This window comes from Rhododendron vialii, chromosome 12a (genome assembly GCF_030253575.1).
Source record: "Rhododendron vialii isolate Sample 1 chromosome 12a, ASM3025357v1".
Lineage (NCBI taxonomy): Eukaryota > Viridiplantae > Streptophyta > Magnoliopsida > Ericales > Ericaceae > Rhododendron > Rhododendron vialii.
Genome location: NC_080568.1, coordinates 31,555,646 through 31,835,335, shown reverse-complemented (window position 1 = coordinate 31,835,335; position 279,690 = coordinate 31,555,646). Strand labels below are relative to the sequence as shown.

Genomic DNA, 279,690 nt, shown 5'->3' with positions numbered 1-279,690 from the left:
TATATGGAATAACCGCCTTTGGGCTAATTTTTGACAGACTTTTTGGCGCCGTCTTTTGGTTGTTTTCTCTTAATTTTTACAAGATTTGGGTTTAATTTTTACTACTCATCAGGGGAATCAGGAAAGTATAAAAATAATAAGGAAAATGCTAACCTCTGCCCTTAGGATGGAGGATAATAGGTAAAAAGTGTATTGATATCCGTAAAAAGTGTATTGATATTTGTGAAAGTGTATTAATATCCGTGAAATATGTATTGATATCCGAATTTGTTTGGAAACATTTGTGTGCTAGCAAAACCGAAATAATAAAGCCCAATTGGAAAAAAGTTCACTATTGACGACCAAAAAGACACTAATTAAAAGGTTCTTTCTAGAAAATGAATCTTTTAGTGTCTTTTTGGTAGTCTTTAGCGAACTTTCTTCCACTGGCGCACTATTGCTATGGCATTGGTTTTTAATGTTGCTTGCCATGCATGGCTCTACTGTGAATTGATATCTCAATATTGTAGAAATTACTGGTTATAAAGAAAAAAGAATGACGATAGCGCGAATTTCTCTTTGCTTATTATTCAAGTACGTAGTTAATTAATTATTAATATTTCTGTTGATTTCATCTGTGTGTCATATGACGAGTATATTTACGGGCTTTTTAAGATCATAGCTTCGTTGTTACTCTTTCAGATAATTACTACTACTAATTAGTCATGTTTCAGGTTGGAAGTCTTAAATAGTTAGAAGGTAGAAAAGGTCGGTATTGAAGCAAGTACTCGCATTTTGGTGTTGGTGATGATCTGATGATGGACTCTAAACGCCAAGCTCAAGACTGTAATTTGGGGCATTTCTTGTGTTTTATGATGATGTTACAACAACTTGCAAGATTCATCGTCAAGCTCCAGCCTATGTGACATAATACGCATGTGTAAGCGTGAACGAAAGCGAGACTGAAAATTTAAAGGCCGGCCTCACTTTTGAAACATCCTACAAATTAAGAAAATTTGTGAGAAGAAAGATTGAGAACGGTAGCGTAAAGTAAGAATGGAGAACGAGAGCGAAGAATCTTACTACTTCGAAGATTATGTAGCGTAAAGCAAGAATGGAGAACGATAGCGAAGAATCTCACTACTTCAAAGATTATGTGACGTAGGATTCACATCCAACATCCCTTTTTGCTGAAAAAATTCTTCATTGTCTTTGGACACCTGAAACATGAAATCTCAAACTCTTTTTCACCACTTTAAAAATTAGGGGCTGGTTCTATTCTACCCACACAATTTTTACGGTGGCCGCGGGTGGGATATCGTTTAGGTTTCATGAACCAAAAGTTATGTATCAATCCTCATAAATAGTGTGTCTCTGTGTGTGAGGGAGAGAGGAATCACACATGTCAACCAGAAATCAGGCTCATTTTGCTTATATGCAGACTTCCTATTTTCGGATCATATTTTGATAATTCAAACCATTTAATTTGTTTTAAAATATGTTCTTAAACCTCCTTCCGTCAATGTCTCTCTTCTAGATGGGTAGGTGAGTTGGTGAAATGATTTCACGTAGTATATGGTAAATACAGTATCCGCTTCGCCTTCCAATTCTCTGACTAATCTCGAAGTCATGAAGTTAAAGATCGGATAAATTTTTCAGTAATTCAAAAGAGTTGATAGCACTTTGGAAGTTTTAAATTTGAAATTTAGGAGATAATCCCTAAGTATCACGTCTTGATCACTAGGCCAGAACATGCAATATTAATAAGTACTTATTTTTTTAAGAAGTCAATTGCAAGCTAAAAAATAATGAGCTTATTGAAATCTAAAAATATGCAATATGGATCTTGTTTAAAAGATTTCATTGAGATCTTTTGAACGATGCAAAAAAAATCAAAAAATTATTTTTCATTTACATTATTTTTGAGTTTGAAAATGTGAAATAAGTACTTATGTTTTAAGAAAGTGTTATAGAACGGAGCTTAAGTGTTCCATTTGTCTTGACGTCCGTGGAAAAAGCAAATCAAAACTAGCTTTCTGGTTGAGAAAATAAAAGTATTCATCTTCCATGAGGAGAACGGAGCTTAAGTGTTTCATTTGTCTTGACGTCCATGGAAAAAGCAAATCAAAACTAGCTTTCTGGTTGAGAAAATAAAAATATTCATCTTCCTTGAGGTCGTATGTTTGAATCCTACAAAAACCAAACACTTCAATTCTTAGGATCACTGGAGAATTCTCCTGATCGTTAACTTTGAGATTCTAAAATTAGTCGAGATTCACACAAGTTGGTCCGAACATTCACTTATAAAAAAGAAAACCAGAGATAAAGGAAGGAAACTGATTTTCGCGCTCTACTTTTTATTGATGGCGCTCCAATTTTAACGTGAAGATACTAGTAACTTCATGAACAAAGTAGAGCGCAATCAGTAAAAAGTAGAGCGCGAATATCAATCTCCTAAAGGAATTTCCTAAGAAGAGATAATCGACGTAGATTTTTGTCATTCATTGTGCGTGCATGGAGGATACAGGGATAAGATACAGGGATAAGATTCGGTACAACACATCAATGTCATTAAAGAGCATGCCATACGATGTGGGATGGAAAATGTTATGGTCCATGAAACGTGTCAATGCAAGCGTCCATGAAAAGGAATTGGACAGTTCAGATTCACACAGCATGAAACATGTCCATGAAAAGAAATTGGACGGCTAAGATTCACGACCCTATCAATCCTCACGTGGGATTCAGGGGCTGACGATGTTGTTGATGGTGTTTGTTGGGTGGTTTTTTTTTTTTTTTAAATACCTATTCTAAATTCTAAATTTGCTAAATTTCATGATTGCTAAACAAACTTATTTGTTCGGTTTATGTTTTCAGGAATGTTTTTGGGGTTAGTGAATGAAAGAGATAAATAAAATTTATTGATGATCGTGAGCATAGAGAAAAGTTGAATTTTGAGACCCAAAACAAAGAAGGCAAATTCTTCATAAGAATGTCTTGGATTTTTCAATGTAAAATATCTTTCATGCAAAATGATTATGCCAAAAATAAATTTCACGTTTTCATTATCTGGTGTTTGGTTCATATCGATCACAGTGAAAATTATCTTGAACAACATATAACCACCGAACCTACCTAGCTACCTCTCTCTATTGATCACAGTGAAAATTATCTTGAACAACATATAACCACCAAACCTACCTACCTCTCTCTAGATCTCTCCAATTTTGATACTCCCTTCGTCTCTTTTTATAAGTGTCCAGTTTCGTAACTCTACAAAATGAACACTTACTAAAGGAATAACCCAAAATGCAGGGACGGAGCTAAAAATTTCACTATACGGGGGCGACCATGTATGCAAGATAAAAAATACTGTAAAAATAACCATGCATAGCAATGTAAATGCATTAAAACTAAAAAAAGGTATACAAAATAGCAATACTCCATACGTAATTATAATTTTCAAAAATTAACAGATTGCAAAAGTAGTAACGAGGGCTGCTAAACGAACTAAACAGCTTGAGCTCGGCTCGACTTTTAGCTTGTTTAAACTTGTTTAAAAAATATATAAGCAAAGTTCAATCACATTTTTTTGTTTGTTTATGATTTCAAGCCAAATTTGAGCATATGAGTATTTGGTTCGATAAGCTTGTGAATAAAAAGGTCATTCTATAAATCTATATTATAAAATAGAGTAGTTTTTTTTAAATGTCTAGGCATACAAATGAGAACAACATTTATATTAATTGGATTACTTTTCATTAAAATAGTAGGTGTCTGATTAAAAAATGAACAATAAAGAAAAATCTAATTATTGCTTTTCTTACCAAATATCTATGTCCTTTTTTTGTAATATTTATTAATTTTTCCCCTCTATCTCTATCTTTATCAAGTTGGATTACTCTTCATTAAAATAGTAGTCATGTGATTAGAAAAGAAACAAAAAAGGAAAACCTAATTATTCATTCCCAAGTTTTCTTACCAAACATGACAAATTGATTCTAGGAATACATCAATTTGTCACATTCCAAGTACACTCCTTCTCACAAACATGTAGGGTCTATACATTTATTATTGGATTCTCACACATGTATGTGAGAATGGTGTGGTTGTGGTGTGACAAATTAATGTGTCCTTAGCATTATTGTTCTGTTTTTTAATAACATTTGCTTTCCCTCTCCAATTTGATAAAGATAGAGATAGAGAGGGAAATCAAATATTATGGAGAGAGAGAGAGAGAGAGAGAGAGAGAGAGAGAGAGAGAGAGAGAGAGAGAGAGAGAGAGAGAGAGAGAGAGAGAGAGAGAGAGAGAAATAATTAGATTTTTTTTGTTTATTTTTCTAATCACATGGCTATTATTTTAACAGGAAAAAAAATCGATGGCGATTACTGGTGCTCTCATTTATATTTCTAGACATTTTAAAACAAAACTACTATGTTTTATATTACAGATTTGAGAAAATATTTTAATATGTGCGAATATTTAAAAAATGAGATTATTATTAGGGGAGTGCCTTTAGGCACGAGTAATCCGCTAGTAAATATAGGGGTAGATTTAATAAATTCCTCAAAATATGAGATATGTATCGGCATTTCATATGAATATTTTCACCAGTTTTACAATATCATTGCAGTCAAATAGGAAATATCCTCGGTGAGATATAAAAATTTAAGGGTTTGAGAGTTTTTAATTTAATAAATGTAGCTAGTAATAGAATTTTATGTTTATGAGTTTTTTTTATCTAGATTAATGATGTTAATTCTTCTTTATCGCAACACTCCATACCTAATTATGTTTTTCATAAATTAATATATTGCGAAAGCAGTAACGACTTACCTCAATCTATCTAGTAAAATGATTGGACAAAAATATACCTACACCTTAAATTTCACCAAGATTACTTAGGATTCCTAAAAATCTCCTCTCTTTTGTTCCTATTTTCTCGAAACTACCTTCAAAGTCTAAATGATGTGGGATTTTTATGGGTGAAAAATTGAGAATTTTATTAATTGAATATCACAATGTTACGTAACCCTCAAATTTTATGTTTTGTTATATTTTAATCCTTAGCCTTTAGAAATTAATGTTGGTATCCTTATATTTCAAAGGTTACCACTATTTGATTATTTTTTCCAAAATACCAGAGGGGGCGAGCCTATATACTTTCATTGAAAGTTTATTTATTTTAATATAATTGCAAAGTTTATTTTTTCTTTTTCATGAGTGACCGCTCCTACTAGTCCCTTCACAGCTCCATCCCTGCTAAAATGTATATGGAACTCAAAACAAGGACGGAGGGAATAGTAAAAATTCTGGTGGAAGAGAATTTAATGCGACAGAACGAGAGGGTGGTTGGTTCATGCCTTCATGGTGATGGCACGGGCACCATGGTAAAATGACTTGCGTGTGTTTTATGGGCAAGTCATTTTCTCTCCATTCCCGTAGAAAGTTTTATTATTAACAAGTAAAAAACGTTTTGTTGCCCATATTTTTTTAACCAAACACCAAAAAATAAGTTAAATATCTTGCCTGAAATTATTATGCGATCACACAAACGGAGCCCTAGTGTATGAATATCTTTGTTTCAAGACAAACGTTTCTATGAAACCCGAATGATATTTGATCAGAGCACATTTATATGGAAACAAAATGAGTTTGACACACTATATTATAGTAACTTCAAGAGCTATTTTCCAGATAAGTGTGCAATTGTGTTCTGATTAGATATTATTCGGGTTCCGATAGAATTGAATGTTATGTGACTTTTAACATTCACCGAGCTCTACAATGTAAACAAAATTGATTATTAAAATAAACTCGAAATGGAATTGAAACAAGCTCAACAGCATGGTTTGCTATTCTGCCCCAAACGACAGAGAAGCCGTATCTTAGAACAGAAATGCTAACAGGTGCAACATAGCACCGAATAAAAGTACTGTTTTGTAATCAATTTACCAACCTTTCCTCTGACAAATGGGACACAATCAACAGAGCATTCGGTACCTTTTGAAGAATTACACCTTTAACCCATTTTCTTTATTTTACATTTCTTATTTATCCCAAGTTTCTTCTTTTTCTTTTTCTTTTTTAACAGCTCCTTCTTTAAGAGAGCATGTACATCAATAAATAGGTAAAATATCTCATGAACATTGCATATTTTTAGTTTAACTATCAACTTTTTCCTTCACAACTACACCAATATTATCTATTTTACCTTAAACCAATTAAAATATATAATTTTTTCTCTGTTTAATTTTATCCAATTTTAAAGAGTGGTCATTACTTTTTGTTTCTAGAACTCTCATAATTAAGTATATACTCTTTATTTGGGATTCAATAGAGTAGATACTTGATTATGAGAGTCCTATATATAGGCACTACAAAAAATATATATTTGCTGATTGAAAAAATGGTGACGAAATTTAATTTTTACTATAGGTGATGAAACAAGACTTTCGTCTCCAAAAGTTGCTTTTGGTGACAAAAATCTTATTTTTCCGTCACATATAGTAACTTTGGTAACGAAAATCTTGTTGCTTCGTCAGCAAATATACTTTTTTTTTGTAATGAGAAAAAAATTAATCATGATCCTTTAAGATAAATTAATGAGAAAAATAAGAGTCTAAATTCATTTTTGATATATAAACAGTATAAAAAAAATTAAATGCTCCAATTTTGAATTCATTTGAACCATTACAAATATCTTATTTTTCTGATCGATTTATCGTAAAAGGTCATGATTAATTTTTGTCTCTAATAATCAATTATTTGCTCTATTGGATCCCAAATAAAAAGCAGATACTTAATTATGAGAGTTCTAGAGACAAAAATTAATCACTACTCTTTAAAATTGGAGCACTAAATAATTTAATGTATAAAAAATTAAGCAGACAAAAAATGTATATTTTAACTGGTGTTAGGTAAAATAGATAACGTTGGTTTAGTTGTGAAAGAAAAAGTCGATAACTAAATTAAAAATATGTGCAGCATGTTCGTTTTGCATTTTTTGGTATTTTAGTTTTGGTAGTGGGTGGAAAGAGAAACAGAATAATAATTGGAGAGACGAGTAATGAGTAGAGAGAAATAAAAAGATATGGCAAAGTAATAATTAAAGAAATAGAGTAATGATTAGAAAATAAAACAAAACAAAACAAAACAAAAACAAAATATGGAACGAGCAAGGCCGCAATGTTCATGAGATATTTTACTTATTTGTTGGTGTATATGCTCTCTTAAACAAGGAGATGTTAAAAAAGAAAAAAAGAAGAAGAAGAAACTTGGAGTAAATAAGAAATGTAAAATAAAGAAAGGAAAATTCTAAAATCAGTCCAATAGGCTGAAAATAATGAATATGTGAATGTATATTAAAGTGTATAAAAAGTACACAAAAATACTTTTTTTTTGTCTTCTAGTATCTTTATCGTCAATTTAGTGGGCTGACAATAGCAAAATCAATAAAAAAAATAAGTTAAAGGTGTAATACTTTAAAAGGTACAGAATTCGGTGTTGTTTTTGTCCCATGTGTCAGAGGGAAAGTAAGTAAATTGATTGCAAAACACTACTTTTATCAACAATGTTACTCCTAACGATTCAAATACAATAATTTATACAATATCTCATATACATTCGGAGCTCATACATAGTAGTATGTGTAGAACTCATATGTATGTTAGAGATTGTATTTAATATTATGTTTAAATTATTGTATGAGTATCATTTTTAATACTTTTATTCGGTGCTCACATGTTAGCATTTCCGATCTTCGAATTACGAAATACTTTTCTTATATACCGCTCTAGATTTATGGAGTATTATTTTTAGTTTAATATGATATGACATTCCGCTCTTGCTTCCAATATTCATTTCATTTTAGGGGGTGTATTTATTAAAAAAATATTAAAAATTTAACACATTTTACCATCTCATTTTTACTAATAAAAATATTATCAATAAATTTTTTTTTTGCTACAGTAACTCTACTCACAAACCCATCAATAACTTATTCACTATTGGAAACAACTTAACATTTTTCAACAACTTATTCACTACCGAAAACACCTAACAACTACAAATAAAAATTTACAAATTTTTCACTACCGAAAACACTCTCTTAATCTTCATTTTTGTAGATTTTAGTAAAGGACTTAATACGAGAGAGATTTTGGCATCTGCATTCCCGAGTGACTATTTTCATGTCCCTGAGTCATCACGTAATGGTAACCATACAAATATACAACGGAAAAAGAGTCTAAGACATCATGTGACCTGAATAAATTTTCCCTCCATGCCCACTCCGCTCACACATGGATTAGGTGGCTTTTTAGACATCTCCGAAACGAAACCACAAGGTTAAACCTCTCGCTGTCCCCGCCGCCCCGCGGCAGGTGAGTTGGCGAAATAAATCTCACTTATAAATACGAGCCTCTGCTTTCCCTTCTTTTTACATTAGTAGTTTTTCTCACTTATAAACCTCTCGCTGTTCTAGAATTCATAACTTTTCAGCAATACGATTCGTAATATTTTTATTATGATTTATAATATTTTGGTGTATCTCGTAACCTCTATATGATTCGTAACTTTTTAGCAATACGATTCGTAACATTTTCTCTATAATTCATAACATTTTGAGGGGTGCATTTGATGTACACCCAAATAAGATGTGTGTATTATAGTCTTTCCCTTGTATCTATTTTAATAGCTGAAAAAATGTCGTGCCAACTCTATTTTAATAGCTGAAAAAATGCTCAGATGACGCCCTTCCCGGTCATTTTTTTTTGCTGATTTCTTGCAATGACCCTTAAAATTACGTTCTGCACACATTGAACGGTTCGGATTTTCAAAATTTGATCGGGAAATAAAAGTTCCTCATTTTAACAAAATGAGGGATCCCTCACTTGAAAATTCCTTTATATGTATGTATGTATGTATGTATGTATATATATTTGCAGATTATCGTGATTCAATTTGGGTTCCTAGAATTTTGGTGAGTACTAACGTGATATGAATCTCAAATTGAGTTCCACATACAATGTTCTTTGTTATTATAAAAAGAAAAAAAAAACTTATGATACCCTATTCCCAAAAATCTATTGGGTTTTGGCTAAATTTTGGTTTTTTTTTTTTTTTTAGGTCATTTTTAGTAGGATTTTAATATTTTTGGATTAGTGGGATTTTAATTACTAGTTGGGATAACTAGATTGACGTAACTGGGTAATTCAGTCTGTATGATGCATGGATAGTTGTGTATCTTATTTCTATTTCATGATTGTTTGTTCCTAGGTCGATTAGTGTCAATTATAGCCATGCAAGAGCAAAAATGTTTCTTTTCATGGCCATGTCCTATATAGCATCTAAATCTTGTGATTTTGTGTGAAAAGGCATGATGTGAAGACGATGATAAAAGACTCCACTGATTCAATAAAACTCACCCTCAAGGATACTTGGGCAGAGTTTGTCTTCGCTATCCACCTATTGATTTCAAAAAAATGAAATCAGAGGTGAACTCCTTAAAACCAAACATATTACTCCCTCCGTCCCAAATTGTTTGTTCGGTCCGCAAAACGAGGACTCAAAAATAATGCACTTATTTCAAGAAAAAATTCAAACTTTTTTCATAAATTAAAAGAACTCATCGATATCTAGTGAATTGTTGAAAAAAATTTGATTTTTTCTTACAAAAATTATATTATTTTTATATCCTCGTTTTGTGGATCGGACAAACATTATGGGACGGAGGGAGTAATTTATATAGCATCCTACACAGAGCGAGTCTATGCATTTATAGACTTATCATTTATCATTCTTGCAGGATAATGGATTGAAAGTGATTCAAAATTATATAGCATCCTACACAAAGCGAGCATATACATTTGTAGTTACAGTGCCTAAAAAATCCAGATGAAGTGAACTCTATCTATTCAGTGACATTTGTGTTGAATGTTGATTGGTCTCAGGAGTGTATATACGTACGTATTACATTCAACAATAATTTTATATTGATCATAAACTGTTATTAATTGCGATAATAAACAGAGGCTTATATTTATGTAGTGTTCTCCTTATTTATGTAGGATGCCTACAAAAAGTGCAAGACTATGAAGAGCGTATCCTTATTTACGTAGGATGCCTACAAAAAGTGTAACACTGTGGAGAGCGTATCAACATATCTACTAATTAGTTTTTTGGGATTGCCGTCTAATTGGATTGTTTGACGTTTTCAGTTAATGGGATTGAACAAATACGCTCAAGTATTTTAAATTGTTTGTTTTTTAATGGCTAAATATAAATCCATGAACCAAGAAAGTGTCGCTTCTTATTTATTTGGGTCTTTAGATCTACTATGCATGGATTTTATGCTAGTATTTATTAAACATTTGGATGGAATCTATACTATTTGAGCACGTGTGTTATTTACAGTGCATGAAGAATGAATCACACTTTAACAAGAGAGTAGTAATTTTTTTCACCATCCTTTAAGGGCCCGATTGGACGCAGCTAAAGCTCCCCTCCATAGTTCATCCGGGAAGATAGTTCATCCGGGAAGATAAGGCTTTGAATTGACAAGTTTGGCTTGCTTTGGATGCAGATTGTTTCTCCTCCGTTGCTCATCCACCTCCATAGTTTTCTCCTCTTATCCGGCTAAGATGCATAAATTATGAATGAGTTTTAAGATGGAAAAAACTAATCGGGGGCAATCCACCCGATTTTGTGACGATTTTGCCCCTTCTCATCCGTCCCCGCCAACCCCAATACCCAGCCCTCAAATTCAAAACCAGGAGCCCAATTTTCAGAAAATCTGAACACTAAAAAATCAAACTCCTATACAATTCAAAATTTCGGAACCCTTACCAACAATAAAGGAACAAAAATGTTAGGATCCATAACTCTTGTAATGTGAATCCGGACCATTCATTACCTTTCATGTTCAGTTTCATGGACTTAGAGTCATGGATTGTATCCATACTCTAAGAAATTTTCTAAGAACAGAGATAAGATTCGGTACAGGGATAGGATTCGGTACAGGGACAATCGACGTAGATTTTTGTCAATTGTTGTGGAGGATACAGGGATAAGATTGCGTTTTTGAATACTCCTACTTACAGGGATAAGATTTTGTAGTACCACACATCAATCATAAATGTCATTAGCATGTCATATGACGTGGGAGCAAGGATGGAGCCATAGAGGGACCAGTAGGGCGGTTGTCCTTGCAAGAAGAAAAAATAAATTTTACAATTATATTAAAATAAATAAATTTTTAATGTAAGTATATAGGCTCATCCCTCTCTAGTATTTTGAAAAAAATAATCAAATAGTGGTAACATTTGAAATACAAGGATACCAATATTAATTTCTAAAGGCGAAGAATTAAAATATAGCCGAACATAAAATTTGAGGGTTACGTAACATTGTGATATTCAATTAATAAAATTCTCAATTTTTCACCGATAAAAATCCCACATCATTTAGACTTTGAAGGCAGTTTTGAGAAAATTGGAACAATAGAGAAGAGATTTTTGGGAACCCTAAGTAATCTTAGTGAAATCCAAGATGTAGGTGTATTTTTGTCCAATCATTTAACTAGATAGATTGAGGTAAGTCGTTACTATTTTTGCAATATATTAATTTATGAAAAACATAATTAGGTATGGAGTGTTTCTATAAAGAAGAATTTAGCATCATTAATCTAAATAAAAAACTCATAAACATAAAATTCTATTACTAGCTACATTTATTAAATTAAAAACTCTCAAACTCTTAAATTTTCATATCTCACAGAGGATATTTCCTATTTGAATGCAATGGTGCTGTAAAATTGGTGAAAATATTCATATGAAATGCCAATACATATCTCATAATTTGGGAAATTTATTAAATCTTCCTCTATATTTGTAATACTAGTATATTACTCGTGCCTAAAGGCACTCCTAATAATAATCTCATTTTTTTAATACCCGCACATATTAAAATATTATCTCAAATCTGTATTATAAAACAGAGTAGTTTTGTTTAAAAATGTCTAGATATATAAATGAGAGTAATAGTTATCACCATCAAATTTTTTCTGTTAAAATAATAGCCATGTGATTAGAAAAAGAAAAAAAAAATCTAATTATTGCTTCCCCCCCCCCGCTTCATAATACTTGCTCTCCCTCCCTTTTTCTTTATGAAGTTTGAGAGAAATAGAGAGAGGAAGAAAAATGTTACAAGAAAAGGAGAGAGAAATTTGGTAAGGAAAATAATAATTAGGTTTACTTTTTTATTTTTTTTCTAATCACATGGCTACTATTTTAACTAAAAACAAATCAACTGAATAAAGATAGAGATAGAGAGGAAAGAAGTACTAAAATAGAGAAACATAGATTTGGTAAAGAAAACACTAATTAGGTTTTTTTTTTTTATTTCTTTTCTAATCACATGGCTACTATTTTAACAAAAAATAAATCGATGGCAATAAATGTTGCTTTCATTTATATGCCCAGACATTTTCAAAGAAAATTTTCCTATTTACTATTTTAACGAAAATTAATTCAATGGCGATAAATTTACTCTCATTTATATGTCTAAACATTTTCAAAGAAAAATACTCTATTTATACGCATACGAATGAGAGCAACATTTATCGCCATCGAGTTATTTTTTGTTAATATAGTAACTATGTGATTAGAAAATAAACCAAAAAAATCTAATTATTACTTTCCTTACCAAATATATATATATATATATCTCTCTCTCTCTCTCTCTCTCTCTCTCCATAATATTTGCTTTCCCTCTCTGTCTCTATCTTTATCAAATTGGAGAGAGGGAAAACAAATGTTATGAAAAAAAAGAACAATAATGCTAGGGACACATCAATTTGTCACACCCCAACCACACATTTTTTACATACATGTGTGAGAATCCAACAATAAATGTGTAGACCCCACATATTTGTGAGAAGAAGTGTGGTTGGAGTGTGACAAATTGATATATTCCTAGAATTAATTTGTCATGTTAGGTAAGAAAACTTGGGAATGAATAATTAGATTTTCCTCTCTTTTTTCTTTTCAAATCACATGACTACTATTTTAATGAAGAATAATCCAACTTGATAAAGTTAAAGATAGAGGGGAAAAATTAATAAATATTACAAAAAAAGAACATAGATATTTGGTAATGAAAGCAATAATTAGGTTTTCCTTTATTGTTCATTTTTTAATCACATACCTACTATTTTAATGAAGAGTAATCCAATTAATATAAATATTGTTCTCATTTGTATGCCTAGACATTTTCGAAAAAAAACTGCTCTATTTTATAATATAGATTTATAGAATGACCTCTTTATTCACGATTTTATCGAGCCAAACACTTATATGCTCAAGTTTAGCTTGAATTCATAAACAAACAAAAAAACATGATTGAACTTCGCTTATATTTTTTTTAAATGAGTTTAAATAAGCTAAAAGTCGAGCCGAGCTCGAGCTGTTTGGTTCGTTTAGCAGCCCTAGGTAAGTCGTTACTATTTTTGCAACACTACAACAAATTTGACTTTTGGCGACAAGAATTGGCGACACACCCAAAAATACGTTGCCGTTGGGTATGTATTGGCGACACACTTTGATGTCGCCAATAATTTTCACATTCGGCGACAAGGATTGACGACACAACAAAAATGTGTCGCCATTGGATGTGTATTGGCGACACATTTTGATGTCGCCAAAAGTCTTCACATTCGGCGACGCAAGGTGCGTCGCCATTAGGTTTGTATTGGCGACACACTTTGATGTTGCGAATAGTCTTCACATTCGGCGACGTAAATCGCGTCGCCAAAGGGAAAATTTTTTGGTGGGATATTTGGCACCAACAATCTTCGCAATTGGCGACGCGAAGAGCATCGCCGTTGGGTATGAAGTTTTTCATCGGTACAAAAATTCATTATTAGAATGATATATTACGTTCGATTAAATATGTAACGATAAGAGATTTACTTCATTTTTGGCAGGAATGATTTGATCGTCTTATGTAAAAGATAGACGGTTCCGATTTTAAAAAATAGTTCATGTGGCCCTCAAGTTGTGCACTATAGGATTTTAATGCCTCTGGAACTACCAAATATGTTACGATCATGTAGTGGCCGAGATCAGATTATCACCAATTTTAGCGAGAATGATATAATTGATAAGACATTAAATCCTAACATTTTTGATTGACCATTCGAAAAAATGAGTCAGCAATTAACTACGTACCATTAGAATCTATACATTCAATTTACTTGTTTTTAAACCAATGTCTTATACTATAGTCTAATGTACAGTAGCCAGATGACCGCAACACAACCATGACGATCGATACCGTTCATTTTGTTGTGGTTAGTGTTTTAATCATTCACGAAAATTTTTAGGTCTATCGGGTTTTGAAAGCCTTCTCGTTGGGACGCTACGTCCGATCAAGTATGTAATGATAAGAGATTTACTTCATTCTTGACAGAAATGGTTTAATCCTGCTTATTTATAAGATAGACGGTTCCAATTTTAAAAACAAAATAGTTCAAGCGGCCCTCAAGTTGTACACTGTAGGACTTTAATGCCTCATGAACCATCGAATGTGTTACGATCATATAGTTGCTGACATCTAATTATCACCAATTTTGGCAAGAATGATATAATTGATAAGACGTTAAATGTTGAAAGTTTAGATCGATCATTTAAAAAAAAAAAAATAGCTGTCCGCTACCTTTAAAAGGTATACATTGAATTTATTTATTTTTGAACCAAAGTCTTGTGCTAATCATTCTTGTAAATTTTTGGGTCTATTCAATTTTGAAAGGCCCTTCATCGGGTCGTAGATTCTTTATTAGAATATGGTATTTTACGTCTGATCAAGTATGTAATGATAAGAAATTAATAAAAAATCTAGTGAATCCGTGAAATTAATACATATATATAGTATCTACTCACTCCATCCCAATTTAAATGTCCCCTATGAATTTTTGTGCATTTTCACTTTAATTTGGTGTAAGAAAATAAAAAAATAATATATAAAAATATTTTTTTAGGGTTTGAAAATGAACGAAAATCCGCATTAGACATTTAAATTGAGACGAAGGGAGCAGAAGAAATTAACAATTGCAAAAAGAAAATTATTAAAATACAATAACATAAAACGATGTTGTTTCGAGAAGACCCAACCTTTTTCAGTCCAAAATACTAAAATTGCTTCACCCAATTTGAATTTTGATAAGCATGAAAGTTGTTAGCCCTCTGTGTTATTGTTCAAACCCAATTTGAATTACTTCAATCACAATTATGAGTACAAAGTTATATCCGAAATACTAAATAAATTAACTATGATTGAAGGTAATTAAAATTGGGTTTGAATCATAACACAAAGTGCTACAATTTTTATGTTTATCAAAATTGCTAATTTTAATGTTTAAAGGTTCAAAATTACATTCGATTCAACTTTAATCACTATTTTAATGTTAATATATACTATATATATTAGATGTTTCAAATATATAATGAAAATTAAAGTATGTGTAGTGCAGTTGGTTGTAGCTTTGAGCATATAGAGGCTTGTGTAGTGGAATGACTTGGGTTCAAAACCCAAAAGGTGCAAGAAAATTGTCTTTTTTCGTCAAGTAACCTTTCGGCGACGCAACAACTGGTGTCGCCAATAGGCTACCTTTTGGCGACGCAAAACACGTCGGCAAAGGTGTAATATTTTTCAAACATCAACCATACTTTCGCCGACGCAAAGTGCGTCGCCAAATCTCCTGCCTTTTGGCGACGGAGGTGTTCGCGTCGGCAAATACTATTGCTGACATAGCAACACTGACGGCATGCCAAGTCGCCAAAACCCTTTGCCGGTGCAAATAAGCCTTTGCCGACGTAATATTGTGCGTTGCCATAACCGAATTTTGTTGTAGTGCAATCTGTTAATTTTTAAAAATCATAATTAGGTATGGAGTGTTGCTATTTTGTACTTTTTAGTTTTAATGCATTTACATTGCTATGCATGGAAGATTTTGGAGGAACTAGAAAAGAAATTATTGATGATCATGCACAGAGAGAGAAATTGAGTTTTGAGATCCAAAACGAATGAACAAGGCAAATTCTTTAGAAAAATGAGTGTTGAATTAGGCTTCATTCGTTTGAACATAAAATATTTTTCAATATAAATGTCTTTCATGCAAAATGATTATGCCAAAAATAAATTTCACGTTTTCAATATCTGGTGTTTACAGTGAAAATTTTCTTGAACAACTCGGTTCATATAACCACCACTGAGGACCCATATTTTCCATAATTTGTTACCCAATTAGAACATCTCTCTCTCTCTCTCTCTCTCTCTCTCTCTCTCTCTCTCTCTCTCATTTTGATAGTTAAATTCTGATGGAAGAGAATTAATGTGACAGAACGAGAGGGTGGTTGGTTCGTGAGGATGCAGTGATGCACCATCGAAAAATGACTTGCATATGTGTTTTATGGCCAGGTCATCCTCTCCATTCCCGTATGATGTTTTATTAACAAGTAAAAAACGTTTTTTGCCCATATTTTGTGAACCAAACACCAAAAATTAGGTTAAGTCATCGTTCCGTTAAGGAAAATAAGTACTTATTTTTTAAATAAGTATTTACTTTTTAAAATTTTAAATTAAAGGTGATGTAATGTGAAAGAATGACATGTCTCGTAAAACGAGAAATAAGTACTTAAAAAATAAGAATTTTAGTGCAACGGGACCTAAATATCTTATATGAAAATATTTTGTTATCAAACAACCGGAGTCCTAGTGTGTATGAATATTTTTGTTTCAAAACAAACATTTATATGGAACTTAAATGATATTTGGTCAAAACACATTTATATGGAAACAAAATGAGTTCGGCACATTAGATTATAACTTCAAGAGCTCATTTTTTTTTCCCCAGATAAGTGTGTAACTATGTCCTGATTACATATTATTTCAGGTTCTGTTAGAATTTAAATATTACGTGACTTTAACATTCAACGAGCTCTACAATGTGAACGAAATTGATCATTAAAATGAACTCGAAATGGGATCGAAACAATCTCAATCGCACAGTATGCTGTTCTACCCCAAACAACAGAGAAGCCGTATCCTAGATTTACAAAATACTCTTATATAGCGCTCTAGATCGATTATATATTACTCCGTAGTTTAATATGACATTCCGCTCTTGCTTCGAATATTCATTTCATTAGTAGATTTTAGTAAAGAACAACTATACGAGAGAAGTTTTGGCATCTGCATCCCCGAGTAATTTATTTCATGTTCTCGGGTCATCACGTAACGGTACCTCAAATTATTCTCTACTACACATTTTTGTAAGTTTCACAGACTCTGTGATAAGACCGCACAAATGAGCAACAAGGGGTTTGACTAAGTAATTGTGAGAAAACAATAAATGGTATTCTATGAAGTCACAAGTTTCACTTTTACAAACGCTAAACATTTCAAATTTTGGCGCCACTGAAAGTTATGTCCTGTCATGTCATGTCGTTGACCCAAATATTCTGTTATCAAACAAAAAGACCACACAAATTTGTGGTGAAAAAATAGTTCAAGACGTTATATGGCGGTGTTACAGGGGCATAAATAATTTTCCCACCATGCTGCCCACTCCGCTAACGCATGGATTAGGTGGCTTTAGATATCAATCTCCTCTCCGAAACAAGGTTAAACCTCTCGCTGTCCCCGCGGTAGGTGAGTTGGCGAAATAAATCTCTCACTTATAAATACGAGCCTCTGCTTTCCCTTCTCTTTACATTAGTAGTTTCTCTCCTAACTTTCTTCACCAAACGCACTCTCTTTCCCCTAAACCCAGAGACTAGTTTCTTTACTCTCTCCGAAGCCACCAAACCACAACCCTCGCCCGAAAATTTCAACATGCCGTCAGTCTCCGGCCAAACCATCTGCGTCACCGGCGCCGGTGGCTTCATCGCTTCTTGGATGGTCAAATTGCTCTTGGAGAAAGGCTACACTGTCAGAGGCACCGTCAGAAATCCAGGCAAGATTGTGTTTCCACAAACGTGCTTTTGTGGGTTTTTTTTCCTGAATTTTTATTAGGTTTGTGAGTGTTCTTTTCCTGAATTTTTGTGTTTCTTGGATTGGCTTTTTGTGTGTTTTTTTTTTAATTATTATCTTAACTTGTCTGAGTAAAATCTACCGGAAACGTAAAATCATGGTAAAAAAGGAAAGCATTAATGCAGCATACTGTCTTTTTTTCTCCGTCTTTTCCGATTTAGTTCAAAAAAATCAGGGAATAATTGGGTGTATGAATTGTTTCAGATGATCCGAAGAATTCCCATTTGAGAAATCTCGAAGGAGCAGAGGAGAGATTAACTCTGTGCAAAGCGGACCTTCTGGATTTCGAGAGCTTGCGCCTGGCCATTAATGGATGCGATGGCGTTTTCCACACCGCATCCCCTGTTACTGATGACCCAGTAAGTTAAAAACGATTAACTATGTCTAAAACTCGATGAATGTTCCGCTGTTTGTTTGGACAGAAAATAGAGGAGAAAGAAAAAGAAAAACAACAATCCATGATGGTGGAAAAAAATTTTGATGCCGGATGGATGTATCCCACGTGGCACCATCCGACACTGAAATTTTTTCCATAACGGTGTGAATGGAATGAAAACATTTCACTAAAATCCAAAGCAGATTATGGGTTTGTTTTCTTGGGCTCTGCGGCGCGGTTGAGTGACGTGCATCCCAACCCAATTTGTCTAAGTGGGGTGGGTGCCAGACATTATTAGAGCACACAAAATTGTATAAACTCCACGTAAATATGTGCTAATAGAGGGGTGTTTGGCAGCGGTACCCAGCTGTGGTTCATTTCAACAATCTACAGCTTAGATCTTATTCAAGTAATAAACGGTTCAGATTTTTATTGGCTCAAATTAAATCCAAGCCGTCCGTACCGATATGGACGGCCGCTCGGCACCATTGCCAAGCACCCATGTTTGGTAGCATCTCCCATTCCCCCGGGCTGCATGTGGTGGTGTGAACTTTGTTTGATTTGGGAGAGAGAGATAGAAAAATGAAAGTAATATTTCAAGAGAGAGCTTATTGGAACCGTGCGAGAAGTGAGGGTTTGGTTTTTGGAAGACCAGAAACGAACATGGTCTACACAGTCTGAATATTCAATCCATGGGTGGTGTGCGGTTTTGGTGGTCCCCCTTGGCACGATGTTTTGATCTTTAATCATTGTGACGTTCATGCGGACGTATAGTTTATTTGGTGTTATAGAATTTGGTTGGGTAAGTAAGATATTAGTAACGCCGCGTGATCCAAAAATGAAAAAAGAAAAAAAAGTGGTAATGAAAAATAGTTACGTACTACTTTATATTAGGGGTTTAAAATATATATTTTTATAAATAAAATTGACCGTCGATTTTGTTCAAGATAAATTGATCATCCCATTACTAATATCCAAATAGCTTAATTTGTTGCATGAATAATCTTCACAGTGAGTGCTATATGGAGTGGTTTAAAGAATGTGGAGCGGCGAATATATTTTGGGGCTGGTGGAGGCTCCAGCTAGCTCCGCCCATAGCGTTGTGTAGTGGCGAATATATATTGGGGTCGAGGCTCCAGCCCCTCCCAAACTTTACTTACTTTTTGCTAATATTAAGTTTTAATTTTGATTATTTTTATATAGTCAAATTTCAATGAGATTTTTGAAAAAAAGTTGGCTTGTCATTATTCGAACCCCCTCGAATCATAATACTCCCCAAGTGTTTGCGCAAAACAACCACCAAAATTTTGTGAAGAAGTCTGTAGATGGAGATTTTTTCAGGTTAAATTGTCTTTCACTTTCTTAGCAAGTGTGTGTGATCTGAAGGAGGAAATGGTGGAGCCGGCGGTGATTGGAACAAAGAACGTGATAGTTGCAGCTGCGGAAGCAAAGGTTCGGCGCGTGGTGTTCACCTCATCCATCGGTGCAGTGACCATGGACCCTAACCGGGGGCCTGACACAGTTGTGGACGAGAGTTGCTGGAGTGATCTTGAGTTTTGCAAGAACACAAAGGTAATCGTTTGGTTTACATTTTAGAAAGTTATTTTTGAGAGTTGGAGTGGTAATAAATAGAAAGAGTTGGTGTTAATGTTGAGAGAAAGATTTATTCTGCTTTGATCTCTCATACTACTCATTAATGTTGAGTTTCTAGTATTAAAGTATTAGATCATGGTGTTTAATTCACATTGTGTTCGTTTGGCGCGAGTCTGCATCTAGTTTGTCAATTCTGTTGTTCGGGGAACTGTTGAACTCGATGCCCTTGATAAAGCTTAATAAAAAAAACAGATTCATGTAGTCCACCCTAATTGATTAATGGAGTACTGAAAATAATGAGACTGATTTTGTTGATGTTTGAAATGGAATCCCAGAATTGGTATTGCTACGGGAAGGCAGTGGCAGAACAAGCGGCGTGGGACGAGGCGAAGGAGAGAGGAGTGGACCTAGTTGTAGTGAATCCAGTACTGGTTATGGGACCATTGTTGCAACCCACACTCAATGCCAGCATCATCCACATTCTCAAGTACCTAAATGGCTCGGCAAAAACTTACGCCAACTCGGTTCAAGCCTACGTGGATGTTAAGGACGTCGCGTTGGCACATATTCTGGTCTACGAGACCCCCTCTGCCTCTGGCCGGTACCTTTGTGCGGAGAGCGTGCTTCACCGCGGTGACGTGGTTGAAATTCTGGCTAAGTTTTTCCCTGAGTATCCCGTTCCTATCAAGTAAGTTCAATTATTTTCTTAAGTGCTGTGCAAAATACTTATAGTTTTCTGCTTTTTGATGGATCTGACTTGCAGCGGCTCCAATAGTGTGGCCCTTAATTTTCATGGAATCAAAATTTGGTAAAGTGACTCTAATATTAAGAAACCTATTCTTTTGGCTTGGGATATGGCATAAGAATTGGCACAGCATATGGAAAAATAAATAAAAAATCTTTGTTGCTTTTGTTGTGACAAATCTAGCAGTCTGTATATTATGGAAGATTATTAATTTTCACCTGCGCACCGCCAAATGATGGCTCTAAAGACCTTCTCCATCACACATTGGCGTGGATTCCGTCGCTAAGCGTGTGGCTTCTACATCAATGCGTGGTAAATAAAGCTCTTGGAGCATTGAATAAACACTCGTATATTACTAGTGGAGCTTCCAATAAGACCCTTTTAGAAATAATTACTTATTTTTTGAAATAAAGTGGTGTATTATGATAGAGTGATCTGTCTTAGGAAGCGGAAATAAATACTTATTTTTTCAGATTTAAATTTTAATTAAGTCTAAAAGAACGCAGTCAGTCTAAAAAGTAGCATTGCCTAAATTGCTAAAAAGTCCCTCCAGCTTTCATTTTCCCACCTTCATGCACGGCCCTTTTTTGAACTTTTCTTTCCTTTTTCTCCATTAAATACATGATGGAATGGACTTTTGGGACTTGTCTGAACCTAATTTTGAAAATTTCACTCTTAAGGCTCGTTCCAGAAAATTTTTTAAAAAATAAACAATTTATTTTACATTTTCAAGCTCAAAAATAATGTAAATGAAAAATAATTTTTCAATTTTTTTCATTGTATAAAAGATCTCGATGAGATTTTTCAAATAAGATCCATATTACATATTTTTATATTTCAATAAGTTCATAAATTTTAAACTTAAAATTGTCTTCTTAAAAAATAAGAATTTTTATTTTTTTGTTCTGAAACGGCGCCTAACTCTCCCAATGAGACTGTTGGGAAGTACCAGTTAGTGGTAGTTAGTGGTCCACCTAAAGCCTTCAGCTAAAAATATATATTAAAGACAAAATTTAGTAGAGTTTGCAAGAATTCTCAAAATATGTGGTTATGAATTAAATTTTTTAATTTTTTAATTTTTTTTTGTGGTGGTGGGGAAGTGGGTGCACCAAATTTATCTTGAATCCATCATTATATGATAGGGACATTTGAACCTCGTCTTTTTTTGACACCTATGGCTATAATAGACCTTTAAACTAGTGGATCTCTTGATTTCTCACCTACCACGAGGTCGTTGTCACAGTTAGGTTTTGAGATTGTATTCCAATCTAAAATCTTGGGAGAGGCTGGTTTTTGAAAAAGTTTGTCTACAGCTCGAAGGACTTTTGACAAGTTATTTTTGCTAAATGAACTTTTAGTTAGTTTATGTGAAGATCTATGTTTTTGTGGACTAGCCCGTTTAGTTCGTTTAGGCCTAATAGGGAAACCCAGCCGATGTACTAAAAACTTGGGTACTAATTTCACTCTTTTTCGTTTATTTTGTAATTGCAGTAGGTTTTTTGTCCTCTGCCTTGTGAGTGTTTGTGCATGGAATCTCCCTAGAGGGTTAAAAATGAAAGTGATGGCTATCTTTTTGGGAGCAAACCAGGATAGAAAAGCTTGCCCAAATAGCAGCCTTACTAGATTGTACTCCTTACCTTACTAGCGGGATGAGTGATACATCCCGCCAGGGCCGGCGCTCTTTGAGATTCTCGAGACCTAAGATGAGGGGAAAAAAATATTCATATGGAGAAGAAAAAAAGAGGCTCCTAAGGCTTGAACCATGTATCTATTGGATAGAGAAACCAACCTTTTCCACTGGGCTAGCTAGCTTCTCTTGGATAGAGGAACTAAGATTTTCTACTAGACTAACTAGTTTATTTGTTATATAAGTGCTAGATTAAATATATATTATATGTCTGGTTATACCTATCTAGGATCCTAATTTTGATTCAAAATCCGGAGGTTTAAGTCCGCCGCCTTGCTCGTCTCGGTTTAGAGCCAGCCCTGCACCCCGCTAGCATTGATGAAGTTACAATATCGCCCTTTCATGTGTAAATCTGTTTAAACATCGTAAATTTATATGGAAAATGGCGGAAAAAATAATTGCAAATATGAAAAAGTGAACCACGAATTAATTGCCAAAAACTTTCACATAAGAGGAGGAACAATAAAAACTCTCTACATCTGTTTTTCCTATCCAATTTTCTTTCTGCCGGTAAAATCTCTCTACATACTCCTCATCCAAATACTAAAAACAGCCTGTTTCCATTACAGGACTGGGGCCTAAATAATTGAAGGACACATGTATACTTTCAGTCTTTTTGTCATGTTACTCAAAAGTGCATTGGTTGTATTGAAAGATTGGTCCCATTGTGATGGGCGATTCGTGACACTACTACTTAGTGCCAGAGACTTTATGTGAAAGTTGTGGGTGTCCATGCTTTCCCTTTCGGCTTTCGTGAGGGGAAGTGCAAGTCCTTGTCAAGTGTGCATCATTTATGACATCATATGGTTTTGGGTAGTTGAGGAGGGGGTTGGAAAAAGTTTACTGGATCCCTCCATGGGTACATCATATGGTGTCCTATACCTTCGTCACAATCACTAATATAAGTATATGGGTACACCGTACATCATTTGGTGTCTCATACCTTTGTCACAATCACTAATAAAAGTGTGTAGGTTTCACGTAAAAGTGTGATCGGAGAACGGTGCCCCCAAATTGGACTTGTGTTGCTAAGAAATGCTAGTACTATCGTAGCATTGTTACATTGTGGAACGCATGTTAATTAGTCACGATACGCTTCTGTTTGGAACGATAGATTAGGCATCTGAAAAGAACTTGTGATACGCAGTCTCACACCGGAAGTCTACATAGGTGATCCTTGAGTATATAAGGAACCATGTAAATTACTACTAGTGACCTAGATTTAAGCATTTTGAGCTACGTGGGTAGGCTTCAATAAGTTGTTGGGCTTAAGCATTCAGTTGGAAGTTCTTTGAGCTATGTAGGTAGGCTCCTACTTTTGTCATGTCACAGTCCAGAGCGTGTAGCTTACCACATTCCCATTGCTTATGCCAGAACTTGCTCTAGTTCACAGAGAACTCGGCAATTTGATAAAGCATGTCGTCCCCTACACCGAGGCAACTTGTTTTCACTCTTGATCCTCCCAGATTAACTCTATGCATATTTCACAAGGACTATAATTTTTCGATCTCAGATTTCACAAGTCAAATGCTGATGTTCTTGTTTCTGTTTTTTTTGGGGTTGAACGCAGGTGCAAGGATGAAACAAAGCCAAGAGCAACGCCATACAAGTTCTCAAACCAAAAGCTGAAGGACCTGGGTCTGGAGTTCACAACAGTGAAGCAGTCACTGTACGAAACAGTCAAGAGCCTCCAGGACAAGGGTCACCTCCCAATACCTACCCAACAGCAGGATCATGAATCTATTATCCGCATCCAATCTTGAAATTCTCCCTTTGTTGCAATTAATAAAAAATTAAGGGATGATCTAAACTAGATCATAAAAAAAAAATGTGGATTTGGTTTTATGTTTTGCTCCAAAGCCCTCCTCGGACTGGTCGTATACTTTTTTAATAACTAGGTTATAATTTGTATATGCCAATGTTTGGTCGGGTTATGTTGTAGTATTCGTTTTCATCTTGTGGAGTGGTTTGACATTAGTATGATTTCAATTAATTACATTAGATTAAATTAAACCTAATATTATCAAATGTTAATTTTCCTAATGTTGACTTATTAGTTGTCCTCCATAATCACCCAGCCTCTTGTGATCTAGTCCTAATCAAACCTAACTTATTGTACCAAGGCTAGACACTAGTCAAATTAGCTCAAAAATGACTAACCTACACCCACCCGTGATTAACCTACGCCCTCCTATGTGCCATGTGCCTCGGCTTCAATCCAATTATGGTTTCTGATTTGAGTTTAAATTCTTTCCACCTACGGTTGAAACATTGGGGTTTTTCACCACCATGCATTTTTTATTGTAACTTCAACCTTATATCTTGTAGGGTCCACAGAGTAGTATATCCAACATTGGACATCAATAGATATGTCAAAAATCAAAATTTTGGTTTATAAAATGAACTAGTGCTAGCCCTTGCCTACGGCACTACGCATTCCTGTTGGAAGGAGATGGCAGTTGTGTGATTTAGGTGAAAACCATGGACACTTAACCGGGAAGTGGGAGGATGCACTACAGCCTTTGGATCAAATGAATCTAAGTCGTTCTAACAACTTGTCCTCACACCCTTCTATTTTATAATAGAGATAGTCATGGAAGCCTAACTTCAAAATCTATGACCGTCCATTCTGTAACCAAAATTCAATTTTCAATATATCTATCAATATCTTATCAAAATGACTTATTTTTTTAAATAGATATATTACTCTGGTGGATTGAATTTCACCACAATTTGATTTATTCGTTGCAAACTTACAACCATTATTTGTTCCAATAGTTTTATAGTTTCAGGGGTTACTATGAGAGATCAGATGAAGTTTCACTAACCTTGTTGATTGTTATTTTGATTTTTGATAACTGATTCATCAATTAGTTATGTTGTACTACCTGTTTTTTTTGAAGTTTAAAAAGGAGAATAAAAGTCACGCTTGCTTTTTTTGAGTCTGACTTTCCTTATTCTTTTTTTTACATGACTGATTACATGTACATTTGTTTTGTTAAGTTTGGATTTTGAGTGACGTTTTTTGGGAAATGAATGAGAAAAGATAGGTGGAGGAAGGGATTTGATAATGTCACGAAGCATTTTTTTTTATTGCCACAACCGTTAAATGCTCTCTTTGACAAATGGACTTCCTTGTCCTTTGCTCTCAAAAGTAATTAGAGCCGTAATTTAATGTTCCCAAATTGCCCTTTCCTAATCCTAAAAATGCCTGCCATTCTTCGAGCTGTACAAAACGTCAAAAGTGATGACCCACTTCTTTTGGCAGCTAAGAAAATCCAACCCTACATAAAAATTCGGCCTTTTCCTTGTTTCAATTTTTTTTCTTTTATATTGTTCCCCACTTTTTTTTTTCTTTGATTGGTATTAGGGAAATAATATTGCCCCCACCCCTAATAAACAAACACAAGATCAAAGGAGTCTCAATTTTAACTTTTCTGCTCAATTAAAAGAGAACAAACATATCACAATAGGAAAAACTTCATGAAAAATATCTCACAATAGGAAGGCCTTTCTTTCACCTGAAACAACTGGTGTAATCATTCATCCCAAATCCAGACTAAAATTTTGAAAACAAACCTCAAAAAACATTGCCCAATAAAGTATCAATTGCTAGTACTTTTAAGCTCAACAAAAACAGAAAATATCATCTCTCCTGGAAATATAATCCTAAGCACAATCCTCAAAAAAAAAAAAAAAAAATTGCCCAATGAAATACCAAGTGCTAGTACTTTTAAGCTCAACAAAATAAAAATATTTCTCCCCAGGAAATAATGGAAGCCCATGTCTTCAGAGACACATTCTTCAATTGAGCACTACGTTTGTCTTCAAACCACAAAATTCATTACCTGCAATAATAAAATTTAATTTAGTTGACTGATTTTAAAGACAAAAAATGTACCCAAAAAAAACTTAACCTCAAGTCATCAATCCAACAAAAAGTAGTCAAGTGAAGTAGGAAGTGAATTTCGGCCGAGCACATCCACATTACTCCCGATGTCTTCAAGAGTAACTATATGATCAGAATTCATAATATTTGCCACTGATAAAAGAAATAAATAGGTCACTGCAAAAAAAAAAAAAACTCCAGCAGAAAGTATGAATAGCTAGCATAGGCTCCTGTCTTGTATTCCAAAAACCCCCCAGTCATGGAGATGTCAAATTGAAGAGAGAGAAAAAACGTACAATGGGAATTGCAAAAGTCTGTTGAAAGGGAATACGTATCAACAATTTAGGAAAGAAAATCAATAAAAGGGCAATTTGGAAACGTTAATTTAAGGCTCTATTACGTTTGAAAGCAAAGAACAAGAAAGTCCATTTGTCAAGAAGAGCATAAAAAAATGCTTCGTGGCATTATCGGCTCCCGTAGAGAAATAGTAATAATAATTAAAAAGAAAAATTTATTAAAGACTGTACGCCGAGAAAAGAGTTGATTCTAAAGACCCAAAACGAACACAGTTTTTTGGGTTTCGTCATATTAGTGATGTACAATTTCCTACTTAATATTTCCAATGGTTTGTTATAAGTCGCATCAAAACCTAACCATAGCAACACCGCTACAAAATTATCTTTTAATAGGTCTCCAACAATCACAATTATTCAGCACTACTTTAGAAAAATCGCTGGGAAATTTGTTGGGCCTGCGGGCGAGAAGTTTTTAGGTGCAAATTGGGTATCAAGTGGCGGTACCCAACGCGCATTTGAGTTGTTCAAACGTATTCTGGACAGTCCAAATCCGACCACCTCTCTCTCCTTCGCCGATCACTCTCTCTCTAAAATTCTGACCGTCTAAAACACGTTTGAAAGGCTCGAATATCCGCTCGGATACCACATTGACTATACCCTATTTGCAACCAAAAATCATTACGGAAACAATGTTTTCTTCAAAGTGGAGAAAAAGTCGTCCTCAATGCACACAATTCGAAACACTTGTTTATACTAGTGAAGATGAGATAAACGTGCTTTGTTTCACTTTCTTTAACAGGGAATAATACTCACAAGACAAATTAAGTGCTCCACATACACAACTCCTAATCACAATTTCGGATACAATTGTGTTCAAAACTGTTTGACGCCTGTAAACCCGTGTTCATTGAACAGCTCTCGACACAGTTGATTAGACTAGACTAGGAATTGTTGCATATCTTGCCCATTGTTAGGTGGAGAAGAAGAATATATTAAGGAAAAATCTAAAATCAGCCCACTGGACTGACAATAAGAAATGTGAATGTGTATTAAAAAATGTAAAAAAATATATAGAAATATGTATTTTTCTTATCCTCTTATGTGCTTATTGTCAATCCACTGGGCTGACAATAGAAAGACCGATATATTAATACAACAAACACTTAGAAACCACACGATTTCTCTGTTTAATTAGACCAAACACTTCCATTAATTTCTCCCTCCTCCTTTGGAAACTTTAATTCAGAAGTTACCGCATCTTGTTGACTTTTTTGTCCTTTCAGATTCCAAGAGATTTTAATTGTATTTTTCAAGCAAGTGTTTCTGCTAACTAGACCACTCATTCTCAACCACCCATTCTATTAGTACTTGTTTCTTTCGCGTGAGTAGGAGTATATGTTTTGTGAATAAAGTTAATGCATTCCGTGGCATGCATATGTCATTTTCTGTATCTTACTTGTATCAAACTACGGAGCTTATGTGTTAAACTCGTTGAGATGTTTGCTTCGGATTGTGATGTCGATTATCCTTATTTTCTTTAGTCTTCGCTTCTGGATCTCTTTTGGTTTGTAAAATGGATGTGCAGAAAGACCACTTTACACATTGGTCGGGGAAATATTGTCTCTCGCCACCACATAATCATTGTAGGGATCTCAACTCATCTATGTCGTAGCCAGCTCAAGTCAATGTCTCACTGCGTGTTTTGGCCACTAAAGAGTCTTCTTAGCCCCACCGTTGTACTACTATGAAGACATTGAGTGAGGAACTCCATATGTTCACATTGCGTCATCAAGGTTGGGGTGGGAATTTTCGACACGACACGAGAACCCGACACAAAATTAGCGGATTAAGATCAACTATTTTTGACACGGAACACAAATATAGCACGACATGATAACACGAAAAGCTAAACAGGTTGGGTTAATTAGGGTTGAGAGAATTCTAACACGAATACGACATGACACGACACAGGGTGAGAATTTATAAAAGGACACGATAACCCGACACAAAGTTAACGGATTAGGGTCGGCTATTTCTGTCACGAAACACAAATATATATAATACGACACGATAACACAAAAAACTAAATATAACGTGTTAGAGTTGAGAAAATTCTGAGAGAAACACAAGATGATACCACACGACACAAAGTCTAACCCGTTAGCAACGAGCAGATGGAAGAACAGAGATGCCAAAGATTTGAGCTGGCTAACCGAAGGTTAGACCGAGCCGTTGGGCTACAAAAGTAGAAATAAAACCAATCTGGAACCTGGGCCTAAGATCGTGGGCTTTAACCCGGGCCATTTTCTAGGCTAAAATAGACTGTTTCTTTCACTATGGATCTTCTCTAGAGGAAAAATCAATCCCAACTTTGGTCACTAACTTTTTCTTTAATGGATCCGTTTTGATTATGGATTCATGAACGGGAATGATTTTCATACTCCCCTTTCTGATATATTCACCCCGTTTTTTGTCTTTTCAGTAAAACTTTTGTATCTATTTTTCCCCTTAAAGACAAGAAAAAGAGTGCATGCATAAAAAAAGAGACTGTGAAAATCATTTTCCATCATGAATTATAATAAGGAACATTCTTTTTATACTACTAGTTATAATGTACTATCTGTTAATACAAGTAAAAATTGGATTAAATTATTTGTCCTATTGCTATGTATTTTGGTCGATGTTGGTTTTATTTACGATGTAGAATTTCAACTTTGGATTCTATTATATTTGTTGTACTTGAACTAAAACAAACAAGGGAAGCAAAAACTTAATAGCATAGTACGAACATCAATGATTGAGAATTCATTTATTGATCAGGTTGGACGCTCTCTAAATACAAATTACTTAGATTTAAGTCACTTAATAGCATAGTACTAACATCAATGATTGAGAATTCATTTATTGATCAGGTTGGACACTCTCTAAATACAAATTACTTAGATTTAAGTCACTAGTCAGCGGTTGAAACAATCTCTATTCCCCCGAGATGTTTAAGCTTTAGGTTCGAATCTTATCGCTGCTACAAGAATATTTCCTCGCCTTATAATTCCGGTTTAGATAATCCTTGATTTGTATATATCATGGTTGAAGGGGAAATTGTGGTAAATGTGAGAGATTGTTAAGTGGAGTCTACGTATCCACGAGTCCACTTGATTAACCAGAAAAAAGAACGTGGAATTCCTCGTCAACTCCCAGTAGTAGACTTTGCAATAAATTAAGTCTATTTTTTTTTTCTTACAAAGAATTCTTTAATATTTTTCTGGGGTTGAATTGAAAAGAAGAAAATAGGAATAAAATTACTGTTCCAATTTCTACAGTTGAACGGTCGAGTCTAACTCTAACATCATTCTAAGCAATTCAAATGTTCTTGATTAGGGAAAAAAAAAAAAGAAAAAAAAAACAATTCAAATGCTTGAAGTTCCTAAATGACAAAACCAAATGAATCATGCTAATAAGCTATAGAAGAAGAAGAATCTCTTTTAATTCAATTAGTTAAAAGAATAAAACAGGAAATCAAGAAAATGAGAGTGATTTTTGCACTTTCCAAAGTGTTAACTGCAATATCAAGAAGTGCCAAGAAAATCAGATCGACACAGAGAATTTCAAACTTTGATCGTTGTGTCCGGACTTTCCAAAGATGCAAGTGTGTACTTACCAGCTTTGCTAGTGACACAGATTTTATGTGCACAAATTATGATGTGGGACTCACTGCGAATTTCATACAAACGATTCAAGTGGCTCATTAAATTTAAAATTGAGAAATTCAAACTTAGAGAAATTGCTCTGGTCTTTGATTCTAAGCACATGTTTGGATGCAAGTGTGCGTGTACTTATTTGACCGGTTTGTCACTGGGACCTGGGGGAATTTAATTCCAGAGGACCTGAATAAGGAAACCCCAGAAAGAATTTCGTAGGGCCATCCTGTTTTTGGAGTTTTCAAATTTGGATCAAAATTTCTCTCCAGTGTCCTTTTCTGTGCATGAATACGTACTTGTACGTATAATTTGGTTAATTTGTGGAAGGTGAGTAGGACATGAACTCCAAGCACTGATCAAATCTTGTGGGCCCATGTTTTAATTGGCGTGGTAGACCTTTTTTTCTTTTTTTTTTTTCCTGTAACAGGGCAGTTGAAGGTAACAACCGGATAAACATTCGGGTTTAGGTGTTTGGGCTTTCCTTGTTTGTTTTGGGTATGGGTTGGGCTTTATTGTTTCTCCTTGTTAAGGACCCTATCGACCCTTGGGTGTTTTGGGCTTTGCCCTTGTGATGTTCATCCAACTCTTTGTTGGATTACCTTCCCCTTTTTTCATTTTTTAATAAAAATTCATCTTTTGCTGATAAAAAAATAAAATAAAATTCGGTGGTTCAAAAGAAAAATGGTTGACGGCAAGAGCTGAAACTACAAGTTTAAAGGGACGTATAAGCATTTTACTTGCTTTATGCTCCTCGTCCCCCACTTGATTTGAAATGTCCCATGTAGATCACTGGCCTAGTTATCTTGATTTTGCCCATAGCTCAAAATAGTAAAGTCTAAGGTACTAGTAGTAGTCTACATGGTTTGTTATGTATACCCAAGATCATGTATGTAGGCTTCCGATATGGAACGGAATATTACACGATTGGTTGGTGTGGTAGATCTCATCGCATATACGAGAGGTTTAAAATATTTTGAGAAAAGGGGAGAAGAAAAAGTTAAAAAGAAGGAAGGAAGGATATAAAAGCATGAGAAGGAAATAAAATATTTGTGGTTTGGTTAGAAGTTAGAACCCATTTTAATATTATGGAACCGTGTTCTAATTTGTTTGTTACTATGAATTCAAACTACGAAGACCGTGAACCCTTGACTTTTCGAGGAACCGTGAATTAAAGATCCCATATCTAAAACGAACCAAGATCGTTCCATGTGATCTAAGTATAATGTAGCACAATCTTATATGATTATTTCAACTGAAGATTACAATTTGGGTTCAGTAATATGATTTCATCAGAATTCATCCATTTATAATTAGTCCAAATCCATCTATATTTAAATATAAATTTTAACTGGGCCAACTTAATGAACCCACTAATTTTATGGGTTTTGGATGGGTTGATAATGGATTAAAAATTGCTCAAACTTAAAAAACACATCCATTCTTCCACCAACTTAAAAAATTCAACTCAATCACGGATCTCTTTCGAGAGAGAAAGTTGTGGCGGAGAATAATAGTCCGGTAGGTTGAATTCCGGCCCGGGTCCGGTGCTACTGCTGTGCGACGTCCTCACCAAATGTAGAGAGAGAAAGTTGTGGCGGAGAATTCAATAAACATACACAATAGTACTCCATATTTGTCCACTTAGCTTATTTTTTTGTCTTTATTTAAATTTTTTTCGTATTTGTTAGTTTTTTTTTGTCAATTATTGCTTCTTCATGACAAGACAAATTTAAAAAATAAAAAATTACGATCGAAATTCAATTTTTTTTTGAATAAAAACGAAAAAATTGGCTTATTTTTGTCTTTATTTAAAAAAATTAGATTTCAATCGTAATTTTTTACTTTTTAAATTTCTTTCTTCATGATAAAACAATAATCCCAGAAAAAATTTCAAAAAACTAACAAATGCGAAAAAAATTGAATAAAGACAAAAAAATAAGTCAAGTGACTTATTTAGCCGAATGGGCCTTTAGTATTTTCTCTTACCGCCTTGATTTTTTCACGGCTTTGAAAGGTTTGAACTTTATTTGGGGAATGGAGAATTTAGGCTCTGTTTGATGAATTGATACAGGAATGAAGGGTTTTGACTTTTGAGGTTGTGTTATCTTCTGATGATCTTAATTCCAAAGTTTTGAAGGTTGTATTTCCTTGTCGGTTACTATTTTATTTCAGGAGATTATTAATGCTCTGCTTTTATATTCTCGGATATGTGCCCAAAACGAGAAGATTTTCAGTGTCGAGCGGGTACAACGAGGTCACCGGCGAATTCGGCCCGTCTATTTCAATTTTGGACGGTTCGGATTTAGAGAGAGAAACAGAAGAGAGAAAGAGGAGAGGAGAGAGATTGATTCAATTTAGGCCGTCCAATACACTTTTGGATGGCTTGAATGTGTTGCTCAGGCATCACATTAGCCGGGTGATGTGATACCCACCAGCACCGAAAAATTTCTCAAAACGACATGTTAAAATAGCCGGAAAAAAAATTTAACTTTTGGAAAACTCCATTTGAAAAAGAGAGAAAAGGAAGTAAAACGGGGCAGGTCGGGTGAGTTTGGGCATGATTTGACCCATATTTAACCCGATCCGTTTTAACCCACATACTATTGATCCATATTTGACTCGTCCACATTCAACCCATAACCCGTCCAAATCCATCCAAACCCACTCATTTGTCACATCTAATTTAAACTGTTCATTTAATAGCAAGGCTGGCTCATAAATTTTAGAGGCCGGAAGCGAACCTCTTGAATGAGGCCTCCCTATATCTTCCCTCCCATTCGACTCCTCAAGCGTCTGCATTTCTTTCTTCTTCTTTTTATTGGCTGCGCGGCTTTTCTTTTAGGAGTTCTTTTTCTCTCTAATTCCCTTTAACTATAAAAAAATTTGATAATCCAATATAGATGGTAGCGTAGGAGATGGGGTCTGATTGAGTACTTTGCAACCACTGAACTAAAAATATCTTTCAGGCTCCAGCCATTTCTTCTTCTTCTTTTTTAACGCCTTAGTGTTACTAATGAGTAATTCCATTATTTGGACATATTTTGTGACTTTTAAATTTCAATTGGGTCTATTTTGTATAAAGGAATCAAATATATATATATATATATATATATATATATATATATATAAGAATCAAAAAATTTTGAGGGCCTCGTTTTTAACTTTTTTGGTGGGGCCAGAAACGCGAGCTTCCCCGGCCTTGACCATAAGCAGGCCCTGTTTAATAGACCTTAATGTATTCATTAGTTGTGTAAAACATCATATTGATCGAACATCTGCAAGTATTCGTTCAAATCGCATTGGTCATAGGAGGGTGTTTGACCGTCTAGTTATTATGTGACAATTACGTATCATTCAGGTAAATGCTACTATCTGATCAAGTTGATTTTTCGTTTGAACGATGAACACATTGAGACATGCAAAATAAATGGCTAGGATCGTCAAGCGAGAAATAGTGGGTTCCATTTTGCGTTATGTGAGGCTCAAATGATACTCCCTCCGTCCCAAATTGCTGGCCTCTCTTTCCACATCATGTCCCAAAATGCATGTCTCATTTCTAAAGACACCCTTCAAAACAGGGTCACTTTCCAATTTTACCCTTGAAAAAGTACTTTTCCATCTCAATTGGCATGTCTATTATCTTTTGTTTTATAACGATTTTCATAATTTTGAAAATTTTGTATAATAAAACTAATTGATATCTATCAAATAATATCTATCTATATTACATATATTTTGAGTTTCATATAAAAAGTTAGACCCCAAAATTGACCTCGATAATATTGACCGGGACTCAGGGACAAAACAGAAAAGACAATACAAAATTTTCACATCCTTTAATAAATTGAATTCTCCAAAAATGACAAACAATTTGGGACGGAGGGAGTAGATAACTAAAGAGAGGACCCACATTCAAACTAGACGACCTCTCTTATTCTAACTTTTCTTCTTTTTGACATTTATATGTCCTATATTAAGATATCAAAGGGCAAAACAATAAGGAAATGACCAAATTTTTTTGGGTCAAAATTAAGCTATATGGTTGGGGAAACCAATACTGGATATACCTAAATTTAGGATATTCCAACGTGCATTGCACTTTGTTGGTAGCACCAAATATGTGTTCCATCCATTGAACTACATAATTTTTTTGCTCTTGGATTTTTCAAAGGAATATGTTGGAAACCATATGAAATGACTTGCTCATTCAATTATCTTTAGACTAAGGAGACAAAATTAGCGTTATTTGATATAAATACTTGTTCATTTCATTTCATCTCCTTCACATTCTGTTATAAAATGCATAAATCAAGGGTAAATTACATTTGGCCTTTTTTAGAATTACTCCTGACTGTAAAAAATTACTTGTGGCCGCAAAAAATTACTCTTGCCCGTGAAGAATTACTCTGGCCGTGAGGAATTACTCATGGCCGCCAAGAATTGCTCTTGGCCGATTGAATTACTCTTAGCCGCGAAGAATACTTTTGGCCGCAAGGAATTGCTCTTAGCCACGAATAATTGCTCTTGGCTGCAAGGAATTGCTCCTGGCCGTGAAGAATTGCTTTTGGCCACTAAGAATTACTCTTGGCCACAAGGAATTGCTTCTGGCCGCCAGGAATTACTCATGGCCGCAAATAATTACTCTTGGCTACAGAAAATTACTCTTGGTCGTAAAAAATTGTTCTTGGCTGTTAAGAATTACTCCTGGTCTGTTGTTTTTATACGTGGTTTCCACAATTGGGTTTTCAAGCAGGCCACTCGGGCTTTATTAGATTGAATTGGGCTTATTGGATTAAAACACTATTTTTAATCTTCGGTTTAGGTAAAAAAAAAAAAATCAGGGCCGGCCCTGGATAATAAAATCATGTACTGCTTAGTTCTCACTAGTCTTCTAGTATCATCGAAAATAAAACTTCTTTATCGAAGATTTTAGTATCTTTTGCATCACTCACAAATACTACTTCAAACACTATCACGCCCTTAAAATTTACCTCTCATCACCCTTCAATTTTTTAATTTTATTTTTGTTTTGGTTTTTGCACTTCAAATTTTTCATCTTTTGTTGCATCTTTACTTTAGCGAATTTTCACCAGGATCATGAGATTAAAAATACATTGGAGAAGATATATATAATTTGATATAAACCTGATTCCGAGGTCGACACAGCCCATTTGTCTGGGCGGTAAAGAAGACAATTTCACACTCGACATCTCATTCCCGTCGTTTTTTAAAATCTATTCGGATCTATTGAGGGTTTTTGCAGTTGAGTGCAAATTAAAATGGGGTCTAACCAAACCACAAAATTTTACAAGTCTCACACTTTTATCTCCTTCCTTCCTTTCTTTTTTATTTTTCCCTCCCCGTTCCTCAAAATATTATATACTTCATATTTCCCATTTTTACTTTGTTTTAATTTTGTTTTTCAATCATTACTATATATCTTTTTTCAATTATTACCCTATTTCTCCAATTATTAATTTCATTTATCTCTTTATCTCTCTCCACTTATTACACCTCTTTCCAATCATTACCCTATTTATCTCTTCACCCACTATCAAAACTAAAATACCCAAAGTTACCAGATAAATAAGGCCATTATTCCTTCAACTCTTGCCGTCAACCAATTTATTTTTTGGACCACCGAATGTTTACCCGGTTGTTACCTTCAGCCGCCCAGTTACTAAAAAAAAAAAAGTCTACGACACCAATTAAAGCATGGGCCCACAAGATTTGATCAGTGGTCGCAGTTCATGTCCTCTACTCATAACTTTCCACAAATTACCCAAATTATACGTAGTACAAGAATTCATGCACAGAAAAAGAACACTTGAGAGGAATTATGATCCAAATTGTGAACTCCAAAATACAGGATGGCCCCACAAATTCTCTTTGGTGAGAGGGGTCCTGATTCAGGTCCTCTGGATTCTAAATTAATTCCCCCCAGGCCCCCAAGTGACAAACCGGTCAAATAAGTACACACACTTGCATAGTTGCATTACTGGTTTTTCCCAAACATGTGCTTAGAATCAAAGACCAGAGCTCTTCGGAAAGTTTGAAATTTCTCAATTTTCTTTTTCTGTTTTCTTGACCAGGAAAACTACGGGTACGATGTTAACTTGGTGTACACCAAATCTACACCGGATTATATATGCGTGATACCCACGTCGTGGTCCTCCGCAATTGATCGACACTGTTCGATGTATTTAAATCATATTTCTAAAAGTCCTCGTAAAAAAATCAACTCCTTCGGATATCTGCAAGGGTTGGACCGATTCTTGTCCAGGGACAAAAGTCGAATGAATCGACCGAGTCCTTACCGCTATCCGAATGAGCTGTTTTTTTTTTAAAGGACCCTTAAAGTCCTTACGGATATCTGAATTAATGGGTGGTACATTTTAAACAAATTAATTAAACGACTCCAATCATTTGGGTGAGACTCCGAAATAGATTCTACACAATCTGGCGTACATTTGGGGCAAGCCTAATGTTGTATCTAGCCACGTACAGTTGGGTTATTGGTTGACCAAAATTTTGGATACATTGGTGTTCGGTCTTGGGGAAGAGTTAAATTCCTGTGGATTAGTTGGAGGTGGACAGGGTTCTCATGAATTGTGGACGCACGTGGAGTTATACTTGTGGGTTATAGAAAAGGAAAGGTTCAATGAACACAAACCCGCCCACCGCCCCACTTGCTCTACTTGACTTGTACTAGCTGTAATTTTGGTCATTTTTGGGTCTCTATTATTCCATCTCTGTGTATGGATTAGTACAAAGTCTCATAACGTGTTTTGACCCTTTTTTTTTTCCTTGACTTTTGAACTTTCATGATTGTGGTCGTTGACCTCATCACGAGAACTATGATGTAAGCCTGCATGAAATATTAGGTATACCATCTTGCCAAACCCTAGGGTTCAGCGAGCTGAAGCGCCAACGTGTAAAGATTAAAGTGGTTAGGGTTTGGGTGGGCTGGAACTTGGGTGGACCGGGTTAGGATGTTTGGGATTTTATCTGTTTTATTTGGGTATTGATTTGAGCTTTAACGCTGTTTGTTTTGGACCCTTGTAGACCTTTGGGTGGTTTGGCCCTCGTGATATATCATTCAACTTTTTTGTTGGATTCCCTTCTCTTTTTTCCATTTTTTATAAAATTTCATCTTTTGCTGATAAAAAAAAAATCATGCGTCTCGACTGAATGTTGGATTTGGCCCTGACCTGTTAGTTAAAATGGGTGTTCATTGTGATTTGATATTGGTATTATTTACTGTGGTGTTGGACTCGTCGAGTTAATTACATATAAAAAAGATTAGTTAGATATGTCGATCGAATATTGATAATCAAGGCCCCGTTCCGCTAAGGGAAATAGATACTTATTTTTTGAACTAAAAAGTGATGTATTGTTAGAGAATGATATGTCTTATAAAGCAGAAAAAAATACCTATTACAACAACAGATGGATGTTTTACCTGAGTTACATATATGCTCCCTGAAAAGACCAAAAAAGAGAACAATTCCAATCAAATCACCGGGAGTTAAAAAGAAACGTGACACAGAAAAATTTGGTGGGTGATCTGGGACATATATAGAAAGGTACTAAAATTTATTGACCGGACTCAATTGTCATCAATTAAATTCGGGAGGAAATAACGAAGGTTTTTTTTTTTTTTTTTCGATAGATATCTAACCTATTTCAAAAGGGATGGAGAAGAGGTATCGCTAAGCAACATACGTGCGGAGCAAGTTCAAAGGACATCAAGTGCGCACCACACCAAGCACTAACGCTCCTGACAAGAATCTTGAATCGAACTCTCACTTTTCATACGAAAGGGATGAAGAAGTGTCATTAGGCTCCAATTCAGTTGGCTATGGAAAACGTACTGTAGGGGGAAAAGAATTGAAGAGAGAGAGAGAGAAGGGGGGTGGGTTTAATTAATCAAGTACCGTCACTGTGAGGAAGTCAAGTAAACTTTGTGAATGTCGGTTTAAAGTTGGTCTCAAAATCCCCACAAATTAACCCCGGTGGGCGGGATAGGATAAACTTGGGGATAAGGCTCAAAATGGAAATGACAATAAACGAGTTGAAAGTTGAAACCGATTAATGAGTTCGAATCGATTAGAGTTACTCCCACTATAACCCAACACGGCAATGCTTGACCCCACAATAGCTTTTGTCGTCGCCTCTTGTTATGACTTAATCACCAAGGTTAGGTTATGAAAACCTTACCGGTTAAAGTATCGGTTTTTCTATTACTCCAGTATGTTATGTGTCGATACAAGTGATATATCGAGTATTGTTTTGAATTTATTTTTATTGCAATTAATGCTTTTTAAGTAATGTAGAGTACTATTCTCTGTCAGTTTATGCGATTCTCAAATATCGGTGTCCCTATATGTAGCCTCTTCCACAACCTTTGTACGCTAACATGCGTGGTGAGGTGGCCCCTCCAAAGGTTGTTAGCAAAGAGAATCGAACATGAGACTTTCGCAAGGAGCAAACTCCAAGTCCCAAACCAATACCACCAACCTACCACCGTGGGGTTTATTGCAATTATAATGTTTTCTTTATTTTCTGGGAAATTTTTGATGTGCATTTGCGGTAGTTGTAACTCTCACATGCACCAACCATCAGTAAGTCCCAAGAGTTAAGTCAGATTGGTTGGTGAGTTTATTTCCCGTATAATTAAACATGATTTGATTTTTGAGATCGATCATGCCGCAAAAAAATAATTCTTTGCGAATTTTCTTATCCCAACACGGATGGTCCATCTTTAATCGAAAGGGCCGGAAGGGGAAAGAATTAGTTGAGGTGCACCTATATAAGTTGATCTGGATACCCTGACCAATGAAAAAAATCCATCAGTAGCTAGTTAGCCAACTTTGACGTGCACGTTAATCTCACAGTTTTGAATGCATTTCGATTCCTTCTATAAGGGCCTCTCTACATTGTGTGTAAAAAGATTGTTAATGCTTGCACTGTGTGTTAAGACACTAGTGTGAGAACCCATCATGGGAATCAAACTCCCACACCGGTGGATTGTGGGAAGTTGATATGGTTTATAACGGGACACGTCCAGCTACTGTATAATTTGAGCCACGCGGTTAGGCGAAATGTTAATTACTAAAATAAATTACTTATTCTTTGAATTTAAGTTAATATATTATGAGAGAATTACATGTTTCATTTAAATAACTTATCTAAATGAGTACTTCAATGGGTTCTGTTAATCGGGTATTATCATTTTACAATAAATTCCTAAAACTCTTGAAAATAAACTCGATCCAATTGGATTAGTTTTCAAAAAGGAGAAGGCATTTACTTCTTGGGCTTGGAACTTTGAATTTATAAAGATCCACATGGTGCATGTTTGGTAGCTACACGGCCAATCTTGGCACACATTCTAACGAATTGGGGGATGGTGATGTGCAGTGGTGTGCGCAGCACTGTGCTACACTTCTCTGAGCCGTCGGATCGTGCATTCCGACGGCTCGAATCTCATCTCGACAATGAACAACTCTCGATCATTGGTTGCCGAGACGAAACCCGAGCCATCGGATGTACAATCCCATTGTTCGGAGGTGCGCAGCACGGTGCTGTGCACCTTACAGCACAGCACCAACCCGAAGTCCCATTCTAACACACCTTAAGATTGACACACTCTCTGCACACAAATTAATACAAGCATTGGAGCGCAAAAAAAATCTAATTTTATTGGCTAATCTATAGCACACACCACTAAGACTCTAGATCTATCAAACCCATCGAAGATGCTCGAAGGTCAGAAATCATCTTTGCTCTCTCTTAATATTTCATGTTCAATTTTTTTCTTTTTAATCCTCGAAACCATCTCACCCCAATGGTAAACATCGAAAGAGAGATATAGAAATTACTCCTAATTAGTTCGAAATGCGTAAAAGTTGAGCCGATACATACACCCAGCATTACCACTATGCATACAGTTAAGTTATCCTATATATCTTATCCTATCTCCTGTATACTAGTACAGTAGTAAAAGAGTACTGCATATAGGACAGCCGACAACTCATGAGTTCACATATGATGATGGACTTTATAGAAAGAGAAAAGAAAAATGGAGTCCCTAATATTAATTAATATTGGAGCTGCAGGATAAAGTAGTAAGATAGTAATAGGGTAGGGCGTGGAAAATGCGCGAAACGTGACCGGAAAGGAAAGCAATCCACTTGACTCTGTTGAAAGAAAGAATACTCAGATCTACTAGAACACAAAAAAGAAAAAGACAAAACTAATAGGAAACTGAGCCAGACTACCACCACCGCACCACATGTGCGGTGACTGTCTATAGCAAGGCTATTGGCGCTCATTTTGGGCTCTACAAAAATACATAAAAATATTTATAAGTTTTAAAATAATATTTTATGGAATCCTGTAAAAAATCAGCTTTAACGGATATCGGTAGATATGCTTTTTGAATTTATAGGAGCGAAAACTGCGAAACTAAGCAGTTTCGCTCTTACAAATTCAAAAAACATATCTACTGATATCCATTAGAGCTGATTTTTTACAGAGCCCCATAAAATATTATTTTAAAATTTATGAATATTTTTCTGTATTTTTGTGAGGTCCGAAATAAATCCCAAAAGACGTGCGATGGACGATACACCGCATTTCCATGCGGTGTACCTAGACTTTGCGAAACTAATACTCCTCCATGTAGTAGTAGTAGATGGGGAATTGGGATGTGTGGCAGAGGGTCAATATTGGACTTCCATTCCCACTTTGAAATCCATCCACATAGGAGGAGAGTATATTCCTATATCCCAAATTGAAGCTTCTCGATCATGGGTTTAGACTAAACTATTCCAGAAGCATGATAAAATACTAAATTTCAAGGGGCGTTTTTGTAAAGCAAAATCATTATGAAAAAATAGCTGGTGTAGTGGAGAGTAACTAAGTCATTTAATAAAAGGGTTTTTGGCAGAAACAATTTAGATTTTGACGGAAATAAAATGAGTTTTGTCATTATCAACTTCCTTTTCAAAATTGCTAAGGTCTTTGTAGATGAATTAGCATTTGAAGCCCTAACATCCGTATGTAAATATTGCAAGTTCGAGGACCATAGGGGGCTGTTTAGATGATTCTCTGTTCACTTTTTGTAATTAGATTTAGATTAAAGTAAATCCTTTTACTGTAACTTTTCTTAAAGAATTTACAATAATTATATCAGTATTTACATTTTTAATTTTTACACTTCCACTTTTGTCTTTTTTTATGATGTAAATCTACAGATTTGACCTTTCATTTGTACGGTCTTTCACACCTAAAAGAAGAACATTGACAAGAAAACAAAAATGGAGTGAGTATATTAAAAAGAAGAGTGTGGAAATCACTACTCTTACAAATTACTATGCTATATAGTGAGATCAAGAATTAAGTAGAATACTAGTAAATTGACCGAACTCGAGATATTAAATGTAAAGGATAAAGTATACTCTCTCTGTTCCATATTGAGAATTCTACTTTCTCTCTTGCCATTTTTCAAATAAAAAAATCAACTATTTTCGTATATGATTTTTCAAATTTTTTCGCACCGTATTAAAGATCTTGATTAATATTTTAATTTGATGCGAAAAAATTCAAAAAATTATACACGAAAGTAGTTGAATTTTTTATTTAAAAAATGACACGATTTTTTGTTGTCGACTCTCAATATAGAACGAAATGAGTATTTTTTTGAAAAGATACAAGTCTGGGAACCCATCCCTAGAAGACAAGAGATTAATTAGTGCCTTTGGGGCACCACACCGCGGTGTCCCAAAGCTTTTCCATCACACATTATTGTAGGGTCCTTACACTTAGTTTCGGACCTTACAGAATTGGGTGATTGAGAAGAGATCTGAAACAACACGTGACTGTGCTCCAAATACATTGAATAATTTTTCCTAGAAGACCCATCCGTGCTCCTACCGAGAAAACGTTAAAGACAAAAAAAAAAAAAAAAAAAAAAGGAAAAGATAACGGGACCTGGCATAGATATACTACTAGTCAAGAATCCTCCCCTTTCCAATGGTAGGCGCGCTTGACTTTGACACCAAGAATTCCAAAGTGAGAAAATCTACCGACATCACACGAGACCCTCTCGTTTCTTCTTCAACCGCCCAAAAGAGCTTTCTCTCTCATCACTCTCTTTCTTCCCCCTTTCCTTTCCCTCCAACTTGCAAACAAAACAGACCTTCGAGTCCTATAAATTGAGACTCTCTTTTCTTCGTTGGGTTCATCTGGGTATTCGATATTTGCTAATTCGGGTTCATCTGGGTATTCGATATATTTTCAATTAGCAAAGTTCGATTTGATTTCAAGGTAATAGTAGCAATTTCTGTGGGGATTTTCGATAGCCATGGAATATGTCAGTTTGGTGGACACTTCATTGGATCTAAATTCCAAACCTCTGAGACTCATCGACGATACACCGGTATGATTATCAAGTTTCTTTCGTTCCTCATCAATTCCGTCCCAACGTTTTCCTTTTTCTTTTTAAAATCACATAGTTTTTTTATGAACCGATGTCCGGGCCAACTTGCGCATGATTTGACTGATTCTGGGGCCTGAAGTTATTGACCTAACCGGGCAAACCTCCCAGGATCCTAAGATTTGGAATGTTTGACCTTCGTAAGATTCGAACTTCAAACCTCTCGTGCAAGATCTTTAGTCGGCCAAACTTTTGGGTTTTTTTTAAATCACGTAGTTTCTATAAAGTTATTGAATTTGGAATTCATGTTTATTGTTTTGATTACAGAAACTAGAGGTGCAAAGCAATTTCATTCAGCTAGGAAGGCAGGCGATTGTGAAAGAAGAGGTATATTGTTTTGCATTATTTTCATTATTATTATTTTTATGTTTTTCCTGTTTGTGGAAACATCAGCGGAAAGCTAGCTACTTACCCAAAGAATTAAGAAGAAATTATTTTCGTGCGAAAGAAAATTTCGATAAGGGTTGAGAAATTGTCTAAGCCTGTTTGGTACCCTTTTTTGTTTTAGGATAAGGTTATATAAACTAGTTTTCTCCGAAAACCCGAGAAAACTGGTGTTCATGCGTGTTGGGCCAATCCGAGCTGTCCATGCTTAGGAATGGACGGCTTAGATTTCATCACCGCCGCCGAACATATTGAATAGATAAGATTATGGATGAGGTTATATTTTCTTTTCCTATAGATTTTAACCTTTTCTAGTTTCAAGAAATATTTACCCGTTTCTCTGCTTTGCCTCCATGAAGGAACTCAATATGTTATTGATCCATGAATAAATACAAAATTCAACCATTTGTCACTCATGGATTGGATTGCCTCTCATGAACACAAGTGGAAGATGTACGTGTAAGCTGATCAAGACACTCTGTTATAAAAGTGACTAATAAGAGTTAATCTTCTTCAAGAAAATAGAACAAATCACGGTATTAAAAACAAGTGTATGTTATTTGAAACAAATATGAAAATTTTATTTGAAAGTACTTTCTAAAATACAAGCAATCAAACCGTTCAACAGTTTGCAAAACTAGTTTTTATGATGAATTCTGTCCAAAATGTTATGTAAAGGTACTTTTGAATATATGCATGTTTTGAAAAACATGCTTCTGGGAATTCCATACTGGAAATCCTAATTTTTGTTCTCTCTTTTTTGGGTGTTCAGGTTCAAAGTCCTAGTACTGCTCTAGTAGAGGAATTGAACAGAGTGAAAACAGAAAACAAGAAGCTGACAGAAATGCTGACTGTTTTGTGTGAGAACTACACTGTTTTGAGAACCCAATTGATGGATTACATAAGCAAATATCCTCCGGCGGGGGAGGAGGAGGAGCAACCGGTCGTGTCAAGGAAGAGGAAGGCAGAGAGCACCGCCGTTGCCGCCGCCACCACCACTAACACCAACAATATTGGTAACAACTACAACAGGGGAAGTAATGGAGGAAATTCAGAGAGTAGCTCAACTGATGAAGATTCATGTAAGAAACCAAGGGAAGAACATGTCAAGGCCACAATCTCTAGGACTTATGTCCGAACTGAAGCATCTGATACAAGCCTTGTAAGTCGAGAGCTTGTTTCATATTGTTTTCGTTTCTGTTTCGATTTTAGGACAACAAAAGCAACTTGTTTGGTGAGCAGTTTCTGGAGAATTACTTCATTTCAAATTGATCGTTCCATAACTCAGTCACATCATTCTGTTTATATTTTCCGTTTGTACGATAATGCTCAAGATGTTTGTCGAAGTACTGAATATATTTGATGCGTTTGCAGATAGTGAAGGATGGATATCAATGGAGGAAATACGGCCAAAAGGTGACTAGAGACAACCCTTGTCCAAGAGCTTACTTCAAGTGCTCTTTTGCTCCTACCTGCCCCGTCAAGAAGAAGGTGAGCCAAAATCCCTCTCTGTTTTTGTTTCTATTTTTCGATGAAACATATGTAACTTGTTTTGCAAACTGTTTCTGAAAAATGTTGTGAAGAAAATTTCTGAAAACAACCCGCTATTCAACAATCATAAACAAGATGTTTTCGAATATCTAAAAACTGTTTTTGGACCACACGATGACAATATTGAACGATAGTTCATCGCTACATTTACCCTGTTCTCTTGTCGAACACAAAGTTTCATTTGTTCTTGCAAAATTGGGAGCTTTCTAAGTTGTTACCGAAAATAGTTACTGAAGTTTATCCCCAAAACAATCCACTTTTCAGGAACACAAAAAAGATAATCCTTTACTGGATGTTTATTTCCCGTGTCCGATACGTAGTGGGTACGTGTATGAGGTATCCATTACGTATCTGATACCCAAACAAGGCTAGTTTGGGAGTATCCGTGCTTCATAGTCGATGTAGATGATTAGTGATTTTGAGTATCTGTGCTTCTTAGTCGATGTTTTTCCAATCTCTGAGCTGTTTGTTCTTGATTTCCCCAGGTGCAAAGAAGTATGGAAGATCAATCCCTTTTGGTTGCAACATATGAAGGGGAGCACAACCACCCACACCCATCAAGAATTGAAGCAACAACCCCCTCAAACCTGAGTATGACACTAAATTCAGTCCCAGCTTCCCTCAGCTCATCTGGACCCACCATCACTCTTGATGCTACAAAAAAACCTAAGCCCAGCTCTTCTAATGGTGCCAAAAACTCGAGCCGGGCGACGGTCAATTCGCCAGAATTTCAGCAGTTTTTGGTTCAACAAATGGCATCTTCCTTGACGAAAGATCCCGGTTTCAAAGCCGCATTGGCGGCTGCCATATCGGGAAGAATTGTCCAGCATAATGAGATTGAGAAATGGTGAAAAAGGCCAAAAAAAATCAGGGAATTTAGTTTCATCTGTTTGGTCGTTTGATTAGTTTGGAATGTTCTAATTGATGTAAATACTGAACTAGAGAAAAGAAATGAATATGTGGATTTCCCTAACACAGGTTTACTACCTTTCTACTTGAAGCTGCGACTTTTGCCTATTCTACTACACCATGAACATAGTATACATGAATTGTATCATATTTGTCTTGAAGAAATAACCGGTCAACAATAATTTGTTGAAATGGATATTGACGTCCAATTAACCTGATTTTTTCGCATTTAGTGATATGCCTGTCTTTTTAACCTGATTTACTTCCGGAGTACCCCCAAAAAATAAACTTGCATTATCAAAATCTTACCATGGTGGGCTCCTTACATAAAGATCGATGGAATACAGCGTAGTGAATGAAATCTTGATCCCAATGTTCCCAAGTTTTCATTTTAATTCTACATGTGGGTCGCAAAGGAAGGAAAGAGAGGGAGACGAACTATTATGCGATGGAATGTTTTAGTTCTGTGCAGCATAATCTGGGTTTAATATGAAGCTTTGAATGGCAAATTTTTCTCTCCCTTTTTCTGAATCTCTACATAATAAGGAAAGGAAGTAATTCATAATCATCTGTACAAAAACCACATTTGCCCCCACAACGCAATCTTAGGCCACAGATATTTTCATGGTGCAAATTACAACCCATCAACCGAAAACCCTAAACAATTACTCCGTGGATGATAAACTCAAATTGTCAATACCTCTATCTAGTCCCAGCTCAATCGAGGAGTCCGGTTGTTTGTCTTCTTTAACCGTACCTTCAAGGGTTCCATCTTTACTGCTTGCATCTGCTGCATCAATGCACTCCTGGAATCTGAAGCAGGAGACGAGATGGTCATTTGTCATTCCGACAACTTGCATGAATGAATAGATGACTGTGGGACCTACTCCACGGAACCCTCTTCTCACGAGGTCTTTGCTTATCGCATCTGCTTTTGATGTCTTGATTGGAACCTGGCGGGGATAGCGAAATTGGTTGACTGTGGGGTTGTGGTTTACAAAGCCCCATATGTATTTGTCAAAAGACCCAAACTCATCTATGATCTGCACCAAAAGCCAAGGTATGAAAACAAAGTTAAAGACTCGCGTGTAGTTGGAGGTTGACTGAACAACTCGAGATTGTTTAACCAGTCAATGTAATCAATCTAGTATATCCACTCTAATCAGAATCAACCGACGCAGATCGCAGATTTGTGTTTCAGAACCCATTTGGGTTTCAAATGACGAGATATAGTTTTCAATTTTGCCAGTGGTATAAGAGGTTTACCCAAAGGTGGCTGGTGAAACTAAGATGGAAACTGTAGTAAAGTTGGAAGCGATTTTCTTTAGTCCAATCCTCCATAACTAAAATGCTCAATACAAAGGAATTCAAACCTCTCTTATGAACTATTCGTTTCGAATCGATTAAAATAAAGCTACTCAATGCCGAAATCCACATGGAAACCATCAAACCTAAGTTTGAGTTATTCTCATTGAATAATCAAAGTGAAATATCTTTATGTGAAATTAATGTCTATGAAAACAGTGCCTGAGGGTTCCAGTACAAGATGCTCTCATGAAGTTCCATATGCACGAATCAGAACCTATTCATCTGACTCAACAGTGCTTGCAGATTGGATACATGGCAGCTGGTAAGCTGGTGACTTCCAATCAGATGCATAAAACCATCCAGTTGGTTCTTGATCAGACTACCAGTCTATCATCAATACGAAAAATCAGAACCTAGAGCAATCTGAATGTAAACCCTATAGGTAATCAAGGTACACTAGTCTAGAATTACCTTACAAAACGGGGATCACAAATCTTTCACAAGCAAAACTCTGGTTTGGAGATAGGAAAATACAAAACAACGACAAACAACAAAGAGCACCCACCTTGCTCGTTTGACGTGCATTTTCAATGGTAGCTCGTTGCTTCACCTCTGATATAAGACTGCTTGCTGGTGTCAGTATCTTCTTCTCATTCAATTTAGAGACTGCAATTGGGTCGAATTCCAGAAAGACATCCCTGTGGATACCAGAAATATCACTGTGATTAATTGTTGTTAAACCCCATCACATAGGAGCAGCAATTGATACATTGCTTTCGTTTTTGAATTGCCAAATATTGCTGCAAGCAGCGAGAAATTCTCATACCTAAACGTGTTCCTTTTGTTGAGAATGGCAGGCCATGACAGTTCAGCAAGAGCAGTGGACAAGATGAGCAATTCAAAGAGTTTCCTACAATTTTTCATGGGAAATTAGGTTCACAAAGAAAAACAAGGAAATTCCATCTGACTAAAAAGCATTGGTGACGGTAACATACTTGTCATCATGAACAGGAACTCCCCATTCTTCATCATGGAAAGCAGCATAAGATGGATCTTTAACAAATGAAAACAGATTAGTAGAAAAACTCAAAACAACATTATCTCATATAATCTACAAAATTTACCAGCAAGAACTCGGAAGTGCACATAAAATGAATGGAGCAAACTATATGCCTAAGGAAGTCATTAAACTAATGAAATTTCGTTACTGAGACATTTCATTTTGCTTCTGTTTGGAAAAACCTCAAATGCCCCCACAAAAGTAAAATTAATGAGCTACAACTCGCAAGTGCGTTTGTTTCTTAGTTTTGTTGGTTTCTTGCCCACTTGTTAGGTTTTTCCTTCTCTCCTCTCTCTTGTAATGTTTTATTGTTATCAATGAAATGCTACTTTCTTTGCTGATCAGACATACAAAAACAAGATAGGTCCCTCTCCCCCTTTATTGATTTAGAAACAAAGCACGTATGCATTTCCAAACAATCAACAGGCATCTACTATAAAAGGCTGCATGCTTCAAATCATAGATTGAAGGTAAAGGTAGAAGTCATTATCCTATTGAGCTTCTTACACTTAGGTGTCTTGTTCGCATTCTAAGATTATACTAAATCATTCCCCAGCTCTAGCAGTTTAATGAGAGACAATTTGCCTCATATTCCCTCGGATTGAGAGTCTTGGGATGTAGGAATCACAGGGAATATCTTATCGATCAAAAACTGCTTACCATGCAATAGGAGAGTACAGGAAATAAGTGAAAAATATATCTCACAGATCCAGTATCAAGGCATAGTGTCGGAGGATGTTAAAAATATGACTGCAGAAGGTGTAGATGCTAGACCAGACTAAAGAGATGACAATTCAATCCCAAAATCCTTCTGAGAGAGGATATATTTCTGGTTAAAAGCCTCAAATGTGGTAACAACTAAGATAAAACCATGGAAAAAATGTCTCTGAATAAACCATCTATGGAGATAGGCTTAGAAACCATCTCCGAATTAGGTTGATACATTCTTGCCTATCTGCTGAACACAAAAATGTACATGCATGCCCAGTTTTTTTTTTTGCGTCTTTGAAGCCCGTATCACAACTACACTCCCGCAACCAGAATATCGTCCCCAGAGGCCTCACTCTCCTTAATCAAGCATTCAATAGTGTTAGGTAGGCGAACACATCTGACTTCTAGGATGAAGCCATATCTCTTCTAAATTGCATAACCAAATGTCAGCACAATTTGCAGTAGCCAAATTCGTGCTAAACACACCAGATGCTTGTCCATGAAATGAATAGATTCCAAAATTCAAAACCATCAGCACAGAAGTTTAACACCGATCGAGATGTACATGACAAGAAAGTTAAAAATGCGTTGAATTGGGCGTATATTCTACAAATAAGTTTAAGTAACTAATGCGCTGCACTGGAAGCGGGCACATATTCTAGTGCATAATCATAAACTTTTTGATAATTGTGTAGTCATATGCTTCATTAACCCTGAGTCCTAACTGCTAAACATTTCAGCACTATGTTTTTGGACAGTTTCACGTCCATTTCCCCAATCATCTAAAGCACGAGCCTTATCTCCCATCACTACAGTAGATAACTACAATGTAAAGGATATTAGACAGTGGTAAACATTTTGCATAAAGCATGAGTATCTTGTTCTCAATTGCTAGTCACTAGAAATTAGATAGCGGTTAACATTTTGCTTCCATCAACCACACTAGGTAATTCCAATGGGAAGGATACCAACCCTCAAAGCACATATATCATGTCCTCCACTGCAAGTAGCTAGAAGTTAGATAGAGGTTAAAGTTTTGCAGTTTCAAGCTACAGCTAAAGCAACAACTAACAAATTCACCAAAACAGAAACAGAAACAGTAACAACACGACAAGAAAGTTTGTAAATGCACTGGCAGCAGGCATATTCTATGGTGCTTTTTTTTTTTAGGGTTTTACTTCAAACTTAGTGTTTTAAGCTGTAAACTTGCGTTTCATAAAAAAGATATATCTGTCGGAGTGGATTGTTTTCAGAATAGTCCGTCCGTCGGGAAACAATTCGTGCCAACTTCATAACACCCTGTATAGCAATTCCGCGGGGGGTGGACATGTCATTTGGACTAAAGGGAGATGTCGCCCATGAACAAAAACCATGGACATATAATCCTATTCCAGTTCCATCCAGTCCAATTCCTCCCCAATGGCGCCAAACTTATCCTCGTACCAAACATGGCCTAACGGATTGGTTTCACCAAACTGTTGCCAAGTGTATTGCACCACAACTAGCACATTCGTCCTCTATTTCGAAAACACTCATTTTTTTTGATAACTCAAGTGTCCAGACCAGCTTATTTCAAAGAACACTACACACTAAAAAACCTAAAATATACACATTCACGTGTAGGATGAAAAAGGCAAAAGCAGCAATTGTAGTTTTCAGGAAAACAACTGAGTAATTAATCAACGAAAGAAACAGGCAAGACTATATGCATACCCGTGTTTGGCGTGACCCAAGCACACCTTCTCTTGGCCGGCAAAGAATCACCTGAATCCAATGATCCACTATCACCATCATCACTACCAACAACAACCACCTTCTCGACTCTTCCCGTCTTCGGACCACCCTGCTTCCTCCGAACCGGCGTGACACTCCTCCTCCTGCTCATCATCCTCCCCCGACTACACGATGAGTCGGAAGATGACGCGTCCGACGAACACGACGAAGCATTCATCGACACGTTCGACAAACACCTTGCCGCCGCCATTCCCGGCGACTTCACCGGCGATGGAGGATATTTCTTCGCCTTACAATCATCTAAGTCGCGCGGTTTATCGATCTTTTTCAGCGACTTCAAGAGCTGCTTGCTCGTGTCGACCGTCCTTGCTTTGTTCCCCGCCGGCGCAAGGACCGGTCGCGGCTCTGATTCTCCGCAATTCATGGACCGCATTCGCGTAGGTCCAGACATCTTACTAGTTGAAATATTCGAGCTTTCTCTCTAAATTGAGCTCAACTAGGAAGTCTAAATACTAAAATGCAAGCGGAACGTAACTAAGTGAACGTAATGAGGGCACGGAGCAGGGGCACGAGCGCGAGAACTTACCAAACGACTAAATTCGGAGAGCGAGAACTGAGAGCAAGAGCAATTCTCAAGTGCAGACCAAGTATTGAGTGCAGAGGGTCCGACTGAAGGATTACGTGACTAAGGAGCATACAATTTAGGGCACAAATGTTGAATTCATTGCAAGAATAACATAGTGGGAGAGTGAACAAGGTCAAAGCCCTAGGAGATACTTAAATGCTCTATAAATTGAGCTAAAATAGGGCAATTACTCAAATGCAAGTAAATATCTAGAATCTTGGGCACAGATGTTAATAAAGTAGCAAGAATGCAAGTGGGAGAGTGATTCACGTACTGTACATGAAGTCAAAACCCTAGAAAATACTTGAATGCTCCACAAATTGAGCTGAAATAAAGATAGTACTGAAATGCAAGAAGAATTTACAATCTTGGGCGCGAATGGAAGTGGGGGAGTGGGACAAGTACGTGATGAGGTGAAAACCCTAGGTGAGCGGTGGAGAAGATGGATCGGAAGGGGAGGAGTGGAAATCTGGATGGAGAAAGAGTGGGAGGAGAGAGATTTGAAGGTGCATTGGCGATGGTGAAGATGATGGGAGTAGGTTTTGGGATTTTTTTTTTTTTTTTTTAAACTTTTGTGAATTTTCGAGAATGCTACGATCGCCGGCCGGTGAAGGATTTTTTTAGAGAGACAGAGAGAGAGAGAGAGGGAGGAGAGAGAGAAGGGGGAACCAGTAGTAGAGTGCCACCTGGGTAACGAACACCTGTATGATGTGGGATTCGGTTTTGCGGAGTTTAAAAACTTTTCGAGTCGGTAGAGATATTTGGGGAACCATAATCTTAGGGTCCGTTCGGACAAATAAGCAACAGTGGTTTATTTTTTGTTTTTATTCAAATTTTTTTTGTATCACTTAGCTTATTGTCATTTTTTGGAGAATTATTGCATCCTCACGATAAGAGGAATCTAAAAAGCAAAAAATTTTGACCGAAATTCAATTTTTTTTGAATAAAGACGAAAAAATTGGCTTATTGATTTACTTTCGTCTTTATTCAAAAAAAAGTGGATTTCGGTTAAAAAATTTTACTTTTTAGATTCCTCTTGTCGTGAGGATGCAATAATTCTCAAAAAATGACAATAAGCCAAGTGATACGAAAAAAATTTAAATAAGGATAAAAAATAAGCCACTTTGGCTTATTTGTCCGAACACTCCCTTACTATCACTTTTCCAAAATGTCACGCTCTCATTTTCAACTCTCGCATCGTGTCGGGGCTTTCAAATTCTCATTTTCGTACATTTTAATAGTTTGGAATGTATTTCAAAAGACATTTTTTAGGTTTTCACCCACGCACCAGACGCAATTGCGTGGCTTAGCTCATCAGTTTATCGTTTGTTTTTAACGATAGATTATTTTGTGTTGGGTTTCTATCTGTGTGTTGACTCAAAATAATCTGGGATTTAATCTAATTTTATTATTTTGGTATGGTATCTTTTTATTTTATTTGCAAAACCAAAAGTCAAATTCTAGAAATAGTCAACTCTAGTTTGTATGAAATCTCAATTTAGCTCTTTTGTGAGGAAAAATGACAATTTTGCCCTTAAATTTCGTTTGTTTCATTGATGCCGTAAACGAGATTGACGAAATTGAGATAGAATATAAACTATAAAGTTAGAATTAACACAATTTATACTAGATAGACAAAAAGGAGAATTCATACAAACTAGAGGGATCATTTCTAAAATTTACCCTAGCATTCATATAGTACTTCCGACATCGTCAAAAGATCGATGGGCCAGTTCAGAACATGGTTCTTCACAATGGGCCTCACAATGTATTGGACTTCTTTGACATTTTAGCCCAAGTAATCGTAGGGGCTAAACATTAAACCCAGGCCCTTGAAAGCGTCAAGCGGCCCATTGGGCAGGTTTTGGGGAAAAACAAACCTACAGGTTATGCAAGTGGAGTGGTAGACACTAGAGCTGGGCAACAGACACGAGACACGATAACACGACACGAACCGGACACGAAGTTAGCGGGTTAGGGTTGAACATTTCTGACACGAAACACGAAAATGACACGACTCGAGAACATGAATTCTAAATGGGTCGGGTTCGAGTTGAACAAGCGAGACACGAAATTGATACGACCAACACGGTTACGAATCTGTGTCACCCATTTTCACGAACATATATACATAATATATGGTATATCCGCAATTCTATATAGAGTTAGGCAACAGACACGATAACACGACACGAACCGGACACGAAGTTAACTGGTTAGGGTTGAGCATTTCTGACACGAAACACGAAAATAACACGACTCGAGAAACACGAATTCTAAATGGGTTGGGTTAGGGTTGGATGATTTGTGACACGAACCCGACTGACACGACACGAACACGACCCGACACGACCTGTTACCCAAGTCTAGTAGACACCGCGCACTCTCTAACTACAACTAACAATGCTAATTTTTGCCGAGGGAAAAAAAGGTCCATTGATTGCCACCGCTATACCTCCATGGTTACCACACCATACATTACTATCTCGTCATGCTAAATTTACAAATTGTCGCACTAAAATTTACTAAAGCTACGCCAAAATTACTAACGTCAAACCACCTTCTATCGTGTGTGTTTGTTATGTAATTATCCATATGTGTGTTTGTGTAATTGCATTATGCCACAAAGTATAGATGTATAAATAAGCTACTGGGCAAGCAGAATTGTATAGCTAGTTATTGGTTTGTAAAGCTCGTGTACAGTTATCCCAAATTGACTCAAATGCACCCGTTAGACACACATTACAAACCATGTACTATTAGGGAGTAATTCCTATTGAGTTCTAAGAAAAACAATTATAGGAGTACAAGATTGATTTTTTTTTTTTTTTTTTTTTTTGGGGGTGCTTTGGAATGTCAACTATGCAAAATTAAAACCCGAAAATTTATGTGCACCAATTTTGATTGTTTCTGCGTTCTTATGAACTTAACTTAAATTTGAGAATTTTGTTCTTATTTGAATTTTTTTTGCATTTGTTAGTTTTACGTCAAACTTTAAAAAATGGTTATTTCTCAAAATACTTGGGTAAATGTAAAAAAAAAAAATTACTTTTCTGATTACTCTCGTCGAGACGAATTAATAACCTACAAAAGTTTGGCATAAAACTAACAAATACAAAAAAAATTCAAATAAGGACAAAATTTTCATATTTAAGTTAAGTTTAAGTTAAGTTCATAAGAACGCAAAGTGTATATTTAAAAATGATGATTTGACTTAGAGATCGAGATAGAGATAGCTTTTTCTATTGATTTTATAATTCCATCAACTCCCATGTCAAATGTGGAGTATTTGAAAATATTAGCATGCCTATGTGAACACAATGGTATAAAAGTCAAAGAACTTTTTCTCTCTATCTTGAAAGATTCGATACTTACAATATGAGAAATGAGGAACCCAAAGAACACGAATGTGAAACGCATATACTACATTCCTTGAATTTCCTCAGGTCACTCTCGTTTGTCTCCCAAAACACAAGGATCCCGGTCAAATGACAATTGACAAATAGCATATGCCACAAAAATTGTCCCAAGGAACAACTTCAGATTAAAAAAAATTATCACTTTCCGAAAAAACATTACTATTAGCCGTTTGATCCCATTTCTGGGCCTTCTAGCTCCGTTCCTGATTCTCAATACCTTTCTAGTTTAATTTGATTTATTTTTTTTTTTAAGTTTTTTTTTTCCCCCGAATTTCCTGCATGACAAAGAAAAGATACCCCTCTGGTTGATGTTGCACTGTCCCCTATCACCTCATCATTTGCAATTATTCTCCATCAAAGTATGTGAGCTGTATTATTAGTATATCCATTGGTTTGGATATTGCTTGCCAGAATAAAACTAGACACAGCCCATGGGTAAGATCTCCATTATCTGCACTTAGATCACATGCATGGCCATTGTACATACTAAAGGTGTGTTGGTTTTTTCCCTGTTTAAATTTCATAGGACCCCACAGGATGGATATACATGTTGAAAGACATTACCAATCTAATCTCTCTTTCAGGCCATATATACTCCAAAGATGATATATGTGAACTTTACATATTAATTAATTACACATTTTTATCCCTATCGTAGTTTTTTCCGAGACGAGACAAAATGAAGAGTGTGCCGTAGATTAGACCTCGATCTTTCGTTGCAGTTATTTTAACTAGCTTTTTTTTTTATTATTTTATAGTTTAGTCACTTTGCTTCAATCAGCCTTTTTGATCGATTTCGAAAAGCCGTTTTTGTTTGGGGATTTTGATAAATGATGTCTTTGTTTGGCTGAATCAAAGAGGATGGAGGAAGCTGTGGACAACGCCTCACACTCTTCATTGGATACCAACCAAATGAACCCTTACTCATTGAAAAATCTGACGAGATGGATTTTGCCGATCCAACAAATTAAAACAAGAGAACCGCACACAGAAGATTCATAACTGATGCAGGGCAAATTATTGGATATTTTTTTTTATAGGCAAAAGTAACATTTTATTAAGGAAAAGGGAAGGGAAATCCAACCAAAAGTTAGAGTACAGCCAAGAGGGGCCGAAGCCCATAACACCCAAAGGCCTAACAGCCCAAAATATACAATGAAGCCCAAAAACACCCCAATAAGAAACAAAGCCCTAAAATCCAAGAGGCCTAAAGCCCAGATATTACAATAAAGCCCAGCCAGCGAACTACGAATTAAAGAACCGACGTGCAAATTGCTGCTCCTCTTCCATGGAGTGGCATCTGCATCAGTAACCGAACCTCGAAACGAGCTTGAGTCAGAGCTTCATTCTAGGCCCGTGCATAGTTGCAAGAATCAAATCAAAAAGTATGATTCAAAGTGAAGAAACCTAAGACTTCAAAAGGCCAACCAAGATGGAAAACCACTTCTCAAATCTCACCTCACTGTTGGTGGAATGGTCCCACTCTCCACCTCCCCATGTGTCTTTTGCTTGCTAGTTGCTACCCCCCTATGTGCACCGAAAAAAGCAACGCCAACGAAGCCTTGCACCATAACCCAATTTGTCTTTTGAATTACAAATACAAAAAGCTCATTTTCACCATATATATATAGTACTACTCCACAAAGTGGCCTCAAACCTAATTGAGAGTAGTGAATGTGCCATTTGTGGCTTTTGCAGCATCACCCTTAAACAAAAATGGGATGACATCCTCTCCCTATCTCTCAATGCTCTCAATTTTTGTCCACATCTCGGGCTTAAAATTATGATCCGAACTGTTCACCTTGTAGAATACGCAAAGAACAATAACTTTGCAAAGTACTAGTATGATCGTATATGGATAAATTAATGAGTGAACATGTTGCAACTTGTTATGCAAAGTGAACGGTAAATATATTCTAAAGTTTAACTTTACAATTTACGGAACGAAGTGTAACCTATCCACATATCTATCGATACCGGATCACGCTAGTATTTTGTAGACTTATAGTTATTTGTGTATTCTACAAGGTGAATGGTTTGGATCATAATTTTGAATCCAAGATGTGGATAATAATTGAAAGTATAACAAAGTATGGAGAGATATGGTAAGGAGAGTAGCTGATTTAAAGATGAGGATCAGAGGTACCATGACCCACTTTAGGATGGGAATGTGCATCTCAAAGACAATTCTTTTGAATACTCAAAGACAATTCTTTTGAATATTCAAGATTTTTCTTTTTTTACTTTTCCTTTTTCCTTTCCTTCACCTTTTCTTTTCCTTTTATCATGGCCTACCAAACCTTTTAGAGGTGCTTTTATGCAAATTGATTAACGAACTTGATAGAAAGGAAAGGAAAATATTGTTTTCACTTTGGATTAGCAAAAGTAAAACGGAGCTAAAGTTTTGAAGAAAATGAGTAAAAAGAAAAGTTTTAAGATCATGGCATCCGCAATTATTGACTCGATAACAGAGAGATGCTCAAGTGGTAAGACGTATCTATTACTGAAAATAGATGTTTGATTTGTGAAGTACTATTTACTACCCCTTAACTTATGGTTTCTTGCATGCCGTACTAAAAAAAAATTTGACTTTGAAAGGACATTTGAATTGTTTTGATTAAAAATTTGAATGCTATAGTGTTTAAAATTTAAATCGTATAAATGACTTCTTCTTTTTTCCCATTCAGAAAAAGTAAATGTAAATGCCATAAAGATGAGTGAAAGACAGAAAGATAAATTTTGACAAATCATACATTTTTTAAACGAGCTGTTCACGAGTTGGATTCTATGGGAAAGATACGTTGGTCACTACTATTCGGCAATGGCAACTGCTTTGGAGATGCTTTTAGCTAACTCCTTAAAACAATTGTTATAGTGTATGGCTAAATACATTTTCTCACAATTCTACTTTCACTTTTTTCCTATTCTTTTTTCCAAATAATACTACCGGAAAAGAAATGAAGTTCTCAATGAATTTTACATAGTGAATCAATTTAGATCATCAAAACGTACCCCACACGAGCCCAAAATAAGGCAAACTGCACCATTCCAGTTGGGTAGAAAGCCTGTCCCTTCCCATGACCAGTAAGCAAAGAGGGAAAAAGACACAGCGCCACTGTAATCCACACTTACTTCCCTCCAATTTCTTTCCTTCCCCTCCCAAGATCTCACCTACAAAACCTTTCTCTTTAGTCAAAAAAGAACTCTGTCTTGTTGGTCCACCACATAGTAACAATCAGTAACATTCCCCCAAATTTAAAAAAAATCAAATCCACTTTCCACTAATCTTTGTAATCTAGTAGAGTTCAACCAACACACTTACGACTTAACTAAACAAAACAAAATCATGGTAAAATCAATCCAAATGATTCCCCAACTGTAAAGCCAAGCAAACCAAGAAAATCAAGAAAACAACCTCCCCTTAGATACAGAGTCCACCACAAGAAAAAATCCACCACCACCGCCACCTCTCTCTCTCCTCCTCCACTTCCACTTCCACTTCCCCTTCCCCTTCTCTCTCCTCCAAGCCAAACCCACAAAAACCCACAACCCACAAAACTCCACAGAAACCCACAATGCCTTCACGCCAGTTCTCCTCTCCAAACCCTAAGCCCACCCTGCTCTTCCTCACCCTCACCCTCTCCTTCTCCCTCTTCCTCTTCTGCGCCGTCCTGTACCTCCTCTACCACCTCTACTCCTCCTTCCTCCGCCGCTCCCGAACTCTCCCCTTCGACTCCCCCTCCTCCTCCCTCCTCCACCTCCAGAGATTCAGCTACAAGGAGCTCAAATCTGCTACGAACGAGTTCAGCGCATGTAATTCCATCGGAAAAGGCGGGTCCGGTACGGTCTTCCGGGGAATTCTCCGCGACGGGAAGCTCGTCGCGGTCAAGACCCTCGACTCGGCGTCGTTTCAGAACGAACGGGAGTTTCAAAATGAGGTAGAGGTACTGGGTGGTTTGAATTTGAAGTCTCCCTTTATTGTTTCCCTATTGGGGTTTTGCGTTTACAAGAGTAAGAGACTGTTGGTTTATGAGTACATGCCGAATAGGAGCTTACAAGAGTCTTTGTTCGGCGAAAATTGGAGGGTTTTGAATTGGGGGAGAAGGTTCGAGATAGTTCTAGATGTCTCTAGGGCGCTTGAGTTTCTTCATGTTGAATGTGACCCACCTGTGATTCATGGGGATGTCAAGCCTAGTAATGTGTTGCTTGATTGGGAGAACAGAGCAAAGCTTTCTGATTTCGGGTTGTCTAGGGTTAAGAATGAGGGTGAGTTTGGTGTTGTTGATTTGTTTAGTCAGGAGCTTTCAGGGAATCTGGCCGGAGGGGGAGGGGAAACACCGGGGATAGGGACTCCGGCGGAGAGCTGTAATGAGGTGGATTTCGCTCTCGCTTTGCAAGCTTCTTGTTCTTCGAAAAATAGTGGGATTGTGAACTTGAATTCGTTCGCTTGTAATTATAATGGCAATGTTGGGAGGGAGAATGATGGTGGAAGCAGGGTTGAAAAGGGTAAGGAGGTTTCAATTTGGAATTTTGAAAATGGTGATGATTGGAATAAGGGCGTGATTTATGATGATGAGGTTTTTAGTGCTGATCATAGTAAGGAGTTGAAATTGAGCAGTGAGTCAAAGCAGTGGGGAAAGGATTGGTGGTGGAGACAAGATGGGAGTGGTGAATTGTGTAGTAAAGATTATGTGATGGAGTGGATTGGAAGCCAAATTTGCGCGACAGTGAATGCCGATTGGGATGAGGAAAAGAAGAGCTCTCCGGAGAACACTAACCGGGAAAATTTTGTTCGGTTGGATAACCTTAAAGAGGCAAATGAAACCCAGTTACACGACCCTAAGGGTTTTGGGACTGAAGTATCAAGGGGGTGGGAACCGCGGAAGAAGCATAGAAAGATGCAGGAGTGGTGGAAGGAAGAGTACCTTGATGAAATTAGCAAGAAGACTAGTGGTAATAAGCTAAAAAGGCTCGAAACCAAGTATATCAAGAAGGGTTTTAGAATTCCTCGTTTTGAGTTGATTAGACGCTGCAAGTTCCACAAAAGGAGAAAATTCGGAAATAATAACCGCAATGGAGTGGATCCCAATATGGAGTTTAGTTTCAGGAGGGGGTGGAAGAACAAGAACAATTGCTCTGGTGGTAGTGAAATGTGGAGTGGCGATTTATTTAGTCGCGAGTTAAGTAGCACGACTAGCATGAGAGGAACCCTATGTTATGTTGCGCCTGAATATGGTGGTTGTGGGTACTTAATGGAGAAGGCGGATATTTACAGCCTGGGAGTTTTGATACTTGTGATTGTTTCCGGTAGAAGGCCGTTGCATGTTCTGTCTTCGCCCATGAAGCTTGAGAAAGCAAACTTGATAAGTTGGTGCCGGCAATTGGCTCATTCTGGAAACGTATTAGAACTTGTGGATGAGAGACTAAAAGATGAGTACAATAAGGAACAAGCAAGCTTGTGCATTAACTTGGCGCTCGCTTGTTTACAGAAGATGCCCGAATTGAGGCCAGATATCGGGGAGATTGTTAAGATTCTGAGAGGGGAAATGCATCTCCCTCCTCTCCCGTTTGAGTTCTCTCCTTCTCCGCCTTCTAAATTGTTCAGCAAGTCTAGAAGGAAACAGAAGGCAAACGCAGATTAGGCTTCGAAACATTGTCTTGATCAATTTGCTTTGTCAGGGTTTTCATGACTAGTGTAATATTGGATAGAGAAGAACACGTTGTTTGTTCAAAAAGACTTGTTTTTTCTGGAAGGCTGAAGCTGTGTACCGTCAGGAAAGTTGTTGTAATGTATAAAAGATGAATTGGGTTCAAATTTGTTTGCCACTTTATAAATGCACAGATTGATTCAGGTTCATCTTTGATCTTTCTTTCTCCTGGTGTTATGAAACTTCTACTTTGTCTTTGCTATTTGCACTTCTTTGTTTTGTTTCTTCTCAACTTAGGAATTGCAGGCTGGATAGTACCATAAGTATATTGTTAAATCAAGAGAGAGTAGTATTTTAGGCTCCGTTTGGATGGTAAGGATCTCGAGTAGAATTGAGAACGCGATAATGTTTTCTTGTGATTAGTGCATTTGGAGCAGAACGAAATAGGAATATGATTCTTGTTGACTTTATCCATCTAGGGTCAAATTTCCTAAATAAGTGGGATCTAATCCCTCTCTTCACCCATAATAGTCCAAGGGGGGGGGGGGCGCTGCTGTGCCCGATTCTGGGCCCACTCCGGTCTCGCTCCGATGATCGAAATCGTTCACTCTGTAGAGCTCGTTGAGTAGAATAACCATCTAAAAAATCAGCTTAATTGAATATCGTTAAATGCCTAATCAGAGCCCATATAACTCTCAGCTCATGGGTTACAGTGGATTTGATCCAGTGTTTCGGGTCCATTCTTTTCAACATAAAAAGGTTCCGATCAGGCACTTAACGATATCTAATTAAGCTGATTTTTTGCATGGTTGTTCTACTCGACGAGTCCTACAAAGTGAACGATTCCAATCATCGGAGCGAGACCGGAATGGGCCCAGAAACTGGGAGCAGCCCCCCGCCTCCAGTCCAAGATTCCCTTTTTTAATTTTGGCTTGGCAATTTTCCAAACAAATGTTTTCTTACATATTTACTACCAGGTCGGAAGGAAAATACCCAGGTATTGTTCTTCGAGATTACGGCATCCAAATACAATCTTATGGTGCGTGAGATTCTTGAGACTTGAGAGATGGAGGAGAAAAAAGGAAAAGAAATAATGGGTATTGTTGTAACGAACGCTATGAATGCAAGCTAAGAACGAGAAATTGAAAACTAAACAAGAAATCATAAAGACACAAGATATACGTGGTTCCCCAAGATGGGTACGTCCACGGGCGAGGAGAGAGAGGATTCACTAACCAACGTGAAGAAGAGATACAAAGAGCCGGCTATAATCCGTAACTCTAGAAAGGCCACAATATGAAAGCCCAAAAGATAATTTCTAGAAGTACCCCAAAAGCCTTATTTATAATAGGCTACAAAAACGGGAACAACATAATTAACCAATGTGGGACTAAAGAATACAAGACATTCCCAACAATTCTCCACCTTGACTTGAATTCCACCGAACTAAATCACCAAATATAGCTATCCCCTTCTAACCTCTCACTCGCCAAATGCCCCCGAGGGGCGATCAACTGCAAATACCAAGCAAGCCCAAGCAATGCTTGAACTTGGCAACCGGAACCGGTTTAGTCAACATATCTGCTGGGTTATTTGCCGTACCCACTTTCTTCACCTCAACTTGCTTCTGTGAGATGATATCCCGAACGAAGTGATACCTGACATCGATATGCTTGGTCCTCTCATGATACATCAGATTTTTAGTCAAATGTATAGCACTCTGCGAATCACAAAATACTGAACTCACACCCTGTGCAAGACCAAGCTCACAAAGCAAACATCTCATCCACAATGCCTCCTTCACAGCTTCAGCAATGGCCATATACTCCGCTTCTGTTGTAGACAGCGCAACTGTAGCCTGTAAAGTAGCTTTCCAACTAATGGCACTTCCGGACAGAGTAAAGACATAACCTGTCAGAGACCTCCTCTTATCGTGGTCACCGGCAAAATCCGAATCAACATAACCAACAGCATGATCACCAGAATTGACAATCCCAAACAATAGACCAACACCTGCAGTTCCGCACAAATACCGTAGTATCCATTTCACAGCCTCCCAATGTGCCTTTCCTGGACGCCCCATATAACGACTAACGACACTAACTGCATGTGAAATATCAGGACGAGTACATACCATGGCGTACATAAGGCTCCCAACTGCGCACGAATATGGAACCTGAGACATATACTTCTCCTCATCCTCCGACTGTGGTGACAACTCAGCTGAAAATCGAAAGTGTGCTGCCAAAGGGGTACTTACTGGCTTCGAGTTCTGCATGGCAAAGCGCTCAAGTACTTTAAGAACATAAGACTTCTGATTCAAAAATAATTTGCCAGCTACTCGATCTCTGCAAATCTCCATACCCAAAATACGTTTTGCCGCACCCAAATCTTTCATCTCAAATTCACCACCTAACTGTTGTTTCAACCTGTTGATTTCTGACACACTCTTGGCAGCAATAAGCATATCATCAACATACAACAGTAGATAAACAAATGAACCATCTGGAAGTTTTCGAAAATATATACAACTGTCATACTCACTTCTTGAATATGACTGACTTATCATAAAAGTATCAAACCGCTTATACCACTGCCTAGGGGATTGCTTGAGGCCATACAAAGATTTACGAAGTAAACAAACGTGATCCTCCTTACCAGAAACAACAAATCCCTCAGGCCGACGCATATAAATCTGTTCCTCAAGCTCGCCGTGCAAAAACGCAGTTTTGACATCAGGTTGCTCTAACTCAAGATCATAACATGCAACAATAGCAAGTAAAGTGCGAATGGAACTATGTTTTACAACTGGTGAAAATACCTCATTGTAGTCAACACCTTCCTTCTGGCTGTATCCTTTCGCCACTAGCCGAGCTTTAAACCGAGCGTCTTCTACCCCTGGAATACCTGGTTTGCGCTTGAAGATCCACTTGCATCCAACAATCCTCTTCCCTTTCAGCGGTTCTACTAACTCCCATGTCTGATTCTTCTGAAGAGACTCAATCTCCTCATTCATAGCAACAAACCACTGTGCAGACTCAGCGCTCAAAATAGCTTCCGTATAGCTTGAAGGCTCCTCATACTCAACTGTTTCAGCAACTGATAAAGCATAGGCCACCATCTCAGAATAAGCCGAATACCTTTCAGGAGGCCGAATCTCCCTCCTTGGCCTATCTTTAGCAATAGTGCGTGGTTGCTCAACTAATGCATCAACCTTTGTGTCTGAACTCTTGAACTCCTCTTCAATTGGCTTCTCAATGTGCTTCTTCCCTGAGTCGGAAGATTCACCCAAAAACTCCACCTGCTTTGGAACACTATGTTCTTGAACTGTATCATCAACCTGCTTAGACCCCTTAATCAGATAATTTTCATCAAAAGTCACATCCCTACTGATCAAAAACTTCAAATCATCAGAGCACCATAACCTGTACCCTTTGACACCTGCTGCATAACCCAAGAAAATACACTTCTTGGCCCGTGGCTCCAGTTTACCTTCATTCACATGAGCGTAAGCTGGACACCCAAAAACACGCAACACAGAATAATCAGCCGGATGACCTGACCATACCTCAAACGGAGTCTTACACTCAATAGCAGTCGACGGAGACCTGTTCACCAAATAGCATGTTGTGGAAACGGCTTCAGCCCAAAATTCTTTGCCCAATCCGGAATTGGACAACATACAACGTGCCTTCTCCAAAAAAGTCCTGTTCATTCGTTCAGCCACACCATTTTGCTGAGGGGTTTTTCTCACTGTGTGATGCCTCACAATGCCCTCATCACTACAAAATCTATCAAACTCGCCAAGACAAAACTCCATACCATTATCAGTTCGCAAACGTTTTATTTTCTTACCAGTCTGATTCTCAATCAAAGTTTTAAACTGTTTGAATGTATTAAAGGCGTCACTCTTATGTTTCAACATATACACCCAAACTTTACGAGAGAAATCATCGATAATACTCATAAAATATCGAAAACCACCTTTAGAAGTTACCTCTGCGGGACCCCAAAGATCCGAGTGAAAATAATCCACCGTGCCTTTGGTGCGATGAACAGCTGTACTGAATTTTACCCTGCACTGCTTGCCGTAAACACAATGCTCACAGAAATCCAGTTTCTCAATTTTCTGGCCACATAGCAAACCCTGTTTGCTCAAAACTGTCATCCCCCTCTCGCTCATATGCCCAAGGCGCATATGCCACAAACGAGTCAAGTCTGAATCTGAAACCTTGGATGAAGCAACCGTTGCTGCAGCACCTAAAACTGTACTGCCCTGGAGTGTATAAAGGTTACCACGCTTTTGACCCTTCATCAGTACTAATGCACCCCTTGAGACTTTCAAAACTCCACCTTCACCGAGGAATTTGCAACCATGAGAATCAAGAGCACCCAGGGATATAAGATTTTTCTTCAAATCCGGAACATGTCGAACCTCAGATAAAGTCCTAACAATACCATCATGCATCCTAAGCTGAATCGTTCCTGAACCAACAATCTTACAGGCCATGTTGTTGCCCATCAAAACTGTACCACCATTGACCGCCTCATAAGTAGAAAACCACTCTCTATGCGGACACATATGGTATGAACATCCAGAATCTAGAACCCACTCGGTATTAGAGCGAGAATCGCCCTCTGTAACTGATAACACATTATCTGACTCATCTGAACTTTCAGCAATTCCAGCAATTACTTTACCCCTTTTCTGGTCTTCTTTTTCCTTCTCCTTGAGTTTTAAACAGTCACTTTTCCAGTGCCCGGGTTTCTTGCAATAATTGCACTTTCCCTTTTTCTTACCTGATGATCTGGATCTTCCCCTATTACTCGACTCCACCCTTTCTGTTGTTCTTCCCCTAACAAACAAACCCTCCGCATGTGCATCACCCTCACCTGACACTTTTTTCCTCAATTCTTTCGAATATAGGCTGGCCTTAACATCCTCCATGGATATCGTGTCTTTGCCATACAATAGGGTTGTAACAAAGTGCTCATACGAAAGTGGTACAGAACATAGCAAAATTAGGGCTTGGTCCTCATCCTCAATTTTACTATCAATATTTTTCAGATCCATAATAATACGGTTGAACTCGTCTAAATGATCTTTAACAGGTATACCTTCTCGCATACGAAACGTATAAAGACGTTGTTTGAGATATAACCTGTTGGTGAGCGACTTCGTCATATATATGCCTTCCAACTTCAGCCAAATTCCTGCTGCTGAAGTTTCTTCTTCCACCTCGCGAAGAACGTCATCTGCCAGACTCAACTGAATAGAACTCAGAGCTTTGGCATCCGTATCATCCCAATCTTCCTCTTTGATTCCAGAACTAGTCTTGCCTAACAAAACCTTGTGCAATCCTTGTTGGGTTAGCAGAGCCTTCATCTTTACTCTCCAAAGACTGAAACTGCTGCTCTGCCCATCAAACTTCGCAATCTCAAATTTAGCCGCCATAGCCACAATCGGAAACGAAACCCTAGTTTTTGCAACCTAAGGCTCTGATACCAGTTTGTTGTAACGAACGCTATGAATGCAAGCTAAGAACGAGAAATTGAAAACTAAACAAGAAATCATAAAGACACAAGATATACGTGGTTCCCCAAGATGGGTACGTCCACGGGCGAGGAGAGAGAGGATTCACTAACCAACGTGAAGAAGAGATACAAAGAGCCGGCTATAATCCGTAACTCTAGAAAGGCCACAATATGAAAGCCCAAAAGATAATTTCTAGAAGTACCCCAAAAGCCTTATTTATAATAGGCTACAAAAACGGGAACAACATAATTAACCAATGTGGGACTAAAGAATACAAGACATTCCCAACAGGTATTGGCTCTAGTCATAAGTTGTTGGTTAGATTGGCTGTTGCAACAGTAATAACTGCAGTTTTCTCTTATATGCAATTGCAGTGAAATGTGTGTTCAAGCAGCTTCCATCAAGACCTCAGCAACCACAATGCTGCATCAAATCAGTATCCTGCTACAGAAGGGCCCCCATTGTCCAGGTCAGGACCAAACAACTTTCCATAACTAGAGGCAATATTGTCAAATATAGAAGCCTGCCTTTTAGTTTACAAATACTATTGGATATGCATGTATCTGTATAGCAGGATACTGTTAATAACACTTAAGAGTTCTTAATGGGTCCTATTTATGACACTCAGAGTAATTGCTTTCCTAATACAGATGATGCTCCAATAGTTTTTTTTTTTTTTCCAATATTGTATACATCAGCGGGGTTAGCGGAGTGTTAGTATGTTAGTCAACTGGGGATCCAGAGGCTATCCATAGCCTTGAACCCCAAATTCGCCTCCCGTGGGGCTCGAACCTCTACCTCCACTGTGGAGGGAGGGTGAGACAACCAACATCACTGGAAGGGTTTCTCAAGTGCTCCATTAGTTGGCTTGGGTAATTTTTTTTTTATTGGGTTGTGATCCACACTCAGGAAAAGCAAACCTTTGTGACAGATAAACAAGCCAAACGAGCTGCGCGGTATTTTTTTTGTTAGCGGTCCGCACTCAGGTGAGTGGCAGATAAACAAGTCAAACGAGCTGTGCGCTGGATTGTCAAACTTCTTCTGAAACCCTAAGCTTTAAAATATGTTCAAGCTTGTTTTGAAATTGCAAGCTTCAAAAGAACGTTCAAGCCTGACTTGATTTTTAAGCTAGCCGATCTCAAAAGATCAATATTTGAGCTGATATCCAGTAACTTGAATTTTTTTGACATAATAAGCTGAATAAACCGACTCTTCTTCTTCCAATTTGATTGAAAAGCTTAGCGGGTTTTCAAAAATATCGAAAATCATATTTTTCGCTTCTGAATGCGAGCTAGAACTGGAAGTCGGAGGATTGGGAGATGGTGCCAAGCGGGGGTACTTGGCAGCGGTGCCGAGCGGCCTATGCGGTTGTTCATCTTGACACGGATGGCTCTGATCTAATCTGAGCGCATAAAAATCTGAACCGTTCGTTGTCGGATCGAATCGTCGATTGCTGAGATGAACAACTAGATTGGCTGCTCGACACTGTTGTGAAGCGGAGATGCTTGGTGCATCCCCGATTCCGGAACCTCGAGTAGTTTGGTTCCTTTCACTATCAAACAATCAAAAGAAAAAAATGTCAGTTACTCTCCCTAAAGTGTCGTTGAAGACAGAGCAAATTAAACTTCACGGCAAGGAACGCATTTAATGCATTGCCAACATTTCAACGCCATTTAATTCTTATCAAACCTTCGTAGAGTACAATAATGACCATCTTCTGGTCTGGTGGAGTTAAAGGTCCTTCCCCTGTGTTCCATTTCGGTCTAGTTTGGTTTTTTTTTTTTGGGCATGGGACGGGTTCAAACAATGATCGAAAACGTTTATTTTGTAGAGCAAGTACTTTGACCGTGTCAAAAATTATGTTCGTCGAATACTAATCAATAGATGCCTTATCGGAACACATTTATCTTCAAACAAACGGGTCTGATTCAATAAGGTATTGCTCGGTATACGTCGAAAATGGTTTTTGGCACGGACAAAGTACTCGGCGAGCTCTGCAAAATGAACGCTTCCGAAACAAAGCCAAACTGGACAGAAATGGATCATAGAAAACTTGACAGGACCTTACGGTCTTACCCCTTCTGGTGATATCAACTCCAAACATAGATACAGTATATATTGGCCTAAAAGTCCATAGATTTGGTAATTGGTAATCATACAGGTTCATATATGCCACATTTTTTCTCAACTGTCCCTATATTTATAATATTCCTACTTTACTTAACATACAACCTTAAAATGGAAATTTCAATATTATCTGTGACATATTTCACCTTCAAGAATATCCTAATTTTATATCCTCGATATTCTTCAATTGCAGTATGATTGAAGTATTTAAATCTATGTTTTGTAATACACGGTCATTGACCTAAAATATTGGACCTCTAAAGTACTTTGAATCTAGATTGTCTCATTTGTAAGGTTCTTTATTCAACTTGAGACGCTATTAAGAAGCCTTTTATATTTTATCAATTATTTGGCGTTATTTCCTATTTTATTGAACATTTATTAGTGTTGCATCAAAATGAGGTATAGGAAAAACTGGTAACAATTCCTACCAATTGGTGTTCTTTGACTTTTTGAGAAAAGACTAAGGCCCTGTTCCACTTTCTCAAATAAGTATTTAAAAAATAAGAATCTATTTTCAAGCTTAAAAATAATAAATTTATGAAAATAATTTTTCAAATTCTTTTTTTGGCAGGATTTAATAGATCTCATTGAGATCCATATTGCATAATTTTTCAATTTTTTTTTTTTTTTTTTTGCTTCTGTGGTATTAGAATAGTGGACCAAGAATCTTTTGGAGTAGTGGGCCGAAGTGTACTCTACCAATGGCAGAAGACGATGCATCAACTATTTGGGCCCACAAACTCATGGGCTTACGCTTACTGGCAGACTTTTGATTCAAATAGGCCCAAGCCCAAAAGATTAATCAAATTAAAGAAAATAATTTTTTTTCCCCCCTGTTAAAGAAAATAATTGATGAGTGTACTCAATTATAATAATCAACTATCCCTACAGACGCAAATTAACATTCTCCCATTGCCAAAGCATTGAATCCTTTGGTAAGGTTGTGACATAGAACTCATCAGTCTCATTAAGCCGCCAAAGGGCCGGCTTGTAGCCCAATGGTGGGCATTTCTTGGTCCTTCCTTGTGGGAGGCCAGGATTCAAGCTCTGACAGAAGCTTTTGTGGTTCAGGACTATGGACAGCTTTTAGATTCCTTGTGGACTAACTTACTAATCATCCCATAACCCCCCTCCCCTCAATGTATACTGCTTGGCAAAAAAGAAAAGAAAAAAGTCTCACTAAGCCTATGGGATAAGTGCCACCCCCAAGTTTCAAATAAAGAATTATTTTTACACTAATGAAATTAGGCATTTATTGGTATTTGAAGAACTTGATATTTCATACACAAATAATTAAGTATTGCAATTCAAAAAATGAACAATTCGGACCAATGTACGACAAAGAGGTTTTATTCTTCTGAACTATAAAACCGAAGCCGTGACAAAGTCCAATGTACAACTTTATACTTAATCATTCATATCAACTTTTACGTAAGCACACATGTAAAAACGCAAGTGGACATCCGTCGAATGGTGCAAATTGTACACAGATTTTTTAGTGTATTCGATCTCATTTATTTTATTTTTGTGTTTGGTAGAAATCATAGAAATTTTTTTTATCGGCAAAATAGAATTTCATTAATATTTGAAAACGAATTTGCAGCCTATTTCTGTAAATAGCTTATAATTTTGATAACTAGTAGCAGTAATATGTCAGCGTAGATGCTCATTAATTCAAAATCCTGGCGTGAAATGTGAATTGCGTGATTCCTATCCCTCCCTTATACTCCATCCGTCCCTAAATAAGTGTCCGGCGCGTAAAATTAGGCATATAAAAAGATGCATTTGTTTCGTTGAAAAAATTAATTTTTTTTCACAAATCAATAAATAGCAATGAGTTCTATTAGATTGTGAAAAAAAATTAAATTTTTTAATAAAAAATATGCATGTTTTGTAAAGCTTAGTTTTGCGTGCTGGACACTTATTTATGGACGGAGGGAGTAACATTTTCAATTGCTAAGGGGTGTTTCCACTAGTGAAATATTTGTAGAAAAATATTTCCGGTTAAAAACTTGTTCGGTGTTGCCTATAAAAAGAAAGAAAGAAAAGTTGTTTAGTATTTCTGATAGTAAATAAGTTGTTGAAAAATGTCAATTTGTTTCTAGTAGTAAATAAGTTTCTGATGGATATGTGAGTAAAAAAATTGTTGAATTGATAAAAACTTTTTGTTCATGGAAGGCAGATGGTAAAATGCGTTAAATTTTAATGTTTTTTGTTAATGAAAATGAGATGATAAAATACGTTAAATTTTTAATGTTCTTTGTTGGTTAGTGAAAACGGGGCCTAAATCATTGCTAGGAAGTGAGGCATTGATAGGCTTATAGTGCAAGGCACAGGGGTCAATTATAGGGGCCTTTTCACTGATCAACAAATTGTGGACAATAACTTTTTGATTTTGTTCTCATTTAATTTAAATTTTTTTTTTACGTTTGTTAGTGTATTCCGCTAAACTTTTACGTAATATTAATTCATCTCAATGAGAGAAAGAAAAGTAAAAAATTACGACTTTTACACAAGTACTTTTGAAAATATCTAATTGGAAGTCCACAAAATTGATTTTTTGAGCTTTTCATTTGATATTTTTCAAAATACTTGTGTAAAATTCATAATTTTATAGTTTTTCAATTTCTCTCGTTGAGACGAATCAATATTACATAGGTAGTGTTCGGTTCCTAGTTTAGTTTTGTTTTAGTTTTGTTTTTCAATCATTATCCTATTCTTTTCTCCAATCATTATCCTATTTCTCCAATTATTACTTTTTCATCTCTCTATAATCATTACCTCTCTCTATAATCATTACCTCTCTCTTCAATCATTACACTATTTCTCTCTCTACCCACTATCAAAACTAAACTAAACTAAACTCCCAAACAAACAAAAGCAATTTTTTTTAAATAAAGAAAAAACAAAAAAGTTTATGGTCAACAACTTGTTGGTTAGTGTAAACACCGCTGAGCATCTCCCAGTTACTCCCACCCATCTCTATTTCTCCAAAATAGAGAATTGATGTGACATATTTTGATGAAATAGAGATGGATTGGGAAAGCTCTTAAAGCATAGCTACCGCGCGATGAGCTTGCCACCGTGGCACCGCCTAATCATTGCCACTTCAAGGGGTTGGCCGAGTAATTGTGAGAAGATAATAAGTGCTCATCTATGAGGTCACATGTTTCATTTTCATAGAGGCCAAAACATTTCAAATCTTGAAGCCTTTAAGGGTTATGTCCGGTCGTTATTTTCAAGGCCCCGAAATTGGTCAAAGTGTGTACAAACTGATTCGGACATTCGATTATAAAAAAAAAAAACGAAAAAAGAAACCATTGACGCTTCAACGACTTCCTTGTTGTGGTGCTTATGTTTTCACGATGACATCATCCTCGTTAGGAAATACAGAACCCGTGGTCCCGTTTAAGCTGCAGAGTGGGACCGGGAAAAGGGTGCGTCCGAAGACTCCAAGCGGGAGTAACTTTTTTTATACCGGGTATACGAACACTCTTGGTATTTTTTCCGGTCTATTTCTAATTTTTTGGCCATTTTTCTATCACACTTGGATGATCGATTCTGTTCATGTTGTAGAGTTTGGTGAGAACTTTAAATATACAAAAAATCGTGTTCATCGAATTTTTGTAAATATATAATTAGCACACATGAAAATTGAAAAAAATAAAAATTGAATCCAAATCACACTGAATCAGAACCCAACACATGATTTTCAGGACTTTTCTTCCTCCCTCCTTACACATGATTTTTACAACCCGACTTCGGTCACCGACGAGTGTGCACCGTTGCAGGGCCCACTTCGAGTCACGCACCGATGATTCGAGTTATTTAAAAATTTTAAAAAAAATTAGCGAGCGCTTAAAAAATTAGCTTAATTGAATATGTATAGGTATTCAATCTAATCATCCAATTTTTCATTCAAATTACAAGATCCTGAATCTGAATGATAATTGGAAGATTGAATCGAGTAGGAGGGGGTCAACTATGTTGTATAATAGCGGTACTTGTAATCTATTGTATAATATTCATACCTAGAATATTCGTAAAACTTTTAAAACAGTAGCACTCGCAATTTGTTGTACTCCCTTCGTCCTTATTTAATTGTCCACTATAATTTTACGTGCATTTTAAACGACTTATATCTCTTAACTTATATTATGTTTTTGAAATCGATTCTTATAGAAAAAATTGAGATCTATCAAACAAGAACTATTATTGCATATTTTTAGCAATATACGTCGAAAGATATAAGCCGTTGAAAATACATGCAAAATCGTAGTGGATAATTAAATAGAGACGGAGGGAGTATAATATTCATACCTAAAATCAACAGTATCAAAAGTGATACAGTACTAACCAAAAATAAAAGACAACAAATATCTAGACGATCAGATGGAGTACTCCAACCAAATACGAATGCACCAATGAACTCTCAAAACTATAAATCTAACAAGCCATGAAGAGTTGTCCCGCCAAAAACATCATGTAGGGGTAAAAGCACTGTTTTGCACGAATATCATTGTGAAGAAATATTGTCTTTGAAATAATCTAATCTGTAGACAAAATATTCGTTCAAAAACGAAAGTACGTAACAATTCTCGAAAAGATCGACAAGAGACAAAAATCTCACAGATCATCATGACAAATCGTTAATCTGAAGAGACGGACGAAAAACAATATACAAGGGTGCGAAACCCTAGGGGGGAGGGAAGAGAGAAATATTTTTTGGCGGCTAGGGTTTCAAGAGTGAGAGATGAGATTGTATGAGCTTTGGTGCCAACCTCATTTGGATGATTGATCTCGATATTGATGTCGTCATGCCTATCTTTTTGGGCATTTTACCTCTAGGTTTAGAAAATAGGAAGTAATTCCCACCAAGTTTCCTTTAATTAACGAAACATTAAAACCCTATGAAAGTGGCTAAAACCTTAAACATTGAAAATGCCTAACCCGTAGGGCACCATATGAAAGTGACTAAACCCTAGGGTACCCTATAGAAATGCCTAAATCCCTAGGGTACCCTATAAAAATGCCTAAATTCCTAGGGTACCCTATGAAAGTGCTTAAACTGCTAAAACCCTATAATAGGAAATTACATCCTAAAACCCCTATAAAAGTGTCTAAACCTAAATCCTAGGGTATCTTAAAACCTAAAATCTTAAAGTACTCTAAAACCCTCGGGTACCCTAACCCTAAGATTTTAGGGTACCCACTAGGCTACGATAAAACCCTAGCATACTCTAAAATCCTAGGGTGACATTTCTTTTAATGGTAAATATATTTTTGTAAAAGTGGATCTAATGGTAATTAATTATTTCATCTCTCCTTAATGAGAATTAAGTGTCACTTTTCTGTACTTAGAGGTAAAAATCTCTATCTTTTTAATTAGTAGTAAATTTAAGGACTAATAAATTCTTTTTCTTTTAACCAACTGGGCTAGCTTAGTTGGCCAGAACTATTATATCTCATTAGGAGGTTAGGAGTTTTTTGAGTCTCTCCACCTGCGTGTGAGTGTTCTTTCCTTAGAGGGCTTCTCTTTCTTTCTTTGTTTATACCCTACAATAGGCTTATTTCTTAAATTGATTGAGTTGAAAATTGATGTATCCCAAATTTGTACTGTATTTCATATCTGATGCATGCAAAAATAATATCTTCTATCGATTGAAAAAAAAATGTACCCGTTTTGCACACAACAATAAAGCCAAGGAAAAAAATGTACACGTTTTTCTTTTACTCCGGTGGTCTTTCACACTGAGCATACAGATGCATGCATGCTGCATATAAAGCCAAGGATGTACACGTTTTATAACAGTAAAGCAAAGTACTTACTCCGTACGTTTTTAAATTAAATTTACGGCCTTGCTAACGTGTGCCCAAAAACCTCAATGCACCGACCGGGGAAAAAAACACCTCAATGCACCGACCAAAACAACCCCCCCCCCCCCCCCCGCCCCCCCCACTGCATGAGTTAATTTTGAAAAAAAAATGTACACATTTTGCACACAGCAGGAAAGCAAAGTACTTGCTCCGTACAATTTTAAATTCAAAAATGCTAGAGGCACAATTAATTGATGTGCCCTAGCACCTCTCATTTAAATTAAATTTACGGTCCGTCTAACGTGTGCCCAATAACCTCAATGCTCTGACCCGGGAAAAAAAACCTCGATATTGCGATGACCAACCCCCCCACCCCACCCAATATATGAGTTAATTTTAAAAAAAATAAAATAAAATGCTAGAATCACACCCGATGACACACCAAGTACAAAAATTGGGGTCTATACTCTATCTAAAAGTGAACAAAAGTGCTACATACACAATAATTCAAACACAACCTCAAACATATGTATAGGGTCCACACATACTAATTCCTGTGGCCCCAAATGTATATGAAAGGTTGTGTTTGATGTTGTGTTCCTAACATTTTTGAAAAGTGAAAGGCTAACCCAACCAACCTACATCAGTCTTCCTCACTTTTTTTGACTAGTACTTTTTTCGGTATTTTTTTTTAAAATTTTCATTACTTTTTGTGTAGCTCTTTGTCGTAATTTTTGGAATTAATCATTCGTCTCGACAAGAGTAATTAGTAGTGTATGAAAATGTGTACCAATATTGAAAAAGATTCTTATAAAATGACACTTTAAACAAAAAAGAAAGCCGTTTGGTATTTTTTTCATCTTCAGTGAATTTTCTTTTGCTTTTGGTCAATTTTTTTTTAAAAACATTTTAAACTTCTCTCATCGAGAACGGATGATAAAATCAAAAAATATGATGCTAATCTTACAAAAGTTTAGAAAAACAAATAAAATACACAAATAAAAAGGACCAAAAACATTAGGAAAAATGGTGGAAACCCTCTCTCCCCCTCTCTCTCCACAATGGACATTTGCTTGAGAAGACAAGGCTGTTCCACCAGCAAAAACCAAGAAAACATTCAAGACTTCCGCATAAGATGACAATTTAGATGACAATATCACATATTTAGAATTTTTCCATCTTTAGCAATTTTGTTTTGCTGTTGGATTATAATTTTTTTATAATTAATATTCAGACTTCTCCTATTGAGACAGACGATTAATTCACAAACTCAAACTTAAATCGAGACAGATGATTAATCCGCAAACTCAAACTTGAATCTAACTAACATTCGAAAAGGACAAGACGAACAAAAATAACAAATAAAAAATCCCGAACATTTAGACAGATATTTTTATAATTGTCTTTGAGATGGAAGTCTTGGTCAATTTTTCTGTCTTACATGTCGGTCATCTTCTTTGTTTTTTTTTTTTTCCACAATGATAACAGTTGTTATTAATAAGTCAAAACAATACATCAATCGGGAGATCCATCTCTAGAAAGGGAACCAAGTAACCACAACGGTAGGGCTTCTGTCCATAGACTATATCCCGAACCATGTCTTGCTTGTCGGTCATCTTCTTAGTTAGTTATATAAATACCCAGCTGGGTTGTTCGAATAATTAAGTAGGACAAAACATTTTCTCTCTTGATAAAAGTAGAGAGAGGGTTTAGCTTGATTCATTTGCGTAGAACTTCTTGTTTATTTTCTTCTTCTTGTTTCACCAACAATGTATCATCCTTCTCCGGAAAAGCCTACATTAACTCCATGCCACGGGGTTGCCTGGACTATGCCGTTGGCAGCCACAGCATGCCATGGTCGACGTCCGGAGCACCCCGTGGGTTTGTGCGTTAGATACCGGAAGCCTAATAAAAATTTGATCACCTATAATAATGACCGCTCTTTTGGCTTTGAACCAACTCGTTGTTCACAACCTCGAGTCGCTGTTAATCAAACGGAGAGTCATGGTCAGGAGCCCGAGAGTTTTCGCCCCTTGGCGAACTTTCCCACCAGTTTATGGGGAGCTCGATTCTCCGCCTTCGCTTTAGACACGCAGGTAATCAAAACATACATACGCACGCGTTACGATTTTCCGGGGCCATTTTGCGCTGGTTCCTTGCCACCCCTCTCTGCACTTGAGTTTTGGTTGGCATATGATTGTCTGGACTCTGAGACGATGATGCCAACATAGTCGAGATTCTTGTTTCTCGGCTGTGTACCGTCATCTCCGTTACCCTTAAGATTATTGTTATGGCTTTGTTCATTCTTTGGTCAATAAAACCCCTTTCTTCCGAACAAAAAAAATAAAAATAAAAATAAAACCCCTTTCTTTGCTTAGAAAACCAAACACGCGCATGCCCACATCACACACACATCTATATTATAAAACAGAGTGGTTTTTGTTTACTCATACAAACCCAACACCCTCTAGAACCATCGGATCGAATTTCCAATAGTTTATATCCGTTCGATCGAGAGGATACTTCCCAATATAAACCTCCTAACTTTATGACTGTTAAATTCTTTCAATTGATTGCTTTTAGGTTGTTTTCTTAAAAAACTTGATTATCTTTTTGAATTTAAATCAACTCAATAATTGATTTCGGTCTAAAATTGATTTCCTTATATTCAATTCAATATTTGCTTTTAATTTGTTTCCTTTTAGGTTAATTTTCCTATAGTCATATATGAAAAAAAAAAAAAAAACATACGATCTTATGAATGCAATATGTTATTGGATTTTAACTTGCTGGCTCGAATTTATGTGATTTTGATGATCTTACACTACAAGTACTGATGGCTAAACTTTTTATGATAAAAAAAAAAAAATTGTGCTCAAAATGCATTGCTTCGTGCCTTTAGGCACGGGCAATCCCCAGTCAATGTATAAAACGTAGAACTCGGTGATCTTTCAAACTAATCTCTGTCTATAAGGTAAAAAATATACAGTAATCAAGTTCATTGGGTTAAGACCTAAAGAGATTGATTAGAGCCACATTAAACTAAGTTTGTGCCTTAGAGATACATGTCAGAGCCGGCTCCGGGGTAAGCCCCACAAGATCTTGGGCTTCGATAGGGACGGATCAAAAGGGGGCACGCGGGGGCACATGCCCCCACTCGAAATTAAAATATTTTTAAATAATTTTTTTGTATAAATAAACATAATTATAAAAGTTTGACAATATATAAACACACACACTTGCATATATCTTGAAAATACACATAGAAAATTAGCTTTATACCTGAATTTTATCATATGATGCATTTATATTTGTTGCTTTACGCGCTGCTTATCTATTTTGAGCTATTCTTTTTTTATTCTTTTTATTTTTAACCGTCTAGAAGAAATATTTTAAAATAAAGTCATTAAAAAAATTAGCTCAATCATTCTAGAACTTGTCGATGTTCATTTAAAACATATTTTAAAATTTTTGTTTGCTATTTTGTTATCATTTTTATCTAATTTGACGTAAAGTACGCGTTATAAACTTTCGTAGTTAGTAATGCATGTTTTAATTTTGTACGATCTTCTTGTGATTGACTAAAAAAAATAAACTTTCACCATTATGATTAACAGGTACCCTCACTAGGCTATATTCTTAGATCCGTCCCTGAGCTTCGGCAACCCTCCATCATGAGACAACCAAAAAAAAAAAAAAACAAATTTATACCCAAAAAGAAAATTTTAACTTTATGTCTCTTTATTTTTTATGCCTGAATAAGAAGTGGGCAACCAAGTTTAGAGTCGGACTTGGGCAACCCAAACATCGTTACTAGATTATTTTTGTGTAGCATATGTATGGCGCGCAGTCGATAGCAAGACAGCGTCGGCCACCGGTTATTTGCTTTAATTTGACATTGCTAGTATATATATGATGCAGTTGCTTGAAAAATACAGTAAAGAGGTTGAAGTGCTGAAGGAAGAAGTGAAGGACATGCTAATTGCAGTGAAGGGCAAACCAGCAGAAAAGATGGTTCTGATAGACGCACTCGAACGACTGGGCGTTTCCTACCTCTTCGACAAAGAGATTGAGGAGCTCTTGGAACACATGTTTTTGAATTTCGAGGAATATAGTCGTGTTTTCGAGGACAATTTGTTCATGGTGTCGCTTCACTTTCGTGTATTCAGGCAACATGGCTACAGCCTGTCGTCCGGTAAGTACCCTAATTGATAACTAAATATGATAAAATGTTACTTTTGTCAATAAAAAAAAGAAAAAGAAAACTAAACCTGATAGCTAGCTAGACTTTTGCATGCACAAATTCCGACGCACATGTTGTTGCATCTGATCTAGCCTCTCATTATTTTGTTGAGTCAACTTGTATGATACAGTTCTGATCATTGATTGTCGAGATGGACGGTTCGGATGTATCTTGCAGGGCGCTTTACAAAGAATTGCTTTGCAGCATCTTTGAATCCGGTTCCGACATGTCGGTGTCTAGGTCTGTGCATATAGATCTGCATGTGCTCGTAACATTACTTGAGTTCAGGGGTTATCCCTAGACTCCTAACTGTGATACCTAAAAGGTGATTTTAGGATATTAAGGTAAATATACGCACTAGTATGCAAGTCACGTGACTTTGAAAAGTTTCTCAACTTATATTGTAAGTTTAAGGGGACCAATAATGCCACGAACGATAGTGTTAGTGCCACGAAACTTTACCACAAATGACTCTCTTTGCCCTCATTCTTCCTGACACGTTTTCTGATTTTTCCTTGCAACTCTCTTTCCTGGTTCTCTCATCTTTCATGTTCCTTTTCCAATGTCTCTTCTGTTTTACCCTTGCGTGGATTAACCACACTTTCCTTCATTCCCACCGTCACCTTCCGCTGCCACAGCCCACCAACGCCACCTGTACAATCTCCAAACTTGGATTATATGCGACCGATTTCGTACAACACCCTTTGTAAATTTCTCCATCACAAACTATAAAGCAACCCAAAATGGGTACCCACTACAGGGGGCATGTGAGTTATTCGCAGCTTATAAATCTACAATTTCCAATTGGAATTCATTTTCATTCACGTGATTTCGAATAACCATTATAGCAAATGGGATTTTCGAATTGGGTAGGGTTTGGAACTTTGGATCTGTAATCCATTGTTATGAGGGTCAAAAGGAGAGGGGTTTGTTCATTTAAAAGAACGAAGAGTCCAAATGGGTTGGAGAGGAACCAAATTAAGGGTTTGAAATCGGCGGGTTTCTCATATTTTTCTTCATCTTGTTCGGATGTGATGAGGAATTGAAGATTGTGGCGTGGCGGGAGTCTTGAGAAACTGGCGACAGTGACCCCAGGGGTGGTGGAGATGGCGAAGGCGCTTGTCAACGAGGTTGGTTGCGAGAAATTGCTCGTCATGTCAATGCTTACCAGGTTGGCCATCCACATGGTGATGGTGGTGGACTTGGTGGCAAGTGGTGGGGTCTTCGGGATAAAAAAAAGAAAAGAAGGCAGGAGGAGAGAGAGAAGGAGATCAGAAACAGAGGAATGAAAGCAAGAAAGAGAGAACATTTGTCAACTTTAGAGGGCAAGAGTGTCAATTCGGTTTAATCTCTCGTGGCAGTAAAAGAACTAGTCGTGGCATTAGCAGCCTCCTTTAAATTTGGCTACTTATCAAAAAATACTTAAATTTGGCAAATTGATTAGAGCTAATTCTCGTATGTACTAACTTATAAATAGCACACATTTAATTTAAGTCAAAAATCACTTTTCACCCATCTTACATATATACGAAAAATCACTTTGTTATTTGCTTTGAAGTTTTAGTACTGTGAATTAAGTCACGGACTAGATCATAATGTACAGAATTATTTGGCATTTTTTTTTGGGATCCCTTCATTAATTCAAACCAAAACTTTCAACACTGCGTGCATGTAACTTTTGAAAATGTTACTGCTATCTTATTTTGGAAGTGGTCAAATTTCATATTAAAAAATTATATGCATTTTTAAATCAATTTTTATGATGACATTGTGAAAACTTAATTTCTCATGGTGTGGATGATCATGTGAATATTAATCAGGTGTGTTTGAAAAATTCAAAGACTGTAATGGGGAGTTCAAGGAAACCCTAAGCAAAGATGTGATGGGTATGTTAAGCCTTTACGAAGCAACTTATTTGAAGACACATGGAGAAGACATACTCGACGAGGCTTTGTGTTTCACGAAAGCTGGGCTCGAGTCCTTGAAACCCCATTTAAGCCCGAATTTGGCTAAACAAGTGGCCCACGCTCAGTACCAACCGGTCCAGAGGAGCATTCCAAGAGTCGAAGCTAGGCATTACATCTCTGTTTATGAAAATGATGCTTCTAGGAATGAGAAGCTGCTGAGGCTTGCAAAGATTGATTTCAATTTGTTACAGATGTTACACAAGAAAGAACTCTGCCACATCTCCCGGTAATAGTGTGTGTGGGTGTGGGCGCGTGCGTTTGTGTGTATATATTTGTGACTCGATCTTTTTTCTTGAGATAATCAACCGGGTTCTGAGTAGCAAAGCATATTGAAAAAGAAAAACAGATAGGAGTTCAAACTCACAGACACACAATATAAAAAAGTTTCATGTTTTTTGTAGTCATGTGAAAATATGTTGTTATGGAGTAGAAATTGTAGCCGTGTGAAACAATAGTGCAAAAAATAGTGTTGTGATACCGTTGTGCTATGGGGTTTTTTTTTTTCAAAGATCAGTAAAAAATAATAATTTGCTGTTCAAAAAAATAGATTTTCTTTTAAAAAAAAACTCATGTAGTAGTAAATGTAATCTTCCATGGCGTCTTGTTTCAAACTTAAACAACTTCGTTTAGCCAATTCATTATGTAAATTAAATTCAACATGTAATTTTAATTTGTATACTATGCGCTATCCATGCGGGTTAAGCTCCCCTCCACACTCTTATCCTCCATATCTCACTACAAATTAACTCAATATGTTTTTGCACCATCCCGGACCTACAAAGAAGATCCAAAGTATTCATCATTTTGTAGGTCTCCGCATTAAGAAATATATGCAGATTTTCTGCTTCATTGGAAATCAAAAGACACAATTAAAAATAAAAAAGTCATCAAAAGTGGACAATGAATATGGTCCGGGAATTGATCTCAGGTCGAGCGTGGGGCGTACACTGCCCTTTTGTCACGGGGCAAGGCCACCACCTCAAAGCTTAAACCCTTACTCAGAGCTGGTCTTGAGCTGAAATTTGTGTAGTGCCACTTAGGCTTTTAAAAAATTTTGAATTGTAAAAGCCTCTCATACTTTTTTATTCTTTATTATAGTCCAATAAAAGATATCCCATTTTTAATTTTCGCTTTAAACCCCAGAAACGTCAAGGCCGGCTTTGCCCTTACTCATATGTTTATCTTACTTGTTGCATGTTTGTGTGTACACATATATAGGTGGTGGAAAGACTTGGATCTAGTTTCGGAAGCTCCTTACGTGAGGGACAGAGCGGTGGAATGCTTTTTCACTTCTGTATCAACTTATTTCCAGCCACAATACTCTCTTGCTCGTTTGATTCTCACCAAGGCTACTTTAATTATATCAGTTCTGGATGACACCTACGATGCTTATGGTACCTATGAAGAACTCAAACTTTTCACTAATGCGGTGCACAGGTATTTATTTATTTACACATGTATTTTTTGATCGGTCGACCAAGAAATTTTCAAAACACTAGTCTCAGTTAATAGAACATGACAATGTGATGCGATGTAATTATTCATCTGAAGGATACGAATGTTTACACCAGCAGTGTAAATAATTTAATCTCGTATTTAATTGAGAGAATATATTTGTGTAACATCAAGTGCTCATGTACAGGTGGGACATAAATGCCATGGATCAACTCCCAAAGTACATGAAGTCGGTGTACAAAGCTCTCCTAAACCTCCATGATGAAATTGAGAGGGAGATGGCAAAGCAAGAAAGAACCTATGCCGTTCATTACTTAAAAGAGGCGGTATGGCGCCCTTAGTTTCTTTTTGTTTTACTTTTTTCATCATCTTCTTTTATTTTTCACCAGCGAAAAAAAAAAACGCTTTTCAAGAACTTTAATTTAAACAAAATATCACCCAAAAAAAATGACATTTGGAGTTTTGTCATTAACTGGCAACTTGATAGTGGACAGATATTTTTGAGGTTAAATATTGACGATGTGATTTGATGTCTTCAGGATTCTAAAGTTTGAAATCGTCGTCTACAATAGAGATCTGATTCTAATGACATATTTAACTAGGAATCACGTATCTAAACTAAGAGGGAATTGATCTCCCACCTTCCTATAGTGATTATTCCTGGCTCAATCCATGAAAAAGAGAAACTTAGACTCTCATAAATTTTCAAAATGAACATTTTCCAGATAAGATTACTAAATTAATTAATTCATTAAATTCAAAAAAAATTAATTTAATTCTTTGGAATGTAAATAAATTTTCGTTCTTCCCAATATTATGCTTTTATACACATAACTCAATTTGTCTTGGTTGAACCAGTTCAAAGAAATAATAAGCTGCTACAGAAGGGAGGTGGAGTTGTTAAAGAAAGGACATGTACAATCGTTCGATGAGTATATGGTCGATGCATCAATAACCATCACAATTCCATTGCTCACAACGGCATCGTTCATAGGCATGAGAGAGATTGCTACCACAGATGCATTCCAATGGTTACAAACTAAACCTAGATCCTTAACGGCTCTCTCTACCTTATGCCGACTCCTCAATGACATACAAACCTCCAAGGTACATACATACATACTATATATTATGCACACATTTGGTCATATCGTTTATTTAGCAATTTTATTTTACTTTTTCTCTAATTTTTCTCAACACAATTGAAGGCTGAAGAGTTGAAGGTGCGCCACATGGCTACAGGAGTTGAGTGCTACATGAAGCAGCACGGTGTTTCAAAGTCGGAGGCCGTCAATGAGTTTTACGAAAGAATTGAGAATGCATGGAAGGATATCAATGAAGAGATGATGATGAGGCCAGCTGCGATATCCAAAGATCTCCTCATGCGGATTCTCAACTATGCGCGCCTTCACGATGTGGGTTACAAGAACGATGATTGGTATACTCAGGCAGAATGTGTCAAAGACCATGTTATCGCATTGTTTGTCGATCCCATCCCCGTGTGATCATCGTGCAATTTCAATAATTCGGTGCATGATTTCTAGTTATAGTAACTAATTATATAAGCAAATCGAGGGGGATTTCAAGTTGTATCCATGGGAAACTATAATGCTCCCGGGTTCAAACACACACTTTCACGCGACGTCGGATTAAGTATTGTGTTGGAGGAAGAAGAGTATTGTGTCATTAGTTCCCGTCCTCATTTAGGAATGGTTGTGATCTTAATTTGTTACTATAATTTAGACAGTACGCAGTATCTAGTTTGTCTATCTTCATAGGGCATTGTTCTGTCGATGCTGTTGTACTTGATGTTTGACACATACGGTGGAGCAGCGAATCTATTTTAAAGGCACTGTCTTACTATGTAGCACAGATACAGATATGAGATACGGCAATTAAAAAAAATGGGGATACAGACGCAACAGAGGACACGCCACATGTATAAATAAATAAATAAATAAAATATATTAATTACCATTCATAATTTTTTTTATGAACCATCATTGTATATGAGTAATTTCACTAATTGAATAATTTTTTTTCAAAGATATAATTACTGTTAACTCCTATTTTTTTGAATAATTTTATGTTAACCCCCCAAAAATTAAAAATATTATATTTTAACCCCCAGTTGTGTCCATGGCGTGTCCCCCGCGTATCCCCTATCAAAAAATAATAAAAATTATTGGACAAGCCACGTGGCGTGTCTAATACGTGTTCCCGTGTACCCAAGCCATGTCTACGTGTCCAATACGTGGATACAGAGCCCTTTTGGAGGTGTGAATTCTTTGTATGAATTATAAAGGTGCGAATTCTTGAATTTTTGGTGTGTGAATTCTGGCATATGTGAATTCGGCTACATTGCTTTGCAGAATTCACATCTCCAAAAATTCACACCCTTTGCAGAATTCACACCCCAAAAATTTACACCATGAATTCACACCACCCAAAAATAAAACAAAATAAAAAAACAGAACAAAACAAAAAGGGTTGTGAATTCTTTTTCGTCAAAATAATGCAGCCCAAAAACAGGACACAGTAGCTATTAACACCTTCCGCTCGACAAATGTCAACAACAAACATGAAACATATCTCATCAGGTAAACTAAAACTCTAAAAAAAATCAGTTGACGACACTTAACAACTCTTTCGTATCATTACAGAATCAAACCAAACTAAATTAAGAAGAAAATGATACAATCGATCAACATATATACACGTGGGATATGTTTTTTCTTTTTTTGTGTAATATTGGATAAAGAAATATACTTATATAGTTGTTTGAGGAGGCTGTCGGCGATTCGATAGTAATGGCGGAGGGGAAATCGATTGTCGACATCGACCCTTTGATATGTACAATAGCGCCAGGGGAGGAGAAGTGGACTTTTCTTCCAAACCAATTCACTGCCGCCACGTCATTAAAAGTACAAAACTAATTGTACAATCACGTGTTGTGCTTTGTACTCTTAACTGAGGTTAAACCAATTACTCCTCTAGTAAAAACTAGCGCTCCAATTTCCAGAAACTCAAAGATAATATATGATTAAGAAAATTAAGTGTTCTAATTTTCAATTTGTTTGAACAGCTGTAAAGATCTTTTTTTCTAGTCATTTTATCCTAAAAGGTTATAATTAATTTTTATTTCTAGGGCTTCCATAATTAAGTTTATGCTTTTTATTTGGGATCCTATGGAGCAGAAACTTAATTATAAGAGCACTAGAGAAAAAATTTAATTATAACTCTTTAGAATAATATAATCAGAAAAATAAGATCTTCACAGTGGTTCAAACAGATTGAAAATTGGTGCACTAATTTTTTTAGACTGTTTATATATTAAAAATATGGTTAAAAATTAAGTATTTCAATTTTCAATCCGTTTAAACCGGTGCGCGAAGATGGTACTGATCATATTATCCTAAAGAGTCATAATTAAATTTTATCTGTAAGGCTCCCATAATTAAGTTTGTGCTCTTTATTTGAGATCCTATGGAGCAAAAACTTAATTATGAGAATCCTAGAGACAAGATTTAACTATGACATCTTGGAATAATATGATCAGAAAAATAAAATCTTTGCAGTGGTTCAAACGGATTAAAAATTTGAGCACTTAATTCTTTTAGATTGTTTATATATTTAAAAAATAGGGTTAAAAATTAAGTATTTCAATTTTCAATCCGTTTGAACCAGTACGAAGATGTTATTTTGCTGATCATATTATTCTAAAGGATCATGATTAAATTTTATCTTTAAGGTTGTTATAATTAAGTTTCTGCTTTTTGTTTGAGGCCCTATGGAGCAAAAACTTGATTATGAGAGTCATAGAGACAAAATTTAACTATAAACCTTTGAAATAATATGATAAAAAAAATAAGATCTTCACAACGGTTCAAATGGGTTGAAAATTAGAGCACTTAATTTTTGAAAAATAATTTTCACAATACCTTTTAACCATCCACTCTTTCTTTTTTGTTTTTATCAAAACAAATTTAAAATAGTTTCGTTGAATATGTAAAAAAGTGTATTTAATAAAGGGCAAGAAAGTACTTACTTCGTATGATTTTAAATTAAATTTACGGTCCAGCTAACATGTGCCCAATAACCTCAATGCACCGACCGGAAAAAAAAAAAAAACTCAATGCACCGACTAAAAAAAAAAAGCTCCTTCAATGCATGATTTATTAGTTAATTTTGGGAAAAAAAATGTTAAAACCACACCCGATGACACACAAAGTACAAAAATTGGGGTCTACTCTATCTAAAAGTAAACAAAAGTGCTACATATACAATAATTCAAACACAACCTCAAACATATATGTAGGGTCCATACATGCTAGTTTATGTGGCTCCACATGTATGTGAGAGGTTGTGTTTGATGTTGTGTTCCTAACATTTTTGAAAAGCGAAAGGCTAACCCAACCAACCTTCATCAGTCTTCCTCACTTTTTTTGTCCAGTACTTTTTTCGGTATTTTTTTATTATTTTTCGTTACTTTTTGTGTAGCTCTTCGTTGTAATGTTTTGGGATTAATCATTCATCTCGACGAGTAGAATCAATAGAGTATGAAAACGTGGACTAATATTGAAAAAAATTCTTATAAGACGATATTTTTTAAACAAAAAGACAACAATTTGGTTTTTTTTTTTTTTTTATCTTCAATGAATTTTCTTTTACTTTTGGTCTTTCTTTTTTTTTACCTCTTAGACTTCTCTCATCGAGAACGGATGATCAAATGAAAAAATATGATGCTAATCTAACAAAAATGAAAAAAAAAAAAACAAATAAAATACACAAAAAAGACCAAAAACATTAGGAAAAATGGTGGAAACCCTTTCTCCCCCTATCTCCACAATGGACATTTGAGTTTGTAACACCCCTAATTTTGGGAACGTTAAAAGGGAAATTTTATTAAAACTTCAAAATAGAGTCTGGCTCTTTATTACATCATAACTCTCACAAGAGTACTTTTATTACACAAGAGAGGGGAAACTAGGGTCCGTATCTACAGCTCCGCCTGCTCCTCCATTCCAGCCAGCTCTTCGGCTCTGAAAGCCTCTAAGGTGTAGAGTTCTCCTTGTTTATCTACAAGGTCTGACACATTATACCGGCGTCGCCACCAATATAATATGTCAGGGTCACCAAAGGTAACACCGTGAGCTACTGGAGCTCAATAGAATAAACCGTACCCACTAACCCATAACTTACAACCAGTAAATCATATACGATAAATAGTAATAATCACACATCCACATTCGCTATTTAAACTATCGTTAGTGTCCATGATTTTCTGAGTTTTTCCTACGCGACTCATCGTAGACCGTGTCTCCATTTTCACTTTTCATATCCAAATCAACATTTTCAAAATCCATTTTTAACACACCCAACCTCGGTTCCGCCGTTCCGGGTTCCCGAGTATCCTCACAATGGTTCCGCCGCACCGGGTTCCCATTGGCACACAAAACTTGCATTGGCTCCTCTCCGCGGATAACCAAGCCACATTACCAATGAGGCTACCACGTCCGGCCCCATTGGCAACCTTCACAATGGGCTACCAAGTCCGGCCACATTGAGGTTTTCACAAATTCACGTAATGGGCTACCAAGTCCGGCCACATTGTGGGTTTTCATTCACACAACGGGCTACCAAGTCCGGCCATGTTGCGGTTTTCACAATCCACACGATGGGCTACCATGTCCGGCCTCATCGCGGGTTTTCATACACACAATGGGCTACCAAGTCCGACCACACTGCGGTTTCAAAGCACATCTCATCATTATCCACACCCTAGGTGTTATGTTTCTATTTTCTTGATTTTCGTGTCTCGTTTTTATGCATAGACTCTGCGGTAGGATTTTTCACATACGCAAACATAAATCAATCATTGAAATCTTGAAACTAAACTAACAAGATCATCCAATTCTATATTAATAATCATGCTCATAACCATCCTAAAGATCAAAATACGAATACTTCTATTCAAGTGTCAAATTCTATCTTTCGAAAACCGTTCTTTCTTTCTTTTGAGAAATTCTAAGCAACATATGTTTATTCGGAAAATAAAGCCATATATTCAACATACTCCCCTTCCTTTTCATCTTTTTAAAGAAAGCTCTTTTCAAGTTCCTCATGCATACAAGTATCACACATAGCATTTAAAGCAATAGATAACCTTATTTACTTAAGGAAATACTCAAGAATATTCTGCTTATACTTAGAGATAGGAGTTAAGATGATCCTACGTTATACATAGAGATAGTGAGTAAGATTAATCTACCTTAATCCGAAACTAGTCGGGGCCGAATAAGCTAGTTGGAAAATTTCTACGGGCGGTGAAACTTGCAAATCTGGACCAAACTTTGGATGGCAGTAACTCGGTCAATATTTGGCTGAATATGATCGTTCTTGGGTTGAAATTGAAGCTCTCGAAGTGCTCTACAACTTTCGTGAAGGAAGTTGATCCTAGAAACTACTTTAGGTAGGAGCAAAATGGTGATAAATGAGAAGACAGTATGCTGTCTGGAAATAGAAATCCGAGATTTTTACTGAACTTCGGATGCTAATATCTTTGTCATTTCTTCACCGATTTGGATGGTTCTTGGGTCTAACTTGAAGGTTTCGAAGTGCTCTACAACTTTTTCGAAGGGAGTTGGTTCCAAAAACTACTTTAAGCAGGAGAAAAATGGAGGTTTGTGAAGGGCAGTAGGCTGTCTGGAAATGGAAATGGTTTCTAGAGAGAAGTGAGAGCAAAGGAGTGAAGGTGTGAGTTGAATGGAAGGTATGGGGTGCTATTTATAGCCAAAACTTGAGCTCCTCCTCCCTCCATAGCCGGCCATATCTCTCTCTCTCTCTCCTATGGATTTTGCTCCATTGTCATGTCCAATCAAGCTTGAAAGCATGCCAAGTCTTGTCTTGTCCAATCTTTTAGGCTTAAGGCTATAAACTAACTAGGATCTTATGCTTTCTAGGGTAAATCTAGGTAATCATGGCAAGTCTTACAAGTCTAAGGTAGGGTTTGATTAGGCTAAGGTATAGCCTTCCATGTATGGTCAATTCTAGTCTAGGTTTGTAGTCAAAATCTAGGGTAATAAGAGCTAAGTCTAGGATGATAAAAGGCTAGGATTCTATGCTAGAAAATTGACTAGAAATGGGTTGGCAATAGGAAAATAGCCCTAAGGGCTAAAGGTTGCTTGTAAAGGAGAACAAAACACAATCACACACTCCACCTCCCTTTCCCATCCGGCCTCTCTCTCTCTCTCTCTCTCTGGTACATATATATAAGAGTATATATGTGTGTGTCTAGGAAAGTAAGTCTAGGATTATTAGGTTTAAAGCTAGAACATAGGTGTGCATGCATGACAAAGCTAGCCTTGCTTCCTTTGGAAGCAAAATGATGAGATTCCATGTATGACTTGTCTTGTCATGCTTATTGGCAAGTCAAAGGTCTATTAACCAAGGGACAAAAATTCCCCTAACAATTATGGACCAAGGGGTAAAGGAATATTGGTAATAATTAGGGTTTGAAATTACTTGTTATGGGAGTAAAAATGATTACTCCTATGGTCTAATGGTCCTATAGGGTTTGGAGGGGTTCATAAGGCTCAAAGATGGTCTAAAAGGTCCAATTAGGGTTAGGGTAATATAACTAGGTGAATCGGTGGTCCGGTTCCTCCAACTAATCGGTTGGAAACTAACTCTACTTGCCAAGTAGGATTTCTAGTCAAGAAAAATATTTTTAAGGACTTAAATCTAATTATGACGGATTATTAGAAATTAAAACGGACTTTTGAAAGTAATACCAAGTAATTAAAATAAAATTCAAATATTTAACGAAATTTTTATTTACTGAAAATCAGGGTCGTTACAGAGTTTCTTTCTCTCTCTCACACATCAAAAGTCTGCTCGAGAAGACAAGGCTGTTCCACCAGCAAAAACCAAGAAAAGATTCTAATGACATATGTAGCCAGAAATCACGTTTCTAAACTAGGAGGGAATCAATCTCCCACCTTCTTATAGTGATTATTCCTGGCTCAATCCATGAGAAAGAGAAACTGACTCTCATACATTTTCAAAATGAACATTTTCCAGATAAGATTACTAAATTAATTAATTCATTAAATTCAAAAAAATTAATTAATTCATTGGAATATTGTAAATAAATTTTCGTTCTTCCCAATATTATGCTTTTATACACAGCCAAATTTTCGTTCTTCATATTGCGCCAAGAAGCATGAGTGTATACATGCACATTCGCACAAATAAACTTTTGGTTAGCTTAGCTAGTTCATTGAGAGGCCCCATTTTTTTACGTCGCTTAGGGCGCCAGCCCTGCTAGTTCTAACAAAATCAATTTGTTCAGGCAATCAAAATTTTCACTGCCAGTTCCTGAAGTACTATCCTTCTTTCTATATCTAGTGTCTTGTATTGCTTTAATTTTACAAGAAGAATGATACATTTCCTTTATTTTCATTGACTCAAATATTCTCCAGAATTAGAGTTCAAGCAATTATATACATAGGAAATGCAAACTTTGTTTACTACTTAACACGAATTTTGATATCCTTCTAGGGCTTTCTTTACGGAATCAAGATCCTTCAAACGTCTAGAACTCTCGCGTGTATATTTTGTAGGACTCATCGATCAGTCTCATTAAGCCGCCAAAGGACCGGCTTGTAGCCCAATGGTGGGCATTTCCTGGTCCTTCCTTGTGGGAGGCCAAGGTTCAAGCTCCAACAGGGGCGTTTATGGATAACCTTTGAATTTCCTGTGGACTAACTTACTAATTATCCCATAACCCCCACTGATGTATACTGCTTGGCAAAAAAAAAAAAAAAAAGAGTCTCACTAAGCTTGCGGGATACGTGCCACCCCCAAGTTTCGAATTATTTTTACACTAATGAAATTAGGCATTTATTGATATTCGAAGAACTTGATATTTCATACACAAATAATTAAATATCGCAATTCAAAAAATGAACAATTCGGACCAATGTACGACAAAGAGGTTTTATTCTTCTGAACTATAAAACCGAAGCCATGACAAAGCCCAATGTACAACTTTATACTTAACCTTGCGTATCATTTTTTACGTAAGCACACATGCAAGAACACAAGGGGACCTCCGTCGAATAGCGCAATCAAAACCCTAGCCTGGCTTCATTCCTCCATTCAACAAACGTGATATTTAAACAATTGAATTAAGTCGTGAACTCGTGATTCATGCCCCTATAACATAGTACTATTCAGTTGCCAACTCACAGGCTCATTACTGCTTCAGCTATTAATTCTTCGTTGAATTGTCTGTCCTGGCATTTTTTAATATTCTTATGAACCAAAACGAAATTTGTTACTCTATGTTTTATAGATGATCCCTGATATTGATTTTCTTAATTAGTCATATTTTTAGTGTATTCGGTCTCATTTATTTATTTTTGTGTTTGGTATATATATATCATAGAAATTTTTTTTATTGGCAAAATAGAATTTTATTAATTTTGAAAACGAATTTGCAGCCTATCTCTGTAAATAGCTTATAATTTTGATAACTAGTAGCAGTAATATGTCAGCGTAGATGCTCATTAACTCGAAATCATGGCGTGAAATGTGAATGGCGTGATTCTTATCCCTCCCTGATAACATTTTCAATTGCTAAGGGGTGTTTCCACTAGTGAAATATTTGTAGAAAAATATTTCCGGTTAAAAATTTGTTTGGTGTTGCCTATCAAAAAAAAATGTTCGGTGTTTCTGATAGTAAATAAATTAAGAAATGTTAAATTATTTTTGGTAATAAATAAGTTTCTAATGGATATGTGAGTTAAAAAATTGTTGAGTTGGTAAAAACTTTTTGTTAGTGAAAGTCAGATGGTAAAATGTGTTAAATTTTATTTTTTGTTAGTGAAAACGAGATCATAAAAAGCGTTAAAGTTTTAGGGTTCTTTGTTAGTGGAAACGGGGCCGAAATCATTGCTAGGAACTAAGGCATTGGTAGGCTTATAGAGCAAGGTACAGGGGTTAATTCTAGGGGTGTTTTCACTCATCAACAAGTTGTGGACAATAACTTTTTGATTTTGTTCTCATTCAATTCTTTTTTCATGTTTGTTATTGTATTCCGCTAAACTTTTAAGTAATATTAGTTCATCTCAATGAGAGGAAAAAAAGTAAAAAATTATGACTTTTATACAAGTACTTTTGAAAATATCTAAGAGGAAGTCCACAAAATTGATTTTTTAAGCTTTTCATTTGATATTTTCCAATATACTTGTGTAAAATTCATAATTTTATAATTTTTCGATTTCTTTCGTCGAGACAAATTAATATTATATAAAAGTTTGCGCACAAAACTAACAAACGCGATTTTTTTTTGAATAAAGAAAATATAAAAAAGTTGTGGTCCATGACTTGTTGGTTAGTGTAAACACCCCTGAGCATCTCCCAGTTACTCCCACCCATTTCTGTTTCTCCAAAACAGAGAATAGTTGTGAAATATTTTAATGAAATAGAGATGGATTGGGGACGCTCTTAAAGCATAGCTACCGCGCGAGGAGCTTGCCACGCGGCACTGCCTAACCATTGCCGCTTCAAGGGGTTTGGCTAAGTAGTTGTAAGAAAATAATAAGTGATAATCCTTGAGGTCACATGTTTCATTTTCACAGAGGCCAAATATTTCAAACCTTAAAGCCACTGAGGGTTATGCCCGAACATTATCTTTTGGGCCCCGGAATTGGTTAAAGTGTGTGCAAGCTGACCTGAATATCCAATTATAAAAAAGAGAGTTCTTTTTTAAAAAGAAGGTAATTTCAAGCTCCAAAATTATGTGTTTACGCAAATAATTTTTTTACCAATATGGATCTTGTATGATAGATCTCCTTCAGATCTTTTAAACGATGCAAAAAAAAATTGAAAAATTATTTTTTATTTTGATTATATTTAAGTTTGAAATTATCTTCTTTTTAAAGAAGAAGATTTTTTTTAGAAAGTGGAACGAGGGTGGTGCTTATGTCATTACGATGACATCATCCTCGTTAGGATATACATAACCCGTGATCCGTTCATGCAGCAGAGTGGGCCGGGAAATTGGGTTGGACGGACATTGAATTATCAGTGGGGCTCCAATTTAATGCTCCTCTTCCCATCTAACAGTAGTGGGCCGAACATGAAAGTTCACTGTGGAACGAACCAAGGCCAAACCGAGCCGAGCCCGATCTTTGAGCACGGCTCCCGACCCTATGATACGTCGCCATTCCATTTGGCACATGCTCGGCATAAAACAAGCTGTGCTCAGCCACACCCTTGCAACGTACCCTCTCCCGTCGATCACGTGCCAGCATCGGCAAAGTCGTGCTCGGCCACCTACGGAACACGGCCGCTGCCGACAACCGATGGCTGGTGAATTGAGCGTCTCCCCACGCGCAAAAACGGTTATAACAAAAGATGATCATGGATGCACATGGATCATGCCAGCTCACCCCAAAAGCGGTTACCAGATCTGTTCGGTGACATCATGATGACATCGTCTGGCCCGCGCAAGGTACGTGCCTGTGCTTGGAGAGCAAGTCAGGAGAGCTCTATAAATACTTGGCGATGGTAACCCTAAAGAGGTACATGCTACTACATACTCACTCTCATAATCTTCTGCCTACGCTCTCTGCACATTACTTATTCTCTCGCCAGAGGGCCTTGCCGGAACAACCCCCGGCCTGGTCTTAGTCGTGCGCTCCCTGTGCAGGCTAGGAGAAGACTCAACCATCAAGCCACCAAAGGCGGAGAAGATCGAGGATCACGGGCCACACAATTGCTGAACCTGACGTGAAACCCTTCTGATTCAAACGGCTCTCACATCCTCCAAACCCCCCTACTCCTCCGTGAAACGACCAAACCACTCACCATGGGCGGAGATCAGACGGATGTAGCCATCTCAGGAACCAAAGACGCTAGCGGAAACGTCATCCCCACAACACCACATGAGAGGCACATGTCCATCTCCCTCGCCCCAGGATCCGGCCTCTCACCAGTCGCGGATGACGTAACAACGGCCTACATACGTTTGCTACAGCGTCATGACGACGAGCGCGATAACGAGTTGGCTGCGCTAAGGGCAGAGGTGGCCCAAATGAAACAGCACATGCAGCAAGAGACCACCCCATCCGCATCCAGATCTGGTGGAGGGGTAGGAGAAGGCGAACGCCACCTCCACCACCACCACCACAAAGGCGTCAGAACGAGGGAGGCCAACGCGGATCTGTGAAAAACCGCCTAGGCTTCACCCCGACACCGGGCGACGCCAGAGAAATAATCCTTTACAAGCAACCCACCGCATCTAAAACACACAGCTCAAAAGAACACCACGATCGAACCAACACTAGGGATACCGAGTCGTTTACAAGCACATACTCCACTGGCCGCGCAGAATTCTCTCGCACAACGATTTTCCACCGTAGCCGAGATTCCGTGTAGACCAGACGCCATGTATCTGAACGACTCGAGGAAATCCCTACAGAAAAGTTCGACAACAGCAACCAGGGCCGACGGAACGGAAAGGGCGTACGTATTGACGAGCCAAACGAGACCAAATCCCGAAAGGACAGAGGAGAAACGGTTGACGAACATCGCCGGGCGACAGCAGATCTACGAGACAAACTCCGGCATCGAAACCGCGAAAAGTCTCCAGATAGAGAGTTCAAGAGAACGAAGACGGATGAGCACGGAAGGCCGCCACGCCCTGGTTTTGAGCGGCAGCTGAAGGATCTCAGCGTTTCTCCCTTCACACCCCACATAATCAACACGACGGCCGAACCCAACTTCCACCTGCCAAAGTTTACGAAGTTTGATCCTACCACATGCGAGGCCTACACTCACCTAATCCACTTCCGACAGACAATTGAGCTATGCACCACGAGGGACGAAATCAAATGCAAAGCGTTCCCATCCAGCCTCGGCTCCCTTGGACTCCAGTGGTTCAACAAATTGCCCGCTGGATCCATACGGAACCTGGCCGACCTTGAACACGCCTTCAACACTCGCTTCATCACCAGTAACAGGACAGCCAAAGAGCCAGAGTCCCTGTCCCAGATGAGGAAACTCCCGTCCGAAACTCTCAGACAATATGCCGAGCGTTATTGGCAGCTATTCAATGAAATTCCAGGAATCGATGAATACTAGGCTGCGCGCACTTTCAAAAACGGTCTGGAAACCGGGAGCAAGATCCTCGACGAACTCGCCATCCGCCCACCACACGGCATGGGGGAATTGATGCGCGCCGTGGCGAGATTCTGTGCTCTTGAAGAATTTTATGCGGACCGTGCGGCCCAGGGAATCCCGAGCTTGACAGCATCCTTCACCTCGGCCGTAACCCAACTGCTGACACCAGCAATCACCCAGCACCTGCAACCCAAGAAGCAGGTACACAACATCAAAGAAGGGAAGAAACGCCAGCCAAAAGAGCATGACTATGTGGCCGAAACCACCCACTTCAAGGAACCCATCTGGTCCTTCCTAAAAGAAATCATGAGGCAACCATGGTTCGAGTGGCCGCAAGGCAAGCTTGGCATGGACAACGGCCAAGCGGATCAGAACCCGAGGAAGAAGTGCTCGTATCACAATGAGCTCGGCCACTACACAACGACATGTGCTCCTTACAAGGCGCTGTTGGAACGTTTGGCGGCCTAAGGCCATCTCGACCAATACATTGATCGAGCAAAAACGTCCGCCTGGCAGACAAATCCCAACCCCAACGAACAGTGCCCACTGATACACGTCATCCACGGTCCAATGACAAAGGCATCGGAAACCGCACTCAAAGCCAACATCGATCACGCCTCAACATCCAAACAGATACTCTCAGTTGGTTCCGGATCCAACCGTCAACGACCATAGGACGTACCCAAGTGGACGATAAGCTTCACCGAGCGTGACCTTGAACATGTTCAAACTCCACATTCGGATGCTCTCGTCGTCACCATCCAAATCGGCGTCCACGATGTAAAGCGCGTCCTCATCGATCAAGGAAGTTCAGCAGAGGTCATGTACTACGACCTTTTCAAGAAGTTAGATCTACCAGAGTCAGCCCTACAACCTACCGACGTACCACTCATCGGCTTCAACGGTGCACCTGTCTGGCCACTTGGCCGAATCTTTCTCCCAGTCGTCGTTGGATCAAAAACTCTGACCGTCGAATTCATCGTCGTAGACGTTCCGAGCCCATACAACGCCATCCTTGGCCGAACTTGGCTCCACGGAATGCAAGCCATTGCTTCCACCTACCACCAGGTCGTCCGCTTCATCGGCGCCACTAGAAGACAGGAAGATTTGCGAGGTGACCAAGTAGCCTCCAAAAAATGCTACGTCTCTGCCGTCCACAATTCCGCCAAAGCCAAACAAGTACAATGGGTTGAAGTCCCCAATGTGGCCGTAATCGACGACGTCGGCCAGAAAGCCGAGGACAAAGCAAAGGAGGACCTCGTCCAAATGCCAATCAACGAGGATGGCTCCCGATTTTTCTTGATCAGTTCTTCCATCAGCGAGACTGATCGCGAAGAAATGTTCCAATACCTCATGAAAAATATCAAAGTCTTCGCCTGGACCCCCAACGAAATGCCAGGAGTCGATCCAAATTTCATCTGTCACTCCCTCAACATCAAGAAAGACGCTAAATCGGTCATCCAGAAGGCACGACGTTCTGCAGCCGAACACGCCGACGCCGTCGTTGAAGAAGTCAAGTGTCTGCTAGAGGCCAATGCAATCCAAGAAGTACAATACCCGACATGGCTGTCCAACACTGTGGTCGTTAAAAAGAAAAACGGCAAATGGCGAGTTTGCGTGGATTATACCAATCTCAACGACGCTTGTCCAAAGGATTGGTTCCCATTGCCGAAAATTGATCAACTTGTGGACGCAACGGCAGGCCATGCTCGGCTCAGCTTTCTGGACGCCTACCGTGGCTACCACCAAATTGCCATGGACCCCGACGACATGGAGAAAACTGCTTTTATCACGCCATATGGCATCGTTTGCTTCCGCATCATGCCCTTTGGACTCAAGAATTCAGGAGCAACGTTCAACAGAGCAATATTCAAGAAGTTAGAAGAACAAATCGGCCACACTGTGGAGGTTTACATTGATGATCTGGTCATCAAAAGCAAGAAGGAATCCAACCACCTGCGAGACTTGGCTGAAGTTTTTGAAATCCTCAAGCTACACAAGCTACGGCTGAATCCTGAAAAATGTGCGTTCGGGGTAAGCGCTGGGAAATTTCTCGGACACCTTGTCACTCAAAGAGGTATTGAGGCCGACCCGAACCAAATTAAGGCTGTTAAAGATTTGCGCCCACCAAGAACAATCAAGGAGGTACAAAGACTCACTGGGATGGCAACAGCACTAAACAGATTCATTAGCAAATCCTCAGACAGGTGCCACGCATTCTTCCACACCTTGAAGGGAAAAAGTCGACGCAGCTTTGAATGGACCCCGGATTGTGACTCTGCTCTGGCCGAACTAAAGGACTACTTAAATTCGGCCCCGCTCCTGGTAAAACCTAAAGAGTTCGAAACTCTATATCTCTATCTTGCCGTTTCAGCCCACGCAACCAGTTCTGCACTTATGCGGCGGGAAGGAGCCGATGACAAGCCCATCTATTTCACAAGCAAAACACTCCTTCCAGCTCAAACTCGTTACCTCCCACTTGAAAAGTTAGCCCTTGCGCTCGTCTCAGCGGCTAGGAAACTCCTGCCCTACTTCCAATCACACTCTATCATCGTCTTAACAGAACACCCCCTCAAAGCTCTCTTTCGAAAGGTGGATCTATCTAACAGGGTCTCCAAGTGGGCAGTTGAGCTAGCAAACTTTGATATCCGTTTCGAACCACGAACGACGATCAAAGGACAAGTCCTTGCGGACTTCATTGCTGAGCTTACTCCACAAGACACTGAACTCCTCAACAAACCCATCCCAACACAAACCGTTGTCGAGCATCAATTGTCTCCGAAACCTTGGCACCTTTTCCAAGGCGACATATGGCGTCTACATGTTGACGGAGCGTCAAATAGCAACGGAGCCGGGGCCGGGGTCGTCCTAGTCTCCCCCTGTGGAACACTACACGAAAGTGCTATCAGCATCGACTTCTCCGCCACCAACAACGAAGCTGAATATGAAGCGCTCCTAGCTGGCTTACGCTCTGCAGTTGCCCTGGAAATCTCCAACCTTGTCGTTTTCTGTGACTCCCAACTCATAGTTAACCAAGTACTTGGGGACTATGAGGCTCGGGATCTGTGGATGTCAAAATATCAGGCAACCGTAGCCGAACTAATCACCAACTTCCCCAATTTCAAAATTGAGCAGAACAACCACGAACGCAACGTGCATGCCGACGCACTCGCTGGCCTTGCCTCAGCTTCTAAAGCCTCTGAATTCCGAGCAATAAGCTTCGGCAACATTGACCACCCAAGTTTTGATGCCACTCCAACGGTTCTCAATGTTGAACTCGGCCCAAGTTGGATGGACGAGATCATTGCGTTTCTCAAAAATGACACTCTGCCGGCAGACAAGAAGGAAGCTTATCGTATCAGGAACAAAGCCGCTTACTACTGGCTCTCTGAAAGCGGCCAACTCTACAGGAAATCTATCTCCGGCCCATATCTCCTCGTGGTCCACCCAACCCAAGTTCAAGAGATCCTCGCTGAACTTCATTCAAGCAGTTGCGGCTGCAACTCTGGCGGTCGCTCCCTTTGTCAACGTGCCATGAGCCAAGGCTACTTCTGGAAGAACATGAAGAAAGACTGCGAAGAAGTTGTCCGCAAATGCCGACCGTGCCAGCTGTTTTCACCCATACCAAAGCAACCCGCCCAGAACCTCTCCCCTATTACCAGCCCTTGGCCCTTTGCACAATGGGGGCTCGACATTGTCGGAAAACTACCAACAGCTCCAGGAGGATTCAAGTTCTTGATCACCGCAACAGACTACTTCTCCAAATGGGTAGAGGCTGAGCCTCTTGTGATAATCACAGAAGCTGACGTTCGCAGATTTGTCTGGCGAAACATTGTTACCAGATTTGGAGTTCCGTACGCCATCGTATCAGACAATGGAAGCCAATTTGTCGGTAAAGACCTGACCAGCCTCTGTGAAGAATTTGGGATACGCTTCTTCAACTCTACACCAGCATACCCCCAAGGGAATGGACAAGCCGAGGCTACAAACAAGACCGTCTGCATCGGGATCAAGCGACGACTGAACTCCAAGAGAGGAAAATGGGCTGAGGAACTACCCCGTGTTCTTTGGGCTTACCGTTCTACACCCCGGCGCTCAACTGGCCAAACCCCCTTTTCAATGGCATTCGGCATGGAGGCAGTAATCCCACTGGAGTCCAAGTTCCCCACTCTGAGGACTGAGAATTTCGATCCAAAGAGTAATGAAGAGGCAGTGGAACAAGAATTAATTTTGGCAGAAGAAAAACGCGACGACGCTCAGCTAAAGCTCGCCGAATACCAACAACAAGTAGCAAGAGGATACAACCGAAGTGTTCGAACCAAAACCTTCAAACCAGACGACTTGGTTTGGTGAAAGGTGGTTCAAGCTAGCAAGAAGCAGAAATTCAAACCAAACTGGGAGGGTCCCTTTCGCATTGTCAAGATCGCTGGTGAAGGTGCCTGCGTGCTGAAGGACATGAATGAGAAAGTTCTAACTAACCCATGGAATGCACAGAACCTCAAGAAGGCATACATGTAGCCAGAATCCCAACAGTCCGCCGTATGTTCGGCCACTGATTATCCAATTTCTTTTTGGCTTCGGCCCAAGTCTCTTCATTTCAAACTGTACTTCATGTTTGTGAAATCAAAGAAATTTTATCTGGCATTCGTCATTTACATTTCCAAATCTCTTTTCATTTACTTTATATTTTTTACTTCAGGCTTACTTAGCCAACCACAAACGTTGACTTTGGTCACAACCACAAACGGCTCCTATGCCTCTGCTTCGGCCACTATTACTGCCCAAAGAAGCAAAACGGACATCAGGTCCACCGAGCCCAAAAAACACACAATATGGCTGGAATTTGGGCTCCGGTTCGGCTTAGCAAGACATTATGGTCGGCTACAGCCCGGTTATACTCACGCTTTGGTGAGTAAACTACCCACAAACATTCAACACTTCACCTACAGGCTAGGGGCTGGCAAGATGACCGAGCCCCAAAGCACGGGTGCGTGCCCTCCACAACTTTGGCGACTAACCTAAGTATCGTCCACTAAACTAGCAACAGGCCGAAAACAACACACGCTCGGCAAACTCTCTTCATTCTATTACTCTACTTTGGTTCAGGCTCGGCAATACCTTCAGCTATCAACTTCAACAATTGGACAAACATTCCTACCACTATGCCGAACCCAAACCAAAGTGGGGACTACAGGATAACTACTACTCCATTAAACAAGGCTCAGCAAACTTTCACAATCAACACATCTAATATGGGCCAGGCTCGGCTTTGTTATTACTATGCATTGTTCAAAGCTCGGCAAACAACAAAATGATGAAGCAGTTTCTACTTTGCTACATGTCAACATAACTCAGCCGACCCAAAACCATAGAAGGAGCTACGGATAACCATGATCTCAAACAAATCTCAAAACAATCAAGTATGACAAATTCAAAAAAAAAAACATTACATTCAAGCTCGACGAAACGTTCAAAGCTAGTATTCATTACATATGGAACGGCAAAATCCAAACTCGGATCCGTCCAGTCCAAAAGTTTTGAAAGATAAAAACAACGAAAACTCAAGCTTAAGAAACGTCCTTCTCAGCCATTGCAGCATCAGCCTCGGCAGCAGTCTCTACAGCCTTCTCAACTTCCTTAGGCTGCTGCTGGGTGTCCTCAGCCACCTTCTCCCCACCAGAGCCGTCTAGACCTTTAGCATCGGCCTTTGTAAAGTCTTCAACTTCGTCGTCACTATCTGGGAACTCCTCGGGAGGAAGAGGCTCACACTCCTCGGCAGTATAAGGAAGTTCGAGCTCGGGAACCACCGCTGCTGGAATTATAGACAAATCAAGCTCCATCTTCATTGCTTCGCCGACAGCTTTCACACCAGCCTTATACCCCGCTCGATACGCGATCGGGACCCTCGCCTTGACTTCGTCATTTACCATCGACCTAGCCTCCCTCACGTACTCGAGACCAGCACAGTCATACCCAGCTTGATACGCCTTCTCATCCACCTCCTTCATCTTTCTCTTTTCCCGCCTCAAGACTTGACCAAGCTCACGCTCGGCTTTCTTAAGTTTGTCAGCCATCTCCTCCTTCTCCTTCTCCAGCTCGGTGATTTGAGCCTTCACCATTTTGAGGCTCCCCTTATAACTTCGGGACTTCTCACGCTCGACCTTCAGATCGTCATAAAAGCGACCCCGCTCGGCCGTCAAGAGTTCGGCTTTCTGAGAAGCACGAAGAATAGCTTGGCCGGCCTGCATAATTTCAGGAACACGAAACTCACAAATATCCTCGAAAATGGAAGAAACAAGGAAAAAAGTTGGGCTCGGATATATACCTGTACAACATAGGCACTGGCATGGACCAGACTCGGCAAGAGCTCATCTGGAACCTTTGCCATATCGTTCGGCAAAGCAAGACCTTGGAGCATGGTAGGGGCTAAACCGGGCTCCAGCTTAACACTGTCATTGACAGAGATAATCCGCCCCTCAGACGTCGCGTACGAAGGAGCGAACTCCTGCACTATTGCTCGGCCAACCGAGCCTCTAGATCTATCCGCTGCCTTCGACCCAGCTGCGGCAGACGACTCAGTCTGGTCCTTCTCTCTTGGAGTCGGCGTCGGCGGTCTATTCGAGATTGTTGCTTGAGCAGTTTTTTGTTTCTTGGAAGCAGGCTCGGCAGCAGCAGCATCCTTTTGCCGAGCCAAGACCCCGTCTCTGAGGTTCATTCGTATGACATTTCTCTTGCCCATATCTTCGGCAAATGCAGGAATGAGAGTTTGCAGGGGAGGAACGTTCAGACCTGGGAAAAAAGATGGTTGGCTTTCTTGAAACCAGAAGTTCGCCGACTTCTTCAAAGTTGGAAATTTAACCCTTGGAGCTTTGACCTTCGTGCTCGGCTTGTCAAACTTCTTTTTTCCTCCAACCTCCTTGCTCGGCCCCGCTCCCTTCTCTCTTCTCTTCAACTTCCCCTTGTACGAAGGGTCGTAACCTAACAACGTTGGCGCGTCACGGCAGATCTGGGCCTTCAACGTCTCTACATTCTTTTCGTCGGCCAAGTCTTGTTGTCGCTTTATGATTGACCGGTGATCTGTGAAAAGTTAATGGCCAGACAATTGTCAGGGGCTGTTTCCAAAGAGAAAAAAAAAAAAATTTATTACGATTGGCGAGATGAAGAAAAGTAAAGCAACCTCAAAAATCTTTTATCTTCGGCACCGAGAACAGCCGTGTCACTTGATCGCCAAATTCATAATTACCACTAACTTCAACATAGAAATTAGCCCATTTATCGGTGTCAGGGAGCCCGTCTATCAGTGGCTCCTTGCCACCACGCGTCGATAAGTACCTACAGTCGGTCTTGCCGTGCCTGGACATGATGTACGTATGAAAGACGTCGGCTACATTGAACTCAAGGTTGTGGAGTTCTTTCAATTTGATCACGGCCATCACTATCCTAAAGCTGTTGATAGCGAAATAATGAGGAACAAGCCCCGAACTTAGCGAGCAGCTCCATCAAGAAAGGGTGAAGAGGGAACCTAAGGCCAGCTTCACATATAGCCATAAGGGGAACCGTTATGTGCTCGGGATGGTGTTCCACCTTATCTCTAATACGGTTGCTGGCCACCTGACTGACAACAACGTCATCAGGGATGTTGTACGTTCGGCAGAAGTATGCGTATTCGTGGGGCTGTCCGCTAAAATAGTGAGCGTAAGGACAGACCTAACCTCTTTCGTAAAGATCAGCGATCTCCCTATCCTCGGACACATTATCACTCAGCCTAGGATGTGAAGATGTCGTAACCTCGGCCGGGGGATTGAACCTAGACTCGGCTTCGGGCCCTAGCTCAGGTTCGGCGTCAGAATTAGTAGAGGGTGAAAAGGTGATCTTTGGTTCGGTGTTAAACCCGCCGTACTCATAGTCACGCTTGGCGTTGGAATCATCAGTATCCGACATGTTTGAAGCAATCAAAGAAGACTGACGTCGGCGCCTTTGCCTCGCCAAGTACTCTCGGATAATCAAGTTCCCGGAGTCGTCCCTCGAGCTTTTAGAGTCGGAAGAGATAACGATGATTGGGTGAGCCAGACCTAACAAAAACAAGAAGAAAACAATGAGAAACCTCGTCATCGGCCAGAAGGCAAGGGATCTCTACGCTCGGCAACCCTATTGGCCCACCCTATTTTTTCTCTCAAGGTTCAAGCTCGGGAGATACTAAGACTCGCAATGGGGCTCGGCCTATAAGCATCTAGGTTAGGCTCGGCAAATTCCAACGTCGGCCAAGCACAGACATTGTGGTGATCTGTGCTCGAAAGAACAGGTTGAAGATGAAAATGAACAGTTCGTTCATCTCCAGGTCTTGCACTGTTCACTAAGAACAAAAAAGCCCCAAAAAGCCCAGAAAGAAGGAGAAAAGATTCAGGAAACTGCAAAAAAAAAAGAGAAGAGAAGCAGAAAACAAACTCATACTTGGGATTTGTGGTAAGATTTGGTGACAAAGCAGCTGAGAATCAGGAACAAGAAGATGAACGGTCGCAAGAAGAAGCTCTGACAATGGAGTTCTAGAGAGAGAGAGAGAGAACGTGGCCTCTCCCTCTTCACGTTGCCCTTTATATAGGGCTAGGGTTGCAAATTCGAAATTCCCGCCCATCATTACAGCGCCGAGCCTTTGGCCATTCAGCACGTGACGCGTGGCAAAGAAAGGACAGCTTGCAGGACTGGCCAGCCGGCCGTATCCAGTCATGGAGCGACACTTGGAACCCCTCCACTAGGGTTCTTCATCGATGGCTGATATCACTTCCAAAGAAAGATGGGTCATGTTCGACGAGATCCCACCTTTGACGGATTAGGGTCGTGTTCGGCATTCGTTAGGTTCGGCTAAGACCTGATTTCAACCTCTACCTTGCATTCGGCGTCGGCAGAGATTGAGGGGCTATTGTAGTGGGCCGAACATGAAAGTTCACTGTGGAACGAACTAAGGCCAAACCGCGCCGAGCCCGATCTTTGAGCACGGCTCCCGACCCTATGATACGTCGCCATTCCATTTGGCACATGCTTGGCATAAAACAAGCTGTGCTCGGCCACACCTTTGCAACGTACCCTCTCCCGTTGATCACATGCCAGCATCGGCAAAGTCGTGCTCGGCCACCTACGGAACACGGCCGCTGCCGACAACGGATGGCTGGTGAATTGCGCGTCTTCCCACGCGCAAAAACGGTTATAACAAAAGATGATCATGGATGCACATGGATCATGCCAGCTCACCCCAAAAGCGGTTACCAGATCTGTTCGGTGACGTCACGGTGACATCGTCTGGCTCGTGCAAGGTACGTGCCTGTGCTTGGAGAGCAAGTCAGGAGAGCTCTATAAATACCTGGCGATGGTAACCCTAAAGAGGTACATGCTACTACATACTCACTCTCATAATCTTCTGCCTACGCTCTCTGCACATTACTTATTCTCTCGCCGGAGGGCCTTGCTGGGACAACCCCCAGCCTGGTCTTAGTCGTGCGCTCCCTGTGCAGGCTAGGAGAAGACTCAACCATTAAGCCACCAAAGGAGGAGAAGATCGAGGATCATGGGCCACACACTAACCTATTTGTACGAGGTTATATTCTGTATTCTGCACGGATGCTCCTCTTCCCATCTAACCTATGGATGCTCCTCTTCCCATCTAACCTATTTGTACGAGGTTATATTCTATATTCTACATGGATGCTCCTCTTCCCATCTAACCTATTTGTACGAGGTTATATTCTACGTGGCTCCTCGTGTAAATTGGGTTGAACGGCCCTTGAATGGTTAGTGAGGCTCCAATTTAATGCTCCTCTTCCCATCTAACCAGGGTTGGATCAAACTTTGATTTTTTACTTTTCTCTCTCCCTACATACACGTTTGTACATATATTATATTTGTACCCCTTTGATGATTTTGTAGAGTCTATTTCAGGTAAGGGTCATCATCGGGCCGGCCCAGCCCGTCAATGTACTACCCAAGCCCACCCACGGGCCGGGTCGATCGGGCTTTTTCTTTTTTGCGGGCCGGGCGAGCCGGGCTCCCTACTATAAATTGAAGCCCAAGCCCGGCCCGCGGGCTAGCCCAATTGACGGGCTAGCGGGCCATCGGGCGGGCTTAAATTTCCTTGGGAAAGGGAAAAAAGAAAGGATTTTGTGGGATTTGGGGCTAATGGGCGGGCCCATGGGCGGGCTTTTGGACGAGTACCACGGGCGGGCTACCGGGCGGGCCGAGTAAAAATTTATAGGCCCGAGCCCGCCCATTACAAACTATGGGCTGGGCCGGCCCGTCCGTTTCACGGGCTCGGGCCGGGTAAAAGCCCGATGGGCCGGGCGGGCTTAGGGCGGGTCGCGGGCCTTCGGGCCAAATGATGACCCTTAATTTCAGGTCTTAAAAAAATTATTCAAATCACAAGTCATTATTAAAATATATTTTTTTAAAATTCTTGTAAAAATTTATATCAATCTGATATCCGTAAAGACTTTTTCAGCATTTGTAAAAGCCCAAAGTATTTTGAAAAAGTCCTTAACGATTTATTGATGATTTTGTGGGGGCCCATTTCGGATTCCAAAAAAGTGATTCAAAGCGCAAGTTATTTTTAAAATATTTTTTATGGGTTTTTATAGAAAATTCTTGTTCCATCCTGCACGGACCGGGAGACCCTGCCAAGCAGGGGTGCTTGGCAGGGGTGCCGAGCGCATCTCGGCCGTCCAAAAGTGTTTTGGACAGCCTGGATGCAAAGGTACCGAACAGATTTAAAAAAAAAAAGAAAAGGAAAAGAAAAAAGATGTTTCGATCCAGGCCGTTGATTCCGAGATGAACGGCCGGATTGGCCGCTCGGCAGGGTCCCCAGGTCCATCCTGCACTAAGCAAGAGAATAGCTCAATCCGGTTTTCGCAAAGCCCCCTATGGATGCTAGAAAAGCCCTTAGAGCATCCACAATAGAATAAAAAAATGTGAATAATCAAAACAAGCCATATCAAATTTTGATTATCCATTTAGAGGTTGCTAAAGTTAGCAATGTCAAATCCTACATTGGTTATTTTTTTTGTCTATAATCAAAATCAATGGATCCTCCAAACTTTTTTCCTTCATTTCACGCATATTTATTTGAAAAAAAATAGTTATTAAACAGGTTTTGAAGAAAAAACAAAACAATTGTATAAAAAAAGTTTAAAAAAAAAAAAAAACAATTGAGTAAAAAAACATTTTTTTGAAACAAAAAAATAGTTTTTCAAAAAACACACTTTGTTTACTTAAAAACTGTAAATATAGTTTTGAGAAATTTTGAAAGAACTGTATTTACACAAATAGTTTTGAAATTTTAAAAACTATAAATACAGTTTTTTTAAAATAGATTTTGTATAAAAAATAGTTTTGAAATATGAAAATCCGTTTCAAAAAAATATTTTAAAAACAGTTTTGTGTAAAAGTGTTTTGAAATTTCAAAAACCGTTTTTTAAAAACACACTTTATTTACTTAGAGCCCGTTCCAGAACACCTTTTTAAAAAATAAGTACTTATTTCACATTTTCAAACTAAAAAGTAATGTAAATGAAAAATAATTTTTTGATTTATTTTGCACCGTATTAAAAATCTCAATGAGATCTTTCAAACAAGATCTGTATTGCATATTTTTAAATTTCAATAAGCCTATCATTTTTGAGCTTGAAATTGTCTTCTTAAAAAATAAGTACTTATTTCACGTTCCGAAACGGGACCTTACACTTTTTAAAATTTTTGAAAAAACATTTTTTTGTGAAAAAATGTTTCTAAAAAAAACAAAAAAAAAATCTGAAAAATAAAGTTTTTTAAAATTAGTTTTTGAAAACATTGTTGAGAGAGAGAGAGAGAGAGAGAAAGGGAAGAGAGATAAAGTTTTTGTGTAATGATGATACACTTGATTAAGAAAGTGAATTTGGTTATTGGCAAAAGATTGCTAGTTTTAATTATTTAAATGCCAAACTTTAATGAGTTGTTAAGAGGTTGCTAAGTTTGGTTATTTCAATATGAGCACTTTTTTGAACAAACATTACTAACCTTAGCAATATTTTGGTTTTGATTATTCCACTGTGGATACTCTTACAAATATCAAATTGAGCTAATTTTTTACTAGAACTCGTAAAAAATATTTTAAGAATGACTATTGGTTTGAATATTTTTTTGGAATCCAAGATGCCAGCACAAAATCATTAATACATGGTTATGTGCTTTTCAGAATTTGTAGGGCCCTACGAATGTTTAAAAAAAGCTTTTCAGAATTAGAAAGTCATTTCCCTATTTTTTTTTAGTCATATGTTATCCTTCAATTTCTGAAATTTAGAACACATGTTTTTACCGGAGGAGTAGTTGGTTTCCCCAGTCAAGAGGGAATCCAAATCACATGTGATTCTACAATTGATTTTGTACTTTTGATGACTTAGGTGGTAGGAGATTGGTTTGGACTTTGGAGGAAAAGCCCACTTCTCCTCCCCGGTGGAGAGAGAATTTATTCTCTATGTGCAAACGTGTATGGAGAGAGACAGAGAAAAGTAAATCAGATTTGGTTCCAACCCTGGTTAGACGGGAAGCGGCGCATTAAATTGGAGACCCACTTTTCTCTGAGTTTGATGACGTGTTAATTAACCATTGGATTGTTGTTCAACTCAATCTACACGGAGAAGCCGTGTAGAATATAACCTCTTTTCTTTTACTCCAGTGGTTTTTCTCTGCATGGTTCTCTGCGAATTGTCTCTGCTCATAGTTTTTTTGGAACGAACGCCCCAATGCATGGATGCTGCATATATAGCCAAGGATGCACACGTTTTGCACAGAGACACAACAGTAAAGCAACTTACTCCGTACGATTTTACATTAAATTTACCGTCAATGCACCGACCGGGAAAAAAAAACCCTCAATGCATGAGTTAATTTTGGAAAAGGGAAAAAAATGCTATAACCACACCCAACGACACACCAAGTATAAAAATTGGGGTCTACTCTATCTAAAAGTGAACAAAAGTACTACATACACAATAATTTAAACACAACCTCAAACATATATGTAGAGTCCACACATACTAGTTCATGTGGCCTCACATGTATGTGAGAGGTTGTGTTTGATGTTGTGTTCCTAACATTTTTGAAAAGTGAAAGGCTAACCCAACCAACCTTCATCAGTCTTCCTCACTATTTTTGTCCAGTACTTTTTTCAGTATTTTTTTAAAAAAATTTCGTTACTTTTTGTGTAGCTCTTCGTCGGAATCTTTTTGGAATTAATCATTCATCTCGACGAGAGGAATTAGTAGAGTATGAAAATGTGGACCAATATTGAGAAAAATTCTTATAAGACAACATTTTAAACAAAAAAAAAAAAAAAACAGTAGTTTGGTATTTTTTTTCATCTTCAGTGAATTTTCTTTTGCTTTTGGTTTTTTTTTTTTACCTTTTAGACTTCTCTCATCGAGAACGGATGATCAAATCAAAAAACATGATGCTAATCTAACCAAAAAAAAAACAAATAAAATACACACAAAAAAAGGGACCAAAGACATTAGGGAAAATGGTGGAAACCCTCTCTCCCCCTATCTCCACATTGGACATTTGAGTTTCTTTCTCTCTCTCACATCAAAAGTCTGCTTGAGAAGACAAGGCTGTTCCACCGGTATAAAACCAAGAAAACATTCAAGACTTCGGAATAAGATGACAAATATCACATATTTAGAATTTTTCCATCTTTAGCAATTTTGTTTTGCTTTTTGATCATAATTTTTTAATATTCTGACTCCTATCGAAACATCGAGACAGATGATTAATCCACAAACTCAAACTTGAATCTAACAAAGACTTTTGTAGTCCCACGAAATTGGAGGGCTCTCACTTCTCTCTTCTTTCTGTCACTAAACTTTTACCGAAGAAATTCTAGCCGCTGTTAGTTGCTTGGGGAGGCACCGCCTCCTCCCCGGGCACCTCTCTCTCTCTCTCTCTCTCTTTCCCTTGTCGACGCTCCTCTCCTCCGTGGGCTGTTGTTCCCCCCTCCCTCTTCCCCTTCCCCTTCCCCTTCCCCTTCTCTCCTCCTTCCTCGTTTCCACCCCCCAGTAAAATCCCGCTGGATACTCTGCTGGATGTATCCCGTTTCGAGTGGTGGATAATGCAATTTTGCTAGGTTGTTGGTGGCGATGCTGTGAGTGAATATGGTGTGTTGGGATTGGGCATGGCGGTAATAGGGGTTGTCGTGATTCTTGCGGTTGGTGCGGTGGTTGTGGCAGCAATGCTGCGGTAATTGTTTTGAGTGTTTCAGCAGATTAGGGTTTTGGTTTTGTGTTTCGTTTTTGTTTTGTCCGGATTCTTGTCTAGTTTATGTCCGGATTTTGAGGTTGACTTTTGTTCGGATGTTGGGTCTGATTTTTGTCCCGTGAGTCTTCCCAGGTGGTTTTGTTCCGATCTGGTTTTCCCAGATCGGGTGACTGATTTCCACAGGTTTAATATTATCTTTGATTCGGAGCTCCGCCATCCCGAGACGGTGGTGTCTAGGTACTAGCTCCACGTTAGCCGGCCATGTTGATGGTGTGAAGAAGTGTGCATTTGGCTCTTGCATAGGCGCTAGATACTAATTTCGTCTCTTAGTCTTTTCTTGTATTGTGTTTTTGTTTCTTTGTATTTGGGTGAAAATCTGTACTTGTCGTATGTCCTGCTTTGTATTCGGAGTTCATCTGTAGATGTCTTTGGCTTGATTAATAAATTTGCTTCTTCCATTAAAAAAAAAAAAAAAAAACCTTGAATCTAAGTAACATTCAAAAAGGACGAACAAAAATAACAAATAAAAAATACCAAACGGTTAGTAAGTCTTGGTCTTTTTCTGTTTTTTTTTTTGTCTAACATATCGGTCATCTTCTTTAAATACCCAGTGGGTTGTTCGAATAATTCGGACAAAAACATTTTCTCTCTTCTTAAAAGGACTGAGGGTTTAGCTTGATTCATTTGCGTAGAACTTCTTGTTTATTTTCTTCTTCTTCTTGTTTCACCAACAATGTATCATCCTTCTCCGGAAAAGTCTACATTAATGCCATTCCACGGGGTTGCCTGGAGGCCCTGGACTATGCCATTGACAGCCACAGCATGCCATGGTCGACGTCCGGAGCACCCCGTGGATTTGTGCGTTAGATACCGGAAGCCTAAGAATTTGATCACCTATAATAATGGCCGCTCTTTCGGCTTTGAACGAACTCGTTGTTCACAACCTCGAGTCGGTGATAATCAAACGGAGAATCATGGTCAGGAGCCCGAGAGTTTTCGCCCCTTGGCGAACTTTCCCACCAGTTTATGGGGAGATCGATTCTCCTCCTTCGCTTTAGACAAGCAGGTAATCAAAGCATACGTACGCAAACGCGTTATGATTTTCCGGGGCCATTTTGCGCTGGTTCCTTACTATGTTTGTAATTTAAGAACCTATAAAAAGTAGAAATCGATCGATGTTCTTTCAAACTAATCTCTGTAGGTTTGTGTTGTCGTGCTAAGTCGTTGACATGTGAATCTACGTGAGTTGGAGAGGTTCGATTGGTAAAAAATATAAGACCTAAAGAGATTGATTAGAACCACATTAAACTATACTAGTACTCCCTCCGTCCCACTTTGTTTCGCCTGTTTCCTTTTTGGAACATCCCAAAAAATTGTCTATATCTCACAATCTATAATATTTTTTATGATTTCGAAAACTTTGTTTAATAAAATAAATTGAGATCTATCAAATAAGATCCATATTGAATATATAAAATATTATAGATTGCGAGATATAAACAATTTTTTGGGACGTCCAAAAAAGGAAACAGGCGGAACAAAGTGGGACGGAGGGAGTATAAGTTTATGCCTTAGAGATATATGCGTGCCGGCCCATACTGTGCAAGCTTGCTACTAGGTTATTTTTGTGTAGCATATGTATGGCGCGCAGTCAATAGCAAGACAGCGTCGGCCACCGGTTATGTGCTTTAATTTGACATTGCTATTATATGATGCAGTTGCTTGAAAAATACAGTAAAGAGGTTGAAGTGCTGAAGGAAGAAGTGAAGGACATGCTAATTGCAGTGAAGGGCAAACCAGCAGAAAAGATGGTTCTGATAGACGCACTGGAACGACTGGGCGTTTCCTACCTCTTTGAGAAAGAGATTGAGGAGCTCTTGGAACACATGTTTTCAAATTTCGAGGAATATAGTCGTGTTTTCGAGGACAATTTGTTCATGGTGTCGCTTCACTTTCGAGTATTCAGGCAACATGGCTATAGCCTGTCTTCCGGTAAGTATGCTAATCGAGAACTAAATCTGATAAAATGCTTCTTTTGTTGATATAAAAAATATCCGATATGGACCTTCGGATGCGTCTTACAAAGCGCTTTATAAGGAGTTATTTTGCAGCATCCCCGAATCCGGTTCCAACACGTTTGTGTCTAGGTCTGTGCTTATAGATCTGCATGTGCTCGTAACATTACTCGAGTTCAGGGGTTATCCCTAGACTCCTAACTGTGATACCTAAAAGGTGATTTTAGGATATTAAGGTAAATATACGCACTAGTATGCAAGTCACGTGACTTTGACAAGTTTCTCAACTTATATGGTAAGTTTTACACAATTTAAATTTGGCTACTTATCAAAAAATACTTAAATTTGGCAAATTGATTAGAGCTAATTCTCGTATGTACGAACTTATAAATAGCACACATTTAATTTAAGTCAAAAATCACTTTTCACCCGTCTTACATATATACGAAAAATCACTTTGTTATTTGCTTTGAAGTTTTAGTACTGTGAATTAAGTCACGGACTAGATCGATTTCATTTAAAACATGATCAATTGACTCTTGTTAAGCATGATAAAACTAAATGACTCTTAGGTAGAGTACTGAAAAAAAAAAAAAACCAAAATTTTTTTTTCGGACAAGATCATAATGTACAGAATTATTTGGCATTTTTTTTTGGATCCCTTCATTAATTCAAACCAAAACTTTCAACACTGCGTGTATGTAACTTTTGAAAATGTTACTGCTATCTTATTTTGGAAGTGGTCAAATTTCATATTAAAAAATTATATGCATTTTTAAATCAATTTTTATGATGACATTGTGAAAACTTAATTTCTCATGGTGTGGATGATCATGTGAATATTAATCAGGTGTGTTTGAAAAATTCAAAGACTGTAATGGTGAGTTCAAGGAAACCCTAAGCAAAGATGTGATGGGTATGTTAAGCCTTTATGAAGCAACTTATTTGAAGACACATGGAGAAGACATACTTGACCAGGCTTTGTGTTTCACGAAAGCTGGGCTCGAGTCCTTGAAACCCCATTTAAGCCCGAATTTGGCTAAACAAGTGGCCCACGCTCAGTACCAACCGGTCCAGAGGAGCATTCCAAGAGTCGAAGCTAGGCATTACATCTCTGTTTATGAAAATGATGCTTCTAGGAATGAGAAGCTGCTGAGGCTTGCAAAGATTGATTTCAATTTGTTACAGATGTTACACAAGAAAGAACTCTGCCACATCTCCGGGTAATAGAGTGTGTGGGTGTGGGCGCGTGCGTTTGTGTGTATATATTTGTGACTCGATCTTTTTTCTTGAGATAATCAACTGGGTTTTGAGGAGTAGCGAAGCATATTGAAAAAGAAAAACAGATAGGAGTTCAAACTCAGACACACAGTATAAAAAAGTTGTGTTTTTTTTGTAGCCATGTGAAAATACGTTGTTATGGAGTAGAAAATTGTAGCCATGTGAAAAAATAGTGCAAAAAATAGTGTTGTGATTCCGTTGTGCTATGGGTTTTTTTTTTCAAAGATCAGTAAAAAATAATAATTTTCTGTTCAAAAAAATAGATTAAAAAAAAGAAAAATTCATGTAATAGTAAATGTAATCTTCCAAGGCGTCTTGTTTCAAACTCAAACAACTTCGTTTAGCCAATTCATTACGTAAATTAAATTCAACATGTGATTTTAATTTGTATACTAATTAAGCGCTAACCATACGGGTTAAGCTCCCTTCCACACTCTTATCTTCCATATCTCTCACTACAAATTAACTCAATATGTTTTTGCACCATCCTGGACCTACAAAGAAGATCCAAAGCATTCATCATTTTGTAGGTCTCCGCATTAAGAAATATAAGTGTAGCAGGCCGAGCAGAATGGCTCGTTCCATTCCGAGCGTGATCTAGTAACCGTGGCCGAAGGTCAGCAACCGTGGCCGAGGATCCCTGATGCCGAGGGTTCCTCTAATTACGTCTTCTTTTATACTCCATTCCCTATACCTGCTCGGGAAGGAGGATACGATCGTTTCGATAGCCGCCGAAGGTCCCAGAACATGCTCGGTGCCGAGCATGGCTTGGCCGACGGTCCAGCTCATCCGCGTCAGAACAGCATCCATGGCTATGATGATGGTCGTGACGTCATCCGAACGGTTATGAGAACAATGATGGTGGCACGTGAAGGTGCCAGCTCATCATGAAAACGGTTGCAAAACCCTAAACGTGATGCAACAGTGACATCAGCCGACGCGTGTCGAGCGTTGGTGCAATCTTGGAGACCAAGCGAAGGGTTTCCTATAAATATCCCATTATGCCTTCTTGGATGAGGTACGCAAAAACAAAACCCTAGCTCCCAATCTCTAATTCTTCCTGGCAAGAAAACTGACTCTCGCACCGGAGGGCCATCCCGGAGAAGCCTCCGGTGTGGTCTCTTAGTCGTGCTCCGTTTTGCAGGATTCTGAGCAAAGGAGATAAAAGCTATCCCCAAACCACCATTCAAAAAGGACGAACCACCCAAAATGGAGCCCCACAATTTGGTGAACCTGACGTGAATCGAACACGCAACCTTCTGATTCAGTGGCACTCCCGTTTGGCCTCTTGGACGGATTACCCTCCCTGTTGTTACAGGCTCGGTTGCTTCTAATTTAGAGTTTGTCGTTGTGGACGCCCCGAGCCCATACAACGCGATCCTCGGCCGAAATTGGCTTCATTCAATAAAAGCCGTCGCCTCAACCTACCACCAGGTGGTCAGGTACATCGGCGCCAACGGCAGACAAGAAGACCTATTTGGAGATCAATTACAAGCCAGACAGTGTTACGTCTCGGCCATTGGAAAGTCATCATGCACCAGAAGAGTACATTGGGTTGAAGTCCCTGACAAACCAGTTCTTGAAGACGTCGGATCTCTTCCTGAAGAGAAATCAGTTGAGGATCTTACCAAATTCCCTCTTAACGAAGATGCATCACGTTATTTCATGCTCGGCGCTGGTCTATCCCAAGCCGAGAGTGAAGAAACCTTGCAGTTCCTAAAAAGTAACATCGAAGTTTTTGCATGGACCCCGTACGAAATGCCAGGCATTGACCCAAAGCTTATCCAGCACTCCCTCAAAGTTTCAAAATCAGCAAAACCTGTAATTCAGAAGCCTCGGCGGTCAGCCAGCATTCACGCCGACGCAGTTAATGAGGAAGTCGGCAAACTCCTCGAGGCGGGCGCCATCAAAGAAGTACAATACCCCACTTGGCTCGCAAACCCTGTGGTGGTGAAAAAGAAGAATGGAAAATGGAGAGTTTGCGTGGACTACACCAACTTGAATGATGCTTGTCCGAAAGACTGCCTTCCCCTTCCAAAAATTGATCAACTGGTAGATGCAACGGCGGGTCACGCTCGGCTGAGTTTCTTGGATGCTTACCGAGGCTACCACCAGATAGCCATGGATCCCGACGATATGGAAAAGACGGCATTCATCACACCCAGGGGCCTCTTCTGCTACCTAGTTATGCCGTTCGGCCTTAAGAATGCTGGTGCCACATTCCAAAGAATGGTATACTTGTTGTTCGGAATTCTCATCGGAGAAATCATGGAAGCTTATATCGACGATATGGTGGTGAAAAGTCTCAAGGCTGAGAATCACCTCTCTCATCTTGCCGAAGTCTTTGCAATCTTGAAAAAGCACAAGCTACGGCTTAACGCCGACAAATGCGCCTTCGGAGTTAGCTCAGGGAAGTTCCTCGGCTACTTGGTTACTCGGCGGGGTATCGAGGCAGATCCGAACCAGATCTTAGCTATTCCGCAATTAAAACAACCATCCACTCCTCGGGAAATTCAGAAGCTCACTGGGATGGCTGCGGCTCTCAACAGGTTTATCAGCCGCTCGTCGGATAAGTGCCATGTCTTCTTTCAAACGCTTAAGAAGCAAAGCCGACGAAGTTTCAAGTGGACGGAAGATTGTGATGCAGCCCTTGCCGAGCTGAAATCTTATCTCAGTTCGGCCCCTCTTCTTGTCAAACCGGTAGCCTTCGAAACTCTTCATCTCTATCTAGCTGTCTCTCCACACGCTGTGAGCTCGGCACTTGTCCGAAGGGAAGGCCTTGAGGACCAACCAATCTACTTTTCTAGCCGAACCTTGCTCCCGGCACAAACTAGATATCTGCCATTGGAGAAGCTTCTTCTAGCATTGGTTACAGCAGCTCGGAAATTGCTCCCTTATTTTCAAGAGCACCCCATCATAGTTCTCACGGAGTTTCCACTTAAGAACCTCTTGAGGAAGGCTGATCTATCTAGCAGAGTATCTCAATGGGCGGTCGAATTAGCAAATTTTGATATCCACTTTGAGCCTCAAACTGCAATCAAGGCACAAGTATTGGCAGACTTTATTGCTGAATTCACCCCTGGAAGCCCGGACGAGGACACACTGGTAAAGCCTAATTACGGGATGCTGGAACAACAAGAGGCTCGGAAAGTTTGGAACTTATTTAGCGGAGACGTTTGGAAGTTGCACGTTGACGGGGCATCAAACAGCAACGGCTCGGGCGCAGGGGTCGTTCTTGTAAACCCTTGTGGCGTCCTTCATGAAAGTGCTATCACAATCAACTTCCAAGCTACAAACAACGAAGCCGAATATGAAGCTCTGCTTGCTGGTCTCCGAGCCGCGGCAAGTTTACAAGTGGAAGATCTACAAGTATTCTGCGACTCTCAGCTGATCGTCAATCAAATAACAGGTGATTATGAAGCTCGGGACCCAAGAATGATTAAGTATCAAGCTACCGCTCTAGAGCTAATCCGAGGGTTCAAAGGATTCCAAATCGAACAGATCAACAGAGAGAACAACGCTCATGCCGATGCTCTTGCTAGTTTGGCCTCGGGAAGCAAAGCATCTGAATACCGACATATCAGCCTCGGCGAGATCCACGAGCCGAGCTTTGAAGTATCGGAAGAAGTATACAACATTTCCCTCGGCCCAAGTTGGATGGATGAAATCATCTCATTTCTCAAAGATGATACTCTTCCCTCTGACAAAAAGGAGGCCCACCGTGTACGCAGCAAAGCAGCCTACTACTGGATCTCTGAGCTCGGCCAACTCTACAGAAAAAGCTTCACTGGGCCATACCTTCGGGTAGTTCACCCAACCGAGGTCCCGATTATTTTAACCGAGCTCCACTCTGGCAGCTGCGGTTGTCACTCTGGCGGCCGTTCCCTATGTCAAAGAGCTCTAAGTCAAGGATACTTTTGGAAAGGAATGAAGAAGGATTGTGAAGAAGTGGTCAGAAGGTGCAAGCCTTGCCAACTTTTCTCCCCCATACCAAGGCAGCCCGCTCAGTCTCTCAAACCTATCACTAGTCCATGGCCCTTTGCTCAGTGGGGCTTGGATATAGTAGGCAAACTTCCAACTGCTCCTGGGGGCTTCAAGTTCTTGATCACTGCAACGGATTACTTCTCCAAATGGGTGGAAGCCGAACCGTTAGTCACAACTACTGAAACTGACGTTCGGCGATTCGTTTGGAGGAACATTGTCACAAGGTTCGGCGTGCCTTATGCTAGTGTATCGGATAACGGCTCACAATTCGTCGGCAAGGAATTAACTGGACTCTGTGCTGAATTTGGAATTAGATTCTTCAATTCAACCCCATCCTACCCCCAGGGCAACGGCCAGGCCGAAGCCACTAACAAGACTGTTTGCGCTGGCATCAAACGTCGGCTGGAATCTAAACGAGGAAAATGGGCCGAAGAACTTCCTAGGGTCCTCTGGGCCTACCGCTCCACCCCCAGACGCTCTACCGGCCAAACTCCCTTTGCAATGGCCTTCGGCATGGAGGCTGTCATACCACTGGAATCGAAGTTCCCGACCCTGCGCACCGAAACTTTTGATCTAGAATCTAACAATGATGCCGTGGCAACCGAGCTAATCTTAGCCGAAGAAAAGCGAGACGATGCTCAGCTCAAGTTAGCCAACTACCAGCAAGAAGTTGCTCGGGGCTACAATCGAAGCGTAAGGCTTAAAAAGTTCAGAACCGATGACTGGGTCTGGAGGAAGGTTGTCCGAGCCAATCAAAAGACAAAATTCAAACCAAATTGGGAAGGACCCTACAGGGTGATTAAAGAGGTCGGCAATGGCTCGTACAAGTTAGAAGACAAAGAAGGAAGAGAAATTGAAAATCCCTGGAATGCTCTGAACCTCAGGAAGGCCTATCTTTGAACTCTCTCGTCGGCGCACTCTATCACACCACCTATCAAGTCTATTACTTTTCTCTTACCAAAGTGCTGTACTTGTCTTGGCAATCTTTTTAATGAAAAGTATCTCCTACTTCTGAAGCATCAGTGCTCTCTATATTTGATTACAATGATTCAAAGTATCAATCAGTATAAGCTCGGAATTCTAAACAGTTACAGCTACGTTCGGATTTCTTTACTGCAAACACGATTATGGCTCGGACAATTTGATTTCCAGTCACAACTCGATCAAACAAATTGGTTCGGCAATGTCCACCCTTAGAACATTTACTTGACAAATTGACTTGGTACAAGGCTGGCATTTTGAGCCGAACCTTATACCAGCATTGGGGTCGTTTCGAGTAAATCATAAACAACTCTAGCAAATTAGAGTCCAAACAGAAAGCAATAAGATAAACTTGAAAGTTTATCCTCAGTACGGCTATGTTCATAATTCGACTTGAACTAAAATGGCCACATCAAACAATTACTCTACCTATTACCTTGGCATAAGACTGGCATTTTGAGCCGAGCCTTACACCAAAGTAGGGGCTACCATAAGTAACTATCAAAACTTTCAAAGCAAGCCAAGGTTGCTTAACCTACGGCAGTCAAAATCAGAAAATATTTCTAAGGCATAAAGAAATATTCAGTGCAATAACACAAACTTAAAATTCAGAACCTCCTACCAAGAGGGCTCGGCTTGGTAAAACGTTCGATGCCGATCCCTATTAAACTATTACACCTGGCATGGCAAAATCCCAAATGTTCGGTGCCATCCAGTCTAAAAGCAAAATTCAAAATACTCTGAAACAAAATAAAAGCCTAAGGGAAATCCTAAACAGGGGTATCTTGAGCAGCCTTGTCTTGAGCCTCGGCATGGCTCTCATCTCCTCCAGCCTTCTCCTTCGGACTTGCCACAACTGCTTCGGCCATCTCTTCATCGTCATCTTCGGGAGGCAAGGGTTGGCACTCTTCCTCAGTATAAGGAAGGTCAAGATCGGGCACGATCGGCTCCGGCAGCTGCTTAAGGAAGCCAGACTCGGGCTGAATTGCCATGACACCAGCCATTGCGTCGGCACCAGCAGCATATCCAAGCCTGAAGAAGTCAGGCAAACGAGCTTCAAGCTCGTCGTTGACCATCTTGTGAGCAATTTGGGTATACTCCAGCGCGGCTCGGTTTATTCCAGCCTCATAGCCTTTGGCGTCAGCAGCCCTGAGCTTCTCTTTCTCTTCTGCCCTCATCTTCTCGGCATCAGCCTCGGCAACAGCCTTAGCGTCGGCCAGCTGCTTCTTCAGGCGCTCCAGCTCTACCTCCGCATCTTTTGCCTGCTGATCCGAGATCCTCCATTTGGTTCGGTAGGAATCTCGGTCAGACCTGTACCGTTCACGCTCGGCGGAGACCTTGTTGGCCTTGTCATAGGCTTTCAAGGCAGCCTGTCCAGCCTGTCAGAACATGGGAGCAAAAGATTACCACAAGGCGAGTACAAAGCAAAAAAAAAAATCACAAGTACAAAAACTAAGCAAAAAGTAAGCACAAGTGATACCTGCACAAGATGCGAGCACATTTCCCCGAGCCCTGGGATCAGGTCGGTTGGAACTTGATCATAATCCCTCGGCAGGGCCAGCCCCCTCAGAAGCGTGATGGCAAGGTTCGGCTCTTCTTTGACTGAGTCATTCTGAAGAAGAACCCTGCCATCAGCCATCGTGTATGAAGGGCTGAATTGTCGAAGGACGGCGGCCTCGGTTACCGGATCGGTAAGATCAATGTGGGTTTCAACCAAATTCCCCTGATCCTTTGTTAAAGGGGCTTGAAGAGTGTCAAGAGGCACGGGTTGTGAGATGGTCGGCAGAACGACGTCCTCTGACGTTTTCTGTCTCTTCTCCCTCTGGCTTTGCTGCTCGAAAGAGCTTCGGCTTCGGCCAGGATTAGCCGTCTTCGTTGGAATCACCGGCCTTGGAATGTTCCTTCTTGACATATCTTCGAAAGAGGGCTGGGGAAGTTCGGCAGAGTCAAACGGAGTAAGCCACTCCTCTGCTGTAAATCCGATCCTCGGCAATCTCACCCCTCCTTGCTGCCTCTTCTTTCGGAGTCCAACAGAAAGAGAATCTCCTCCCTTCTTTTGAACAGCCTCGGCAGCGGGAGCACTGGATGTCTTCTTCTTGCTCTGAGCTACCTCTTTTCCTTTCTCCTTCCTCCTCAGCACACCTTTATAGGAGGGTCGGTAATCAAGAAGGGTCGGAGCGTGACGGCAAACCTGGGCAAGCAACGTCTCGGTCTCCTTCTCCCGAGAGTTGGTGTTGAGTACCTTGGAAATAGGGCCGAGCTCTGCAAAAAACGTAGCAATTCAAGAAATACCCAAAGCAGAAGAGAAGAGAAAGTAAAGCGTAACAGATAACTTAAGCACGTTCGGTCAAATTACCTCTTGTATCAGCCACTTTTGGAACGGCGAACCGACGAAGACCGTCGCCGAACTCAAAATTTCCATGCACTTCAAGATAAAAGTCAGCCCACTTGTCAGTGTCCGAAAGACCGTCTATCAGTGGCTGCTTTTTGGGACGCGTTGACAAATATCGACGGCCTGATTTCCCGTGTCTAGACATAGTATATGTGTAAAAAAGGTCCGTCGGCGTAAAGTCCAAATCTTGACTCTCGATCAAGGCAATTACCGACATGATGATTCGGTAACTATTGATCGCGAGTTGATGGGGGGCTAAACTGAATTTCCAAAGAATTTCCCTAAGGAAGGGGTGAATGGGGAACCGAAGCCCGGCCTCACAAATGGCCATTAAAGGCACGGTTATATGTTCGGGACGGTGATCCCTATGGTCTTTTATGTCTGTGCTTCTGACTCTATGAATCAGAACATCCTCGGGAATGTTGTATTTCGTTCGGAAGGCTGCATACTCTCCAGGGCTGCCGCTGAAATAATGAGCATAGGGACATAGCAAGCCCTTGTCGAAAAGGTCGGCATCGCTTACAACCGATGTCGAAGCTTCGGCTCCTGACATAAGCCTTGACTTGGCTTCTTGACCCACTTGTGGCTCGGTTTCGGATTGGGTTTCTGGAGAGAAGCTTATCTCGGGCTCCGTAAGGAAGTCGTCGGCAGCGTACTCATAATTTCGCTCGGCGTTGGAATCGTCGGACACAGGAGAAGTTGCCGACATCCTTGTTGAAGAAGATACTACCGCTCGGCTATTCCTCAACCTACGCCACTCAATGAGTTCGCTGAGGAACTGACGATCGGATTCGGTTTCCGAGCAACCCGAGTCTGAAGACACGTCGATGACCTCGTGAGCCAGACCTAGGAAAAGAACAAAGGGGAGTTAAGCTATTGAAATATGCGTCGGCAAATGAAGCCGTTTGGAAGTTCGGTTCATCTTATCGGCTCACGAGTCATATTCTGATCTATACTGGGCTCGGTACTCCTACAAAGACTCCCTACGTTCGGCAAAATAAGAGGGTTGGGGAACGTTCGGTAATTTACCCCAACAAATAAATCGTTCGGCTGAGCCCCAGATGTCCTATGGGGGCTCGGAAGAACAGGATGAGTTCAGGGATGAACATCATCGTTCTCCCCAGAAATCTACTATTCACTAAGTACAAAAAACCCCAGAGTCATCCCAAAAACCCAGAAAATAAGCATGGAAAGCAAGAGAAAGAGTAAAACGATAAGAATCGATAACATACCTGGAGATTTCAGTTGATTTGGGGCTTGAAGTTGAGGATTTGGATTCAAGCTGAGCTCTGGAACGGAAATGAAGAGAGAGAAGGTCCAAGCGCTAGAGAGAGAAAGTGTAGAAGAACTTTCTCTCTCCTCCCTCACCGGTATTTATAGGCAGAGCAGGCCTTTTCGAATTTCCCGCCCATCATTTCACCGCCGAACCCCTCGCCAACCTCTATGTGACACGTGGCGACTGAAGCCCCAGCCCATGCCAGCCGTCTCCTCGTCTGCCTAGATGTCCTTTCAACTGACACACCCGTTCGAATACTCGACAGCTGTTACCCAATGTGGGGCTCGGATTCTTCTGCCGAAGGTTCAAGCTCGGCCAAGTTTTGAATCAACCCATACCGAGTGAAAAGCTTCGGCATAGGTTGAGGGGCTATTGTAGCAGGCCGAGCAGAATGGCTCGTTCCATTCCGAGCGTGATCTAGTAACCGTGGCCGAAGGTCAGCAACCGTGGCCGAGGATCCCTGATGCCGAGGGTTCCTCTAATTACGTCTTCTTTTATACTCCATTCCCTATACCTGCTCGGGAAGGAGGATACGATCGTTTCGATAGCCGCCGAAGGTCCCAGAACATGCTCGGTGCCGAGCATGGCTTGGCCGACGGTCCAGCTCATCCGCGTCAGAACAGCATCCATGGCTATGATGATGGTCGTGACGTCATCCGAACGGTTATGAGAACAATGATGGTGGCACGTGAAGGTGCCAGCTCATCATGAAAACGGTTGCAAAACCCTAAACGTGATGCAACAGTGACATCAGCCGACGCGTGTCGAGCGTTGGTGCAATCTTGGAGACCAAGCGAAGGGTTTCCTATAAATATCCCATTATGCCTTCTTGGATGAGGTACGCAAAAACAAAACCCTAGCTCCCAATCTCTAATTCTTCCTGGCAAGAAAACTGACTCTCGCACCGGAGGGCCATCCCGGAGAAGCCTCCGGTGTGGTCTCTTAGTCGTGCTCCGTTTTGCAGGATTCTGAGCAAAGGAGATAAAAGCTATCCCCAAACCACCATTCAAAAAGGACGAACCACCCAAAATGGAGCCCCACAATAAGCGCATGTAAAATCAGCTTGATTCGAAATCAAAAGTCGTCAAAAGATTGATCTCGGATTGAGCGCGGGGCGTACACTGCCCTTTTATCATTGGGCTAGGCCACCACCTCAAGCTTAAACCCTTACTTAGAGCCGGTCCTGAGCTAAAACTTACGTTGCGACCGCTTAGGCTTTTAAAAAAATTCTGAATTATAAGGGTCCTTCATACTTTTTTATTCCTTATTATGGTCCAATAAAAGATGTACATTTTTAATTTTCGCTTTAAACCCCCGAAACGTCAAGGCCAGCTCTGTCCTTACTCATGTTTATCTTACTTGTTGCATGTTTGTGTGTACATAATATATAGGTGGTGGAAAGACCTGGATCTAGTTTCGGAAGCTCCTTACGTGAGGGATAGAGCGGTGGAATGCTTTTTCACTTCTGCATCAGCTTATTTCGAGCCACAATACTCTCTTGCTCGTTTGATTCTCACCAAGGCCACTTTAATCATATCAATTCTGGATGACACCTACGATGCTTATGGTACCTATGAAGAACTCAAACTTTTCACCAACGCGGTGCACAGGTATATATTTATTTACACGTGTATTTTTTGGTCGGCCAAGAAATTTTCAAAACAGCGGTCCCAATAAAAAGAACATGGCGGCGGGGATCCCTGTGGGGCAAGTCTCAGTCGTCCGTGAGTATTTTCAACGATTCAGATTTAAATGAATTCTTCTCCGAAAAAGTTTCATTTGAATCCGGACTAATGAAAACACTTACCAACGACTGTGATACGCACTACACGCCCTATAGTGCACCTTGCACTACAGGATTTCCGGAATCCAAATTCTCAAATGTTTACACCAGCGATGTAAGTAGTTTAATCTCATACTGTATTTAATTTAAAGAATATATTTGTGTAACATCAAGTGCTAATGCACAGGTGGGACATAAATGCCATGGATCAACTCCCAAAGTACATGAAGTCAGTGTACAAAGCTCTCCTAAACCTCCATGATGAAATTGAGAGGGAGATGGCAAAGCACGAAAGAACCTATGCCGTTCATTACTTAAAAGAGGCGGTATGGCGCCCCTACTTTCTTTTTGTTTTACGTTTTTTCATCATTTTCTTTTGTTTTTCACCAGGGAAAAAAAAAAAAAACAGAACACTTTTCAAGAACTTAATTTAAACAAAATATTACGCAAAAAATGACATTTGCAATTTTGTTGTTAACTGGCAACTTGATAGTGGACAGACATTTTGAGGTTAACTCTCCTACCTCAGGTGGCAACGCCTTTATATCAGAACTTCGGAGTCTAAGTACTTGAAGCTTATTCTTGAGATACTTGAGTATAGCTATATCTTCCAACTTGCAGTCAATCAGGCATAACATCCGAAGTTCCGTCAATTTTCCAAGTGAAGATGGCAGTGGCAACATGGTTACGTTGTTCAACTCCAAAACCATAAGTTTCTCTATCCCTCTAAAAAACCTGTCCGGAATTTTAACACTGAGTTTGCTCTGAATGTTACTGCTGCTACATTCCAGCATTAAAGTGTGGAGTTCCGGACATACCAACTCATCAGGAAGCTCGCTAATAATGAGATTGCCAAGTATTTCTCGTAAGTCCCCGTCTCCGGCCACTCTTCGACACCATGTTTGACTAGAAATGCTTTCTCTTCTTTTGCTATTAAAATAGCAACGTCTCGCACGATATCATGCATTTTCACAAAATCATCGTTTTTGCCATCTAAAAGCAAACAACTAGTTTTGAGGGTATTAACCACTGAACGTACAATAACTCTTGCTTTTTCCAATGTCGTCGGTTCTTGACAAAGGAACCTCCTCGCCCAGCAGTTACTTGCCAACTCCTCAATTGGAACCTGGGCATCTTCAGGGAACAAACAGCAGAGCAAGAAGCACGATTTTGCATCCGTGGATTCTAAGTAATCATAACTCAACCTTAAAGACTTAAACAAATTCGGGTCAATATCCTCTATGGCGTTTAGCATGGACTTATGAAGTTTATCTAGTGAACTCGTCCAGTCATCCATGCTCTTGTCTTTCAATGCAGTTGCAACTGGCAAGCCCCGACACTCTTTACAAACCGCGTACGCTACGTCATGAAGTTGATCATTGGAGTCGCCACTATTTCCCATCTTCTTCTTAAATAGGTTCCACGCCTCTTCCTCTGACAACACTTCGATTGGGAAATCTTTATGAACGTCCATATCTTTGAAGACACGTTGGTTTCGTGATGTTAGAACAACTTTGCAACCTCTGTTTCCATCTGTGATAGGGATACCTATTTCCCAATATTATGCTTTTATACACATAGCCAAACTGTTAAGTTTAGTAAATACTGTAGTGATTTGTTATGATTAACATGTTACAATAGCAATGTATTCGAACAAACTAGCCACTGACTTCTTCTTCTTCTTCGTTTTGGGTTTTTTTTTCCTCTGTCTTGGTCGAACCAGTTCAAAGAAATAATAAGCTGCTACAGAAGGGAGATGGAGTTGTTAAAGAAAGGACATGTACAATCGTTCGATGAGTATTTGATCGATGCATTAATAACCGTCGCAATTCCATTGCTCACAACGGCATCGTTCTTAGGCATGACAGAGATTGCTACCACAGATGCATTCCAATGGTTACAAACTAAACCTAGATCCTTAACGGCTCTCTCTACCTTATGCCGACTCCTCAATGACATACAAACCTCCAAGGTACATACATATAGTTATGCACACACTTGTTCATATCATTTATTTAGCAATTTTATTTTACTTTTTCTCTAATTTTTCTTAACACAATTGAAGGCTGAAGAATTGAAGGTGCACCACATGGCTACAGGAGTTGAGTGCTACATGAAGCAGCATGGTGTTTCAAAGTCGGAGGCCGTCGATGAGTTTTACGAAAGAATTGAGAATGCATGGAAGGATATCAATGAAGAGATGATGATGATGAGGCCAGCCGCGATATCCAACGATCTCCTCATGCGGATTCTCAACTATGCGCGCCTTCACGATGTGGGTTACAAGAACGACGATGGGTATACTCAAGCAGAATGTGTCAAAGACCATGTTATCGCACTGTTCGTCGATCCCATCCCCGTGTGATCATCGTTCAATTTCAATAATTCGGTGCATGATTTCTAAGTTATACTAGTAACTAATTATATAAGCAAATCGAGGGATTTCAACTTTTATCCATGGGAAACTATAATGCTCCCGGGTTCGAACACTAACACTTTCACTTTCACGCGACGTCGGATAAAGTATTGTGTTTGAGGAGGAAGAGGATTGTGTCATGCATTAGTTCAATTCGCGTCCTCATTTAGGAATGGTTGTGATCTTAATTCGTCATAATTTAGATAGTAGTATCTGGTGTGTCTATCTTTATAGGACAGTGTTCTGTCGATGCTGTTGTATTTGATGTTTGACACCTCCGGTGCGGCGGCGAATCTATCTTGAAGGCACTGTCTTATACACATGCGTGTCTCGGTTTGCGATTCCCTTTCCATTTACAGTTTCTGTCATCGTTGTTCCTTACAGTTTCTGTAACCGCTGGTTTTTCCGGCGTTTGATTCTATCAATGAACCGGCGTTTTTCCAGTTTCTGTCATCGTTGTTCCTTACAGTTTCTGTAACCATTACTGTTTTTACTTAGAATTTACTCAATCAAATTTATGAAACACATGAGAGGACCGGGGGAGCGAGAGATACACAAATCATGTGGGTCGGTAGATGAACATAATAATCGAACAACATATGATACATCGACACAAGTTTTACCAGTTAAAAATTTAAAATAAACGAACAATTGTTAATCGAACAATATATTAATACATCGACACAAGTTTTAGTCGAAAAATACAATTCATTTTCACTCAAATAACCGTGGCACAATGCCAATTTAAAAATTAAAAAAAAAAACCTAAGGAAACAATTCTAAAATCTGGAAAACGAGAATGGTTTCCATTTTTCTTACAACAACCAACACCACCACCGTCAGATCCAGCCAGATCCGAACCAAATCGACGAAACCACGGCCACCGCAACCTTCACCGCGGTTGGAGCCACCAGAGGAGCGGCAGATTTGTTGGCAGCGAGGTCAGCAGAAGGCGGCGAGGGCAGCGGGTGAACGATGACGGAAACCTTCATTCCGCTGTAGCAACCACCGTTGCCACAAATGAAGTAGTACCTCTGGGCCTTGTCGAGGAGAATGAAGTCTTTTCCGCTGCTCCAGTTTCCCACAGCCCCTTCCGTGGTGCAGTTGTCGTACCCCGTTTGGTTCACTTCGAACACGTTGTATTGTGTCTTCTGGTACCTAAATGCTGCAAACAGGAAAGAGAAATTTAGAGAGAGAGAGAGAGAGAGAGAGCAGGGGAGGTATACTTCAGGGGACACCAAGCTCGGATCCGGTCTCTCAATTGCCCAGTTTGGTTTTTGGATTGTCGTTAGCCCATCTCGTGTGCACAACAATGATTAAAATCATTCCTATTTTAGATCCTATAAAGCAATTCATTTCTTTAAAATATATAGTTTGATCGTTGATCAATAACTATATAACCAATTTGGGGGACTATCCCAAGTATCCCCGTGTCATCAATAGCTAACATAACAGCTCACGGGCGACTATCCAACTTTCGCCATTCGTATTGTCTTTTTACAAATGAAAACTGTTGGCATAGCTATCAAGGTTCAATCGAGCTAATAATCTACAGAAACATACTTTCTTACGAAATTCAAAACATGAACGATTGCAATCATTATCGTAGGCACGGGATACGCACAAAACAATCCAAAACCGAACCAAACATGAGCATAGGGGAGTGGAACAGAGCTTGGAAGGAAGGACTCCAGGGGCAAGGAAATCAGCAACTAAATGTGAATAAGAAAGTACAATGTCACTATAATGCAACTCTTGAGTAGGCGATTTTGATGGAAACAATTCCAACTTACAGGCAAAATTAAGATACACAATGCTACCAAAAGAACCTAAAATCAATTGGGGCTTCTGAAATTTTTTTTTTTGTTGGTAAGGTAGGGCCATTATCCCGGTATAGATAAATTCTAAAACCACACCCATAACACAAAAAACACACACATCACATTCACGATAGGGGTGGAGCCACACACTAAGCTCCGCCCGTGTTTGTGTATTTGGCAGTGGTGGTAGAATAGTTGGAATAGATTCGTGTCCAGACAGTACAATGCAAGTGGTTCTATACAACGCACATAAGACCAACACATCGAACGATTGTGAACACATTTATGTCCGGATCTGATTCCGACATTTGAATCCCTAAAAAATTACTTCGACAAAGTACTGTACAGCAGCATTCAAAACAGTAGCCCAGGGGGAGGCAAGGGAGCCCAGGAGGGGATGTGTAATTTTGTGTGTGTGTGTGTGTGTGTGAGAGAGAGAGAGAGAGAGAGAGAGAGAGAGAGAGAGAGGTGCTTACAGATGAGGTCGTCGACGTAGAAGGTCTGGTTGTTGGACCAGAGAGTGTAGTTCATGCCGGGGTTCCAGCCGCGGTTGGCTCCGACGATGTGGTCGGTGGCGGCGACGGCGGCGACGAGGAGGCAGGCAGCGAGGAGGAGGAGATAATGAGCTGAGCTGGACATGGCTGGAAGGCACTTCTCTCTCTCTCTCTCTCTCTCTTTGACTTACCACTTGACTACTGTCTACTGGCCAGCAATAGCATACATTCACAGCGCATTTATTCAACACCCAACAAAAGTTTGGACCACACGGAGTGCCATTTCAGCGAAAAAGGTTATTTCCCTGCGCCCACATTAATGATTGAGACCATTCATTTTTTTTAATATATTGAAAATACCAAACATATCAAAAATTAAGTTTATTGAACATACTTATTTGGAAAAAAAATAAATTCATTCGATCCATTGTTGCAATCTTATTTTTAAGGGTTTCAAAATAAATCGAACAATATTTGGTCAACTTGATTTTAGATGCTCTTTACAAATTCATAAAAATAACCAATTTCAATCATTGAAGTAGACTCTGGACAAAAGTTATTTTCGGATGAAAATTGTATTCTCCGATCCTTGGATAGGAGATGGACCCGCATAGTCTTACTCCCACGCGGATAGGCATGCTAGAATCACATGCCCTTTTTTAGAAAGATTAATTCGCACTTTTACCATTAATCGCATTACTCTATTGTTCATAGAGAATTTTTTCCTTTATAGTATCTGTTCACGGCCTTGATCCCCGGCTGCCAGATTTAAGCCTTTGAATATTGCAAAGAGTGATGCTATGAGTACCGACCGGGGGAGAGAAATCGTACCGATCGGCCGCGCCGAGCTATCTTCGGCTACCGGACGGCCGATCAGAGTCGTTCAAAAATTAAAAAAAAAAAAAAAAACTAATGGGGCCCTTGCGAAAACCAACGGCATCCAATATGTGTAGAGTGTTTGATCTAAACATCATTTTGTGTGTGTATATATATACACGAAAACAACACAAAAAAATGTGTTTAGATCAAGCACCCTACACCTATAGGATGCCGTTGATTCCTGCAAATGGCCCATCGGTTTTTTTTTTTATAAAATTTTTGGACTGCTCAGATCGGCCGTCCAGTGGCTGGAGATGTCCCAGTGCGGCCGGTCGGTTTGATTTCCCTCCCCCGGTCGTTACCTATATCATTTTTCTATTGCAAAATGGAGTCGCCCCGGATACATAGGCAGTTAATTGAAAGTTCCGTAACAATCTTTCTCTAATTCTTTCCCATTTTATACTTTTCAAACGTATTTTCTTCGATCTTTTATCCGGAACTCGAATCACTTCTTTTCTTTTGATCCTATCTCCTACTACCCGAGATAAAGGCCGGCGAATGCGAGGTTTTTTGCACAGCTTGTAGAAAATGAGCTAATAATACAGTAAGTCGGTTTACACAAATATTTCCTACACAGATCACGCATAGATCTGTATGTGGGGCCCATCCTGGGTCTCACACAAATGATCCGAGCCATTCATTAAATGTAAAATATTTTTTCAAGGGCCCGCGCGTGAAATCAGCTCAATACAATACCTATAGGTGCTCGATTCAATCATATAACTTTTCATTATCTTAAAATCCAAATGAAAAGTTAGATGATTAAATCGAGCATTTATAAGTATTGGATTGAGTTGATTTTTTGCAGAGACCCTTAAAAAAATGTTTTACATATAATGAATAACTTGTATCGTTTGTGTGGGACCTAAAGTGGGCCCCACAACAAATCTGTGCACAAAATCTATGCATTTCTGGTGTGTGTGTAGCATTACTGCTAATAATATGATTGGATGAATAGGTATTTTGCACACAATCTAAATGAAATGTTGGAGATACCCTCCAGAGATTTATGACCATCTCCCCTCCCGGGATGAATAGATATGTCGAATTCCTCGGCGATGAACTCAGGGCTGGTTCTGAGTCAAGACGAGTAAGGCGGCAGACTTAAGCTCCCGAATTTCAGATCAAAATCAGAGCTCCAGATAAGTATAGTCAGATATGTAATATATATTTAATCTAGCAATTTTATAGTAACAAATAAGCTAACTAGCCTAGTAGAAAACCTTAGTTCCTTTATTGAACAAGTACATGGTTTAAGTCCTAGGAGCTTCTTTTTTTCTTTCTCATATAAATATTTTTTTCCCTCGTAAATTCGTCTTAGGCCTCGAGCAAATCAAAGTCGGACCTGGACGAACTTTCTAAGGTAGAGGATTTGATTATACGTATTTGCCATTTGTATGCTCATTTGGAGTGAATTTGAAAGGGGAAGCGAGAAGTAGTCCCGCGGATAGAAGGTTAACAGGAAGAACAATTCTACAAACACGTTTTAAACTATCCTATAAAAAAATCACGCTTTAAAATTTAACTTCGGACTCAACTACGTTGGGACTCAACTACTTGAGAGTATACACTTGGGAGTATACACTTGGACAAACTTTGGACACAACATGGACTATGTGGATAGAGTTGCGTTTTAAAGTTGAATTTGTAAACTTATTTTAAAAGGAAACATAAAACAAAGGACAAAAATGTCATGCTTTATCTACGTGCGTGGCAGCGAAGTAGCAGTTTCTTGTTGAACTAAGGAAATCAACAACTACGATTAGATAAGATGTTAATTTTATGAACTGGAATAGATGGTCAAAGATTATGACCCATTACTTGATTTTATTTATTTATTTATCCATATTTTATTATAACAATAGAAGAATCTTTGTGCGGAAATTGACTCACAAATCAAGGGCCTTATCTTCTGGAAGCTGCAATGTGAGCAGCTGGGATCAGACCAGAAAAAACAGAGCATTGAAGAGGAGCCATGTTTGGATGGTGTGCCATATCCAAATTATGGCCGTTGGAGCCTCTTCCCCTAAGTCCTATATATAGGTTATTTGTATTCTGTTTTTTTTTTGGGTGTGGCAAACAGTGAGTGTGGTGAGGATTAGAGAGAACCAGAATGCAAGTTAAGTGTGAGCTCCGGTGTGTGGACACTCCTCCTCCGGTGACCGTTTTTGTAAATAATTGTGATTATCGTGGAAGTTTTCTCTCGGAAGTTCTTGTGTGTGATTCGTGTGTGTGCGTGCGTTTGATTTGAGGTCCTAGTATATATGAGCCCAACAATCTTGTTATAAATGACGGAAAAAAACCCATACATTCTCGAATACAAACGTTGAAATCCTCAATTACCTGCTCTTATCATTTTATTTTTCTTAAACAGAAACCATAATAGGAACTAATGCAAGTTGTAGCTCAAGTCTATAGGCGGGACACACACTAGCTACTTGTAAAATTCCATGACCCAAAAGTTGCAGACAAAGCATTCAAATCTGATGCCAGAAAACCCAGCTCCAGTGGCAAGGGCCACAAACTCCTGTTTCGTGCGCTCCTTCCCTCCAGGGTTTTGAGTCATCATCACCAAGTCGAGTTGAAAAATGCCTTTCGTTGCAGCGCTACTATCTGGGATCACTGGGAGAATTCCCTCCACCACAATTATCTTCCCATTCTCTGGTAGAGCTTCGTGACAATTCTTTAGCAACTTCAGGCATTGATCATCGCTCCAATCATGAAGTATCCACTACGTATCACCGCAGACATTGCCATTATCATCATTAGTTACATTAGATCGATGCGTCAATAACAGAAAACGTCTTATCCTTTTTTAAGTGTTGACAAAGTTAACTTTGTGAAAAAAGACCCAAGCGTCTTGTAGTGCGCTACCTGTAATGCACCAAGTAGTGCGCATCTGGACACCAATTACACGACAGGGTAGGGCACAGGGTGCATTACAGAGTAGCACACTACAAGAATCCCGATTCCGAGAACAAAAAACACTATTTACTGAAAATTCAACGCTTTCTGGTTAATGATCATTTTTTTACCCCATGGACATATAAGGTGATATATACATGAGTGGTTTGAAAAATAAAACTTACCTTCATGAAGATGGCATCTCCTTTGGGTACACTTTGAAACATATCCCCTCCGACATGTTCCACACCTGCATCGAATTTGTATTACCATAGCTGCTTGTTGCACTTTTTTAATAATCAAATAGAAATGAATCATAAATCGTACCGGGATAGAGCGGGGCATGTTGGATCACATGTGGAAGGTCAAAATTAACACCCTTAATATGTGGGTATTTGGAAGTGATCAAGTTGAGGGTGACTCCAAGACCGCCGCCGACATCAACAAGCTTCTGAACTTGCTCGAAACCCTCGTACGAGGACCGCAAGATTTTGTTGAGCACAATCGTGGTGTGGTTGATCATGGCCTTGTTGAATACCTCATTGAACCTGGGATCCTTCCCTGGGTACTCGAACGCATGCATCCCGTGAACCTTATCAAATGGGATTCCCCCTTCCGCGACCGCCCCTTTTAGTTCGTACCTAAATAATTTAGTTCATAACTAAATGAGATCTTTAAATTCGTACGAAAATTCGGAAATTATAGAGCAGAGGAACTATGGACATGAATATGAATATGAACATGAATGAATTACCAGCTGTCCATGAAGACCTTGTCCTGAAACAAAAACAAGAAAGGCCCCAACGAGACTCCACCTTGGTCGGAAACAAAGTACTTGGCCACGGGCGCCAGACCATACAACCTCCTCTGCCCGACTAGGGCAGCAGGAGGGGGCTGATCAGAGGATAGTTCTGAGCACACGAGAATCGAGTAGCTGGCCAGGAGGCGCAGCATCCGATCCAGCATTTCTGGTGCGCCCGGGTTGCATGAATCGGGCAAACAAGACGCGATTTCAAAGGGGGAGAGTTGCGCTCCGGGACCTGCCTTGGCTATGATATCGAATACTTTCAACTCCGCCGCTGCCTTCAGCACCATTGGCAGCACTGAGGAGCTTGCCAATTGCATTGCATAGAGACAATTCTCTTCTTCTTCTTTACTGACAGTACCGTAACTCGGCTCCATGTTTTTTCTATGCAATTGCAATTCTTCTTTCTAGGGAATTAAGAACCAGAGCCAATCAATTTATAGTACCCCGTTCCCACCTTCTACTGAAGAAAATAAGGCCAATCCATTTTTTCTTTTATAAATTAGTGTCTGAATCAATTTACGCGCATTGATACTTATTTTAAGAGACCCGTTGTACCGTTCAGCAGCGTTGCTGGCCAATTGAAAGCTAGAGGAAAGCCTTGTATAGACTGGCCACATACAATCAGTAGATATCACCTATAAAAAATTTTGAACATTAAACCTAAGAGGGATCAAGCTCTTAAATCCCAGCATTGGTAAAAAAAGAAGCGAATCCCTTCAGGTTAAAGGCCAAAACACAATCCATTTGATGTATATGGATTCATACGTATTGAACGGCTCCCGACGCAGTTATGTTGATAGCATTGTTTTATTCACAATGCTTGTGTCTCACGTTGCATTCTTTTCCGATTTTCTTTTTTTTTTTTCCATTGCAATATTTTTACCCACACGTTGACAACCTCTTCCGTCGAAATTACCAATTGGGGTCGTCCACTACAATTTGCGCACGCCTTTATTCATTATAAAATTGGCAAAATTCATTTTCACCTTTGTGCTTTCCTCATAGTTCAAAATTGACCACATAACCTATCTATGGTTTTGAAAATGTGCGGATAGATTCCCTGCCGTCATGTTTTCCATCCATATTAACAGAGATGTATCTCACACGCCACTAGAATGTAATCTTAGTCGTTCATAATATATTAAATAAATAATAGAGTATCTCTATAAAATATCATCTCGATCAGACATCAATAACCCAGTGATCTAATTTTTAGTAAATTCAAATTTGAAATTTTAATTTCATAACAAAATCTATTTGACCATGAGCTTTTCATTTTTTGATTGACTTGAATTTTGGCATAGATGTAGTACTCGTCAAAATTTACAATATCAATAGTTTGGATTCAATTTTTGGTATAGGGGATGGTGTGGTTAGATTTAAAAAAGAAGAAGAATCAATGGACATGACGAGGGTATATTAATCTTTTAATGTTGAAATCATCAAATACAACGTTGAAATCCTCGATTACCTGATCTTATCATTTTATTTTTCTTAAACAGAAACCATAATAGGAACTAATGCAAGTTGTAGCTCAAGTCTATAGGCGGGACACACACTAGCTACTTGTAAAATTCCATGACCCAAAAGTTACAGACAAAGCATTCAAATCTGATGCCAGAAAACCCAGCTCCAGTAGCAAGGGCCATAAACTCTTGCTTCGTGCGCTCCTTCCCTCCAGGGTTTTGAGTCATCACCACCAAGTCAAACTGAAAAATGCCTTTGGTTGCAGCGCTACTATCTGGGATCACTGGGAGAATTCCCTCCACCACAATTATCTTCCCATTGTCTGGTAGAGCTTTGTGACAATTCTTTAGCAACTTCAGGCATTGATCATCGCTCCAATCATGAAGTATCGCCTACATATAACAACATACATCGCCAATGTCATCGTTAGTTACATTAGATTGATGCATCATTAACGGAAAAGACAAAGTTAGCTTTGAGAAAAAGACTTATCATTTTCTAAGTGTTGACAAAGTTAACTTTGAGAAAAAGACACTATTTACTCACATGTTTATTCATGGTTAAGGGGGGGGGGGGTGGGGAACTATCTACATCATACGTAAACTTATTTTCGACATATTAAGGGATCTTGTGGGACAATTCAATAATGAAAGGCAATGCTTTCTGGTTAATGATCATTTTTTACCCTATAGACCGGGCGGACCCACCATAGCGTGCCCCCACGCCCTTTAAAAAAAATTGTCTATTTTGTGTGTGTATATAGAAATTTTCAAGTGAGGACCTTAAAATAAGGACCTTATATGCGAACCTCCCTATTTTTCGCCTTTCCAAATCGAATTTCGATGATCCGAGCCGCTCAATGTTACCCACGAGAAATCGGTCAAAAAAATGACCGGGAAGGGCTTGATTTAAGCAGTTTTTATTTGAACCGTTCAATAAAAAACAAACAAAAACTGCTCGGATGAAGCCCTTTTCGGTCTTTTTTTTTGCTGATTCCTCGCGGGTACTCTTAAAATCACGTTCTGAACATATTGAGCGGTTCGGATCGTCGAAATTCGATCGGAAAAGGGAGGTTCGTATTTTATTAAAATGAGGTGGTCCTTATTAGAAGGGGACTATATATATATATATATGTGTGTGTGTGTGTGTCTGAATGTTTACAATTAAACATTTGGTGGTGCAGTGGTAAGGTGCACTTTCTTGGAACAAGAGGCGCGGTTCAATTCACCCTATGTGCTTTAACTGTGTGTTTTTGTTTTTTTCCGGTCCCCAAAATCAACTGTGTTTTTTTTTTCCCCCCAAAATCCTAACCAAGGTTTCTCCCACTCCCCCACCATTTCTGATCATTTGTGTAGTACAAAATATGAATCCACGCATTGCATTTGTATACTTTTGGTTTCCAAATTTTGTACTTGTAGAGTTAAATAATAGGAAAATAGATAATGAACATGTGATAATGTTATTTTAACGCATATAGTCAAGATGCGTAAGTTTGCCCATGTAGTTGGTTATTAAAATACACATATATTTTAAATTTGTTTATTTATAATGAATGCTAACATTATTTTGAAGTAAATGTGTTTAACTGTAATTCGTATATTACGGTTACAAAAAAAAATTGGTGCCCCCACTATGTCAATTTTCTGGGTCCGCCAGACGTATAAGGCGATGCATACATTTTAGGCCTTCTGTTTTGGGCTGGGCTTTATTTAATTGATTTGGGCGTTTTTGGTCTTTTGTTTATGTGCTTATATTGTATTATCTGGGTGTGTTTAGGTCCATGGGTTTAATGGATTTTATCCCTCTAGGTGGTTGGGCTTTGTTTCCAACAGACTGTATTTTTCAACTTTTGATTAGAATCTCCTCTCTTTGTCCCATTAATAAAAATATTTTTGCCAATAAAAAAAAGGGCGATATATACATGAGTCACCTTCATGAAGATGGCATCTCCTCTGGGTACACTTTCAAACATATCCCCTCCAACATGTTCCACACCTGCATCGAATTTAATTTGTAATGTCATAGCTGCTTGTTGCACTTTTTTCTCGAGAAGTGCGAGAAAAGCACTACACAATCAAATGGAAAATGAATCACAAGTCGCACCGGGATAGGGCGGGGCATGTTGGATCACATGGGGAAGGTCAAAATTAACACCCTCGATATGTGGGTATTTGGAAGTGATCAAGTTGAGGGTGACTCCAAGACTGCCGCCAACATCAACAAGCTTCTGAACTTGCTCAAAACCCTTGTACGAGGACTGCAGGATATTGTTGAGCACAATTGTGGTGTGGTTGATCATGGCCTTGTTGAATAGCTCATTGAACCTGGGATCCTTCCCTGGGTACTCGAATGCATGCATCCCATGAACCCTGTCAAATGGGATTCCCCTTTCCACCACCGCTCCTTTCAGTTCATACCTAGATATATAATTAATCAAGCCGATCGAGTGTCTCTTAGTATGTATTTGCTATACTTTTGTTCGATTCAAGTCATATTTTGTGTACTAATCATTCATCTTAGAGAAGTCTCTAAAGAGTAAAAAGAGAGAGAGAGAGAGTTACGGAGTAATAAATAATAAATTTCACTAAAGATTAAAAAATAGTATTGCAGCTAGAAGGTAGTTTGTTTTCTATTTATTTTTTCAAACTTTTTAAACTTTGGTCCATATATATATTTATGTGTTTTTTAGATTTCTCATGTCGATACAAATGATTACCCTACAATATTTGATGAAAAGTTTAACAACTTTACTAACCACAGAAAATACTCGCCATCGTGAAGAATAAGTAGTCTATGCTGGTTCTGAGTTCTAAGAGGGTTGATGCGTTACATTAAAGTGTCCATGAAAGACACACTGAACCGTTTAATAGATGCTTTCATATATCCTAACACTTTTTGGAGTTCTAAATGGTAAAATTATCAAATTTGTATGAATATGAATCAACCAGTTACCAGCTCTCCATGAAAACCTTGTCCTGGAGCACGAGCAACAAGGATGAGACTCCTCTGTCTTGGCCTGAAACAAAGTACTTGGCCATAGCTAACAGCCCATACAACCTCCTCTGCTGCTCGAGTCGAGCAGCAAGAGGAGGAGGGGGTTGATCAGAGGAGAGGTCGACCGAGCACGTGAGAATCGAGTGGCTGGCCAAGAGACGTAGCATCCGATCTAGCATTTCCGGTGCGTCTGGGTTATGGGTAGCCGCGGGCAACCGAGAGGCAATCTCGGAGGGGGAGAGTTGGGCTCCGGGACCTGCCTTGGCTATGATATCCAACACTTTCAACTCCACCACTGCCATGAGCACCATTGGCAGCACTGACGAGCTTGACAATTCCATTGCATAGCTATGACTATCTTCTTCTTCTTTATTAGTACTATCATTGTAACATGGCTCCATGATTTTTTTTTTCTTTTTTTATTATGCAATTGCGGTTCTTCTTCTTTTCCTTTTGAGGGAACTAGGAACCAGAGCGGCAGAGCCAATCAATTTATATAGGATTATATCCATTTCCACCTTTTCTGCTGATCGAGGGATGTAATTAATTAGGTTGAGCTCCTCTATACACTCCCAATTTGTGTCCCCATATGGCCACATCGGGTCCAAAACTATGACCTAATTCGGAGGCTATTGAATGAGTTTGTAAAAGTAGGGGTGTGTGTGCAATTAGGAGTAGCTTTCGGTGGGTCAGATTTGGAGATGATCAAATGGTCACCATAGTTTGTTGTATGTATGCCAATAGATCTGTCTCTCTCTCAGACAGACAGACACTCTGTCAGGGCCGGATCCCATCCAGTCTATTAGGAACTAGTTTTGTCCAGTTGAAGGTGGTGATGGAGCCAGCCCACCAGCCCCTAAATCAAGGGCTCTCCCCATGCCACCTCATCTCCCTTCAGCTCCTTTCTCTAACCCAAAACAAAAACAAAACAGTTCGGTCGATAAAAAAAAGAAAAAAGAAATAGATTAACAATTTGTTGATGATTTTGTGAGGCCTATTTCCGATTTCAAAAAAATAATTCAAACAGTAAATTATTCTTAAAATAATTTTATAAGAGTTCTTGTAAGAAATTAGCTCCATTTGATATTCTTTTTTTTGGTCAAACAAAAACTTTACTCAATTTGATATTCATAAGGGTTTTTACAAAATTCGTAAGGGCCCCTACGAATTCTGAAAAGACCCCTACAAATTTTGATGATATTGTGGGGCCCATTTCGAATCCAAAAAAAAAAATTAAAATCGCAAGTTATTCTTTTTTTTTTTTTTGAGAGTTCTTTATTAGCTCAATCCAATATTTGTTACGACTTTTTCGGAATTTACAGGGCTTCTTTCAAAATTTGCAGGGGACCTTTCAGAATTCGTCGGAACACTTATGAATTTTGAAAAAACCCTTACGAATATCAGATTGAGCTAATTTTTTACAAGAACTCTTATAAAACTATTGGAAAAATGACGGCCCAAGATGTGTATAGGCCTCACAAAATCATCAAAAAATTGTTAATCTATTTCTTTCTCTCTTTTTTATCGGCCGAACTGTTTTGTTTTTGTTTTGGGTTAGAGAAAGGAGCTGAAGGGAGATGAGGTGGCATGGGGAGAGCCCTTGATTTAGGGGCTGGTGGGCTGGCTCCATCACCACCTTCAACTGGACAAAACTGGTTCCTAATAGACTGGATGGGATCCGGCCCCCAGACAGACAGACAGAGATTTCCAGGCGGGAAATCCTTTGTAATTTGTGCTTTGGTCTCATATAATAAAATTGTGAATATTAGTGTGTGAAAATTTTACTCTTCCACTCTTCAATGGTATCAGAACACCGGTGACGAACCCGCTTTCTGCTGCCGTTTTATGACGAAGAACCCAGTTTTTCAGGCCACTGTTTGAAACTTGGGACCGAGATCAAAGTGATCACAAATAGTTTTTGATCTCAGAAAGTTGGTTCGGCTTGACAAGACGAAGACAACAGTGCAAGTTCGACAACGATCCAACAGAGGTCCATTTACAAGTATTCCTTGTTCAACTGAAGGAGGTTTTTTTTTTTTTTTTTTTTCAAATGAGATATACCGTAATTCATTTCCAGACGAGAGCTCCGGTGAGTGGACGCTCCTCCTCCGGTGAGCGTTTTTGTAAACTATTGTGATTAGAGTGGAAATTTTATCTCGGAAGTTTTTGTGTTTCTCTCTTGTTTGATTCGTGAGTGTGTTTGGTTTGAGGTCCTGGTACGAGCCCAACAAGTTATCAAAGACGAGACCAGGGGTCTAGTTGCGGCGGCTGTCACGATAAAAATTTTAGAAAACGCAATTATTATATGTGAAAAAAAAAATTATCCCAAACTTATATAGTTTCGCTATTGCTAGATTTTTTTTCCTTATTTTTTATTATATATATTAGTCATAAATCTTCTATTTTTTTTCAAGAAATGAGACCCAAAAAAGTATTATAAAACTAAATTCAATGGGCCTAAGTGAAATAATATAAATGATGATGTATAATTAAGAAAAAAATCCCACATTAATTCTAACCCTAAAATAACTTAATGTAAAAAATTAAGGGAATTTAATTATAATGTCACTTTCCAAATTTATAATGTCACTTCCAAAAGGGACTGTGGTTATCAATTTAAGACAAACATGATAATGTGCACATAAATTGAATTGGGTCTCTAGGTCTGCCATCTCTGATGTCATTTGGCTTTGATTTAGGTGCATGGTTCCTTAGCAAAACACATATAAGGCGGCTACTATTTAAGTGATATTCTGAGATCAGTCACTTTGTACATATTGCTAAAAGTTAGGTCTATCTCCAATCCTCCTCCGCTCATACCTATAATTATTAGAGACAACATGGGTTCTGCTATTGCTGTTGTTAGAGTGACATTATCGATGTTCAAAATTAAAATTAGTATTTTTTCATACTCCATGTGCAAATGAAAAACATCATTTATTATAGTTTTTATTATGTTATTTTAAGTTTTTCTGAAGCCGATGACTATTAATATTATAATGAATCTTTTTATTTTTTTAGAACACATTTCGCCATTGCTAGGGTAAAATTCTAGTTCCGTCATTGCGTGTTATAAATGACGGAAAAAAACCATACATTCCCGAATACAAACATTGAAATCCTCGATTAGCTGCTCTTACCATTTTATTTTTCTTAAACAGAAACCATAATAGGAATTAATGCAAGTTGTAGCTCAAGTCTATATAGGCGGGACACACACTACTACTTGTAAAATTCCATGACCCAAAAGTTGCAGACAAAGCATTCCAATCTGATGCCAGAAAACCCAGCTCCAGTGGCAAGGGCCACAAACTCCTGTTTCGTGCGCTCCTTCCCTCCAGGGTTTTGAGTCATCATCACCAAGTCGAGTTGGAAAATGCCTTTGGTTGCAGCGCTACTATCTGGGATCACTGGGAGAATTCCCTCCACCACAATTATCTTCCCATTGTCTGGTAGAGCTTTGTGACAATTCTTTAGCAACTTCAGGCATTGATCATCGCTCCAATCATGAAGTATCCACTACGTATCACCGCAGACATCGCCATTGTCATCATTAGTTACATTAGATCGATGCGTCATTAACGGAAAATATCTTATCCTTTTCTAAGTGTTGACAAAGTTAACTTTGTGAAAAAAGACCCAAGCGTCATGTAGTGCGCTACCTGTAATGCACCCTGTAGTGCGCATCTGGACACCAATTACACGACAGGGTAGGGCACATGATGCATTACAGAGTAGTGCACTACAAGAATCCCGATTCCGAGAACAAAAAACACTATTTCTGAAAATTCAAAGCTTTCTGGTTAATGATCATTTTTTTACCCCATGGACATATAAGGTGATATATACATGAGTGGTTTGAAAAATAAAACTTACCTTCATGAAGATGGCATCTCCTTTGGGTACACTTTGAAACATATCCCCTCCAACATGTTCCACACCTGCATCGAATTTGTATTACCATAGCTGCTTGTTGCACTTTTTTAATAATCAAATAGAAATGAATCATAAATTGTACCGGGATAGAACGGAGCATGTTGGATCACATGTGGAAGGTCAAAATTAACACCCTTAATATGTGGGTATTTGGAAGTGATCAAGTTGAGGGTGACTCCAAGACCGCCGCCGACATCGACAAGCTTCTGAACTTGCTCGAAACCCTCGTACGAGGACTGCAAGATTTTGCTGAGCACAATCGTGGTGTGGTTGATCATGGCCTTGTTGAATACCTCATTGAACCTGGGATCCTTCCCTGGGTACTCGAACGCATGCATCCCGTGAACCTTATCAAATGGGATTCCCCCTTTCGCTACCGCCCCTTTTAGTTCGTACCTAAATAATTTAGTTCATAACTAAATGAGATCTTTAAATTCGTACGAAAATTCGGAAATTATAGAGCAGAGGAACTATAGACATGAATATGAATATGAACATGAATGAATTACCAGCTGTCCATGAAGACCTTGTCCTGAAGCAAAAACAAGAAAGGCCCCAACGAGACTCCGTCTTGGTCGGAAACAAAGTACTTGGCCACGGGCGCCAGCCCATACAACCTCCTCTGCCCGACTAGGGCAGCAGGAGGGGGCTGATCAGAGGATAGTTCTGAGCACACGAGAATCGAGTAGCTGGCCAGGAGGCGCAGCATCCGATCCAGCATTTCTGGTGCGCCCGGGTTGCATGAATTGGGCAAACAAGACGCGATTTCAGAGGGGGAGAGTTGCGCTCCGGGACCTGCCTTGGCTATGATATCGAATACTTTCAACTCCGCTGCTGCCTTCAGCACCATTGGCAGCACTGAGGAGCTTGCCAATTGCATTGCATAGAGACAATTCTCTTCTTCTTCTTTACTGACAGTACCGTAACTCGGCTCCATGTTTTTTCTATGCAATTGCTCTTCTTCTTTCTAGGGAATTAAGAACCAGAGCCAATCAATTTATAGTACCTTCGTTCCCACCTTTCTACTGAAGAAAGAAAGGCCAACTCATTCTTTTATAAATTAGTGTCTGGATCAACTTACGAGCACCGCTACTAATTTTTAAGAGACCCGTCATACCGTTCAGCAGCGGGGCTGGCCAATTGAAAGCTAGAGGAAAGCCTTGTATAGACTAGCCACATACGATCAATTGATATCGCCTAGAAAAAATTTTGAACATTAAACCTAAGAGGGATCAAGCTCTTAAATCCCGGCATTGGTTAAAAAGAAACGAATCCCTTCAGGTTAAAGGCCAAAACACAATCCATTCGATGCATATGGACTCATATGCATTGAACGGCTCCCGATGTAGTTGTGTTGATACCATTGTTTTATTCACAATGCTTTTTTTGATAACCGAAGAACAGTCCTACAACCGAGCCACAATTGGACCCGACTGCGAAATGCAAACCTCCGGGCATTCTTTTCCAGTTTTCTTTTTTTCCATTGCAATATTTTTACCCACACGATTGACAACCTCTTCCATCGAAATTATCAACTGGGGTCGTCCCCTACAATTTGCGCACTTATTCATTATAAAATCATTATTCTTGGAGTCCTTTCCAAAAAAAATTATTTTTCGGACAAGTTAGTTAATTAGGTTATGGTTGGTCGGACTTTATTTGACCTTGTGCAAACAAATTAAAGAACCAAGAAACAAGAAAAAAGAAAAAGCGGCATTAAGTGGATCGCGAATATATATTTTGGTTGAGAAATTTGGGCTATTTCCACTTTTCCTCTCGAGAAAGGAAAACAGGAAACCAGATTAACGAAAGAGAACAGGTACAAGAAATGTTGTGCCCTCCAAATGGGTTTCGTTTTGAGCTAGGCAACGTGATCCACACCGTTCCCTTTTTTACGGAGATCTCAAAACGTAGAACAATTCTAAAAAGGATTAAGTGGATCGCGAATATCGATAAGCCAGTGAACGAGTCACATTTATCTTGATCAAATAAACAGCTTGGTACGATTTCAACTGATGAGAATAGCGTTTGGATGGTTCCCTATTCAGGCTCAGGGAGCATCTTGGCTTCCATAAAGTTGGCTTCTACTGTGCTGATTTTCATTTTCTGGTTCTGCAAATGATGCTGACGGGTGGTAAGGGGATTGCTCCCCCGACCAAGCTCCGATTCTTTGGTCAGAACAATAAAGTAATTTCTTGTGAATTCTTTAGTCTTAATGTAGATAGCCTACCTTTGACTGGACCGCGAAATAGATTAATTGAGATGCGCGTAAACTGACTCGGACACCACTGCTGGTTTGGAAAAAAAAAAAACAGTAACAGAATTGTGGTTGATTGCTACAGTATTAGGAATCCAATGGTAACCAATTGGTAGATGCTGAAGATGCTACCTGTGGTGGGCCTACTTTTGGTCCTACTATGGTCTGGCTTGGTGGTGTTTTTCTGTGGTGGGCCTACTTTTGGTTCACCATAGTTGTCGTGGTAGTTGTACTTTTACATTTTTTGACCCCAATTATAGAGCATGTGTATATACGGATATGTATGTATGTATCTCGGTTAACGTGGGACCCACCATAAGTCACCGAATAATTTCTCATAACCCAAGTCACGAAATTCGCATGCACGATCTTGAGCGGCAAAGCGGGCATGAAAACACCTTTCAAAAACATTGCATACTTCTAAAATTCGTGAAAATGATGATTGAGAGCGAAAGCGCAAAGCGACAATTGAGAGCAGGAGCACATCGTCTTAGCTGATATTACAGGATAATATATAATTATGGCTGACAAATACTAGAAGGACAACCATAAAAACTAGTAGGTCTAATAGATGAATGCCTCAAAAAGTAAAAACATTGTTTCATCCGATAAGAAGAACTACTCCCATGTGTAATGCTACTGCTACTGGCTAGCTTCGACTGCTTAATCTACTGCTAGTTGCTACGATCTGGTTTTTGGATTTTTTGGATGGCCTCTTCAACCTTTAATTCTTGCATATATTTTCGTAATCGGTCCATAAAACTTTGTGGCTTTCAACAAAAAGCATTTCATCATTTGTGTGTCTTTCTGACCGATAAACCATCACCCATCGCAAAAAAGATACCAACCAAGAAAGAGGGAAGGCAAGGGCATGCCATTGAAAACCTTTACAGACTAAAAAAGACTCCATCCCTGCTAAGGGAAAGGAGAAAAGAAGCTAAATGAAAAATACAGGTTTACAAGAATTGCTCTCAAGGCTATCCACCTTTATTTTCTAGTCATTCTATGAGCAGTGCTGTGAACACATGTTGGTCTAAGTCCAGATATCTGTAATCTGAATTTCCGACGTACCAAAAAATAAAAAGATCTCTGTAATCCAAAACATTTTCCTTTTTCTATGGTCAATGAATTATGGAAACGTGATACTTATTGCATTAACTTAGCTCCAAGAGTTTTCAATTTCCTTCACCAATTTACAGCGGCATCAGTCTTCTATGCTTGTAAAACCACAAGAATGAACAAAATATGAAAGCCCCTGTTACTCCAGTTATCAGTAGCACCCATTTGAATGCACCCGCGTCATCAAACAAAGCTATTGGAAAATTCATGCCAAATATACCCGCTACCACTCCGAAGATGGCAACGACAAACGTTGCGGTTGTTAGCAGCAGCTCAAACTGGATAAGCTGGTTTCGGACACTATCCTGAAAACCGCATAACAGAAACTCCCAATCAATATCTCAGAACCCAGACATGCTCTTTGATTTCTCGTCAATCTTCAACAACATAACAATGATCTCGTAGAATGCTTTCTGTTATTGTTCAAAAATGAGCTTATTGCTAGTCAATCGAAAAGCTCCCGCTACAACCTGCTTTACTTGCAATTTAAGGGTACTTATAAAGGAATATTTAACTTTGGAACAGTGAAATATAAGTCTACAACTCAATGACGTGACAGCTCACGATTGGAAGCTGATATGCCCCACTCAAACAGAACCCAATCAAAAGCTGTCACATCGGTCAACTTTGGAAAGAAAGCATAATATGCATTTTTGCTTAAGTTTAAAATGCCATTTCATTCTAGAACCATATGATAGTTCCCAATTAATAACTAGCAAAGCAGCACCAACACACTTAATTTGTCTATACTTAAGTTAAATAAAGTATTGTATACCCATAATCTATATTTAATCTACTCATGTTTTAGCTGAGATGGTAAGGATTCATACCAGCTGAATATTGATGAAATCTTCCGTGTCATCAATGTACTCCTTCAGCTGAAATGAAGGAAAAAATAAACTGATTTGATAAACTGTTTCCAACTAAATTAACGGTAAGTAAAGAAGACAAAAGCAAGCATAACAATTAGAGTACATACAGATGTCAACTTGTTGAGGGTGCTGTCAATGACAACAAAATAAGCCTCCAACAACATCTCCAGTTCTTCAATCCTCTCTGTCCCACTTTCTGTACTCCTCGCACTCTGTCTGCTCCTGGCAATGCTCAAGCTCTTCTCGAGCCTCCTACTACCATCAGGGGGTGAAGAGACAGGAGAAACTGGAGCAGAAACAGATTGAACACCGTCAGAAGATCTGAATCCCGTTACAGATTGATCCCCAGAGAAAAATAACTCCATCCGCCTTTTCTTTTCAGTGAGGTACATTTCAGCCATATCTCCATCATCATCCATTAGCTGCTCTATCTCATCTCTAACCTACACGAAAATGGAGAGGGGGAGGAGGAATCAGAGATATGTGCCCTTGGGGACAGAAATGGAAAACCAATCGCAGAGAAGTACAAAAACCTTCTGTACTCGTCGAGTTAGGGCAACAAGTCTGCTTTTCAGTCGCCGTGCACGCTCCAAGTTTAAGGTACTGATCTTTGATGTCAGTTCATCTAGAAGTGGATATGCTTCAATTTCCAATTCCGCTGCCTGATTAATTCATAAATGACTAATACACAAACTGTAAAAACCCACAAGGAACCAACTTTTGACTGAGAGGCAATGCAAGCAATAAACAATAATATACTCACATGTTGCATCAGAAAGAGAGCTAGCAATCCAACAAGGACAAATTAACCAATCATTTCCAGTTTTAGAGTCTAATTCGTAGATATATTTCACTCAAAGATCACTCTACCTCCAAAAAATTTAATGTTCACCAATGCGAAACCAGCAAACTCCCAAGTTGACCAATTCTTTCCATTTTCCACATTATAGGACCTAAAGCTAGTTATATACATAAGATGCAGCATGAGATATCCTTTTCTTTCTTTTTTTTTGGTGGAAGTGTGAGAAACTTCATTCATAGCAAGAAAAGTACAACTGTGTTATTGCCACAAGATAAAGAGCGCCGGCAACGAGCGAAGACCAATAAAGGTCTAAGGAACATAAAACACAGAGCACTGATCCGCAACACACAAAAGACACAGAAACTATGCTATCACCAGAAAATATAAGGGCGCCAAAGACGAGCGAATGCCAACAAAAGGCCTAAGTAGTCGTAATCCAAATGTAATGTCGCCACCAAAATCTTTAGGAAAATGCCTTCTCAAATTTTGGGAAACAAAATGTCGGAAGACCTTCATGAAATGTAGCCTTTAAGATAGGGAAGTCTCCAATGATTTTCTCTCAAGTGTGGCAGGGTCTAGAAACTAAAGTATTTAGCTTTCATAAGGATCTCAGTCATGCCACAACTTATGTGCATATAAACTGTTCGTTGCCATAAATTTCAAACATATGCATCCTACAATCTGTTCTGCCACGCACCTGTGAATCCAGAAAAGTACAAGCAGCCTCTAGAGCAACTTCAAGAGCCTTAAACTCAAAGGGCAAGTAATCAGGCGACGTGCTCCCAAACAAACTATCAAAACTCCTATTTCCACTCCTGCTACTCAAGTCAGTACCTTCTGACCGCCAAACCTCACCCACCCCTGCAGTTGTCAATCGCTTTTGTAGCTCCACCACATACTGAAACACATAGCTATCAAGCGAATTCAAAAGCAGAACCTCATCAGCCGTGATAATACATCGAATCTGCTCCAAATTTACGACAATAGCCTTCTCCCTGCCAAGGATTGTTGAGGGGTACACAAATAGCGGATCAAGCAGGCGTAGGTCTCGTGCAGGAAGATCACATCGACGCATTATAGTGAACTTGTCAACTTCGATGACTTGGGAATTCCCTAATGCATCAACCCGGATCCACGATCGAAGGCCTTGGCCACGCTTTTTCAAGCCTGTAACATCCACGCCATGAAAGGGTTGATGCACAGAGGCAGAGGGGCGATAAGATGAATCTCTAAGATTGGCGACCGAAGCAGTTTTTGGCGGGAGCAGGCGTTCTTTGAGGTCTGCCATCGATATGGAACTTTGAATGCTGCAAGGAATGACAAAATGAAATGAGAATAGTTAAGATAAGCAAAAACTTTTTTCCATACGTAAACCTTTGATGGCTTGATATTCTTTGTTTGACCCACTTCATAGAAGCTTAATACTAATTGCTTACATAGCATGGTTTTATAGCGAAGAGGTTGTGAATTGAAGTCTCTCTGGTTACATCTGTTCTCTGATTGCACTTCTTTTCGTTTAGATTACATTTCTCCGTATGACCATTTGCATCTCCACATCCAAGATGGTGTAACACATGAGGGAATTTATTACACATCTCCATACTTCCTTTTATATTATTGACCATTCCCTAACAGCTTAAACTTTTCGAGACAATCAGCAACTTAATAGCAAAAACAAATATTTGTTTTCATTTTTCCATATTGACTAGTGGTTTTAGGATCCAAGCTCTATCATGAATATGAGCTCTGTTGCGGAAACTAAGGACCAAACCAGAACACAAACACACACACAAACACAGAGACAAAGATTTACGTGGTTCCCCAAAATCGGGTACATCCACGGGGGGCAGCCGGATTATATTTAGGAGGAGGAGGATTACAAATCACTCTAACTCACACTCACTCACAGACTGATACAAATGCATACATATGCAGCTCTCAAACTCTCACTGATTTTCCCACACCAAATACAAGTGCAGAATGCTCAATTTATAGGCAAAGAATAGAGCCCTGTTCAACAGCCATGCTTATGGCATTAATTTCAAACCATGCGTGAGATCTTCTGCAAATGTGCAGATCTTTCCATTGTCAAGAAAGACTGCTAGTCTTTGACAAACAAGAATGGGCAGATCTTTCCATTGTCAAGAAAGACTGCTAGTCTTTGACAAATGAGAATGAAGCCAAATCTCAACAATCTCCACCTTGGCGACAATTCTCCAAAGGTCCGATGCTGCCCCCAATGCGCCCTTAGGCGCTCTGAACCGGAGAGATGTTGATCAAGTCCAAACAATGATTGAACTTGATCCCAGTAACAACCTTCGTCAACATATCAGCTGGGTTGTCTGCAGTGGCAATCTTCTCAAGCAATATGTCCCCTTCTTCTAGAATTTCCCGAACAAAGTGAAAACGGACATCTATATGCTTTGTCCTGGTATGGTGCACCTGATTCTTTGCCAAATGAATGGCACTCTGACTATCGCAATAGACATTGATGTGCTCCTGTTTGGCACCCAAATCACCAATCAAACCCTGCAACCAGATGGCTTCTTTTATGGCCTCAGTCACAGCCATATATTCAGCCTCCGTAGTAGATAGTGCAACCGTGGACTGTAAAGTCGAACGCCAACTAACTGGTCCTCCTGCCATAGTGAAAACATAACCAGTAATTGACCGCCTCTTATCCAGATCACCAGCGTAATCTGAATCTACATAACCAACTGCAAGCTGATCACCAAATTTCTGATCTCTCCCAAATTTTAGGCCAACATTAACTGTGCCCTGAATGTATCTAAGAATCCATTTCACAGCCTGCCAGTGACCCTTTCCTGGATCATGCATATATCTACTAACCATACTGACAGCGTGTGAAATATCGGGTCTGGTACATACCATTGCATACATCAAGGATCCCACAGCGTTGGCATACGGAACTTGGGCCATCTGTTTTCGTTCCGCATCAGTACGAGGTGACATCGAAGCGCTGAGCTTAAAGTGCGGGGCTAATGGTGTACTCACGGGTTTAGCTTTGCCATCTATGCCAAACCGTTGAAGTACAGTCTTCAGATACTGAGTCTGCGATAAGCAAACTGTGCCCTGCTTCCTGTTGCGCTGAATCTCCATCCCAATGACCTTCTTTGCTTCTCCAAGGTCTTTCATTTCGAATTCTGAACTCAGTTGTGCCTTCAACCGAGAAATCTCCACCTTGCTCTTAGATGCAATTAGCATATCATCAACATATAAGAGCAAATAGATAAAGGAACCATCCCGAAGTTTACGAAAGTAAACACAATGGTCAAAACTGCTGCGAGTATACCTCTGCGTAGCCATAAACTGATCAAATCTCTTGTACCATTGTCGTGGCGACTGCTTTAGGCCATATAGTGACTTGCGAAAACGGCAAGCCCAATTTTCCTTTCCGGAGACCTTGAAACCATCTGGTTGTGACATATAGATCTCTTCGTCCAAGTCGCCGTGCAAAAATGCAGTCTTAACATCGAGTTGCTGTAACTCGAGGTCGTACTGCGCAACCAAAGATAATAGAATGCGGATCGATGCATGCTTCACCACCGGAGAGAAGACCTCATTGTAGTCAATCCCTTCGCGCTGAGCATAACCCTTTGCCACCAATCTGGCCTTATGTCTAACACCACCCTTGACCGAACTGTCCTCTTTGTTGGCGTAGACCCATTTGCATCCTATTGCTTTATTCCCTTTGGGAAGTGGTACCAGCTCCCAAGTCTTATTCTTGTGAAGAGAACTCATCTCCTCATTCATAGCCTGCTTCCATTGAGAACTGTCAGAACCTGAAACGGCCTCCCTATACGTATTCGGAACACCTGTGATAACCGGAAGGGCGTATGCAACCATACCATCATATCGGGCAGGTTTTCGAATCTCCCTCCTCGGACGGCTAGTAGCAATAGACTGTGTTGGCGCTATAGCCTCGGGAACTGAAACATCATCAGACTCAGAACTTGAATCTGAAACATCACTGTGGTGCTCCTGTGGTGGCGAAATGGTAGGAACTTGAACTACAGGAACCTCTAGCTCCACCTGCTCTGACTGCTCCACCTGATCTGAACACCCTGGAATGGTGTTAACCTTTCGAGAGTTGGTTTGAAGCATGGCCGACTCATCGAAAGTAACATCTCGGCTGGTAATAATCTTCTTAGACTCCGGGCACCAGAGTCTATAGGCCTTTACACCTGGAGTAAAGCCAACAAATATAGCCTTCCTAGCTCGAGGATCCAGCTTAGATTCTGTGACATGAAAATAAGCAGGACAACCAAATACATGCAGCCGATCGTAATCAATCGAAGATTGACCAAAATATACCTCCATGGGAGTCCGTCCGCCAAGTGCCTCTGACGGTAGCCTGTTGATCAACTGACAGGCATAGGCGACTGCCTCTCCCCAAAATACTTTGCTCAAACCGGCGTTGGACAACATACACCGCACCTTAGTCACCAAAGTACGGTTCATCCTCTCTGCAACTCCATTTTGCTGTGGAGTCTTCGCTGCGGTGAAATGTCGGACTATCCCCTCCTCCTGACAGATTTTGAGAAAGGGATCTGAAGTATACTCACCACCGTTGTCTGACCGAAGTACCTTGATTTTTCTGCCAGTCTGAGTCTCCACCCTCTGCTTCCAACGGAGGAAAGTGTCAAGGACCTCATCCTTGCGTTGCATGGGATAAACCCATACTCTCCGTGAAAAATCATCAATAAACGTGACAAACCACCGTTTGCCACCAAAAGTTGCTGTCATTGTGGGCCCCCAAACATCTGAATGAACATAATCCAGAATACCCTTCGTACAATGAACTGCGGTGCCAAATTTGACCCTGGTCTGTTTGCCCAGAACACAGTGCTCACAGAATCCAAACTTCCCTGTCTTGGCCCCCTTAAGGAGACCTTTCTTCATCAATCCTTGTAAAGCTTTCTCTCCGGCATGACCTAGGCGCATGTGCCAGAGTCGGGAAATGTCATCTGTAGCATCATCTGAGCTGCTGCTGGAGATGGCTACTCCTCCTGTAACTGTGCGCCCGTCGAGGAAGTATAAATTTCCTCTCCGAGTGCCTTTCAGGACCACTAATGCACCATGGGTTACTTTCAGAGCTCCACCTTCTAAAGTAATCTTGTAACCTTTTGCATCCAAGGTTCCAAGAGAAATCAAATTTTTCTTCAAATCCGGGACATACCGGACATCTGTCAAAAGCTTGGTTGTACCGTTGCGCAACTTGAGTCGGATTGTACCTATCCCCTGAGTTTTGCAGGCATTGTCATTGCCCATCAAAACTACGCCACCGTCAATCTCTTGAAAGTTTGAGAACCAGTCCCGATGGGGACACATATGGTAGGTACATCCCGAGTCCAGAATCCATTCATCTGAATTTGTGTCTGATGAAACAATCAAGGCTGATGCCAAGTCGTCAACCTCTCCTCTTGCAACATTTGCTCGTTGTTGTTGTTGTTCCTTGATTTTGGGGCAATCCTTCTTCCAGTGCCCCGTTTCATGACAGTAAGCACACTCATCCTTTGCAATCTGCTTCCTATCACCGGATTTCTGATTCCTTTCAGCTGATTTGCCTTTTGACCTGGACCTGGACTGTCTCCTCCCGGACTGTCTATTCCTCGATTCAGTCCTTCCCCTTACTGATAGTGCTGATGAAGAGGGATCCCGATGAACTTGTTGATCCTTCTTCCGTACCTCGTTGTTAATCAAAGTAGAGCAAACGTCATTAAAACGAATTTCATCTTTTCCATACAGTAAGGTAGTAACCAAGTGGTCATATGTATCAGGCAAAGAATTTATCAACAAAAGTGCCTTATCCTCATCGTCAATTTTAACATCAAGGTTTTGCAAATCGGCCAAAATTTTATTGAAACTATTTAGATGTTCGTTCATTGACGCACCTTGTTGATACTGAAAACGATACAGTCTCTTCTTCAGGTAGAGTCTGTTCTCTATGCTCTTCGTCATGTACTTGCTCTCTAATTTCTGCCACAACTCCTTGGCTGAATTGTCCCTCATGACGGAATACTTGATGTCTTTGGACAAACAAAGACGGATCGTGCCACAAGCTTGCCGATTAAGCTTGTCCCAATCGGAGGTGGACATATCCTCAGGACGATCCTCCAAAGTGAATTCCAAATCTTGTTGATTTAGAATATCCAAAACTTCGCATTGCCACATGCCGAAGTTAATTGTGCCATCGAACTTATCCACTTCGAATTTGGCATTCGAAACCGAGGTCCTCCTCATGTAGGAACTGACCGAGGGCTCGTCTGAAGTCTTCTTATCTGATGATTTGTCCATAGGTGTTGAAGAAACAACACTAGGGCTCTCCTCGTCGATGCTGGACATCCAACGAAGTCAAAAGCGAGAGTTTTACCGCTGAAAATACTCCCAACAGATTTTTCGGAACGGAATCTCGAAAAACGGGGCACGGGGTTGGATCTGGAACGTCGAGATAGTCAAAATCGACTACTCACGGGCGAAAAACGGAGTCCGGACGGCTCCGAAAACACAGAAAACAAATTTTAGGAAAATTCTGCTGACTGGATGATTGACTGGACCACTTTTGCTGAGGTGTCGAACACGTGGCACCCACCTGGCGCTGACGTGGAATGACACGCGGACTGCTGACGTGGTTGATGACTCAGCACATATGGGTCCCGTTTGGTGACGTGTCTGATGACTGGGCAGGTGATGTGGCGGATGACAGCGCCATGTGGTACTGATGGAGCGATGACATGTTGCTGACTGGATGATGACATCTTGCTGATGTCATCGTCTTCAACCTGCAGTTGCGCGTGGAAACGTATCACAAGCGCGTCAGATACATTTTCTGATTTGACTGCTTAAGCGCAACTTTGACCGGGAAGGTGTGGTTCACCCCGACGTCGGATGAAGGCTTATTATACCTTCCCGAAATCGTCTCGACGAGACGAACAAGATGGACAGATTAGATCGTATTTTCGAGCTGTTTCGAAAAAACGCAGATTCGAACAGAGGCAAAAACAGAATGTTGCTTTGTGTTTTGGCTTCCCAAGCTCTGATACCAATTGTTGCGGAAACTAAGGACCAAACCAGAACACAAACACACACACAAACACAGAGACAAAGATTTACGTGGTTCCCCAAAATCGGGTACATCCACGGGGGGCAGCCGGATTATATTTAGGAGGAGGAGGATTACAAATCACTCTAACTCACACTCACTCACAGACTGATACAAATGCATACATATGCAGCTCTCAAACTCTCACTGATTTTCCCACACCAAATACAAGTGCAGAAGGCTCAATTTATAAGCAAAGAATAGAGCCCTGTTCAACAGCCATGCTTATGGCATTAATTTCAAACCATGCGTGAGATCTTCTGCAAATGTGCAGATCTTTCCATTGTCAAGAAAGACTGCTAGTCTTTGACAAACAAGAATGGGCAGATCTTTCCATTGTCAAGAAAGACTGCTAGTCTTTGACAAACGAGAATGAAGCCAAATCTCAACAGTTATCAGAGCTTGGGAAGCCAAAACACAAAGCAACATTCTGTTTTTGCCTCTGTTCGAATCTGCGTTTTTTCGAAACAGCTCGAAAATACGATCTAATCTGTCCATCTTGTTCGTCTCGTCGAGACGATTTCGGGAAGGTATAATAAGCCTTCATCCGACGTCGGGGTGAACCACACCTTCCCGGTCAAAGTTGCGCTTAAGCAGTCAAATCAGAAAATGAATCTGACGCGCTTGTGATACGTTTCCACGCGCAACTGCAGGTTGAAGACGATGACATCAGCAAGATGTCATCATCCAGTCAGCAACATGTCATCGCTCCATCAGTACCACATGGCGCTGTCATCCGCCACATCACCTGCCCAGTCATCAGACACGTCACCAAACGGGACCCATATGTGCTGAGTCATCAACCACGTCAGCAGTCCGCATGTCATTCCACGTCAGCGCCAGGTGGGTGCCACGTGTTCGACACCTCAGCAAAAGTGGTCCAGTCAATCATCCAGTCAGCAGAATTTTCCTAAAATTTGTTTTCTGTGTTTTCGGAGCCGTCCGGACTCCGTTTTTCGCCCGTGAGTAGTCGATTTTGACTATCTCGACGTTCCAGATCCAACCCCGTGCCCCGTTTTTCGAGATTCCGTTCCGAAAAATCTGTTGGGAGTATTTTCAGCGGTAAAACTCTCGCTTTTGACTTCGTTGGATGTCCAGCATCGACGAGGAGAGCCCTAGTGTTGTTTCTTCAACACCTATGGACAAATCATCAGATAAGAAGACTTCAGACGAGCCCTCGGTCAGTTCCTACATGAGGAGGACCTCGGTTTCGAATGCCAAATTCGAAGTGGATAAGTTCGATGGCACAATTAACTTCGGCATGTGGCAATGCGAAGTTTTGGATATTCTAAATCAACAAGATTTGGAATTCACTTTGGAGGATCGTCCTGAGGATATGTCCACCTCCGATTGGGACAAGCTTAATCGGCAAGCTTGTGGCACGATCCGTCTTTGTTTGTCCAAAGACATCAAGTATTCCGTCATGAGGGACAATTCAGCCAAGGAGTTGTGGCAGAAATTAGAGAGCAAGTACATGACGAAGAGCATAGAGAACAGACTCTACCTGAAGAAGAGACTGTATCGTTTTCAGTATCAACAAGGTGCGTCAATGAACGAACATCTAAATAGTTTCAATAAAATTTTGGCCGATTTGCAAAACCTTGATGTTAAAATTGACGATGAGGATAAGGCACTTTTGTTGATAAATTCTTTGCCTGATACATATGACCACTTGGTTACTACCTTACTGTATGGAAAAGATGAAATTCGTTTTAATGACGTTTGCTCTACTTTGATTAACAACGAGGTACGGAAGAAGGATCAACAAGTTCATCGGGATCCCTCTTCATCAGCACTATCAGTAAGGGGAAGGACTGAATCGAGGAATAGACAGTCCGGGAGGAGACAGTCCAGGTCCAGGTCAAAAGGCAAATCAGCTGAAAGGAATCAGAAATCCGGTGATAGGAAGCAGATTGCAAAGGATGAGTGTGCTTACTGTCATGAAACGGGGCACTGGAAGAAGGATTGCCCCAAAATCAAGGAACAACAACAACAACGAGCAAATGTTGCAAGAGGAGAGGTTGACGACTTGGCATCAGCCTTGATTGTTTCATCAGACACAAATTCAGATGAATGGATTCTGGACTCGGGATGTACCTACCATATGTGTCCCCATCGGGACTGGTTCTCAAACTTTCAAGAGATTGACGGTGGCGTAGTTTTGATGGGCAATGACAATGCCTGCAAAACTCAGGGGATAGGTACAATCCGACTCAAGTTGCGCAACGGTACAACCAAGCTTTTGACAGATGTCCGGTATGTCCCGGATTTGAAGAAAAATTTGATTTCTCTTGGAACCTTGGATGCAAAAGGTTACAAGATTACTTTAGAAGGTGGAGCTCTGAAAGTAACCCATGGTGCATTAGTGGTCCTGAAAGGCACTCGGAGAGGAAATTTATACTTCCTCGACGGGCGCACAGTTACAGGAGGAGTAGCCATCTCCAGCAGCAGCTCAGATGATGCTACAGATGACATTTCCCGACTCTGGCACATGCGCCTAGGTCATGCCGGAGAGAAAGCTTTACAAGGATTGATGAAGAAAGGTCTCCTTAAGGGGGCCAAGACAGGGAAGTTTGGATTCTGTGAGCACTGTGTTCTGGGCAAACAGACCAGGGTCAAATTTGGCACCGCAGTTCATTGTACGAAGGGTATTCTGGATTATGTTCATTCAGATGTTTGGGGGCCCACAATGACAGCAACTTTTGGTGGCAAACGGTGGTTTGTCACGTTTATTGATGATTTTTCACGGAGAGTATGGGTTTATCCCATGCAACGCAAGGATGAGGTCCTTGACACTTTCCTCCGTTGGAAGCAGAGGGTGGAGACTCAGACTGGCAGAAAAATCAAGGTACTTCGGTCAGACAACGGTGGTGAGTATACTTCAGATCCCTTTCTCAAAATCTGTCAGGAGGAGGGGATAGTCCGACATTTCACCGCAGCGAAGACTCCACAGCAAAATGGAGTTGCAGAGAGGATGAACCGTACTTTGGTGACTAAGGTGCGGTGTATGTTGTCCAACGCCGGTTTGAGCAAAGTATTTTGGGGAGAGGCAGTCGCCTATGCCTGTCAGTTGATCAACAGGCTACCGTCAGAGGCACTTGGCGGACGGACTCCCATGGAGGTATATTTTGGTCAATCTTCGATTGATTACGATCGGCTGCATGTATTTGGTTGTCCTGCTTATTTTCATGTCACAGAATCTAAGCTGGATCCTCGAGCTAGGAAGGCTATATTTGTTGGCTTTACTCCAGGTGTAAAGGCCTATAGACTCTGGTGCCCGGAGTCTAAGAAGATTATTACCAGCCGAGATGTTACTTTCGATGAGTCGGCCATGCTTCAAACCAACTCTCGAAAGGTTAACACCATTCCAGGGTGTTCAGATCAGGTGGAGCAGTCAGAGCAGGTGGAGCTAGAGGTTCCTGTAGTTCAAGTTCCTACCATTTCGCCACCACAGGAGCACCACAGTGATGTTTCAGATTCAAGTTCTGAGTCTGATGATGTTTCAGTTCCCGAGGCTATAGCGCCAACACAGTCTATTGCTACTAGCCGTCCGAGGAGGGAGATTCGAAAACCTGCCCGATATGATGGTATGGTTGCATACGCCCTTTCGGTTATCACAGGTGTTCCGAATACGTATAGGGAGGCCGTTTCAGGTTCTGACAGTTCTCAATGGAAGCAGGCTATGAATGAGGAGATGAGTTCTCTTCACAAGAATAAGACTTGGGAGCTGGTACCACTTCCCAAAGGGAATAAAGCAATAGGATGCAAATGGGTCTACGCCAACAAAGAGGACAGTTCGGTCAAGGGTGGTGTTAGACATAAGGCCAGATTGGTGGCAAAGGGTTATGCTCAGCGCGAAGGGATTGACTACAATGAGGTCTTCTCTCCGGTGGTGAAGCATGCATCGATCCGCATTCTATTATCTTTGGTTGCGCAGTACGACCTCGAGTTACAGCAACTCGATGTTAAGACTGCATTTTTGCACGGCGACTTGGACGAAGAGATCTATATGTCACAACCAGATGGTTTCAAGGTCTCCGGAAAGGAAAATTGGGCTTGCCGTCTTCGCAAGTCACTATATGGCCTAAAGCAGTCGCCACGACAATGGTACAAGAGATTTGATCAGTTTATGGCTACGCAGAGGTATACTCGCAGCAGTTTTGACCATTGTGTTTACTTTCGTAAACTTCGGGATGGTTCCTTTATCTATTTGCTCTTATATGTTGATGATATGCTAATTGCATCTAAGAGCAAGGTGGAGATTTCTCGGTTGAAGGCACAACTGAGTTCAGAATTCGAAATGAAAGACCTTGGAGAAGCAAAGAAGGTCATTGGGATGGAGATTCAGCGCAACAGGAAGCAGGGCACAGTTTGCTTATCGCAGACTCAGTATCTGAAGACTGTACTTCAACGGTTTGGCATAGATGGCAAAGCTAAACCCGTGAGTACACCATTAGCCCCGCACTTTAAGCTCAGCGCTTCGATGTCACCTCGTACTGATGCGGAACGAAAACAGATGGCCCAAGTTCCGTATGCCAACGCTGTGGGATCCTTGATGTATGCAATGGTATGTACCAGACCCGATATTTCACACGCTGTCAGTATGGTTAGTAGATATATGCATGATCCAGGAAAGGGTCACTGGCAGGCTGTGAAATGGATTCTTAGATACATTCAGGGCACAGTTAATGTTGGCCTAAAATTTGGGAGAGATCAGAAATTTGGTGATCAGCTTGCAGTTGGTTATGTAGATTCAGATTACGCTGGTGATCTGGATAAGAGGCGGTCAATTACTGGTTATGTTTTCACTATGGCAGGAGGACCAGTTAGTTGGCGTTCGACTTTACAGTCCACGGTTGCACTATCTACTACGGAGGCTGAATATATGGCTGTGACTGAGGCCATAAAAGAAGCCATCTGGTTGCAGGGTTTGATTGGTGATTTGGGTGCCAAACAGGAGCACATCAATGTCTATTGCGATAGTCAGAGTGCCATTCATTTGGCAAAGAATCAGGTGCACCATACCAGGACAAAGCATATAGATGTCCGTTTTCACTTTGTTCGGGAAATTCTAGAAGAAGGGGACATATTGCTTGAGAAGATTGCCACTGCAGACAACCCAGCTGATATGTTGACGAAGGTTGTTACTGGGATCAAGTTCAATCATTGTTTGGACTTGATCAACATCTCTCCGGTTCAGAGCGCCTAAGGGCGCATTGGGGGCAGCATCGGACCTTTGGAGAATTGTCGCCAAGGTGGAGATTGTTGAGATTTGGCTTCATTCTCATTTGTCAAAGACTAGCAGTCTTTCTTGACAATGGAAAGATCTGCCCATTCTTGTTTGTCAAAGACTAGCAGTCTTTCTTGACAATGGAAAGATCTGCACATTTGCAGAAGATCTCACGCATGGTTTGAAATTAATGCCATAAGCATGGCTGTTGAACAGGGCTCTATTCTTTGCCTATAAATTGAGCCTTCTGCACTTGTATTTGGTGTGGGAAAATCAGTGAGAGTTTGAGAGCTGCATATGTATGCATTTGTATCAGTCTGTGAGTGAGTGTGAGTTAGAGTGATTTGTAATCCTCCTCCTCCTAAATATAATCCGGCTGCCCCCCGTGGATGTACCCGATTTTGGGGAACCACGTAAATCTTTGTCTCTGTGTTTGTGTGTGTGTTTGTGTTCTGGTTTGGTCCTTAGTTTCCGCAACAATCCTCATTGTACCCGCCTATTGTTCCTTATCTTCTTTATTCACTCTGTTTGCTAATCTACCTCGTCTTCTTAATTAAAATTGGAACCTTTTCCGGAATAATTACAGCTAAAACGCGTTAAATCTCTGAACTTCGAAGTTGAAACTTGTTTTATGAGCAGTCACTTCTTTTATCGTACCGCCAACAATCACAAACACGTGAACCGTTCCTAATTCAGCAAATTCATCAGGAAACCCTACATATGAACCGAATTGGGATTCTATTCCAACAAAGGGAGCTTCTTCGCTCCTTCAGATACTCGCCACCCGAACTCGGCGGCCAATGAACAGTACTAAACAGATTGAGCTCAATTCACTAAGCATGATTCGTAAAACACTAATTGTTTTCTACATTAACAACACAAGAACAAACGAGTCGAGGAGAGGAAATTAGAGCCGGTTACCTCCAATGTGAAAGTTAGGGTTTCTGCTGGTACTAACGGAATTGTCGCGCTTCATCAACCGTAGAATGATTCAAGAACTTGCAAAGAGATTGAAGAAGATCCTTAAAACCGATGGATACGTACACAGATAGATACAAACAGCTGCGTGATAGTTGAGCGATTCGCGGTTCATATGATGATTATCAGAGCGGGTAGGACCCTCGATGAAGCCTGACCCAAATAAAGACCAAGTTCTTGAACTTCCATCGAACTTTCCCTAGAAAAGCCTGTGTCCCACCAATATAACACACCGAGAAAATTTTCGTTTACCCGGTGGATATCAAGTGGCGGTTCGAGAAACTTTTGTGTGTCGAGTGGGTTTTATGTGACGATACCTATCACTTAAAATACGTTCGGATTCTTGGACTGGGAGAGAGAGTCCAAATTTGAACTCGTATAATCAATTTATTCGGATTTGATTAGAGATTATTTATTGCTAAGAATCACTCTTTTTTTTTTTTTTTGACATTCATTAATTCTAATGTTAGAAATTTGGAGAGGGAGATTGATGCTTACGGAAATCGAATTCTAACCATGTACATGAAGGTATAAAAGAGGCACCAACTACATTCCACTCCACTTGTAAAAAAGAATCAATGCATTACAACAATAGAACGATTCAGATTTAGAGTGTCTCATTCGATCCAAATTAAAAACCGAAGAGGATTCAATTTCTACTTTAAAACACAATCTAAAGAATTATTGTATCATGACCATTCGATTCCGAAAGGCTCAAGTATATCGAATGGCTTAGGTCCAAAATCACGTTTTTCCAAATTGTGTTATGGACTCTTTTTTTTTTTTGTACTTTTGCTTGCATCTAGATAAAAAATTTACTAAACATTTCAATGGACCAACTCAAACTTAAATACAAATTTGAGGAAATGTTGGCACAGTTGTAAATTTGTAGGGCAAAACTACCTTACAAAATTTAAATGAAAAATTGACCCTCCCTTGATTTATGAAATACCCTATTTAATATCGGTCGTAGTCAAGAAATATAATGGATAGGGCCAGAGTGCTTAATTATTTTATCGCATTTTTATTTTTAAATGAAACCGGGCAAATTTCTGTATAGAAATCATTCATGCACAAAAATCAAGTTAATTGGTTATTGGCCTTGTTTGCTAGAACTTACTACTATAATCTATTTATTTAGCACATTTGCTTTAAAAAAAATTAATAAAGAGTGTTTGTTAACAATTATGAATAATAACTTATTTCTTTTCTAGCTTATTTGACTTGAAAAACTAGATTATTTTTTAGGAAAATGGGGAGGTGTATCTTGTCTAGTTAAAGAAAATAGAGAATTTTACATAGGTCCACTATAGCAGTTTCTAAACCCATTTAGTCCACTTCTAAATTTCATAACCTACTAAGTCCATTAATAATTTTAATGACAAAAATACCCTACCGAAGAAACAAGGGCCTTGTTTGGCTAACACGAAAATCTATTTTTTCCATTTTTTTTTTTTCGTTTTTGTTGCAATCAAGCCACCGCCGCCGATGCCATCACGCCACATATAACGTTATATGTATAACAAAAAACGTATTTTTGCATTTTTCTCGATTTTTTTATTGAACCCGCTACACTTAACATTTAACGTTATATATGTGACAAATTTCTCTTTTTGTTTTTTCCTATTTTTCTTGTATTGATTTTTTAACGTTATACTTCAAATCACATATTTTCACGTATAAGTTGGAGAGGCCGCTTACGTGGACCAATTCAATAAGTGATCGATAACGGAGTATATACCGTAATATATGATAGAAGCTCATATATAACGTTACACGATACAAAATGTCATATATAATGTTATATGTTCTCTTTATTAAATAACATAGAATACTTCTAATCTAAAATGTTATATATAACAATATAATGTTATATATTATTATATCTCTCTCTAACTAAGAATGTTTTTAAAAAATGACATTATATAACAACAAAAACACACAAAAATATATTTTTTGTGTGACACAAAAAGCACACATATAACCTTATATATTTTTTCAAAAAACACAACTTGTTCCAACCTTATATGTCTAGCCCTAAAAAAAACACACATATAATCTTATATATTTATTCAAAAAACTCCAAATATATCAGAAGCAAGTCAGAGAAGCCGCTGCGCGGACCAAATCAATAAGTGGTTGATGAAAAGCACAAATATAACCTGATAATTTTATGAATATAATTTGAAAATAATGATCGAATAAATGAATCATAATAGTGGTAGTTTGTAGTGACTAATTTACTCCATTATTCATCAATAACGACAAGAACAAGGTGAAAAGTTGTTAGATTAAGAAATCAAAAGGGGAGACCCAACTATGGCATGAACACTAGCCTCGTAAACAAATAAAATAAGCTCTGAAATATACCAAACTCTAGATTATAAGCAACAGTGACGATGACTGATGTACACAATGGCAGAGGGACGGCGACGGGAAGATGGGTACTTGGGGCGGCAGTTGTCGCGGTGATGGAGGACTAGAACTCAGCCACGACGGCGACGAGGGGCAGCCCGACGAGGAGGATGGGCGCACTAGCAGCGAGTAGGGTGAGGGGGGAAGAGGGGTGCACCGGCAGCGCGGGCCCAATCCAGTTCGTGGTGAGTGAGGGAGAGCTCGTCGGTGTGGAGAATTTGGAGGCGGATAGTTCACCGGGGGGGGGGGGGGGGGCGGCGAGGGGAGGCTCAGATCTGTTTTGTGATCTAGGGTTTCTCTCTCTACATGTTATATAGGAGGGTTATTTGGTCTTGAAAAATCTCTCTTTTTAAGTAAATTAAAGTTATTAGGTTATATAACTATATTAGTGGACTAGAGGGGTTATGAAATTTAGAAGTGGATTTAGTAGGTTACAAATATGCTATAGTGGACCTCTCACCAATTTTTTATAAAGGAAAAGGACTTGGATTTTTTTTATCTATTCATGTTTTTTAACAACTTAAAATAAAAGTCAAGTCCCCTTATTTATTTTTCAAAACCTTTTATCTTCCGTCTTGTACACTACAAAAGATCCCAAACATATGATTTAATCCCAATACTCCATGTCAAGCTAATAAAAGATTAAAAGTGGCAAAACCATGCCTCATCTCATAATAACCTTTAGTTTATTGCAGAGTAATTGTCCGTCCACGTTCCTTTGGATTGACAATTGACACCCTTTAGAACCCTTGTACTAAAGGTTTGGAGAAGAAGTGATTTATGATCTTGGTGTTTCCCTGAATCTAAAGTATATCGTCTATATTCCATCAAGGTCAATAGAGGTGACCAAGATCTAGATCGAAACAGAATCACTCAATCCATTATCAACCAAAATTCATGCAACCTTACATCCTGATCGTACTACTGAGGATTTGGTTGTGTGGCTTCCTAGCTCTAAAGGAGTGAGGACAAAATTTCCTATTCAGCCTTTGGAAAAAATTGGCTTGGTTTACTAAAAATGTTCCACGTTGGGCTTTCATCATTTGGTTAGCTGCTCAAGAGAAACTTAGTACTAAGGACAGATGGCCCATCAATCAATGGGGGATGGCTGTGGATGAGACCAGCCCTTTATGTGGCTGTGAGAAGGAAACCCATAAGCACTTATTCTCTTCTTTGAATGCTCTTATATGCTTCAACATCTGTGTGGTCCACTTTGTGGAGTAAGTCGTCTTCTACTGGAGGGCCGGGCCAACCACCAATTGGGAGCTTTGCTGGAGTAGTTTGTCCATTCTGTCGAAGGGGATGGTTTCAAGAGTAGAATCTAATACAAAACCGAAGGGTGTAGGATCCTTGAAAAGATAAGTTGTTGTAATGGTTAGGATTGAATTGATTCAATGGCTAAATGTGTGTTCTCCTACTCTTAAGAATGTACCCCCACTTTTTCAAATTTATTACAAAAAATGCCATCAATTTGTTTTTCAAGTAATCATGTCGACGTGGGTAGTGCTGTAGGTACGGGCAAAGCCTAGTTATGAAATGTTCCTCGGCTGCTACTGTTTATTTCATTTGGAAGGAACGAAATCTTCTTGTATTTCAACATAAAATAGTGGTTAGTGGTCAAGTTGTTCTGAATATCCTGAACTTTATTAAGGGCCCGTTTGTCGGACGGATAATGTTTTTGGTGGATAAGGAACAAGGATGATAAGAGATATATATGTTATGAGGGAGGTTTAGCTTATACTTAGTTTGAGTAGTACTTGATATGGATGGATAAGAGTGGATGATGTATGAATTTGCTTAATTGCCCTCATTAAATAATTACATTGGAAATACAAAAAAGATTTGAGGGTCAATTTGGTCTTCCCCTCCTTTCTCCCCACCCGTATAAGCTTACCCTAGGAGGTGGATTGGCTAAGGCCCCTCCAAGGGCATAAACTCTCCCCCTCTCCCTTATCCCCCACCGAACACCATCCATCTCCCTTACCCCTCTCCTGCCCTTATCCCCCTCCCTCTCTTATCCCCGTTCCTAACACCCCCAGCAACACAGGCCCTAAGGGACCCCTCCTTAGTGATAGGTTTTGCCTTCACTTTCCTGTATGGATTTCCTGCTTTCTTCTCTCTTTCTCATATTTTGTAATTCTCTGAAATTAAAGAGTATAGCTGTACAGCCAGGAGTCTACTTGACATAATTTGTTTGATTGGGACTTATTAATAAAGTGGACTCGTACTTTAAAAAATATAAATCGCCTTCAGCATATTTATTAATCACCGAATATTTACATTCAAATAACCATCAAGTAAACTCCCTCACTTCAATACACACAAACATCAACCCCATTTCGATTGATGCAAGAGGAGGATCTTAAAACTTTCATATTTACATGGCGCTAATAATTTTCAGTCATCGGGATCAATGATAGATGAGTAGTTGGGAACCCATGCTCCTTCTTCACATCCCGACTCCCAACCATACGTCCGACTCGTCCCAAAAAGGGTCGTCCATCGCACCGTTCCAGTCGTACGTCCCCCTCTTCCGTTCATGAGTTCCTGCATCGGATGGCTCGTACATCTTCATCTCTGGCCTGGTTAACTCTCCTCTCAAATTACTCATCACCATCTGCACCACATACCAGATTAACGAAACCATTAGGTCATACAAAACTAAACGGCTTTTGTAACTTCAATTCTGGTCTAAAGGGATGATGATCACTCGAACCAGGTTTGGCAAATTCTTCAATACAACGTATTACAATACGGTGAAGCCAAATAAATCACAGAATCGCAATGAAGACGACATATCTAGATTGCAAAGAAGATTCCGAAAGATGAAAGGGAAACCTCAAAGTCAAATGAATATATACAATGAGAACAAGGCCCACATTTAGGTTGATGGTTTAGCCTTTAAGGGGGGCAAAAATTCAAGATTCTACACAAAACATCCTATGGTGAAAAAAGATCACATCCCAGATCAGAATGTTGATTATTGTGAACTCCCAAATTACCCTTAATCAGTTCAGCTGTCTATATCAACACCAAAGGCTATCCAAAAGTCATAAAGCACAAGTGGTTGCTTAATGCTTATGAATATTATTTGTTTCCATAAAAAGAACTTGTAACGCACGAGGCATTTGATTAATAAGGTACACAATACTGTAATCATAAACAAAGGTCCAATTATTGGCAAGTTAGGCTATGGTTCAATTTGGTTTAAGCAACAAGTGTATCTCAAAAGCCAACCTCAACTACAAATGACAATGATGGTTTTCCTACCCTCTCTTTTTTATGTGTGTCAACCGGCATGAGAATTTTAATTCAAAGAATTACAATACACGACACCAAATCAATACACAACACCGACGACCTAAGCTCGATATTAAACAACCCAAGAAATACCCCATTACGGCGAAGAAATAAACTAGCCATAAAAAATACACGAGACTATTACATAAACTAAAATACGCAGAAACAACTTGACTATTACCATTAGCTTGTAGTCCATCTAGTTAGCGAAAACGCAAACAATATGAACCAACATACATATAACTTTGATCATAACTAATGACCATGAAAAACACAAAACCAAAAAAGCCAGCAAAATAGAGAGAAGAGGGGTGGGGTTTGATAACATACATCATAAGCTTCATTGATGCGTTGGAATTGGACACTGCAATGGCCTCCTCTGCATACATCCGGATGATACTGAAATACAATAAAACAAGAAGTGATCAAATCAAATAGGCTCCCACATTAATATTCCACCTAATCAAAGATGAACCACCAGATTTTTCATCAACAGAAATTTGGTAAGTACATGATCCAAAAACAAACAATTTGTATTGAGATGAATGGGTTTTAATCCGGCGTGCCAACCTATTTTTGTCCACAAAGAAATGTTCCAAAAACATATATTGGTTTTATCTGATCAACATGATTTTTAACAGAGTCAGCGTTCTCGCAAAATCTAAACAATAAACATTACCAATCATTGACGCAGACCTGAATTTGACTCAAATCTAAATTGTGCTCCATATGAAGTTAACTAGTTAAGCTTTTTACAAAATTTGAGGGGATTGGACTTCGCGTAAGATAATAATCCAATTCTTAACTTACCTACAATCTCAATTACCAAACACGAAAATACAAAAAAAGAAAAAAAATCTAATCTTAACACAAGATAAAAATAAAAATAAAAACTACAACAAACAAATGAAAATAATCCAACCCGCCAAGTGTCTTGGCTTGGGATTTAGGGTTTGCCCCATCCTAGTGTCTCAAGTTCAATTCCTCTTGAAAACAATTGTTAGGGCCACATCATTCCACGGGTAAGCATGTGAAACGACGGAGGGAAGGCTATAGAGATTAGTCCAAGGTTCGCAAACTGGCGCAGGCATTACCAATAAAAAAAATAATCCTCCAAAAAGGAACAACAAAAGAAAGAGAAAATACCCTAAGAGCAAGCCGTCTGAAAGCCTTCTTGACCTCAGATTTCGAAGCCTCAGGCTTAACCATGAGGGTCTTGTACGGGTCTCTCGTCGTGGTAGAAGAAGAAACGCAAGAAACCCGGCAAACCATGTCACTACCCCTCACCGCCTTGTTCTTCGATCGAATCCAAGAGGACCCATAAGCACCGCCGCTAACAAACCCAACCGCAGTCGCCATTCTTTAGGATCAAGAGATGTATTCTACGTGTTGTGTATATGAATATATGAACCGAAGAGATTGAAAGAGAGAAACGAGAGCCCAATTTGGGAATGGCGTGGATAACGGATAAGGAATTGTGTGTTACAAAAGAAGGCTCGTCTATGCTAATTTATAGGGAGAGAGAGGGCCAGAGGGGGGGAAATTGGACAAATACTACTTAGTACTCCTATTTGACTTTGAACGGGCCAGAGAGAGAGAGAGAGAGGAGAGAGAGCGGTTAATCTTATCCGCTTGTGATTAGGATCTTATCTGTTCTTTTAGGCCCTTTTGTATGGTCCGAATTCTACACGTGTTCTTGTCCGAATCCTACTCCCTCGATCCGACCCTTTTAAGGACAAATTTTTCAGTGCCGGTTGGGTACGATGTGGTGTCCACTCGGCGCATCCGGATTGTTCATTTTAGTTTTGAACGGCTCGAATTTGGAGAAAAAGAGGAGAGAGTGTGGTGGGGTGAGATGAGAGAGAGGGTTCTATTTGGGACGGCTCCGATGGGCTGCTCAGGTGCCCACTGGTACTGCTACCCAAAAAAATTCTCCTTTTTAACTGTCTAGTTTCGTAATTCCAATTATTAAGGAAATATCATTATTACACCTTTCACATTAGTTTTATCTCCATTTTCCTTACTTACCATTTATAAGGACATCATCATTACATTTTTACTCACAAATTTTTCAAAATAAAATTTACTTTTAGGGACAAAAAAAAATGTACCAATTTTTATCGACTAACTTTACAAAATGAACATTTATTAAGGGATATCTCAAAATGGAATACTGAACTTTAAAAAAAGAGACGGAGAGAGTACAAGAGATGGGTATCTACTACTTATGTAGATTATCAAATAATCCGAGGCGTTCATTTTGTTGAAAAAATATTTTAGTATATGCATAATGAAAAATCGATTTTATCCGGATAGTGATAAGTTCTTGATCGAGAATTTTGAACTAAAAACTAAACTAATCGATGGAGTCATTATCCATATTCCAACGAACAGAGATTTTACAAGGCACGATAGAAAATTATTCTGAACAGAATGAACGTCTTAAATTATTTTTATGACATCCAAGCCACAAATAAGAGATCGTTACACTGTACACAATCTATACCTTCCCATGAGTACAGATAGTTGGATTCTCTACGCGTGGACGTGTTCAAATTTATTTGACTATTTCTCAACTTGTTTTAGTTTTGGGAATATAGTACAATTTTATAATTCAATGTCCGGATTAATTTAGGTATGTTGCTGAATAGAATTTCAAAGAAACCTCTATTTAGAGGTTTTGGAGGTCGTCAACTGTCTACACATGTCCCATTTGATATCATCTATAAATTAAACTAGGGTTTGACTATGTCTTAAGGTATGAAACGCTTTCTTTACACATTAAATAAATTATTTTATTTATTATTGACCACCTCGCCAACCAAGCCGACTAAGATAATTTAGATTATTCACTTCGAAAGCTAAAAATAAGTCGGAGCCATGTGTTGCTGAGTTGGAGATGTGTTCGGTACAACTGTTTATAAGTTAAATTAATAGTATTCCATGTGGATATATTCAATTTGTTCAGCCTTTTGATTATTTTAATATGCTTTTCATATCGAAGTCTTACATGTGGATATATTTGATTCGTTCAACCTTTTCTCCACTTGTTTAGTCGGAAAAATGTATTTTCTATATTTCGATTTCCTGGGTAATTTACATATGTTGTTAAATAAAGCTATTTATAGGTGTTGGAGGTCCTTAACCGGCCGTTTACTATTATTAGTAAAGATTTAAGCATTGTCCTCCGATCAAAGAACATAATCTTGACCACAAAGTTTGAAATCCATACTTTTACAGACACAATCCACTTATGTTTTTGCAAGCTATTGGTCATAGTTGCCCACAAAAGTTTGGAATCTATATCATACAAACATAATGCCGGCATCAAACCCTAATTTTTTCTCTTCATATCAGAGTTTTACATGTGGGTATATTCGATTTGTTCAAACTTTTCTCTAACTTAGTTAGTCTGAAAAAGTATATTAGTATATTTTATACTAACTCGATATCTGGATTGATTTACGTGTGTTGTTAAGTAAAGATTGAAATGATCATTTATTTATAGGCGTTGGAAGTTCCTAACTGTTTATTACTTATGGTAAGATGGGTTGCGTACACAATATGCGGATGGTTTTTTGTGTGGGAGCAGTTGTGCGCCAGAGATTTGTGATTCTTGCCAAAACCATTTTTCTGCTATTTTTGCCAAAAAAAAAAAACCATTTTCTGGTGGGTTTTGAACGAGACGATGTCGATGAATACAGTGGTGGTGGGAATTGGTGGGGCCAGGGGTGATTTGGTAATAAGGGCAGCCGGATAAGATAAGGGGTTGTCTAAAATTAATCCCCCTCCACCCGGATATACATATCCCAATCAAAACGTATCCGGCTTGCAAAATGCAAACAAACAAGGGATATGCTCAAACCGGATAGTATATCCGTCCGGCTAACCTCTTAAAAAACAGGCCGATAATAACTACATTTGAATTCAAATTTGTACTGTAGCAATTTTGTGGTCATAATCTGGACCACAAAGTTTGGAATTCATATTCTTAAAAAGGACATAATGCCGACATCTTGTTTCATATCAATGTTTTTTACATGTGGATATATTCGGTTTGTTCAATCTTTTCTCAACTTATTTATGAAAAATTATTTTTTTATGATTCAATGTCCGGATTAATTTACGTACGTTGTTAAATAAAGATTTAAATAAGTTTTTACTTATAGGCATGAGAGGTCCTTCATTGTTTATTATTTTAGTAATATTGGGTGTCTATATAATATTGCACAGGATTTTTTTAGTGATAAGCGTTGCGAAGCCGACAAGTGCGTCATCTAAGATTTGACAAGTGCGCCATCTAAGATTTGAAGACATATTGTTTTTACTATTTGAATGTCTAATATGGAATTGGTCCTTTTTTTAAACATATGAGAATTAGTCAAATCTATTACTCTGTAATTACTACATTTGAAGATAACTCTGTAGCATTTTGTGGTCAAGATTATCTCATTTAACCAAATTACTGATAACGATATCTAGGGACGGACTGAGGTAGAGGCCCGAGGGGGCAGTGGGGCACGACGACCACTGAATTCATACAATTACATTAACATCCTTCTATATTTCAGCTATATCCGTTAAGCTTATGATTTCTGTTCCAATAAAATACTCAAAATTTACTTTTTGTGGGTATTTATCAGACTAATTTGTAGAGAGCTACATTTTTTACGCCATTTTTTTACACTTAGCATTGCCGGCCAAAGCCATCCTTTCCCCACCCTGATTAAGCCATCCTATCATCATCAAGGAACAAATTTGGAACTTAACAATGAATAGATACAGTACTTCAGTGATGTTTTCTAGCTCCAAACCCTACATGAAGTTCAAAATTGAGCTTGCAAGACGATGTAGAATGTCTGAGTTTTGATAAATTTCATGAGAACTTTTCTCAGATTTTCAGAAGATATTTCTTATTCATCATATTAGAAGAAAGTTGGATGTACTCTTTAGTGAGTCGTCTTTTGGTACAACGTATCAGAAATACCTAAGTCTGACACAAATACCCTCATGATTATTGATTCCATGAATAGTTTGAGTTATTTCTTTTTTCGGGCTCGACGACATTGAAATGGTCTATGTTCATATAGATTAAAGCCGTTATTAAAAAAAATTGATAATCCCCTGCATAGCACAAGTTTATCTAGTTGATTCTTAACACACACACACACACAGAGTTGTTATCGAGTCCGGAAAGGATCTTATCCATTCCTCTAGCCCTTTTTGTTTGGTCCGAGTTCTACAAGTGTGTTTTTTTCTTAATACTATCAAGCTTTAGATGAGGATGTATTTAAATTTGTTCAACCTTTTATCATCTTATGCAGTCTGAATTTTTATTTTTTTTATAATTCAATGTCCTGGCTAATTACGTATTTTTTTTTATGTTGTTATTAAATAAAGATTGAAAGAAGCTTCTATTTCTAGGCCTTGGAGTTGGAGGTCCTCTGCCAGTTTTTATTTATTTTAAATACAATTGTTCGTCTGGTTCCGTAACATGGATCATTTCAAAGCGATCAATTTTGTTCTTTTCCTGCAAAAATATAAATTGGAAAATTATCACGTTTCTGTAAAATAAAGTTCTAACAATACCAATTCAATGTTTGCGTCAATAGCGTTTTGAGTCATAGTAATGCTATGCCCAACTTTAAAATACGACCTTGAACACAACTGTGTCAACGACCATTCGATGCACGTGGATCCACATGCATCAAACAATTCCGAACACCTTTTTTGTATGAGAAATGAGACTCGCAAATATATGGTGCGTGTATTTAAGAACTCCCAAACTCCAAACACAAAAATATTCACAAACGACTTCAGGTTTTAAAAAAAAAAGTAACAGAAAAGTTAAGAAGAAGCCATTTTCACTCTTAAAATTGGAAAATTAGCATCCACCAAAAAAGGAAAAAGAGAATTGGGGATTTCACGGGACTCAGTCTACTAACAAGACTATATACTATACTTCCGGCTAACGCGATGGGGTTTGAAATCCATTCACAGGTCAATCCCATGGTTCGGATCGGACACAACGGGCGATTCCTCCTCATCATCATCAGAGTCAGAATCTGGCTCGAATACTGGATCAGCGTACGAGAGCAAAGGAGCCTGCTCCTTGGTAGAACCGCTGCAGTCAAACGGTTTCTTGAACTGAACCAAGATCACGGTCATGTTGTCACGACCTTTGCATTCAATGCACCTATCAAACACCCTCTCGCACACCACCGAAAGCTTAGTATCCTACACTGTTTGCAAGAGGATATGTGTTATATGTTTCACCTCTACATGTAAAGAATTATCGATGAGTTTCTCGGAAAAGAAAAAGGGTGTTGGGAAACTTACCGTATTCAACTGGTCTCGAACAAAGTCTACTAGTTGTTGGCTTGACATGCCCTCCCTTGTGCAATCAAAAGGGGGAAAAAAGAAAAGAGAAAAGGAAACCAGCTATTACTATATACATATTCAAACGACAACTAGCAACGCAAAGCGAAAACAGGAATCAACCCTCAATATACTTCAAGCAGCTAAAACAATAGGTATATTCTGTAGAAATTTAAAGCTTTCCTTGATACCCCACCAACGGCCAACCACTTAAATAAAAGATCACATAACTAAAATTCTCAGATTTGTATATTTACTCCCAAAAACATCTGTGCTGAATATACAAGTTGGAAGTAACTTTCATACTAAGAGTACAATAAAATCAAGAAGGGAGAGAAAACCCGAATAACAGACTTACCAGATACCATCACATGCTATAACAAGAAATTCATCGTCATTGCAAAGCTCAACCTAGTTGAAGATGATTAGATATAAGATGAAGACCAAATAATAAAGAAGAAAAAATCAACAAGGTAACTTATTCAGAATACTTGTATAATGGAGAAAAATAGAGATGATATTACTACAGAGAGCATAAGCCAAAAGCAAATGGTAACATCATTTTCAATCTTCGAGTAGCCCAGAGTTTACTAGTACGGGTAAGTTTGGCACATGATGTACGAGTGCAAGTTCTACATACCGTGTTCAGATCAGGATTGGCAGTCACAATTTGCTCATCAGCAGGCAGGGATTTATTCCTCTTTAATTCCATGTCTCCTGAAATTTCAGGAAACACAGAAACCAGAACAAACATGAAACAGAAAAGTGAGCAAAAAATACTATAGCTATTTTCTTAACAGTTGACTCAAGAAATATAAATCTAAGGCGATGTGAAGTTCCAATAGATCTTGACAAGTTTAGAGTCCAATTGACACGTCCATACCGGACGAAACCACCAGCCTTCAGAATCCTATCCTTCTCAGCCGCAAGGTTAGGCTTGTGGTCTCTAGTCAAATTATATGCCTGCAACAGAGACTGCAATTAAAAAGCACTCTGACCGATAATTGCTACATCATACATTGTCTTAACCCTCTAATCCAGAATAACTGGCGGATAATTCTGGTAAAGGCGCGCACTAAGTAAATGCCATTATGAATATCATTGTTCAGCAAAAAACTAGTTCTTTAGATACCCGAAAAACAACTGCTCACAAACTGGACCATCCAATCAGTTACTTCCATAGTAGAGAAGAAACAAAGTTTCGTGAACAGCAAATTCATTTTTTCGCAAGTCCTAAGAGTAATAAGTGTTTTGAAACTACTGAGGAAAGGAAAATGGTGCAGAAGAAAAAAGTCACCTGACCCTTCCGAGATATCACACAACGAGAATCACCAGCATTTGCAACAAGAAGTTGATTGTTTCAAATGATTGCCACACAAGCTGTACTTCCAGAATTTGGTCCATGGAAAGCCGGGGAAGGTTCCTAATTCACAGATATTCAGTGAGACCCTTCATAGAAGTGTATAATAGAAAATGTGATCAATTATAGACGTATAGGAGTGCCTTCTCGCAAGATCAGTGAGCATGGTGCCTTTTTTCATTCTCTTGAGGTCAAATCTTGCTATTCACTAGTCTATCCCAAAAGAACAAGGCAAGGAGAATTCGGCACGGTTTTCAGAAGAAAATAAAAATACAGGCACAGAATTTGCTAATTATATCCACGATTCCACATAAGTTGCTTTTCTTCATAAAATACCTTCTCTGATGAGCCATCATCAGCATGGCCATTATGTTCATTCGACTTTGGAGATCCTGGTGAAACTTCCATCACATTGCTAGCTTGTTCAATGTTACCTCTGAATATGGCTAATTCTCTGTTACCACTTTGGCCACATCCTCTCAAGTCTCATCCATTCTGCATCCAGGAATAAAACACTTACTAGAAACACCAAATCACCAGTTAACAATTTGTTGGTCATGAATGATTTTAACACTCAAGTCTCCAAAAAATCTGTGATTTCTATCCAAGTTCATCGGTTCTGCTGTAGAAAACTAGAAAATATAAATATACACATCTGAATGCTCCCAAAATCATGACGACTACACACCATTACAAGTGTGCGAGTGATGACAATGTCTCTATATATGCAACAATGGATATTTGCTTTAGTTTTTTTTTTTTTTTTGTGAAGTGATAACATGCAGATTCATTGTTACAAAAAACTATTACAGGCAAATTGAACTGAAAATCGCCCAAAACAGCACAAAATTTCAGAATGCGAATAATTCAGGTGCTGCAGAGGGTGAGAACCGACAAATGACATTCTATGGGTGCAACTACACAACCAGGCAGATTCCGAAACCAAGGAAAATATATAGCTCATGTGCCTCTTGTGCCTTGGACCAAAATTTTAAATGAACGTATGAGTTAAGGGAATGGAGAAACCTTAAAAATGCTTGCCAGAGAGAAGTTCCTAAATCACCAGCCAAATAGGCTTCCTGGTTCATAAACTCTTGGTGAAGATACTTGGCACAAAACAGTGCAACTTCCTTCCCTGCAAATATGTGGACTTGCCGTATAGGTAGATTGATCCGGGCAGAAGAGATGATAAGTAAAAAGTAACAGCTTTAAAGACGTAAAGAAGTCCATTAGTGAAACCTTTACAACCTCTGTTACAATGAACACGTTGCCTTAAAGTCAATAACCGGGCCTCAAGGATCATACTGGGCATCAAAATAGATACATAACTTGTAGGAGAACTGATTTTTTCATATCGTGACATAAGATACTCAACTTTAAAAAGACAAAAAGAACTCCTAAAAACTACTACAGTAACTGCTGAACAGCACAGCCGAAATAATTATGTTATTTTTGGATTAGAAATCCTTTATCTCCCAACAGTCTCTGGCATTAAATGCTAAGTAGTATGAATCACCTAAAGGTTTCCAATGCTGAATGATAGGGCTTTTTGACTCTTAAGAGGAAAAAAATAAACACAACACAACACAAACCAATGGCACTTAGCAATTAACATCCATTCACATGTATGCAGAACGTATTCTAATCTGAGGCCACAAGTGGATGCTTCCCGTTAGGGCAGACTACGTAAAGAGAGTCAGACCAGTAAAGGTTGCTAGTTGAGTTGAGACACACAGTTAGCATGAAGAAAGGTTTTGACAATGAAGCCAGACATTATCTATGGCTGCAATCAAGGATGAAAAACTAGTGCAAGTACTGCTAACAAAAAGTACTCTACCTGTAGAAAGGTTTGCAACTACGGATAACTCAGATACGCTCATTAGTTAGAACTGTTAGAATCGTAACAAACAGGCACTGGCCATAAAATTCTTTGGATGCAAATTACATGGTAAAGGAATTAGACAAATAACATTACTCCGGACAGAAACTTCCACATGGGTAATCCAGGTACCAACACATTAGATTTAAAAGCAACTCAAATTTTGCACAAGTCCTTGTGTATCTCAGCAACCAACACGGGTAATTTTAGCAACCAACTTGGGATCTGACGCAATTATGATGGTATGCATAAGTCCTTGTGCAATCCTCAAAATTTAATTACTCAAGATAGGGCCCCAAGATGATCTAGGCAGAGATTGTAGTTCTCGTAGAATTACATTACGTGACTTAAACAGATATAACTGCCAAAATATTGTATAAGAAATGAACGTCATCAGATAAGGAAGTGGTAACGAAAAACTTTTGAATACATCTTGAGGAATCTTTGTTGCCTTAATTATCCTTGTGATGATTAGAAGTACATGAGCCTTCGCACTAGGTTCTACCAACCTGATATTATAAGCTTGGGTAGTTTTCACAAAAACTTGGCACATATAAATGCATCATGAAAAGTAAGTATAATTCAATTGAATGAACAACTTTCCTTCCGATAAACCATCAGTGAAGAAACTCGACAATCTTATCAACGGCCAATTCCAGGACAATGTATAACATGATGTAGAAAGTATGTACAGGAAAAGGCCTATAGTTAACTCCTCCACCATAGAAGCATCATGCCTATAGTTGCATGTTCAAAAGATGATTGAATTGGCTTAGGAGTTACTCTATCAGGACTCAGATGAAGGATGAGAAAATTTTCAAACTATTGTCCATTTCCAATAAAGATAACTGCAGTTTGATATGTGAGGTTTACATTACATTAAGATTTTGCAGGAAAAGTAAGAAAGAACCATGGAACTCAACTCAATACCTTGGTACACAATTGGTCAAAAGTGTATACAAGTCTCTGTCATATCAAGAAATATTCAGAGAATTACAATGAGATACACAACAGAATAAAATCATGAATTACCTTCATGGCCATCATAAACACCAAAGAAAGATGTGAAAGTGTCCAAATCCAAATGAGCTGCATGCTGTAGACGGTAGACACCTCGTATAAGCACAACATATAATCTGCTGGAGAGTAAATTAAGTTAAACTGTTAACCCTAATCACACTGGTTTCTCTACAGCCGTTAGCCTCAAAGAATCACATTTTTGCTAACTTTGAATAAGAACTTATAAGCTCCATCGTAGTTGTCAAATCGTGAATCGAATCGAGAATCGAAATGGTCATTTTTTGAATCCTGAATTGAATCGAATCGTAAATCGCTCTGATTCGGTCATGACTTCTATAATGCATAGAAACCTATGCTTATTGATTAGGGTAACAACAATATATACTACAAATGAAAGATTTAGGCCTAAATCAATAAATTCTTTCTTCTAAATGATGATTTGATAATAACGTGGAATATTAGGTAAGTTGCTTCTATTGCAACTACCAAGAGATGATGATTCGTAAAGCCTACTTATGGTTCTTTTTGTACGAAAGAGTTATAAGTACAAAACAAACCCTTAGAAGATCTATAGGGTTGTTATATTCCATTTATCTTCCTCATTTTCGATTCACTCTCGTGATAAATCTTTTTCTTATTATCTTTCCATATAACATAGACAAAAGATGACATATAACAATACTAGACCTTAAAAAAATATTTGAACCCTTTTCAAACAACAAAAGAAGCAAAACAAGAGTAAAAAATAAATTTCGAAAATTTTAAGTGAATCGTTCGATTCACTAATTCACTTACAATTCTCAGCTATTTCCGATTCAGCAACTTATTCGTATCGATTACCCACCGAATCGTATCGAATCGTACAATACGAATCATAAATCACCGATTCAATTACGATTTTCAGCTATTTCCGATTCGGCAGCCTATTCGTATCGATTATCCACCGAATCGTATCGAATCGTACGATACGAATCATGAATCGTACGATTCTGACAACTATGAGCTCCATTCCAATACAACCAAAACTAAAGGACAAAAAAGAATAAGACGACCCTATAGTGAAGACGCAGAATTATAACTCATTGTCATAATTGTTAAGTTACATACAGTCCCAAAAGCTTAAGCTGTTAGGAAGACTTAACAATGTATATCAAGCTATCTAATGCCCTCCCTCATGTGCAACCCCCTCTTGCATGTGAAGATGCAAATTTTCATAGATAGAAAGAAGCAGAATACAAAGGGGAGAAGTAGAATACAAACGGGGAATAAGTGCAAACAGAGAGACTTGAACCCAAGACTTCAAGGACTATTTTGGTTTGGGTTTTGAGGGAGGTTTTTGGGGTAATAAGTGGAGAGAGAGATAGAGGAATGAGAGTAATAATTGAAGAAAAAATTTATTGGGACCGTGCCCAGAGAGAAGAGTTGGTTCTACAGACCAAAAGCGAACACAGTCCTGCAACCTTTTTTTGACAAGACAGTCCTTGCAACCTGAGCTCTGATTCCATGTTACACAGGCTTGGGTAGAACTCAACCCCAAAAGTTAGCTATTGAAGTGAGTGTACCCTCACACTTATATACTTCATATTACTTTGGTACCTAGGCAATGTGAGACTTCGCTTCATAATAGCATCACGAAAAGATAACACTTAAGTCCAAGCAAATTCTCAAAAGGGAAGGAGCATCCTTGAACCTTAAGGAGTGCAACAACATACAAAAAAGACGAACCACTCTGCACTCTCCTGATAATTGTAGCCTAGCTTCAATACTATCGAACACATCATCGAACACCTACTAAGCTGAGGAACAGGACACCTAATTTGACTTTAACAATAGAATGTGCTGGAGAAAAATAGAAGGAGAACAACAACAACAGCAGTACTGGTAGCTAATAGATCCCTAAGGTTCAATAGGAAAAACTTCTGCACTCACACCAATAGTTTTATAATATGACTTGTTCTTGATCTAGATGCTACACTAGTGTGTTGATAAAGTATGAAGGGCCAATTTTTTTAGCAACTCGTAACATTTGTAAAGAGCAATGGGACTGAACTTTTGGTTACAATCATAAAATACTTACGGCATCCTCCATGTGTGAGCGGCACCCTTGCATGGTTGACAAACCATATTTAATTGTTTCATTCTCCCTATCTTCAGTGTTCTAAATGGCGGCCGTCGAGGCCGCCTAGGCGCTTGGAGGTACCCTGCCGCCACGCCAATACCCCTTGGAGTTTGATTTGGCGCCCAGGGAGGTTTGGCGGTGTTTGGCGGCCTCCTAGGTGGCCTTGGCGGCTATGGCGGTCTCGGCGATTTGGCGCCCAGGGAGGTTTGGCGGCGGTCTTGGCGGGGCTTGGCGGCATCATCGACGTCTTTGGAGGCCTTTGGCGGCTTAAAATGTATAGTATTAAACTAATGTAGATCAAGTTTTGGAAGGGTATGGAGGAGAAGAATTAAAGAAAGGAGATGAACTTTTAACTTGGCATTAGGGATCTCCGATCTCGTTTATTTCTACTTATTGTCTTATTCAACTTATTTGCTAGTTGCTACTACTTAATTTCATTTGGGTTTGTACATTAAACTTTGCATTATGGTTATGTAGAACTTTGAACTTGTATTATGGATACATAGAATATAGTTTGATTGGATAATGGTTTGTTTAAAAAAAAAAAAAAAACCGCCGAATTGCTTGGCGGCGCCTAGGCGGCTTGGCACTTGGAGGTGGGTCTCCGCCCTACTAGCGCCAAGCGCCATTCAGAACATTGCCTATCTTCAGTGTTGGGGGTGCGCAGGTATGTTCCCATTTCCTAAAAACATCAATCACAAGTCACAACATCTTCTTATACCACTTCTAGAAGTTTTTCTACATGCTTGCTTATTTGCATTTACCACACACATGTGCATGCTTAGACACAGACAAAAAAAAGTCACCAACATGGAGATAGGCAAATAGGGAAAAGTCACCAACACTATTCCTTTATAAGCAAATGAGCAAATAGCAATACTTGATGGATTTGGTCCTTATCCGCTAACACATATGGTTAACCAGCACACGCATCCAACAAATTGACCAATCACTTTATTTCAACAAGGATGCCTACAATCAAATTAAATTTGCGCTCAAAAAGAGGATAATCCTCTCCTAAAACATACAGTTCAATAAAAATCAACACAAATATAGAAGTTCACAGATGCTACAGTTTCGGGCATGGAATTCAGAGGCCCCGTTTGATAACCCTCCAAGGGGTTGGGGTTGGGATTGGATTGGTAAAGTGGGGGTATTATCAATACCTTGTTTGGTTTCCCAAAAAAGGTCCAGACTATCAATCCAGTGGGATTGCTAATACCCCAATTTGGGGGTATTGCTAATACCATCTTGGAGATGGTATTGATAATCCCATCTCATCCTCTCCTCATTATCAATCCATTCTCATTACCAATCTCTTTTATCAATCCAATCCCATCATCTAATCCCATCTCAAACAAACATAATATTAATAATTCTATCATCGAATCTCATCCCAAACAAACATACTTATTATCAATCCCTTCTTATTACCAATCCCAATCTTAATCCCATCTCTTTACGAATCCCATCCATCTATCATCGTTATCAAACGGGGCCTCCTATTTAAAAATGAAACACAAATGTCACTTTATGTCTAAGAGGCTATATGACTCAGTTTTTTTTCCCCCGTGGTGTGCGGTAGGCTGGCCCGGACACTTTAGTTATCAAAAAAAGTGTGATAATTTTATCGAGATACATCTATTTCAAAGAGAAGAACGTGATTGTCCGAACCTCTAAAAACGCCACTGAATATCCAAGTCATAATATAATTTGAGGAACCTTGAACATTTTCACACACGTATACCCATTCACATACAAATTCTTACGCATAAAATTTGATCGACGAAACTTTCACCTAGATATGAACACATTAAAGAACACTTCAATCCAACGAGCATTTCGAAAGAGAGCAGATAATGAATCGTAAATTGTACAGGAATGCGAACATTGCAACGTAGATTAGTAATGAGTAATGATCTTTGAACAGTAATCAGCTCTGAAGAAATAAACCTAAGTTCGGGCCGAACAAACCATAACTACTTCATAAAAAATGAAATACGAGTCGGAAAATCGTAAATGGTGGAAATTAACACAGCAGATTTGGAGCGAGAATTGCAACGCGGATGGGAGGAAAAGAATGAAGGTCTCTAGGGTTTTAGATACACTCACTATTGTTGAAGTTCGTACTACACGTTTCGAATTCAATCGAGAATCGCGAGAGAAGAACTCGCGATGTATATAGCTTTCTCTGGGACTGACTCGAGCCGAGTGTTCAAACTCGCCTCGTTTAAAACCAACCCAACGCGAACTTGAGTCGAGCCTATCGATCCAAATGATCGAGTTCGGGCTTGGCCTGAAAGTCTCTGAGCTTGGTTCGTGTATTAAAAGAGAAAAAATTCTAAGAACACATTTTCTGAACATAATTTTGAATACAATTGTATCCGCACAATACATGTAAAAATTGTGCCCAATTTTTTTTTATAAAAAATTGTGTTCCTAAGATTGCTTTTAAAATAATCGAATTCCTATAAAAATTACTAAACGAGTTTAAAACTCGAACTCAATCTTGACTCATTTACTAACGAGCCAATCAAGTTGTTCTTGAACAATTTTTTTTTTGTCACACTATACATCAACGAGGGTTAGCGGAGTGTTAGTATGTTAGTCAACAGAAGATTTTATAGCTCTGAACCTCAAACTCAGCCCCGTGCGCGAACTTAGGCTTCCACTAGGAGATGGAGTATTATACAACCACCAAACATGGTTTCTGCAACGTCGGCTTACGGCCCAGCTTTTTCGGAGGGGAGATACGGTTATCATGGGCCGTCAAGCTGTGGGCCCAATTGATTCATATTTGGTCTACGGTGGAGCTTTAATAAGAAGTCCCGTTTGCTTTTGTAGCTTCGAAAAACAGCCCAAAAACTAACCAAGGGGAAAATGAATTTACTTTGGGAACTCTCCAACAATTTTTAGGACAAATACTTAGTTATTTATACTTAGTTAGGGGAAAAATATCCTTAGTTATTTTTCTATTTTTCAGTGAATTTAGTTTCCTAGAATTTAAAATATCCTTTTAATAATTTTATATAAAAGGGGGCTATGTTGAAAAGAATCGCAAAAGTACAGTAGTTTCCTTTTGTTGGAACTGGGCAAAACGCCGCGGCACGCCACCGCAAACGTAGTCACCCACATAGAAGCTCCGAGCATCACCAGATCTGCAACACCCAGTTCCACGGCCACTCCGAAACGGCTGCCGCAAGGCCTCCACATGCCGTTAGGCCAAACCCAAAAACACATAGGAGTGAAGAACGGCGGGAGACCACACAAGCCTTGCCTCAACCAACCGCCAAGATCGCACCATGCCGTTAGGCCAACCGGTTACCCCCAGGAGTTGGGTCCTTGTTTTCACATTGGTAATTCATTTTCTCTGGTAAAAATGTCAACTGCCATCCTTTTCATATGACAGATGGGCCAAGGCTGTCAACCAAGGTGGCGCGGTGTAATTGGTGTCCAAATTTCTGCTAACTAGTAATTACCCCAATATATATATCACCGGCCATGATGTCTCAGATAAACCATCAGCATTTGTCACATCTCGAACAAAAATTCCAACCGTCCAGAGGAGAGGAAACCAATTGGTCAAAAACAAGATCTCCAACAAGATCCCATATGCCCCACGAATTCAATTCTTGCTCCAAATTTCTCAACGTAGTAAAAACGTTGCCAACCATTCATACATATCGGTTTGGAAAAGTAGAGACATAAGAAAGTTACAAAATGACTTGCAAGTTTAATTGAATCCCCGCAAATTACAATCAAATATTTCAAGCTTCGGAGTCACTAAAGATTTGCCTAATCGTTAATTTCAGAATTTCGGAATTAATCGAGGTGTTCGCAAGTTAATTTGGACATCCGGCTATAAAAAATTCCGTTCATGCATCTCTCTCACTCAAATACACTGAAGCATGATGGGATGTTTGGCTTTCCATTGAGGAACCAAAAAAAAAACAAAACAAAAGACTGAGCCCAGTGGCAGAGTAAGAATTTTTCCCCCGGGGGCCGGCTTGGTAGACATATAATTTTTATCGGAATATATACTTATTATATCACAAAAATTTTGCTTTCCAATATATTACATTTTGTACATTTAAATGATTCCAACATAATGAAGTTAAAGTATACCAATCATTTTTGTTTTTTTCTTTAGACTAAACTTCAACTATCACGTACATGTTTATTTTTAATTTATGAAAAAATTTGAGAAACAAGAATGCAAGATAACCGATTTTTTTATCAAATTAAACCAAAATTATTGAGATTATAAGTAGCTATATACGAATAATTATAAAAAAATATATTCAAAATCAGGTATATACGGAGTATGAAATAAAAAAATTAAAATTCGGGAGCTTGGGGAGCCGGGGCCCCCCGGGCCCAATATAGCTCCACCCCTGAGTCTGAGCCCTTGTTCTTTTCCCATCTTTGAGAAAAGTATTTTACTCTCTTCACGCCTGCACGATTCTCAATAACTTTCTCTATCTACCTTTCTTCCCTTTTATTGGTAGCTGGACAACCGGAGTTTCCTTTCTAGAAGTTCTTGACTACTACTAGTAATTATACTATTATCAATGTTTGCTTTCAGTTGGCTTTTGCCTATAAGAAGGGTCTCGTATGCCCTTTCGATATCATTGCAGTTTTTTTCATTGTTCCTGTCGTATCATTCTTCTGAGTTTAGTAAAATTTTCTTTGCATTTATTAAAAGAAAGCTTATATATATTGAATATGAACGAGATAAAAGACGTGGGGAGAAGGCTCAAAGAAGCCTGTTTGAGTGGGAGTGTTGCAACGTTAGAGGCATTGATTGAGGACGATGAACTCATCCTCGACCGAGTTAGCTCCCTCTCGGGTTTCTACAGTGACAGCCCTTTGCATGTAGCTGCATTGCGCGGTCATTTAGATTTCACAAAAGCCCTTCTGTGTCGAAAACCAAAACTTGCCACCGAGTTAGACTTGCAACGACGTTCGCCCCTCCACGTGGCTTCTGCTGAGGGCCACGTTGAGATTGTACGAGAGTTGGTACATGGGAACCTGTTCCCCCACCTCTGCTTCGCTCGTGACCAAGATGGTACTCACATTTATTTCTCTTTCCTATGGTTGTTTATACTGGTAGTTTTTTTTTTTTTTTGCCCTCTCAAACAAAACGAAGTCGTCGTTGCTTCCCATGTGAATATCGTAGGCAGAGTAGCAGACAGAAGCAAAATGCCATGTCCTTTCCCATTGACAAAATAATAGAAAAAGTCTAAAACCACAAATACATTCACACACAAAAACGCAAAAACACTCACAACTCATATGGGTTCCATGCACTAGCATTGGCGTAGACAAGATTTTTATCCTGGGGGAGCCGGTTTTGTAGACATATTTTTTGTCGGAACGTATACTTATTATATCATAAAATTTTTGTCTTTCAATACATTACATTTATACATTGAAATAATTCTAGCCTAAAGTAGTTAAAGTATATCAATGTTTTTGTTTTTTTTTCTTTAGGCTACTTCAACTATCACATGTTTATTTTTTATTCATGAAATAAATTGAGAAATGAAAATGTAAAATAACTAGTTTTTTATCAAATCCAACCAAAATTATAAAAATTATAAGTAGTTATACATGAATAATTATCAATACTATTCAAAATCAATTATATACTAAATAAAAAATTTAAAACTCAGGGGCTTGGGGACTGAGACCCCCCGGGCCCCAACATAGCTCCACCACTGCACACTAGGGGTGTGTAGTGTGGATAGGGTCCACATATATTATGAGTGTTTGTGTGAATATGTTTGGTAGTCGTAACAAAATTGCAAAATAATAAAGCTCAAAATGACAGCCTCCCAAATCCGTCCAGATTCACATGCACGTAGCTTTCAAAGCCAGGGACCAAATACACGTTGCTTTAGTTTTATTTTGCTTTTGCACTGGTTGTAATTTTTTTTTTTTATTTCAAATATAACTGAGATGAGCACCAATATATGTTGAATGAAATTAATATTGAAATACGACACAGTATAACAGTTGTAAATGAAAAGGCGCGTAAATCGGGTAAAGTTTCAATTCTTGTAGACAACAAACTATGAGTTACAACAAATAGGTCACAGAGCACCTACAACTAAGGCCAGAACAAGTAGCTTAAGGGTGTGCAGGTCTTAGGTTCAAGCTGATCGCATAGAATAGCGTCGACGTTAGAGAGAGAGAGAGTTGGGGCAGGTGGGTTCCTCTCCCCCCCTCTCCCCCCCCCCCGGTATCTGATCTCTTCCTTCTCCCTCACCCCTCCGTCCCCCTTCTGCCTAAGCTCTCTCTCACCTCTTCTCTTGGGTGAGATTCCTTCCTTTGAGAGGGAGTTCTCCCCTCTCCCCATTATATTTGAACACAGGGGGTCCAGATCTAGGATTCTAGATTTGGGTCTACAGAACCAGCTCAACAGCGGCGATGGTGGCGGCGTTCAGCAGCGGCTTCGGCTTGGAATCTTGCGGCGGGCACGTGCTCAACTCGTGCGGCGGGTCTATCTCGAGAATTGCTCTTCCCATACTTGGCCACTCCCTTGACCACTCCACCCACCCTCACGAATGTGATCGATGGGTCCAGCTCCGGCGTTTTTGGTTCCTTGCGGCTTTTTTGGTTTTTGTTCTGTTGTATTTTTGTTTTTGTTTGTTATTTTAGTTTGTACTTTGTACTTTGGACCGATAGTGTCCTTTTATTTATATACATGATATGTTTCTGCTTTGATAAATAAATAAAAAAAATAGCATCGACATCCCTAATAGTATAGATTCTGTCAATAGTTTTTGGTCCAGACGAGGTTTTCGCCACCTCCATTTGTGGGCCTTACCATGCATGCATTGCAATAATAAACCATTTAGCTTGTAGAGCCCGCAGAGTAGTGTATTCACGCAAAAAATTAATTTGATTGGACATCGATAGATATATCAAAAATTAAATTTTGCTTTATGAATGGACGACCTAGATTCTGTCAATAATTTTTAAGTTAAAATGTTCATGACTGTCTATTTTAGAAACCAAAATTTAATTTTTTATGTACCTATTGATATCCAATCAAGTTGATTTTTTTTATATGAATACACTATTCTGTGGACGCTATAAGATAAATGATTCAGATTATCGCAATGAATTAATGCGTGGTGGGGTCCACAATGGGAGGCGGAAACCCCATGGCCTTCCTCATCCAGAAATAACTTATTTTTCCCCTAATAGTAGTCTAACGTACTAATAATTGTCAGTCTAGCTCTGGCCGAAGTAGGAAAAAAATAAACTCTTGTAATTGAACATTTAAAAAGTATAGTTTTTGAGAGATTTTTGAAAATGTATACTCCAACAGGTAGAATCCCTCTCCATTTGGCGGCCATAAAAGGGCGAGTCGAGGTCATACAAGAATTGCTTAGGGCAGAACAAGATTCAATTCATGAAAAACTAGACAGAGGAGAGACTGTTCTACACTTGTGTGTCAAATATAACAAGTTAGAGGCTTTACAAGCACTAGTGCAATATCTGCAGAGCAATGACAAGGAGTTGAGAATGGAGATTCTCCTCAACTCAGAAGACCATGATGGCAACACTATCTTGCATTTTGCAGCAGCCCTTAAACAAATCGATGTAAGTATTTTTTGTATACATGTAGTCACCCCAGTAAGAGCATCTCCAACCATGCTTCAAATCTCCATATTGAGGTAAGATTTTATAATTTATCCCCTATTTTCTTCAATTTTTTGTACTTTATGAAAGAAATTTAAAGAGACCCATCGTCTGTTTTAGAGATTTGGTCTCTAAATGGAGACTAAAATAGACGATGGTCTTTCCAAAATTCTCTCATAAAGTACAAAATTAAGTGTGAAGTCATATAATTAGGTTTTGCCGTGGGTTTTTCTTTTTTGAAAAAGAAATAAATGCTTGCTTCAACTCTCTTGTGGTATGCAAATCCAAGACATTACGATATTAAATTTTCTTGATTTGAAACCTACCATTCTCTAAATTGCATTTTTTTACGGTATTTGTAGAAAGTATTAATTTTTTTTTCATACTCGTAAATACCTAGTTGAACCACATTAATTTTTAAAAAATTTATGTGTTCGAATGAGTCTTGGAAAAATTTTATTTCCAAATGGTCATGTAACGCCCCCAATTTTGGAAACGTTAAAGAAGGCAATTTCATTGAAAATCTAAATAGAGTTTAGCTCAATATTACAACATAATTCTTCCAAGAATACTTTATTAAACAAAAGGAGGGTAGACTAGGGTTGCTATCTACTGCTCCGTCTCTTCTTCCATTCTGGCCCGCTCCTCGGCTCCGAAAGCTTCCAAGGTATAGTGTTCACCCTGTTCATCTATGAGGTCTGACACATTATACCGGCGTCGCCACCAATATAATATGTCAGGGTCACCAAAGGTAACACCGTGAGCTTACAAAAGCTCAATAGAATAAACCCTACCCAATGACTCATAACTTACAAACAATAAATTATAAACGACAAATAGTAACAATCACACATCCACATTCACTATTCAAGCATCGTTGGTGTCCATGTTTTTCTGTATTTCTCCTACGCAACTCATCGTAGACCGTGTCTCCATTTTCACTTTTCATAACCAAATCAACATTTTCAAAATCTGTTTCTAACACACCCAACCTCGGTTCCGCCGTTCCGGTCTCCCGAGTATCCTCACAATGGTTCCGCCGCACCGGGTTCCCATTGGCACACTTTGCATTGGCTCCTCTCCGCGGATAACCAAGCCACACACCCAATCTCGGTTCCGCCGTTCCGGTCTCCCGAGTATCCTCACAATGGTTCCGCCGCACCGGGTTCCCATTGGCGCACAAAACACACACCACACAATGGGCTACCATGTCCGGCCACATTGCGGTTTCCAAAACATTTCACCTTTTCAAAACACGCCTTTTCGTTAACCACACCCTAGGTGTCATGTTTCTAACTTTCTCGATTTCCGTGTCACGTTTTCATGCATAGACTCCGCGGTAGGACTTTTCACAAAAATAAGCATAAATCATTCATTGAAACTACACTAGCAAGATCATTCAACTCAATATTACTAAGCATGCTCGAAAAGATCAAAATATGAATACTTCAAATCAAGCGTTAAAATCTTATCTTTCGAAAATCGTTCTATCTTACTTTTTGAGAAATTCAATACAACATATGTTTATTTAAGACAAAGTCATTTATCTAACATGCTCATACCTCCATTAGTGAGATAAACTTATTGACAATCATGCATTTTAAACGATAAGCTTATCTACTTGAAACCAAACAATAAATAATCTTATCTACGATATTGATACTTTGAATCAAGAACATGCTACTTTCTAACATACGATTCTATACGTAGAGTTTAGGGGACAAGGGGTTCTACTTATAGTTAGGGAAGTGAGTAGAGAAAATCTACCTTGATCCGAAACTTAGTCGGGGCCGAATAAGCTAGTTGGAAGTTTTCTACGGACGGTGAAACTCGCAAATCTGGACCAAACTTTGGATGGCAGTAACTCGGTCAATATTTGGCCGAATATGATCGTTCTTGGGTCGAAATTGAAGCTCTCGAAGTGCTCTACAACTTTCGTGAAGGAAGTTGATCCTATAAACTACTTGAGGTAGGAGAAAAATGGTGATAAATGAAGAGACAGTATGCTGTCTGGAAATGGAAATCCGAGATTTTTACTGAACTTCGGATGCCAATAACTTTGTCATTTCTTCACCGATTGGGATGGTTCTTAGGTCTAACTTGAAGGTTTCGAAGTGCTCTGCAACTTTCCCGAAGGGAGTTGGTTCTAAAAACTACTTTAAGCAGGAGAAAAATGGAGATTCGTGAAGGGCAGTAAGCTGTCTGAAAAATGGAAATGGTTTCTAGAGAGAAGTGAGAGCAAATGAGTGAAGGTGTGAGTTGAATGGAAGGCATTGGGTGCTATTTATAGCCAACACTTGAGCTCCTCCTCCCTCCTCTATGGCCGGTCCCCCCCTCTCTCCTTTCTCCCATGGACATTGCTCCATTGTCATGTTCAATCAAGCTTGAAAGCATGCCAAGTCTTGTCTTGTCCAATCTTCTTAGGCTTAAGGCTATAAACTAACTAGGATCTTATGCTTTCTAGGGTAAATCTAGGTAATCATGGCAAGTCTTACAAGTCTAAGGTAGGGTTTGATTAGGCTAAGGTATAGCCTTCAATGTATGGTCAATTTTAGTCTAGGTTTGTAGTCAAAATCTAGGGTAATAAGGCTAGGATTCTATGCTAGAAAATTGACTAGAAATGAGTTGTCTAGTCAATTGGGCTTAAGGCTAAAATAGGGCTAAAGAGGTAGCTTGGAGTGTACAACACACAAGCACACACTACACTCTCCCTCCGCTCTCTCTCTCTCTCTCTCTCTCTCTCTCTCTCGTACCAAGTATATATATCTAAGCAAAATCTAGGAAAGTAAGTCTAGGATTATTAGGTTTAAGGCTAGAACATAGGTATGCATGCATGGCAAAGCTAGCCTTGCTTCCTTTGGAAGCAAAATGATGACTCCCTTAGTATGACTTGTCTTGTCATGCTTATTGGCAAGTCAAAGGTCTATTAACCAATGGATAAAAATTCCCCTAATAATTATGGACCAAGAGGTAAAAGAATATCGGTAATAATTTGATATGACTAGTCATGGGAATCTATTGTCCAAGGGATAAAAATTCCCCTAACAATTATGGACCACGGGGTAAAGGAATATTAGTACTCCCTCCGTCCCTTTTTAAATGTCCTGCTTCGTAATTCCAACTTATTAAAAAGACATCATCATTATACCTTTCACATCAACTTTTTCCTCCACTTTTCCTACTTACCCATCATCATTACACTTTTACTCACTTACTTTTTAAAATGGAATCTACTTTTAGGGACAAAATAGACAATTTATCAACTTTTACCCATTAACTTTACAAAATGGACACTTATTAAGGGACAACCCAAAATGGAATACCGGACTATAAATAAGGGACGGAGGGAGTAATAATTAGGGTTTGAAATGACTTGTCATGGGGTATAATGATTACCCCTAAAGTCTAAGGATTCAATTAGGGTTCGGGGGGTTCAAAAGGCTCCAAGACGGTCAAAAAGGTCCAATTAGGGTTAGGGTAATGTAACTAGGTGAATCGGTGGTCCGGTTCCACCAACTAATCGGTTGGATGCTAATTCTACTTGCCAAGTAGGATTTCTAGCCAAGAAATATAATTTAAAGATTTTATCTAACTCGTTAGGAAAATATACAAGTGCTTTTATAAGCATACTTGTCTTTAAAAAATGACTAGATTGTCCGGCGTGAAAGATATAATTTTATAAGTCTCAAATCTAATTATGACGGATTATTAAAATTAAAAAGAAATTTTTAGTAGCAAATCCAAGTAGTTAAAATAAAATTTAAATATTTAACGAAATTTTTATTTACCAAAAATCAGGGTCGTTACAGGTCAGGTTTAGTTCCAATTGATGGGGGAAAGAATTACAAACCTTGTAAGAATGGAGAGAGAGAGAGAGAGAGAGAGATTTTGGAAAAAGGGGGGGGGGGGAGGGAGAGAGAGAGAGATTGATTTTGGAAAACAAAAAATTATTGGGCAATTGGGGATTCAAACCTTGGTTCAGGTGCGTCAAGATATGTTACATTGCCACCAGACTAGCAATAGTATTGTAAAGTTCCTCAAGTCTTTTTATTTAACCTTATTACAAGTTTTTTTATTTTTTGGTTTTTTCGAAACGGGGGTGGCATGTGCCACCTCCCCCACTAACTACCTCTGCCCCTGACCAGACCATTCAAGTCATCTGCAGTTCTTTCTCGGTTCTACTTTGATAACAGAACAATTCATGTTTTAAATCTCATCGATACCATCAATTTTAAAGGTCAAGTTGAATATTTGTCAACAATTAGAGTCATATTTTACTGCTGCAAGCTGTAGTTTTCATTCCTTTATCCCCATTTTAACATTTTTGATTGGAAAAAAGAAAGAAATAAAATGATCTCTCGACTTGGTGCAGTGATAATTACAACTAAAAGTCTTAAGAAGCTTTTGGTCAAGAATTTGACTTCTACCCATTTACTATTAATTCTTGTGTTTGACCCCTGTCATGGAGTTCGATACCAACAAAAAAAAAAACCTGGAAAGGAAAAGCTAGTCAGAACTTTCCCAAGCTTTAATATTGCTTTTAACTTCTGTCCTTTAATTTGGATGTGCAGACCATAAAATATTTGTTGGAAATAAAGAGTGTCAAAGATCGAGCCAATGTCAAGAATCAAAACTGTTTTACTGCTTTAGATATTGTGGAGCACTGCCCTGTCAGAGATCTAAAAACCATGGAAATCAAGGAGTTACTTTTACAAGCTGGTGTTCATAAATCCTTCTACATGAGGCCGGATTCCAGCCCTGGATCACCACCCGATAATCCTCCTACTCCTCCTCAACCTTGGTGTAAAGCTAGAGATTGGATTTATATGTTTTGGAAAAAGTATTTCAAGTTTGACCATGGCTGGCTCCAACAGGTATATTATTGGATGGTTGGCACACACACATATGGGAATGACTTCGGCGGCTCCCCTCAAAAAGGAGATACCATAACTTTTGGTATAACCGAACCATTATAAGCATAACCAAAACCAATTATATGTATAACCAAGGCATATCCAAAACCAATTTCTTGGTTATACCTTGTTATGCCTTGGTTATACATATAATTAATTTTGATTATGCTTGTAATGGTTCAGTTATGCCAAAAGTTACGGTGCTTCTAAAAGGAGAGGAGACACCAAAGTCATTCCCCACACATAATCTCTCCCCTCTCTTTCTGTCAAGTTCCCAAAATTGATACAAATACATGCACTTACATATATGCATAGTGAGAGCATCTCCAGGAGCCTCGCTCTAGAGAAAAATTGGACAAAAATGGCGAGAAAACCTTGAAATCGTAGACCTAGGAGGCTCGCTCCAACCTCGCCACTCTGAAGGGGAGCTACTGTAGCTCGCCCGGTCCAGCGAGGTTTCAGAGCTCGCTTGCTCTGACTTCGTCTCTCTCTCTCTCTCTTTTTCCCATCTCCCGGCTCTTGCACACCATTCATTTTTAGATCCAAAAGGAAAAAAAGCCATACAAAAGCTAAATACGTCGTCATCTTCATGGAAGCCGGTTGCCGTTGTCGTCGATTAAGCGGTGGTGGAGCTACCATTATGGAATCGACTACTTGAGGATGACGCTGGCGAAGATCCGGCATGAACAGAGTGAAGAAGGAGGGCGAAGGTGGTGGAGATCGGGTGGGTTTGCAGATTTCGGAGAGATAGAGATGGATTTTGTATTTGTGCATTTGGTTTCTAGGTTCTGGGTTTGCAGAAAATTTCGGGGAGAGAGAGAGATGGGTTGAAATCTGGTACATGTGGAGTTTGGATAACTTCAAAAGCCTAGGCTATTGGGTACCCATATGTTAAATGGCTAGCTAATGGGACTTTTCCTAAGCATTTTGGCTAGAATTTCTTTGAGGCTCCTAGAGATGCTCTTATAATCATTCTCACACACACATTCAATCAAATCATTCACTTCTTTTAGAAGCAAACTTCAGAGTGCTCATCACTTTTTTTTTTTTTTTTGAAAACGGGTCTGTATGATGAGCACTGTTGTACTTGAGACATAGTAGTCCTTTGTAGTCACGTGACAATTATGGGCTCCCAAATGTGTTGGGCCTCTCCCATGCGGTGTTTTGCCCCTTGTTTTAATTGGAGTCATTGGACCCTCCGTTAGTGGACACCAAATCGATCCTGAATTAGTCGGTACTAGATTGGGTCGGATATTGAGTTTAGAAGAAGAAAGAAAACCACTTTTTTGCAGTAATATTCATGACCCAAAATGATATATAAATACATCTTCCATGCCAACAGGTACGTGGCCATTTAATAACAGCAGCCACCCTGACGGCAACCGTGGCTTATGACTCTATTATGAGTCCTCCTGGTGGTTTTTGGCAAGATTCCGATAATGGTCATACGGCGGGAGAAGCTATTCTGGACAGTTCTCACAGTCCCTATTTCGCAAGATACTTGGTTATTAACACCGCAATGTTAATAGCATCGTGTATCACTATTATGCTGGCCTTGACTGGATTCCCAATCCACAACAAGTTTCTAATATGGGTGTTGGTATTTACTGTGTATATCACACTCTCGTGTATGGTTGGAGCTTATGTGCTGGCAATCATAGTAGTAACCCCAAACGTAGAGGATGATTTCAAGCTCTCTTTGAAGATCTCTGTGGGATTGGAACTTTGTTGGATGGGAATATGTGGATTTGTTGCAGTGCTTCACGCATTCCACTTCTCGGTGTGGCTGCGGAACAAGTTTCGAAACCTCGTTACAATATATAGAAGTCACAAGTGCATGGGAAACTTCTGCTAGCTAGTCTTTGGGTTTGTGCTTGTGGTTCGGGATAGTTGTTGCAGACTAGCTAGAGGATCTGGTGTGGTCGTCAATCATTGGTAAAGATCGATAAATGTGTGATTGAGACCCGTTATTTGTATGATCAGTGTGTGTAGTATTTATGTAATTTGTGTGTGTCCACTAGCCTATGGTGTGTAGTAGTATGAAAAAAGCCCGAGTCTTCTTTTTGTATTTGTTTGTATATAAGGTTGTTCATGGATAACATGTACTATGGTTTATGAGTATTTAGTTCGTTGTATATTAATTGGAAATGGTCAAATTATGGTTACTTCTAAAAACGGATGCAAGATTACTTGATATATAGTGAATGAATGCATATATAATAAACAAATTTGTAACCAATAGGCAAAGACGGAAGCACTTGTGGGCTATGGGGGGGCCAAGGCCCCCAAGCAATTTCGGTTTTGTTTTGTTTTTGGTTTTTTTTATTTTTAAATTTTAATAATATGAATACACGACCAATTGGGAAGTATTTTCAGCGATTGGGAAGTTCAAACAACATTTTCAAGAATAGAGTTTAATCATTCTGAGCACAATGTCGTTTGGCATCCATAATTCAAACAATTGGGAAGTATTTCCAGATTGTGTCAATAGTTGATTGAGACTAGAAGGCAACCTGCTTACTTGTTTACAGAATGGTGGTACTTATGCTTACTCTTCATAGTTCAGACCCCTGCGCCATTTAGGAAATCCTGATTTCGTTCTTGCCGATAGGGACGAATATATATATATATATATATATAATTGGAGGAATGCTACTATAATACTAGGGAACGTCTGGAATTTGAGCTAGCGATTGCCTGTACGGCTGTACATAGAGACCTTCTTCCAGTCGCCACAGGTGCAGTGTCATGTTCACATGCAGTGGTATTACTGGGGTATATGGTGGAGATTTTGGTTCAGTCCGTGTAGAGATTAGGAGAAACGTTCGACAAAACCCTTGTTCTGTCGGAAGAACGAATGAAACACGCTGTTGACATTTGGGGATTTTGTGAGTGGAGATCGATTCTATTTTGATTCCTTTTTTTCAATCTTTTTATGGGCTGAGGATGAAAGTAATTTTTAAAGCAACAGTGGGGTCAAGGGAGTAAAAATGGGGTGAAAAACTATACCTATCTCTGTGAAAAACTAGGAAGCAGTGGGGTCACCTGCCCACACTTATCTCACAACCCCTCTGCTCTTACTGTGGACTTGAAGGCTGTCGTCACCAAAGAGGTCCCTCAACTAATGTATGCTCAAAAGGCTGCTGTTGTACATCCCGCAGCAAGCATTATTTCGTTCCGCCACTGGTGGTGAACATCAAATGAAATGATTGATGTAATGTCCCATTATTGTGATTGTTCGAATGTAATTCTCCTACCGATTCACATAAGGAGGAAAAACAGGAAGGGAAGAACATGTGAAATACACCTTTGGGGGGGGTTTTCCTTTCTCTTTTCTTTCCTTCAATAATGCTAATTGCACGATTGGAAGTTCTGATAAGGAGAGCCCGAAGTTCATCCACCACACCAATTAATCACCCATTAACATATTATTGTGCTGCAAACAGAATCTTCCCATTACCATTGGAAACTATTACAGAATATATAATGGAATCTGTGTCATAGGCCATGGTTTTTGATAACACCAATCCTTACAACTTGCTTGAATTTTCACCTGGCTATTGAATACATTCAAGAAAATTTCAATCCGACGCACTTTTAAAGGAAGAAATCTCAACGTAGTGCGAATTTTACTTGAAAACTCCAGATATGTATCAAAGAAAACTAAAATCAGGCCGAAAGAAACCATAACTTCATGAAATGTATTACGAGTTAAAAAAAAAAATACAATAATCAACAATATCAGTCTTAATTTGAATTCATAACTTGTGTAAATCAATTCAGAGCATGTGTATATCATGAGTTTTTCGATCTTGACATTATGAATTTCCATGCAAAAGATAGATATGGTAATCATTTAGTTTTAATCCACTTTTGCATTTTAGGTTAACATTTCGACATTATTAATGAGAGCCTTTCATTGCGATGTTTCAAAAAAGTTTTCTAATGGGGGAATAACACCAAATTCGGTTTCTTTGGGGCTTTGTCTTAGAAGTACCATTTACAAATTTCTTGTAAACCCATTATAAATTGCATATTCGATTACTGTTACTTGTCTGTTTTGAAACATGTTTGTATGTTTGATTAATTCCTTACAACTTGCTTAAAATTTCTCGGCAACGTCAGTATTCACGAAGACGATCCTTTACTTGCCGGCATTTGTTGTTCTAGTTGTTCTTCCGGCTCAGAGAGAAAATGTTATGATCACCCAAAACGATTTGCCTGATCTGTTTTAGATTGTACAAGTATGAGATTTTGCTGTCAAGTAGGAGTGTTAATTGGAAATTAGCAATTGCTTGGTGGCAAGAGCTCGAGTCACAAAATTCAGTCTCTCTCCTAAAGTGAGTAAAATCTGCCTACTGATGTCTCCCAGACCATGATGATCAAAATAAAAAATGTCTCCCTCACCATATTATAGGATGAGATCCTCGAATCCATGTTTCTACCCCACACTGAAAGTTCACGAGGCAATATATACATATGTATAAATAAATAAAAATAAATAAAAAGAAGAAGAAGAAGAAGAGACACTATCACGAGGCTCCCACAACTATAGTGGTCACCGTAAGGTACCATTTGAGGAGCCAACTGTTGCGATTTTATCTCCCATAGGGTATATTTTTTAGGCAGGTTTTGAGGCAGGCCAAGTCGTTGGCAGCATCAAGCATTGTAGGCCTAGTCGAGGGTGAGTTCTGTGTGCAAAGAATCCCTAGCTCGGTTAGCTCTTCGATTGCAACTTCCGACATTTTCTTCAGTTCTGTTGCCTATTTACACAGCAAGAGAGCTAAAGACTGGACTAGCTAGGAGGGTTGGAAACGACCTTCATTTGATATGCATAGAGGATCCCTTTGAGACTTCTCAAGATCTGTGTCTAGTTGACTTGCTCTTTGTTTCAGAACTATGTGGTTTGTATTCATGTTGGGTATTCGCAGTGTTGCTTTCCCAACTAACGCTATCATCGTCCTGGACCGTCATTTTCCCTAATATTTAATTACTCGCAAGGATGAGCAGTTGCTCATATCCCGTCCCTACCCTGGCCAATCTTGACGAAAGCATCTAATCACACCACTTCCTCAAATTTTGCCACTGATGAGCAGTTGTTCAAATTACGTCTTCTCCTAGAATCGGATTTATCATTTCGACTTCACTCATCTTTCCGAGGTTTCTCATGCAATTTACCGGTTTTTCACTATCACTACTATTACTATTTCACCACTATTATGGTATTTACTACCAATAACAACACTAGAAAATCGATTGCGAAAATTCTCAAAGTAACAATCTACTTTACAACCTTCACCCGCCACCAAAACACTTTAAGAAAATTCTTAACACCAAAAAAATAAAAAATAGGATGTCGACTTTTCAACAATTGCGCCATTGAAAACTTAGGGGGCGTACTGTCCCTTTGAGGGGCAACACCGTAATAGCCCGAAGTTCATCCACCACACCAATCACCCATTAACATATCATTGTGCTGCAAGTGTACCAAAAAATCATTGTGCTGCAAACAGAATCTTCCCATTATTACCATTGGAAATATTTATAATGGAATCTGTGTCATAGGCCATGGTTTTTTTTACAACACCAAAATAAATTGCTTGTTTGATTACTGTTACTTGTTTGTTTTGAAACGTTACAACTTGCTTGAATTTTTTTTCCCGCGACGTTAATACGCATGAAAACAATCCTTTGTTTGTTGGCATCGATCATTTTAAGTTTTTCTTTATGCTAACCCGAAATGATTTTCATGATTTGTTTTAGCTTGTGACAAGCTACTTGTCCAAGCATAAGATTTCGCTATGGAGTATAATCAAAATAGCAAGTGTTACTGGAATGAGTGCGAGTCTTAAAATCCACTCTCCCTAAGAAAAGTGGGAAAAAAAAAAATAATTGCCCACCGTGGTAAGGCATAATTGTGCATTCAGTGGCATAATCACTAACATAGGATGAGAACCAATTTAACATCTCCAAACTTCCCAATGAAATTTGTATCCATATCTCCTACCCAACATTGAAAGTTCATGGGGCAGTAAATCTAGTAATATAAAAGATACCCAGCGCACAAGGCTCCCATTATTGTATTCGTCGCCAAATCCGTACTGATACAACAAATGTCAAACTACCAGTTTTTGCACGCTAGTATGGTTGCCAACAGTAGAAGATGAAATTCCAAGAGTGGAGGCAAATGTTGCGGTAGTATCCCCCATGAGGTACCGTTTGAGGCGATCCAAGTCATCGGCAGCATCAAGCAGCGCAGGCCTAGTTGAGGGTGAATCCTGAGATCAAAGAATCCCCAGCTTTGCCAGCTCTCCAATTGCAACTTCCCACATTTTCTTCACTTCTGGGGTCTGATCACTCATCTCTTTCACCAGCAACGGGTCCACAGCTCTCTCTATCTGTCCGTGGTAATGGCTCTCAACCCATTTGTGCAGGCTTAGTCCCCCGGCAAACATGTTGTCTGTCGGTCTCTTCCTGGTCACCATCTCAAGAACTAGGATGCCAAAGCTGTGAACGTCTCCCTTTATGTTCATGTTTGATCCCATTCCATACTCCGCATTCAGTAAACATTACAGTAGAACATAAAGAAGATTTAAGAAAAAACACCTATTAATTGATGATGTGTGGTAGTAGTGACAAAAATTTCAATCCAAACAATATATAACGATGTCTAATACTTGTTTCTAAGTTTTATATCCATTTCAATCAATCAGATGTAATGGAAAAGGAGAACTATGTACCTGGTGCAATATACCCAATGGATCCACACACCATATTTGTAGTAGACTTTCCAATATTCTCAAAAAATCGACAATTGTTTCCCCCTCCAACCGTCATAACCAACCTCGCGATCCCAAAATCAGATACCACGGCCGTCATGTTGTCATTGAGAAGAACATTGCTCGGCTTCAGATCACAATGTATGACTCTAACCGGAGAGTGGTGGTGCAAATAAGCCATCCCTTCCGCTATGTCGCTGCAAATATTCACCCTCTGGATCAACGTCAAGTCTGAAGACCCTGAAGTAGACAAACCAGTCCCAGAGTGCGGATAAAGCCGACTGTCCAAACTTCCATTCGCCATATAAGGAAGAACAAGGGCCTTGAAATCGGGTTGACTACAAGTCGTTATGTTCCTTATCAGATTCCTGTGTCGAATCCTCTTCAGAACTTGGCATTCTCTGTTGAAACTCTTTGTGGGATTCCCTGCCTGCAACCGTAGCACTTTAACTGCTATGTGCATCCCATTCAGAAGCACTCCCTTGTAAACACGCCCAGAGCTCCCCGACCCCAGTTTCCTCTGCTCATCTGTTAGATTTTTTGGCACTTTCCGGGGCTGTCCAAACCTCTTTTGGTATCTTTGTTATTTCAACTTCGTTTGATTGTAATGGGTAGGTTCTTAGAAGGTAGTTTCTCGCTTGATGTTCCTCCCATTTTCTGAGCCAAGTTGACCGTTGCGAAATTGATCCAATTGCGTGAGAGGTAAAAGCATTGCACGGCATCTCATGCAAGCATTATTGAGTTCAAAAATATTTTAGTCTCCGTTACTGAATTAGGGGACTTTCCTTGCTTATATTCTTATATACATAACATACATTACCTTAATCTTAATCGTTTAAGGTGATTAGGTGATTTACTTTCCCCTGAAAAATGGAACACGTTTTCCCCCAAATCAAAAGATTGTCTATTATTCCTTTTTATATAAAAAGGGGTGGACGACCACTCTGTTTTTGAGGCGTGAGAGTTTTTCTTATAAAAACAAAAGAAAGGGTTGCACGATTTTTTTTTGGTTTTTCGGTGGAGGCGAGTTTGATGAGTTTGTGGCAGCCCACGTTCTTTCGTTCTTGAATCTTCGAACGTTTTATTTCAGGTTGTCTGGATCACGCTTTTCATCATATCATTCATCCATTCTTTGTGTTGTTTGCTACTATGGTCGAATCTTTTGGAGACTGATTTGGAGCCGGTTGAATCCGAAAATCGGGCGTGAAGTCCGTGGTGCATCTATTAGATCTTAAAGAAGCTCAGGGAGCATCGGAGATTGGCGAGAATAGGTAAAGGTTTGGGTAAAGTTTTTACTATTTCGCAATCTGTACTTCTTTTCGATTAATAGAATAAAACAGTAGTGTTAGGCCGTGGTTTTGGCTTAGGGTTATTTAGGACCCTAAGTTTTTCGACGTAAATCGTGCATCTCTTGTCACATTTTTTATTCTACTGCAATATTTGATTTTTGGTTTGGATTAATCAAGATAATCAACCCGTTCTTCTATATTAATTTTTTCACTAAAAAAAATTGGTTTTTTTTTTTTCAAAATTCCTATTCACCCCCCTTTAGGAGTAGATTGAACGCTTCCGCATAATTTCAATCAAATCCTCCAGTGACATTAAACAGTTCTTTGTATGTTTTTTTTTTTTGTTTTGGGTAATTAACCATTTTATAAAGCAAACCAACCAATAACAAAGGAAAATCCCAAACATACAACGGGAACCCAGGCAGAACTAACACATTCCTAGCTGCCTAGGAAAACCAGTAAACAAAACCCAACAAAGAAAAGATTCACAGAGAAAATATGCAAAAATTAAGACTCCAAGACCGAGCTAACAACCTTGTACCATCACGAAGCCTCAAGCCTTTCCACGAGCAGATATTATCACTTTTAAGTACCGCCATACCATCATACGATAGACTAACAAGAAGGAAACTGATAGCGCAATGACAATGCATAATACAATCAAGAAAGCAGTCAAAAGAAACCGTTTTATTTTGCTTTTGTGGCAGTTGGGGATACCCGGAATCGATCCACAAAGGTTCCCGTTTTGCAAAAACGATGAGTTTGTGACAGAATCAAAGATGCCACCAGAGGGGATGGTTCCAGATAATTGGTTTACGGAAAGATTGAGAAATTTAAGAGTGCGGATATTACTCAAGCTTTTTGGGATTGTTCCGAATAAATGATTCCCTGAGACATCAAAGACCTTAAGGTTCTTGAGATCACCTAAGGATTCCGGAAGCTCCCCTTCAAGAAGATTGTGTGATATATTTAGCAAACTCAAGGCAATGCAGCTTGATATCCGTGGGAAGACACGACCGGTGAACCTATTCGACGAGAGGTCCATTTCTTGAACATTTTCCAATTTGCTGAGTTCAATTGGCAAATCCCCTTCTAGAAGGTTGTGGGAAAGATTGATAAATATTCTCATCTCGCGTAAACCCGAAATTTCCAGAGGGATATTCCCAGTTAAATTGTTATAGGACAAGTCTAGCGTGTAGAGATCTCTGCACTGTCCTAAACTTGAAGGAATTGATCCCGAGAGAAGATTATTATTGAGAAACATAGAGTTTATTTGGACCAAATTTCCTAGACTTTTTGGGATCTCACTGGAAAATTTGTTGTTCGATAGATCAAGAAGACCAAGGTGTTGGAACTGTCCTACTGCTGCTGGAATCGGTCCGCTCAATGAATTGTGGGATAAGAACAGTTGCTGCAAGTGTGCTAGCTGACTGATCTCTTCGGGAATGGTTCCACTCAAAAGATTGGATGTCAAATTCAGCAGCGAGAGATGGGTAAGATTCGACAAAGTAGGAGGAATTGATCCCGTGATATTGTTTTCTTGCAGCAAAAGAGATTCAAGATAAACACATTTCCCAATAGAAGTTGGGAGTTTTCCACCTAGTCCCATACCTTCCAATTCAAGCTCTACCACACTGGTGTAATTACAAAGGGCAGTGAAGAAAGGATCAAGATTAGAGTTGTTTTCAGGACTAATCATGGGATTAAACGATAAATGGAGAAACTCAAGGTCAGGTAGACTTTCCACTATCTTTGAAGGCAATTCACCAGAGAGAAAATTATACTCCACATCCAAACTTACCATGCTCGTAGCATTGGTGATCGAAAATGGGATTTCCCCGGTGAACTGATTGTTATAAAAATTGAGGTTCCACAAACCCCGGCAGCTTCCGATTTCCGGAATATTCCCTTCTAGGAAGTTGAAGGAAAGGTCTACATTTTTCAATAGAGTGCAGTTAGAGAAGAAGGAAGGTGGGAGTTTACCCGTTAGTCTGTTTTGCCGGAGATCTACCACGGAGAGATTGACAAGAAGGGAGAATGTATCTGGAATCTGGCCATGGATATTGTTCCCCTCCAGCAACAGGTGTCGAAGGTCTCGGAGGGAGGAGAATTCCCGTGGGATTTCGCCAGACAGGTGATTATTCACAAGCTCTAGGACTCTGAGGTCGGTGAGGTTTGAAATGAAAGGAGAAAGCGGCCCCACAATTCCGGAATCATTTAGGTTGAGTTGCCACACGCGGTGGTGCTCTTTGTTGCACATAACACCGGTGAAGTAGCAAACGTGAGTGGAATCATTCCAGTTGGAAAGTCTGGAATTTGGGTCGGCCGTTATGGTCTTTTTGAACTCCAGAAGCGCAGCTCTATCGGTTTCTAAAGAGTGGTGAACAGAAAGAGCATGTCTTGAGATTATGAAGAAATGTTGCAGTAGAAAAAGGAAGATGGTTCTCCGGAAAACCATGTTGGAGAAATTTGGAATCCCTCAACGATAGGTTTCTGTTATGAGACCTCTATATCGATCCTAGGTTCATGGCGTTACATGCTGTATTAATAGACCTAGACTCGGCTGACTAGCATAGCTAAGCTTATTCCAGATGGGTTGATGAAGTGGGAGGAGATCTATCTGAATGAATTAGTCCAATTTAGCTATGATTCGCAGGGTGACTAATCAATCATTTCTTTGTGGGGTGACTAATCAATCTTTAAGACTTGATGATGCAACAAGCAATCTAAGGGAGAATAACAGTTGACAATGTTGAAGTGCCGGCTTGGGGTCGTCTCTCTTTGTCTAAGGGTTCTGGATTTGGTTAGTCTGTCGAATGTAAAGGATTGGAATATCATTTTTCTCCTTTGTGATCCTGAACCTAAAATGTTCTTCCAAAATTCTCTCATAAAGTACAAAAAGTTGAAGAAAATAAGAGATAAATTGCATAATCTCTCCTCAATATGGAGATAGATTTGGAGCATGGTTGCTCTAACATGACTAAAAAGAAGGACTAGACCCAGGGGCGGAGTCAGGATTCGGACGCGGGGGTGGCACCGTTTAATGAAAATGGAGTTACATGATACACGAAAAAAATATGAAGAAAAAAAATTAAGACTCAAGTCATTTAATTAGGTTTTGACGTGGGTTTTTCTTTTTTGAAAAAGAAATAAAGGCTTGCTTCAACTCTCTTGTGGTATGCAAATACAAGACATTATGATATTAAATTTTTTTATCCAAAACCTACCATTCTCTAAAATGCATTTTTTTACAGTATTTGTACGAAGTATTAATTTTTTTTCATAATCGTAAATACCTAGCTAGTTGAACAACATTAATTTTTAAAATTTTTATGTGTTCGAATGGGTCTTCGAAAATTTTAATTTCCAAATGGTCACGTTCAGTTCCAATTGATGGGGGAAAGAATTACAAACCTTGTAAGAATGAGAGAGAGAGAGAGAGAGAGAGAGAGAGAGAGAGAGAGAGAGAGAGAGATTGGAAAACTGGGGGAAAGAATTACAAACCTTGTAAGAATGAGAGAGAGAGAGAGAGAGAGAGAGAGAGAGAGAGAGAGAGAGATTGGAAAACAAAAAAAATACTGGGCAATTGGGGATTCAAACCCTGGTTCAGGGTGCCCCAAGATACATTACAGTGCCACTAGACCAGCAATAGTTTTGTGTAAAGTTCCTCAAGTCTTTTTATTTAAACTTATTACAAGTATAATTTTTTTTTTTTTTTTGTTTGGATTTTTCAAAACGGGGAAATGAACGAAGGCCTTAGAACTAGGAATGCGAGTACCGAAGGGAACATAGAATAAATGGAATGACATGAAAACATGTTTTAGCCTTAGTAGCTCCGATGATCTTTGAATTCGTCAACTTTCGACCAACTTTCGATAAACCAAAATCTATTATAATTATGGTTCAATCCCACCATATTTTAGTAATCTAAATACACTCTTTATCTATACAAAATAGGTTTCAATCCGGTTTAAAGTTAGAGTGATTCAATGATTTTTCCAAAATTATTTCTTTTCGACCTATTGAGGGTAAAATTGTCCTATTTTTTGTGAATAAATTTTTTTCTAGTAAAAGTTATTCGGTTAGAAATTAGGCAAGACTAGCTTTTCAATGGTTAGAACCAGTCCAAATCGGAGTTCGGAAATGTCCGTGGCAAGACCGCAAAGTTTGGTAGGTTTTGAAACTCCTAAGATGCGCCCGGGCGCATGCAATTGCGCCTGGGGAGCATGGTATTGCACCTGGGGCGCATTAAGACTCCACAATTGCTAAAACTTTGCGGGTTTGTCTCGGACACTCTAGAACTCCAATTTTTGCAAGGTTTGAGCCGTTAAAAAGCTCTCTAAGTCTATTTTCTAATCCAAGTAGTTTGAATGCTAAAATATTTTTGCAACAAAAGACATGACCAATTTACTCTTTGTGAGTCTAAAAGCAAATCATTTAAGTAAAGAGCTCGCATCTCCCTCATATTAAATTTGATAAAGACCTATTATATATCGATAAAAAGAATTTCCAAAATACTAAAAGATGGTGAAATCCAATCATAACAATACTCGTGATTAACTTATGAAAGTTGGTAGTAAGCAGACCACTACAAGATCAATGGACTACCACCATTACTTCACCACCTACACCAACATCACTACCACCAAGGTTGTGGCGTCAATACTGCTGGGGGTTATCAAATGACGGTGGTTTGGGAGTTGTAGTGGTCAAGTTATATTGTTTGTGGTATGAGCACCAAAATTTGGTTTCTTAAATGTATAAGCCCAGAGTATTAGGGGAATCTCGTTGATAAAGCAGTTTTGTGTTGTTCGATGAAATGTAAAAGGCCCTATAAACTCTGTGGAGCTCTTTAGAAATGAACGAAGGCCTTAGAACTAGGAATGCGAGTACCGAAGGGAACATAGAATCAATGGAAGGACATCAAAACATGTTTTAGCTTTAGTGGCTCCGATGATCTTTGAATTCATCTACATTCGACCAACTTTCGATAAACCAAAATCTATTATAACTATTGTTCAATCCCACCATATTTTAGTAATCTAAATACACTCTTTATCCATACAAAATAGGTTTCAATCCGGTTTAAAGTAAGAGTGATTTACAAATTTTTCCAAAATTATTTTTTCTTCGACCTATTGAGGGTAAAATTGTCCTATCTTTTGGTGAATAAATTGATTTTGTAGTAAATGTAATTCGGTTGAAAATTAGGCAAGACCAGCTTTTCAATGGTTCAAACCATGTCCAAATCGGAGTTCTGAAGTGTCTGTGACAAGACCGCAAAGTTTGGTAAGTTTTGAAACTCCTAAGATGCGCCCGGGCGCATGAAATTGCGCCTGGGGAGCATGGTATTGCGCCTAGGGCGCTCAAAGACTCCACAATTGCTCAAACTTTGCAGGTTTGTCGCGGACACTTCGGAACTCCGATTTTTGCAAGGTTTGAGTCGTTACAAAGCTCTTTAAGTCTAATTTCTAACCCAAGTAGTTTGAATCCTAAAATATTTTTGCAACAAAAGACATGACCAATTTACCCTTTGTGAGTCGAAAAGTAAATCATTTAAGTAAGGAGCTCGCATCTTCCTCATCTTAAATTCGATAAAGACCTGTTATATATCGATAAAAAGAATTTCCGAAGTATTAAAGGATGGTGAAATCCAATCATAAAAATGCTTGTGATTAATTTAAGAAAAGTTGGTAGAAAGGGTCCACTACAAAGATCAACGGAGATCCACCATCACTTCAACACCTACACCAACATCACTACCACCAAGGTTGCGGCGTCAATACTGCTAGGGTTATCAAATGATGGTGGTGATGGTGGTTTGGGAGTTGTAGTGGTCAAGTTATATTGTTGGTATTGGCACTAAAATTTGGTTTCTTAAATGTATAAGCCCAGCGTATTAGGGGAATCTCGTTGATAAAGCAGTTTTGTGTTGTTCGATAAAGTGTAAAAAGCCCTATAAACTCTCTGGAGCTCTTTAGAAATGACCGAAGGCCTAAGAATGAGGAATGCGAGTACTAAAGGGAACATAGAATCAATGGAAGGGCATGAAAACATGTTTTAGCCTTAGTGGCTCCGATGATCTTCAAATTCGTTTACTTTCGATCAACTTTAGATAAACCAAAATCTATTATAATTATGGCTCAATCCCACAATATTTTTGTAATCTAAATACATTCTTTATCCATACAAAATTGGTTTCAATCCGGTTTAAAGTTAGAGTCATTCAATGATTTTTCCAAAATTATTAGTTTTTCGACCTATTGATTGTCCTATCTTTTGGTGAATAAATTTTTTTTTAGTAAAAGTAATTCAGTTAGAAATTAGGCAAGACTAGCTTTTCAATGGTTCAAACCACGTCCGAATCGGAGTTGGGGAGTCCCCGTGGTAAGAGCGCAAAGTTTGGTAGGTTTTGAAACTCCTAATATGCGCCCGGGAGCATGGGATTGCGCCTGGGGAGCATGGTATTGCGCCTGGGCCGCATTGAGACTCCACTATTGCTCAAATTTTGCGGGTTTGTCCCGGACACTCAGGAACTCCGATTTTTCAAGGTTTAAACCGTTAAAAAGCTCTTTAAGTCTAATTTCTATCCCAAGTAGTTTGAATCCTAAAATAATTTTGCAACAAAAGACATGACCAATTTACCCTATGTGAGTCGTAAAGTAAATCATTTAAGTAAAGAACTCGAATCTCCCTCATCTTATATTCGATAAAAACCTATTATATATCGATAAAATGAATTTTCATAGTATTAAAAGATGGTGAAATCCAATCATAACAAAACTCTTGATAATTTTATGAAAAGTTGGTTGTAAACAGACCACTACAAACATCAACGGAGCACCCCATCACTTCACCACCTACACCAACATCACTACCACCAAGGTTTGGGAGTTGTAGTTGTCAAGTTATATTGTTGGTGGTATGGGCACCAAAATTTGGTTTCTTAAATGTATAAGCCTTGTGTATTTTGCGAATCTCAATGATAAAGCAGTTTGGTGTTGTTTAATGAAGTGTAAAATGCCCTATAAACTCTCTGGAGCTCTTTAGAAATGAACGAAGGCCTTAGAACTAGAAATGCGAGTACCGAAGGGAACATAGAATCAATGGAAGGACATGGAAACATGTTTTAGCCTTAGTGGCTCCAATGATCTTCGAATTCGTCTACTTTCGACCAACGTTTGATAAATCAAAATCTAATATAATTATGGTTAGTTGCCATCATATTTTAGTTATCTAAATACACGAATTATCCATACAAAATTGGTTTCAATCCGGTTTAAAGTTAGAGTGATTCAATGATTTTTCAAAAATAATTATTTTTTTCGATCTATTGAGGGTAAAATTGTCCTATCTTTTGGTGAATAAAATTATTTGTAGTAAAAATAATTTAGTTAGAAATTAGGCAAGACTAGCTTTTCAATGGTTCAAACCACGTCCAAATTGGAGTTCTGTAGTGTCCGTGGTAAGACCGCAAAGTTTGGTAGGTTTTGAAACTCCTAAGATGCGCCCGGGCGCATGGGATTGCGCCTGGGAAGCATGGTATTGCGCCTGGGGCGCATCAGACTTCACAATTGCTCAAACTTTGCAGGTTTTTTCCGGACACTCCGGAACTCCGATTTTTGCATGGTTTGAGTCAATAAAAACCTCTTTAAGTCTATTTTCTAACTCAAGTGGTTTCAATACTAAAATATTTTTGCAACAAAAGACATGAACAATTTACCCTTTGTGAGTTGAAAAGTAAATCATTTAAGTAAAGAGCTCGCATCTCCCTCATCTTAAATTCGATAAAGGCCTATTATATATCGATAAAAAGAAATTTTCAAAGTATTAAAAGATGGTGAAATTCAATCATAACAATACTCGGTATTAATTTATGAAAAGTTGGTAGTAAGCAGACTACTACAAAGATCAATGTAGCACCACCATCACTTCACCACCTACACCAACATCACTACCACCAAGGTTGTGGCGTCAATACTGCTGGGGGTTATCAAATGATGGTAGTTTAGGAGTTCTAGTGGTCAAGTTATATTGTTGGTGGTATGGGCACCAAAATTTGGTTTCTTAAATGTATAAGCCCTGTGTATTAGGCGAATCTCGATGATAAAGCAGTTTTGTGTTGTTCGATGAAGTGTAAAAAGACCTATAAACTCACTAGAGCTCTTTAGAAATGAATGAAGGCCTTAGAACTAGGAATGCGAGTACCGAAGGGAACATAGAATCAATGGAAGGACATGAAAACATGTTTTAGCCTTAATAGCTCCGATGATCTTCGAATTCGTCTACTTTCAACCACCTTTCGATAAACCAAAATCTATTATAATTATGGTTCAATCCCACCATATTTTAGTAATCTAAATACACTCTATCCATAAAAAGTTAGTTTCAATCCGGTTTAAAGTTAGAGTGATTCAATGATTTTTCAAAAAAAAAAAATTTCAACCTATTGAGGGTAAAATTGTCCTATCTTTTGGCTAATAAATTTTTTTGGAGTAAAAGTAATTCGGTTAGAAATTAGGCAAGACTAGCTTTTCAATGGTTCAAACCACGTCAAAATCGGAGTTCGTGAGTGTCCGTGGCAAGACCGCATAGTTTGGTAGGTTTTGAAACTCCTAAGATGCGCCTTAGCGCATGGGATTGCGCCTGGGGAGCATGGTATTTCGCTTGGGGCGCATTAAGACTCCACAATTGCTCAAACTTTGCGGGTTTGTCCCGGACACTCCGGAACTCCGATTTTTGCAAGGTTTGAGCTGTTAAAAAGCTCTTTAATTTTAATTTCTAATCCAAGTAGTTTGAATCCTAAATTTTTTTTGCAACAAAAGACATGACCAATTTACCCTTTGTGAGTCGAAAAGAGACCTTCTTCCAGTCACCACAGGTGCAGTGTCATGTTCACATGCAGTGGTGTTACTGTGGTATATGGTGGAGATTTTGGTTCAGTCCGTGTAGAGATTAGGAGAAACGTTTGATGAAACCGTGTTCTGTCTGAAGAACGAATGAAACACGCTGTTTACATTTGAGTGAAGATTCTATTTTGATTCCTTTTTTTCCCAAGTACAAAATCTTTTTATGGGCTGGGGCAAAAAGTAATTTTTAAAGTGAGGTACGTCAAGGGAGTAAAAAAGGGGGTGAAAATTATATCTATCTCTATGAAATGATTGATGTAATGTCCTATTATTGTGATTGTTCAAATGTAATTCTCCTACCGATTCACATAAGGAGGGGAAAAACAGCAAGGGAAGAATATGTGAAATACACCTTTTGGGGGTTTTCCTCTCTTTTCTTTCCTTCAATAATGCCATGGTTTTTTATAACACCAATCCTTCTAATGGGGGAATAACACCAAATTCGGTTTCTTTGGTCGCTTTGTCTTAGAAGTACCATTTACAAATTGAAACATGTTTGTAAGTTTGATTAATTCCTTACAACTTGCTTAAAATTTCTCTAGACGATCCTTTACTTGCCGGCATTTGTTATTCTAGTTGTTCTTCTGGCTCAGAGATAAAATGTTATGATCACCCAAATCGATTTGCCTGACCCGTTCCCGTTTTAGATTGTACAAGTATGAGATTTCGCTGTCATGTAGGAGTGTTAATAGGAAATTAGCAATTGCTTGGTGGCCAGAGCTCGAGTCACAAAATTCTGTCTCTCTCCTAAAGTGAGTAAAATCTGCCTACTGTTGTCTCCCAGAGCATGATGATCAAAAAAAAAATTGTTGTCTCCCTGACCATATTATAGGATGAGATCCTCGAATCCATTTTTCTACCCCACACTGAAAGTTCATGAGGCAATGTATACATATGTATAAAATAAAAAAATAAAAAAAGAGAAAGACTATCACGAGGCTCCCACGACTACAGTAGTCACCGTAAGGTACCATTTGATGAGGCAAATGTTGCGATTTTATCCCCCATAGGGTACATTTTTAAGGCGGGCCAAGTCGTTGGCAGCATCAAGCATTGTAGGCCTAGTTGAGGGTGAGTGGTGAGTCCTGTGTGCAAAGAATCCCTAGCTCGGTTAGCTCTTCGATTGCAACTTCCGACATTTTCTTCACTTCTGGTAACTGATCCCTAATTGCTTTTGTTAGAACATGTATGAACGTTGAGTCCCACATCGGATAAACAGAAAAAGAGTTGGACCTTAATATACAATTGGATGACTCACCACTTACAAGGCTTAGCCTTTTAAGTGGATATGAGTCATTCAATGTATATTGAGCTCAAGTAATATGATAGACTCTTTGATCTTTGATGTTACTCCCACACAAATTGGGCCTTGAGCACGTAGCGGCGAGTCGATGCATCAAACGAACTCCCAACAAATGGTATCAGAGCCAATGGCTGACGATCTATGGGAAAACTCTCAACGCACCATTGAAGGGGCTCGCACAGAGAACACTCGTGGAGCGGTATAAAGTCCAAAGGTGACTCCCGATGAAGCAAGGTGGCTCGATGTTGGAGTGTTGTATTGGATGGCTCATTGTCGATGGAGTTGACTCGTCGGGGAGCATGGTGCTATTGAATTAATGAGCATGGTGCCGGTGACGAGGCATGTTGGCTCTCAATTGAGATGACTCTGAATCAATTGAGTGGGTGCAGAATAAGCCCAGTTCGGGAGATAGGGTTGAGAGTATTAGATCAGAATCAAGGGGGAGCTTGGATGTAGAGAGAGGTTAAGGCCCAATGTTCGGTGGGGGAGCTTGGATGTAGAGAGAGGTTAAGGCCCAATGTTCGGTTTACACATGAGGGGGAAATTTGTTAGAATATGTGTAAACGTTGAGTCCCACATCGGATAAACATAAAAAAAGTTGGACCATATACAATTGAATGACTCACCATTTACAAGGCTTAGCCTTTTAAGTGGATATGGGTCATTCAATGTATATTGGGCCCAAGTGATGTGGTGGACTCTTTGTCATTACTTCTATACAAATTGGGCCTTGAGCACGCAGTGACGGGTCGATGCATCGGATAAACTCTCAACAGTTTTCACCAGTAACGAGTCCACCGCTCTCTCTATCCGTCCGTGGTAATGGCTCTTGACCCATTTGGGCAGGCATAGCCCCCGGTAAACATATCGTCTGTTGGTCTCTTTCTGGTCACCATCTCAAGAACTATGATCCCAAAGCTGTAAACGTCTCCCTTTATGTTCGCGTCTGATCCCAATCCATACTCTGCATTCAGAAAACATTAGTGTAGAACATAGAGGAAATTTAAGAAAAACTGGTGACAAAAATTGGATGTGAACAAATTCAGAGGTGGAACAAATAACAGGATTTCGAGCCTCCAGGATTCCACGTTCTGGACATATTAGAACAAGAAAGTGATTCCTGATTATTTGTTTCTAAGTTTTATATCTAATTCAATCAATCAGATGCAATGGCAAAGGAGAATTCTGTACCTGGTGCAATATACCCTATGGCTATGGATCCACACAGCATATTTGTACTAATTGAGCTAGTTATTTACCGCTAAGGATTAAGTTAATTACTTGCAAAGATGAGCAGTTGCTCATATGACGTCCCTACCCTTGCCGATCTCGACGAAAGCATCTTCGCTTTCTCAAATATTACCACTAATGAGCCGTTATTCAAATTACGTCTTCTCCAAGAATCGGATGTATCATTTCGACTTCACTCGTCTTTCCAATATTTCTTATGTAATTTACCGGTTTACTACTATTACTATCTCACCACTATTATGGTGTTTACAACCGATAACAATGCTAGAAAATCGATTGCGAAAATTCTCAAAGTAATAATCTACTTTACAACCATCACCCGCCACCAAAACACAGTAAGAAAATTTTTAACACCAAAAAAATAAAAAATGAGAATGTCGACTTTCCAACAATTGCACCATTAAAAACTCAGGGGGCGTGCTGTACCTTTGAGGGGCAACACCGTGATAGCCCAAAGTTCATCCACCACACCAATCACCCATTAACATATCATTGTGCTGCAAACAGAATCTTCCCATTACCATTGGAAAATATTTATTATGGAATCTGTGTCATAGGCCATGGTTTTTGTTTTTTTTTTTATAACACCAATATAAATTGCTTGTTTGATTACTGTTACTTGTTTGTTTTGAAACGTTACAACTTGCTTGAATTTTTTTCCCGCGACGTTAATACGCATGAAAACAATCTTTTGTTTGTTGGCATCGAATCATTTTAAGTTTTTCTTTACGCTCACCCGAGATGATTTTCATGATTTGTTTTAGTTTGTCCAAGCATAAGATTTCGCTATGGAGTAGTATAATCAAAATAGCAAGTGTTACTGGAATGAGCGTGAGTCTTAAAGTCCACTCTCCCTATGAAAAGTGGAAAATATATATATATATATATATATATATATATATATATATATATATATATATATATATATATATATATATTGCCCACCGTGGTAAGGCATAATTGTGCATTCAGTTGCATAATCACTAACATAGGATGAGAACCAATTTAAAAGCATTAACATCTCCAAACTTCCCAATGAAATTCGTATCCACATCTCCTACCCAACATTTAAAGTTCATGGGGCAATAATATAATAGTAACATACAAGATACCCAGAGCACAAGGCTCCCGTTACTGTATTCGTCGCCAAATCAGTACAGGTACAACAAATGTCAAACCACCAGTGTTTGGACGCTAGTGTGGTTGCCAACAGTAGAAGATGAAATTCCAAGAGTGGAGGCAAATGTTGCGGTAGTATCCCCCATGAGGTACCGTTTGAGGCGATCCAAGTCATCGGCAGCATCAACCATCGCAGGCCTGGTTGAGGGTGAGTCCTGAGAGCAAAGAATCCCCAGCTTTGTCAGCTCTCCAATTGCAACTTCCCACATTTTCTTCACTTCTGGGGTCTGATCACTCATCGCTTTCAGAAGCAACGGGTCCACTGCTCTCTCTATCTGTCCGTGGTAATGGCTCTCGACCCATTTGTGCAGGCTTAGTCCCCCGGCAAACATGTTGTCTGTCGGTCTCTTTCTGGTCACCATCTCAAGAACTAGGATGCCAAAGCTGTAAACGTCTCCCTTTATGTTCATGTTTGATCCCATTCCATACTCTGCATTCAGTAAACATTACAGTAGAACATAAAGAAGAATTAAGAAAAAACACCTATTAATTGATGATGTGTGGTAGTAGTGACAAAAATTGCAATCCAAACAATATAACGATGTCTAATACTTGTTTCTAAGTTTTATATCCAATTCAATCAATCAGATGTAATGGAAAAGGAGAACTATGTACCTGGTGCAATATACCCAATGGATCCACACACCATATTTGTAGTAGACTTTCCAATATTCTCAAAAAATCGACAATTGTTCCCCCCTCCAACCGTCATAACCAACCTCGTGATCCCAACATCAGATACCAAGGCCGTCATGTTGTCATTCAGAAGAACATTGCTCGGCTTCAGATCACGATGTATGACTCTAACAGGAGAGTGGTGGTGCAAATAAGCCATCCCTTCCGCTATGTCGCTGCAAATATTCACCATCTGGATCAAACTCAAGTCTGAAGACCGGGAAGAAGTAGCCACACCAGGCCCTGAGGGTAGATAAAGCCAACTATCCAAACTCCCATTCGCCATGTAAGGAAGAACAATCGCCTTGAAATCCGGTAGGCTACAAGTCGTTATTATCCTTATCAGATTCCTGTGTCGAATCCACTTCAGAACTTGGCATTCTCTGTTGAAACTCTTTGTGGGATTCCCTGTCTGCAACTGTAGCACTTTAACTGCTATGTGCATCCCATTCGGAAGCACTCCCTTGTAAACACGCCCAGAGCTCCCCAACCCCAGTTTCTTCTGCTCATCAAATCCTCCAGTGGCATCAAACAGTTCTTTGTATGTTATTCGAGGCAAGTTGTGAATCCATTCCGGTTGTGGTTTAGATTCTGTTTCTGTTTCCGGTTCGGCTTTCCCAGCAGATATTACCACTTTTAAGTACCGCCATCCCATCATACGATAGACTAACAAGAAGGAAACTGATAGCGCAATGACAATGCATAATACAATCAAGAAAGCAGTCGAAAGAAACCTTTTTATTTTGCTTTTGTGGCAGGTGGGGATACCCGGAATTGATCCACAAAGGTTCCCGTTTTGCAAAAACGATGAGTTTGTGACAGAATCAAAGATGCCACCAGAGGGGATGGTTCCAGATAAATGGTTTACGGAAAGATTGAGAAATGTAAGAGTGCGGATATTGCTCAAGCTTTTTGGAATTGTTCCGAATAAATGATTCACCGAGACATCAAGGACTTCAAGGTTCTTGAGATCACCTAAGGATTCCGGAAGCTCCCCTTCAAGACGATTGTGGGATATATTCAACAAACTCAAGGCAATGCAGCTTGATATCCGTGGGAAGACATTACTGGTGAACCTATTCGATGAGAGATCCATTTCTTGAACTTTTTCCAATTTGCTGAGTTCAATTGGCAAATCCCCGTCTAGAAAATTGTGGGAAAGATTGAGAAATGTTCTGATCTCACGTAAACCTGTAATTTCCGGAGGGATATTCCCAGTTAAATTGTTATAGGACAAGTCTAGCGTGTAGAGATCTCTGCACTGTCCTAAACTTGAAGGAATTGATCCCGAGAGAAGATTATTATTGAGAAACATAGAGTTTATTTGGACCAAATTTCCTAGACTTTTTGGGATCTCACTGGAAAATTTGTTGTTCGATAGATCAAGAAGACCAAGGTGTTGGAACTGTCCTACTGCTGCTGGAATCGGTCCGCTCAATGAATTGTGTAGCAGACCGAATCCAGCTTTGGCTTCGCCAGGGTTCGGCTTCGCCAAGACACGTCAATCGTCGGCTTTTTCTTCACTTTGCATTCGGCAACAGAAAGAACCACGTCAAGCTCGGCCACCTTTGGGAGGTGGTCCCTTAGACCGTTTTTGCTTGGCTTAAAGTCCTATCAGGCTCGGCTACCCTTTTATGCTCGGCTCCCTTTTATGCTCGGATCCCCTTCAGGTTCGGCTACCCTGCGCGGCCAGTCGGGCTCGGCCACCTGCACACTCACGTGTCGCCCCGCATGTTGAGGCGGTTACGCCAAAGGATAATCATGAGCGCACGTGGGATGTGCCAGCTCATGCCAAACGGTTACCAGATTCGCCCGGTGACGTCATGGCGACGTCGCCTGACCCGTGCAAGGCACATGCCTGTGCTTGGAGAGCAAGTCAAGGAAACTCTATAAATATTGAAGGAGAACGCCTCTGGAGAGGTACGCACTCCCTAACGCGAAAACTCACTCAAAACCCTAGTCTCTTTCCTCTCTTCCGACACATACTTATCCTCTCGCCGGAGGGCCTTGCCGGGCAACCCCCGGCCAGGTCTTAGTCGTGCGCTCACTGTGCAGGCGGCGTGGAGAAGGCTAGGTAACCACTGGACCAGCGGAGGAAGGACTCGAGCCAGAAGAGATCACGGGCCACACAATTGGTGAACCCGACGTGAAACTCCTCAGCCTCTGATCCAAACGGCTCAAACGCTCTTTCAAATCACCTTCCTCTCAAAAAGACGAACGAAAACTCAGCGGCGATGGGCGGAGATCCACCAAACGTTTCAGTTTCCGGAGCCAAAGACACCAGTGGAAACGCGATCCTCCCACCGTTTTCAGAAAGGCACATGTCCATCTCCCTACCACCAGAATCTGGGCTCTCGCCGGCCGCAGACGACGTAACAACGGCCTACATCCGCCTTCTGCAACGACGAGACGACGAAAGGGACAACGAACTTGCAGCGCTAAGAGCGGAAGTGGCCCAGATGAAGCAACATATGCAGGACGCAACCCCAGCCGCCTCCAGATCTACCGGAGGCGGACGACGGAAGCAAAGAAATTCTCCTCCTCCTCCTCCTCCTCCACCGCCCCGAGACCACCCCAACGAGGCGGGCCACCGCGTCTCCGTCAAAGACCGCCTTGGGTTTACGCCAGAAAAAGGGGACGCCAGAGAAATCATCCTCTACAAACGACCTACAACATCTGGCACACACCGCTCGAGATCCCACCACGAGCGAACCCGCACAAGGGACACCGAATCATTCACGAGCACGTACTCGACTGGTCGCGCGGAGTTCTCTCGCACAACGGCCTCACGCCGAAGCCGAGACTCCGTCGAAACCAGGCGCCACGTCTCTGAACGCCTCGGGGGGATACCACCAGAAAACTTGGATAATGAGAACGATGTTCGGCGTAATGGCAAAGGCTTACGGATCGAAGGGGCGGAGAATGGAAACAGAACCTATTGCAACAAAGAGAAGTCCGTCGACCACCCCCGAAGGGGAACAACTGACCTGCGGGACAAGCTTCGCAGCCGAGTACACGAGAAAACATCAAAAAGAGAGAGGCACCCAAAGAGGCCACGCACGGACGAGCTAGGCAAACCACCGCGTCCTGGATTTGAACGGCAACTAAAGGACCTTGGTATCTCACCCTTCACCTCCCAAATCATCCACACCATCGCCGAACCCAATTTCCACCTACCAAAATTCACGAAGTTTGACCCAAGCAGCTGCGAAGCTTACACTCACCTCATTCACTTTCGCCAAACCATCGAGCTGTGCACTACGAAGGATGAAATCAAATGCAAAGCATTCCCATCCAGCCTTGGCTCTCTTGGACTCCAATGGTTCAATAAATTGCCCGCTGGATCCATACGGAACCTGGCTGACCTCGAACGCGCCTTCAACACCCGCTTTATCACAAGTAACAGGACAGCCAAGGAGCCTGAATCCTTATCCCAGATGAGGAAGCTCCCAAATGAAACACTAAGACAATACGCCGAGCGTTATTGGCAGCTGTTCAACGAAATTCCAGGAATCGATGAATATTGGGCTGCGCGTACTTTCAAAAACGGTCTCGAAACCGGCAGCAAAATCCTAGACGAACTCGCCATCCGCCCACCACACGGCATGGGAGAATTAATGCGCGTCGTGGAGAGATTCTGTGCTCTTGAAGAATTTTATGCGGACCGTGCGGCCCAGGGCATCCCAAGCTTGACAGCATCCTTCACCTCGGCCACAGCCCAACCGCCGGCACCAGCAATCATCCAGCACCCCCAACCCAAGAAGCAGGTGCACAACATCAAAGAAGGGAAAAAACGCCAGCCAAAAGAGCATGACTACGTGGCCGAAACCACCCACTTCAAGGAACCCATTTGGTCTTTTCTGAAAGAGATAATGAGGCAACCATGGTTCGAGTGGCCGACGGGCAAGCTCGGCACAGACAATGGCCAAGCTGATCAGAACCCAAGAAAGAAGTGCTCGTATCACAATGAGCTCGGCCACTACACGACGGCATGCGCCCCCTACAAGGCACTGTTGGAACGTTTGGTGACTCAAGGCCATCTCGATCAATACATTGACCGCTCAAAAACGCCCACCCGGCAGGCAAATCCCAACCCCAACGAACAGCGCCCACTAATACACGTTATCCACGGTCCAGTGTCAAAGGAATTTGAATCGACTCTTCAGGCCGACCTTAGCCGCGCATCAACCTCCAAGCAGGTACTCGCAGTAGGACCTGGATCCAAACGTCCACGAACAGAAGAGTTGCCCAAATGGACCATTACTTTTACCGAGCGCGATCTCGAACGTGTGCAAACACCACACTCCGACGCTCTCGTCGTAACCGTCCAAATTGGAGTCCACGACGTCAAACGCATTCTTGTCGATCAAGGAAGCTCAGCAGAGGTCATGTACTACGACCTTTTCAAAAAGCTGGACCTACCTGAGTCTGCCCTACAACCTACCGACGTACCCCTCATCGGCTTCAACGGTGCACCCGTCTGGCCGCTGGGCCGAATCTTCCTCCCAGTCGTCGTCGGCTCAAAAACTCTGACCGTCGAATTCATCGTCGTCAACGCACCAAGCCCATACAACGCCATCCTTGGCCGAACCTGGCTCCACGGAATGCAAGCCATTGCTTCTACCTACCACCAGGTCGTCCGCTTCATCGGCGCCACAGGACGACAGGAAGATTTGCCAGGCGACCAATTGGCGTCCAAAAAGTGCTATGTCTCTGCTGTCCACAACTCCGCCAAAGCCAAACAAGTACAATGGGTTGAAGTCCCCGACATGGCAGTAACCGACGACGTCGGTCAAAAAGCAGAAGACAAAGCAGAGGAAGACCTCGTCCAGATGCCGATCAACGAGGATTGCTCCCGATTCTTCCTCATCAGCTCTTCCATCAGCGAGGCTGACCGCGAAGAAATGTTTCAATACCTCAAGCAAAATATCGAAGTTTTCGCTTGGACCCCCAACGAAATGCCGGGGGTCGACCCGAAATTCATCAGTCACTCCCTCAACATCAAGAAGGACGCTAAACCTGTCATCCAGAAGGCACGGCGATCTGCAGCCGAACACGCCGACGCTGTCGTCGAAGAAGTCAAACGTCTGCTGGAGGCCAACGCTATCCAAGAAGTGCAATACCCGACATGGCTGTCCAACACTGTGGTTGTCAAAAAGAAAAACGGCAAATGGCGAGTTTGTGTGGATTATACCAATCTAAACGACGCTTGTCCAAAGGATTGGTTCCCACTGCCAAAAATTGATCAACTTGTGGATGCAACGGCAGGACATGCTCGGCTTAGCTTTCTGGACGCCTACCGTGGTTACCACCAAATTGCCATGGACCCCGACGATATGGAGAAAACTGCTTTCATCACGCCGTATGGAATCTTTTGCTACCGCGTCATGCCCTTTGGACTCAAGAATTCCGGGGCAACATTCAACAGAGCAATATTCAAGATGTTGGAAGAACAAATCGGCCACACTGTGGAGGCTTACATTGACGACCTAGTCATCAAAAGCAAGAAGGAATCCGACCACCTGCAAAACTTGGCCGAAGTTTTTGACATCCTCAAGCTACACAAGCTACGGCTCAATCCTGAGAAGTGTGCGTTCGGGGTAAGCGCTGGGAAATTTCTCGGACACCTGGTCACTCGAAGAGGTATCGAAGCCGATCCCAACCAAATCACAGCTGTTCAAAATTTGTGCCCACCCAGAACGATCAAGGAAGTTCAAAGGCTCACTGGGATGGCAGCGGCTCTCAACCGATTCATCAGCAAATCCTCAGACAAATGCCACGCATTCTTCCACGCCCTGAAGGGCAAAAGCCGACGCAGCTTTGAATGGACCCCGGACTGTGACTCAGCCTTTGCCGAACTTAAAGACTACTTAAAATCGGCCCCGCTGTTGGTAAAACCCAAAGAGTTCGAAACCCTTTATCTTTATCTCGCCGTGTCCGCCCACGCAACCAGCTCTGCACTTGTACGGCGGGAAGGCGCCGATGACAAGCCCATCTATTTCACAAGCAAGACGCTCCTTCCAGCTCAAACTCGTTACCTACCGCTTGAAAAGCTAGCCCTTGCTCTCGTCTCAGCGGCCAGGAAGCTCCTGCCCTACTTCCAATCACACTCAATCGTCGTCCTAACAGAACACCCCCTCAAAGCTCTCTTTCGAAAAGCGGATCTGTCTAACAGGGTTTCCAAGTGGGCAGTTGAGTTAGCAAACTTTGATATCCGTTTTGAACCACGAACGGCAATCAAAGGACAGGTTCTTGCAGATTTCATTGCTGAGCTCACTCCAGCAGACACTGAACTCCTCAATACACCAATCCCAACACAGAGCATCGCCGAGCATCAATTGTCACCAGCTCCTTGGCACCTTTTCCAAGGGGACATATGGCGTCTGCATGTCGACGGAGCGTCAAACAGCAACGGAGCAGGGGCTGGGGTCGTTCTAGTATCCCCTTGTGGAACACTACACGAAAGTGCCATCAGCATCGACTTCCCCGCCACCAATAACGAAGCCGAATATGAAGCGCTCCTAGCTGGCCTACGCTCTGCCATTGCCTTGGATGTCTCCAACCTTGTCGTTTTCTGTGACTCCCAACTCATAGTTAACCAAGTACTTGGTGACTATGAGGCTCGGGATCCGCGGATGTCAAAATACCAGGCAACCGTAGCCGAACTAACCACCAACTTCCCCAATTTCAAAATTGAGCAGATCAACCGCGAGCACAACGCCCACGCGGACGCGCTTGCTGGCCTCGCTTCGGCATCCACTGCCTCAGAATTCAGAACCATCAACTTCAGCAGCATTGGCCATCCGTCTTTCGAGCCCACTCCAGAGGTACTCAACGTTGAGCTAGGTCCCAGCTGGATGGATGAGATCGTTGCGTTTCTAAAGCACGACACCCTCCCAACAGACAAGAAGGAGGCTTACCGTGTGAGAAACAAGGCCGCCTACTACTGGCTTTCTGAAAGCGGCCAGCTATACAGGAAATCCATCTCCGGACCATACCTTCTCGTTGTCCACCCAACCCAAGTGCCCGACATTCTGACAGAACTTCATTCAGGCAGCTGCGGATGTCGCTCAGGCGGCCGCTCCCTATGTCAACGCGCCATGAGCCAAGGCTACTTCTGGAAGAACATGAAGAAAGACTGCGAGGAAGTTGTCCGCAAATGTCGACCGTGCCAGCTGTTTTCACCTATCCCGAAAAAGCCGGCCCAGGACCTCTCACCCATCACCAGTCCTTGGCCTTTTGCCCAATGGGGGCTTGACATCGTGGGAAAGCTGCCTACGGCTCCTGGAGGCTTCAAGTTTCTGATTACGGCAACAGACTACTTCTCCAAATGGGTTGAAGCTGAACCTCTCGTCACAACAACAGAGGCTGATGTTCGACGATTCGTGTGGCGAAACATTGTTACCAGGTTCGGTGTTCCATACGCTATCGTCTCCGATAATGGAACTCAATTCGTCGGAAAGGACCTCACAAACCTGTGTGCGGAATTTGGGATCCGTTTCTTCAACTCCACCCCAGCCTACCCACAAGGAAATGGCCAAGCAGAGGCCACGAACAAAACCGTCTGTGCCGGTATCAAGCGTCGACTGAACTCCAAAAGAGGAAAATGGGCTGAAGAACTGCCACGCGTTCTATGGGCTTACCGATCAACACCAAGGCGATCAACGGGCCAAACACCATTTTCGATGGCATTTGGCATGGAAGCCGTCATCCCACTGGAGTCCAAGTTTCCAACTCTCCGGACAGAAACGTTTGACCCCAAAACAAACGACGACGCCATCGCACAGGAGCAAATTTTGGCAGAAGAGAAGCGTGATGACGCTCGCCTGCACCTTGCTAATTACCAGCAACAGGTGGCCAAGGGATATAATCGTGGAGTACGGATCAAAAAGTTCAAGCCGGACGATTTGGTTTGGCGAAAGGTTGTACAAGCCAGCAAGAAAACAAAATTCAAGCCTAACTGGGAGGGACCTTTCCGTATCGTCAAGATTGCTGGTGAAGGTGCCTACATGCTGGAGGACATGAATGGGAAAGTTCTCACTAACCCATGGAATGCACAGAATCTCAAAAAGGCGTACATGTAGTTGAAATCCCGAGCAGTGTGCCCCATGTTCGGCAACTGTCTATCCTATTTTCCTTTAAGCTGGCCTCGGCCAAAGTCTTTTTTTTTCAACTTGTACTTGCATGATTAAGAAATCCAAGCAATTTTATCTCTGAGTATGTCATTTGCAAACACCAAACCAACTATTTCTTGTAAAACTTTTTCCTCGGCAAATCTCAGCCGACCACAAACGTTGACCTCGGTCACACCCACAAACGGCTACTCTGCCTCTGCTTCGGCCACTATTACTGCCCAAGGAAGCAAAACGGACATCAGGTCCACTGAGCCCAAAGATCCAGTCTGGCTGGAATTCGGGCTTCGGCTCGGCTTGGCAAGACTTCGAGGTCGGCCAAAGCCTGGTTACACTCACCTTTCGCTGAGTAACCACCCCACACCTCAAGGACACTCAACTCTGATGGCAAACACAACAACATGATCGGCACATTCTCCACCACTCTTAAACTACTTTGGTCCAAGCTCGGCAAAAACCAATCAACCACAGGCATTGAACCAACATCCATATTATTTAGCCGAACATAAACCAAAGTGGAGGCTACGGATATGTAAGCAAAGACGGCCAAAATCTACCAAAGCATGAAGACATTCAAACAAAATCATTGCAAGATGAAACTTCACTTCCATTTCATACAAAGGTAAAGTACACACTTGAAAAAAAAAAAAACACTGAAGGTACGGCCAAAGTTCCTACAACCATTGTACAAACTGAATAAACCCCAAGATCGAAAACCATTCACAACCAAAAAGTCCTTTAAACATCAAAAAACAAGTCAAGCTTGGGGAACATCCTCCTCAGCCATTGGAATGTCAGCCTCGGCAGCAGTCTCTGTTGCTTTCTCCAAATCAGGAGTCGGCTGCTCTGTGTCAACAACCACCTTCCCCCCACCGGAGTCCCCAAGACCACCAGCGTCAGTCTGAGTAAGATCTTCAACTTCATCATCACTATCGGGGAAGTCCTCGGGAGGTAGAGGCACACACTCCTCGGCAGTATACGGAAGTTCAAGCTCGGGAACGACCGCCGCTGGAATAATAGACAAATCAAGCTCCATTTTTATCGCCTCACCGACGGCCTTCACGCCAGCCTTGTAACCCGCTCGGTATGCGATCGGGACCCTAGCCGTGACTTCATCATTTACCATCGATCTAGCCTCCCTTACGTACTCGAGACCAGCACGGTCGTACCCAGCTTGATAAGCTTTCTCGTCCACCTCCTTCATCCTCCTCTTCTCCCGCCTCTGGACTTGGCCAAGTTCGCGCTCGGCCTTCCTAAGTTTATCAGCCATCTCTTCTTTCTCCTTCTCAAGCTCGGCTATCTGAGCCTTCGCCGTCTTAAGACTGCCTTTATAGCTTCGAGATTTCTCGCGCTCGGCTTTGAGATCATCATAAAAGCGACCGCGTTCGGCCGTCAGCAGCTCAGCCCTCTGAGAAGCTCGCAGAATTGCTTGGCCAGCCTGCATAATTTCGGGAAAAACAAACTTAACAAGCATTCTCGAATAACTTAAATAACAGAGGAAAAGATGAGCTCGGATACTAACCTGCACAACATAGGCACTTGCATGGACCAGGCTCGGCATGAGCTCATCTGGAACCTTTGCCATGTCATTTGGCAAAGCAAGGCCTTGGAGCACGGTAGGGGCTAAACCTGGCTCCAGCTTTACACTATCAATCACCGAGATAATCCGCCCCTCGGGCGTCGCATACGAAGGTGCAAATTCAGGCACAATTGCTCGGCCACCTGAACCCCCAGATCTGTCTGCTGTCTTCGACCCACCTGCAGCAGAAGACTCAGTCTGGTCCTTTTCCCTTGTGGTCGGCGTCGGCGGCCTGTTCAGAATTGCTGATGGGACAGTCTTTTGCTTCTTGGAAGCAGGCTCGGCAATAGAAGCTTCCTTTTGCCGAGCCAAGACTCCGTCCCTCAGGTTGATCTTCACAACATTCCTTCTACCCATGTCGTCGGCAAAGTCGGGTATGAGTGTTCGGAGAGGGGGAACGCTGGCGCCTTGTAAATCAAATGGCTGACTGTCTTGGAACCAGAAATCCGCGGATTTCTTCAAAGTTGGAAACTTCACCCTCGGCTCCTTTTTCTTCTTGCTCGGATTGGGAGCAACACCTTTACCTTCTCGTTCACCGGTGGCTGATTTCTTCCCCTTAGCTTTTGTGCTCGGCACTGCCCCTCTCTCCCTTCTCTTCAATTTCCCCTTATACGAAGGTATGTAGCCAAGAAGCGTCGGCGCGTCACAACAAATCTGAGCCTTCAGCGCTTCGATGTTCCCCTCTACAGCGAAGGATTGCTGCCTCTTGGTAATTGCTCGGTGATCTGTAAGGACATAAAGTTAGCCAAATAAAGCATCAATATCGCAGTGAAAGTTAAAATACGCTCGGCAAATGAAGGAGTAGTTAAATTGACCTCGAAAATCTTTTATCTTCGGCACAGAATGCAGCCTCATCGACTGATCGCCGAACTCATAATTTCCACTCACTTCGACGTAAAAATTTGCCCACTTATCAGTGTCGGGAAGTCCGTTTATCAAAGGATCTTTACCACTACGTGTCGACAAATACCTGCGGTCGGTCTTGCCGTGCCTAGACATGATATATGTATGGAAGAGATCGGCGACTGTAAACTCGAGATTATGGAGCTCCTTCAGTTTTATCGCCGACATCACTATCCTATAACTGTTTATGGCAAAAAAATGAGGAACAATACCGAACGTGGCCAGCAGCTCCCTCAGAAATGGGTGAAGAGGAAAACGGAGTCCTGCTTCACATATTGCCATGAGAGGAACCGTTATATGTTCGGGACGGTCTTCCTTCTTATCCCTGATTTTGTTACTGGCCACCTGGCTAATAACGACATCATCGGGAATATTGTACGTTCGGCAGAAGGCGTCGTACTCGTCAGGTTGGCCGCTGAAATAGTGGGCATAAGGACAAACCTGCCCTCGCTCATATAGATCAGCAACCTCCCTGTTCTCTGATGACGTTTCGGCCGGAACAGTTCGTGAAGAAGTTGTAGCCTCGGTCTGTGCTTGGAACCTGGACTCGGCCTCAGGACCGAGTTCATGCTCGGAAACGGACTCCGTACTTGTAGTAAAAGTTATCTCAGGCGCAGTGTTGTACCCGCCGTCGTATTCGTAGTCGCGCTCGGCGTTGGAGTCACTAGATCCAGACATATTGGAGGCAATTGAAGAGGCCTGTCGTCGGCTTCTGTACCTCTCCACGTACGCTCGGATCACGAGGTCTGTGGAATCGTCCCCTGAACTTTCAGAGTCGGATGAAATGATGATAATCGAGTGAGCCAGACCTAACCAAGAAAAGAATGAAAATAATGAAAAAATCCTCGTCGTCGGCTAGAAGACAGAAACCATCCTACGATCGGCTACCTAAAGCTGGCCCACCCTATTATCACAATCCATAGATCCATATTTGGAAAACAAGGATCCGTGTTGACATGCTCAGCCGAACACGTTGTCGGACAAACTTGTTAGACAGCAACTGAAGTTCGGCCAGACCTTGTCATCGGCCCAGATCTTCAATAACTAGAATTGGGGTTCGGCAAAACATGTTGGGGCTGAAGATGAACAGCTGCCATCTCCAGTAACCCACTGTTTACACGAAACGGGGCTCGGCATGTCTATACTGACAGACAAATCTATATCGATGGGCTCGATAAATCCTAAAGTCGGCTAAGCACAAGAACTCAGAGCAATCTGTGCTCGGAAGAACAGGTTGAAGATGAAGATGAACAGTGCGTTCATCTCCAGCGTTCATACTGCCCACTTAGAACCAGAAAGGCTTCAAAGGCCCAGAAGAACAAAAAGAATGCAGTGAAACCGTAAGAAAAGCATGGAGAAGCAAGGAACGAGTTCATACCTTGAATTTGGGATGAGATTTGGGGCTGAAACTGCTGGAAGACGATGGCAAAAGATGAACGGTTGAAGGAGGAAGCTCTGGCAATGGAATCGTAGAGAGAGAGAGGGAGCGTAGCTTCTCTCTCCTCGACTCACCCCTTTATATAGATCTAGGGTTTGGGATTTGAAACTCCCGCCCATCATTACACCGCCGAGCTTCTGACCATTCAGCGATTGACACGTGGCAAGAAGAGGACGACCTGCAAAGCCTGCCAACCGTCCTCTCCCTGGCCGTACCTAACCATGATGCGACACCTGGCATCCTTTCACTGAGGTTCTCCATCAACGGCTGATGTTGCCCCCCAAAAAAAAAAAAAAAAAAAAGAAGAGAGGAAAAAATAGGATAAAGCACGGCTGAATTTGCCCGTTGACAAAGAAAAGCGAAGTTCGGTAGTCTTCGTGTTCGGCCAAGTCTTGATTTCAATCCCTACCTCACGCTCGGCATCAGTAGAGATTGAGGGGCTATTGTAGCAGACCGAATCCAGCTTTGGCTTCGCCAGGGTTCGGCTTCGCCAAGACACGTCAATCGTCGGCTTTTTCTTCACTTTGCATTCGGCAACAGAAAGAACCACGTCAAGCTCGGCCACCTTTGGGAGGTGGTCCCTTAGACCGTTTTTGCTTGGCTTAAAGTCCTATCAGGCTCGGCTACCCTTTTATGCTCGGCTCCCTTTTATGCTCGGATCCCCTTCAGGTTCGGCTACCCTGCGCGGCCAGTCGGGCTCGGCCACCTGCACACTCACGTGTCGCCCCGCATGTTGAGGCGGTTACGCCAAAGGATAATCATGAGCGCACGTGGGATGTGCCAGCTCATGCCAAACGGTTACCAGATTCGCCCGGTGACGTCATGGCGACGTCGCCTGACCCGTGCAAGGCACATGCCTGTGCTTGGAGAGCAAGTCAAGGAAACTCTATAAATATTGAAGGAGAACGCCTCTGGAGAGGTACGCACTCCCTAACGCGAAAACTCACTCAAAACCCTAGTCTCTTTCCTCTCTTCCGACACATACTTATCCTCTCGCCGGAGGGCCTTGCCGGGCAACCCCCGGCCAGGTCTTAGTCGTGCGCTCACTGTGCAGGCGGCGTGGAGAAGGCTAGGTAACCACTGGACCAGCGGAGGAAGGACTCGAGCCAGAAGAGATCACGGGCCACACAAATTGTGGGATAAGAACAGTTGCTGCAAGTGTGCTAGCTGACTGATCTCTTCGGGAATGGTTCCACTCAAAAGATTGGATGTCAAATTCAGCTGCGAGAGATGGGTAAGATTCGACAAAGTAGGAGGAATTGATCCCGTGATATTGTTTTCTTGCAGCAAAAGAGATTCAAGATAAACACATTTCCCAATAGAAGTTGGGAGTTTTCCACCTAGTCCCATACCTTCCAATTCAAGCTCTACCACACTGGTGTAATTACAAAGGGCAGTGAAGAAAGGATCAAGATTAGAGTTGTTTTCAGGACTAATCATGGGATTAAACGATAAATGGAGAAACTCAAGGTCAGGTAGACTTTCCACTATCTTTGAAGGCAATTCACCAGAGAGAAAATTATACTCCACATCCAAACTTACCATGCTCGTAGCATTGGTGATCGAAAATGGGATTTCCCCGGTGAACTGATTGTTATAAAAATTGAGGTTCCACAAACCCCGGCAGCTTCCGATTTCCGGAATATTCCCTTCTAGGAAGTTGAAGGAAAGGTCTACATTTTTCAATAGAGTGCAGTTAGAGAAGAAGGAAGGTGGGAGTTTACCCGTTAGTCTGTTTTGCCGGAGATCTACCACGGAGAGATTGACAAGAAGGGAGAATGTATCTGGAATCTGGCCATGGATATTGTTCCCCTCCAGCAACAGGTGTCGAAGGTCTCGGAGGGAGGAGAATTCCCGTGGGATTTCACCAGACAGGTGATTATTCACAAGCTCTAGGACTCTGAGGTCGGTGAGGTTTGAAATGAAAGGAGAAAGCGGCCCCACAATTCCGGAATCATTTAGGTTGAGTTGCCACACGCGGTGGTGCTCTTTGTTGCACGTAACACCGGTGAAGTAGCAAACGTGAGTGGAATCATTCCAGTTGGAAAGTCTGGAATTTGGGTCGGACTTTATGGTCTTTTTGAACTCCAGAAGCGCAGCTCTATCGGTTTCTAAAGAGTGGTGAACAGAAAGAGCATGTCTTGAGATTATGAAGAAATGTTGCAGTAGAAAAAGGAAGATGGTTCTCCGGAAAACCATGTTGGAGAAATTTGGAATCCCTCAACGATAGGTTTCTGTTATGAGACCTCTATATCGATCCTAGGTTCACGGCGTTACATGCTGTATTAATAGACCTAGACTCGGCTGAATAGCATAGCTAAGCTTATTCCAGATGGGTTGATGAAGTGGGAGGAGATCTATCTGAATGAATTAGTCCAATTTAGCTATGATTCGCGGGGTGACTAATCATTTCTTTGTGAGGTTGCAGATTTGATGAGTAGATTTTCAACTCATCAATTCAAAAGGATGCCCATTTTGACACACACGCACAAAAAAAAAAAAGGTTTGGGTAAGGAAATTGGTGGATGTATAGTCCTTCATTCAATCAAATTTAAGACTTGATGATGCAACAAGTAATTTAAGGGAGAATAACAGTTGACAATGTTGAAGTGCCGACTTTGGGTTGTCTCTCTTTGTCTAAGGCTTCTGGATATGTCCACTACAAAACTACAGAGGTTTATTTTTCCTCTACAAAGTCTCATAGGTTGCATACAAAGTGGATTAAGTAGGTCTGATACACACCCTAATGATACGTGCCACAAAAACTAGAGCGAGAGAGAGAGAGAGACGAAACTACTAGGCGGGCGAACTTGTGTGTTTTTTTCATCTTTTTGAGAAGAAACTACTACATTTCAACAAATTTTGAAACTTGGGTAGAGCAGCGACCCAGGCTCTGCCCCTCGGTTCATCCTCGTCTTAGGCCCTGTTTAGTTGCATGGAAAGGATAATAAAAAAATCAACTTTTCTATAAGTTTTTTGTGTTATCAAGAAAGTTGTGGGACTTTCCTGCAAAATACATTCTGCTAAAAAGAAGGAATTTAGTTTTCTTGCAAAATACATTCTGCTAAACAGAACATGTAGCTTAGAGGTCAATGACACTTTCCCTATTTCCTCCTGTGCCCATGGACTATGATTCTAGGGCACCAGCTGAAAATTCTAAATGAACATGCAAGTCAAGGGAATGAAGAAACCAGGAAAAAAAAAAAAAACCTGCTGAAGAGAAGTGCCCAAATTTCCAGCCAAATACGATTCCTAGTTGAGAAACTCTTGGTGAAAATACTTGGCACAAAGAAGTGCAGCTGCCTTCCCGGGAAATAGATGGACTTGATGAGGACACACCGTAGAGGTAGATTTACCGCAGAAGGAGAACAGATGGTTAACAAAAAGTAGGAGCTTTAACAACATAAAGAAGTCCATTAGCGTGACTTTTTGATTGTACCAGAGGCTCTGGTACAATCAAAAAGTTTCCTGAAAGTCAAGAACCAGGCCTCAAGGATCATACTGGGCAGCAAAGTACTAACTTAACTGGTGTGAGGATTGATTTCTTTCTTATTGCACAATAATAAACTCAACTTTATGAAGACAAATTTAAATCTTAAAAACACTGAAGTAACTGCAAAGAGTGCAGTAGCAATAAGTATTTTATTTTAGATTAGAATTCCATTATTTCCCGCAAGTATTGCTAGAATTAAATGCCAAGTAGCAGTACAAGGTTCACAGGTATTGCTTCTCACATGGACCCGACTATGTAAAGTAAGCCAAACCAATAAAGGTTGTGACTGCATACATCAACCCTTCCCCAGACCCCGAAATAGTGGGAGCCTCATGCACTGGGTTTGCCCATTAGTTATTTTAGTTGTTCTTCCGGCTCGGAGATAAAAAGTTATGGTCACCCAAAACGATTTGCCTGATCTGTTTTAGCTTGTAGAAGTATAAGATTTCGCTGTCAAGTAGGAGTGTTAATAGGAAAACAGCAATTGCTGATGACATGAGCGCGAGTCACAAAATTCAGTCTCTCTCCTAAAGTGAGAAAAAACTTCCTACTAATGTCTTCCTCACAGGCCATGATGATAAAAAAAAATTGTCTCCCAGAGCATATTATATATTTATATTAGGTTAACGGTAACTAACATAGGATGAGGACCAATTTAAAGGCATTAGTATTTCCATTCTTACTCATGATATTCGAATCCATGTTTCCTACCCCACACTGAAAGTTCATGATGCAATAAAAAGAAAAAAAAATTCAAACAAAAAGACTATCACGAGGCCCCCTCTATTATAGTCATCACCGTAAGGTGCCATTTGATGAGGCAGATGTTGCAGTTGTATCCCCTGAAGGGTACCTTTTAAGGCGGTGTTTGAGGCGGGCCAAGTCATCGGCAGCATCAAGCATTGTAGGCCTAGTCGAGGGTGAGTCCAGTGTGCAAAGAATACCTAGCTCAGCTAGCTCTTCGATTGCAACTTCCCACATTTTCTTCTCTTCTGGTGACTGATCCCTCATTGCTTTCACCAGTGACGAGTCCACTACTCTCTCTATCCGTCCGTTGTAATGGTTCTTGACCCATCTGGGCAGGCTTAGCCCCTCGGTGAACATATCGTCTGTTGGTCTCTTTCTGGTCACCATCTCAAGAACTATGATCCCAAAGCTATAAACATCTCCCTTTATGCTTGCGGCTGATCCCAATCCATACTCTGCATTCAGAAACCATTAGTGTAGATTCTGTAGAACATAGAGGAAATTCACGAAAAACTGATGACAAAAATTGGATGTGAACAAAGTTTGAGTTGGAATAAATAACAGGATTTCGAGCCTCCAGGATTCCACGTTGGGGACATATTAGAACAAGAAAGTGATTCCTGATTACTTGGATTAATCCATGAAAAAATTTCATAGATAAACGCAGAAGATGGAATTTCTCAATTCCAATCCCTTAGCAGAAGTGCCAATCCTAGCAGGGGGGCTCGACAGAAAAGGCATTGCTCGGGTCAAATGGATAAGGAAACCAAAACCTATAATAAAATTCGATGAACGAAAAATTTATTTAATAAGATTCAAGTCATGTATTAGATTTCCTTGTAATTAGTTACAGCCATCCAAACATTCCCTCGCAATCGGCCTAGTTACATGAGAATGACTTTTTAAAGGAAAACATTAGAGTCGTAGTTCAACACTTCAAATTGCCAAAAAAAAAAAGTTTCATGATGAATCTATCTACATCCTAACGCTGTCTAATATTGGTTTCTAAGTTCTGTATCTAATTCAATCAATCAGATGTAATGGCAAAGGAGAACTCTGTACCTGGTGCAATATACCCAATGGATCCACACAACCTATTTGTACTAGACTTTTCCACATTCTCATAAAACTGACAATTATTTCCTCCTCCAACCGTCATAACCAACCTCGCAATCCCAAAATCAGATACCAAGGCTGTCATGTTGTCATTGAGAAGAACATTGCTCGGATTCAGATCACGATGTATGACTCTAACTGGGGAGTGGTGGTGCAAATAAGCCATCCCTTCCGCTATGTTGCTGCAAATATTCACCCTCTGGATCAACGTCAAGCCCGAAGACCCTGAAGTAGACAAACCAGTCCCAGAGTGCGGATAAAGCAGACTGTCCAAACTTCCATTCGCCATAAAAGGAAGAACAAGGGCCTTGAAATCGGGTAGACTACAAGTCGTTATGATCCTTATCAGATTCCTGTGTCGAATGCTCTTCAGAACTTGGCATTCTCTGTTGAAAATCTTTGCGGGACTCCCTGTCTGCAACTGTAGCACTTTAACTGCTATACACGTCCCATCCGGAAGCACTCCTCTGTAAACACACCCAGAGCTCCCCGACCCTAGTTTCCTCTGCTCATCAAATCCTCCAGTGGCATCAAACAGCTCTTTGTATGTTATTCGGGGGAAGAAGTCAATCCATTCCGGTTGTGGTTCTGTTTCTGGTTCGGCCTTCCCAGCAAATATTACCACTTTTAAGTACCGGACTGCCAAGAAGGCAACTGGTAATGAAACAATGCCGAATATAATCAAGAAAGTAGTCCGTTTTTTTGTGCTTTTGTGGCATTTGGGGATGCCCAGAATCGGCCCACAAAGGTTCCTGTTTGACAAAAACGATAAGTATGTGACAGAATCGAAGATGCCACCGGAGGGGATGGTTCCAGATAATTGGTTTACGGAAAGATTGAGAAATGTAAGAGTGTGGATATTACTCAAGCTTTTTGGGATTGTACCGGATAATCCATTCCCGGAGACATCAAAGACCTTAAGGTTCTTGAGATCACCTAAGGATTCCGGAAGCTCCCCTTCAAGAAGATTGTGTGATATATTTAACAAACTCAAGGCAATGCAGCTTGATATCCGTGGGAAGACACGACCGGTGAACCTATTCGACGAGAGGTCCATTTCTTGAACATTTTCCAATTTGCTGAGTTCAATTGGCAAATCCCCTTCTAGAAGGTTGTGGGAAAGATTGATAAATATTCTCATCTCGCGTAAACCCGAAATTTCCAGAGGGATATTCCCAGTTAAATTGTTATAGGACAAGTCTAGCGTGTAGAGATCTCTGCACTGTCCTAAACTTGAAGGAATTGATCCCGAGAGAAGATTATTATTGAGAAACATAGAGTTTATTTGGACCAAATTTCCTAGACTTTTTGGGATCTCACTGGAAAATTTGTTGTTCGATAGATCAAGAAGACCAAGGTGTTGGAACTGTCCTACTGCTGCTGGAATTGGTCCGCTCAACGAATTGTGGGATAAGAACAGTCGCTGCAAGCGTGGTAGCTGACTGATCTCGTCGGGAATGGTTCCACTCAAAAGATTGGATGTCAAATTCAGCTGCCACAGATAGGTAAGATTCGACAAAGTAGGAGGAATTGATCCCGTGATATTGTTTTCTCCCAGCAAAAGAGATTCAAGATGAACACATATCCCAATAGAAGTTGGGAGTTTTCCACCTAGTCCCCTGACTCCCATACCTTCCGATTCAAGCTCTACCACAATGGTGTAATTACAAAGGGCAGTGAAGAAAGGATCAAGATTAGAGTTGTTTTCAGGACTAATCATGGGATTAAACGATAAATGGAGAAACTCAAGGTCAGGTAGACTTTCCACTATCTTTGAAGGCAATTCACCAGAGAGAAGATTATACTCCACATCCAAATTTACCATGCTCGTAGCATTGGTGATCGAAAATGGGATTTCCCCGGTGAACTGATTGTTATACAAATTGAGGTTCCACAAACCCCAGCAGCTTCCGATTTCCGGAATATTCCCTTCTAGGAAGTTGAAGGAAAGGTCTACATTTTTCAATAGAGTGCAGTTAGAGAAGAAGGAAGGTGGGAGTTTACCCGTTAGTCTGTTTTGCCGGAGATTTACTACAATGAGCTTGACGAGATGGGAGAAGGTATCTGGAATCTGGCCATGGATATTGTTCCCCTTCAGGAACAGGTGTTGAAGGTGTCGGAGGGAGGAGAATTCCCGTGGGATTTCACCAGACAGCTGATTAAAGGAGAGGTCTACACGTTTCAATGAAGTGCAGTTAGAGAAGAAGGAAGGTGGGATTTTTCCAGTTAGTCTGTTTAGCCGGAGATCAACTACAGTGAGCTTGGCTAGAAGGGCGAAGGTATCTGGAATCTGGCCATGGATATCGTTCCCCTCCAGCAACAGGTGTCGAAGGTGTCGGAGGGAGGAGAATTCCCGTGGGATTTCGCCAGACAGGTGATTATTCACAAGCTCTAGGACTCTGAGGTGGGTGAGGTTTGAAATGGAGGCAGAAAGTGGCCCCACAATTCCGGAATCGTTTAGGTTGAGTTGCCAGACGCGGTGGTGCTGTTTGTTGCACCTCACACCGGTGAAGTAGCAGACGTGAGTGGAATCATTCCAGTTGGAAAGTCTGGAATTTGGGTCGGACTTTATGGTCCTTTTGAATTCCAGAAGCGCGGCTCTATCGGTTTCTAAAGAGTGATGAGACGGATAGTGGTGTTGATCAACAGAAAGAGCATGTTTTGGGATTATAACTAAACATTGCAGTAGGAAAACGAGCATGGTTCTCCGGAAAACCATGTTGGAGAGATTGGCATCCCACAATGGAAAGTACAAACGTTTTAAAAGTTGTTAGGCACACTGCCTAGCGCCCAAGCCGATTAATCAGTGCCTAGACATTCGGAGAATATTCTATTTTTTTTAATATTCTCCTATCCCATTCCCAAGTTTTGAGATTTTCGATATCATAGTAAAACTACACCAAAGCCCCCATATATTATATTAACACAACACTAAAGACATTAGTTTTTTAAAAATCACATTGCCTACCCGCCTAATCGTTCGTCCAGCCATGTAATCCCGCCTAATCCACGTAGCCCGCCTAGTGGCCGATTAAAATTGGCCTGGTACCTAGACAAACGCCTAGGCCCCTAGGCATGACAACGGGGTACCACATAGCACCTTGACACCGATAAATTGGCTGCCTAAGCTGATTTTTAGAACACTGCAAATTACAACCATCTTCGGAATAAACCAAAAGTTACTTCATACATCGAGGATTCGCACGAACCAATAAAACCATAAGATCACATTGCTACTTGTGACAAAACTAGTGACCTGGAAATGTGAATCACTCTCTACCAAAGAAAATAAACAAATTTAATGATTACCAGCCAATTGACATGGATGCCAAGTGAAGGGAAAAATAAAAAATAAAAAATAAAAAATAAAAAAAAGGCGACATGGACGAAAATCTTAAAGTAGAATAGAAAAGAGGAAAACAACTAATCTGTCCCCCTCCCAAAATAGTAACGTGTTATACTATTGAATGGTTAACGTTATACCATGTAGTGGTTAATCTCATGACAGAGGAACACAGTACAAAAAATAATTAAAAATTATTAAAAATGTTATCCTATTTTTGAAATATTTGTTGCCTTCAAGTGGTTAAATGTTACGCCTTTTCGTGATTTTTTGTTATGCATTCATATGGTTAATGCTATGCATTTAATTTGTTATGTTATACGGGAATACGGTATCTCCAGACAAGAGGAGGATCCCACAGCATCTCTTGGTAATGTACCTACCAATAGGGAATAAACACAGAAAGTGATCCATGGCAAGTCGTTCTATAATCTAAATAGCACAGTATGGGAAAACAACAATTAAGAGAGAGAGAGTCTTCGCCCATGTGTTCCAGGTTTACCCCTATCTCTTTCGGAGGTAAATTACTAACTTGTGAAAAACGATGCGACATTAAAGTCAAGAAAGCAGAAGAGAGAAAATCAATTTAAATTTCGCTTGTCTGCCGTCCACGTTTGGACTGCAGAGGCACGGTCCAAGTGATCGCAACTGTCAGATGGTGTTTGTAACGGTCGAGAATAAAAAAAAAACTTTTCTAGGAATTTTTTTTTAAAATCTTGACCGTAGAATGCAAAGATGAACAACTGCAATGAAACTGCAGAGGCTTTGTACAATTGGACCGCAGAGAAGCCGCATCCAATCAATTTTTTTATAACATTTTTGGGTTCATTTATCAAGAAAGTTAAGGAATCCTCAACTTCAACTTTTCCGTTGCGAAAGAAATTTAGTTTTCCTGGAAAATTCTCTGCCAACAGAACATGTAGCTTTGAAAGGTTCACAAGTATTGCTTCCCCCGTGGACCAGACCCAACCAATAAAGGTTGCAACTTGACTTGAGACAATAGAACAATCCCAGACATCATCTATGACTGCAACAAGGAAGAAAAATAGGGCTAGTACTTTTAACAAGAAGTACTAGACACGTCTATACCTGTAGAAAGGTTTACAGGTTATTACTACGGATAACTCAGATACGCTTAGACTTAGAGTTAACTCAGATACTCTTAGACTTAGAGTTAGAGATATTCAGAATCATAAGAAACAGACACTAATCATAGCATTCTTTGGATGTCAAGACATGGAAAAGGAATCAGATAACTAAACCCTTGTTGGTTCGAAATAGAATATCCAGTGGGAGAAATGGTTCTCTTCTGATTCCATGCTTCCTGTTCGAGTGGTATTCTCTATGTAATATCAATCGTGATTCTAGTAAAGTTAATGAGTTCATCAATCAAAAGCAATCTGAGCAATTACTGCTGTGAACAAAAACTTCAACATGGATAATCCAGGTTCCAACACATTACATTTCAATGACAGCAACCGACGGATTTGACATAATTATGATGACATGGATAAGTCCTTCTGTAGTTGACTCAAAACTTGATTGCCTAACGATAGGGCCAAGATGATCTAGGCAGATCTTGGTTCTTGTAGAGTTCTATTACATGCCCGAAACAGGTACTTTCAGTAGCACAGGTAGTAAACTCACTTGGGCCGCCATGGTATATTATATTAGGCAAGAAAGGAGCTGTCAGAATTTCCCAAGGCATACAAAGACCCTACCACACTGTCCCAGAGAAGATTTGTTTTGATGTTCATAATAGGAGTTCCCAATTCTATTCTGTCAAACAAACTCCGGTAAAACACATAATTTGTAATCGTTTGCAAATCCCCATAGGATTTTTTTCTTCAGCTTCTTAGCTGTGTAATAGTTTCCTTGTCTTCTTGTTTTGGAAGGTTTGCCCTCCTTGCCTCTGGTAAGATTGTTTTTTCTGAATGAATTTCTTATTCGCCCAAAAGAAAAAAATCCCTGAAACAGATGTAGCGGCCAAAAGATAATCTAAGAAATGAGTCGAACATGGTCAACTCCTCGATACACAATAGGCCAAAAGTATATACAAGCCTCTGTTTTATGAACAATACATAAAATTATAATGAGATACAAAGTTCAATAATCATGAATTACCTCCATGGCAATCATAAACACCAAAGAAAGATGTGGAAGTGTCCAAATCAAGGTGAGCTGCATGCTGTAGATCACCAAATATAAGTACATCATATAATCTTCTTGATAGCAAAGTGAGCTGGAAATGTTGACATTAATCTCAATCGTTTCTATACACCCCTTTAACCTCACAGAATTACAGGTTCTCTAACTTCGAATATGGACTTGTAAGCTCCAACACAATACAAGTTATACAACCAAAAACTATAAGGATGGAGAAGAAAAAGACCTTACAGTGAAGGCAAGACTAGCAACTCACTATCATCTGACCAACAAAAGAAGATGCATAAAACCAAGCCAAAAATATCCAAGCATATTCTGAAAGAGGGAAGGAGCGCAACATAAAAAAAAACTATCTACCGCTCAGGACTCTCCTTGAAATTGCGGCATTTCTTCAATACTCACGAATACTTAATAAGCTGTGAATGGGACATCTAATTTGACTTACGCAACAGAACGTGCTGGAGAAGAATAGAAAGAGAAAAACAGCAGCATTGCTAGTAGCTACAGGATCCCTATGGGCCTGAACATATAAACACAAATGGAAATGGGTAATCAACAACACTATTTCTTTCAAGGCATATGAGCAACACTTGACTACTTTGAAGAAGGGCAAGAGGGTAATTCCACATACCAACTTCAAAGCAGTCAAGTGTCAACTTGAATATTTGAGTAGTTGGATTCTAATGCTTGGTATCACTATCACAAAGAGTTAATCAGCAGTCACAAATAAATTGGTTGATTAATTTAATTTCCTAATGAAGCCAACAATAGCATTAAACTGGTGCTCATTGAGCAGATAATCCACTTCTGAGACAACAAAAAAAATATAAAAATCACCACACAACCAAAAAAACTCACATGTACTACAATTGTACTAAACACAAATTTTGGTATATCCTTAAGTAGTACTACTCAGACCATAGGATGGGCCATACATCAATTTTAAAGAGAAGAACGAGACCATCCAATCCTCTGGAAACGTCACCGACTACCGAACTCAATATATATAAGCTGGGTGAGACAACTAGAACAGCCAGTGTATATCACCATCTCTTTAACCACCCAAAGAAACTGCCAAAAAGAAAGACAAAAACTGCCACCATAATTTTTTTCTCCCCCCTTTTCTACTTCACTTCTCAAATTTCATTACAAATTAATTTCACTTTTCTTCTTTTTAAATAATACACTTTGCAAATGCCCAGGCATCTTATCTATTCTAATCTAATATATAAAGGGAGACGCCCTTCTGGTTGTGACCAAATTTTGGAAACTGTGTCACAAAAGTGGTTTCCACAATTACACAATACAAAACTACTTTTTACAACTTTTTATATCTGAACAACAACTAACTGTGAGGGGCAAAATGTAAAATCAACCCATAAGTCCCGCACCAACAGATACGCTTGCTGCAAACCTGCACCCCAGTTTCTATAATCCCGTCATCCTGTGTATTGAACGGCACAATGCAATATATGAGGATTAACCCCCAATTTTATGGTCACACATTTTAGTTCACAAAGAAAGGAATCCACAACATGCGCCAATCCCCAAAAACACCCTAAATAAATAGAAAAATAAATGGAGAAAACAAAATCTGAAAACACTTACATTGGCATTCCAGATCGAAGATAAAGTGACCTTTTTCTCCGGTGCATGAAGGAGAAGATTGACGACTTCTTCAGCTTAATCCCGAAGATAAACAACCTCAAAGGAACCCGAACCCGCCCGAATTGTGACTCATCACAACTCTTTGATCGAAACAGTCCATATTCCACATTCAACTTCCCAATGGTCTTCTCAATCTCTTGTTTGAGTTTGAATCCAAACCGGCTTCCAGTTTGTCTCTAACCTTGTTAGTCTCTAGCTTCAAGTTTGAAACCTCACCTTGAAACATCGCGGCTTCATGACTAGTGAACCTCATTTCCTCTCTTCGTAAATTAAAGTTCTGTATATATACTTCATTCTAACCCCTACCTTTCCCTGTAGGCCATTTTAATATACCAACTATCAAGGCCACTTTACTCACCACTTGCACACGCATGGTGTGTGCTCCAAATGCTGGAATATGATGGTCGATCAGGGGAATTTTCACCTATTGATAAATTCAAGAACATTACAATCCAATGCACTTTTAAAAGAACAAATTGCAATACGAACATTACAACACTGATATAAAAATTATGGTCGATGGAATCTGTAGTGGCCCGAATAACCGGCTCGGTGTATGCCCGAGCCACATGGCTAGGGAGAGTCTGTTCGGTGCGATCACAGAGACTAGCCCAGTGAATGTAACCGAGCAAGGTATGGTCAGCTCGATTCAAACCTTGTTCGGGCATTACGGTGAGTCACCAGACCAGAAAAGTGCAACGGGGCAATGATTGGATGTCGGTTCCATGCGTGTTCGGTCACCACGTCGTCGGGTCGTTCTCCAGTGCAACCTGGTTGCCTTACCTGTACTGTTGGAGTCGGGTACACCAGACCCGGGTCCGACTGGTATGACCCGGGTAATTTATAGAAGGCAGTTCGTGCACGTGAACATAATTGCCAAGTCCATACGTCATGATTGACGTCACCCGAAGCGGTTACCTCGTGTGCCAAATACGTGCTTACTTTGGCCAAGCTTAGGTGTTTGGTTCATCCTAAAGTCTTAGGTTCGATTTTCCTTGTCAACAACTATTGGGACCACCTCACCCTCACGTGTAAGCATGTGAAACGGCTGTGGGAGGGGCTGTAGGGGTTAGTCTCAGGTGTGCGCAAGCTGGCTCGGGAAACCCTGCATTACCAAAAAAAAAAAAAAGTCTGGAGGTTCTATATAAAGGTTAGAGCTAAAACCTAAGAGATACGCTGCTACTCCTAACCCTGAAGCTCTTTCCATAAGCTTTCCTACTCCTCTAGAGACTTACTTAACCATCAGATCAGAGTGACTTCCCCGTCGACTCCGGCCGATGGGGCACTAACGGTGGGTGTTTACTTGTGCAGGAGCACCTGAGAGCGGAGGACTGTCCCTGAGCACGCACCAGACCATCACCTAAGTCTACCCCAGCACCCCACAGAATCGTAATCAGGTCCTATCCGAAACTCCAAATATTTATCAAATAAATCAGGCCGAAAGAAACCAATAAACCATAACAAGCTGATAAAACGAATTACGAGACAAAAAATCCAATAATCGATGACGGAGATTAACTGAACAGATTAAAAGCAAGAATTGCAGTCGATGGGAACATGAATGAAGATATCTAGGGTTTCTGATACACTCACTGTTGTTTGAAGTACCTGTATGCACGTTTCAATCCGGAGTGCGAGAGAGAGACCAGAGAGCGAGAGACTGGAGAGCGAGAGAGCGATTGTGATCAGATTAGGGCTATAATGCTATATGTAGGTTGCGTGTGTCACTACTAGGTTACGTTTTTCTATTATCAAATGTTTGAAAGTAAAGAAAAATTTTCCATCCTTAACTTTATCACTTTTAAATAAGTAAAAAATAGTACGAATTAGAGATTATAATTTCTCATTTTTCTAGGTCGAATGAGTTGAAAAGGCAAAATAATCGTAATTGTTAGTACAACACAGACCTTTACTTGGATGTACGACATCACTTTCTCGAGTCATTTTGAATTCATAAAATCTTGCATAAATTTCGTATTCTCAATTCATAACTTGTGAGTTTTTCAGTATTGATATTTATGAATTTCTATGCAAAAGATAGATATGGTGGTATTCATCATTCTGCTTTCAATCCAGTTTCGCATTTTAGGTCTAGACAGTTTTTTTTTTTTTTTTCTAATGATGGAATAACACCAAAATCAGTTCATTTGGTCGCTTTGGGCCTAGAAGTTGCACCAAAAAATTTAGAAACATGCACTGACCCTCAACTTGTCCTCGAAACTACTCAACCTCAGCCAACTAGTTTCTAGCAAGCTGGTCAAGATGCGTATAAACTGACGTAAACGCCTAATTACAATTGCTAGACATATTTTTTTTTAATGAGATTGCTTCAATAAAGAATTGAGATCTGTAAACAAATCGATCAACAAAGATAAAGAAATCAGAATCTGATAAAAGCTAATACAAGAAAACATACCCAAAAAAAAAAACACTTCATTTCATAAAACATCAAACAAAACAAACTAAAAGTTTACAAAGCCCATAAAAAGCTCATGTAACTCCTCACTAACTACTAACATGCTTTATTTGTAAGCCAAGGACCACTCTTGGTTGAAAGGAGAGGCAAAAACAGAGGAAAGAAACAGAGCATTCCTAAAAGACACCCTTAAAGCTTTAATCAACTTCTTCAATCTTAGGTCCTGCACCAGAGCCACCAGCACCACCAGAGCCGCCACCTCCGAAGCCGCCACCGGGCATGCCGCCAGCACCTCCCATCGGCACATCACCACCAACGCCGCCCTGATACATCTTCGCTATAATCGGATTACAGAAATTCTCCAACTCCTTCAACTTATCCTCAAACTCCTCCACTTCAGCCAACTGGTTCCCATCCAGCCACTGGATCGCCTCATCGATCGCGTTCTCGATCTTTCCCTTATCCGCGGCGTCCAATTTCCCAGCCAGCTTCTCGTCCTTCACCGTATTCCTCATGTTATACGCGTAGTTCTCCAGCGCATTCTTTGCCTCCACCTTCCTCTTCACCCCCTCATCCTCCGCCTTGTACTTCTCCGCATCCCTCACCATCTTCTCGATCTCCTCCTTGCTCAACCTCCCCTTATCGTTCGTGATCGTGATCTTATTCTTCACCCCAGCCGTCTTGTCCTCCGCGGACACGTTCAGGATCCCATTCGCATCAATGTCAAAACAGACATTGATCTGTGGGACCCCTCTCGGCGCGGGAGGGATACCGGCCAACTCAAACTTCCCCAAGAGGTTATTGTCTTTCGTCATCGGCCTCTCCCCTTCGTACACCTGGATCAAGACCCCGGGCTGATTATCCGAATACGTAGAGAAAATCTGCTCCTTCTTCGCCGGGATCGTGGTGTTCCTTGGGATCAAAACCGTCATGACTCCCCCGGCGGTTTCAATCCCGAGGCTCAGTGGGGTCACATCGAGCAAGAGCAGATCTTGAACCTTTGCGTCCCCTTCCCCGGTCAAAATCGCGGCCTGAACCGCGGCCCCGTATGCCACCGCCTCGTCGGGGTTAATACTCTTGCATAGCTCTTTCCCGTTGAAGAAATCCTGCAGCAGTTGCTGCACCTTGGGAATCCGAGTCGACCCGCCGACGAGAACCACCTCGTGCACCTGACTCTTGTCGATTTTCGAGTCCCGCAAACACTTCTCCACGGGCTCCATACACTTTCTGAACAAATCCATGTTCAACTCCTCGAACCTCGCCCTCGTGATTGTCGCGTAGAAATCGATCCCTTCGTACAAAGAATCGATTTCTATCGTGGTCTGAGTAGTCGAGGATAGCGTACGTTTCGCCCTCTCGCACGCGGTCCTCAACCTCCTCAGGGCTCTGGCATTGCCGCTTATGTCCTTCTTGTGCTTCCGCTTGAACTCCGCCGCGAAATGATTCACCAACCTGTTATCGAAATCTTCGCCGCCCAAGTGGGTGTCTCCGGCCGTTGCTTTCACCTCGAAAATCCCTTCCTCGATAGTCAAGAGCGACACGTCGAAGGTTCCGCCGCCCAGGTCAAAAATCAGCACGTTCTGCTCGCCGGACCTCGAGCCCTTCTTGTCCAGCCCGTAAGCGATCGCGGCTGCAGTCGGCTCGTTGATGATCCTTAGCACGTTGAGTCCGGCAATGACTCCGGCGTCCTTCGTGGCTTGTCTCTGAGAGTCGTTAAAGTAGGCCGGGACAGTGACCACCGCGTTCTGAATCTTCTGACCCAAGAAAGCCTCGGCGATTTCCCTCATCTTTACAAGGACCATGGACGATATCTCCTCGGCGGAGAATCTCTTCTCTTCTCCCTTGTAGTTGACGACGATCATGGGCTTGTCGCCGGGGCCCGGGATCACCTTAAAGGGCCAGAGCTTCATGTCAGCTTGGATGGAGGGGTCGGAGAACCGGCGGCCGATGAGGCGCTTGGCGTCGAACACGGTGTTTTGTGGGTTCATCGCCACCTGGTTCTTGGCTGCATCGCCGATGAGGCGTTCGGTGTCGGTGAAGGCCACGTAGGACGGAGTGGTCCTGTTCCCCTGGTCGTTGGGGATGATCTCGACGCGGTCGTTCTGCCACACGCCCACGCAGCTGTAGGTCGTGCCGAGGTCGATCCCGATCGCCTTTCCCTCTGTCTTTGGTGACGCCATTGATTCGATGGTTTTAGAATAGAAAACAGAGTACTATGTTTTGTAGAGAGAGAAAACTGAATGCTTTTGGAGGCTATGTTAGGAACTGGTTTGCGATTGTGTGATTTGATCTGAGTTGGGTTTTTTGAGCTGCGATTATGGGTGTGTATATATAGGTATGGATATGACGGTATGCTGGTGGGGATGGATCTAGGGAGTTCGAGAGAGAGAGAGAGAGAGAGAGATCGAGAAGAAACGAGAGAGGGCTTTTAACGTCTTTTCAAATTTTGGACGTGGCGAAACCAGAGAGTTCTGGAAAGCGCGGAACGTTGTGCGACAGTTTGTGTTGAGTTGGAATTGGGTAAGTGACTAGGCCCAGCCCAAGGTAGGGAAACATTGGTTTGGTTAGGGCTTGGGCTGACAAGAGTGGGAGTAGAAGAAATAGAAGAAAAAGTAATGCTACGGATGCATCCCGATCACATCACTCTCACATACGTGTGGATTTCACATATTTAATTATGGAATGGAACCCATGGGCTTGGGCTGACAAGAGTGGGAGTAGAAGAAAAAGTAATGCTACGGATGCATCCCGATCACATCACTCTCACATACGTGTGAATTTCACATATTTAATTATGGAATGGAACCCATATGTATGTGACAGTGATGTGATCGTGGTGTAACCGAGTGATGTGTCTGTAGCATTTTTGGAGAAGAAACACTTTTGAGGTGTTGGGCTTTGGGATGGACTACATAACCTATCTTTCCAACAGTGATTTGTTTTAGTGTACGAGCAGTACTAAGGATAAAGATATTCGGTTCCGATGCACGTAGGTTCCGCGAAGACACTATGAGCAGGGATGGCGCTAGAAATTTCATCATGCAAGGGCAACTGTGCATGAGAGAAAAAAATATAAATACACACTCATAATCATGTAAATACATTAAAACTCAAAATAACGTAAATACATAAATCAATTTAACTAATGTGATCGATCTTGATATATGCGTCTTGTTTTTCTTTATTGTTCATCTTCTTCTTTTTCATTCTTCACAACTTGACGAATTCGGTACATAGGCTTTCATGTTACTTGATTTTATCAGTCAAAAAATAAAAAATTAGTAGAAGTCTAGAATAACAATTGGGGAAAAATATACCTACAATTTCACCAAAATTATTTAGGATTTCCAAAATCTCTTCTCCTCCGTCTCTATCTTCTCGAAATTGCCTTTAAAGTCTTTAACAATTGGGGATGTTTGTGCCGGGGGGGGGGGGGGGGGTGATTTGGTGTGCCATTGAGATTTTAGGACAAAAAGAAATAAAACTGTAAAACACTAAACCCATCTAACGAAATGTAGAAGTTTATTACTTGGATATTCATAATATTAACCCTATATTTCTATTTTTTGTTACTATATTTTAGCCCTTGGCCTTTAACCTTTAGTAATTAATGTTGATATCCTCGTATTTCAAAGGTTTATATTTTTATTTTTTTTCAAAATTCTACACAGAGGCGAGCCTATATACTTTTATAGAAATTTTTTTTACATATAATAGTAGTGTTTCTTTTTCTTCTTACAAGGGCGATCGCCCCTACTGGCCTATCCCTGGCTCCATCCCTGACTATGAGACTCATGTGCATCTCGCGAGCTTGCGTCCACTACCATTATTAAGGCTTTTTGGTTTGAATTTTAGATTTTGGATTCTTACTTGAAGCTCAAAGGAAGTTTTCACCATTTTTAGTATAGATGGTGGGTTGAAGCCTCATTCCAGGGGCACAGGTTTCTAAGTACCTCATTAGCTGTGCATAAGGGTCATCATCGGGCCAGGACGGGCCCATCGGGCCGGGCCGGGCCTGCTCGCCAAGTCATTGTCCAAGCCCGCCTACGGGCCAGGCCGACCGGGCGTTTTCTCTTTTCAAGGGGCGGGCCGGGCTACCTACCATAAATTGAAGCCCAAGCCCAGCCCACGGGCTACCCAGTTGACGGGGCCAGCGGGCCAAAATCCAGGCGGGCTTAAATTTTCTTGGGCCGAAACTAAATCAAGGGAAAAAAGAAAGGATTTTGTGGAATTTTAGGCTAATGGCCGGGCTATTGGGCGGTACCATGGGCGGGCTACCGGACGGGCTCACGGGCCGGGCCTACGGGCGGGCTGAGTAAAAATTCATAGGCCCAAGCCCACCCATTACAAACTATGGGCCGGGCCAGCTCGCCCATTTTACAGGCTCGAGCGGGTAAAAGCCCGATGGGGCGGGCGGGGAGGCTTTAGGCGGGTCATGGGCTTCGGGCTAAATGATGACCCTTAGCTGTGCACCAGACACCCTCCGTCATTTTCCCCATTTTTTATAATTTAGGTGTCCAAATCAACTTATGCACACTTTAATTAATTTTAGAGGCCCAACTGCCCAATTTCACCGCTCACTAGCGGAGAGTGCAATTAAAACTGGAGCAGTTGCTCCATATGAACTAAGCCCCAAATGAGTTGATAACACATGTGTTGTTCTGAACTTGAAACCTTAGGAGAATATATAACACCTGTTCACTATTGTCGAAATCCATTTCATTCAAGAAGAATATATAGTATACAAACAACAAAGATGAAAACAAAATCTGAAGGATTATTATTTTCTAAAACATCTTTCCTAAAAATGGCACCAAACAGGAATATAGAGACTCGTATGGAGGAATTCCATTCCTTTGTAAACCTCTCTCTACTTTTAGACTAAAACAAGTAAAGCCGCTAATTTGTTCGAGATTTGGGTTGCACAATCGGGTCCAATTATGGTTCGACTTTAAGACTGTCCTTCGGTTATAAGAAGAAAAAAAAAACATGTAAAGGACTCCTGTGATCACGCGCCCTCTGCTCTGCTAGTCACCCCTAAATAGTAAGTGACTTCTCCCATAAGCTCCACGTCACCATGTCATATGTATGACGAGGAAAATAAATAGTATTAAAAGTTACTATTGAAACTTACAAATTATCTTTTCTTTTTCTTTTTTCTGGTCATAAAAGGAGTAGCATATATTAGGAAACCTACAACTATCTATAATCAATGCTACATGTAAAACATAAAGTCTACCCCTATTGATCTATTTCACTGCTCCTCCCCTCGCGGCGTTCAATCTCATCGTCTGTCTTGGCAATCAATAGTCTGGATTTTAAAAAACTCCTTTAGAGAAGAGTTAAAATCCGAAAGAATCCTTTTAAAATACGGACCGTCCAAAATACTTTTAGACGGTGAGATTGAGAGCGGTAGGGGTAGACTTTTTTACGGTCTTGATTGCATGAATTGTATGCCAAGAGGCTTTAATGTTAAGAGATGTCAAATTTTTTACTTCAATTTGGAGATGTCAATTTTTTTTTTTAAAGGTTTACGTGGCAAAATGACACTACAAACTTGACGGGTACAACTTCTCCCTCTCCAACCATAACTTCAAATTTGGAGTTGTCATTTTTTTATAAAAAGTTTTTTTTTTTCTCATATGGTCACTTTTTCTAACAAATATAAAGATTTGACTTAGCTTTTCAAAAATGGCATGGGTGGAGGTCATGTCAAATTTACGTATGATTTGACTTTTCAAATAGCATTGGATTGGAGCTGGTGTTGACTTAAAAAATGACAACTTCTCCGCCACGTGGGATTGGAGATGCTCTAACACCACTAGGAAGAATAATGGCAACCCTTGTATATTTTCTAGCGATTGGTCAAAAGGTTAAAAATCTTGCTAAAAGTCGCTGAAAGCAAAAACAGGTCATCAGTTCTACAAAATATAAGAAGAGTTTTTTGTTAGTTTATTTCTTCTTTCGTCTGGAGGTTATTCATGATTCATTCTGAATTGGACTTGAGTTGATTGTTGTGACTCATTACTGACTCTTGATATTTTCAATTAAGGTACCGGTTGACATTGGAAAAAACACTTGAAGACAACATGTGAAATACGCCACTGGATTTTGACTCTATTGATTGATGGAAAAGTCTACAATACACACTCATTAAAAGGGTGTATTATATGCACATATTTTGTAATCCATTCATAATATTTTAGCGTGTTTCGTAACTTTTGTTTTAGAATTCATAACTTTTCAGCAGTACGATTCGTAACATTTTCATCATAATTCATAACATTTTGGTGTATCTCGTACCCTTTATATGATTCGTAACTTTTTAGCAATACGATTCGTAACATTTTCTCTATAATTCATAACATTTTTGGGGTGCATATGATACACACCCAAATAAAGAGTGTGTATTGTAGTATTTTTCTTGATTTGATAGGTAGCTATCTTCCAGAACACTAACTCATGATCAAGCAAGCTACTGTAGTACTAAAAATGAGCGAGGATGCTGACTTTACAAAAGTAGCACGATTAAAGCCTTGAAGGTTCTGATATCGATAGCCCCCAAGGTTGTCCACCAATCACCCTTTTCCATATGATTGTGCTGCAAACAGAGTCTTTCCATTACTACATTTGAGAATATAAGTAATGGAATCTGTGTCATAAGCCATGATGTATTTATAACCCCCATTATCTCGCACTTATAACCCCATTATAAATTTTGCTTATGTGATTACTGTTACATGTTTGTTCGTTTGTTCGATTAATTCCTTACAACTTTGCTTAAATTTTCTCTGCGACATCAGTTCGCACGAAAACGATCCTTTATTTGTCGGTATCGGTTGTTTTAGTTGTTCTTCTAACTCAAAGATGAAAAAGTTACGGTCACCTAAAATGATTTCCGCAATCTGTTTTAGCTTGTAGAAGTACAAGGTTTCGCTTTCAAGTGGGAGTATTGCGAAGATAGCAAGTGTTGGTGGCATGAGCGCCATGAGCACCGAGTCACAAAATTCTCAGTCTCTCTACTAAAGTGAGTAAACTACCTACTGCTGCCTCCTAGACCATATTATGTCAGTTGAGAACAACTAACATTGGAATTCAAAAGCATTAGTATTTCCAAACTTAGACATTCGTATCCGTTTTTCTTACCCAGCATTGTAAGTTCATGAGGCTATAAAAGAAGACTAGCTGTTGCACGAGGCTCCACTACTACAGTAGTCACCAAATCAGTATTTGTACAACAAATGTTGCGGCGGTATATGTACAACAAATCAGTTTTTGCACGCTAGTCATCGCCAACAATAGAAGATGAAATTCCGAGAGAGGAGGCAAATGTTGCAGTGGTATCCCCAAGAAGGTACCGTTTGAGGCGGTCCAAGTCATCGGCAGCATCAAGCATCGTAGGCCTAGTCGAGGGTGAGTCCTGTGTGCAAAGAATCCCCAGCTCTGTTAGCTCTTCGATTGCAACTTCCCACATTTTCTTCACTTCTGGTGACTGATCCCTCATTGCTTTCACGAGCAATGAGTCCACCACTCTCTCTATCCGACCGTGGTAATGGCTCTTGACCCATTTGTGCAGGCTTAGCCCCCCGGCAAACATATCGTCTATCGGTCTCTTTCTGGTCACCATCTCAAGAACTAGGATTCCAAAGCTGTAAACGTCTCCCTTTGTGTCTGTGTTTGTGCCAAATCCATACTCTGCATCCGAATCAAACATGAACTTGTAGAAAATCAAGATAAAACAGTGTATTGACGATGTGTGGTTGTAGTGATAATGATCCAAGACTCTTATGAATTCAAGTTGGGTGTGTAGGAATTTTGAGGCGATTGCTAACAGGATTTCGGTTCAGCAGGATTCTACCTTTTGGGACATATTAGATCAAGAAAGTGAGTCCTGATTACTTGGAATCACATTCTCAAACTAGGCACCACACAAAGTATTTGAATTCTAGCTTAATCCATCGACTAAGGAAACATCCACCTTAATATTTTTCAACAAACAAAAAAGTTCTTTAATGAGATTCAAATCATGTATTAGATTCCAAGTTTAACTATTACAGGCATCCAAACACCTCACAATCCGCTTAGTTACCTCTTCTTCTTCTTCTTTTTTATCTGAATTCGCATAGTTACCTGAAAATGATATTTTTTAAAGGAAAATTTTGAAGTCATGGTTCAACACTTCAAAGCGCCCAAAAAAAGTTTCATAACAAATCCATCCCCTTGCAATCCAAACAAAATAACAGTTTCAAATTCTTGTTTATAAGGGTTATATTGAAATCAATCAATCAGCCGCAATGGCAATAGCGAAGGAGAATTCTGTACCTGGTGCAATGTACCCAATGGATCCAGACAACATATTGGCAGTAGACTTTCCCAAATTCTCCGCTACCCCACCATTATTTGCCCCTCCAACCGTCATAACCAACCTCGCAATCCCAAAATCTGATACCAAAGCAGTCATGTCATCGTTGAGAAGAACATTGCTCGGCTTCAGATCACAATGTATGACTCTGACCGGAGAGTGGTGGTGCAAATAAGCCATCCCTTCCGCTATGTCACTGCAAATATTCACCCTCTGAATCAAACTCAAGTCTGAAGACTGGGAAGAAGAAGCCACACCAGGCCCAGAGGGTGGATAAAGCCAACTATCCAAACTCCCATTCGCCATGTAAGGAAGAACAATCGCCTTGAAATCCGGTAGGCTACAAGCAGTTATGATCCTTATCAGATTCCTGTGTCGAATCCTCTTCAAAACCTGGCATTCTCTGTTGAAACTCTTTGTGGAATTCCCTGTCTGCAACTGTAGTACTTTAACTGCTATGTGCATCCCATCCGGAAGCAATCCTTCATAAACACGCCCATAGCTCCCCGACCCAAGTTTCCTCCCCTCATCAAATCCTCCAGTGGCATCAAACAGTTCTTTGTATGTTATTCGGGGGAAGTTGTGAATCAATCCAGGTTGTGATTTTGTTTCTGTTTCTGTTTCCATTTCCACCTTCTCAGCAGATATTATCACTTTTAAGTATCGGCATCCAATCATGCAACAGACTACTGAGAAGGAAACTGATAGGGAAATGACAATGCAAAATATAATCAAGAACGTAACATTGTGAAACAGTTTTTTTGTGCTTTTGCGGCAACTGGGGATACCAGGAATCGACCCACAAAGGTTCCCGTTTGGCAAGAATGATGAGTTTGTGGCAGAATCAAAGATGCCACCGGAGGGGATGGTTCCAGAGAATTCGTTTACGGAAAGATTGAGAAATGTGAGAGTATGGATATTACTCAGGCTTGTTGGGATTGTTCCGAATAAATGATTCACTGAGACATCAAGGACTTTAAGGTTCTTGAGATCACCTAAGGATTCCGGAAGCTCCCCTTCAAGACGATTGTGGGATATATTCAACAAACTCAAGGCAATGCAACTTGATATCCTGGGGGAGACACGACCGGTGAACCTATTCGACGAGAGGTCCATTTCCTGAACATTTTCCAATTTGCTGAGTTCAATTGGCAAATCCCCTCCTAGAAAGTTGTGGGAAAGATTGATAAATATTCTCATCTCGTGTAAACCTGTAATTTCCGGAGGGATATTCCCAGTTAAATTGTTATAGGACAAGTCTAGCGTGTAGAGATTTCTGCACTGTAGTAAACTTGAAGGAATTGATCCTGAGAGGAGATTATTATTGAGAAACATGTAGTTTATTTTGACCAAATTTCCTATACTTTTTGGGATCTCACCGGAAAATTTGTTGGTCGATAGATCAAGAAGACCAAGTTGTTTGAACTGTCCTACTGCTGCTGGAATCGGTCCGCTCAACGAATTGTGGGATAAGAACAGTCGCTGCAAGTGCGATAGCTGACTGATCTCTCCTGGAATGGTTCCACTCAAAAGATTGGATGTCAAATTCAGCTGCGAGAGATAGGTAAGATTCGACAAAGTAGGAGGAATTGATCCCGTGATTTTATTTTCTTCCAGCAAAAGAGATTCAAGATAAACACATTTCCCAATAGAAGTTGGAAGTTTTCCACCTAGTCCCATACCTTCCAATTCAAGTTCTACCACACTGGTGTAATTACAAAGGGCAGTGAAGAAAGGATCAAGATTAGAGTTGTTTTCAGGACTAATCATGGGATTAAATGATAAATGGAGAAACTCAAGGTCAGGTAGACTTTCCACTATCTTTGAAGGCAATTCACCAGAGAGAAAATTATACTCCACATCCAAATTATCTATGCTCGTAGCATTGGTGATCGAAAATGGAATTTCCCCGGTGAACTGATTGTTATACAAATTGAGGTTCCACAAACTCCGGCAGTTTCCGATTTCCGGAATATTCCCTTCTAGTAAATTGAAGGAAAGGTCTACATTTTTCAATTGAGTGCAGTTAGAGAAGAAGTAAGGTGGGATTTTACCCGTTAGTCTGTTTTGCCGGAGATCTACCACGGTGAGATTGACGAGATGGGAGAAGGTATCTGGAATCTGGCCATGGATATTGTTCCCCTCCAGCAACAGGCGTCGAAGGTGTCGGAGGGAGGAGAATTCCCGTGGGATTTCGCCAGACAGCTGATTAAAGGAGAGGTCTACACTTTTCAATGAAGTGCAGTTAGAGAAGGAGGGTGGGATTTTACCCGTTAAATGGTTTAACCGGAGATCTACCATGGAGAGATTGACAAGAAGGGAGAATGTATCTGGAATCTCGCCATGGATAGCGTTCCCCTCCAGCAACAGAAGTCGAAGGTGTCGGAGGGAGGAGAATTCCCGTGGGATTTCACCAGACAGGTGATTATTCACAAGCTCTAGGACTCTGAGGTGGGTGAGGTTTGAAATGAAGGGAGAAAGTGGCCCCACAATTCCGGAATCGTTTAGATTGAGTTGCCAGACACGGTGGTGCTCTTTGTTGCACCTAACACCAGTGAAGTAGCAGACGTGAGTGGAATCATTCCAGTTGGAAAGACTGGAATTTGGGTCGGACTTTATGGTCCTTTTGAATTCAAGAAGCGCGGCTCTATCGGTTTCTAAAGAGTGGTGAAGCGGATGGTGGTTTTGATTAACAGAAAGAGCATGTCTTGGGATTATAAAGAAATGTTGCAGTAGAAAAAGGAACATGGTTCTGCGGAAAACCATGTTGGAGAAATCGGAATCCCCTAATGATAGGTTTCCGTTATGAGACCTCTATAATATCCTAGGTTCAAGGTGTTATGCATATCAACAAACCTAGACTAGGCTGACTAGCATACTTATGCTTGTTCTAGATGGTTTGATGAAGTGGGAGGAGATCTTTTTCAATGAATAGTTCAATATGGCTATGATTTGCAGAGGAACTAATCAATCATTTTTGTGAGGTAGCAGCTTCGATGAATAGATTTTCAACTCAACAACTTAATTGGATGCCCATTTTGGAAGACAAAAAAAAAAAAGGGTTGCTGCAGGAAATTGGTGGATGATATAGTCCACCATTCACTCAACTTTAAGCCTTGATGATGGAACAGGCAATTTGAGGGAGAATAATAGTTGACAATGTCAAGTGCTGACTTTGTTTCATCTTTTCTGTGGTAAGGTTTCTGGATTTGGTTTGTCTTTCGAAACAAAATGATTCGAAGATCTTTTTTCTCCTTTGCCTCCTGAACCTAAAATGGCTACAGTGATATGCCCACTTCAAACTACAGTCATTTGTTTATCCTCTACAAAGTCTCATATGTTCTATGGTAACTGGATTTTCTTACAAAGAAACTAAGTTTACAACCATCTTCAGAATAAACCGCAAGTTACTTCATGCTTTGGGGATTTGCACGAAACAACAAAAACATACGATCACATAGCTACTTGTGGCAAATGACCTGGAAATGTGAATCACTTTCTATCAAAGAAAATAATCAAATCTAATGATTACTAGCTAACTGATAGATGCATAGGCTAAGCAAAAAATTAAAAAAACAAAAAGCGACAGCAGAATAGAAAGGCATGTACCTACCAATAGCCTAACACAGAAAGTTATCTATGGTTAGTGGTTCTATAATCTATAGCACAGTATGGTTAAACAACAATTATAGTATTCTTTACGATCTGCAACTTGAACTTAAATATAAAAAAGCGGATTAAGTGGGTTTGATACACGCCTAATGATACCAGCCACGAAATTTGGAGAGAGAGAGAAATAGAGTCTTCATCCATCCTGTTAAGTTTCCCAGGTCTACCACCATCTCTTCCAGAAGTAAATAACTACCTTGCTGTACATAAAGCAGAAGAAGAACACAAAACAAATATAATAAACTTGGAGATGGAACACGACGACTACTGCATTGTGTTTGGTTGAAACTTCAAACCTGTTTTTGACAAATGACAGCTTGAGGTGATAGAATTCCGTCTCTTCAATTTCCTCCTCTTTCTCTTTCTGGAACCACTCCTCGCAAATCCAGAAATCACTAATTTTAGCCCTAGATATAATAGCATCATCAGTAAAATAACGCTTCAATTTTAGGCACAATCAGAAAATTCTCAGGCCTCAAATTACAGTGATCACAGAGCAATTAACCGATCAGTGCTTTTACGCTACGAGGCGTGTTCTTCAATAACGCTTTCGTCAGGCAAGTTTTAAACAAAGGTTTCGCTGTTCTGAAAGCGCGGGTCCGAATAACGCCACGTCCCTAATTTTCACCAATACCTTACTCATTTTTCATTGTTTGGTTGAAAAAAAAAAGTGCCAAAAATATTTTACGTGTAAAACACTCTCTCTCGTATGGGCGAAAATGTTTTCCCTCCAAAAAAAATCCCGCAAGTCATTTTTGCAACTCATATTCGTTGTTGCCCCTACGGGCCCAACCCTCGCCCAAACTAGTGTCTGACTAGCAAATTGCGATTATCCGGATCCTCTATCTCCATGCAGATGCCTATATGCTATAACTATGCATAGACAGTGTATATATACATATGTTTGAGTCGGTGTTTCGTAAATATGTTGTCAGGAAAATTTAGGTTACCAAGTCCAATTTCGGTTCAAAACTTCAAATGGCAAAATTATTATTATTATTTTTTAATTAGAAGTGTCGACCAAACACCAAAAAATAAGTAGTAGAAAGATTATTACATTGTAAAGCGTTTTAATTCAAAACAAGCAGAGCCCTAGTTAAAAGAGTGTTGCTACAAGTACAGAAAATTTGGGACGGAATCCGGACCGACGGCCGCCGGCGAGCCATCTCCGGCCACCGGACGGCCGATCCGAGCCGTCCAAAAATTCTAAAAAAAAAAAACCGAGGGGCCCTACGCGGGAATCAACGTCATCCGAGGTGTGTAGGGTGCTTGATCGGAGCACCCCTTTTTCGGAGCACACGAAAAAGGGGTGCTCCGATCAAGCACCCTACACACCTCGGATGACGTTGATTCCCGCGTAGGGCCCCTCGGTTTTTTTTTTTTAGAATTTTTGGACGGCTCGGATCGGCCGTCCGGTGGCCGGAGATGGCTCGCCGGCGGCCGTCGGTCCGGATTCCGTCCCAAATTTTCTGTACCTCTATCATTTTTGTAGTTAAAATGCTAGTATTAGAGCATGTACACCAATAGTTATGTATTTTAGCTACCAAATAATTCACTTTTTTCATTTTACCTACTCAAATCTCTCTCAACCTCACACCAACACTCTCTATTACCATCTCTATACTAATAAAATACTACTATAAAACAAAAGTACTCTTCATCTTGTACTTGGGTTCCATTGGAGAGAGTGCGAGAGAGAGAGAGAAACAATAATTGTATAAAGGTTAGCCCATGCACAGTCCTTCGGTAAAACTACCGAACCATTCCCCCAAAGCTACTTTACCTTGGCCCTTTTGCTACTCTGGTGCAAAGCGATCTTTTGTGGTTTTCTTTCTCCATTTTACCTAATATTCTCCATATAACTAAGCTGATGTACTTGCTCTCAGATGTTAGGGGAGAGTGGGTCTCGAACCCCGCACTCTTGCATGGAGTGTGGCTGCCCTATCAACTGGGCTAGAATGCTATTTTGGCCCAACTAAACCACTATTTTATCACGGGCCTAAGGAACTTTATTGGACCATCCTATAGTTCTAAAAGCTTTTTTACACCACTATTCAACAATTTTTGCTGGCTCTGTTGGGTCTACATCGTGGAACTCTCCATATATAAACAAAAGGTATGTGCATAATTGTGCGCCCACAAGAGGATAAGGGAAAGAAAGTTTTTGAGAGGCCTTAAAACCGTCTCCTAGTAAAGAAATTTCTTCTTATGAATTCATTTTAATTTTTTTGATACACATATTTCCTTTTGTGGCTTAAGCTTGTTTTACTTAAACGATGGGACCATCAAAAGAATTAAATTAACCCATAAATATTTCTCATTTTATTCATCAATTTTCCATATAAGTTTTCCACAAGTTTGTTTATTAAATGAGTAGAGCGTTACGGAAAACCTTAAAAGAAGCTAAAAATACAGTGTAACTTCGCTCGAGTTGAAGTAAGCCTAGCTAATCTAAAACATTTTTCAACTAAGCTTGAAATGATCGTTATAATCAGTTTATTTTTATTTGGAAGTTTTTTCGTTAGCTTTTTTGTGAAGAGAAAAAGTAAAGAACAATCCTCGATGTACTCCAATATTATGGTTAAACCCAGTATAAATATGTCTATTAATTTTTAAAAAAATTATCATAAAGAAGAGAAATATAAGGCATTAATTTGTAACAAAACAAAGCACTCCTATCTAGAAAAAGGGGTAAATTATCAAAAACTACCCCCGAGGTTTTTAAAAATATATATTGCCCCCTCACACTTTAAAAATTACTCAATTGTCATGATATAGCCGCTATAAAATTTGATAAAATGTGTTTGACATACTCAAATTTTAATTATAATAGACCAAATTGTCTGTGTAACGTGTGGAATGCTATTTTCACACCTATATTGCCTTTCATACACTACAATAAGAACAATGTGGTCCATTATAATTAGAATTTGATTCTGTTAGATAGACTTCATCAAATTTCTTAATGGCTACATCACGATAAAGGGTAATTTCTTATGCGACATGGGATAATTTGTAATTCCTCAAATGCGAAGAGACAATCTATCATTTTCAAAACGGAAAGTCTGTGGACGCATCAAAACTGTGCACATGATTATGTTGTGGGGCCCATAATGGGTCTCACAAAAAATGATCCGAGCTGTTCATTATGTTTAAAACATTTTTCCAAGGGCTCTGCAAAAAATCAGCTTAATACAATACCTATAAAGACTTGATCTAATCGTCTAACTTTTCATGATTTGAAAACTGGAAAGAAAAGTTAGATAATAAGATCAAATACTTATACGTATTTGATTGAGCTGATTTTTCGCGAGGGCCCTTGAGAAAATGTATTAAACATAATAAACGTCTTGGATTCTTTGTGTGGGACCCGTAATGGTCCCACTGCACAATCTGTGCACGATCTGTACATACTTCGGGAGTGGTTTCGGTGTAAAAGAAAAAAGAAAAAAAAAAAGAAGATAAAGGGCATAATAGGTTTGTTTTAAATTAACCCGAGTCCCCAGCTGCGCTACGAAAGGCGGGAATTCGGAGTTCGCGTCAATAGCACGCCATGTCACGCTGTCATCGCGGGGTCCCACGTACACAAAAACCCATCTTTATCCTCGATTATCCCAACAAACAACAATTACGCCACTGGTTTCAACGCGTGTCGATCTTCGATTCGCCGGTTGCAAAACAGAGCCCCGGTATCGACTCGGCTACAAACTCCGACACGTCAGCTCATGAGCTCATTACCGAGAGGGGGCCACCGACTCCCACGTGGCTTCCAGATAGGGTCCCACACCGAACCCTTTAAAACTCTCGTACTGCCCTAAGCGCCAAAAGACACCTCTCTCTCTCTCTCTCTACAATCACTTTTGAACTCCGATCAAAACCATATCTCTGGTAAGACCTCTTGCATATATACGAAATCAGTCAATCTATCTATCTATCTATCTGTATTTTGTGTATCTATATATGAATAGTTGTAGGTATCGTCGTAATTTATGCAACAGATGTTTTGTATTCCTGATTGCTTTTGATCGGTGAAAGTTTTTTGCTTCTGCGATTAGTTTCGCTACAGTTCTGTTTGTTGTGCATTTTAGGTTTTCGATGCGTTTTGTGTTTTCGATTTTTGTTTTGTTTTTGTTTTTGAAGCAAAAGTACCATTTTGTGTTTTTTGATTAGTTCAGATTCTTTTTATCTTGTTGAGCCTTTGAACTGTATTGATCCATGTTAGTTTTGCTTCTGAATCTCATTGTTTGTGGGCATCAGATAATTTAGATTACTAACCCTCTGTTGATTTCTCAGCTGCTTGTTGATTGAATATTTTCTTACTGGTATTTCTCATTTAGGCTTTTTTTAATAATGTTGTATCTATGTTCGGTGTTCCGTGTTTGCTGTGGGAGCCATTGCTTGCTATTTCTGCAATGAGTAGGTCCACAGTTTTTTTTTTTGCCAATCGGTAGGAGAGATCATTACATCACGTATGAAATACAAAGTACAAATCACGGGATACCACATCTAGTGTGTGAGAGTCCACAAGATAACCAAGCCTAACAACTGAACCAACAAGATAAATAAGCCCATTAAAGGCACCACAATCACTATAACCCCAACTCAACTACAAGCCCCATTAAGTGGAGAAATAACCCCAACAAATACAAAGGAAAGAACACCCACAAGCAGGTGGGAAGACTTGAACTTCTGACCTCCTAGTGAGATGCAAGAGTCCTGGCCAACTGAGTTAGCCCCATTTGGTTGAGTAGGTCCACAAATGCACACTATGAAATTGTATGAAGTTTGGTTTTGAGTTAAGTTTGGGGTTTAAATCTGATTAAGTCCAAATGGAACTAAATGTTGACAAAGAACCTAAAGCTTTGCGTCTTAGTTATCAATATAGTCATGAATAAGTGTGTAAGCCTTTGTACAGTGTAGTATGCGGTCCATGTGTATATGCTGAAACTCAGTTTCTTACATAGACGAAATTAGAAATTTACCTATTAATGAGAGCACGGAATCTCTTTTAAGCTTCATTTGCCATTAGTTTGCTAACGTCTTAAACATTTGTGCTATGTATAAATTGGTATTCTATAGCAGAATTGGAATATTTTATGTCAGTTGTTTCAGCCAAGCTTTTTCATTCAGGATTGACCTAGTAATGGAAAGCAACAAATTGGACACTGGGGAGACCACATCATTCTTTACTCCTCTTTTACAAGAGAATGATTTTGCTCTCCCCTATTGGCGGAATGATGCTGCTGACACCACCGGTATGTTTCAAAATGGTAGCAGTGCCGTAGCTGATCCTGTGTCCCTCCCCTATATACCATTGCAGGTTGCTTCTTTTCCTTGGAAAGACATGCATGGGGCTTTTCAACCAAACACCCATTACATTTCTGAGTCCTGTGGCAATGCAATGGTCGATCTTAACCAGCTCCATAACTTTCAAAAACCCATAATTGACCCGAATTCGTTTAATGTGGGTAATACCATACCATGCTTGTATGGGCAAGATTTACAGTATCCTGAGCGAAATGTGAAGGGGACATCACGCATTCGTGATGTGATGAATGATTCAGTTGACTTTAATAGCTTCAGGGACCCTGGCATTAACAAAAGAATCCCTTTGATCAGAAGTACTATTGGGGGAGGTTATGAACCGCCTAGTGGAGAAGCAGGTGTTAGAAATATCTCTGGTCCACAGATCCATAACTTTATTGGCTCTGGAGGCAGTAGTACTTACCAGACCCCCAACAGCGATGGGGCACAGATCAAGAATATTTTGGTCTCAGGAGGCAGCAAAACAAACAATACCCAGAATGGTGAAGTTGCTAGTATCGTAAAGAATGACGAGCTGTGTGCAGCTCAATTTGGTTTTCCAAATATCGTTGATGGCAGTTTTCTTTCTCTTGGAATTGGAAGTAACTCAGATGTCAAATCAAAATCCAATCACTGCAGCAGAGAAATAACTGGTGGTGGACTGTATGGTGCTGTTAATCCCCAGTTAAATACTTCCCACACTCAACAAGAACCTGGAAGGTCCTTCAATCCAGGTTACAACTTCATTGGAGGACGACCGAGTTTCCAAAATAATGTTTGTGGATTCTCTAGTCTGGGAAATCAAGTGGGAGGCTGGACCTCATCTTACAATAATTTTGGAGTTAGGGGTGATATTAATACTTGTCCGAATTCAAGCCAGTTGGCCCAGTTCCATAATATACAAAAACCTGAAGCTAATATGCAACATGGTTTTCCTGCATCCAGCATCAAGGACCTAGGTATTGCAGGTGACAGAAATGCAAGATATCCCAATTTAGATGCTTATAAAGGCTTTATAGGACCCTGTCGTAGCAGCTCTACCCAGCTGCTTGATTCTGGACAGACTGCGGCATCAGGGTTGGAACCCGGATCTGTAAAGCTTAGCTGGACCTCTCGACCAACTTCTGACCAACTACAGAAACACTTAGCGGAAACAGTGAACAAATTATCACCAGAGTCTTCTATGGTATCTTCTTTTATCGGGTTCAAAGGAAGCTCCACCAGGCAAGACCATTCAGGTGAGTGATGCAAATAATTTGGCATTCCTTATGAAAACAAGATATGAACGATTAGATTGCAGTTCAAGATTTTTTTGACTTCTAAATAATTGGATTGGGAGATGGGGCAGTGGGGGAGAAGGTGTTTATTTTATGACATGTTGCACTTGATTTGACTATATTGATGCCTGTCGTGTGTCTCTTGTTATTATCCCTAACTTCTTATCAAAGTAAGGGTGCATCACCTCATTTTTAGTTGGAGCTTCCAAGTGTATAATTTTCAGGGTAGCTTATGGGTTGAAATTCTGTCACTACCTAATGATGAGCAAGTTTCTGCCTGAACTTTGCTAACTCTTCTTGTATAACATGTGAATATCAAACCTCAGAAGTGAACTTCATTCTTTGATGTCCAACCGCTCCAACCAGCTGCCACGTGCTCCATCGTGTACTATATCACCATCTGTTTACTCATCTTAGCAATAACAATTGTTGTTGGAGGCTTAGTTTAGTGCTTATTCCGAAGTAAAGATACAAAGTCTCATTAGGTATCCAAGAGTATTTCGGAAATCCTCATTACCGAAAACCATGATAGAGTTTAGTAGCTTATACATTTTATTTTTTGTTACATGAGAAAATTCTTCCAACCTTGTGCAACCAGCACAATTACATTAGTTTTTCTTGTTTGTTAATTGCTTAACTAAAGTAGTTATCCTTCAGATGGAGGTATGCAAATTGATGTGTTCCACAGGTTTTGGTTTTAACCACTTATATAAATTACTTGCATGTGTCTTATCTGTACGTTGGATATCCAGAATTTAATTTTATAGGAGTAACGTGGTTATAATGCTAAATGTATCCCCTATATCTCTTTATACTATTGGTTGAATGTTTGGGATGCGGCACTATAGTAGATTGTATTGGCTGATAATTGAAAGTGTTTTAATGCCTCTGAGCTGATTATGAGCGATGATACTATGACAATGAGCTGATTATGAGCAATCGTTATACACTGTTGACCAATACCTGGCTGTATGAAATGTAATCATACTATAATACACTGTTGACATTTTCAGGTTTATAAGTTCCTGTCTAGACTATTCCCAATCTACGCATTTTATTTTCAGGGCAGTTATTTACAGCTTCCATGCATAGTGCAGCTCAATCTGTCGATGGAAATGCTCAGCCTCCTAGGAGAAAACATGTTCAACTAGCCGGTGAGGGCATGACTCGTTTCTCACCTGTTATACACTTTTGGATTTTGTATCTCAATTCAGATCAGAAAAAATAACTTCTTTACCTCTACAAAGCCTTCTCTGAACTACCTAAAGCTTATAAAACCTTTGAGTGGAGCTAACTTACTATTGCTGTCAATGATTGATGTTGTGCACAGTTAATCTATATTTTCATGCTTCCTAGTTTCTATTGATGAATTTGTAATCCACAAGCGATCAGAATTTTCTCCTGTATAATTCCGAAAATTTGTGAGAACCCAATCAATTGATTCCTGAGTTAGCATATAAGACGTTGATGGAACTGGCTACTGGGACTCAAGCAAGTTATAACATGCGCAAAAGGAGAATTTGCTAATACTTTGGTGCCAGAGGGCTCCTTGGTACAATCTTTAACTTATAACAAAGGTTGGAGTTGCTGGTTATGTGCATGTCATGCACAATGACTATTTTAATTTTTCTTTCACTATTTAGTAATTTCCTGGCCCATAACTTCCTCGGCTGCTGATGTCTTCAATGTGTTTTCTGCTATTGTGTCCGACTTTGCAAATTGCAGGACAGCAGTTTTCTATTAATGACATTGCTGCTCCTTCTGGTGCTGTTGGTGGCATGTTTCCCAAGAGGTTAGGGGTTCAAGTTAGTAAGGATAGTGCTCCTCAAGCAGCTGGAAGTGACCTTTTCCCACAGAGACTTGGGGTTCATGTTAATGAGTATAGAGCTGCTCCAGCTGCTGGTGATGGTCTGTTTCACAAAAGTACAGGCATTAAAGGTACAACAGCCATATTGCTTATGCTGCTGCATGTGGACAGTGTACAAAGGAGATAGGTCTCCACACGGATGCTACCTAAATAAAAGATTAACACCTCACTTTTGATTGGCGTTTGATCGAAAGCATTTGAAGGATAGTTATACCAATAGAAACTAGAAAGAATCTCTACTCTCTCTTTGGGATTCAGTTCTGGATGGAGAATAAAATTGGTGACCTTACTGAGGAAGCCATTTATTTCAATCGGTCGAACTTGCTAAAATCCTTAAATATGCTTATTGAAGATGTGGTTTTCACTATAATGTGATTATTCAAAATCCATAGTATGTTTGGGTACTGTATTATATGATTTTTATCTATTTGCCTGTGGAAGGCTTCCAATTATCTTCTCTAAATGGCAAGCAGATCCTTTTGCAAACTAAAATAATGCTGGCACAATTTGATTTGAGGTAGGGTAGGCTGGCTTAGGTCACCATGCAAGTCATTTTGTTAATTGTTGTTGTGGGTGCATTTGTCATAAGATTTAAGTGACTAAACTGGGTAAAACATGGTCAACCTCAATAGCATACTGCTTTGATTCAATCAGTATTTTGTTGAAACTGCTTTTGCTGCTGTTTTCTACTACTCGATCGTTTAATCATACTCTACAGACTTTGACTTTTCACATGCTTTTTCTTGCTATCATGGTAGTTAGATAGCCCTCAAAGTATTTTTGACGATTACTTTCATCTAAACTAGGAAACCTCACCTGTTTGGCACCGATCTTTGGGGCCCGTTCTTTACCCTGGGATTTATAATTCAGCATCTTGACTTGTACTGTAAGGAATTTCTTGCCTGCATAATATATCTTGACCACTGTTTCATGTACTAGGTTGCTCTCAAGAAGGTTTGCAAGCTCACTTACGTAAGGATCTCATTAGACCCCCTTTTCCCGCAGGTATTAATCATTAACTGCACCTCATTCAAGTTTCAATGAGTGTTTGCTTGTGTTTATGGTGTTACGTTTACAAATTATAGGTCAAGCATTTTCAACTGCAAATGGGTCTGGGCTCTCTCAAGCTTCTAACGTTGTTGGTGTACCATTGCCATCTCTTAAAAGGAGGGCAATGCGACCCCCTCCAGCCGCTCCACGGGTCCAGCGCAGGAAAATAACTCTTCCACCTCCCGTCCATCCATATATTTTATCGTCACAGGCTGCTCCTGCACCTCCTCCTCATGTAAAATGGAAAGGTATATATTTTGGCTCCCTCAGAAACCTTTTGTTTTTCACAACTGAACTCTTCCTTTCTGATTGCTTGGCTTCTTTTGTGTATTCAGTATTCACTAGTATTCTCGCGTCGCAATTTGGGTGTCCTGAGTCTCCTAACATTACCTTACAGCTGTCATATGACATATATCCCAAACGAATTGGGAATCTGGCTGCCTGCCTTGTACCCAGACCTTTCCATAAGTAAGACCGTTGCGGACAGAAAGCTGCATTTTTCACCAGTCTATTCATATTCCGGTTGTTAATGCTCATAAATGAGCTATAAAAGTCACTCCATTATGCCCAACAGATTAGATCTCTCATCCAGTCAGAGTCGTGTCCGCACGTTTACTTTTCCATTTTCTGGTACCCTCACACTGGTCTGTTGGGTCGACTCAAGGTTTCTGTCAACTTCCCTTGATTGTTGACAGTGATCTGGTCTTACTGCATCTTTTGAAGATTGTTCTTTTACTTTCCTCCTTCTGTGAGGCACGCTTCACTAATGTACTTCAGGTCGGTCTTGGCCATATTTGTTATAGTTCTTAGGCCAAACCTGAGGTTCCCCTTGTTTCTGCTGAACTATTTCTTTTGAGGACGGGATTTACCAAGAGAAAGACAAATTATTGGGAAACCAACAGATTGATAAGATTCGGAGATAATGAAGTGATGAACTAAATTTATTCTTTGGTTTCCCCATCATTTCCTCTCTTGGTTAAATTGCTCCACAAATCCATTATTCAACATGGCCTTTACAGTTGTTTGTGACCAATTCAGTCTCTAAATATGGTCAGCCGAAATTGCACTTTTCGATAAAACTCCAAGTTGATATTTGTTTTGGACGATAATTCCTGTGCACTATTGTTCCACTCAAAGGCGCGAAAGGCCTCATTTGTACCAGGGGTTTTAGTCAAATCTATATGTTAAGCTGTAATGTTTGTAACTTGTATTATAAAAGCAATGAGCCTGAGAAAATTATGGTTTGCAGGTTTGGATGGACTTCCTCAACCAATTGGACAAAAATGTATGTTATGTAAGAGGGATCTTTCATTCACACCAGAAGGCCCTGTGCACCAGCCGACTGTTCCACCATCTGTTGCTGTTCTTCCATGTGGCCACACCTTTCACGACAATTGCTTGCAAACCATCACTCCTGAAGACCAATCTAAAGATCCTCCGTGCATTCCTTGCGCCATCGGTGAGATATAAGTTACTTCATTCTCTTCCCTTTTGTAATCTGCAAGAACCAGAAGTTTTTGTCTGAAGTTCTGAGGTATTTATCAATAGAAGAGAGGAAGAAAAGAAACTGGAAAAAATGGAGTGTTGTAAAGGAATTGTTGATACTTGGTAAAATACAGAAAGCTGTAGATAGAGAATGTGAGGTCAAAAGATGATCTGTCATATAGCAGTTAGCCTCTAAAGGTGGCAGAAAGCTCTTCCCCTATTCTTGTCCATCCCATTATCTAGAGCTCGATGGGCAGCTTGTAAATCCTTTTGTGATTCAAACATTGGCGTTGGTTTTTTATACCTTCCATGATCTCTACTCTGGAAAAGTTTGTTCTGATGGATCCGTCTCTTGCATTATTTGCTATGTTTTATATTTTGATATTTCTTGTTGTACCTGCAAAATCATAATAACAGGTAAGTCGATCGGTGGAAATTGAACACAGACCTGCAGCTTTAAGGTTGTGCAACCCATCAACTGTTGGGCATCGAATTGGACTACCCGTTGGGTTACGTGGACTACTTTTTTCTGTACTAATTAGTGGGTACTCTTAAAGTACCATGGCTTACATGATGCTCTGTTAATGAGTTGTCGCAATATAAACTGTGTTCAGTTTATTGTCTCTTAACGACCCAGCAAGAGTGATTGTGGATGTCCTACCTTCAAAATTCATCGCTACGTTATTCGTGGGACTACATAAAGATGTCAAATTGTACGCCCAGGAACGTTAAATAATTTGTCTTTCTGGTTGTCCAAAATGTAGGAATCCCAAGTTCCATAGGAGGCCTAAACCCCTCCATCTTCATTATTGTACATGTGTTTACCTGGAGGAATTCAGTATGAAAAGACTGTTGAGGGGTTTCTAATGTTCGCATACGCTAATTCAAGCATTGAAAAGCTATACTAATCCAAGACATGCCAACTTATTTTTATGGTTATATTTTGGTATGGGAGTTGGGAAATTAGTGCTGCCAAGGTGTAGCTGCAAATTCAAGTTTCGTGATCTTAATGGCCCAAGGCCCAAAGTGTGCCTTTGGCCAACAGAAGCTTTTAAGAAGGAAGTCATCTACCAATTTGAACCTACATTTGTGGCAGATACTAGCAGCTAATGTGTTATAAATCACAAATTTTGCATATAATAGTTTCACCAAAAAAAAAAAACTTTTTAACTTTATATTTATACGCCGTGATTAATTATGAAAGTGATGAAAAGTTATGGATAACTACAATTTCACAAGTAGTTCAATTTTTAGACAAGTCACGGGTCGGAGTAGTTATTCTTATTTACCCTCCGCTTAGTCTTTTTGCTTATATAGGTTATGGTTTGTGCAAACAACTGATATAGAGAGGAAAAGAAGAGAGAAAATTACGAGAAATTTTAATAAGAATCTCAATGACACTGAGGATCAATACTGTTCTTGATTTAGCTAATTCGTCCTGCTGGATTGTTGATCTTTCCATATTGTGTTTAGAATTTTCTAGCAAAATTTTCATGTAATTACTTAGTTTCATAACATGAATTATAATTTCAAACATTATGGTTTGTGCAAACAACTGATATAGAGAGGAAAAGAAGAGAGAAAATTACGAGAAATTTTAATAAGAATCTCAATGACACTGAGGATCAATACTGTTCTTGATTCAGCTGATTCGTCCTGCTGGATTGTTGATCTTTCCATATTGTGTTCAGAATTTTCTAGCAAAATTTTCATGTAATTACTTAGTTTCATAACATGAATTATAATTTCAAACATTATGGTTTGTGCAAACAACTGATATAGAGAGGAAAAGAAGAGAGAAAATTACGAGAAATTTTAATAAGAATCTCAATGACACTGAGGATCAATACTGTTCTTGATTTAGCTAATTCGTCCTGCTGGATTGTTGATCTTTCCATATTGTGTTTAGAATTTTCTAGCAAAATTTTCATGTAATTACTTAGTTTCATAACATGAATTATAATTTCAAACATTATGGTTTGTGCAAACAACTGATATAGAGAGGAAAAGAAGAGAGAAAATTACGAGAAATTTTAATAAGAATCTCAATGACACTGAGGATCAATACTGTTCTTGATTCAGCTGATTCGTCCTGCTGGATTGTTGATCTTTCCATATTGTGTTCAGAATTTTCTAGCAAAATTTTCATGTAATTACTTAGTTTCATAACATGAATTATAATTTCAAACATTATGGTTTGTGCAAACAACTGATATAGAGAGGAAAAGAAGAGAGAAAATTACGAGAAATTTTAATAAGAATCTCAATGACACTGAGGATCAATACTGTTCTTGATTTAGCTAATTCGTCCTGCTGGATTGTTGATCTTTCCATATTGTGTTTAGAATTTTCTAGCAAAATTTTCATGTAATTACTTAGTTTCATAACATGAATTATAATTTCAAACATTATGGTTTGTGCAAACAACTGATATAGAGAGGAAAAGAAGAGAGAAAATTACGAGAAATTTTAATAAGAATCTCAATGACACTGAGGATCAATACTGTTCTTGATTCAGCTGATTCGTCCTGCTGGATTGTTGATCTTTCCATATTGTGTTCAGAATTTTCTAGCAAAATTTTCATGTAATTACTTAGTTTCATAACATGACTTATAATTTCAAACATAACGGGATAGTATACTTGGAAGATTTTGCTATGTAAATCTTCCTACACAAGTGGAGTGAAGTGCAGTTGGTGCCTCCCTTGTACTCTCATGCACATGGGTATAATTCAGTTCTCGTAAGTACACATCCCTTCCTTAATTCTCTTAGAAAAAAGTAGATTAGGTTCAACGAATGAAAATAAAATAAAATAAAATCTTATCTTGTACATGCTTGCAAATCATCTCTCTCCATGATTAGAGGGGTCTCTCTTCCCCAGCAATTGATAGCAACATGGTAGGCCCTAACCTTTTCTACTTCTCCAAAGAAAAGAGGTAATTTTATTCAATGCTTTCAGCCAACCAAGCATTATATAAACAATTAAAGTAAAAGGCTATAAACAGATTGCTATGTTTTTTTAATGCCAGGTAGATTTTTTTTGGGTTCCAAATTGACCAATCTTTTGTGATCCTGGTGATGAACTTTTTATATTGTCCATGGTCCCCTCCTATGATGCCTTTCTCATTGTAAAACAGCGCGATATATAGTGGGAAAATAATCAAGTTTTGGTTTATGAATGAGATCGATGCGGGATTTTACGGCGATCGTGTCATCGCCAAAGGTAAGAATCAACCATTTTCAACTTACGGGAATTAGGATAGAGAGATAATATATTGCTTGATTTTCAAGCTGGGTTGTTCACAGTTCACTTTTTCGTTATTGGAAGAATCCTTTTAAATTCCATTTCCTCTGCGTCAGTCATCACGCATTGAGTCATCCACCCACCCTGTGGCCGCTCCGAAGATGAAAAGTCAAGCAAAGACGCGCGCCATTTCTTGATTTGGCCTGCCACGTTGCCGTGCCATTGGCATGCACAAGTTTCTTTTCCTCCGGCTGTGATATGCTTAAATATAGCGGGTAATCCTGCATGACTTGTGATCACAATCTTGTAGAATCTCACCCCTTCGTACCTCTCTGTAGTTCCATTTGTGGACCTGCCGTGGCTCATGAAGATGATCAAATCTGTTACTTTCATAAGACTTACAGGGAAAAGAAAAAAAAAAACCAATAAGTTTGTTGAATTTTAGTATGACCGGTTATTGATACATATATGAAAAGTTGTATTTTGTTTTGTAACATGTACGGTGTTTAAGTTTAGATATGTCACATATTTTTTTACAACTACATAATGCAACTTGTCACTTGATAATTAATATGATGAAGCTGACTTTTGCAAACATGTTCTTCTTTGAGGATCTTACACAGTGATCAATTTTGATCATCTTTGTAGGCTTCGAAAGAAACGCAGAGTATGATTGGATATGGAGAACTGGAGTGTGGAGAGAGGCTGATCCCTACATATGGTAAGTGTCCGTCGACGTCAAACAATGGGGGGCAACTCGGGAATGAGTAATTTAGTTAAGGGGAGTTCAATGTAGTTTTTCCAAATTATTTGAAGTCGACCAAATTTTCAGCAGCTTCGCCAGCCAAAGGCATATGCTTTCTTGCATTCCAATGGTGTCAACTCCATCCTTCAGGAGATTGAATGTCTTGAATTTCATACTCTACGTGTCCCGATTTTTATTGGCGGTGTGAAGTCGTTCCTGGTCTTAGACATTTATCTTCTTGTTTCATTCTTAGTTAGATGGTTTTGGTGATTTCTTTGTCATTGTTTTCGGATGAATATCTGTAGATGTCGTATGACTTCTTTGAAATGTTATGAATCGTGCACGGATAAAATAAAATAAAAATCCATCACTGGGGAATAAAAAAAAGAAAAATAATAATAAAAAAACAATAAATACCACCCGAGAGGGGAAATTATACGATGCTGTTGCGCTACACCCCAACATCTCAAAGTTTCCACTCATCTGTTTGGGATTTGTCACTTCGCCACTGGGCTGATCTGTTTGGTTTGCGTTTTAATGGAGATTTTTGAGATTAATTAGTAAAGAAAGATAGATAGAAACAATATTATTAAAAATCGTGTCCAAAAATTTTGAAATACCAAAACGAACATGCCACAGGATTTATGTAAATTGCACTTGTTATTGGGGTCTACGTTAGTGTCAGGGTTGTGTGTAATGGAGAAGGACCGGTTAGCAGTGGATAATTTTTCCAGACACGGACAGGGGAAAATGGGGGGGGGGGGGGGGGCCCAGTGGAACAACAACCGTTTGCCTTAAAAATCTGCCAACAAAGTTTCTCATCCAAAACAACATGCGAAATCTGAACCGTCCAAACACTTTTACTGTCTTTCGATGATTCCGTCACGTTTCCTTTATTTTCTCTCTCTCTCTCCTCAAACGACAAGAACAAGACCACAGCCCGAGACAAACAACCTCAAACCGCAAGGCGCAAGCAAGGAACTCTCTCTCTCTCTCTCTCTCTCTCTCTCTCTGTTTGATTTCTCTTCTCGCATGCTCAACTCTTCAATTAATTTTGTAAATTAGGAGGGGGTGGACTCTGGAGAGCAGAGCTAGCTCAATTTGATACTCTGTTCGATACTCCTAAATGGAAACACCAAAGAAGAAGTTGGGGGAAGTGACTTTGAATGGCTTCTCTCCCATTTCTTCCACTCCTGTTTTCTGGAAATCTCGCAGGAGATCTGGTACCAACTCTCTCTCTCTCTCTCTCTCTCTCTCTCTCTACATGAGTTACTATTTGCTGTTACTTGAGTGGGTTTGTAGCAGATCCGCCTCTTGAAAGTTGAAATTGCTGTGTAGGAGCTCAAGTAGAGTGATTTTTTTGGTAAAAACCACAATTATATGCACCCGTTGAATTCATAACATTTGATTTTGAAATTCATAGCGTTTCCCCGAATTTTCTTTAAAGAGTTTTTCAGCTCAATTTAACTAACCAAACCCTTTTCCTTCCCCCTACCCATAACTCTTATATTTGTCAAAGTTTGGCCATAGAAATTTTTCCTTGCCAGTTGCCTCTCTCTCTCTCTCTCTCTCTCTCTCTCTCTCTCTCTCTATGATCTCTGTGATTAGAGAGAGATAGAGAACAGTACATCAGGACTTCTGTGCAGGACTTTGCTTACACGTCAATTCTCTCTCTCTCTCTCTCTCTCTCTGTGCAGGACTTTGCTTACACGTCAATTCTCTCTCTCTCTCTCTCTCTCTCTCTCTCTCTCTCTCACTGTTTTTACCCTTTTATTGTCCTCCTGATAGATTGCCTTATGCTTATTACAGAACGCGGGTCTATAAAACCACATAATTCCAATTGCGCCAGATATTTTTCTTAATTTTTCAATTGACCCTTTTTTAAACAATTCTATCATATAAGTGTAGGTTATATCGCCAGTATCCCAATTCTTTATTTAGCATTTCCTTGACTTGTTCTTTAATTCTTTAGGGGCATAATTAATCGATATTGTGAGTTGGCATCAAGCTTTGAAAGTTTTTATTTTTTTCAGTGCTGATATATTTGGCCCAATTTCATGGAGTTTGTTGGTATAAAATATTAATCGTTCTAAAATATATGTTGAATGCAACAGACCGTCCACCCGCTCTTTGAGCCAGCCTGGATTTATTTAACCCTATAATTGACAAAGCCATCTTTGATGTCAAATCTCACAGCCACTTTGGCTTTGTTATTTATGCCACATCAAGTGACATCATTAGGCCAATAGATATGCATAAAAAATGAGAAACGGTTAGATTGAATGGTCTAGATTTGAGATTGTGCCAAAATGTCACCAAACCGGGGAATCAATTGCTGATTTGAGATTGTGCCAAAATGTCACCAAACCGGCGAATCAACATTGCTTTAGTTTTTTTAGCTTTTTGAGACTATATCAAGTCGAAAAATGGCTTTCGCGAAGCCAGTTTAACACCAATGGGTGAAATTGCTCTCATTGCTATTTGGCCTATTCCTTTTTCCATTGTGGAACCAGCAAACTTGATTTCGAGCTATTTCAAAACTTTCACTCAATTTTTTTCTATTATCGAAGGGGCCTCGCAATATTGAATGTCAATCCAGTCACATCTTTTACTATTTTTTAATTTGTCAAAGTGGGGTCCGCAATATGCGCTAGGCACTAGCTACCAATCACAATTTTTTCACACCTTTTTTAAAATTCACAGGCCCGCAATACTTCCTCTGTCCCAATATGTTAATTCCTTTTGAGAGTTTGTATTACTATTTTAAAATTGTTTATTTCTTTTAAATTGTAATGTTTAATGCGATTTTGAAAACTGTTTTTTAATAGAATAATTGAGATCGAAAAGGATCCATATCACATATACTGTAACAAGTACTATCAATTAAAAACATAAACAAGTTTCTATCCGGTTGTCAGAATAGAACAAGAGTCAAACAAATTGGGTGGAGGGAGTATTAAACGTCGATCTAAGTAATCAAATCTTTTAATGCAATTTTTTACCCCAGATTAGAACAATTTCTTAAATACAAATAGGAGAAGGTTTTGATTTTTGGTTGAGTTTTGTATTGTGTTGTGTTGCACTTTGCAGTGCAACAAATGAAAGTGGTAATGTTCATTATGAGAATATTAATCAAATAATGGAAACTTACAAAACCGGTAAAGTGAGCCAAATGTAAAGAATCATTAGCCAATATTAAGTAAGATTCGTTCGTTGTGTAATTTTGTCTCCGTGTTTTTGTAGTTAGATTTTGTGTGCATGATGTGCATGACTCTAGTTATCTAGTACAAGGGGATGGGCCTACATTTTTGCATATTACACCTTCACCATCAAAGAACAAATTAAATCTAATTCCATCTAGTAGCCAAATTTATTCCAATGAACTTCAGACGGGCACACCCAAGTATCTAGAATTGAAACCTCAATGCTCATTAGGGCATTCCCCATACTACGGGCATCTGTAGGGATTAGTGCGTGAGACGGCGATGCCGTTTAAAATACTGTTTTATGATGTTGATCTGCCACCTGATCGAATAAGCCTAGTAATTTCTTGAGTAGTTTCTAATAGAGCACTTTAAACTAACCCCAAGGGATTGGTCTGGAGGTCAAGGCTTGGGACTTTAAAGTTTGTTTTTAAATTTTTTGTTTTGCTTCCTCCTAAGGTCTTCGGTTCAAAACTTCTCAAGTGCTATCAACACTTCTGGGGCTAGTATGGGACTTTGCTCCGACTTTAATTGGGCCCCCCCACTAGTAGACAGTGGGATTGGCCTCCCAGGAATTTGTTGAGGTGCGGATAAGCTGACTCGGACACCCTGAGATAAAGATAAAAAAAAGAGGATGTTGAACTCTTTTTTTTGCCATGCTATAGGATGTTGAAGTTATATTACTAGTGTCTTATTTCGTTTTTCTCCAGTTTCATTTCATAACATTTACCTATTGGCTTTGGATTTTCTTGTGTTTTCAATAATGCAGGTGGATATGACTCTGCTTTACTATTGTACAGCATATGCTCTGTATGTGTAGCGTGTAATAACAGATAACAGATGACCTTGATTGAAAGAGGCAGCAAGTCTTAAATAAACACCAGTTGTTGTTTGGTGCACCCAAAGTTGAAATCGGCGTAGGTTTTAATATATGAAGAACCAACAAACACTGGGAATTATACCACCTACCATTTGTGTTTTTTTTTTTCTCCTGGTCTTCTCTCTCTTTCATATTATAAACTCCACCTAGTAATTATAAAACAACAATAGAATATTGATACACTGGTTCTCTGGAATCCTATGAAAAAATTCTTTTTTCTTTTTTTTTTGTTTTGTTTCAAAGAACCCATTTCCTATGACTTCAACCATGATTATACTATGCACCTACCATGCCTACGTTGTATTGACATACTCGATTATTCGCCAGTTTATATAGCTGTTCTTGTGGACCTCGGCAGAAAGTAAATTGATCGGAGATTGAGATTTTTTGCAGCATGAATGAATGGTATAACTGAAACCATGAAATATGTCCACTAAAATATAATAGGACACTGACACGTGAGTCATCGAGTATGATTTGTTTGGTAATGAACAGTTTACTGGTATATACAGAAACATATGCTGCAATTTGTGATTCGGAGGCATAGTTGCAAGACCTTCTGTTGTAATTAAAACCCTCAATTCGTCTATGCCCTGTAACTATGCCTAATGCTAAATAGAATTTTCTTTCTTCTTTGAGCTTCTATCATGGGGGTTTCTCCTTCCTATACTTGTTTATTGGTTCTTAATTGGGCTACATTTATGATAAAACGATTGGCTAGATTTCTTCCAAGATAATTTCTAACAAAATTTTGGTGATCACATTTTCCATTCTTGCCTCATGAATGTAAAGCAATTACATTTTATAATTAATCTTTTAACTGAAGCCTTTGATTGCGTATGGATCTTGAATTGTGGATGGATTTGCAGAGTGGAAAGAATATGAAGGGGTTCTTACTACTTTTTTCTTTTCCCTTAGCCTAGTTTGATAAAGTTTTCTGCTTCGCTTAGCTATTCCACACTAAAATGGAAACCATCTCCCTGACAGCTACCATCCAGAATGTGGAAAAAGCAACAGATGATCCCTCCGGTAAGACACCTGAAAAGCAGGAATCTCCTACCGAGGAGAAGAAACAGGAGGATTCTGAAATGGCGCCTGAAAATCAAGAAACTCCCACTGAAGGGGAGAAGCAGGATTCAGCAATGGCTTCTCTTCTATCTGAGAAACGAAAGGCCCTATTTGAACCATTGGAACCCATAACCAATATAAATGGAAAGCGGCCATCGGCTGAGAGCTTACTCCCACCACCGGACTTCGACTCCTCAAACTATCCGCGAGGCTGGCTAATTGGAAAGAAGCGAAAACTTGTGAATGTGGATGTTGTTGAGAGCATGCGGAGAATTGCCATACAGGAAATGAACAGAAAGGTGCTTTCTTCAATCACTTCTCTCCTTGAATGTGCCTTTGCTTGACATGTGTGTGTGTGTGTGTGTGTGTGTGAGAGAGAGAGAGAGAGAGAGAGAGAGAGAGAGAGAGAGGGGCACATTTCCCTCAGGGTTACAGAAGTTGTAGTTACCTGCCGATACGACATATGTTTTCGATTACCCCCTTAATCTCTACATTTTGAATGTTTTAAATGCCCATTTTGCTGTAGAAAACCTGTGATCTGTTTCCTCTCTCTCTCTCTCTCCCCTTTTATCTACCGTCCTTTCTCTCCAACCTCTGTACACTTGCTGTAATCCCATCCTTTGGGATTGAGATCCTCCCTGTGAAATACTTGAATCTCACTCATTTTGATGATACGAGTCATTCAATTTTTGGGCCTCCAAGTGTAATTTTCTGTTCATTATACTACCGATTTTTGATTAATCTGAATTCTACATGAATGATTTTTTCACCTGGGCCTACAAAATAAAAGGCAGATCACAAGAAAAACCCAAGCTCGGAGCTAAGTCTTGGGCGGTCTCACCTCTCGTGGGAAATCTCTGTCATCTCTGTTGCCCGAGTCAATTGCTCAACTCCTGGTTTGTTGCCTCCACGTGCATCCGGGCTCCACGTGAGGAGGATTGTTAGACTTGTCTCACATCGCTCAATTAAGCCACCCAAGCTTGGTTAATATATTCTAAAAGTTACTCCACCTATTGCCAATTGGTTTTAGGTTGGAACCCTCCAAGAAGTCTAACATGATATCAAAACTAAGTCTTGGGTGGCCTCACCTCTCATGGTCAAGTCTCCGTCGCCCGAGTCAATCGCCTCACCTTATTAATTCATACCTCCACGTGCATCCAACCCTCCAAGAAGTCTAACATGATATCAAAACTAAGTCTTGGGTGGCCTCACCTCTCATGGTCAAGTCTCCGTCGCCCGAGTCAATCGCCTCACCTTATTAATTCATACCTCCACGTGCATCCGGGCTGTATGTGAGAGGTCGCCCGAGTCAAATCTCTTAGTTTTCTCAATTTGTACCTCCACGTGCATCCGGGCTACACGTAAGGGAGAGTGTTAGATTTAATCCTACATCGTTCATCTAAGTCACCCAAACTTGGTTAATATATTCTAGAGGTTACTCCATCTATTGTCAATTGGTTTGAGGTTGGAACCCTCCAAAAAAGAAATTTAACATGTCCCATTTGTGTTTCTCACGAGACCTCTTTTTTTTTTTGGATCTGCACGGACAAGACCTCTCTTGTGATTCTTTCTCATAGGAGAGGATCATGGTCATCCAATTTGTACCTTAATGTATTTTGATGTGTTTTAGGGGTGGTTGTCCATCAATATGTTTGTCTTGTTTAATGGTTACCTTTGGAACCCCTAATCGATTTCTAGGCTACACCGCACCACAGAGAGAGAGAGAGAGAGAGGTCCTTACAAACTATGAACTACAATTTGGCTGTGGTTTCAGGATAGGGAGATTGATGGACTAAATGAGCAGTTGGAGTCAGATGCGCAGGTCCTAGAACACCTGCAAATCCAGCTGCTGGAAGAACGCAGCAAACGTGGCGATGTAGAGCGAGAAAACGCGATGCTGCAAAACCAAATAAATATGCTCATGAACATGTTACAGGACAGCAATGGAATGGATGATGAAGGCGGCTCAGACGAACCTTGATTTTGCTTGAATTTGTTCCTTTATTCTTTTGTATATCTCTTTGCGTGAGCCGTGAGTAGAAAGTGTAAACTTATAAAATGTAAGAAGCTAGGGGGACTACAGCAAAATTTCATTGCTGCTGCCACCAAAATACCTTTCAATAGACTGGTTGCTTGTAATTAAGTTGGTCTCAAACATATAGGGTGAGTTTTGATGAGATTTCACTTTTCTCCTTGTAGATTTAACATCACCACTTGTAATTTTGCAGTTTCATTTCTGTTTCGATGTGCACCCTACGATATTTTAGCTAACATGTGAACACAAAAAGCCTTGACCATGGGTTTGGGGTTTAAACGTCGCATAGGAGAATATGTTCGAGCTTGGAGGGTGAGATATGGGCTTTGCGAGATGGGTTACATCTAGCTGTGACAATCGCGATTCCCCGGTCAGAAGTGGAATTAGATTCTAAAATGGTTGTTGAGTTTTGGTCAATAGCAGATCTACCTTGCACCACCCGTTACGTGCACTTTCTGATTGCAGGAAACTGATGGAACAGTTCATGGAGATGGACGCGAAGCACATGCACCGTAAGACTAACAAATGCACAGATTTACTGAGTAACGAACTAACATGTACTTCCTACCCAAAAGTGAAATGCCACTAAAAGGAGTAACAGGAGTAACGATATGTTACCCAAATTCCCAAATATATGTCTATAGATACATATATTATTTGTAACTTCCAAAACAAAACACGCGCGCACACAAAATAAAGAGTGGAATAACCTGCAAATGCTACCTATATTTACAGTCAACAAGAGAGCACCATTTTTCAGACTAGTGCTTTTTACATTTGTTTTTTTACCGAGAAACATAACTATCTTGCTTGCCTATTGTAATCGTCTGAGAAGTTGAACAAGAACCGCGGTAGAGAAGCTATCCTTGGAAGATTTAAAAGCAGTTCCCCAACTGAATCCTTCCTCGACATGGCTGGACCCTGCTTGGAGTCGGAGACATTGTTAAGTTCGCCATTGGGTGCACCAAAAGCCTCTGCAACCTTGCTTTCACTTGCAAATGGAGAAACAGAGTTTGGATCACTTATCCGCTTGTCCACCATTACATCAGGGCTATGGACTTGCGCAGAATCCTTCTGTAGAAGGCAGCAAAGGGAATCGACTCTTGATATGATGCGTTGCTCGTCGGAGGTTGATGCATATTGTGATTCGCTGAACAAGCACCGGCTTATCTCTTCTAGGATCTCCAAGCTTTGCCGTTCTTCTGCAGAAAGGGGAAAATTGTTGGATATTCTTTGTTCAGAGATCCGGTGCTCGAAGTGGCTAACTATATCATTCATCGACATAGAGGGGTTGAGGGTGGGAACTTTGGTTTGGTCATGCTCAATAAGTGCCTTGAGTTCTTCAAATCTACTTCTCCTTATTTCTTCAATCCTGTCGGTTTCTGTTGCTGAATTCAAATACGGATGTTTAGAACAAATCAAAAGTACATCTACATGAAATTATGTGGCGTTGTTGATACTTGACAGAGTTGTCTTATCTAGGGAAAGGGGAAAAAAGGTCCAGTTCAATATATGCATATGTTGCTACGTTAAAATGCGCAAAGTGGTTGTCTCTGTCTCAGAAACCACTATGTAGACGTTATTAGGCTGAGTTTTAGGCCACTGAACCAATGGTTGCCCATAATGGGTACTAATTGGACGTATCTTTTTATTGCTATGTTAATATGCAAAAACATATTTAATAACTTTCTCCCTAGATAGATCAAAAAACAAGTAATAACCAAACAATAATGAAATTTACCAAAAGTTCTTGAAGTGGCAAAAACATTAGGAGACTTGTACTAAAGCATGGGAAATAAGATTTCACTCGTGAGTTCATGATTATACCTGAACTAGGTGAAGGTGTATCACAGGAAAATTGCTCTGGGTGTCTACCAACAAGATCTTGTTCAATTTTCAGAGAAGAAGATTGACCTCCAGATGGTGATCCTGCATCCCCCAACTCAAAAAAAGTCTGCCCCTCCCCACTGTTTGAATCAAACTCATGGTTTGACTCGTTGGAGTCGTCGAACACAGAAGTCCTGGGTTCAAAATACGGAGTTTCTAAAACTATCTCTGCTTGTTGACTCAGAAAGTTAAGGCGAGGATCACATTGAACAAGTTTTTCAAAATGCTTTCCCAATAGTCCTTGAGGGCACTGAAGAAAATGACGCCTGCAGCAAAATGAAGAAACTCACCATCATTACACATTAAACGCCAAGTGCAAAAAACAGGAAAAACAATATTCTGCAATGGAGCACAATTATTTGATCCTCTGACTGGACAAATCCAAGAGCTATTGCATTTTCGAAGTGACTTGAAGAATCTCCAAGGCCAACTTAAATGCTGAGCCAAAAAGCTAAAAGATGTACCTAATTATCCAACTAGCCAGGAAAAAATTTAGTCTGCCACATTTAATTTTTTTTGGTCATCACTACCACATTTATTCTCTTTTGGTCATCACTGCCACATTTATTTTCTTGTCTAATCAACTCTATAAGATCCATCTTCCTTGAAAACCCATAGGCAATCATGTGTTCTTGCAGTTGAACCAACGCTCTTAAAAGTTCATATAGATTTACGACTATGCGAAAGCAACCTAGAGAACCCATTCATGTTCTTTTACGGAGTATAAAACCTCTGAAAACACTTTACTTATCCACCCAAAGATTTTTTCTTCTTCTCGCTACATCTCACACTCTTTAAGTATCTATGCTCTGGTAATAGGAGTTTGGAACGCATGATTTGTTGATATTGAACTTTTTTTTCCTTCCGAAAAAAAAAAAAAAAAAAGTTCAGAGCCAAAAGGTTAAAAGATGATTGTGCAAGTGCATTTATAATTGTATGACAAGGCAACATCAACAAGTTTAATCAAAACAAGTTTATATCTGGTACCTGTTTATGCTTGCTTGTCCGCCAGTAAAATCCGATGATGCCTGCCATAAAGTATGCTTCCTCGGTTGTGGATTGGTCTCCCTGAAGAAAAGAGGTTGTCTAGCTAGCTGCACCAAGAAAGCCCCTTTGTCACGAAAATCTACATCGTAGTGGCAGCCAACCAACCACAGTAAAAGAAGCAGTATTAATAAAAACATGCAACTATATAATAAGCATTTAGGGAATTACCACTACATCTAACGTCCCGGGTGTATCATCAGGGTAATTTGCCTTCAAAGCCATGATGTCAGACCACTGAATTTCTATCTTATTCTTCAGACCACCGTCTAGGACTTCCCACACAATCTTATGCTTTGCAAAGTAACACTTCGCAACCAAATCCCCTTCGTGTCTCGATATGTACTGCATTTCATTACCATAAGGGTGGATATCAGTGTACAGCAATGCCGAAAAGTGGAAGGGATTACAGTTACAATAAAAAATAATAATCGCAATTTTACCTCCCAGGTTCCAATTCTCAGAAATGAGGCAGGAAAATTTGACGCCTTGAGCTTATCAATACCAGAAGAAGTGGTGGCCTTGTGCTCTTTCTTGGCCTGACTCCCGCCCTTTGGGAAATTTCCTTGAGAAAGTGTCATTTGGATCAAATCCAAAAGCGAAGGGCTCTTCTTGAGCCGCAAACCTAACGGACTCGGCTCTTCAAGTGGATTATATTGTGACGGTGGTACTGGAAAACTACCAGGTCCCAGATTACACTGCTGCTGCTGAAACAGTAAAACATATATTAGACAAATTGCTTCACCTTGGATAAAAATACTCCCACCCTCGAACCCAATAAAATAAACACAATGAGGTCCAAAATCAAAGCAAACAAAAGCAATTGAAAGCAATTCAAGAATAAGAACAAGGGAGAAATGGCCAAGTTTCATTGTAAATAAATTTCATGGTCCTTCACCAGATTAGGACAAAAACCTTTTTTTTTCCTTTTTTGACAAGTAAGTGATTAGAACAGAAACTAATCATAAGTAACAACTAAAAGGTCTCAGTTATTAATAGCACTTCAGCTTCAGCTACTGCAACAACAGTAACAGTACCATAGTCCCCTATCGCTGGAGGTAGCTGGGGGTACTTGAGACAGACCTAATCTTCGGCAACATATGCACAAGATGGCTGCTTTCAGCTGCAAATATCTTAACTTATTTTAGTAATCCCAAATCCTCAACGCTCTGACTGTTTGTTTCCTTTGTTAGATAATTAAGCACATCTTAAACACAAAGTAAATACATACAATGAGGCACAACACACCCCCACAAAGAATTAAACACCCCCCCCATCAAAATCGGAGGGGCTACGCCAAGATTTCACAGGCTTGGTAGAGAGGTTAACAGTATATCCGTCTCCTTGGCAAGCTTAGGATTTTAAATGGTCTCAACAAGCTGCTTCTTGTTCTCACCACTTGAAAGAGGTGAGATTGACTTAGATGTTCCACACCAGGGCTCTGTCTGTTTGAATATCAAACAACGAAAAGAACTCCCCGAAGCCCCGAACAAAAATCCCAAGTGAAAGTTACAAGGAAAATTTTCCGGAAGAATGAAATTTCTACCGAAACAAACAGAGCTGATAAAAACAAGAATCTCAATTTCAAGAATCTATATTGACAAAAACCCAACTTCACACACACAGATCATCAAGATAAATCATCAATCCACTGTGCATCTATGCACATAAAAACATGTATAAATATCGTACTACTCCAGAGAGAGAGAGAGAGAGAGAGAGATCGAACCGGGAGAGGAGAGGAGAGCTTAGACCGCTTGTAGAGGCGGTCATGTTCGTTCTCGAACGACTCCAACTCGACCTTAACCGGCGCAATTTTCCGGCGGTGGGACACGGATTCTGGCGGAACCTTACCGGAATTCATCAACTGAACCATTAAAAGATCGCCCGATCAACTGAAGAAACCCTGGCCCTGACGGAAACTAGTAAAAAAGAAGAAATCTTAAGGCAGAAGGCGAGTCAAAGCGAGAATCTTGAGTAGATATAGAAACCCTAGAAAAAAGCTGGGAGTATTATGGTCTTGTCTAGGTGCTCTGTTACCTGCCAACGAAGCTTTCAACAAAGCCAGCTGAGAAGCTCCCACTCACCCACCTCACGCACTTTCTACACCTCTTTACTCACGCGGCAAGTCTACCTCACCGCTCAACATTTTACTATCGGTATCAAAAATCCATGTTCCGGATTTAAAAAAAAAAACCCTCCTTTTTTGGAATAGTTTTTGAAAATTTGGACCGTCCCAAACACTTTTAGAAAATGAAATTAAGAATGGCGGAGAGGAATGATAAATGTTGAACGGTGGGCATAGACTTTTTGTTACTCATGTGTCATAAACCTAAGGAGCCTGAAAGTGCAAAAAATGTCAAAGTGCGAGCGTAAAAATGTCTTTCGTAAATATGTTACATATTAATGTTAAACAAGTATTAAGAGTGACTTATTGAAAGATATGTGACATAAACCTGTACCAATTACTTGCATAAATGAACCGACTTCTCTTTGGTTAAAAACTCGTTGGGAAAACGATCTGTCAAAACATAAAGACATGAATATCTTTGATGATTTTTAAAATAATTGTTAAATTTTCAAATTGAGATTAAATAATTCAACATCCAACTGGACAAGTTTTTATTTTTTACTTTTAAACTAGCTTTTGAATTAAAATTTAATTTGAGATCAACTGGCCTAGTTGACAAGTTTTTTTTTTTTTTTGACAAATCATAAAAAAATTTTAGTCAAGCTTCAACAACATACCCCGATCAATTAGCTTGTTTCGGCGCGTTTGAAACCGTACACAACTATGTTTCTAGTATGAACAATTAGCCTTTAACATCTAATATTTTTCATTAAATATTGAGACTTTATCTTTGATATTTCTAAGTTTATTTGAGTAAAAGTTAAAAAAAATTACTTTTTCAATTTCATTCATCGAGACAAATCAATAATTCACAAAAATAAACACAAAACTAACGAATGAAAAAAAATTGGATAAAGACAAAACAAGAAAAGACCCCGACAACAAAAGGAGTTAGTAAAAAATTAAGCAACAAAGTTATGGATACATATGAGAATGTACATACCATGTACATATGAGTTTTTGTGGAGTCCACCTTGGGTCTCACAAAAATGATTCGAATCGCCCATTATTTTTAAAATATTTTTTTATGGAGCTCCGTAAAAAATTAACTCAATTCGATATCGGAAAGGATTTTTTTGGAATTTGTAAAGGCAAAACTACTTAACTATTCAGTTTTGTTTCAACGCATTCCGGAAAAATCCTTACTGATTTTGGATTGAGCTGATTTTTTACAATGTTTTATAAAAAATATTCTAAAAATAATAAGAGGTTCGAACCATTTTGTAACATCCGAAATGGGCTCCACAAAATTCATATATACGTGGTATGTGCAATACATACGTACCTATAGCAGTACTCAAAATTAAGGGTATGCTTGCGGAATGTAATCTCCACGTGCGCAACGCGAGGCGGTGTGAGTAAGAAAGTGGGCCCCGGAGTGGATGTATTAGCGGCTGTGATTGGAGGAGAGTTGACATGTGTTGGCATCCGGTGGAGGAGGTTGACACGTAAGAAATTGAATGGGGGAGCGTGGGACCCGCTTTCCTTCCGGATAACGTTACTGTAGACCGTGGAATTATTGATTATATTATTCTCCCTAGGTTGTCGTGTTGCCCAAAATTGGAAAGAGGCGTGGGTAACCAACGATTCTGGCGGCCCAGCAGAAGCGCACGCACGCGACCCAATCATAATTACACCGTACCACTACTTGTCTAATCCAAATTGATATTTTCCAAGGACATTATAGTCATTTCATTAGTCTAATAATATTAATTAATTACATTAACGAAAAAATGTACACCATTTGGTGCACTGTGCACATTGTATTATGTAGGACGTATCTTGGGGTCTCAAACAAGTACTCCTAATTGGAGTACTATCCAAAATGACTTAATTGGAGTACTATCTAGAAACTTTGCTTGCACCTTCCTTTTCGACAATTGGACTTGGGTTTGGAAAATTAAAGCTAATTCAAGAATCAGGAACTTTTTCTGGCTTGTTGCCCAAAATAAATTCAAAACAAAAAACCTGCTCTTCATGAGAAATATTTTTCAAAATGATCTTTGCGAGATTTGTAATGCTGATAGCGAAAGTGTGACTCATGTCCTTCGAGATTGCCATGTGGCTATCAGTGTTTGGAAAGGTGTTGGTATTCCTAGCAGTGCTCTCCCCTCCTTCTCATCTCCTCTCCCCTTCTGGCTAAAGCTAAACTGCCAATCTAAAACCATACACCAATCGGGAATTCCTTGGCATGTTGTTTTCCCTTTTACTTGTTGGAGCATTTGGCTTCTTAGAAACAAATCCATATTTCAAAATGACCCAAGTCGAGCAAGAGAACATCTCCAGTCCACCGTTGTCTCTTCAATTGCCCTGGCCATTGAATGGAACCATATTGCTATTCCAGCCTTGAAACCACGAAATAAAGTCACTGTGCTCGTGAAATGGTGCC

The 279,690-nt window shown here is 39.8% G+C and overlaps 21 protein-coding genes, 1 long non-coding RNA gene, 1 other non-coding gene and 1 pseudogene across 32 annotated transcripts; 10 read left to right on the top strand and 14 right to left on the bottom strand.

Moving 5' to 3' along the window:
* The first annotated feature begins 17,537 nt into the window (after nt 1-17,537).
* LOC131312082 (cinnamoyl-CoA reductase 1) lies at nt 17,538-24,489 on the top strand. The gene is made up of 5 exons (XM_058339815.1): nt 17,538-17,993; nt 18,275-18,429; nt 19,833-20,018; nt 20,375-20,727; nt 24,042-24,489. The coding sequence occupies exons 1-5, from the start codon at nt 17,873-17,875 to the stop codon at nt 24,232-24,234; spliced, it is 1,008 nt and encodes a 335-aa protein (XP_058195798.1). The 5' UTR covers nt 17,538-17,872; the 3' UTR covers nt 24,235-24,489.
* LOC131312083 (uncharacterized) lies at nt 21,259-24,046 on the bottom strand. The gene is made up of 3 exons (XR_009195695.1): nt 23,415-24,046; nt 21,697-23,353; nt 21,259-21,456 (listed from the first exon to the last, which is right to left on the bottom strand). It is a non-coding gene; the product is annotated as an uncharacterized LOC131312083 (long non-coding RNA).
* A 17,904-nt stretch (nt 24,490-42,393) lies between the features above and the next one.
* LOC131312081 (probable WRKY transcription factor 40) lies at nt 42,394-45,834 on the top strand. The gene is made up of 5 exons (XM_058339814.1): nt 42,394-42,799; nt 43,124-43,183; nt 44,013-44,402; nt 44,615-44,731; nt 45,277-45,834. Exons 1-5 carry the CDS (start codon nt 42,725-42,727, stop codon nt 45,640-45,642), a joined length of 1,008 nt encoding a protein of 335 aa, XP_058195797.1. The 5' UTR covers nt 42,394-42,724; the 3' UTR covers nt 45,643-45,834.
* A 357-nt stretch (nt 45,835-46,191) lies between these two features.
* Nucleotides 46,192-51,840, bottom strand: LOC131312080 (uncharacterized). The gene is made up of 5 exons (XM_058339813.1): nt 50,493-51,840; nt 48,004-48,061; nt 47,835-47,918; nt 47,574-47,706; nt 46,192-46,743 (listed from the first exon to the last, which is right to left on the bottom strand). The coding sequence occupies exons 1-5, from the start codon at nt 50,962-50,964 to the stop codon at nt 46,366-46,368; spliced, it is 1,125 nt and encodes a 374-aa protein (XP_058195796.1). The 5' UTR covers nt 50,965-51,840; the 3' UTR covers nt 46,192-46,365.
* A 5,696-nt stretch (nt 51,841-57,536) lies between these two features.
* Nucleotides 57,537-60,419, top strand: LOC131312079 (putative receptor-like protein kinase At1g80870). The gene has a single exon (XM_058339812.1). It carries the CDS (start codon nt 58,133-58,135, stop codon nt 60,197-60,199), a length of 2,067 nt encoding a protein of 688 aa, XP_058195795.1. The 5' UTR covers nt 57,537-58,132; the 3' UTR covers nt 60,200-60,419.
* Nucleotides 60,420-75,347: 14,928 nt separating this feature from the next.
* On the top strand, nt 75,348-83,201 carry LOC131312078 (valerianol synthase TPS8-like). Its single transcript, XM_058339811.1, has 7 exons — nt 75,348-75,784; nt 77,610-77,883; nt 79,752-80,124; nt 81,117-81,335; nt 81,541-81,679; nt 82,212-82,460; nt 82,562-83,201. The coding sequence occupies exons 1-7, from the start codon at nt 75,458-75,460 to the stop codon at nt 82,856-82,858; spliced, it is 1,878 nt and encodes a 625-aa protein (XP_058195794.1). The 5' UTR covers nt 75,348-75,457; the 3' UTR covers nt 82,859-83,201.
* Nucleotides 83,202-95,936: 12,735 nt separating this feature from the next.
* LOC131309677 (uncharacterized) lies at nt 95,937-99,062 on the top strand. The gene is made up of 4 exons (XM_058336279.1): nt 95,937-96,092; nt 97,032-98,055; nt 98,317-98,606; nt 98,997-99,062. Exons 1-4 carry the CDS (start codon nt 95,937-95,939, stop codon nt 99,060-99,062), a joined length of 1,536 nt encoding a protein of 511 aa, XP_058192262.1.
* Nucleotides 99,063-110,452: 11,390 nt separating this feature from the next.
* LOC131312077 (valerianol synthase TPS8-like) lies at nt 110,453-125,343 on the top strand. The gene is made up of 6 exons (XM_058339810.1): nt 110,453-110,807; nt 111,681-112,053; nt 122,136-122,354; nt 122,715-122,853; nt 124,251-124,499; nt 124,593-125,343. Exons 1-6 carry the CDS (start codon nt 110,525-110,527, stop codon nt 124,890-124,892), a joined length of 1,563 nt encoding a protein of 520 aa, XP_058195793.1. The 5' UTR covers nt 110,453-110,524; the 3' UTR covers nt 124,893-125,343.
* Nucleotides 125,344-125,560: 217 nt separating this feature from the next.
* Nucleotides 125,561-127,477, bottom strand: LOC131312076 (early nodulin-like protein 16). Its single transcript, XM_058339808.1, has 2 exons — nt 127,240-127,477; nt 125,561-126,108 (listed from the first exon to the last, which is right to left on the bottom strand). Exons 1-2 carry the CDS (start codon nt 127,400-127,402, stop codon nt 125,783-125,785), a joined length of 489 nt encoding a protein of 162 aa, XP_058195791.1. The 5' UTR covers nt 127,403-127,477; the 3' UTR covers nt 125,561-125,782.
* A 2,948-nt stretch (nt 127,478-130,425) lies between these two features.
* On the bottom strand, nt 130,426-136,725 carry LOC131312073 (cathecol O-methyltransferase 1-like). 3 transcript variants are annotated; one of them, XM_058339806.1, is made up of 5 exons: nt 136,285-136,666; nt 131,795-131,811; nt 131,368-131,681; nt 131,226-131,290; nt 130,426-130,867 (listed from the first exon to the last, which is right to left on the bottom strand). In XM_058339806.1, the coding sequence occupies exons 1-5, from the start codon at nt 136,648-136,650 to the stop codon at nt 130,571-130,573; spliced, it is 1,059 nt and encodes a 352-aa protein (XP_058195789.1). In that variant the 5' UTR covers nt 136,651-136,666; the 3' UTR covers nt 130,426-130,570. The 3 variants fall into 3 exon arrangements, with proteins under 3 accessions (XP_058195789.1, XP_058195788.1, XP_058195787.1); XM_058339805.1 differs by lacking the exon at nt 136,285-136,666 and having other exon boundaries at nt 131,795-132,476; XM_058339804.1 differs by lacking the exons at nt 130,426-130,867; nt 131,226-131,290; nt 131,368-131,681; nt 131,795-131,811 and adding exons at nt 133,249-133,707; nt 135,246-135,310; nt 135,419-135,732 and having other exon boundaries at nt 136,268-136,725.
* Nucleotides 136,726-138,925: 2,200 nt separating this feature from the next.
* On the top strand, nt 138,926-139,031 carry LOC131312184 (small nucleolar RNA snoR100). Its single transcript, XR_009195761.1, has one exon. It is a non-coding gene; the product is annotated as a small nucleolar RNA snoR100 (small nucleolar RNA).
* A 392-nt stretch (nt 139,032-139,423) lies between these two features.
* LOC131312075 (cathecol O-methyltransferase 1-like) lies at nt 139,424-141,307 on the bottom strand. The gene is made up of 4 exons (XM_058339807.1): nt 140,755-141,307; nt 140,328-140,641; nt 140,186-140,250; nt 139,424-139,828 (listed from the first exon to the last, which is right to left on the bottom strand). Exons 1-4 carry the CDS (start codon nt 141,180-141,182, stop codon nt 139,532-139,534), a joined length of 1,104 nt encoding a protein of 367 aa, XP_058195790.1. The 5' UTR covers nt 141,183-141,307; the 3' UTR covers nt 139,424-139,531.
* A 2,050-nt stretch (nt 141,308-143,357) lies between these two features.
* LOC131312072 (magnesium transporter MRS2-1-like) lies at nt 143,358-158,897 on the bottom strand. 2 transcript variants are annotated; one of them, XR_009195694.1, is made up of 7 exons: nt 158,570-158,897; nt 145,993-146,602; nt 145,027-145,155; nt 144,601-144,936; nt 144,452-144,499; nt 143,600-143,926; nt 143,358-143,557 (listed from the first exon to the last, which is right to left on the bottom strand). XR_009195694.1 is itself a non-coding variant. In XM_058339803.1 (6 exons), exons 2-6 carry the CDS (start codon nt 146,581-146,583, stop codon nt 143,696-143,698), a joined length of 1,335 nt encoding a protein of 444 aa, XP_058195786.1. In that variant the 5' UTR covers nt 146,584-146,602; nt 158,570-158,897; the 3' UTR covers nt 143,358-143,695. The 2 variants fall into 2 exon arrangements, 1 of the variants encoding a protein (XP_058195786.1); XM_058339803.1 differs by having other exon boundaries at nt 143,358-143,926.
* Nucleotides 158,898-163,269: 4,372 nt separating this feature from the next.
* LOC131312071 (chaperone protein dnaJ 8, chloroplastic) lies at nt 163,270-165,967 on the bottom strand. Its single transcript, XM_058339802.1, has 3 exons — nt 165,488-165,967; nt 164,672-164,740; nt 163,270-163,658 (listed from the first exon to the last, which is right to left on the bottom strand). Exons 1-3 carry the CDS (start codon nt 165,698-165,700, stop codon nt 163,491-163,493), a joined length of 450 nt encoding a protein of 149 aa, XP_058195785.1. The 5' UTR covers nt 165,701-165,967; the 3' UTR covers nt 163,270-163,490.
* A 4,091-nt stretch (nt 165,968-170,058) lies between these two features.
* LOC131309675 (probable protein phosphatase 2C 60) lies at nt 170,059-179,404 on the bottom strand. Its single transcript, XM_058336278.1, has 12 exons — nt 179,210-179,404; nt 177,739-177,779; nt 177,056-177,122; nt 174,991-175,054; nt 173,106-173,214; nt 172,890-172,996; nt 172,416-172,564; nt 171,560-171,682; nt 171,360-171,437; nt 171,078-171,130; nt 170,681-170,735; nt 170,059-170,578 (listed from the first exon to the last, which is right to left on the bottom strand). Exons 2-12 carry the CDS (start codon nt 177,774-177,776, stop codon nt 170,336-170,338), a joined length of 1,086 nt encoding a protein of 361 aa, XP_058192261.1. The 5' UTR covers nt 177,777-177,779; nt 179,210-179,404; the 3' UTR covers nt 170,059-170,335.
* A 2,378-nt stretch (nt 179,405-181,782) lies between these two features.
* LOC131312070 (ankyrin repeat-containing protein At2g01680-like) lies at nt 181,783-191,764 on the top strand. The gene is made up of 4 exons (XM_058339801.1): nt 181,783-182,165; nt 184,437-184,711; nt 189,322-189,624; nt 191,006-191,764. Exons 1-4 carry the CDS (start codon nt 181,823-181,825, stop codon nt 191,516-191,518), a joined length of 1,434 nt encoding a protein of 477 aa, XP_058195784.1. The 5' UTR covers nt 181,783-181,822; the 3' UTR covers nt 191,519-191,764.
* Nucleotides 191,765-195,689: 3,925 nt separating this feature from the next.
* Nucleotides 195,690-200,590, bottom strand: LOC131312069 (putative leucine-rich repeat receptor-like serine/threonine-protein kinase At2g24130; annotated as a pseudogene).
* A 9,598-nt stretch (nt 200,591-210,188) lies between these two features.
* LOC131312068 (putative leucine-rich repeat receptor-like serine/threonine-protein kinase At2g24130) lies at nt 210,189-225,349 on the bottom strand. The gene is made up of 4 exons (XM_058339800.1): nt 224,230-225,349; nt 213,195-213,200; nt 210,989-212,481; nt 210,189-210,803 (listed from the first exon to the last, which is right to left on the bottom strand). Exons 1-4 carry the CDS (start codon nt 225,297-225,299, stop codon nt 210,367-210,369), a joined length of 3,006 nt encoding a protein of 1,001 aa, XP_058195783.1. The 5' UTR covers nt 225,300-225,349; the 3' UTR covers nt 210,189-210,366.
* Nucleotides 225,350-226,799: 1,450 nt separating this feature from the next.
* On the bottom strand, nt 226,800-236,990 carry LOC131309674 (putative leucine-rich repeat receptor-like serine/threonine-protein kinase At2g24130). The gene is made up of 7 exons (XM_058336277.1): nt 236,937-236,990; nt 236,315-236,455; nt 235,992-236,057; nt 235,574-235,809; nt 233,924-233,987; nt 228,403-229,948; nt 226,800-227,795 (listed from the first exon to the last, which is right to left on the bottom strand). The coding sequence occupies exons 1-7, from the start codon at nt 236,988-236,990 to the stop codon at nt 227,389-227,391; spliced, it is 2,514 nt and encodes an 837-aa protein (XP_058192260.1). The 3' UTR covers nt 226,800-227,388.
* Nucleotides 236,991-238,049: 1,059 nt separating this feature from the next.
* Nucleotides 238,050-240,441, bottom strand: LOC131312067 (heat shock 70 kDa protein). The gene has a single exon (XM_058339798.1). It carries the CDS (start codon nt 240,227-240,229, stop codon nt 238,247-238,249), a length of 1,983 nt encoding a protein of 660 aa, XP_058195781.1. The 5' UTR covers nt 240,230-240,441; the 3' UTR covers nt 238,050-238,246.
* A 4,696-nt stretch (nt 240,442-245,137) lies between these two features.
* LOC131312066 (putative leucine-rich repeat receptor-like serine/threonine-protein kinase At2g24130) lies at nt 245,138-250,611 on the bottom strand. 3 transcript variants are annotated; one of them, XM_058339797.1, is made up of 4 exons: nt 250,377-250,611; nt 247,200-250,280; nt 246,372-247,112; nt 245,138-245,744 (listed from the first exon to the last, which is right to left on the bottom strand). In XM_058339797.1, the coding sequence occupies exons 2-4, from the start codon at nt 249,175-249,177 to the stop codon at nt 245,332-245,334; spliced, it is 3,132 nt and encodes a 1,043-aa protein (XP_058195780.1). In that variant the 5' UTR covers nt 249,178-250,280; nt 250,377-250,611; the 3' UTR covers nt 245,138-245,331. The 3 variants fall into 3 exon arrangements, with proteins under 3 accessions (XP_058195780.1, XP_058195778.1, XP_058195779.1); XM_058339795.1 differs by having other exon boundaries at nt 246,372-250,280; nt 250,377-250,610; XM_058339796.1 differs by having other exon boundaries at nt 246,372-250,276; nt 250,377-250,610.
* Nucleotides 250,612-253,855: 3,244 nt separating this feature from the next.
* On the top strand, nt 253,856-261,403 carry LOC131312063 (uncharacterized). Of its 4 annotated transcripts, none has more exons than XM_058339792.1 (7): nt 253,856-253,968; nt 255,211-256,622; nt 257,726-257,815; nt 258,387-258,599; nt 259,468-259,500; nt 259,614-259,826; nt 260,828-261,403. In XM_058339792.1, exons 2-7 carry the CDS (start codon nt 255,224-255,226, stop codon nt 261,046-261,048), a joined length of 2,169 nt encoding a protein of 722 aa, XP_058195775.1. In that variant the 5' UTR covers nt 253,856-253,968; nt 255,211-255,223; the 3' UTR covers nt 261,049-261,403. The 4 variants fall into 4 exon arrangements, with proteins under 4 accessions (XP_058195775.1, XP_058195774.1, XP_058195776.1 ...); XM_058339791.1 differs by having other exon boundaries at nt 259,468-259,533; XM_058339794.1 differs by having other exon boundaries at nt 253,896-253,968; nt 255,401-256,622; nt 259,468-259,533.
* A 4,479-nt stretch (nt 261,404-265,882) lies between these two features.
* LOC131312057 (protein HEADING DATE REPRESSOR 1-like) lies at nt 265,883-272,441 on the top strand. The gene is made up of 3 exons (XM_058339785.1): nt 265,883-266,276; nt 270,124-270,503; nt 271,979-272,441. Exons 1-3 carry the CDS (start codon nt 266,180-266,182, stop codon nt 272,183-272,185), a joined length of 684 nt encoding a protein of 227 aa, XP_058195768.1. The 5' UTR covers nt 265,883-266,179; the 3' UTR covers nt 272,186-272,441.
* A 384-nt stretch (nt 272,442-272,825) lies between these two features.
* LOC131312052 (uncharacterized) lies at nt 272,826-277,255 on the bottom strand. 2 transcript variants are annotated; one of them, XM_058339774.1, is made up of 6 exons: nt 276,900-277,255; nt 275,614-275,874; nt 275,342-275,515; nt 275,114-275,220; nt 274,067-274,392; nt 272,826-273,627 (listed from the first exon to the last, which is right to left on the bottom strand). In XM_058339774.1, the coding sequence occupies exons 1-6, from the start codon at nt 277,044-277,046 to the stop codon at nt 273,041-273,043; spliced, it is 1,602 nt and encodes a 533-aa protein (XP_058195757.1). In that variant the 5' UTR covers nt 277,047-277,255; the 3' UTR covers nt 272,826-273,040. The 2 variants fall into 2 exon arrangements, with proteins under 2 accessions (XP_058195757.1, XP_058195756.1); XM_058339773.1 differs by having other exon boundaries at nt 275,614-275,877; nt 276,900-277,235.
* Nucleotides 277,256-279,690: the final 2,435 nt, after the last annotated feature.

Excerpts from the sequence above, each read along its gene's own strand:
- LOC131309674 (XM_058336277.1), bottom strand. The coding sequence starts at position 236,990 with ATGGTCTGGTGCGTGCTCAGGGACAGTCCTCCGCTCTCAGGTGCTCCT. Across the intron at positions 229,949-233,923 it reads TGTTTATGATTGCCATGGAG|CTGAATTTGACATCCAATCT; the intron begins GTAATTCATGAT and ends TATCTGTGGCAG. Across the intron at positions 227,796-228,402 it reads CATTGGGTATATTGCACCAG|AGTATGGATTGGGATCAGCC; the intron begins GTACAGAGTTCT and ends TTCTGAATGCAG.
- LOC131312057 (XM_058339785.1), top strand. The coding sequence starts at position 266,180 with ATGGAAACACCAAAGAAGAAGTTGGGGGAAGTGACTTTGAATGGCTTC. Across the intron at positions 266,277-270,123 it reads GAAATCTCGCAGGAGATCTG|CTACCATCCAGAATGTGGAA; the intron begins GTACCAACTCTC and ends TCTCCCTGACAG. Across the intron at positions 270,504-271,978 it reads TACAGGAAATGAACAGAAAG|GATAGGGAGATTGATGGACT; the intron begins GTGCTTTCTTCA and ends CTGTGGTTTCAG.
- LOC131312079 (XM_058339812.1), top strand. The coding sequence starts at position 58,133 with ATGCCTTCACGCCAGTTCTCCTCTCCAAACCCTAAGCCCACCCTGCTC.
- LOC131312067 (XM_058339798.1), bottom strand. The coding sequence starts at position 240,229 with ATGGCGTCACCAAAGACAGAGGGAAAGGCGATCGGGATCGACCTCGGC.
- LOC131312075 (XM_058339807.1), bottom strand. The coding sequence starts at position 141,182 with ATGGAGCCGAGTTACGGTACTGTCAGTAAAGAAGAAGAAGAGAATTGT. Across the intron at positions 140,642-140,754 it reads AAGGTCTTCATGGACAGCTG|GTACGAACTAAAAGGGGCGG; the intron begins GTAATTCATTCA and ends TAAATTATTTAG. Across the intron at positions 140,251-140,327 it reads ACATGCTCCGTTCTATCCCG|GTGTGGAACATGTTGGAGGG; the intron begins GTACAATTTATG and ends AATTCGATGCAG.
- LOC131312071 (XM_058339802.1), bottom strand. The coding sequence starts at position 165,700 with ATGGCGACTGCGGTTGGGTTTGTTAGCGGCGGTGCTTATGGGTCCTCT. Across the intron at positions 164,741-165,487 it reads TCAGACGGCTTGCTCTTAGG|TATCATCCGGATGTATGCAG; the intron begins GTATTTTCTCTT and ends ATTGTATTTCAG. Across the intron at positions 163,659-164,671 it reads GCATCAATGAAGCTTATGAT|ATGGTGATGAGTAATTTGAG; the intron begins GTATGTTATCAA and ends TATGTGGTGCAG.
- LOC131312073 (XM_058339804.1), bottom strand. The coding sequence starts at position 136,710 with ATGGAGCCATGTTACAATGATAGTACTAATAAAGAAGAAGAAGATAGT. Across the intron at positions 135,311-135,418 it reads ACATGCCCCGCCCTATCCCG|GTGTGGAACATGTTGGAGGG; the intron begins GTGCGACTTGTG and ends AATTCGATGCAG. Across the intron at positions 133,708-135,245 it reads GAGATGCCATCTTCATGAAG|GCGATACTTCATGATTGGAG; the intron begins GTGACTCATGTA and ends TGTTATATGTAG.
- LOC131312078 (XM_058339811.1), top strand. The coding sequence starts at position 75,458 with ATGTATCATCCTTCTCCGGAAAAGCCTACATTAACTCCATGCCACGGG. Across the intron at positions 80,125-81,116 it reads GAACTCTGCCACATCTCCCG|GTGGTGGAAAGACTTGGATC; the intron begins GTAATAGTGTGT and ends ACACATATATAG. Across the intron at positions 82,461-82,561 it reads ATGACATACAAACCTCCAAG|GCTGAAGAGTTGAAGGTGCG; the intron begins GTACATACATAC and ends ACACAATTGAAG.
- LOC131312068 (XM_058339800.1), bottom strand. The coding sequence starts at position 225,299 with ATGGTTTTCCGGAGAACCATCTTCCTTTTTCTACTGCAACATTTCTTC. Across the intron at positions 210,804-210,988 it reads CATTGGGTATATTGCACCAG|AGTATGGAATGGGATCAAAC; the intron begins GTACATAGTTCT and ends TACTGAATGCAG.
- LOC131312080 (XM_058339813.1), bottom strand. The coding sequence starts at position 50,964 with ATGTCTGGACCTACGCGAATGCGGTCCATGAATTGCGGAGAATCAGAG. Across the intron at positions 47,707-47,834 it reads AACAAAAGGAACACGTTTAG|GGATGTCTTTCTGGAATTCG; the intron begins GTATGAGAATTT and ends TGGTATCCACAG. Across the intron at positions 46,744-47,573 it reads ATGCACGTCAAACGAGCAAG|ATCATAGATGAGTTTGGGTC; the intron begins GTGGGTGCTCTT and ends CTTTTGGTGCAG.
- LOC131312070 (XM_058339801.1), top strand. The coding sequence starts at position 181,823 with ATGAACGAGATAAAAGACGTGGGGAGAAGGCTCAAAGAAGCCTGTTTG. Across the intron at positions 182,166-184,436 it reads CTTCGCTCGTGACCAAGATG|GTAGAATCCCTCTCCATTTG; the intron begins GTACTCACATTT and ends ATACTCCAACAG. Across the intron at positions 184,712-189,321 it reads CAGCCCTTAAACAAATCGAT|ACCATAAAATATTTGTTGGA; the intron begins GTAAGTATTTTT and ends TTGGATGTGCAG.
- LOC131312081 (XM_058339814.1), top strand. The coding sequence starts at position 42,725 with ATGGAATATGTCAGTTTGGTGGACACTTCATTGGATCTAAATTCCAAA. Across the intron at positions 42,800-43,123 it reads GACTCATCGACGATACACCG|AAACTAGAGGTGCAAAGCAA; the intron begins GTATGATTATCA and ends TTTTGATTACAG. Across the intron at positions 44,403-44,614 it reads AAGCATCTGATACAAGCCTT|ATAGTGAAGGATGGATATCA; the intron begins GTAAGTCGAGAG and ends ATGCGTTTGCAG.
- LOC131312076 (XM_058339808.1), bottom strand. The coding sequence starts at position 127,402 with ATGTCCAGCTCAGCTCATTATCTCCTCCTCCTCGCTGCCTGCCTCCTC. Across the intron at positions 126,109-127,239 it reads CTACGTCGACGACCTCATCT|CATTTAGGTACCAGAAGACA; the intron begins GTAAGCACCTCT and ends TCCTGTTTGCAG.
- LOC131312072 (XM_058339803.1), bottom strand. The coding sequence starts at position 146,583 with ATGGCAGACCTCAAAGAACGCCTGCTCCCGCCAAAAACTGCTTCGGTC. Across the intron at positions 145,156-145,992 it reads GTACTTTTCTGGATTCACAG|GCAGCGGAATTGGAAATTGA; the intron begins GTGCGTGGCAGA and ends TGAATTAATCAG. Across the intron at positions 143,927-144,451 it reads ATTTCATCAATATTCAGCTG|GATAGTGTCCGAAACCAGCT; the intron begins GTATGAATCCTT and ends TGCGGTTTTCAG.
- LOC131309677 (XM_058336279.1), top strand. The coding sequence starts at position 95,937 with ATGCCAGGAGTCGATCCAAATTTCATCTGTCACTCCCTCAACATCAAG. Across the intron at positions 96,093-97,031 it reads AGGCCAATGCAATCCAAGAA|TTAGCCCTTGCGCTCGTCTC; the intron begins GTACAATACCCG and ends CCACTTGAAAAG. Across the intron at positions 98,607-98,996 it reads GGGCTGAGGAACTACCCCGT|GACATGAATGAGAAAGTTCT; the intron begins GTTCTTTGGGCT and ends TGCGTGCTGAAG.
- LOC131312077 (XM_058339810.1), top strand. The coding sequence starts at position 110,525 with ATGATGCAGTTGCTTGAAAAATACAGTAAAGAGGTTGAAGTGCTGAAG. Across the intron at positions 122,854-124,250 it reads TTCATTACTTAAAAGAGGCG|TTCAAAGAAATAATAAGCTG; the intron begins GTATGGCGCCCC and ends TGGTCGAACCAG. Across the intron at positions 124,500-124,592 it reads ATGACATACAAACCTCCAAG|GCTGAAGAATTGAAGGTGCA; the intron begins GTACATACATAT and ends ACACAATTGAAG.
- LOC131312052 (XM_058339773.1), bottom strand. The coding sequence starts at position 277,046 with ATGGTTCAGTTGATGAATTCCGGTAAGGTTCCGCCAGAATCCGTGTCC. Across the intron at positions 275,878-276,899 it reads AGCTCTCCTCTCCTCTCCCG|CAGCAGCAGTGTAATCTGGG; the intron begins GTTCGATCTCTC and ends TTACTGTTTCAG. Across the intron at positions 275,516-275,613 it reads TGAGAATTGGAACCTGGGAG|TACATATCGAGACACGAAGG; the intron begins GTAAAATTGCGA and ends AATGAAATGCAG.
- LOC131312066 (XM_058339795.1), bottom strand. The coding sequence starts at position 249,177 with ATGGTTTTCCGCAGAACCATGTTCCTTTTTCTACTGCAACATTTCTTT. Across the intron at positions 245,745-246,371 it reads CATTGGGTACATTGCACCAG|AGTATGGATTTGGCACAAAC; the intron begins GTACAGAATTCT and ends ATTCGGATGCAG.
- LOC131312082 (XM_058339815.1), top strand. The coding sequence starts at position 17,873 with ATGCCGTCAGTCTCCGGCCAAACCATCTGCGTCACCGGCGCCGGTGGC. Across the intron at positions 17,994-18,274 it reads AGGCACCGTCAGAAATCCAG|ATGATCCGAAGAATTCCCAT; the intron begins GCAAGATTGTGT and ends GAATTGTTTCAG. Across the intron at positions 20,728-24,041 it reads GAGTATCCCGTTCCTATCAA|GTGCAAGGATGAAACAAAGC; the intron begins GTAAGTTCAATT and ends GGTTGAACGCAG.
- LOC131309675 (XM_058336278.1), bottom strand. The coding sequence starts at position 177,776 with ATGGGAACATACCTGCGCACCCCCAACACTGAAGATAG. Across the intron at positions 177,123-177,738 it reads ACCCCCAACACTGAAGATAG|GGAGAATGAAACAATTAAAT; the intron begins GCAATGTTCTGA and ends CACTGAAGATAG. Across the intron at positions 173,215-174,990 it reads TGTTTATGATGGCCATGAAG|GGAAGGAAGTTGCACTGTTT; the intron begins GTAATTCATGAT and ends ACATATTTGCAG.
- LOC131312063 (XM_058339791.1), top strand. The coding sequence starts at position 255,224 with ATGGAAAGCAACAAATTGGACACTGGGGAGACCACATCATTCTTTACT. Across the intron at positions 256,623-257,725 it reads CACCAGGCAAGACCATTCAG|GGCAGTTATTTACAGCTTCC; the intron begins GTGAGTGATGCA and ends TTTTATTTTCAG. Across the intron at positions 258,600-259,467 it reads CAAAAGTACAGGCATTAAAG|GTTGCTCTCAAGAAGGTTTG; the intron begins GTACAACAGCCA and ends TTCATGTACTAG.